Source organism: Schistocerca cancellata, unplaced genomic scaffold (assembly GCF_023864275.1).
Source record: "Schistocerca cancellata isolate TAMUIC-IGC-003103 unplaced genomic scaffold, iqSchCanc2.1 HiC_scaffold_1106, whole genome shotgun sequence".
NCBI lineage: Eukaryota > Metazoa > Arthropoda > Insecta > Orthoptera > Acrididae > Schistocerca > Schistocerca cancellata.
The window spans coordinates 8488278-8776635 of record NW_026047105.1 but is presented as its reverse complement, the minus strand read 5'-3'; positions in this window follow the sequence as shown (position 1 = coordinate 8776635).

Sequence of the window (288358 nt, the reverse complement as noted above, 5' to 3'; positions counted from 1 at the left end):
ATGGGGATAAGTCTTCAGGCGTAGAAGTAACACCGTACTTATCCCAAGAGTCCATTACTTTTTAGAGCATGTATAAATGGTACAGTTGGCTACACCGTAAGTTTCCAGAAGGCTTTCATGGATAATGCTGTTTTATACAGAGAAGTCGCAACGCTAGAAAACAGTTGTAAAATGCAAGAAGTCCTCCAGAGGATTTACTCTTGATGCTGTGATTCGCAGTTCAACCTCAGCTTGAACAAAAGCAACGTATTGGGCCTTAATAGGCAGAATGATCCATCACTAAATGATTACGCTATTGCAGAACAGTCACTGGAAGCATTTATATCCAGATATATATAGGAGTATGTATACGTATGACCACATAAAACTAATCACAGGTATGGCAGGTGCCAGGATGTGATAAATTGGAAAAATCTTCCCAAAATACAGTCCACCCACTAAAGGAGGTAGCTTAGAATACTCTCGTTCACCCGGTAACTGAGCATTGCTCTTCATTCTGAGATTCGTACCGGGTGAAGTTGACAGAGGAAATAGACAAGGTCGATAGAAGAGCAGCAAGTTACATCATAGGTTCAACTAGCGAGCGAGAAAGCCTCACGCAGGTAGTTTTTCAACTCTCGCGAAAAGACAGTGAATCGAGCTCACACTGTGATAACCAATATTCGATGTTCCCGATGTTCCCGTGAATCATTCACCACTCGAATAGGAAGTGGTTAAAGTGAAATTGGTAGACGACATGCACTTGCCGTCAGTACTGCAAGTAGATTACGCAATCGGTACATGACAGAAAGATGGGTGTTGAAATATGTTTTATTTTTAACTGAAGCCTGACGTTATCTGTTTTTCGGAGACACTTAAAGTTGTGGAACAATCAATGTGGAACTTACATCAAGAGCTCCGCGGCACTTAAAACAGGAGTTCTGGATGCTATTACTCCAACACTATTTCTTGTCCTCAAACGATAACTTCTTTCGGATATGTCAAAATCATATTGCAGTGGTTTTGTAAAGCATCAGCATCTAACCAAAGAAACCTACAACTTTTTCAGGCTAGTCGCCGTATGATCACACAGCGGCAATTCACCTATAATACTCGATGGATAATTCAAGGGGAGGGGACCAAACAGCAAGGTCATTCGTCCCATCGGGTTAGGGAAGGATGAGGAAGGAAGTCGGACGTGGCCATTTGCAGGAATCATCGAGGCATTTACCTGAAGCGATTTAGAAAATTCACGGATAATCTAAATCAGGATGGTTGAACTTCTTCCCGAATGAGTGTATAAGAGAGCCGTTGTGGGTTACGGATACGTTTACTGCTAAACTTCTCAGAGATTAAGTTTCAAAAAGAGTCTGGCAATATATTCTTTTCCTTCACATACGTATCGTAAAATGATCACAACAAGAAAAACCTAGACATTAGAGCTAATACGGATGTTCAGCTACCATCATTCTTCCAATGCACCATTCACGAATAGACCAGAGGAGGACGAAACAGGTAGAATCCTCATAAGTACGCTCTACCACACATTGATAGGTGGCTCGCGGAGTATGTATGAGGCGCCGAGAAACAGAAGGGCCTAAAGCACATTGTCGTCGACAGTGAGACTGTAACATTTATTCATGCTTCTGACATATGTTGATGTCATGGCGTGTCAGGTTCATCTGTGCTCTAGACCGACATTGTGTATACCAACATACACGAAATTTATCTCATTGGTTTTTCTGACATTCAGTTGAATATGGGTTAGACGACGGCGTGCTTTAGGCTTTTATGGTTTCGGGACTTCATATGAAGTTGTAGATGTAGATGTAAAGTTACTTTCATTGAAAATACTGGATGCTTCCAGGGACATGACGGCAACGCCAGACTTCTAGTCACCAGTAACGCCGATTTAGAAGAAGGGAGTCCGTAAAATCCACAAATAGCTAATAATAGTTTAAGGAAACGGCCAGTGTCGCAATGTAACAGAGGAAATAATAAGTGATACTGCAAAAAGGAATGAGTTTAGGTTTCTCTTATTTCCACAATATCCTTACCTATAAATTTACCTGAAAACAGTGTTGACACAATCCATCGCAGCTTATGTTTAGCGTGCACAGGGAACCCAACTTTGGCTATGACGGCGGCTCATTGTCTGGCGTCCAGTGGCGTAGGATTGTCTCAGATTCAGAGATGAAACGTTTTACAGAGACGAAACGTGATACAGTTCTGTGAAGAAAGGGTCCTCGGCCATCCAGGTTTCGTGAGAGGGGCTAACAGTTGTAAAAAACTCTCTGGCTAGCATTGCGAACAATGTGCGCTACTGCATTGTCCATGGAACACTGCTGGTCGCAGGGCAACTCCCTGTGACGTTGTCATGCTCCCTGGGCGAACTTCTCCCACGACGTGAAAGTGGGCACCAACCAACATGTGGTCTCTGGCATTCCACCTGCACCTAACCACACTCGCCTTCTCGGAATTCTGCTCATTAAGGTGGCATTCTGGTAACACTCCGAGTAGTGAGTCTCTTACCATATATAACGGCACCGCAGCCAAATCACAAATGTTAGTCAACGAAAGTAGAGAACTGTCGTCTCCAATTTATTACACAGTCGCAACTAGATGTAGAACCACGCAATATGCAGTCACTGTCAACCCATTTCATTAAACGTCATAACAGTAAAAAAAATGGAAGTGGGGCAAGCTGTCGGGACTTGCTGTCTTTTATCACCGTCCACTCACAGTAAATTTTTGTGTGCGGAATGTAGAATTCAAATTCAGATTACAGTAACATCATGAACCATATTTTTCGTACATATTTATTTTTCAGTTGTTATTAGTTTCAACCCCTATCTCTCTATTAACTGCCACAATGACATCCCGTACAGATATTAATAACAGGTAATTCCTACAGTGGCTTTCCCTTGTAATATTTTTACAGAAAGAGTGTTTAATTTTGGTTACCTTGGCCTTGTGGCAGAATGAATTTGTTGTTAGTAATTACCAGGATACACTACCGGATAGGTTTTGCGCATATCAACAGTTTTGATGTCGATTAGCTGTGTGTGAAAAAATGAGTAATTCTCCAAAGTTGATGGATTCGTTAGTGCCAAAACTGAAAAATTCTGTATCCTAATAGTACATCTTTCAGGTAAGTTTAACAATGGAGGTATGTTACAGATTCTGCATTTATTCAACAGTTCTTACATATTCGGAAAAGGTATCTCCAAATTGCCGAGTCTTCCTCATTCAGTTTGTCATATTCATTAATCGCGAATATGATCGAAGAGCTCCTTAACCCTTTTAGAACAATTTATTTTCACGAGGAAGAAAAATGTTTCATTGTGTGGTAAAGATCTAAACGTTTACGGAAAAGTTCATAGGTTACTCCTGAATTCCGTACTGAATAATTGATAGAGAATTCTTCTAACAGTGATTTCGAGCCACAAATGGCACTTGCATTTGAGCTTCCACTGGTTAAACTATGCATAACTTTCTGTATGCTGTAAAATGAATCAAATGTATCTGTTCTCCTCCATATCATGTTTTATGCTTTTGACATTTTCAGTCCATTGTAGATCTATTTCTGTGTGTCGTACGTCAGATTCAAAGGATCGTAGTTTAATCCCAAGATACAATGTTACTTCCCAGTAAACAATCGGTTCTTTCAACTTTTATATGTTTGCAACGTGCCATGTCCTATGGCGGCTTGGGATCCACATTGAACTGAAAGTCACCCATAAGAGGCAAGGTACGTCCATTTAAAAAAATAGCCAGTAACTGAAGTCATCAAACGATCATACGTAACTGGAGCAGGTTGACACCAGTTACCCACCCATTAATTTCTTTTCCTTAGGCAGTTTCACGGAATATACTTAACATAATTTGTTTGAAAGTGGGTAACATTTTATTAGAATAAATTCTTAAAGAAATAAACACGTACCTTCTACAATTTCTGAAAGTAGGTAACATTCCTACTGAACTTTTTCATATGTTTCCTTTCACACTGAAAAGCAGATTGGCTACTAGTGATAATAATAATGATAATAGTAATATGATACTATTATCTTCGAAGTTTTGTAATTTACATATGAAGCAGTCATTCCAGACAACCTTTTTCTCTTATTTTACACAATTATTGTAAATGGCTTGCTGACACTACAAACAGTGGTTTTACATTTCTTTCAACACTGTGAGTTGTTCCTGTGTTAGATAGAAAAATAAAGCAACACTTCCTTTAAAGTGTTAGCTGCAGAGTCAGAGTAACGAGGATCAGTCACAGACATTTTGTCAATGCTCTTCCGACTGGTCATTGTAACTTAAAATAATTGAAAAATAAGACATTGGAATTGGCAATTATGTTATTTAAAAATTTTAAAAATGTACATAAAGAGTTAAATAAGTCATAACAATATGAACATGTGTTGTTACCAATCTGTATTCATTGGAATACGAAGAAACAGTATTTACTTAATTGTAGTATCTAGGTTCTCAGATGCTTTTCCGTGAACTGACAATGATGCAACAACGAACGACTTACTGGTGTAGTAAAGTTATAACGCTACTGATAAGCACATGGCGGTAGTAGTAGAAGTAACGAATACATGATGCACAATCTAAGGGTCAGATCCTCGTGACCTGGATTGTGCCAGTTAAGGAGCTTAAAGACAAGCAAACGAATTCAAAATTGTTCAAATGGCTCTGAGCACTATGGGACTTAACAGCTGTGGTCATCAGTCCCCTACAACTTGGAACTACTTAAACGTAACTAACCTAAGGACATCACACACATCCATGCCCGAGACAGGATTCGAACCTGCGACCGTAGCAGTGGCGCGGTTCCGGACTGCGCGCCTAGAACCGCGAGACCATCGCGGCCGGCAAGCAAAGGAATATCACCTGAGACAGTACCATGTGTAATAGAGCACTTAAACTGAAACCGGCATTCTGTTTTCATCTGCTGCTGCTCTAGGTGGGACTCACGTAACCAGCCATTCTTTCTTCACTGTGTAGGTATGAGGGCGTTAATTCCCTCGATGAAGTGTATACCTTCATGTAATGTTTATCCGACGCGTGATAATTCCTGAAATAAAGGAGATTGCTGTTTGGTGCAGAAGCGAACGTGAATAAGTCAGTTGAGAGTACTGTTTCAAATACCTCCCGCTGCAGTCCGGATCCGCGGGACTGCTACGGTTGCAGGTTCGAATCCTGCCTCGGGCATGGGTGTGTGTGATGTCCTTAGGTTAGTTAGGTTTAAGTAGTTCTAAGTTCTAGGGGACTTATGACCTAAGATGTTGAGTCCCATAGTGCTCAGAGCCATTTGAACCATTAGAAACCAAATACCTCCCCAGTGAATCAGATTTCGTATTTATGTGGTTTCCGTAAAATAGAAGCAAAAAAGAGTTATAATTCCTGAACAACTCATTGTTTCCTCAACGTCACGCGCCTGCATCTAGGTCATCAACATGAACAATGAAGAATGAGATTTTCACTCTGCAGCGGAGTGTGCGCTGATTTGAAACTTCCTCGCAGATTAAAACTGTGTGCCCGACCGAGACTCGATTTCGGGACCTTTGCCTTTCGCAGGCAAGTGCTCTACCATCTGAGCTACCGAAACACGACTCACGCTCGGAACTCACAGCTTTACTTCTGCCAGTACCTCGTCTCCTACCTTCCAAATTTTACAGAAGCTTTCCTGCGAACCTTGCAGAACTAGCGTTCCTGAAAGAAAGGATACTGCGGAGACATGGCTTAGCCACAGCCTGGGGGATGTTTCCAGAATGAGATTTTCACTCTGCAGCGGAGTGTGCGCTGATATGAAACTTCCTGGCTGATTAAAACTGTGTGCCCGACCGAGACTCGAACTCGGGACCTTTGCCTTTCGCGGGCAAGTGCTCTACCATCTGAGCTCATTCTGGAAACATCCCCCAGGCTGTGGCTAAGCCATGTCTTCGCAATATCCTTTGTTACAGGAGTGCTATTTCTGCCGGCCGAAGTGGCCGCGCGGTTCTGGCGCTGCAGTCTGGAACCGCGAGACCGCTACGTTCGCGGGTTCGAATCCAGCCCTGGGCATGGATGTGTGTGATGTCCTTAGATTCGTTAGAGTTAAGTAGTTCTAAGTTCTAGGGGTCTGATGAGCTCAGATGTTAAGTCCCATAGTGCTCAGAGCCATTTGAACCATTTTTTTATTTTTTGCTATTTCTGTAAGGTTCGCAGGAGAGCTTCTGTCAAGTTTGGAAGGTAGGAGACGAGGTACTGGCAGAAGTAAAGCTGTGAGTACCGAGCGTGAGTCGTGCTTCGGTAGCTCAGATGGTAGAGCACTTGCCCGCGAAAGGTAAAGGTCCCGAGTTCGAGTCTCGGTCGGGCACACAGTTTTAAACTGCCAGGAAGTTTCATGAACAATGAAGTACTACGGAGAGAGAGAGGGGGGGGGGAGGAAAGGAAGGGGCAGAGCGAATACGGAAAACATTTCTTTTGTCGTTACTTCATTGTTTGTCGTATTGGAGGAAAATAAAGGAAATTTCGTTATTGGCTTCTGGTTTCCGTGTAGCAGGGTGGAATTGATGTGGGCACGATTGCCCTCGGTAAGTGAAACCCTGTCGGATAGCGGAGCACGTTTAGCGGGCGGGCAGACTAATTGCCTGTGCGGCTGGCGACCGTGAAATTGCGTTCGCTGACGGACGGCCGCGTATAAATTCCTGCCGCCGTTAAGCAGACCACCTGCCTACAAACTGCCGAGATCCGCGGGAGCCCGCTGTCCGCTCAATGGCTAGGAGCGCGATTCCCAGCCTCATAACTGCGAGTGGCTCCCGTCCGCACCAGATTTAGCAGAGATAATGAATTGCAGATCATGTTGCTACGCAGAATGCGTCAGGGAAATACCACCGGTGGCACTAATGCGTGTACGGCAACATGAATGAAAGGCGGAACTGAAGATGCTGTCTTAAGATCCTCATCGACACAAACAGGTTTGATGTGGATGTCCGTGCTATTCTGGTCTATTTGCGACGGGAGAAACCGACCGGTTAAAACCGATACCAGTATTTTAGTTCTGCTTTATCGGTATTTTTCGGTATTTGTTTGGTCTCAGTTATAGCAGCTATTTTTATGTTTTACATTAGTAAAGGAAACGAAATCACTATTAGCCATAGCAGAAGTGCTAAACTGTTACGCTTTTAAATAAACATTTTTTAAGGAACGAGAGATTGTTATTCACGTAATATGCATTGTTTCGAAATATTGCGTTACTATAGAGAATGCGAAAGCTGTCAGTGTTATTTTAATAAAAATGTCGGCCGAAACGGGCAAGACATGGTGTAAGAATTGGTACAGCATTGCTGAGACAATAAGGTGCCTCATACCATGTGGCATGGACTATTAGATGTTACACTTGTACGTTTACTGTGTGCAAGAATTGTACCATTTCGACTAAATGCTACTTTCTCGCTATGGTGTCAAACATTAGTTTATTTACGGAGTGGCACCATTCCTAGTCTGAATCTATTTTGGCCGGCTGGTGTGGCCGAGCGGTTCTAGGCGCTACAGTTTGGAACTGCTCGACCGCTACTGTCGCAGGTTCGAATCCTGCCTCGGGCATGGTTGTGTGTGATGTCCTTGGTTAGTTAGGTTTAAGTAGTTCTAAGTTCTAGGGGATTCATGACCTCAGAAGTTAAGTCCCATAGTGCTCAGAGCCATTTGAACCATTTTTTAAAAGTTTGGTATTATTTAAGTACAATGCTCGTTTTCCTTGAAAAGATTAAAAACGAGATGCGTCACAACAAACTAGAGACATTACACAAGAAGAAAGCTAAAATCTTAACAGTTCTTTCGTAGTGTACAATAAAAACCAGCAAGTATCTGATCTCCTGCCTGTGTCTACATAACTTGCCTTTATCTGCCTGTAGCCCTTGAAAACGGACAAATTAAAAGCAAAAATAAAGTTCTCAGTTTCAGCTTTTGGCACTACTCGAAATGTAAATACCCGATTACACATTATTTTTGAGCCGAGTTGCAAAAAATTTGAAGCCATAGGAGAATACCGATTTTTTTTTTTTTTTTGTAGTATTCAATCACTTACCACTTTTCGAGAAAAGCAGCGAGTGGCAGATGGAGTAAATTTCGTTTCTTTGGAGTATTTAACATAATATTTTGATTCTTTGTTTTTTGTAACTGAGGTGGTCAAACTTTTTCAGTCTGTGGTAGATTTTTACGTTTGTCATAGGTAGTAATAGGAAAAAGAACCGGAGAAATCAGTTATTTCACATACTAGTTATTTTGACCGATTTAAACAGTCGCGATAAACTCATGCTGAAATAACGATATAACTGGAGACCGGTTGTTTTAGTGATAATTACTATCCTTATGTTTTGCGCAACTACATCACTTCATAAGAACTGTAAATTACTTCCTTTTAGCCCGTTTACTGTAGCCGAGCCCGAGGCTCCGTTTATAACTTTTACCACCCCGTCTACGTCCATAAGCCGTGAGGAGTGGCCGCGCGGTTTGAGACGTCATGACACGGATTGGGCGGCCCCTCCCACCGGAAGTTCGAGTCCTCCCTCGGGCCTGGATGTTTGTGTTGTTCTTAGCGTATATTAGTTTAAGTTTGTTTGAGTAGTGTGTAAGTGTAGGAACCGACGACCTCAGCAGTTTGGTCCCTTAGGAATTCACACACATTTGAACATTTCAACGTCAAAACCAATTCAACTGCTTCCTCAGGACGTGTCTCATTTTCAGTCTAGTTAAGCCATAAATGTCACTTTCCCAGATATCCTAATGAGTTATTCGAACTATCCAAATGATCTTCACCGGCCGCTGTGGCAGAGCGGTTCTAGCCGCTTGAGTCCGGAACCAAGCGGCTGCTACTGTCGCAGGTTCGAATCCTGCCTCGGGCATGGATGTGTGTGATCTCCTTAGGTTAGTTAGGTTTCGGTAGTTCTAAATCTAGGGGACTGATGGCCTCAGATGTTAAGTCCGATAGTGCTCAGAGCCATTTGAACCATTTATACCAAATGATCTTCAGTATTTTCCTGTAATACCGCATTTAAAAAGCTTTCAGACGGTCCAGTCACATTAAAGTGACCTCCGCCTATTTTTGGCGTCAACTGGTAGTAACCAGTTACAGACAGCTGGTGGCAGCACTGGCAGTGGACGGTACATAAAGCGCACAGGGATCCGCGGAAAACGCGTTGTTTTAATGTGCAAATCGAGAGATTTATAAGAGGTCTAAAAGGGCACAGTCACTGGATTTCAGGTCAAGGATAGAAGCATTTCCGAAATGGCAATGTTTGTAAACGGTCAGCGTGCCGCTGCGGTTGAAGTATACCGTGCGTGGCAAAATGGCGCTAACCTGAAGTTGCACCGCGATCACTGCGGTGCACCACAGGCCATAGATCCCAGGAGAGAGCGACGGTAGCGGAGCTGTGCACAGGTGAACTGGTATGCAAATAAAGGGTGTTTCAAAAATGACCGGTATATTTGAAACGGCAATACAAACTAAACGAGCAGCGATAGAAATACACCGTTTGTTGCAATATGCTTGGGACAACAGTACATTTTCAGGCAGACAAGCTTTCGAAATTACAGTAGTTACAATTTTCAGCAACAGATGGCGCTACGGTCTGGGAAACTCTATAGTACGATATTTTCCACATATCCACCATGCGTAGCAATAACATGGCGTAGTCTCTGAATGAAATTACCCGAAACCTTTGACAACGTGTCTGGCGGAATGGCTTCACATGCAGATGAGATGTACTGCTTCAGCTGTTCAATTGTTTCTGGATTCTGGCGGTACACCTGGTCTTTCAAGTGTCCCCACAGAAAGAAGTCACAGGAGTTCATGTCTGGCGAATAGGGAGGCCAATCCACGCCGCCTCCTGTATGTTTCGGATAGCCCAAAGCAATCACACGATCATCGAAATATTCACTCAGGAAATTAAAGACGTCGGCCGTGCGATGTGGCCGGGCACCATCTTGCATAAACCACGAGGTGTTCGCAGTGTCGTCTAAGGCAGTTTGTACCGCCACAAATTCACGAAGAATGTCCAGATAGCGTGATGCAGTAATCGTTTCGGATCTGAAAAATGGGCCAATGATTCCTTTGGAAGAAATGGCGGCCCAGACCAGTACTTTTTGAGGATGCAGGGACGATGGGACTGCAACATGGGGCTTTTCGGTTCCCCATATGCGCCAGTTCTGTTTATTGACGAAGCCGTCCAGGTAAAAATAAGCTTCGTCAGTAAACCAAATGCTGCCCACATGCATATCGCCGTCATCAATCCTGTGCACTATATCGCTAGCGAATGTCTCTCGTGCAGCAATGGTAGCGGCGCTGAGGGGTTGCCGCGTTTGAATTTTGTATGGATAGAGGTGTAAACTCTGGCGCAAGAGACGATACGTGGACGTTGGCGTCATTTGGACCGCAGCTGCAACACGGCGAACGGAAACCCGAGGCTGCTGTTGGATCACCTGCTGCACTAGCTGTGCGTTGCCCTCTGTGGTTGCCGTACGCGGTCGCCCTACCTTTCCAGCACGTTCATCCGTCACGTTCCCTGTCAGTTGAAATTTTTCAAACAGATCCTTTATTGTATCGCTTTTCGGTCCTTTGGTTACTTTAAAGCTCCGTTGAAAACTTCGTCTTGTTGCAACAACACTGTGTTCTAGGCAGTGGAATTCCAACACCAGAAAAATCCTCTGTTCTAAGGAATAAACCATGTTGTCTACAGCACACTTGCACGTTGTGAACAGCACACGCTTACAGCAGAAAGACGACGTACAGAATGGCGCACCCACAGACTGCGTTGTCTTCTATATCTTTCACATCACTTGCAGCGCCATCTGTTGTTGAAGATTGTAACTACTGTAATTTCGAAAGTTTGTCCGCCTGAAAATGTACTGTTGTCCCAAGCATATTGCAACAAACGGTGTATTTCTATCGCTGCTCGTTTAGTTTTTATTGCCGTTTCAAATATACCGGTCATTTTTGAAACACCCTGTATTAAGCAACTTACCTGCCAGATGAACCAACTGGTACCAACAGTGTTTCCTCAACGGTGGTAAACGGACGTTGCTGCTTACTGGCCCCCACAGGAGGCGCTTGGCTCATGTAGCCACGGTGGCTGCATGCGCTTGGCTCATGTAGCCACTGTGGCTGCTGTACATCCGCGGCGGAGGCCGGAATTTGCACGCCATCACCGCAACTGAACATCCACTGATTGGTGACCGAAAGCCATTTAAGATGAATCACTTACAGAATCTATCGTACAGATGGCCGTTGGTGAGTACGGCGTGAAACGGCTGAAAGTTAGCACCCAACATTAGACGTCGTAAGGGTTCAGGCCGTATTGCATTCCCTGGGTGACCTCGTCATTCTGGAATTCACAATGGATCAACACAAGTTTCCATTTATCCTTGGGGACCATGTCCACCCCTACAAGCATTTTGGTGTTCCTCGGTACGATGGCATCTACCAACGGGACAATGCTGTGTGTCTCACAGCTGACAGCGTATGTTCGTTCTTCGAACAGCACCAAGACAAGTTGATCGTACTCACCCGGCCACTCATTCTGCTCGTTTTAAACCTAGTGGAGAAATTTTTGGACCATCTCTACCAGGTTTTTCGCTCAATGACCCTCAACCGAGAAACCTAGCGCAGCTAGCCACAGCTCTAGTGTCAGTAGCGCTCTGCATACCTGTCGCTACTTTTCAGAACCTCAAACATTCTCTTCCTGTACGTATCGCAAAAGTCTCCAGAGTTTCTCGGTTTCCAGAAGTCACGACTGTTAATATTTGATTTAGGTATAAAAGGAGACGACTGATTTCCATGATAAAATGTGTAATACATTTACTGTTGAACTGTATAACAAATTACAATAATTCGTCAGAGAAGAAAATAAATTAAACAATAAATTTCTTGACATGTCCCGAGGTAGTGGCTGAACAAATAATCTTGTCTTTAGAAATCCTCCATAACAAACGCACAAGGTACACTAGTGAGATTAAGCACGTAATTGAGGCAGCTGTGATGACACAAAGTAAAAATTTTTAACAGAGTAAGTGAATAAATAAAAGCAAATAGAATGGACATCTGGATAAGTGGGGTAATTTACAGCATAGCCTGAACGAGATTATGAGAAGTGTTTGCGGTTATAAATGGCGAGTAAGGGAACTGTGTCCTCTCATATCATTAACAAGTTTAGGAAAACGGAGATATTTATTGATTTCCGTTATTTCAATGTGATCCAGCTTTCTCCCTTCATGGGTGTGATGTAAGACTTCATATTGCACCTTGTAACTGTGTCCTTCTTAGGCAAGTTGTCTGCAAAAGTAGAGCCTGTTCTTCTAAACTTCCAGCGGATTCCTATTGCCATGCCACACTCCCCTATATACAGGGCAATAGGAAATTCCCGTAACAAACTACTAGGACTTTTAGAAGGGAGTGAGTACATTACGTTTTGAATAGGAACCTATGTCTGGAAACGTACTGTTTCCATTTGTGGGGCGGTAGGTAAAAATTTTTAATTAAAATGCCGTCCTATTCACGCGAGCCAGGCAACTAATTCTGTGATCAGCCCGAAATCGAAGGGAAATATACTGACGTTAGTTTCCAGTCTACACGGCCACAATCTGGGCCGGCCCCCTGAATAAAATGTTTATGTTCTGCTATTTCCTTGCGGGATCATGACTATGATTTTAAATAAAAGTATAAAGTTCCAATCAGAAATATATTACGTAAAGTTTCTCACATACAACACTTGGAAATTCACTATTTTCAATTGAAAGCAAGTCTTTCTATTCTAACAGCACATTTAGCCGTTCAGAGGCGACCTCTACGTTACGTTCCTACCAGATTGTCTTTCGCCCTGACTAAAAGTTCTCAACTGAAAGTTTGCAATAAATGTTCAAAGTAAATGCTCCCCATAAAAGTGGAAATGAAGCCACCACTTGCCACGCGTAATTATAATTCACACAGACGGCACGCTAACATTTCCTTATGGCGAATTTCAAGCGATCGAGGACGGTGTACAGTACTCGCAAGATCACTATACATTTTTACCGCAAAATACGAGATTTGTCACAGTCCGTCTCTGACGTCATCCGAGGCAGAGCGCGATCCGACGTTTAACAGATGTGGATCTTACAATCGCTAAATGCGAAGTGAACCTTTCTACTGCTTCTCGCGCTGCATTTATATAGGTGCTGGAACGGATTGCCGAGAGAGCATCTGTTATCTACGGCTATCTGCATAGTGCAGCAGCCTCTCAACTATCACTTTCTCGGGCACGTCAACTTTATTGATATAGTTACAAATTAATTCAGAAACCTCTTGTTTGAAATCACCGAAAAAGTTTCAGATTGCTAGAATGAAAAATTTGTTTTCTAGAATTTTTATAGTGGAACTATCGGCATATCGTTGCCTCTGAATCATATTTTTACTAGAACTTAAGTCAGCAGTTAATTATACTACAACTCTCAAATTTGATATTGCTCTATCACTTGGTATTTTTTATTAGGCACTTTAAATAAAATTCTCTATCAATAAAATCACAGGTACTTAATCTCCATTTGGAGCCTCTATCTTTCCACTGTGACAAAGCCCTGACGTGGCAGAATTTGAGACTTATTGAGCTCCATTTCACTATCTCATAAAGTTATTAACTTTGTCGGCTCGTTTTTGACATGTACACTCCTGGAAATGGAAAAAAGAACACATGGACACCGGTGTGTCACACCCACCATACTTGCTCCGGACACTGCGAGAGGGCTGTACAAGCAATGATCACACGCACGGCACAGCGGACACACCAGGAACGGCGGTGTTGGCCGTCGAATGGCGCTAGCTGCGCAGCATTTGTGCACCGCCGCCGTCAGTGTCAGCCAGTTTGCCGTGGCATACGGAGCTCCATCGCAGTATTTAACACTGGTAGCATGCCGCGACAGCGTGGACGTGAACCGTATGTGCAGTTGACGGACTTTGAGCGAGGGCGTATAGTGGGCATGCGGGAGGCCGGGTGGACGTACCGCCGAATAGCTCAACACGTGGGGCGTGAGGTCTCCACAGTACATCGATGTTGTCGCCAGTGGTCGGCGGAAGGTGTACGTGCCCGTCGACCTGGGACCGGACCGCAGTGACGCACGGATGCACGCCAAGACCGTAGGATCCTACGCAGTGCCGTAGGGGACCGCACCGCCACTTCCCAGCAAATTAGGGACACTGTTGCTCGGCGAGGACCATTCACAACCGTGTCCATGAAGCTGGGCTACGGTCCCGCACACCGTTAGGCCGTCTTCCGCTCACGCCCCAACATCGTGCAGCCCGCCTCCAGTGGTGTCGCGACAGGCGTGAATGGAGGGACGAATGGAGACGTGTCGTCTTCAGCGATGAGAGTCGCTTCTGCCTTGGTGTCAATGATGGTCGTATGCGTGTTTGGCGCCGTGCAGGTGAGCGCCACAATCAGGATTGCATACGACCGAGGCACACAGGGCCAACAACCGGCATCATGGTGTGGGGAGCGATCTCCTACACTGGCCGTACACCACTGGTGATCGTCGAGGGGACACTGAATAGTGCACGGTACATCCAAACCGTCATCGAACCCATCGTTCTACCATTCCTAGACCGGCAAGGGAACTTGCTGTTCCAACAGGACAATGCACGTCCGCATGTATCCCGTGCCACCCAACGTGCTCTAGAAGGTGTAAGTCAACTACCCTGGCCAGCAAGATCTCCGGATCTGTCCCCCATTGAGCATGTTTGTGACTGGATGAAGCGTCATCTCACGCGGTCTGCACGTCCAGCACGAACGCTGGTCCAACTGAGGCGCCAGGTGGAAATGGCATGGCAAGCCGTTCCACAGGACTACATCCAGCATCTCTACGATCGTCTCCATGGGAGAATAGCAGCCTGCATTGCTGCGAAAGGTGGATATACACTGTACTAGTGCCGACATTGTGCATGCTCTGTTGCCTGTGTCTATGTGCCTGTGGATCTGTCAGTGTGATAATGTGATGTATCTGACCCCAGGAATGTGTCAATAAAGTTTCCCCTTCCTGGGACAATGAATTTACGGTGTTCTTATTTCAATTTCCAGGAGTTTATTTCTTCTTCATCAGAAACTGGTTCTAGCTTGGCAGTATAAGTTAAGTTAAAATCAGATTCTACTTGGGACACCTCATCCTCTGAATCAATATTTATTGGCTCAACGCAACCATCCTCATTTAATGCAGTTTCTGATTCTGAGGTTTTATGGTCAGAGACCGACTCCTTTTTGAAACTTACATAAGTATCCATTTCTAGTAACCTGTTAGCAGCAGTTAATTAATACTTTAAATGTCCTTTACTTAACTTAATTGCTTGACTTCGACGAATGGTGCTGGCGCGTTGTACCAGCACCAGTGACGCGACGCGTCGGGACGAAATTCAGGCAGCAGTAGCAGTTGTGGCGGTGAAAATCACAGCGGGTATCGCCTACTGCAGAAGCTCCAGGGGTGGGGGCTAAGTACCGGTGGGCGCTCTCCGCAGCTTGCGGGTGTCTCGCAGACCCACATGATGACGCCCCGTCTTCTTCTGACGTCAGTGCCGGTGGCAGCCGCGATCCAGCCTCGTCTTCTTTCCTCTTTCCCCTCCACGATAGAAGATACTGTGGGTAACATCCACTGTTTGTTCACCACACTCGCGACTCAATTATGGTACTGATCTCGCACTGGTTTCTGCCTATGTCACATCGGTAACCTCTTAGTTCGCTGTTTCCTACCAATTACTTTCGCTGTACAATCGCATTGATTTGCTTTCCGTTTCCCAGGCAACAAGCTCCATACGTGACTTGGTTGGTAAAAACTTTTAATTAAAATGCCGTCCTATTAACGCGAGCCAGGCAACTAATTTTGTGGTCAGCGAGAAAGCGAAGGGAAATACACTGATCATATCCAGAATGAGATTTTCACTCTGCAGCGGAGTGTGAAGTTTCATACTGATCATAGCTTCCAGACTACACGGCCACATTCTGGTGCAGCCCACTGAAAGAAAAGTTTCTGTTCTCCTATTTCTTTGCGTGATCATGACTATGATTTAAAATAAAAGTATAAATTTCCAATCAAAATTATGTTACGTAAAGTTTCTCACTTACAACACTTGGAAATTCACTAATTTCAATTGAAAGCAAGTCTTTCTATTCTGACAGTACATTTAGCAGTTCACAGGCGACCTCTAGGTTACGTTCCTACCATATTTCCTTCCGCCATGACAAAAAATTCTCAACTGAAAGTTTGCAATAAAAGTTCAAAGTTAATACTCGCCATAAAATTGGAAATAAAGTCACCACTTGCCACGCAGAATTGTGATTCACACAGACTGCTCACTAACAGTTCCTTCGGCGAATTTCAAGCGATCCTGGACGGTGTACATTCCTCGCGAGATCGGTATTCGTTTTTGCCGCAAAATACGCGCTTTGTCACAATTCGGCTCTGACGTCATCCAAGGCAGGGCGCGATCCGACGTCTAACAAACGTGGATCTTACAGGCGCTGAATGTGAACCTTTCTACTGCCTCTCGCGCTGTATTTATATAGGCGCCGCAGCGGACGGCAGAGGGAACATCTGTGTTGTGTGTGAAATCTTATGGGACTTAACAGCTAAGGTCATCAGTCCCTAAGCTTACAGAAGACTTAACCTAAATTATCCTAATGACAAACACACACACCCATGTCCAAGGGCGGACTCGAACCTCCGCCGGAATATCTGTTGTCTACGGCTATCTGCACGCTGCAGCAACCTCCGAACGACCCCTTTCTCGGGCACATAAACGTTAAAATATAGTTACAAATTACTTCAGAAACCTCATAATTTTTGTTTGTATTCAGTTAAGTTGTTTGAAATCGCAGAAAAAGTTTTAGCTCGCTACAACGAAAACTTTGCCTTCTAGAATTTTTATAGTGGAACATCCGTAGATCGTTACCTCTGAAGCATATTTGTACTAGAATTTAAGTCAGCAGTTATTAATACTACAACTCAAAAATTTGATATTGATATATCACTTGTTATTTGTTATTATCCACTTTAACAAAAATTCTCTATCAATAATATCAGAAGTACCTAATCTCCTATAACTGGGTACATTTTAGTTACAAAACTGGTTTTTAATTAATTACTCAAAAACTGAAAGAGGTAGCTTAACGCGGTCTTTCATGTATTATTTTTGAGGTGAACTGAAGCATAAAAGAAGTTTTCATTCTTCTAAGTACACTATTTAGCACATCCTATTTCTCCCAAAAACGTGGATTCCGGTGTTAATTTTTGTTATATGATTTTGGAAACTTATCTATGACCTGACCAAATTCTGGCTTTCTAGTTTCATTATTTAGTGGAAGTTGTTTTTCTCTTAAAACGTAATTTTTACGTAGACTAGTAAGTCTAGAACATAAAGACTTGGCATTTGGAACATTACAACACTAAACTATGTATTAACAACGTTTTTAACGTAAATTTTGATTTTTAATTTCATACTTAATTGTGGTGCAATAGTTGTGCGCAACGCGCAGAGGCGTTAAGGTTACGTGCCGCTACTAGCAGTAAGTCCCGCCACACTCGCTCGCCTATGTATCACACGAGCGATACAGCGCTCGCTTTGCTTCACGTTCTACGACTGTTTAAATTCAGATGTTTAACTCATCCACTCCTGCTCGAGGAACTAAATTAAGAGTGACGCAGTACAATTATTAGTTAACAATTCGGAAGAAAACATAATGAAAAATCCATTTATCACTTAAGGAGATTGAGCTCCTGTTAATACATGAGTAATATTCTGTACGTCCAGTATGCTCGGTTTCTTTTTTATTTTGGAATAATGTAAACACGTAATGTTCAAATGTAAATACAGTGAAATATGCCTAAGTGATAAATGAATGTTTCGATATGTTTCCTATCGAGTCGTTACCATGTAATTGTACTGGGTCACGTCTAATTTAATTCCTCATGCAGAGGTGGATGAGTTTAACATCTGTACTGAAACGTATGTAGAACGGAAATGGTACGTTTCCGGACTTGGGTTCCTGCTCAAAATGTGATGTGCTCGCTCCCTTCAACAAGTTCTAGAAGCTTGTAACGGGAATTTGAGAACAACCTGTAGAATTGACCACATTTAAAATTCGTTTTACTTATTCCACACTTTTGCAGCGTCTTTGGAAACCAATATACTGTAGAGATGAACCAATTTAGGGTCAGAAAATAACATTTTATCTTTGTACCTGATGGAGGACTAACAGGCGAAAATACGGCATGTAAAATTAAAAACAAAATATTGTAGAAATGGTTCAAATGGCTCTCAGCACTATGGGACTCAACTGCTGTGGTCATAAGTCCCCTAGAACTTAGAACTACTTAAACATAACTAACCTAAGGACAGCACACAACACCCAGCCATCACGAGGCAGAGAAAATCCCTGACCCCGCCGGGAATCGAACTCGGGAACCCGGGCGTGGGAAGCGAGAACGCTACCGCACGACCACGAGATGCGGCCCAAAATATTTAGGATATTATGCCAGTGTCGTTTGTGTTTTCATTCATGGTGTACAAAAGTTTCTACAAAGAAGAAACGGAACAGTCAATCAATACACTCAGTGTTTTTCTCTCTTCTCCCGGATTCTCCATTCTCTTTCTAAATTCTCTTTGATTTTCCTTACTGCTTGCTCACTGTAAGGACTGAATATTCATGGGGACAGGCGATCACTGGGGATGAGCTACAAAAATGTCTCACTCATTTCTCAGTCACTGCTTCCCTTTCACGTCCTCTGACTCTAATTATTGCCGTCAGTTTTCTGTACAATTCGCAAATAAACTTTTGTTCCCTGTATTTTAGTCCTGCTACCTTAAAAGTTTTAAGGAATGTACTTCAGACCAAACTATCAAAAGCTTTCTCCACATCTACGAACACTCTAAACGTAGGTTTGAGTTTCTTTTACCTATCTCCTGAGATAAGTCGTAAGGTTAGTACTGTCTCGCATGTTCCAACGTTTTTCCGGAACCCAAGCTGATAATCCCCACGGACGAAATCTAGCGATTTTTCCAAAGTTATATAAATAATTCGTGTCAATACCAGACACCTATTACTTATTAAAGTGATAGTTCCGTAATTTTTACATCTCGCTGCATCTGCTTCCTTTGGAACTGGGTGTTATTACATTCTCCCTAAAGTCTGAGAATATCCCCCCGGGTCGTACATCTCGCCCACCAGGTGGAATAGTTTAGTCATATATAGCAATCCCAATTATATCAGCAGTTTCTACTCCAGGGACCTTTTTTTCGGACCAGGTCTTTCAGCGCTTTTTTAAATTATTCTCGCTGTATCATACTGCCTACCTCATCTTTATCTGCTTCCGTTTCCAACTCCATAAAACTGCGTTCAAGTTCATGTATATCCATACATCTCCATACTGTAATGTATGTTCTTTGCTGTTAATGGAATAGACCGTCAGAAGGAGGTGTAAATAATTAAATAAAAAAATATATATGTATGTAAATATAATTATTTATATTATTTTTTTTTTAAATTTGTGTTGAACAGAATTGAGATGGATGGAAATATTTAAAAATCAGTTAATATATTTAAACCATGATAAGGTGGCATCGGACATATACTTTGAGAATTTCGTCGCCGTAAGAAGGAGGTTCGTGGGCCACGTTATTTCTGAGCTAAAATGAGATAAATACTAAAAATACAGTTTACATATAATGTTGAAATTTTAGGATCATGGATTAAACAAATAATGAAATCACAATAGCGTTAATCATAACTACAATTACTGAAGTGCACTACGCTACTTACATTGGGAATACAATATTAATCACTAGTGATATGTTCATTATCCGCACGTCGGTATCTCGTCCGTGCGCAGTGGAAATTTCCTTATATAATTTCTAGTATGCGCAAGTATGTGCCCTGCAGTACGCAGTGACTTTTTACAAAATTAAAGAGTTTCAATTAGAGGGGCCAGTCTAACGCGCGAGGCTCTCCCTCGACTCAATTCCAGAACAGGTAACAAAAGAAATAATTAACAAAAGACTAGACATCCTTTCTGTGTCTCACCAGCGATCACATGCGACCGCGCAGAATAAGTTGCATTGGCTTTCATGCTTTATTGAACAGGATTCTCTGATTAAGAAAAAATAGATTTACATACTATTGCTAAAAATGTGCCTTTAAACCGCCCCCAAATTTGCGATGCAAAAAATCACATCCTTAGACAAGCAACTTTCATAAGTTGGAGGCCAAAACTAAAAAAAAAAAAAAATTAATAAATAAATAATAAATACCCATACAATTCCTTAAACATAACAACATATACAGATACGTTATGATTGCATTTATTTACATTTTGACAAATCAAGTTCTTAGTTCGTCTTTAAGTTGCCGGATTATGTCCCTTTGTTGACCATGGTCTGTTATTGTAGTCCGCGCGCATGCGCTTCACTGTAGGTTGCAACCGCGCCGCGATCGTTGCTCCGTCTCGCATAGTTGCCGGTTTTAGTGTGTGTTGCCACGGGTACATTCTCGGATGTATCTCGTCGTGATAACGTTCATAGGACTGCATACCAAAGTTCCTTGCAGGTAAGTACTTCATCACTTTGAAAAGAAAATATTTTCCATTGATTTTCAATGTTCATTGTACTGGTATAGTTTATAATTTATTCATTTCTTGCATCCGTTAGGTTCTCGTGCCGTCAATTGACGTCAGCGGTCAAAGTCCATATGTCGGTGTAATTGCAGATGTGATACAGGTTTGTATTGTCCATTAAAGTTCATTACAGTGCACCTTTTCCTCGCTTTTAACAAAGGAAAGGGTTCATTTTTGTCGTTTGATTGACTATTTTGTCGATGTTCAGAGATCCGGTCGTACGTAAGAATTGAAGTACGTAACTGCAGGTGTGCCACAAGTGTTTAGTCCCAGAGAAATCATTGAAATCACTTCCGACGTCACAGTTTACTGATTTGGTTATCCAATGTTCTAAGGTTAGTGTTCGTCATACGTTGAATTATTAGCATTTTGAAGTGTTCCATAAGTTGCTCCTCCGGTCGCTTGCATGGCACTACATAGTTAGTATCTCATGTTGTTAGTGCGAGCGGGCGCACTCCGACGATATTTGTTCGCGACAGCTTGCGCTCGTCGTCAAACATATTTGACATAATGCCTTTGTTCACAGTCGTTTGGACTGAAAATGTCACCAATATCACGTCGTTGTCATTGTTCGCATTCACACACAAGTCCTAACAACGCACTTGTTCATACACGCAATTAACTTCACACGTAAATACACTGCTCACATTGTGTTTGACAAAAGTTTCAATTTGTGGGCATTAATATATTCTGGTCCTTTTCTACACTCTTGTCCTTATTTACAGGTACAGATCAATTTATTGACATGGAAATAAAATTAAGAATACAATTAAAACTATATTTCTCACTCATTCATGTGAGGGTTTCATGTTAGACATGTACAATATCATTCACATTTCTCCTTCTGTTGTGATCTAGTTTTTACAACTAAATAACATAGTGAAATAAGTATCCTTTGTCAACAAAGCATGGAAAGAATTGTTTGCAAATCAAAAATTGAGAAAATATATACTAGTTTAAATTCACCAGAAAATAGAGAATATAAGACAAAATACATCATCACTAGAGCACTGGACCCTGAGGCACTTCTTAAACACAAAGGTTACCGCGTAACGAAAAGGAAATTTATTCAGTAAATCATAACCTAAGGTAACCATTCAATTAATTGGCCATTGTGTTCGCGTCACTCAGTGTCGTGTGTTTTTGTCTCAAATCGCTGTGCTTAAGAACTTCTATCTGTTCCGCAGGCGCGCGTGTGAATCAGTGTCACAATCTACACCATACTGCAAACTTCTTTAATAGATGTGCCTTGCACAATCATATATACCTAATAACAAATAATATCACTTACCTTCTATCTTAAGGACTATAATATTTAGCATCAGCGTTCCCTAATCATGTCTTCTTTCTTCAGTCAGGTACATAAATATTACTTAATTAATATTAGTATTCTTTCCCTTTCATCATGAGCAGTGACGCACTTTTCTACTTTTGTCGTCACGATATCACACGTGCTACTTAACTGTTTGACACTGGTTTCAAGAACATTGATTTTGGTTTCATGACGTGTGTGTACACAGTTCCACGTAGTCAGCGCGTACACAACTTTCCAACTAGAGCGTGCCCCGCTAAGCACAACAGCGCAGGCACAGCGCTCGTCTGTCTCTGCACAACGAGATGGCGCTATCTTAGAGACGGACCAAATTCTTTTTCCGCCGTTCCGCGAATTAATATGTCACGCAGCCAATGAGATTGCTGCTAACGTAGAACCTTTTTCCTCGCAGATCACACTCACGCAGTGCTACCTGAATGCGCGAGGTATTATAACGAGTGTACATACCTCCGATTAGTCAGTCTGCTTTAGTCTGCATTAGTCTGTACGTGTCTGCATTTATCTGCACCTGTCTGTACCAGTCTACATTTGTCTGTACCAGTCTATAGTCAAGTTTCAGTCTGCACCTTACAAGATAGTCATATTCCTGTACATAGCCATGAAGATAAATGTATAGACACTTTGTCAAGTATCAGACATATGTGAGAATAATATTAACGTACCAAGACCAAAGGAACTTCAGCTTGTCAGTTGTAAATAGCATCCAGAATCAAGTTATGTAATATCTATGATTTTCATTATTTTAATAAATGTGTGTGAAAATTAATCAAGTTCTGTTTAAAGTTGGTCACCGTCAATCTGCTACTCTAAGCGTGCAAGTGGCATTTCTATCGTTTGACCTAACGGCAGAAGATAAACAAGCCACGATAAGAAATTCTTTGAAATCTTTCTCTTGTCTTTCAGAATATTGCTGGAACAAGTGCTTCTGACCCAGTTGAGTGGGATTTTGGCAACACGTGTGGGTTAGATGGCCACATACTTTGAAAGTAAGTGCCCTCCCTTCGCTGCGTGCTACTTTTAGCATCGCACACATTGTGTGGTCGGCCGTTCAGATGTTGCACAATGGGTGTGAAAATGCACAGTTTGTGGTTGATCATTCCCTCCAGTGAAAAGTTTTTTTATCCTTGCACCATGGTCGTTGGGGTGTAATTCCCCCAAGCAACTCGCCAGAAGTCACTGTACTTGGCAGGGCATGTATGCACAGATTCAGCAATGACCTCTCGTGGCTACGTGTGAGAAGAGCTTCAATCTGTGCCGCATCAACACATTTTTTTTTTTTTGGCCGTGTCCATCCGGAACATGTTTTTTTTTTATTTTTTTTGTCATGAGTCTACTGACTGGTTTGATGCGGCCCGCCACGAATTCCTTTCCTGTGCTAACCTCTTCATCTCAGAGTAGCACTTGTAATCTACGTCCTCAATTATTTGCTTGACGTAATCCAATCTCTGTCTTCCTCTACAGTTTTTGCCCTCTACAGCTCCCTCTAGTAACATGGAAGTCATTCCCTCATGACTCAGCAGATGTCCTATCATCCTGTCCCTTCTCCTTATCAGTGTTTTCCACATATTCCTTTCCTCTCCGATTCAGCGTAGAACCTCCTCATTCCTTACCTTATCAGTCCTCCTAGTTTTCAACATTCGTCTACAGCACCACATCTCAAATGCTTCGATTCTCTTCTGTTCCGGTTTTCCCACAGTCCATGTTTCACTACCATACAATGCTGTACTCCAGACGTACATCCTCAGATATTTCTTCCTCAAATTAAGGCAGGTACTTGATATTAGTAGACTTCTCTTGGCCAGAAATGCCTTTCTTGCCATAGCGAGTCTGCTTTTGATGTCCTCCTTGCTCCGTCCGTCATTGGTTATTTTACTGCCTAGGTAGCAGAATTCCTTAACTTCATTGACTTCGTGATCATCAATCCTGATGTTAAGTTTCTCGCTGTTCCCATTTCAACTACTTCTCATTACCTTCGTCTTTCTCCGATTTACTCACAAACCATACTGTGTACTCATTAGACTGTTCATTTCGTTCAGCAGATCATTTAATTCTTCTTCACTTTCACTCAGGATAGCGATGTCATCAGCGAATCGTATCATTGATATCCTTTAACCCTGTATTTTAATTCCACTCCTGAACCTTTCTTTTATTTCCATCATTGCTTCCACGATGTACAGATTGAAGAGTAGGGGCGAAAGGCTACAGCCTTGTCTTACACCCTTCTTAATACGAGCACTTCGTTCTTGATCGTCCACTCTTATTATTCCCTCTTGGTTGTTGTACATATTGTATATGACCGTCTCTCCCTATAGCTTACCCCTACTTTTTTGAGAATCTCGAACAGCTTGCACCATTTTATATTGTGGAACGGTTTTTCCAAGTCGACAAATCCAATGAAAGTGTCTTGATTTTCCTTTAGCCTTGCTTCCATTATTAGCTGTAATTTCAGAATTGCCTCTCTCGTCCCTTTACTTTTCCTAAATCCAAACTGATCGTCATCTAGAGCATTCTCAATCATCTTTTCCATTTTTCTGTATATTATTCTTGAAAGCAGCTTCGATGCATGAGCTGTTAAGCTGATTGTGCGATAATTCTCGCACTTGTCAGCTCTTGCCGTCTTCGGAATTGTGTGGATGATGCTTTTCCGAAAGTCAGATGGTATATCGCCAGACTCATATACTCTACACATCAACGTGAATAGTCGTTTTGTTGCCACTTTCCCCAATCATTTTAGAAATTCTGATGGAATGTTATCTATCCCTTCTGCCTTATTTGACCATAAGTCCTCCAAAGCTCTTTTCAATTCCGATTCTAATACTGGTTCCCCTATCTCTTCTAAATCGACTCCTGTTTCTTCTTCTATCACATCAGACAAATTTTCACCCTCATAGAGGCTTTCAATGTATTCTTTCCACCTATCTGCTCTCTCCTCTGCATTTAACAGTGGAATTCCCGTTGCACTCTTAATATTACCACCGTTGCTTTTAATGTCACCAAAGGTTGTTTTGACTTTTCTGTATGCTGAGTCTGTCCTTCCGACAATCATATCTTTTTCGATGTCTTCACGTTTTTCCTTGCAGCCATTTCGTCTTAGCTTCCCTGCACTTCCTATTTATTTCATTCCTCAGCTACTTGTACTTCTGTATTCTCCTCTTTCATTCCTTGTCCCAAGCCCATATTCTCCTGTAACCTTTTCTTCTACTGCATTCCAGTCGCCCATGACTGTTAGATTTTTGTTCCCCCTTACATACTGCATTACCCTTTCAATATCCTCATACACTTTCTCTAACAGTTCATCTTCAGCTTGCGACGTCGGCATGTATACCTGAACTATCGTTTTCGGTGTTGGTCTGCTGTCGATTCTGATTAGAACAACCCAGTCACTGAACTGTTCACAGTAACACACCCTCTGCCCTACGTTCCTATTCATAACGAATCCTACGCCTGTTATACCATTTTCTGCTGCTGTTGATATTACCCGATACTCATCTGACCAGAAATCCTTGTCTTCCTTCCACTTCACTTCACTGACCCCTACTATATCTAAATTGAGCCTTTGCATTTCCCTTTTCAGATTTTCTAGTTTCCCTACCACGTTCAAGCTTCTGACATTCCACGCCCCGACTAGTATCCTTTCGTAGATTATTCAATCTTTTTCTCATGGTAACCTCCCCCTTGGCAGTCCCCTCCCGGAGATCCGAATGGGGGACTATTCCGGAATCTTTTGCTAATGGAGAGATCATCATGACACTTCTTCAATTACAGGCCACATGTCCTGTGAAACGGCTGCTGCCAGTCACGCTCAGTCTAACATTGAAGCTGTACAGTTCGGTCTAACATTCAGAAGTCACACGGAGAAACTCCATTCCTCCAACGCATGGAACCAACCCTTAAAGATTTTTCGTTCCTCCTACCTGAGGTATGAGGGGAAGTCACCAGCAGAATTATTAACTGCTCCTCACCACCCTGTACTGTTGCAGTTTCTACTATGCCACTATGGAAACAATTCGTTCTGCTCGGTCAGACACAGTTTCAGCTGCTGGATAATGTCTTCTTTAAAGACTTTGGCGAGAAACGGAGTTTGGAGCACGGTGTCATCCAACCAAAATTGCGTCGTTTTTTTTACGCCATTCATGGTCCCTCGGGGCTGCACTGGCGTCACCAGCACCAGCTGTGGCTTACTTTTGTAAATGATACAGCAGCAGAATTTTTGCTCACAAACGCAGGACACATCAGGGGTCCACAATAGCAGTCACCTGCCGATTCGCCAGTCGCAGTCAGTGCAGATCGACGTCGAACCGCCAGAGCTGCCACCGACGCTGCCGTCGACCGTCTTGAAGTGTGAAATGATGCCCGTGCAGGTGCTGGACAGCCTTCAGAATGGCCTTCGAGTTAAACTTGCAGTCAACCAGACCACAGAGTCTGCGTCACTGGATGCGGGCCTGCAAGCTGTGGCCGGTTTTTCGGGGTGCGTTCCCTATCACTCTGTAACGTTACTCCTATGTAGGTAAGCTAGTCGGCTGCCTAGAATTGGTACAAGGTAAGGTGGACTTGTTTGCGAAGCTGTGCGGCCCCAGGGCTGATAATACGAATCGGCCGGATGCACCGCCACCGCCGCTCCAGGGGAGCCACGTGCGTTAGCAAAAGAACCGGATGCGGGGAAATTCCCAAGACGGAAATTTGGACAGCTTTTATCTCGCATGTACTTTGTACAGGAAGTGAAGGGGTGTTAGAAAATCTTAAAGATGGCTACATTACAGCTATTTAAAAAATAGTTCAAATAGCTCTGAGCACTATGGGACTTAACATCTGTGGTCATCAGTCCCCTAGACCTTAGAACTACTTAAACCTAACTATCCTAAGGACATCACACACATCCATGCCAAAGGCAGGATTCGAACCTGCGACCGTAGCGGTCACGTGGTTCCTGACTGAAGCACCTACAACCGCACGGCCACACCGGCCCTGCACAGCTATTTAAGACTCGTTAATGACTCAGTCACAAGTTAGCACAAACTTCAATACATCTGCGATCTCCGCAAAAAGAGGCACGTTCAAAGACACGGAAAAATTTAAAAAACTTTCAAAATACAAAAATTAATATCTCACAATGAATACACATTTACACACTGAACCTCTGAATTAACAACTTTTAATCATGCTATTTCAACAAACGATAACTCAGATGATAGCATGGCATCATAAGTATCATTGCTGAAAGCTACGTGTCTGTATCTATTTCATTTCTTCATTTATTACGTCTTTTCTACCTTTTTTAGTACGCAAATGTCTGTCAGAATATCGTATTCTTCACATTCGCATAGCTAATGTATACAGCATTAATACCTCACATACTGTAATACTTGTGTATTTATTTAATGAACAGTTTGCTATTTTGCCACTAACTTTATCTAAATGTTATTACACATGCTATTAAAGAAACTGTGCTAATTTAAAAGTGGTGAGTCTCATGTGTTAGCGGACATAACAGCTGAAAAAAGGAGTAAAGGACGTCTCTGTGAAGAAGGCTTAAATAATTGTTTAAATAATATTTAGTGATAATCTGTAGTCATTTAACGTGAGCACACTTCCACAAGAATACATGTTTATCTATTTATAAACTAATTACAAGTTATATTTGTACATGATCTGAATGAAGACGAATGATTATAAAGTTCCTTAATTCAAATATTGTTAGAACATGTTGGTTTAGTCTGGTAAATGGTCATGTTGACTCAAAACCATGTCTGTATAGCAATTTTTGTGGGGACGGCCTTCAGCCAATGAGAGTTCGACAGTGGCCGAACACTGCTGGAGTCAAGTGGGGACTTCTTGAGTGGCAAGCTCATGGAGCGATTCGGGTTTTTGTGTCGAGTGCTGGAAGACGGTAGATCTGCCTATGGTAGCGTGTGTCACTCAGTCAATTCAAATATTGTTAGAACATGTTGGTTTAGTCTGGTAAATGGTCATGTTGACTCAAAATCATGTTTGTATAGCAATTTTTGTGGGGACGGCCTTCAGCCAACGAGAGTTCGACAGTGGCCGAACACTGCTGGAGTCAAGTGGGGACTTCTTGAGTGGCAAGCTCATGGAGCGAATCGGGTTTTTGTGTCGAGTGCTGGAAGACGGTAGATCTGCCTATGGTAGCGTGTGTCACTCAGTCGTATAGCTGACTGATTCTGGGCGGTGAACGGACGCTACAAAACTTCTGAGATAACTTAATATTTTGAGAGGTCTGAATGCGCTCCAGAGCCGAAATCTAACTTTTCCTCTTGAATTACGGAACTGAGGACAGAACAATTATTATTTGCTGTTCTTTGTACCGTGTATGATAATTCGTAAATGTGAAAGGTAACCAGAAAATGGTTCTGATCACTATGAAACTCAACATCTGAGGTGATCAGTCCCATAGAACTTAAAACTACTTAAACCTAAATAACCTAAGGACATAATGTGGTGTCACCGCAAGACACCACACTTGCTAGGTGGTAGCCTTTAAATCGGCCGCGGTCCGTTAGTATACGTCGGATCCGCGTGTCACCACTATCAGTGATTGCAGACCGAGCGTCGCCACATGGCAGGTCTATAGAGACTTCCTAACACTCGCCCCAGTTGTACAACCGACTTTGCTAGCGATGGTTCACTGACAAAATACGCTCTCATTTGCCGAGACGATAGCATAGCCTTCAGCTACGTCATTTGCTACGACCTAGCAAGGCGCCATTACCAGTTACTATTGATACTGTAATCATGCACCATCAAGAGCGACGCTCATCATTAATGGATTAAAGTTAAGTATTCCACCAGCTACGTCCGTTTTTCTAAAGTCTAAATTCCTTGTCCTGTTCCAGACCTCACGCCAGCCTGCGTGAGTTAAAACGCATGCCTTTCGGCATCCTCTAGTATACCGGGTTTGCTCTCCTGCCAAACCACAACATTGGCGACGTGGCAACACCGCGTTCGTAACTATACTGCCCTGATTTACTTGTGTAATGGCTTCGCCACAATCTCCAGATGTACGGTCCGAATTTTATCGCTTACAGAATCAGCAGACGCAGGCCTTACTGGATGCCCTTGGCCAGCTCGTCCAGTGTCAATGTGCAATGCAAAACGATGTGGCAGCCGCTGCTCCACCGCTAATGCAGCCACAATACGCAGTTCCACCAACTTTTCGTCCTTTTGATGCTGCACTGGAAAGCTGGACGGAGTGGTCACGCCAATTTTGATTCGATCTCGCTGCCTACAGAATTCAAGGTAACGAGTGGCTGCCTTTTTTATTATCCTCCATCGGGGTGCACACGTACTGTGTGATAGTCAAATTATATCCCTGACGTGACGTAGCAACTCTGTCCAACAAAGAAATTTTGTCTGCATTAGATGCATATTTCGAAGAATCAGTCAATGTAGTTGCCAAACGGTATACCTTCTTTCGTACAAAACGAACGGCAGGTCAGACTAATCGGGAGTGGGTTGCAACCTTGCAAGGCTGTACTAGGGATTGTGCTTTTGAGTGTCAATGTGGACACCCTTATTCAGATACTATGGTGCGTGATGCAATTGCACAGAACGTTTCTGATGTTCGTATACGGGAACAGATTTTCAAACTCGTCAATCCCTCCCTATAACAAGTGATGGACATATTGGATCGGAAGGACACCCTTGACTTTGCTCAGGAATCATTTGAAACTTCGCCACCCATGTGTCAGGTTAAGCGGCCCGCCGGGCGAGCTGCACGGAACAGTAAACTGTCCTCACGCCCGGCTGCGCCGCTGCCGACAGGCTCTCAGCCACGTGTACCGCGCCGGCAAGCAAATGCAGTGCTAAAATCATGTCCGCGGTGTGCTATTATACATTCGCGTGACAATTGCCCATCACGAAAAGCTATTTGCTTTTACTGTAATAAAAAAGGACATGTTCAAAGTTTTTGCCAGAAAAAGCTCAGATCGGAAGCTCAAAACCATTCCAAGCCCTTTGCTTCGCGCCGGAATCGGAATCCAACCAAGGATACTAAGGCTCGCGACACTCCGCCCATGGAAATTCATATAGTTCAAGCCACTCCGCCCAGTGCCACTCTCTGTAACAGTGACTGTGTTCATCCCACAAATAGTGTGCATCGACATCGCTGAAACTCCCGTCAAGTCGCAAGTGATTTTGTACCAGTGTCAGTTCACATTGCACGAGACAGTCACTCTTGTCGTCAGCAGGACAATAAACTTTTTGTGGACTTAAACATTAACAGCAAAGTGATACCATTCCAGCTCGATACCGGGGCTGCAGTTTCACTGATCGATCAAGACACGTACAAACTGCTGGGCACACCTATTTAGGTCAAGTGATCCCTGTGTTAGGACAGTGCAGCCTTCTTGCAACATACAAGGGACAAACAAAACTTGTGTCATTTTACGTCCTTCGTTCTTCTGCTGCAGTGAACTTGTTTGGTTTCGATATATTTCAGTTGTTTAACTTGTCTATAGTAATTCAGGACCTATCAGTGAACCAGACTATGCCTTCCAACAGTGTTTCTCGTCCATGTGAAGAATTTCCAGACATTTTTGCACCGGGCCTCAGTTGCGCTAAGAACTATAAAGCACATATGGAACTGAAAGTCAACACGCAACCGAAATTTTTCAGAGCTCGCAATGTTCCCCACGCATTGCGTGATGAGGTCGCAAAAACATTACACGATTTGGAAACATTAGGTGTAATTGTATGTGTGCTGGCTTCTCTCTGGGCATCATCCTTAGTAATTTTACCAAAACCTTCCGGAATATTGAGACTTTGTGTGTACTTCAAGGCCACAGTGAATCCACAACTAGTGACTGCAAGTTTGCCTTTACCCCGCCCGGCAGATCTTTTTGACAAACTCTGCCCGGGTAAATATTTTTCGAAGTGTGCCCTAGCACATGCTTACTTGCATATACCGGTGGACAAAGAATCTCAGCGCGTTTTGGTGGTTAACACGCATCTTGGTTTGTTTCGATTCAAACGACTGCCATTCGGGTGTGCATCCGCCCCTGCATTGTTTCAGCAATATCTACAAACTGTTTGTGCGTCGGTCCCTACTGCAGCAAACTATCTGGACGATATTTTGATCCCCGGAAAGACGGAAGAAGAACTTTTAGCCAATCTCAGAACATTATTTCAGGTCTTGCGACAAAATGGTCTTCGCTTGCGGAATTACAAATGTGTGTTTTTTGCTCATGACTTACCCTATCTGGGACATGTACTCGATGCCCAAGGCATACATCCCAGTCCAGAGCACCTCCGTGCCATAAAAGACTTGCCTTCGCCGCAGAATTTGAAACAGCTACATAGTGTGCTGGGAAAAATAAATTACTGTAACAAATATGTGCCACATGCCTCTTCCATTTCAGCTCCACTTCATCGCTTACGCCGGAAAGGTGTTCAGTTCGTCTGGACGACGGAATGCGAACGCGCCTTTCGCCAGTTGAAATCGGCGTTCCTTTCCAATACTTGCCTTACGCCATCCGATCCCCGGAAGCCCCTTTTGTTGATGGTGGATGCATCGGATTTCGGGGTCGGTGCTGTGCTTGCGCACAAACATGGTTCGCACGATCGCCCTATTGCCTTTGCGTTCAAATTACTCTTGTCTGCGCAACGAAATTATACACAGATCGAGAAAGAAGCATTGGCTGTCGTATTTGGTGTTACAAAGTTTCATGATTTTTTGTATGGTCCTCACTTTACCATCATCACCGACCACAAATCTTTGACGTCGCTTTTTCATCCGACCAAGCCTGAACCTCCACGTACAGTGCAAAAATTCATTCGCTGGTCTATTTTCCTCTCGCAGCACCGCTACGATATCTTGTATCGGTCCACTGCTAAGCACGGAAACGCCGATGCGTTGTCCCGTTTGCCTGTAGCTGAGGATAGAACATTCGATTCCTCCGAACTTTTTTGCAAGTTCATTGATTCGGAAACTGATGACGTGGTCGAATCATTTCCCTATAATTTTTGTCGTGTAGCTACAGCCGCAGCTGCCGACCCTGTCCTTATTACCGTTCTGCGTTTTGTTGCTACGCAATGGCCCTTGTCAAAGTCACAGATCGGGGATCCGTTGGTTCGCCGATTTTTTGCTCACAAGGAGACACTTTTTGTACGACGTGGTGTTTTGCTGTTGCGTTCTGATAATGATCAGTCCAGGGTCATGGTCCCACGTTCGTTACAGTCCTCTGTGTTACAGCTTCTCCACCAACGACATTGGGGTATAGTGAGAACGATACTACTTGCTCGTCAGCACTGTACTTGGTTCGGAATCGATGCCACGATTACGAATATGTGCTCTTCTTGCATGGTGTGTGCCAAACAACAATCAGCACCACCGCGGAAATTCTTTGCTTGGCCAAAAGCCACTTCCCCTTGGCAACGCTTACACATCGATTTTTCTGGTCCATTCTGGAATGCTCGATGGTTGGTTGTGGTAGATTCATTCAGTAATTTTCCTTTTGTTTTCCGGGTGTCTTCCACGATGTCATCTGCCACCATCCAAGCGTTATCCGCTACCATTTGCATTGAAGGTCCTCCACAGACTATTGTTTCCGACAATGGCCCACAATTCATGTCCGCAGAATCGCAGTCATTCTGCAAGACCAATGGTATTCAACTTCTGACGTCCGCTCCGTTTTCGCCACAGTCAAACGGTGCCGCTGAACGATTGGTCAGGACTTTAAAGTCATAGATGTTGAAGTTGAAGGAGTCGCATTCTTAGGAGGATGCGTTATTGGTCTCTTTCTCCTCGTATCGCTCTCAGCGCCGAGGTGGTCGCTCGCCGGCTGAGTTGCTCCACGGTCGCCCTCATCGAACCTTGATGTCTTTGCTACATCCGCCGCATCAGGTTCCTGTGCAGCGGCAGACACCTGCTTCTGCCCCAATCGACGTTGTCTACTACAGCCACTACCGATGTTCACGGCGTTGGCTCGAAGGGGACATTCTTCGCTGCTTCGGCCGCGCTATGTATCTGGATTTGGGGGCCTCTGGTGAGGTGCGTCGGCATCTCAATCAGCTGCGCCTCTGTCGTCGCATGGGATCTGCCACTCGCCGTCTGCTTTCATCGACGGTGCCGTCTGGTCAGCGCCCTGGGGTCCCATCTACTGGCTCTCCTGAGCCCCAGGTGTTACCGACGGTGCCTTCCATTTTGCGCCATGGCGACGCGCCGCCGCCACCGCCGCCGCCGCCGCCACCGCCGCAGTGGACGCGTCGCTGCAACCACCGGGCGCCTCCCTGGGTCACGCGTCGCCGATCGCTTCCCGTGACCAGTTGTCCTCCGACATGGAATTCTTGCCCGCTCCGGACCATATGTCGTCTTCGCCCTTCGGGTGCCCCGGCCTGATGGAAGTCGACCCTTCGCCCCTCCTGTCTCTGTAAGGGCGCATACACCGCATGTTGGCGTGCACCCAGGAGCAGGTTTTCAGGTGTTTCCTAGCTCCCCGCGGTTCGAATGGCACGGTGCGGGTGGCACAGCCTCGCCTGTTGTTAGGCTCCCCACCTCGTCGCATACGTCAACATGGGGTCCTACCCACGGCGGGCGGAAGCCTTATGCCACAACCTTGCGCCGATTTGCGGAGGAGGAATGTGGTGTCACCGCCAGACACCACACTTGCTAGGTGGTAGCCTTTAAATCGGCGGCGGACCGTTAGTATACGTCGGACCCGCGTGTCGCCACTATCATTGATTGCAGACCGAGCGCCGCCACGCGGCAGGTCTAGAGAGACTTCCTAGCAATCGCCCCAGTTGTACAACCAACTTTGCTAGCGATGGTTCACTGACAAAATACGCTCTCATTTGCCGAGACGATAGTTAGCAGAGCCTACAGCTATGTCATTTGCTACGACCTAGCAAGGCACCATTACCAGTTACTATTGATACTGTAATCATGTACCGTCAAGAGCGATGCTCATCATTAATGGATTAAGGTTAAGTATTCCACCAGCTACGTCCGTTTTTCTAAAGTCTAAATCCCTTGTCCTGTTCCAGACCTCACGGCAGCCTGCGTGAGCTAAAACGCGCGCTTTTCGGCTTCCTCTAGTACGCGGCGTTGGTTCTGCTGCCAACCCACAACACATCACACATCCATGCCCGAGGCAGGATTCGAAACTGCGACCGTAGCAGTCACGCGGTTCCGAACTGAAGTGCCTAGAACCGCACGGCCAAAGCAGCTGCCAAAAAGGTAACCAGGTTAGGACTGTTTAAATGCTTGATAATGATGGCATAATTTTAGTGTTCCAACAACATTTATTTTTTTACAAAAACAGATACAAATTATGCTATACACGTTATTGATAAAATACTATACACAACTTCAAATGGTTCAAATGACTCTGAGCGCTATAGGACTTAACGTCTGAGGTCAACAGTCCCGAAGAACGTAGGACTACTTAAACCTAACTAACTTAAGGACATCAGACACATCCGTGCCCGAGGCGGGATTCGAACCGTACCGGTCGCGAGGTTCCAGACTGAAGATCCTGTAACCGCTCGGTCACAACGGCCGGCTATAAACAACTAACAGGTGATTCAAGACTACAATCAGCAAGTACCCTGGGTGTTAAAGACCATTTAACTCTGGCCCTGAAAAGTGGATAACGCAATCTGAATTGATCTGACACTGAACAGACTTTGATTGATCAAATATCCTGAAGTTTTCTATATAGGTGCAGCTGAGTGCATGTGGCGATTGAAATCTGTATGCCCTGACAGTGCCGGAGTGGCAGCAAATGACTCGGTTTGCTTCATGCGGCCAAGTAAATTGAAGTTGGCGAGATTTGTGCGGCGGAGGAGAGACGTGGAGGTGGCACCTGTCGATGGTTCAAATGGCTCTGAGCACTATGGGACATAACATCTGAGGTCATCAGTCACCTAGAACTTAGAACTACACATCCATGCCCAAGGCAGGATTTGAACCTGCGACCGTAGTGTCGCACGGTTCCAGACTGAAGCACCTAGAACCGCTCGACCACACTGGCCAGCATCCGTGGATGGATCACGGCCATGAAAGAAATGCAAAAATCTCACAGTGTAGCAATGAGGCAGATGGATCGCTATTTGCTCTCTGCCAGAGCCTTGAAATAACGGTAGATTTCAGTGTGTGACACGCCTGTTCGCTGATCGTACCAAAGGCCAACCCACAAGGATACCAAAGGCCAATACTGGTTAACCAAAAACGGATAAGTGTGCCCTTAGCAAATGAGCAGTCCAAGACGTGTGAAAGTACTGTCGGTACAGTAAGAACGCCATCACAAGCTCCCCAGTCTAAGCTACTTCCAACTGAACTCAATCTCAGTACAAGTCCCAAGGACCAGCCACACATGTCTGCACAGGCCATTAACTTTCTAGAGTCTCGATAAAGGTGCGTTAGGTTGTAAAAAAAATTTAATAATTTTCTGTATACTTAAAAATAGGTGAGAGAGTAAGTTGTCCTCTCTCAAATATTTGTGTTGAACTCTGAACTATTTTGAGCTGACGAATGTTTACTGTACTGTGATCACGAAAAAGATGTAGTATTTGCCAGACTTTCATAATTATTTAGGTTGGGGATTTTGCTATCATTATTGTAATGCTCTCAATGTAACTTTACCGCATTTGATGAGGGCTCTCTCTGTCTGTGTTTTAACTGAATGTCGTAGTCCTGCTTCGCGTAGTTCTCTTTCCTCTTCATCTATTGCAGATGTTTGAATGGAACAATTTTTATCAGATTATTCGGTTATCTTTTGGCTATATATCTGTGTATTTTATTAACTCGTAATTCTACCGAATTAAATGACTATTTTACTACATAATCAGAGCTACAGGTTATTGTTTGCAACGATTAAGCTGTGGGACATGAAAGCAGACGTGCATGGCTCGTCCCTATTACTACATCGAGCTATTTTTTTTAAGCATGGCCGTGCATAGCCCATGTACCTAAAGCATGACTAAAAGATACAGGGTATTTACAAATGGAGGAAAAATCGAAATTTTGTATCACGTTATTAAATTCTATAGTCTTTCCTTATTACATTGATATATACATTATAGGGTTTAAAATGAAAAATTACCTACATGTACATATACACTCCTGGAAATTGAAATAAGAACACCGTGAATTCATTGTCCCAGGAAGGGGAAACTTTATTGACACATTCCTGGGGTCAGATACATCACATGATCACACTGACAGAACCACAGGCACATAGACACAGGCAACAGAGCATACACAATGTCGGCACTAGTACAGTATATATCCACCTTTCGCAGCAATGCAGGCTGCTATTCTCCCATGGAGACGATCGTAGAGGTGCTGGATGTAGTCCTGTGGAACGGCTTGCCATGCCATTTCCACCTGGCGCCTCAGTTGGACCAGCGTTCGTGCTGGACGTGCAGACCGCGTGAGACGACGCTTCATCCAGTCCCAAACATGCTCAATGGGGGACAGATCCGGAGATCTTGCTGGCCAGGGTAGTTGACTTACACCTTCTAGAGCACGTTGGGTGGCACGGGATACATGCGGACGTGCATATCCTGTTGGAACAGCAAGTTCCCTTGCCGGTCTAGGAATGGTAGAACGATGGGTTCGATGACGGTTTGGATGTACCGTGCACTATTCAGTGTCCCCTCGACGATCACCAGTGGTGTACGGCCAGTGTAGGAGATCGCCCCCCCACACCATGATGCCGGGTGTTGGCCCTGTGTGCCTCGGTCGTATGCAGTCCTGATTGTGGCGCTCACCTGCACGGCGCCAAACACGCATACGACCATCATTGGCACCAAGGCAGAAGCGACTCTCATCGCTGAAGACGACACGTCTCCATTCGTCCCTCCATTCACGCCTGTCGCGACACCACTGGAGGCGGGCTGCACGATGTTGGGGCGTGAGCGGAAGACGGCCTAACGGTGTGCGGGACCGTAGCCCAGCTTCATGGAGACGGTTGCGAATGGTCCTCGCCGATACCCCAGGAGCAACAGTGTCCCTAATTTGCTGGGAAGTGGCGGTGCGGTCCCCTACGGCACTGCGTAGGATCCCACGGTCTTGGCGTGCATCCGTGCGTCGCTGCGGTCCGGTCCCAGGTCGACGGCACGTGCACCTTCCGCCGACCACTGGCGACAACATCGATGTACTGTGGAGACCTCACGCCCCACGTGTTGAGCAATTCAGCGGTACGTCCACCCGGCCTCCCGCATGCCCACTATACGCCCTCGCTCAAAGTTCGTCAACTGCACATACGGTTCACGTCCACGCTGTCGCGGCATGCTACCAGTGTTAAAGACTGCGATGGAGCTCCGTATGCCACGGCAAACTGGCTGACACTGACGGCGGCGGTGCACAAATGCTGCGCAGCTAGCGCCATTCGACGGCCAACACCGCGGTTCCTGGTGTGTCCGCTGTGCCTTGCGTGTGATCATTGCTTGTACAGCCCTCTCGCAGTGTCCGGAGCAAGTATGGTGGGTCCAACACACCGGTGTCAATGTGTTCTTTTTTCCATTTCCAGGAGTGTATAAATTTAAAGTTACTGTCATGTAAGCCACCATGACCCCTTTATTTCTGTTACAGAAACCAGCATTATTTCAAAAAGAACTGTGAACCTTTAGTTTCCACCGATTATACGTATGAAACGTATGAAACTTTCTGGCAGTGGTTCTTCCCGCGAACCATGCGCGACGGGAACAGAAAAGGGAGGTAATGACAGTGGCACGTAAATTGCCCTCCGCCACACATCGTTGGGTGGCTTGCGGTGTATAAATGTAGATGTAGAACAATGCAGGTTTCTATTGTCTATAAATGATTGTCTTTGCTAGTATTTATTTTTGTTTCGCTGAAGCAGTTTGCTCACGTGTTACTGAATGTTTGTCGCCCAAGTGCTCATGTATTTGTGGAAGTACATATGCTTTAGTGTGCAATTAATACATTCTATGCCACGCTTCAAGAAAGTCAATAAAAGTAAATTCCGTCGTAACCAGTTCACAAACGAATCAAGCCACCCTGTTCAAAATAACCTATGTATCAGTTGTCAGGGAAAAATATCCCACATGAAACGCCTCCTACTGATTCATATTTTTGTGTTAACAATGACGCTGTTTGTAGTGGATTTGTTGTTGCTGATGTGGGCATCTTATCTTCTTTGATACAGGAAGTGGCGAAATGTAAGCAATGTGATGGTGTAAGCTGTCTGGAAATAACTGAAAAAGAACGTTGCAGAAGGGTTTAGCGTCAAAATTAGTTGTTCTGTGCATATCCTGCAATAAATCTTCCTCGGAAATGACTTTGAACATTGTGCATAAGTCATATGATGTGAATTGAAAGTTAGTGTATGCAATGCATGCAATAGGAAAAGGATAAAAGGATGCTCAAACGTTTTGTGGTTTGATGGGCCTTTCTCCTCCTCCCAATAGGTTCAGCAAGTACATAAAAATACGTTTAGGTGCCTCGACGGTTGTGCCTAAAGTATCTATAAAACGTGCAGTAGAAGAAACTGAAAATAATAGTGGAACCAGGGACAATGCTGTTGCACTTTATGAGACATGGCAACGTCGACGTCATCGTTACTTGAATGGTGTTGTAAGTGCTACTTCAGTGGAGAACGGAAACGTTGTTGACGTAGAGTGCTTATCTAAGTACTGCCACACCTGCTGTTTTAAGAATTATGATGGTTAGAGTGGAGGTATGTAGTATGATGGAGTTCTAAAAATATTTCAGTGCCCGTTTTTAACGTTAGGTATACGAAGTACCTAGGCGATGGTGACTCTAAAACTTTCAATAAAATTAATGAGTTCAATGTTTATGGTGATACCTTGGTAAAAAATACTGGACTGTTGCGGACATGTGCGAAGACGATGGGTGGTAGATTGAGGGCGCTACGAAGAGAAATGAAAAGAAAGTTGCTATCTGATGGAAAATCTCTGTCTGGCCGGGACACATGACAGAAACTGAAATAGATCTTCTTCAGAGTTATTATGGACTGGTCATTAGACGAACTGCACGTCTGAATGATGTTACAGCAATGAAAAAAGCTGTATAGGCCACCTACTTTCAGAAGTTGTCAACTAATGACCAATCTGTTCACAGACTTTGCCCTAAAGGATTAGATTCTTGGTGTGGTTTCTAAAAATCAACCGAAAGTGGTCACATATCATAAGCATTCACTTCCTGAGCGTATTATGAATGAAATAAAACCAATTTTTATAGACCTAAGTGGCCCTGTTTTCCTTAGTAAATGTCTTCATGGGGGCATTCAGAATACAAATGAAAGTTTCAACAATTGCGTATGGGAAAGATTACCCAAGAATGTTTATGTAGGAATAAACTCATTAAAAGTTGGTGTTCTGGATGCCGTGATATGTTTCAATTCCGGAGTGATAGGAAGGTTGGAATTCCTGAGAAATTGAGGCAAAAATTGTGGCTCTAATATGGAAGATCAACTGCTTGCGTGTGACAGACAACTGGTGCATGAAGCTGAAAGATTCGCTCTTCAAGTTAGCAAACAAGCAAGAAGTGCTAAAACGAATTCCAAGAAGCTAGAAAATGAAGAAATGCTGTAGCATGAAGACTATGATTCAGGAATGTTCTGAGGCACAGTTTAATTGGACTCATAGCTTCATTCACAATTTCCTGCAAGTTCTATTTTTCAGAATTCAGGTACAAATATTCCCTAAAGTTTATAAAGCATTGCTCTAATTTTTTTCTGTATCTTGCATTATTACATACTTATGTAGCAGACCTAAGGTTTGTTGTAGAATCAACTAAATTAAACAAAAATAACATTCTTATTAGGAAAAATTATAATAACTAAGTTGTAAGATGTGATATTCTTTTTCTTATAATATAAATAATAGGTACAATTAAATAGGTCTAGTACCTCAGCCATCATGTCATCCATATCTGGTAAAAATTTGGCTCCTTCAAATGTATAACAGTGGATTAAATGGTACCTAAATTTGAGGAAGAATTTTGGGAAATAATTGCATCATTTGTGTGGTGTCACCGCCAGACACCACACTTGCTAGGTGGTAGCTTTAAATCGGCCGCGGTCCATTAGTACATGTCGGACCCGCGTGTCGCCACTGTCAGTAATTGCAGACCGAGCGCCACCACACGGCAGGTCTAGAGAGACGTACTAGCACTCGCCCCAGTTGTACGACGACTTTGCTAGCGACTACACTGACGAAGCCTTTCTCTCATTTGCCGAGAGACAGTTAGAATAGCCTTCAGTTAAGTCCATGGCTACGACCTAGCAAGGCGCCATTAACCATTTCTAGAGAGAGTCCCACTTGTAGCATAAAGAATGCTGTATACAAATGATGGATTAAAGTTAAGTATTCCAGCAGTTACCAATTTTCTTTATAGCATTTATTACGTATCCTGTTCCAGACCTACCGCCCACCTGCGTGAGTTGACGCGTGCATTTCGGCCTCCTCTAACTACAAGGTGTTGGCACATCTGCCAACACATCAATTTTCTTTGTAATTTTTTATAACCCTAAGCTGGTTCAAAAATATTCGAAATACTTCTAATTTGTTTAGAATGTGTGCTGTATTATCTGATATCAACAAAAAATCTGTAAAACATATATATTGTAAACGGTGCCTGAAAGAAATAGGTGTTGATTTTTACGTAATGTTGAGTCGTTAAAGTACCCTGTATCCTAAAGGCGCAGCGGGTTTGCTCGTATGGGACGCTGTTCAGTAGAGCGACTACTGAGCAAGCACAACGTGTATACCAGGGTGCAGGCTGGGAGCTGACATCGGTCATCCTTACACGCCCTGTCTTCTCACCTACGTCCACATTCGGGACTTCTCCTCTCCTTCCCCTTTCACGCTGTCGTTACTTGACACAGCAGCACACGACGATGAAGCGGAAATTGAGCGGAGGCCGGGGGGGGGGGGGGGGCGGTGTCAGGAATATAATGTCGTCCCATAAACGAGGTTCCATTACAGAGCTAGTGCCTCATGATGGAACTACAAGTAAGGGCAGTCGCTGCAACACGCAACGATGAATGAGAAGCGTCGGCGAAGGCAAATGCTCAAGAGTTTCCATAAGCAACCACAAACGGAAGCGCTGTGCCATTCAGCCCGCAGTGGAATCGCCACTTGGGAAGACAGCATCGTCTTACTCAGAACCAGCAACGCGAATTGTGCTGCTAGCGAGAACTGTATATCAAAGCGTATACTCAACTGTACATTAAGAGTCGACTACGATTCTGTATTGTATCATGTGATATGTTGTATTGTTCAGCGACAGTAACAAATACGTATATCATCCGCCGGCCTAGGTGGCCGAGCGGTTCTAGGCGCTACAGTCTGGAACCGCGCGACCGCTACGGTCGCAGGTTCCAGCCCTGCCTCGGGCATGGATGTTTGTGGTGTCCTTAGGTTGGTTAGGTTTAAGTAGTTCTCAGTTCTAGAGGACTGATGACCTCAGAAGTTAAGTCCCATAGTGCTCAGAGCCATTTGAACCTTTTGAACATATATCATCCCAGTGGATACGGATTGTTGCCAAGGTAAATATTTGGGATTGTTCAAGTTTTAACAGAATGGTGTAAAATTTGTTAAGTGTTGTAGTATATGCTCTACATCTTCCAGAAATCAATCTTGCCAGGACGAATGCAGTGAAGAAGAGAGTGTGTCAAGTTTTGTTTCGTCTGGCACTACATTGTGTCTCGTCGTAATTGTTAGTATTGTTGCCAAGTTAAGTATTTGGGATTGTTCAAGTTTTATTAAAATGATGTCAAATTTGTTAAGAGTTGTAGTACATGCTCTACATCTTCCAGAAATCAATCTTGCCAGGGCCAGTGCAGTGCCGAAGTGAGCGTGTCAAGTTTAGTTTGTTTTGTTTGGTCTCCCACTAAATTGTGTCTCGTTGTAATTGTTAGTGAGATAAAAACATTTACAATAAAGTCGCAGTCTGACATTCTACAAGTTTATGGAATTCTTAGTGACGCGTATCCATCCTCTTAGGATGACGCAGTGGAAATTTAAGTAACTGTTTCCATGGATATACCAACAAAGAACGATCTGTGCGTAAAAGTGTGTGGAATAGTTTTCTCGATACATACTAAAATTCCCGAGAAATACCTGCAAATGAAAAAGAAACGTGTTTCTTGTAAGTACAGATAATGTCTAGAACAGAAAGAAATAGTCATACATACTGTAAATGCTCAAGTAGTACACATATACAGGGTTATTACAAATGATTGAAGCGATTTCACAGCTCTACAATAACTTAATATTTGAGATATTTTTACAATGCTTTGCACACACATACAAAAACTTAAAAAGTTTTTTTAGGCATTCACAAATGTTCGATATGTGCCCCTTTAATGATTCGGCAGACATCAAGCCGATAATCAAGTTCTTCCCACACTCGGCGCTCACTGCAGGCCGACCCGTTGATTTCCCCTTACAGACGCATCCAGAAGCTTTAAACTGCGCATACCATCGCCGAATGGAGTTAGCAGTTGGTGGATCTTTGTTGAACTTCGTCCTGTAGTGTCGTTGCACTGTTATGACTGACTGATGTGAGTGCATTTCAAGCACGACACACGCTTTCTCGGCTCCTGTCGCCATTTTGTCTCACTGCGCTCTCGAGCGCTCTGGTGGCAGAAACCTGAAATGCGGCTTCAGCCGAACAAAACTTTATGAGTTTTTCTACATATCTGTAGTGTGTCGTGACCATATGTCAATGAATGGAGCTACAGTGAATTTATGAAATCGCTTCAATCATTTGTAATAGTCCTGTACGTAAATTAATGCTGTCTGTAAAAACTGTAGCATTGTAAACACAGTATTCTGTCAACGATAAATTGGCATGAAGTATTCTATGTGCTTTGATATGCAAATGAGAAGCATTTCAGTGATACCTCCATCGAGTGCAGCTGCACCAAATTGGTATATAAGGTAAAATTACGAAATGAAATACCAGTTTAGCGTTGTATGCGAGATGATGGGGTTAGGCAACATGCAAGAAGGAGAGCATGTTCTGGAAGATGTGGCTGTTTGAAAGCGGCATATAGTCGCCTGGTGATACCGAAGTGTAGTCATCAACGACACTGCTGCCCTCTCTGACTGGGATCCCGCCGCTGTCAAGTGAATATAGAATAAAAGGGTTCTAGAAGACTAGACGCAGCAGCCTCAAGATTTCCACAATCACACGCGACTAGCGAACTGTAGAACAGACAAAATTTTCGCTACGCTATCGCGTTATCTTACGCCGAGACAATTACCTCGAGTAAGGACCATTATTCACGTGGATAGTGCTACAAACTGAAGACCACCACATACTCTCAGCACTGAGAACACTGTTGCGGATGTCACTGACGCAGCGCCAGGACAGGTGTTCTGACAGACATGCGCCTAACCCAAACTGTTGAGAAACCGCCACGTGGGATTAGCCGAGCGGTTTTAGGAGCCGCAGTCACGCACTGTGTCGCTTGTCCCGGCGGAGGTTCGAGTCCTCCCTCGGGCATGAGTGTGTGTGTGTTTGTCCTTAGGATAGTTTAGGTTAAGTAGAGTGTAAGCTTAGGCTATGATGACCTTAGCAGTTAACTCCCATAAGATTTCACACACATTTGAACTTTTTTATTTATTTATTTATTTATTTTTTGAGAAACCAGGATCTCCTTTGAGATGAATCCTAGTCCTGCATCGGCACAACGTAGTACCACGATGTATGCCGGTGTAGAAGTTCCGATGAGAACGACCGTTGACAAATTACATTCGCCATAGTGATGGGAGCCCGGCATGATGTTATAAAGTGCAAAATGGTGAACCATGAGATCATTTCTAATTCAAAGAACCGGTAATATGGACGGAAATCCTTAAATGACTGGTGTATTAAGGTATTAAGGTAAAGGATGAACATTATATTCAAAATCTCTGCGATGTCACCTTCCGACACGATTGCATGTAGCCTGAGCAATTCTGCCTTACCCTAGTAACGAACACATTCGATTGTTACCCTGGCCAGCACGTTCTATAATTCTCTCACTCATTGGAAACATGTGCTAATGGGTTGCCTAGAAATGGACATGCAGCCAGTTGGCCGTCTCTTCATGACCTTTAGCATAGATTTCGTGAAATACTGAATGAGATGTTCCCAAATCTCTCGCCCGAGCACAGTTCTACTAGATACCCAGCTGGATTAGAACCACTGTTAGTTCCAGTGGTGGCACATATGCATACAATACGTGTGTTTTTCACCCTGCAAATTTCAATTTCACATGTTAACAGTCGATCCCGGTGGTTTATGGGTGAAGCGTGTTCCTGGAGATCGAAAAGTAATGGTGTGTGGTTCTCTAAACGATTACGGATTATTTCAGATTTCCTTTGTGCCGACGTAAGCTGTCATCAGCACACAGGTTGTCAAGTGCGCATCTATCCTGAGAGAGGCAAGAGACACACCAATAAGGAACTGGCTTCTAACGCCCACTCACCAGCATGTATTTACGCCATCGCTGTTGAATGGAGGGGCTCACTGACTAAATCACATACCTTTTGGCGTTTATCAGCTCACCTCGTAGGTCACGACAGTACATAGCGACCAGATTAGTGTAATAGCAAGATCACTGATATCGTCTTCAAGATGACGATTACTTATGAGCTTGTATCACGATCATGGACTCTATTAAAGTTAAAGGCCCAACTTACCCCTGGTCTGACATAAGTAAGGCCGCGCCTACCGCGGGAATAGTCTTAAGGATGACATACTTAAGTAACCGCACCTAACGCGGCCTCTCAATATTTAAGAAGTGGGCTTAACCCACGAACTAGAATAAGCATCAGTTACTTAAATGCGGTTAGAACCGCTTACTATATATTTGAATTAAACTTTCTTTAAATTTGTAATACTTGGATTATATAGAGTCTTGAATATTTTTTCCTAAATTTATACTTCATAGTAATGTATATTAAGAATTATCTATTGAAAATAAAAATCCAGATCATATGAATAAAGAACAGTGTTAATATATGAGTGCATCTGTGTTGTAACAACATCCTGTTCCTCGCTTTGTTATGGTAAAAGACTCTACATCCTTTAACCTACTCTTTGGCTCCATATGATGTGGGACTCACCTCAAATGGCACATGTTTTGAAACATCAAGGAGCTACAGGCTGTCATGTTAAGGTTCACATATTCCATTAAGTTTATTAAAAAACGTTGCACAATTTGCTGCTACACTGAAGCGGCTGCGCTAGAAACGTGTTCCCATTGTGTGGTCTCACGAATGTCCGGACACATTTCGGCATTCAAGGACGTATTCTTAAGTCGTCATTGTCTGATCATATTTGATCCTACGAAGCCTGTTGTGTCAGCTGTGGATGCGTCTTCTTACAGTACTGGAGCTGTGCTTTCCGATGGAACGGATTCATCTGAGAGGTCCGTTGCTTTCACCTTGAAAACATTCAACAAAGCACAGTGCTTTTAAGTCAACTCTAAAAAGAGGTGCTCATTATTATCTATGGGGTTACCAAGTTCGACGAACATTTGTGTTATCGTACTCTTTGATTAAACCACTCCTCAGTGGGATTGCTGAACCACACAAGTCCCTACGTTTTGATATACTAGCACAATGCCTTTCAGCCATACGGATTTGTTATTATACACTGAAATGTAAGAGAAATTTTGCTACACGTGTCCCATCTGGAATTACAAATCTTTTTAATTCAATAAGTACTGTTGACGCTAGATTTTCGGAATATTAAGTTTGTCACAGACATGATATAAGAAACGTGGAAAGCTTGTAATTTTTCCTCCTATCTACGTGATTATGAAGCTCTCAATTCGTTCGAGCAATCAATCATTCACGATAGGAAACACAGTCATAGCTCAGTCACTCAAAAATGATTCTGAAATTTTACTTGTTAGAATGAAATCAGGCGATGATTCTTCTTCTCTGCAGGCTCATGCTTTGTGGCAGTCTGCTAATCTGTACAAATAAAATGCCTCGTAATTTTGGGAGCGTTGTATAATCAGTCGGGGAACCTCAGATCAAGCGGATATTTGGCTTTGATGAAGTTTAACCTTCCGAAGAAGTAATGGAGCTCTTGGATTAGTAAATGCAGGTTCGTATCCAGTCTTTCGGAAGTCCCTTCTGATTAACAACCACGCAATATATCGATAAACATCATTAATTCCCAAATGTCACATACACACCTTTTTTTGAAGGAGCAATATATATATATTTCCTTTTTAATCGTACAGTTCGTATCAGTTATCTTCTGTGATAAATCTCAATAATCAGATTACAGTTCTCCCAAACCAAGCTCAGGCTAATCGGCACGAAGACAATCTCGGAAGCTCCCTTACTTTCCTTTTTTTCTAACAACCACCAGAGAGAGTACTACAAAGAATACTTATGCGCTCATGGCATAGCTATTGTATGAACTACTTTTCGCATGGATTCTGCGAGTATGAAGATAGAAAATTAGTAAACGTCATTCAAGGGTAGAATTGTATCAGAGTAATTCATCGAATATAAAGAGATATTACAAGCTTGCCTGAGAGAAATATGAAACACAAAGCAATATAACTTTTTCATTACATCAAACACTCCCAAGCACTGATTGATTTGTTGTAAGGCAATCAATACTCGAATCTATGTCTAAGTACAAATGAAGTACAAAGCTGAAAATAAAGGTTGGGTGATGTCAGCGAGCACAGTGAGACGCCCTGCTAAGCCCGCAGGACAGGACAGGTAGTTTAAGTTGTGGAAAGGGTCCAAAATAAGCGGCTGTCAGTTACACTCGAACATACAAACTTTCATTTGATTAACACTACAAGAACCTAAAAAATTAAAAAAAAAACACAGCTTTAGTTTTGGAAATTAATTAGCGGCTGAATGCGCCTTACAATCTTATACCTTAAGGGCAAGACCACTTTAATTTAAAAAATGGCTGAAAGCCAATAACTTAAAGCTCAACCAAAATAAGAAATTTAAAAGGTAAGCCTAATCTTAAAACAGTATCTTAATTAGGCTGAAGGCCCAAAGAATCTGACACTTGAAGTGCAAGCTACTTCAATTCAAAATCTGCTGAAGGCCCAACACTTAATACTCAATAACATTAATTTTAAGGAATGCCAAAAAGCTTTACGTAAAACCGTTCTTAAATTAGGCTGAGGGCCCAAACCATCTGACGCCTTATGAGCAAAACAACCTTAATCTAAAAATCGGCTTGAAGCCATACAAGTACAAACAACAACAACAAACAAGAAAAGGCAGTACACCTACGGGCACTCTGAAGTTCCGAGGGTCGGCCTGGATTTCAAACGCTGACGCTCGCTTTTGTGAGACAGGCAGTCGGCCAACCATTGTCGATCCGACGACAACCCAACTGACAGACAGACAAGGGACCCAGCGACAAGATAACCACTGATTCACACGACCAGCACGCAACAGGGAGTTCAATGGAACAATGTAGAAGGTATTGGTGCCCACATCCAATTATACATTGAGCTATCAAACTACACACCGTGGTGGACAGCGACAACACGTTGAGGAAAATACACTGCCTGAATTTACATCAACAGTCATGGTGGCTAACCGGAACATTAACGGCCACAAGGCAGAAGATTCTGCTGGTGCATCTCAATTCAAATAACCAAGTACAGTAAAGCTCCACTGGAGGGTGGCTGGAATTTTCCAACTTGTAAACACACGTTGTTCCTCGAGGGGAATATCTCAATAGCCGACAACGAACTCCAAACGACACTATGTGAACAGTCGTGACTTGCTGGTAGATTAAGTCAAAACTCAACTTTCATGTCCAGGATCGGTCAGCCACGTAGCAGTGGGAACAGCACCGCCAGCGGGCCCAAACTACACGCTGTGGTGATCTCCTCACTGCTCCACGCCAACCGACCAACTGGCCAGGGGCAGAAACAGTGAAAGGACTAAGTATACGTCGAACGATGAGACGAACAATAGAACGACCAAACAACGGTCGTCCGGCTCCAACCACCCTCCGTCGGACAGTTCATGTGTGACGCCAGCGGTCGGCGAGCACTGGCTGTCGGTGCCTTGCCGGCGCTCCCTCCTTCGACTTCACTGCTGCTGTGTCCCTAGTACACTGCTGGTCCGTCCCAAACTGCCTGCCAGACACATGACGACCCGGAAGTACCGTCAGTCGCTCCAGAGATGGTACGACAGTGCACTTATCGATACGCGCTTTATGCACGGGCAAGTAAGGCAGGAAGTTAGTGATGTCAGTAAATGGAATAAGAAAACGAGACGGCACTACCGTAATAAAAGGTGACAAATAATAAATGGGATAAACGCCAGCCAAGCATGGCTCACAGAGTACATTGTTATCCTCCTATCTCAGACGTGTGACAGGCTTAGTAGAACGCCACAAGTTTAGTAACATGTAGACAAAGCATCACTGGTCTCAGTGGAATATAGTTCGAGATCTAATACGTACCTATAATCTAAAATACCTGAAAATACTCCGTTTTCAAGAAGTAGGCCGTAATATTTGCAGCTAAGAAGTTTTCTTTCGGGAAATGTTTCTTATACACTCCTGGAAATTGAAATAAGAACACCGTGAATTCATTGTCCCAGGAAGGGGAAACTTTATTGACACATTCCTGGGGTCAGATACATCACATGATCACACTGACAGAACCACAGGCACATAGACACAGGCAACAGAGCATGCTCAATGTCGGCACTAGTACAGTGTATATCCACCTTTCGCAGCAATGCAGGCTGCTATTCTCCCATGGAGACGATCGTAGAGATGCTGGATGTAGTCCTGTGGAACGGCTTGCCATGCCATTTCCACCTGGCGCCTCAGTTGGACCAGCGTTCGTGCTGGACGTGCAGACCGCGTGAGACGACGCTTCATCCAGTCCCAAACATGCTCAATGGGGGACAGATCCGGAGATCTTGCTGGCCAGGGTAGTTGACTTACACCTTCTAGAGCACGTTGGGTGGCACGGGATACATGCGGACGTGCATTGTCCTGTTGGAACAGCAAGTTCCCTTGCCGGTCTAGGAATGGTAGAACGATGGGTTCGATGACGGTTTGGATGTACCGTGCACTATTCAGTGTCCCCTCGACGATCACCAGTGGTGTACGGCCAGTGTAGGAGATCGCTCCCCACACCATGATGCCGGGTGTTGGCCCTGTGTGCCTCGGTCGTATGCATTCCTGATTGTGACGCTCACCTGCACGGCGCCAAACACGCATATGACCATCATTGGCACCAAGGCAGAAGCGACTCTCATCGCCGAAGACGACACGTCTCCATTCGTCCCTCCATTCACGCCTGTCGCGACACCACTGGAGGCGGGCTGCACGACGTTGGGGCGTGAGCGGAAGACGGCCTAACGGTGTGCGGGACCGTAGCCCAGCTTCATGGAGACGGTTGCGAATGGTCCTCGCCGATACCCCAGGAGCAACAGTGTCCCTAATTTGCTGGGAAGTGGCGGTGCGGTCCCCTACGGCACTGCGTAGGATCCTACGGTCTTGGCGTGCATCCGTGCGTCGCTGCGGTCCGGTCCCAGGTCGACGGGCACGTGCACCTTCCGCCGACCACTGGCGACAACATCGATGTACTGTGGAGACCTCACGCCCCACGTGTTGAGCAATTCGGCGGTACGTCCACCCGGCCTCCCGCATGCCCACTATACGCCCTCGCTCAAAGTCAGTCAACTGCACATACGGTTCACGTCCACGCTGTCGCGGCATGCTACCAGTGTTAAAGACTGCGATGGAGCTCCGTATGTCACAGCAAACTGGCTGACACTGACGGCGGCGGTGCACAAATGCTGCGCAGCTAGGGCCATTCGACGGCCAACACCGCGGTTCCTGGTGTGTCCGCTGTGCCGTGCGTGTGATCATTGCTTGTACAGCCCTCTCGCAGTGTCCGGAGCAAGTATGGTGGGTCTGACACACCGGTTTCTATTTCTAGCAGTGTATTTATTACGCTTCGTCAGGAGGGGATGACAATATTACAAGAGCGTGAACTACGAAACAGAAATTTAAGTATGCGACTGCCAGCACAGATGCCCCAAGATTCAGTTGTGGTGTGTAAGTGGTTAGCCTACCTGAGTAGAAAACAACTAAATTTAAATCCTATACATAGCTATCTCACCACTTCCAACACATTAACGTATGCAGAATTTCTGACCTCTTATCACATATTTTCCTTTCCCATTAGCTCACAGATGCGATACACAAAGACGCTGACTGCGTTGCTCATATACTTTCCTTTGCCCGCACGGAAAAGGCCGAGACCACTAGTACAGATGGGGAAAGAACTGGCTAGACCCATCTCGTGTTCCCTGTTAGCACTGCGTCTTTACGCTGTGTAACAGTTTGTCAATGGTGGCAGTTTGGCATATAACGAAAAGGCGAGGGGTCTCACTGATACTGTATGTTTAAATACACACATCAACACACACATACAGGCACACACACACACACACACACACACACACACACACACACAAATGCGCGCGAACAAAATTGAACATGTGCCCTTCCACCTTAGTAAAAAGCACTTGATAATGAGAGCACTTCCTGTCTATCTCATTTTTGAGACGTTTGTATTCCGTTTTGCCTCCTTCACTATTTCATTCCCCAAAGCTACCCATTCTTATTCTACTGTATTTCTATCCACGATTCGTGTCATTTGTTCCCTTATGCTCTCCCTGAAACTCTGTATAACCTCTGGTTCTCTCAGTTTATCCAGATCCCATCTCCTTAAATTCCCAACTTTTTGCAGTTTCTTCAGTATTAATCTACAGTTTATAACCAATAGATTGTGGTCAGAGTACACATCTCCCCTGGAAATGTCTTACAATTTAAAATCTCGTCCCTAAATCTCTGTCTTACCATTATATGATCTATCTGAAACCTTTTAGTATCTCCAGGGTTCTTCCATGTATACAACCTTCTTTCATGATTCTTGAACCAAGTGTTAGGTATGATTAAGTTATGCTCTGTGCAAAATTCTACAAGGCGGCTTCCTCTTTCATTTCTTTGCTCCAATCCATATTCAGCTACTATGTTTCCTTCTCTTTCTTATCCTACTGTCGACGTCCAGTCACTCATGACTATTAAATTTTCGCCTCCCTTCACTTCCTGCAGAGCTAGTTGGCTTATAAACTTGTACTACTGTAGTAGGTGTGGGCTTCGTGTCAATCTTGGCCACAATAATGCGTTCACTATGCTGTTTGTAGTAGCTTACCCGCACTCCTCTTTTTTTATTCATTATTAAACCTACTCCTGCATTACACCTATTTGATTTTGTATTTATAACCCTGTATTCTCCTGACCAGAAGTCTTGTTCCTCCTGCCACCGAACTTCACTAATTCCCACTATATATAACTTTAACCTATCCATTTCCCTTTTTAAATTGTCTAACCTGCCTGCCCGATTCAGGGATCTGACATTCCACGCTCCGATCTGCAGAACGCCAGTTTTCTTTCTCTTGATAACGACGTCTTCTTGAATAGTTCCAGCCCAGAGATCGGAATGGGGGACTATTTTACCTCTGGAATATTTTACCCAAGAGGACGCCACCATCATTTTACTATACAGTAAAGCTGCATGCCCTCGGGAAAAATTACGGCGGTAGTTTCCCCTTGCTTTCAGCCGTCCGCAGTACCACAACAGCAAGGCCGTTTTGGTTAGTGTTACAGGGCCAGTTCAGTCAATCATCCAGACTGTTGCCCCTGCAACTACTGAAAAGGCTGCTGCCCCTCTTCAGAAACCACACGTTTGTATGGCCTCTCAACAGATACCGCTCCGTTGTGGTTGCACCTACGATACGGCTATCTGTATCGTTGAGGCACGCAAGCCTCCCCACCAACGGCAAGGTCCATGGTTCAAGGAGATCGACAGGAAGTGCAAAATGACTAAGCAGGGATGGCTAGAGGACAAATGTAAGGATGTAGAGGCTTATCTCACGAGGGGTAAGATATATACAGCCTACAGGAAAATTAAAGAGACCTTTGGAGAAAAGAGAACCACTTGCATGAATATCAAAAGCTCAGATGGAAACCGAGTTCTAAGCAAATAAGGGAAAGCAGAAAGGTGGAAGGAGTATACAGAGGGTCTATACAAGGGCGATGGCCTTAAGGAGAAAATTATAAAAATGGAAGAGGAGGTAGATGAAGATGAAATGGGAGATAATATACTGCGTAAAGAGTTTGACAGTGCACTGAAAGACCTAAGTCGAAACAAGGCCCTGGGAGTAGACCACATTCCATTAGAACTATTGACAGCCTTGGGAGAGCCAGGCCTAACAAAACTCTACCAACTGGCGGGAAGATGTATGAGACAGGGGAAATTCCCTGAGACGAATATAGTAATTCCAATCCCAAAGGAAGCAGGTGTTGACAGATATGAAAACTACCGAAATATCAGTTTAATAAGTCACAGCTGCAAAATACTAACGCGAATTCTTTACAGACGAATGGAAAAACTGGTAGAAGTGACCTCGGGGAAGATCAGTATGGATTCCATAGAAATGTTGGAAGACGTGAGGCAATACTGACCCTACGACTTATCTTAGAAGAAAGATTAAGGAAAGGCAAACCTACGTAGACTTAGAGAAAGCTTTTGACAATGTTGACTGGAATACTCTCTTTCAAATTCTGAAGGTGGCAGGGGTAAAATACAGGGAGCGAAAGGCTATTTACAATTTGTACAGAAACCAGATGGCAGTTATAAGAGTCGTGGGGCATGAGAGGGAAGCAGTGATTGGGAAGGGACTGAGACAGGGTTGTAGCCTCTCCCCGATGTTATTCAATCTGTATACTGAACAAGCAGTAAAGGAAACAAAAGAAAAATTTTGATTAGGTATTAAAATCCATGGAGAAGGAATAAAAACTTTGAGGTTCGTCATTGACATTGTAATTCTGTCAGCGGCAGCAAAGGACTTGGATGAGCAGTTGAACGGAATGGACAGTGTCTTGAAAGGAGGATATAAGATGAACATCAACAAAAGTAAAACGAGAGTAATGGATTGCAGTCGAATTAATTCGGGTGATGCTGAGGGAATTAGATTAGGAGTTTTGCTATTTGGGGAGCAAAATAACTGATGATGGTCGAAGTAGAGAAGATATAAAATGTAGACTGGCAATGGCAAGGAAAGCGTTTCTGAAGAAGAGAAATTTGTTAACATCGAGTATATATTTACGTATCAGGAAGTCGTTTCTGAAAGTATGGAACTGAAACATGAAGGATAAATAGTTTGGATAAAAAGAGAATAGAAGGTTGCGAAATGTGGTGCTTATGAAGAATGCTGAAGATTAGATGGGTAGATCACATAACTAATGGGGAGGTATTGAATAGAATTGGCGAGAAGAGGAGTTCGTGGAACAACTTGAGTAGAAGAAGGGATCGGTTGGTAGGACATGTTCTGAGGCATCAAGGGATCACCAATTTGGTACTGGAGGGCAGCGTGGAGGGTAAAAATCGTAGAGGGAGACCAAGAGATGAATATACTAAGCAGATTCGGAAGGATGTAGGTTGCAGTAGGTACTGGGAGATGAAGATGCTTGCACAGGATAGGGTAGCATGGAGAGATGCATCAAATTAGTCTCAGGACTGAAGACCACAACAACAACAACATCAAATGAGAGACGAAGTGCTTATGTACACAAATTCTGACATACGTACTCGCTCATGTGATTAATCAATGTTAGAAACAGTGAAATATTTGGAAGTGAACGGGAACTGTAGATGTTACCAATGAGGGTATGAGAACTTAATCCTGAGGGAGGATTATGACGTCTACTAATCATCTTTGTCACGTAAACTGTTGGACCAAATCATTATGACTACTTGCTAAATAGCATATTGGTCCACCTTGGAGACACAAGCTGCAGCGGCCCTTCGTGGCATAGATTCAAAAATTCCTTGAGAAGTTTTCGGAGGTATGGGGCATCACATGTCTATGCACAGGTCACAGAAGTTATGTAAACTACGCGCTGGTGGTCTGTGGTTGTCCAGCTGACTCTGGATAGCGTTCCATCGTGCTGAGGTCAGGCGTATTCGATGGTAAACACCAGAAGTTTAAATCACTATTATGCACCTCAAACCACTGTAACTCTATTGTGAAGCACACGTTTATCTTGGTGGAAGAAGCCATCGCCACCTTAGAAGAACCTTAAGCACCAATAGATGTCGGTATAATAGAGCCTGGTTGAAGGATGCCTCAAGTAATTATGCGGAGGCATTGTGATGTTTTGTCAGCATTTGTGGTACTGCACAGTGAACCGGATTGCTGCCGAGCGTTTTACTCCATTTTTTTTTCTTTATTGTATTTCAATTCCCCATCGGGGCGGGATGGGAGCAGCATATGCGCTGCTCTTCAGCCTTAAGACATAGAACAAACAGTAGAAGACATTTAAAAATAACAAATATGGTGGAATATGGTGAACATAGATATAAAAAAGGGGGAACATCATGGAAGGCAATACACAAAAAACGGGGTGACCGTAAAATGGAGATAAAAAACTGTGAAAACTGTTTAAAAGTAGCACACACAAAAAGCCACACACTGCGACAATTAAAAGAACACAAGGCAAAGTATGACTACAGCATAAAAGGTATCGACGGGTGGCGTAGCACATAACAAACCCTGACGGCGAACCTCAAGGCAGTACACAATTAAAATCACACCTCTTGATGTGCAGTAGAAACAGCACTATACACAACACTGATGTGGCAACACTGCCAGGCACAAGGAGAGGAGCGAGACTGGAAGAAGGGAGGGAGGGGAAGAGATGGGGAAGGGGGGAGATGAGCGGTGGGTGCGCTGAAGAGGGCCAGGTAGGGAGGGATGTGGGATGGAAAGAGGCAAGTATTTGGTGCAGGGTCTCAGGGGTGGGGGGGGGGGAAGGAGGAAAATCCACCTTTGGAGAAGGAGGGAAGAGGAAAAAAGGGGGCCCTGGGGAGGGGTGGGGAACAAGGACAGGTTATAGTTGGAAGGAAGGGTAGATGTCACAGCTAAGTTCGTCATCCGGGAGGGGGAGGTGTTGGAAATTGCCCTGATGAAGGAGTGTGTGGAGGTGGAGAGAGGGAGGGATACAGCGATAGAGGCGTGGTAACAGCCTGGGGTTGGAAAGGAAGGAGGAAATCAGAGGGTGGGGGGGATCAAGCCTGCGGACAATGTAAAGGATGCGGAGATTTTGGAGGAACAGGAGGAGGTGGGGGAAGGGGATCAGTTCATACAGGAGCCGTGTAGGGGAAGGAAGACGGATATGGAAGGCAAGGCGGAGTGCATGGCATTCAAGGATTTGGAGGGCCGTGGTTTTACTCCATTTGTATCCGAAAAATTTATACACATAAAAAGTATTATATATATCAGAGCTCTGTCTTCATCTCATTTACGAGCACGTAAGCCAATGTGAGAGCATATTAAGAGATAACACACATATTATCCCCCATTATTTTATAAATAAATATTCCCATCCTCTATCACTGCCGGTTACAATCATAGCACTATTTAGTAAGCTGTATGATGTCGACAGATGAAAAGACTTTGCTATATAAAGCTTATAAGTTGTATCTTTGGTGTGCACTATCTTTGCTACATGCACAGGGACTATCTTTAGTAAATATATTTTCGCGCCAACTGACTTAGGTCCACATGTTGTCAGTGCACCTGAACTTTTATGTGTGATAGATTATTAGAACGATGGTAACATCGACAGTTCAGTATATGTTTAACAACATATTACAGTGTAATGAGTGTCGTACTCATCAGATCTTGTGGGACTATCACAGTCATAAGACTGCATTTTGACGACGACTTCTAGTCATGTCAGATAGTTTTATATTCTGTCAGAATGTAAGTAATGTACATTTATCTCCAATTTTTATAATTGAGCTACTTTCTAAATGAAATGTTTGCTTATTTATGTGTATAAACTCTGTGCTTCACTTTTGTATTTTTGTGTTTAGGTAACTTTGCAGTGTTACTTGAAAATGGCCATAAGGCCGAAATTGCAATGGTAACAATAAATATTTTATACAGTCAACGGCGACTATGATGTCTTTTAAGAGTTGTCGGTGGCTCACAATATTCACGTAACCCACTACTGTTAAGATGCCTTCGATTAATACCAAAGGCCCCATGGAAAATCAGGTTAATGTTCCCCAAAACGTTACACTGACACCACTGGCATGCTTCCATGATGCGTGTGTCATGCAGCCAGAGACGATGATGGATTTGGTGTAATAAGAAACGTCATTCATCCAATATGGCTTTACTTTCCCATTTATCCACAAGCTAATCTCGATGATGCCGTGCCCATTGCAACCGTCATTGTTGGGAGCTAGTTGAGGACATCTGTTTTGGATCTCCATTTTCAACAATGCACGCTGAACGCTACTCTGTGACCGATCTGCCACAGGTCCCTGGCTATTTTTCTGTATATGGCGGTGGTGGTGGTGGTATGTATAGAACACTAAAGAGCGAGGTTATCAGCATCTGTACTCGACTGATGGAAAACGAATGTGGTTTCGTTGTGTAAAAAAATATGCAACAGGTAGCAAGATATAAATGAAATCCTCAGCCAATCTGGAAAATTTGCTCTCATTCACATGGTTTGACTTAGGACAACAGCCCACATCTCGTGGCCGTGCGGTAGCGTTCTCGCTTCCCACGCCCGGGTTCCCGGGTTCGATTCCCGGCGGGGTCAGAGATTTTCTCTGCCTCGTGATGGCTGGGTGTTGTGTGCTGTCCTTAGGTTAGTTAGGTTTAAGTAGTTCTAAGTTCTAGGGGACTGATGGCCATAGATGTTAAGTCCCATAGTGCTAAGAGCTATTTGAACCATTTTTTCTTTTTTTTTTTTGTAGGACAACAACAAAATGTATCCCTCAAATCATTGTGTCTCCTCTTTTACTGGGCGGGCAAGCTTAGGAATTTAGGAATTCTGTGATGTGGACGTCCAATACGTTGTTCCTTACCACCCCTCCAAAAATTTCAATAGATGTTCATGAGCGAAATGGTGTCTTGTTAATATTTACACTTGTCAGCAACTGTCTTCTTCCAAATCGGTATTGTTACATTGTTCTAGGTTTGTGACAGTATTTCACCCTTCTATTACATCTTGTATACCATATGGAATTCTGTAACCCAGGCAGACTCTGCTAAGCATCTCAGTAAATGCAAAGGAAACCAGTCAACTCCTGGGCCCTTATTTCGACTTATATGTTTCAGGGCTCAGTTAGTTACTCCAACCTGATCTTCACCTGTTTCCTCCTGTGTTTGTATGCTATTTCAGTCAACCATAGTTAACGCTCCCTTTAACATCTTAACCGTCTCCTGTTCTGTCAAATTAACCAGTTCCCATTCCGTTAATGACATTGTATCAAGCACTTGCTTCAGTTTCAATCTGTAGTTCATAACCCATTAATTATGATCACAGTCCACATTGGTCTTCAGGAATGACTTGTAGTATTAATTCAGGATTCTAAATCTTTTCTCATGCCATTATTTAATCTATTTTAAATATTCCAATGTCACCAAGTCATTCCCACATGTAAAAAATTCGTTCATGAATTTCGGAAATTATTAAATTTTTCCCACTGCAAAATTCCACCTGGAAGCTTTTCCTTTAATTCCTTTCCCCCAGTTCATGTACTCCTACTACGTTTTTTCCCGTTCGTAACCTACTATCGAGTCTCAGCCTTAAAACAAATTCAATTTTCCTCTCCCTTACCCAAATGCCTTAATTTATCTCATTATACATTTTTTAATGTCTTCAAACTAGTCGGCGTCTGTACTGTGGGTGTTGGCTTTGCAACTGTCTTGTTTACGAATATTTGTCTACTATCCTCTTCATAAGTCATTCCCGCATTCTTGTTTTCTTATCATTAGACCTACTTGTGTATTACCCCTACTTGATTTTATTTTGACAACCATGATGTGACGAGAAGTATTCTTTCTCTTGCCACCGCTCTTCACTAATTTCCACAATTTCTAACCTCAGAGTATCTACTTCCTTTTCTAAATTTTGCAACAAACCCACTGTACTAAAGGGTCTAGCATTCAGTCCTCTGCATGATTTTACATTTCATATCCGGTTTAAGGTGCATAAATATTTTTCATGTGCTTCAGCGTTACAATGTGGGGTTCCCAGAACCTTTCAGGTGATAATGCAGACACTTTACAGCATATTTTTCCGTGCTGTGTCACTTTATAAACTATGTTTGCGTCTCACACTGGATTTTACGTTCCTGTTTTATTTATTTTATTTATTTATTTATGCATTTATTTTACCTGGCAAGATTAGGGACTTCAGGCCCTCCCTTACACCTAACCAGGCATACCCAGGTTAATTACAGTTTCTACGGAACATTAAGGACATATAAAGTGTTACACAGTATTAATGTTAAAGAAAAAAATTGAGATTATAACAGTAGTACAACGATAATTACAACAATCAAAAAATAATTATAACAATAAAGAATAATGATAATAATAATAATAATAATAGTAATGGCTATGTATATGAAAGAAAACATATTTTTCTTTTATGAATGTCAGTCCTATTGCTAGTTGGGAACTTTCTCGTTATATTCTAGCAGCTTGTGAGTTATTCTCATCGAGCAGAGACTTAAGACGATAGAATGAGGTGTAAGAGATATAGAAGAGGTAGATAGGTTAGAGGAAGAGAAATAGAATGGTAAAATTCGAAGCTATGATGGAGAGGAGAAAGAAATAGATGAGAGGGGCACAAAATGGTGGCTATACCGTCCATAATATGTAAGTCTTGAGTTCCCTCCTGAATGTTGAGTGGTTCTGGATAAGACGCAGATCACAGGGCAGCGCGTTCGATAGTCGTATGGCTGAGATGGAGAATGACACGGAGAAAGATTTTGTGTTATGTAAAGGTACAGCCAAAATGCTAGACGTATCCGATCTGGTATTGCGGTTGTGGAATGATGATAGGTGTTTAATGTGAGAAGATAAGTATTGGGGGCACCAGTGGCTAAGAAATCGATGAAGTAAGCACATCGTGTGGAGATCGCATGCCTTATGTGGGCGTATTCAAGCCATCTCGGAGTATGAAGGACTGATACGATCATACAACCGTCTATTGCACACGTATCTAACGCAAGCATTCATCACTAGCTCGAGGCATCTCGAATTTTCACTATTTGTGCCGTGTTGAACTACATCACAGTAGTAAAGATTAGGCAAGACTAGTGTTTGGACTAATTTTTGTTTAACAAGGGTTGGAAATATTTTTGTAAATTTTTGAATTGCATGTAGGGAGGAGAGCAATTTCCGGCAAGCTGTGACTGTTTGTTCTTCCCAGGTTAGATGTTCATCCAAGATTATTCCAATGTATTTTACTGTTTTTTGGTATGCTAGTTGGGTTCCATTGAGGAGAATTTGAGGGACTGCGTCAGCAATATTCTTGGGGCTTGCACTTATGTACAGTTGGATGTCGTCGGCATATAGATGGTAGTTGCAGGAGTGAATCACTGAAGAAATATCATTAATGTACAGTGAGAAGAGTAATAGAGCAAGGACCGAGCCGTGGTGAAATCCAGAGCGCACGTTTTTCCATGATGACTTTTCCGACCCACAAATGACTTGTTGACTTCTGTTTTTGAGGTAGCTGTCGAACCAGTGTATTGCGCTGTTTGAGTAATTCAGCTCCTTCATTTTAATTAGTAATATATCAAAGTCAACTGTGCCAAAAGCCTTACTAAAGGGAAGCAGTGTTAGTATGGTAGCTTCACATCTGTCCATAGCATGTTTAATGTCATCAGTTACTTTGATTAATGCAGTTTCTGTACTATGGTGCTTTCGAAAGCATGACTGATATTTGTCGTGGATGTTATGAGTTTTGAGGTAATCCGTCAGCTGTTCATGGACGATTTATTCTAGGGCTTTAGATATTGCAGGTAGTATGCTGATCGGCCTGTAATCACCTGGCGACTTAGGGTTGTCAGTCTTGGGTATAGGCTGAATTAAACATTGCTTCCAATCAGTAGGATATGTACTACTGACAAGAGACGAGTTGAAGATGTCTGTGATAACTGGAGTAATAATGTCTACGACGTTCTTAATCATGCCAATGCTCACTCCATAATTTCCTACTGCCTCGGAAGAGATTCTCATAATTGCCTTGTGTACTGTGCCGGTAGTGGCATGTTTTGAGCGTACAAGTAGGGTACATTTGCACCTCTGTGTCTTGAAACGGATGGAGATAAAAAAAATTTCAGTGTTTTTCGAGACATTGTACCATTTGATGTGTAATAACCGTATAGCCGTCTTGGAATCGGCGGCTCGGCTCGAAGACCAGGTTTTCGTGGTGTTTCTCGATCATCATTATCATGATATACAGTTTTGGTCCAGGCATCTGAGCCTGTTCCTATTTCAAGTGGAATGCACTGATCTTCCCATCCCTCGTTAGAACGGCCGACGTAGCTTTCCCAGACAAATCTATATTTTTATATTAATTTAAGTATTCGTTCTTCTGACGTCCTTTGTATGTGTTCGAGCCATTTCTCTGTTTTCTGAAACATGATTTTGACACCCAATTCTTTCCTGTTTCATTGTTAGGTGTCCGGTCTATGAGTCTGTAAACAGTTAGCGGCCTTATGAGACCCATCTCTGCTGCCTTAGTCCTCCTCCTCTGACTGGTGGTTAGAATCCAACACTCTGAACCTTACACTAGGGCTGGTATAAAAAAATTTTGGAGCTGCCTTTTTTTTTTCAGGCGGCTAAGGTTTATAATATTTACCAGCTATTGGAAATTTTGGAGTTTGTGTTCTTGATCATTACGTGTGATTTGTGAGACCTCACATCCCAGGTATTTAGAAGTATTTCTTAGTTATAGTGGTTTATCATCAATTATTATTTTTGCTGTTAAACACTCCTTATTAAGGAACGCTATTATCTTAATTTTACCTTTAGATACTGGCGTATTTTAGTCACTTGCTATCTTGTGCAAGGACCAAACTGCTCTCTGTAATTTGTTTTGTGTGTTCGCTAAGATTATTTGATCTTCTGAAAACAGGAGTTAATTTATAAGTTTATTACTAAGCTTGTAATTACTTTCTTCTTCCGTTTATTTATGACTTTGTCTATGTAGATATTAAATACTGTGCGAGATAAAGACACTGTTGTCTCGCTCACTGACAGATGTTTGTCGAAAACGGACTTCCTTCATTTTACATTAATATTTATGTGTGTAGACATGATTTGAATTGCACTTAGTAGATGCTGGAGTACACCATTCTTTTCTAAAATTTCCCATAATTTAACTCTGTTGCCTTTATCAAAGGCTTTCTCTTAGTCCATAAAGGCTGTGTGTCTGGGAAGATAGTATTCTCTGTGTTTTTCAATGATTTGGCAGACTGGAAAAACAATAAGAAATATCCTCCAGTCCGAAACATATTCTGTTCTTCAACAAGAAACGTTCGCGGAAGTACCTCTGATCTGTTTGTTATTAATTTCTCATGTATCTTGTATCAAGAGTTCACAAGCGTAATATTTCAATTATCACATTTTCTGAGATCCCCCTTTAAAATAATGGCTTATCAACTGTTGTTAGACAATCCTCTGGTTCGTCGCTGGGCTTCCAAAAAGAATTTATAAAATTGAGTAGTTTTATGCTTATGATTCTAATGTGTATGGAAATAACTACACGTTTAAATTATCTTTCCTTGGAGATTTCGGTTTCTGGATGTCTTTAACACAACCATTGATGTATTATTAACACGCTCATAATTAATTGTGTAGTTTCCACATTTTCCTCATCAAATGTCAATAGAATTGGGAAATAATCCAACCACTCATTTTTCTTTCATCTTTATTAAGTTGTTACATCATCCTGTAGGCCTTAGTTTATTTCCCATGTACAACTTGCTCCATTTCACTCACAAAATTTTCCGCGCTCTGTTGTCTCGGTTTTCTTGTCTCCGTTTTGATCGCTACTGTGTGCCATTCATACTTCGTATAATATTCTTGTTTCTTTGTCCTTTCATTGTAGATATTTCAGATAATCCTGTTCCTCACATTTTATGAGACCTACTAGTTGTTGGATCCAGACTGGGGGTCTTTTTTTGTTTTTATCTGTCATCATTTGCCCTGAAGCTACACCAGCAGCTAGATATATTACTCTTACTATTTTTTTCCACTCTCCATTGGTGTTCTATTTTTCTTGCACAAGTTGTCGTAGTTGATCTAAATGCTGTCTGTATAACCACCTAATACTAGGATCTTGTAGCAAATATGTTCTGTAGTTTTTTTCGTATTTGTTTTTGTTGTGCTTTTGTTGTTATATTGTGGTATTCTTAGCTTTGATATTACCATAAAGTAATCAGTACCAACATTTTACCCTCTGCAAACTCTGTAGTTTTCTTTTAATGGGCTGGATTGCTCATTTATAAGATCACAGTCTATAATGGATCTAGTACCTCTATTACTCAGTGCAAATTTATTAATATCACTAAGGGGGAACACTATTCGCTAGCTGAAAGTTTTTGAAGGCAGAAAAATCTATTAACATATTTCTGTTGTAAATATTAGTATGATATCCATGTGGTCCCACTCTTCCTTTGATGGTAGGTTTACCTGCCTTCGCATTGAATTCTCCAGAAATTATTAAATATTCTGCTTCAGATATTCCATTAATAGTCATCTGCATGGATTCGTAGGTTGCATGCATTTATCTTTCCCTTCTCTGGTGTTTATACACCGGTTATATCTATCAGCTTTCTCAATATCCTTAATCTTCAATGCACCAATCTATATTTTGTGAACGTATAAAATTGCAATTATTTTCTGGGGGTACTTTTAATCATCACTAAAACTGCAGCTCTTACCTGTTCAGTTATATCTATTTCACAGTAAATCATAATATAACCACATAATTTCTTCTTTCTTTTTGAACATTAGAGCTATATCATTTTTTGCAGTTGTTAACACCCCCGTGAGTTGTTCTTCTCTTGCACTCATTCGACTAACATTCCGTGCGGCTTTATTCAACACGTTTCCACTCCTTTTAATCTTAATATTTTCCCTCGCTTTGGTCGTCATAAAAATCTGTGAATTTTTCTGCTTGATTTTTGTGAGTAATGTTGTAATTCCCCTGTCACAAGATACTGAGCTGTAGCCGGGATAGCTAGGCGGTGGGACTGCCATCTTTTCCTTCTGTGGTAGTCTCCCATTAAATGGTTGCCTTCACTACGGTTACGGATCCAGCTCTCCAGGTTTGCTCAGGTGGCCTTCCCCATTCTTAGTCAAGATTGTCTCCTCCGTGAGGGTTGTCAGCCCTCTCCCTCAGTGACCCCGCAACCGTCCCCTGCCGTCCTGCGTTGTGGACAGCTCTTCGTCTGACTCCTGCCCGAAACACCTACCTGGTTATGGTCGCCCTGCCAGGAGCCGGCACTCCCACCATCATAGCTCTGTGGGTCAAAGCAGAGCGCACAAACCTTCCCACCATGGTAACGTGGCAGTGGTCCAAGAGCTTGTTTCTAAATAATGGATAGATGTTTTTCAAAGAGGAAAGATAGCACTTCCAATAAATGCCTTGTGAATGCATCGTTAAAATTTTAGCTATTTTCTGCTGTTAGTTAATTAAATATACGTTGGTGCCGGCGAAAAAATGACGGAAAACCGTTTTTCTCATGTACCGCCCATTAACCACGAGTTACTGATTCCTGAAGGCACACCGTTGACCATGTCTAATGCAAAAGGATCCAACCGATTAGCTCCGTTTGCCTAAGCTGTAGGAAGTGTGTAATGTCCAAAAACTGTCCCTGTCGTGTAGCATAGTTACGCTAAGACGCTTCTTTTGATGTGTATACATATGGTCCGTAGCCCAAGGACAATCGAAAACATTTGACCCTAACTTACTATCAGCAACAGAAGAGACACATTAGCCCACGAGATATCCCGTTTTAATGTGCGGAGTTTTGGAATGTATTGATAATGCATGATGTCGCACGCTAACTAGAAAAATGCCATATCAGTTATGCTTTACCGAATAGCTGAGTATCCTCGGATAGTATAATTTAAGACCACAGTACTGTCGTCTTGCCGGATTCGACTCTTTCATAATTTTGTAATTCATACCTGTATTCGAATTCGCTTCTGGGGACAAATTACATCTAGCGTTACTGAGCACAAGACGCGTATCTAGCAACTGAAGTTAAAAAAAAAATGGTTCAAATGTCTCTGAGTACTATGGTACTTAACTTCCGTGGTCATTAGTCCCCTAGAACGTAGAACTACTTAAACCTAACTAACCTAAGGACATCACACACATCCATGCCCGAGGCAGGATTCGAACCTGCGACTGTAGTGATCCCGCAGTTCCAGACTGAAACGCCTAGAACTGCTCGGTCACTCCGGCCGGCTAACTGAAGTTTATCAACTGATCGTACTTGTCTCCTTCTTCGTAAGTGACGCTTGTAGAACCTCTCTTTTACCCATCTTCTCTTGAGGCACTTCTCAAATCCATACCATTTCACTTTAGTTTTCCATTTTTATATATATTTTTGACATCTAAGAAACATGATACAGTACCTACACAATTACTGCAAATAATGTCGTAAGAATAAATGGTGAACAGTCAGTTTGTAAGTTCATCCTTCATCCATGGCAGAACAGTTAAGGTTTCTGCTTAATACCACCTTCAGTACCGATGCAATTACATTAAACACTGTGCAGAAGTAATTAAGCACAGAGTGAAAAGGAGAATTAATGTCACACCAGGAAACGGGAAAATACGAGGCAGTCATATGTATTTTCTTTGTGTGTTTAATGCAAATGTATTTACTTGCGTGAATTTCAAAATTAATAGCTCCTTGTGTGCGAGACGACTGGAGTTATGTAAGAGGCACACAGCTGTAAGGAATGATTATCTCATTCGTAGACAGTTTTGTCGCAATAAATTATTTGTTATTACTGCATTGCTGTCAGATTTTGGCCACCAGCGGTCGAATAAGGAGACTCGATTCGATCTGTGCATTTTCGTAGTTATCAGTCGAAACATAATGTTTTGTAATTCTTGTAGCTGTTCATTCCTCACAATTTCATACCAGTTCTTTCTTATTTGTAAATTGCTCTCAGTTTTTTTGTTACGTTCCTAATGTTTGAAAATATTTTGATATCCTTTCTGTGAGAATTATTTTTATTTCGAACTGGAAATATGCTTAGCGCAATGCGCTTACGCTCGACGTCAAATTTCCGTAGTTGGAAGAGTTTCGGAATGTAGTCTCCGTACGTTATTTACGTTGAGACTGCTGAAAACTGAGAGAGTAAATCAGGCCATTGCGTGGGGTAATACGAGTAACCTGGTAAAATATTCGACGATGTTACCACAATATGAAAAGAAAGTTTTGTCGAAAGCTTCCATCTGGGAGGCTGCCCCGTGAAGTGGACTTAACGCGAGATTTTTACACGAGAAATCGAGGCCACCGGTAAGCCGGGAACAGCTAGGAGTGCAGTGCGGAAATATCTCCCAAAAGCTTTTTTAAGCCGTGAGTGATGAGGAACGGGATGCGGGAGAGGCTGTACGGTGCAGCGTATTGGATTAATAATCAAAAAACACTGCAGAGATTTATAAGCCTATTAAAAGAGCGAACGAGAACAGACGCCAGTGCAACACACGTCAGCGACCCTTTGAGCTGCGTCGTGTTCGTGATAGCGCGTGCGGAATCCAGCCCGGTGAACAGACGACGACCCACTGGGGACGGAGCGTGTCGGGTAATGCATTTTGCAGTAGACAGGAGGACGCAGAGGGATACGGGGAGAAGAGAGAGAGGAGAGCAGGAGAGAGAGAGAGAGAGAGGGAGAGAGAGAGAGAGAGAGGTGGGGGTGGAGAGCGGTGCGGGAGAGCACCGCTGGTCTCATATTGAAAGCTGGCCTGAATAAAGGAGAAGATGACGGGGAGCTCGTGCGGTAGGCGCGCAACGTACGCCGAAGCCGTGGAAAATCATGGTGGGATCATAAAAAAGAGCTGCCCCGTGTCGCGTCGCCTTAGCGTCACCGGAGCGATCGTATTTCTTTCGCAGCGATGTACGCCGCTTTCCCGCTGCCGTTAAAAACTCGCCAGAGAGCCGGTACGGCTCTAACAAGGGGACAGTCAGACACGTGGGTCACCGAATGCGATCACGTTTTGCGACGACGTTCTGTATTGACTCTAAAGAGACACGTGTACGGGGGTTTGCTTAACCCTCTCTGGTTTTTGAAAAAAATCGAGGTCAAAGATAGTAACAGAAAATCGTTTTCTCGATGTACAGCATCTTCTAAATCTTCTAAAAACAATCATTTTTATAATATAATGTGGACTCCATAGTTAATAATGTTCACATTACTAACGTTTTGTGTTTTCATGTTGTAACTTGGATATCCGTCATTTTACACTCCTGGAAATTGAAATAAGAACACCGTGAATTCATTGTCCCAGGAAGGGGAATCTTTATTGACACATTCCTGGGGTCAGATACATCACATGATCACACTGACAGAACCACAGGCACATAGACACAGGCAACAGAGCATGCACAATGTCGGCACTAGTACAGTGTATATCCACCTTTCGCAGCAATGCAGGCTGCTATTCTCCCATGGAGACGATCGTAGCGGTGCTGGATGTAGTCCTGTGGAACGGCTTGCCATGCCATTTCCACCTGGCGCCTCAGTTGGACCAGCGTTCGTGCTGGACGTGCAGTCCGCGTGAGACGACGCTTCATCCAGTCCCAAACATGCTCAATGGGGGACAGATCCGGAGATCTTGCAAGCCTGGGTAGTTGACTTACACCTTCTAGAGCACGTTGGGTGGCACGGGATACATGCGGACGTGCATTGTCCTGTTGGAACAGCAAGTTCCCTTGCCGGTCTAGGAATGGTAGAACGATGGGTTCGATGACGGTTTGAATGTACCGTGCACTATTCAGTGTCCCCTCGACGATCACCAGTGGTGTACGGCCAGTGTAGGATATCACTCCCTACACCATGATGCAGGGTGTTGGCCCTGTGTGCCTCGGTGGTATGCAGTCCTGATTGTGGCGCTCACCTGCACGGTGCCAAACACGCATACGACCATCATTGGCACCAAGGCAGAAGCGACTCTCATCGCTGAAGACGACACGTCTCCATTCGTCCCTCCATTCACGCCTGTCGCGACACCACTGGAGGCGGGCTGCACGATGTTGGGGCGTGAGCGGAAGACGGCCTAACGGTGTGCGGGACCGTAGCCCAGCTTCATAGAGACGGTTGCGAATGGTCCTCGCCGATACCCCGGGAGCAACAGTGTCCCTAATTTGCTGGGAAGTGGCGGTGCGGTCCCCTACGGCACTGCGTAGGATCCTACGGTCTTGGCGTGCATCCGTGCGTCGCTGCGGTCCGGTCCCAGGTCGACGGGCACATGCACCTTCCGCCGACCACTGGCGACAACATCGATGTACTGTGGAGACCTCACGCCCCACGTGTTGAGCAATTCGGCGGTACGTCCACCCGGCCTCCCGCATGCCCACTATACGCCCTCGCTCAAAGTCCGTCAACTGCACATACGGTTCACGTCCACGCTGTCGCGACATGCTACCAGTGTTAAAGACTGCGATGGAGCTCCGTATGCCACGGCACACTGGCTGACACTGACGGCGGCGGTGCACAAATGCTGCGCAGCTAGCGCCATTCGACGGCCAACACCGCGGTTCCTGGTGTGTCCGCTGTGCCGTGCGTGTGATCATTGCTTGTACAGCCCTGTCGCAGTGTCCGGAGCAAGTATGGTGGGTCTGACACACCGGTGTCAATGTGTTCTTTTTTCCATTTCCAGGAGTGTATTTGCCATACACAGTGACGTCGGCGGTCGAGCAGTCGAAGAACTACACACCAAAATTCTGCTTCCTGTTTGATTCATGGACTTAGCCTTTCTTCATTCTATGTCTTCTTAGATGTATCTGCTGATAATGGGATCTTTATCTAAGACATTGTGACGTGTGATTGAAAATCGAGTAAATAAAAAAGATATTGGCAAGTTGTTCGCATCTTCGTAATTAGCATGCTTTGGTAGGACTTTCGTAGATGACGATGCTAAACCGACCTGCACCACGAAAGAGATACCGCCACAGTGTACGGCCCTTTTTTTTACCATGACCTATACTTCTTCCGACAGATAACGAATTTCATAGCACGGCTTGAAAATTATGCGACATCAAAGCGCAGCAGTGCAAGAATTACAAGATAGGGCGCAGCTATCAAAATTCAAATGTACGTACATAACCAGTTGTCCACGACTGCCTTTCAAGATATATTTTTATACGCTTGATACCCATCCAAACTGGTATCTGACAGATCTGCTTTTAGCAACGTGAATCAGATGTGTTTCCCATGAACAAACTCTCTTTGTAAGGGTAATGGAAGTAAATTCAGCGGTCATAATAGTAATCACTCCAGTGCTCAGGCACATATGAATGGCTGCATCTTTACACATACATGGCACAGTGATGGAGCCACGTGCACAAGTGCGCGCGCGCTTCCTCTGCGTGAAGTGACAGTAGCTATCGGCGATACATTTTGTTTCAAGGGGGAATTGTACACACACATGGTTAAATGAAAGAGTGACAGAGTGTGAAAAAGGGGCAATCCTGTTTGGCAGTGGCCATGGTTATACAGTGCGTGAACGTGCGGGATTTGTCGCTGTTTCACGGCGGACTATCCATGTGTGCATGAACAGTGGTGCTCTTGGACGCAATGCACGACGTCAGAGTTGTGGTCACGAAATGATCCTTACTGAGAGGCTCCAGAGACGCGATTCACGGATTGTGAACCAAAATCGTTTCAAAACCTGACAGTAATTACTGCAGGCAATGAATAAAAGTCCATCCGAGCCTGTTAGCGAGAGAACGTAGCGACTTGGACTGCATGCAATGGACTGTGGAGTGTGTCACGCCGCAAGAGGCCGTTTCCCACACGGTCGCCTAAAGACACCAGCAGAAAAGTTCACCAGTCTGGAAGAACGTGTGATTCGTTTTCTGAACACTCCCCCAGCCTCTCACATCTCAACTGGTCTGCAAAATTACCTTTAACAGAACCCTACACAAAATATTTAGGAAATGCCGGAACATCGGTTATAGCGCTGGCATCAGCATCCCCTCAGTTTGCTAAAAGTGCTCGTTCAAAATCCTTGAGACCTTGTGGACTCAATTCTTAACCAAATACAGGGGGTTATAGTAGTTAGATTTTGTATGTTCTGGTTCACTAGCTCAATTTAATGAAAATAAAAATATCATTCGTTAACACTCACGATATTTGTTATTCACTGGCTCAATTTAAAGAACATAAAAATATTGTTCCTTAACACTCAGGATATTTGTTATTTTCACAAAATTGACCTAGTTATCCAGAACATACAAAATCTAACTTCTATCACTTTTACCTAATAATATAATTTAATATAATATAATAATACAATAACAGCTAAAATAAAAATCATTTTTACATATATTTCCCATAGGTGAATGAAAAAATATATTATAAATTATATATATAAAATTATTTACTTTCCTCTTTAGCAGCCATAAGTTTATTATGAGCTGTTGTTTGTAAATGTTTTTTGAGATAACACTTATTTACAGTTTTACCAGATTTACAAGTAACAATTAATTAAAATGTAATAGTTAACAAAGGTAAATTTTATTAAAATATAAAGGGACAGAAAAAATGGACAACAAATTATAATAAACAAACAATTTATTTAAAATACAATAACATTTATCTACAAAATAATACGATATCTAGCACAATAACATGTATTAGTTAACAGAAATAAATTTAGGTTAATTATAAATGTACAACAAAAAATGGACTACGTACATTAACATTCGTTTTATATATATTTTTATATTAATGTTAACATATTTTTACATGTTTATTTCTATATTTTAATGTTTACATTTAACATTAAACGTTTGTTTATCAAATGTTGGTTCTTACAAATTATGTTTAGTGTTTACGTTTAGCTTAACACATGAAATTAGTTTAAAGTTTTTTAACATTTGGCTGTTTTACCATCATTTCGAATTTAATTGATCTTGATCCAAGTGTAATTAATTTATCTCCATTTTCCTCCAACATAATTAGAAAATTTACTAGAAAAAAGACTGCTATAGTATGGCATGAATTTAAATAGAGAAGTAATTATAACAAACTACCTATTGTGTTGTAATATATATAATTATTTTGGTAGCAGTAAAACCACACTAACTAAATATATTGTAAAATATATAAAAATTTAAAACATTCTTCTGTAAATTCGTCCACCATTGTGTTCTTGTACAACTTCTTTATGTGGAAAATCGTCTCTATAATATTTATCACTATCTTCTTCTTCGCTTTCTTCATTATTATTTGAATCATGTTCTTCCAAATAACATTTATTAATCGCCTTAAGAATCTTGTTTATATATTTGTTTCTTCTTCTTTTATTTAAATCTTTTAATTCTACAAGAGCATCTTTTTGTTTGTCATAAACTGTATCTTTTGCACAACCATTTTTAAGTGAAACTAAATCTAAAAATCCTATTTGGTATTCTTTGCCTAGCAAACTATTCAGTTTTTCTATTGAACTTGGTAATGCATTTTAACGTTTTTGGCTTCTTCCATTTACTATTATAGATTTTTAATAAGTTGGAGAAAGATTCATTTTAAAATTAAAGAATATAAGCCAGATTCATTAATAAATATAGTGGTTTATTTGGTTATAATTTTGACCCTTATGGCATAAGGGTCTCAAATTTTCTAATAAATTAGTTTCATCTTCGTATTTTACTTTATCTAAATAAATTTATTTAAATTAAATGGATAATTTAATTATTCTTAAAGATATTGCACCTTGATAAACAGATGTATTTGTTTACATAACTAAGGAAACTATAAAAAAAGAATGGTATCTGTTATTTATTTGTGTTTTAGGATTTAATTTTTACCATATTTATGCTGCAGAAGCTGGAAATTTAATTCGACCTTGTTATATTTTTGGAAATTATTACATTCGCAAATACATAGCAAGTATTCCAGATAAATTCGAAACAATTAAAATAGATGTATAAAATTATGTACAAAATTAACTGTCAGTACATCACGGACGATTTGTAATATGTACATAAAAATTAGACAGCAAACACTAATCTTTCTTTACGTTTACTTGGTGTTGCTTTAACTTTATCTAGTTTAACTTGAATGTTGTAATTTAGATATATATTTATATTTTTAATTTCCTCTTCCAACCAATAATTATCACATAACAATCAGGTATATGTTTTATATTTAATTTATTTAATGTTTGTAGTTATTGTATACAATTATCTTTGTGTTTACATAACTAAGGAAACAGATGCATTTGTTTATATAAATAATTAAACAGATTGATTTCTTTACATAATTAAGGAAACAGATGTATTTGTTTACAAATATAGTTCTTTTTTCATTGTAAGTTAAGCCCGGCAATTTACCGGGTTTAGAGAAATATAGATTAAATGACAAATATAAGTCTTTCTTTATTCTTAGTTGGTGTTGTTTTAATTTAATCTAGTTCAACTTTTATCTTGTAATTTAGATCTACATTATTATTTTTAATTTCTGCTTCCAGCCAATAACAATCTGGTATATTTTTTGTGTTTAATTTATTGTTGTTGTATACAATTATCTTTTTGTTTTACATAACTAAGGAAACAGATGTACTTGTTTGTATAACTAAGTAAATAAGTTATTCCTTAAGCTGTATTTGTTTACATAACTAAGGAAACAGATGTATTCATTTACATAATTAAGGAAACAGATGTATTTGTTTACATAGTTAAGGAAACAGATGAATTTATTTACAAATATAGTATTTTTTGCCATTTTAATGTTTGTAAATAGGACAGGTTTAAATTTTCTAATAATTTTTTATCATGTTCATCAATATGTTTAAAAGCTCTGTGTGTTTGATTATCTTCTAAAACCTCAAAATTAAATGTCTTAAAATTTTCAGTTTAGTATCTGTACATTGGATTGGTTCATTTTCTGTTAGACAACTGGGAATCATACCACACCAAAAAACCTAGATTAGGGTAATATATTTTAGTTTTTTTATTTTATGACCTTCTTAATGTTCTACATTCTCTACAAATTGATAGTATATTTCCATGATTTCTTGGAAAAGAATCTAAATTCTTTTTAGTATTACATAAATTGCATATTTTTAAACTGTTGTGGCCCATACAATTTTGTTCATTGTTGTCTATACAATTTTGTTCATTTTGTTCTTTGTTGTACATAAAATCTTGTTCATTTTGTTCTCTGTTGTCCATGGAATTTTGTTCATGTTCTTCTTTGTTGTCCTTAGTATTATGTACATTTTGTTGTGTTCAGTCCTGCATTTCTTCCATAGTATTCTGCATATTAGCCATTTTAATAGAATATCAGCTAATACAATCATGATTTAAACAGTTATTACACATTGATCTAGGTTTACCCATTTTTTTCCATATTCTGTTACAGTTCTTACTGTTTCACATTTAGAACACTTTTTTACATCATCTATACTGTTCAATGTTTTTCAATTTTGTTTGGTTAATATATATTAAGTTGATCATTATTTATGCACTTTTTACAAATTGATCTTGGTTTATCTTAGTTCCATGTTCTCTAATGTCTTTAACTATTCAGCATTTAGCACATTGCTTTGCTCTGTGTTCTCCATGTAATACATATAAAAATAATAATGTTGTCCATATTTTGTTGTCCATTTATAATTTACTAAAATTTACTTTTGTTAACTTACACAATTTACCTACATAAACAGTACAATTCACCTTAGTCTGTTAATTAATTTTTTTTCTTATTGTTGTCCAATATTTGTTGTACATTTATGATTTACTAAAATTTACTATTGTTAACTTACACAATTTACTTACATAAACAGTTCAATTTACCTTAGTTAATTAATTAATTTTCTATTTTCGTATTGTTGTCAATTTTTTGTTGTGCATTTATAATTTACTAAAATTTACTTCTGTTAACTTATAAATGTTATTGTGCCACAAATCCTATTATTTTTTAGATAAATTGTAGAGTACTTAAGATAAATCATTTGTTTATTATAATTTGTTGTCCATTTATATATAATAAAATTTGCTATTGTTAACTATTACATTTTAATTAATTAACTATAAATAAGTGTTATGTCAAAAAACATTTACAAACAGCAGCTCATAATAATCTTATGGCTGCTAAAGCAGAAAGTAAATAATTATATATATTTAATTTATAATATATTTATTTCATTCATCTAGCAGAGATGTATGTAAAAAATTGATTTTTTACTATAGATGTTATTGTGTTATTATATTATATTGTAATATATTATTAGGTAAAAGTGATAGTAGTTAGATTTTGAGTGTTCTGGATAACTAGGTCAATTTTGTGAAAATAATACATGTTGTGAGTGTTAACGAATGATATTTTTATTTTAATAAAATTGAGCTAGTGAGCCAAAACACACAAAATCTAACTAGAGGTTATCAAGTTCAGGGTCTGAATTACACGGTGCTAAATGATGCTTGTAATGATTTCTCTAGGGGGCGATTAATTCTTTGTCAGGTGTGGTTAGTGCATGAGGCACCTGAAGTAGATACATCTGCCCCTACTTCTGTTGATGTCAAAGTGCTTATCTGGTATGTGATTTTTCCGAAAGAATACCGCTTTAATCTGGCACATTGTGGCAAAGCAATCACTAATCACTCAAATAAACATGTCTGCAACATCCATCACTATAGATTACGCAACTACATGTTTTCGTAACCCACGGAGACGACCATCTCTTATTTTACCTGAAAATGGTGAAGGAATGCGTGTATGAATTTTGAATACATAGTTGTATGCCTTTCAACACACCGCTTCCTGTAGAGCTTATGTGTAGACAACTGACGCAAAATTCTGTCACCGAAAGAGCGCTGTTGCTAAATGTATATCTTATCGTCTGTGTGAATTTGTTAGTAGCAGAGGGAATTATAGAGAGCATGTAAGCGTTAATTTAATGCATCAAAACAACTTATGGTCCAACATTTGGGCATCCTGAATAAAAGCATAGGAAAATGTCATATTAGCAACTTCACATGTTCGCATCACAACTGTTTTGTTTAATATCATAGACCAAGGGTGTTGGTTCAAATTGCTCTGAGCACTATGGGACTTAACATCTGAGGTCATCAGTCCCCTAGAACTGAGAACTACTGAAACCTTACTAATCTAAGGAAATCACACAAATCCATGCCTGAGGCAGGATTCGAACCTGCAACCGCAGCAGTCGTGCGTTTCCAGGCTGAAGCGCCTAGAACCACTCAGCCACAACGGCCAGCAACCAAGGGTGTATATCATCACAATTTTGTGCGTTCCTCTGTTAATATTAGCAATCAGTACCACCGGTGTATGGCAAACGTATTTGAGACAATGGCTGTGAAAAATAATATTTAGCTGCATAAAATTTTTCAGTGACTTTAGCTTTACTCTTGTCGGCACTGACAATACTCGACACCTGATCTGTGTATTTGATGCTTCACCGTAAGAGCATTAGCTTTAAAAACGATGCATAAACAAACGTGTAAAAATTTTATGTGGATGCTCGCAATATTATCTCTTTATTACTGGGTCCTTTTCTCTTCATATGTCGATGAACACTTTTCAGCTGTGACTAGAAAAACCATATTACAACTATCGATCATTAATGAAAATGCATACTGTTTGGAAATGCAGACAAATAGAAATGCAAGTACCAATGGGGCTTTAAAGACTTTTAGAGTCCATACCACGTCGATTTGTTGCACTATACGGGGTACAGTGTGTCCGACGCCACATTAGGAGGTATTTAATGCCTTTTGTCATCCCAGTGTGTGAAGTACGGTGTACTGACAAAAGCAAGCTTGGTGTACAGTGTAGACCATATTCTGTTTTTACACGTAGAGCGGTGACCAAACTCTGTGTGAGAAGTCCACGCGGGACCCAATTTTGAACAGCTGTTGTAAATGAAGCAGCTTCTGAAACTTCAACAGGTAAACGGAAATCATGTCGTAGACTTAGGAGTTTCGGTCTCTCTGACTTTAAGTTACGTAAGCGCCGACACAAGTCCATCAACAGGAGAATTTACATGACGGTATTGGGTATTCAGCGGGAATTGTGTACGTCAATATTTGGATTGAGAACTTGTGGGAAATTACTTTGAGCGCTGCCAGAGGCTAAGACGGAACGCGTTTATATTTTCGCTTGTACTTCTATATTCCATAGTTTTCGGGCTAGCACCACTTAAGATATTGACTCATTGAAAGTTTCCCATTATCCCTGAATCGGCCTGTATTAATAAGACAGAGATTAAATTTAATGATGAGTTAGTAAGGTGTCTGATATAGACAGGGAGGGAAGAGATATGCTGCTGATGAGAATATACAGTTGTTTGATACAACAGTTACCTGAGTACGAAAACAGTCAAGAGGTAGGTATCTGACATATAGTTTAAGTATGAAAACGAGTAAAGCGTTAAAGCAATGAATTTTACTGAAGAGGCTTCGCTGATATAATCTTTTGTATTTATGTGCGTCTGTGCGCACTCAACATTTATTAAAGGACATCTTCTCAACTCCATGAATTACACTTTAAATGTTTATTTGACAAACTCAGCTTATCGTCAGTGGCAAATGATACAGAGGAACAAATGCATGTACATCTATTTCTACAACAGATCATCTACATCTTCAGGGGTACTCCACAAATCACACTAAAGTGCTTGGCAGAGCGGTCATCACACCACCTTCGCAATAATTCTCTGTTATTCCACTCTGCAAGAGCGCGCGGAAAATACGTTGACGTGCATCTTTCAATGCGAGTTCTGATTATTTCTTAATTTATTATGATAATCGTTTCTTCCTAAGAAGGATACTGACAACAAATTAATTTTGCATTTGGTGGAGAAAATTAGTGAATGAAATTTTGTGAGAACATCCGTCCGCAACGAGAAACGCCATTTTTTTATTGATATCCACCCCAAATCCTGTATTATGTTCGTGACAGTCTCTCCCCCATTTCTCGGTAATACAAAACGTGCTGCTCTTCTTTGAACTTTCTCGCTTTACTTTGTTAAGTCTATCTGGTAAGGATCCCACATCGCACACCAGTACTCCAAAAGAAGACGGGGAAGCTTGTTGTAGGCATTCTTTTTAGCAGATCTGTTACATTTTCTATCTTTTCTGCGTATATAATGCTGTTTTTGTTCGCCTGCCCCAAACCATTTTCTATGTGTTCTTTCTGATTTAAGTTGTTCGTAATAGTAATTCCTAGGTATTGAGGCAAATTTACTGCCTTAAGAATTGATTGATTTATCATGTAATCGAAGTTCCTTTTGGCACTCATGTGGATGACCTCACAGTTTTCATTATTTAGTGTCAATAGCCAATTTTCGAACAATACTGTCATCTTTTCTAAATTGTTTACCAGTTTGTTTTAATCATCACATGACTTTACTATACGATAGACGACACCATCGTCTGCAAACAACCTATGATGACTGCTCAGTTCGTCTCCTAGATCGTTTACATAGATAAGGACAACAGAGAGCCCATACCACTACAGTGGGGAACGCCAGAAACCACTTCTGCTTCACTCGAAGGCTTTCTATCGATTGATACAAAGTGTGACCTCTCTGACAGGAAATCACGAATCCAGTTGCATAACTGAGACGATATTCCATAAAAAAAGCCATTTCATTACAAGCCGCTTACGAAGTACAATGTTAAAAGCATTTTTTAAAACTAGAAATGCGGAGTCAGTTTGATATCCCTTGTCAGTAGCGCTCAACAGTATGATGTTTTCTAAACACAACACAACATCTATTCCAAAATCCTGGTGCGTATCAACGATAATCATATGGGCCTGTAATTTAGTGGATTACTCCGGTAGCCTTTCTGGATTACTTGTGTGACTTTTTCAACTCTCCGGTCTTTGGGTACAAATATTTCGTCGACCGATCGGCTGTTCAAATGGTTCAAATGGTTCTAAGCACTATGGGACTTAACAACTGAGGTCATCCCTCCCCTAGAATTAGAACTAATTAAACCTAACTATGCTAAGGACAGCACACACAACCATGCCTGAGGCAGGATTCGAACCTGCGATGGTAATAGCATCCCGGTTCCGGACTGAAGCGCCTAGAACCGGTCGGCCCTCACGGCCGGCCCGATCGGCTGTGTATGATTAATGAATCAGAATACTCTGAAAGGTACCTATTTGGTATACAGTCTGGTTTCACTATCCCCAGGATACCTACTTATAAGTCACTCAGGTTGGCAGCTGTTCTTGGTTCGAATTCCGGAATATTTACTTCGTCTTCTTTGGTGAAGGAAATTCGGAAGTCATCGACAATATTTCCATTGATATCGCGCAAATAAGGCATTGATTGTTTCTTACCGCTGGCATATATTACATTCAACGAGAATCTTTTTGGATTTGCTGCCAGTTTTCGAGACAAAGTTTCGTTGTTGAAACTATTATCAGCATCTCGCATTGACGTCGGCGCTGAATTTCAATCTTCTGCAAAAAGTTCCCAATCCTGGGGATTTTGCGTCAGTCTAAATTTGGCGTGCATTTTTCGTTGTTTCAGCAGCAATGTTCGGACTAGTTTGGGGTACCAAAGGGGATTCAGATCCACCGTTTATTACGTTATTTGCAATAAATATTTCAACTGCTGTCGATATTATTTCTTTCAATTCAAGCTCTGTAGGATCTACAGTTACATTGTTAATTTGAAGGCATGGAGATTTCCTCCCAGGAAGGCGTAAAGATAATTTTTGTGTGTTTTTTTAAATACATATGTTGTTGTTGTTGTGGTCTTCAGTCCTGAGACTAGTTTGATGCTGCTCTCTATGATACTCTATCCAGTGCAAACCTCTATATCTCCGAATAACTACTTCAACGCACATCCTTCTGAATCTGCCTAGTGTATTCATCTCTCGGTCTCCCTCTACGATTTTCACCTTCCAAACTTCCCTCCAGTAATAAACTTGTGATCCTATGATAGAAGGTGTCCTATCAATCGATCCCCCCTCCTAGTCCTGTTGTACCACAAATTCCTCTTCTCCCCAATTCTATTCAATACATCCTCATTAGTTACGTGATCCACCCATCTACTCTTCAGCATTCTTCCGTAGCACCACATTTCGAAATCTTCTATTCCCTTATTTTCTACACTGTTTATCGTCCATATTTCACTTCCATACATGGTTACACTCCATACAAATACTTTCAAAAGACTTCCTGGCTGTTAGGCCTACAATCGATGTTAACAAATTTCTCTTCTTCAGAAACGCTTTCTATCTACAGTCATTCTACCTTTTATATCCTGTCTAGTTCGACCATCATCAATTACTTTACTCCCTAATTAGCAAAACTCATTTACTACTTTCAGAGTCTCATTTCCTAATCTAATTCCTCAGCATCCTCTCATTTAATTAGCCTAGATTTCAATATCCTTGTTTTTCTCTTGTTGATGTTCATGTTATATTCCCCTCCAAGACACTGTCTATTCCCCTCAGTTGCTCTTCCAGGTGGTTTGCTGTCTCTGTCAGAAATATAATGTCGTCGGCAAATCTCAAAATTTTTATTTCTTCTCCATGAATTTTTATTCCTACTCCTAAGTTTTCTTTTGTTTCCTTTACAGCTTGCTCAGTATTCAGGTTTAATAACACTGGGGATAGGTTAGAACCCTGTCTGACTGCCTTCACTATCACTGCTTCGCTTCCATGCCCTTAGACTCTTATAACTTCCATGATGATACTTTAAGCGGCGAAACCGGTTCTGACCCAATAAACAACAATTTTACCAGCTTCAAGCTGAATTGTTTCTAACATCAGGCCTTTCAACAGCTGCGACTGTCGGGAATATGAAATACTTTCTGATTTTTGGTGTTTTTGTAATCAAAAGTGTGGTGATTATCGTTTTTGGAAATTTTTATTCGAATAAAAATGTATATTTATACCCGTTGTCTTCTTTGGTTTCGTTTTAGTACGGACGGGCAAGGGTCGCTCTGTTGCACGACTCCACAACAGTACCGATAAACGGGCCTTCGCTGGCGCCCGCGCCTGCTGCCGCCAGAGGACGGGCTAAACGGGGCTCGGCCGCCGGACGCAGATAAGGGGGGCCTAAGTGCGCGCTTTGGCCTGCATAATTCAGCGGTATCGCGATGGCGCCCACCCAGCAACGTCGCGAGTGTATTGGAGTCGCCTGCTGCCGAGCCACCGCTATTAGCGCCGCGATATTTATCCGGCGTGAATCACAATGAGGGGAGCCGGCGCCTTGCGACGCGCTCCCAGGGAATATTGCTGCAATAATGCGCGAGACATTTTATGGAGGTGTACCGATCTCTCAGCTTACTACAGTGCAAGCAAGGCCTGCAGTTGACTACAAATGTGGCACTCCTGTTCTCGTTGTCTAGGGAGAAATACGAGGTGTGGCTAGAAAAAAACCGGACTAGTACTGGTGAAACAATAAAACGAATGCAATAAGGGTGAAAGTCGCGTGGCCTGTCATGTGACTCTCGCTCCGCCTACTGCTCGAGTTTCATCTGCCTCCTGCACTCAGTCTGCCCATGGCGTCTGTTTTAAGTATTTGACGTTTTGTCAGTGCGTCGGAAAATGTTGAGTGTACAGAAAGAACAGCGTGTTAACATCAAATTTTTTTTCAAACTAGGAAAATCTGCAAGTGAAACGTTTGTAATGTTACAACAAGTGTACGGCGATGATAGTTTATCGCGAACACAAGTGTTTGAGTGGTTTAAACGATATGAGATGGCCGCGAAGACACCAGTGATGACACTCGCACTGGCAGACCATTGTCAGCAAAAACATGAAGAATCTGCCTAACACTTTCCTTGTCAACTCCTGTTAACTCAGACACTGCTCTGATTGTTAAACGGCGATCTTGTCGAACAAGTTTACCGATTTTTTCAATGTTTGCATCAGTTTTTGCTGACAATGGTCTGCCAGTGCGAGTGTCATCACTGGTGTCTTCGCGGCCATCTTTAAATCGTTTAAACCACTCAGACACTTGTGTTCGTGATAAACAATCATCGCCGTACACTTGTTGTAACATTACAAACGTTTCACTTGCAGATTTTCCTAGTTTGAAACAAAATTTGATGTTAACACGCTGTTCTTTCTGTACACTCAACATTTTCCGACGCACAGACAAAACGTCAACTACTTAAAACAGACGCCACGAGCAGACTGAGTGCAGGAGGCAGATGAAACTCGAGCAGTAGGCGGAGCGAGAGTCACGTGACAGGCCACGCGAAGTTCAGCCTTATTGCATTCGTTTTATTGTTTCACCAGTACTAGACCGGTTTTTTTCTAGCCACACCTCGTACTCTCTTCTGGTCTTATGATTTCGGTATATTAAAATGGTTATAAGACAGCGATGCACTCCTGTATTCTCACTGTTCCGTCGGTAAATCGAAAAAACAGTGACAAAGAAAATACTGTTGGAGTGAGACTGAAATTGACGGTGAAAGGTATAAATGAAAAGACCTGAATATGCGACTCGAGTCCCTAATGAATGTGACAAAATGGAAGAGCACCTGTTTTGTTGAATGAACAACAGCCTATTGAGCACAGTATACTAACTGTGGCGGGGGGGGGGGGGGGAGTGGGGGGTTGGGTAAACTCTACGAAGAGGAATGTGATAAGAAGTAGTACAAAAGTCATTTGCTGTAAAAGTAATATCACGTTTGTGAAAGCGATATAGATGAGATGCTACCTTGGAAGCTAAATAACACTTTACAGACCAAGCAAGCAGCATATGAAAACTAGACTGACACAGGAGAGAGGATATTCATAGCTACATGAACTCTTAAAATCTTGAAGATAGCTGTAAACGGCATGTGTAAAGCGTTAGTGTTCGAAAGGGTTAAAACATTAGCCAACCAGTTGCATGACAGAGATTTATTAGAATCCGTGACACAGATCTCGACAGTTATAAATCTAAATTCTTCATGAGGATATGCAACGCCTGGATGTAACATATTGCTTACGAAAGGGGAAAATGAAAAAAAGAAAGAAATGTGGATAAGATTACAGAAGCCAAAAGTGTTCACTTACATGTTTCATCTTGAGTTAAAATAAAACCGTTTAGCTATTTTCAAATAAAAATTCATGTCAACAAAAATAAAGGAACAAGTTATGGACGTCACATAATATCAAGGTGAACTTCACCGATAACAGCTGTCAACTGTCTAAAGTACTAGGCTCCTAAGTTAATTTCCATACAAAGGGTACGACGTGTGCAACGCGCAAGAAATGCGAAATGAAGCGTACTAAGCGACTTGTATGAAATACTTGAGAAATAAAGAATTGCTCGTCGGTGGGCACTAATAATCATGCTTAACAGCGTATGTCTAAGAGGTGACAAATAGTGCGTGATTATCGAAAATCGTAAACCTACCTTAAGCAGTGCAATATAGTACATAAAATATTTCACAAACTAAATGGTGTTAGCCGCGCGGGGTAGCCGTTCGGTCTCGGGCGTCTTGCCACGGTTCGCTCGGCTCCCCTGCCGGAAGATCGAGTACTCCCTCGGGCATGAGTGCTGACTTGTCCTTAGCGTAAGTTATCTTAAGTTAGATTAAGTAGTGCGTAAGCCTAAGGGCCAATGACCTCTGTAGTTTGGTCCCATAGTCCTTACCACAAGTTTCCAATTACTAAATGGCGTGAATTAAAAAATATTTACGTACCGTGTCTTAAACCATTGTAACAGAAAATATTCTGCAACTACGTAACGTCACTGAAAACGTTTCAGAGTCAATGGATACATCTTCCTTCTCTAGCAAAATAAAATGTTGAATTGTAGAGCTCATAAATTTTAGAATATAATTAAAACTCTGACAACGTAAAATAAAACATGATATCTTAATACAGTCGTGAATACAGCAGAATCCCGCAATTCCGAGCCCCGCTATTTCGAAAATCCACCTATTCCGAACAGAGATTACAAAAAATATCCTTTTTTAGCTTTAAAACAGGAGAAATTAAAAAAACGTTAGTGAAAAACTTACATTTACTATTATACAAAGAAGTTAAATACAGACACATGTAGATACTAAGCTTGACGTATTGGGATGAAAGCTACTTACTTACAGTACAGTACATACAGTACATGTCTGCTTCATTTATGCAGTTCTCTACACTCATACATAAAAAACCAGAATGAGATTTTCACTCTCCAGCGGAGTGTGCGCTGATATGAAACTTCCTGGAAGATCAAAACTGTGTGCCCGACCGAGACTCGAACTCGGGACCTTTGCCTTTCGCGGGCAAGTGCTCTACCATCTACTGACCTCACAGCTTTACTTCTGCCAGTCCCGAGTTCGAGTCTCGATCGGGCACACAGTTTTGATCTGCCAGGAAGTTTTAGAAAATAACCAATTTACACACACTTAAGAAGGAAAGTCAATTATTTTTATCTGACGAAGAGCACGGAATCGACTTGCGGGGGCCTTTGTTCCGCCGTCGTCGCATGAAAGTAACGCCATTTGGTGTTGATGAAGCGTGCCATTCGACGTTGCGTTTGTGTTTGATACGAGTTCAGTTTCAGCGTTGACCTCCTCTTCGCTTCCTTACGAGTCGATCAAAGCTGGTAATTGTGTTGTCTAGGAATCCTGCTTAGTCGGTTCGCTATACAAACATTCAAATAAATCGTATTGATGATTTTTATTACAAGGAAAAAGCTAAACTACTTATCTTTGGCAATTACACAGATGTGTCACAAGCGAAGGACGACATTCGAAATAATCAATCGTCTTCAGTATAAACAATTCCAAGTCTGTGCTGCATACATAGAGTACAACCGAAGTGAACAGACGCTGGTATACAGGTCACTAATCCTGACGCTGCTATTAAACCAGAGCGTCACGAGTAGGTCATGGCGCTTATGTCCTCTTCACATAGCGGCCGCTGCTGTAGCGTTGTCGTCCTGGACGGAGGTCGTTTAGTGTGCCATTGGCTGACATCTTCTCACAGTCTTCTCTTCCGTATCGTTCCCGACTGGCGTGCTGGCGCATGACTTTACGTCGTAACAGTAATCCCTGCACCACGGCTACGATGTCTTCGTCTCTGTACTTCCTGTGGCCACTGTCATCAGCAGTAGTCCACTCCTCAACACAACTTTCTTCTGTGACTTCACAGCCAGCGCTTTTGTTGACTAGTGGAGGAAGGTCACAGTCCTTCCCTGGTGTAAAAGTTGTTTCAACAGATGCAAATATAGGCCAGAGATTTTTTCATGGTATATGTAATGCGCCTTTAGTAGTGTTATCCCAAGCTTCAGCCAACCAGTAAATCACAGATTTCATTGTAATTCTCTTAAGGTTTTCCAGGATTGTGAATTGTTAATGGCCTGAAACACAGTCTGGTAGGTATTCCATGTTCTCTGCTGAACGCAGTCACGCCCGGGACAATTTGGGGCTCGGATCATTCCTTGAACAAGTCGCGCTCCACGCTATCACTTTGTTGATTCTTATGACACACACAAAGTGAGTTGACGTTATCGTTTTTTATCGCTCGTAGTTTCTCCGATTGGCCTATGGCCATCAGTGGAAGTTTGTTTATTGCCGAGGCGTTGGTGCAAGCTAAAGGAGTTAGACATTGTTTGTCCATTTTAAACCCTGGGGCGGATTTCTCTTCTTGTGAAGCAAGAATTTTGATAGGGAAAGTCTTAAAATTCAATCCCGTTTCTTTGTATTTTAAACTTGTAGCGGTGAGCATTTTTGAGAAGAAACAAGGTCTTTAAATTCTTTTAGGTAACTGACAGCTGTTTATTCTCCTCTGACAGATTCTCATCAGCAATCTGATGCTGTCCGATTCTGTGTCTTTTCTTGCAACGATCGAAAAACTCAGAACTTTCAGAAATTGATGGGTCACTATCTATAAGCTTGTTCAGTTCACTCACCTTTTCTTTTACCAGTGCACCAGAAATGGCGATTCCTTCTTGCGCGAACCTCGTCAAGATTTTCATATGAAAACACAGTGTATTTTGTCGCTTTTATTGACTTATTTCACTTAAAGCAGAAAAAAACTGCACAATTCTAACGAAAATTTTTGGGAGTTAGTAATCGTTGCTTTTCCGGCGCCATATTTTTCTTATAATTTCGTAGCACTTCCTCCCTTAAACTGACTTTTTAACTCATCAGGTTTTTGTTTTAAAGTTAAAGGAGAATGTCTTCGTTTACTTGCCACGTTTAATGTTTAAAAGTTGAGTTCAAGGACTAAGAACATATATCAAAAAGGCACAGTAAATCCGTAAAGTAAGTCGACACTCACGGAACAATAAATTTGCATTAATACGTTTGGAAAGCGGGAGGGCGTCTGCGCTATGTGTCGTCAGAGGTCACTAGTAGATGTCCCCGCATGTAATTTATGTCTTAGCAAGTCAATACATTGACATTATTCATGAAATCCGCCTATTTCGAGTTCCTGCTAAACCCAACAGTGTTCGGTCCCAATTAGTTCGGAATAGCGGGACTGATGCATAGGATTGATTTGTTGCTATATGACAACTAAACTCTAATCTAAACCATCAAATGCGGGTCATCAGGAAGAATAATTCACTAAACTGGATCTCTCGGCACTTTACACACAACTGACACAGCCGTTAAGCCCCACGAGTAGGGCTTAAAGCAGTCGAGGAAATTCTTATAATGAAACTGCTGCTCTTCGTTAAAAATAAAACTGTAACTATTAGTGAAATGTTTAATAATCTGACATTCCTGCAGTAAATGTAGTTCATAACATTTTCCTTTTCCTTCTTTCTGCAAAATTCACGTTTTTTCTGGTTGTATCGAAGAGTGTTCAGAATTTAACAAATGCTCAGCGTGTGTGGAACTGTACAAGCACTTGTAAAAAACTCATTTGCCCAGCAAGTATCTTTTATACCTAACTCTGAATGATCTTTTGGATCTCAGACAACTGTCGCACAATATTTTCGCAACAGTTAGGCTTGTAAAAGGATGTTCTTTCGCCCCATTATAGTGACTTTATACTGTTATTATAACACTCCTGTCTGCTACTGCTATACCATAACCTCAAAACTGGAGGCAATTTGCAAAACAGAATTATTTTGTTGGAGTAATAATGGTATAAAGCAACAGAGCAGTGTTACCCCCAGAGAGGAATTTTGTTATGTTGACCGTGTTGTGCCTAACGGAGTTGGCTTATCGGAAATGAAAGTCATAATTATGTAAATATTTGAACAGTAAGAAACAAAATTTTGCCTAGCTATACTGTTTATAGAATAAGGGAAACGGTCGCCAGCCTAATTAGGCAAGAGAAAGATTAACGTTCTCGTTTAAGAAAGTAGGTATAAGTAACTATAACGGACAAACACAACCTAGACTTAGCCACACGCGAGTGCAATGAACTCTGACACACACATATATTTTAAGATTGAAGCTAACAACTGGAGCAGCACAAACTATTTGAAAAAATATAAGAGATAGCGAAACACACTATTACTTTCATAGCTTAACGAAATTATGGTTTTACTAATTAGTGGTCTTTCCGTTACCTGTTACCGCGCATTTATATAACAGACAAACTGTGAATCCTTTTATACTATTAATATGCACTTCCTATACACAAGTGAGACATACACTTAACAAACATGAGTATATAACGTTTCACAACTGCAGTTTTCCACTTTTACTACAGCGAAACACAATGTTGACAAAATTTCAAAAAACTGACTCACCTTTTTGAATTTACTACAGATATCAAGGTGATCATTTGCTAAGCAAACTGTAGAAGCCTCAGTCTTAAGAACTTTTAATTTTGCAGTTGGCAACAGCACTTTAATAAGCAGTTTTAATAGGAAAATTATTTTCAGCAAACAACATTTACTTAACTCACTCTCCTGCCACATTAACTTTAACTTTCTTTTTAATAAGTTCAAGAGGCATTAATTAGCATAACATTGGACATAAATGTTCTTTCAGTAGTGACACTCGGCAATTACTTTAGTTCTAACGGAAAGGAACCTGAGAGGTGTTATGATAAGGAGAAAAATCAAGGTAGGTACATAAATTCAGATATAAATTACCTTATATTTGAGCACAATAGCACATCCATTAGGCTGATCCTTCACTGTACATCATTATAGTATTACGTTACAGTGATTGCGCAACGTGGTGGCAACTGCATGTTGGTAGGTGGATTAGCAGACAGAATTGCTGGACTCTGTCATTTCTTGGTGGCGACGACAGATACCAATTCCAGAATAGATCCAGCTATTTATCCATCCATCCGAGGCATTGGAAAGCGGGAGGAAAAGCCTCCCTCGGAACCAGCAAGATTTGCAACATTTACATGACAGTGCACAGTTTGGTAGTTCGTCTCCGACTCGTAGCTCGTCTCCAACTCGTAGCTCGTCTCCGACTGACTATCAGTTCCACCTTTTCTACGTAGGCTAACCACAATTTGCGCGCGCTACACAGTTCCGTTCCCGAGGGGAACCACTACACCATTTACATACAAACTAAATAAGAACCCTAAGTGAGGATCAGCAGTTTACATAACAGCAACCAAATACATTAAATAAGACAGAAGATTTTCACATATTGACACTTCTACAAAAAATTATTTACACCAAATTACAATCATATACAGTAAGTTTTGTTCCCTCCAAATGGGACAAAGCATTTACAGTACGGATACACTACTTTGCATTGAACCAAACCATGACATCAAAGTTTGTACAAAGAAAGGAGTATACAATTCAGTGTTACCTATTCAATCAAACACATCTACAGAAGCTCAATGATGTAACATTAAATGAAACAAAAGTAAAATAAATCCGTACAGCATAAGAGCTATGGTGTTACACATGCCCCATGTTTCGTTGAAGTTTCCTGTAAGGGATACTTCAAGGAAACATCTATAACACCTAAGTGATGTTGGCTGCACAAAAATAATTTATTCCATCCAACTTTAGTTGGGACAAAAAAAATACATATTACAAACATACAGTATATACACTAAGAAACTTCATACCATTCTTCCAAAATATTTTCAAAATAAGACATCTCAAGCAATTTTCAATTTCACACTGGTTTAAGGAAATTAATTTTCATCATTACACAAGATACTTTTAAACATGTTCATTTCATACACATACAGTTCAAATAACTGACAAACAGTACACAAACTCATCTACATATAAGTAGAATAGGTAAAGCCTTTAAATAATATAAAAAAAATTGAACACATATACAATAGCACAGAACATTTTAACTTAGCACAACAAAGTTTGTTTCTCAATAATTTTAAAGGAATGTAAATTTTCACAGACACACAAGCATGTTAATGATCATAGTACATTTTACAAGGTTCAGAAATTAATGGAATGTTAAGAAAATTCATTTTGCATCCACACATGTACCCATATCTACACAAAACAGCTATGAGAACTTTTTCCAACTGATTCCTTAAACACAAAATTAACTTTTCAAGGTTTTTGTTTTTATCAAAATAATTAACTTTAAAGCTGCTCTTCATTAATAGCAGTCCAAAATATTTGTTGCACATAAACACACTAACACATTCAGAGCCTATCTTTAATCATCACTGCTGTGTTTTAAAACATGGCAGTCCAAAACTTTAAGTTATTTCAAAAAACCTAGTATCAAAAACATCTACATCCATTTAAATAAGAATGCATATACATTTTATAATAACTTTTCACTGACTTCATTAAGAATAGTCAGTTCATAACGTATTGCTCAAAAAACCTAACTTAGTTCACTGCTTGCCTCAGCACTAGCAGTCCATGTTACACATTCTGCCCATTATTGGTTTGGCAGCCTTTGTATGTAAACATTTAGGCACAAAAACACAAATTAGATTAAGAACACTAAAAAAAACACCTTTTTAAGTTGACACACCGCCCCATCCTCTAGGTTTGGCAGTTCGTGACCACTTATCAACTTCTTGCCCCACAATGGCAACTCCTTTGGCTACTGCTCACATAGCATGTTTTGTAGTCCTTAGCTTCAGGACCACAGCATTCTTATTCTTTTGTCTTGTTTTGCTGCCCAACAACATATTTTTGAGCAGTTTATTGTCATCATCTTTAAGTTTTTTTATTATCATGTCACATCTTTGTTACCAATTGCATTAATGGTATAAAACATAAAACCTGCAACTTTGAAACTGTAATTAGACACTGATAATATTAAATCTTTCTTTACACCATGACAAAATCAGTTAATATACACATCATTAATAGAGACAATTTTAAATGACATTTTTGGTATAATGACAATGTTCAGGGGTTATTTGAGAATCCCAGATTTGTGGTTTTTCTCCCCACATTCTTACTCATCAATATTTCTTTTATAGTCAATATCAAGTTTAATTACACATTTAGGTTATCAAATATGTCAAGATCAGCACAATAATTTTACATCCTACTGCAAGTGATTTCTGCAAACTTTTTGTGGCACTAAACACATACATCTCACATCTACTTTCCAACATTAGTCAGGTTTAGCTCCTCAATTTCAAACAACATACAGTTTTTCACCACCATATTTACCCCTATTTTCAAAAACATTTACATTTAGTCATATTATGGTATTCATTTACCTCGTTTTCAGTATTCTTACCTTTTCTCATCCATAATTTACTTTCCAATTACTTTTCCATTACATTTTTCCTTTACAATACCCGCTATATTTTCATTATTCTTGGTCATTTTCTAGTGTACCCCATTTGACTATTCATTTACTTGTTCACAAATAATACACAGTATCTCACATCATTTCCACACTTTTTTGTGTACTCTTATAGAGAAGAAGGAAAGAAGATAGTAAAAGTTCTGAATGATGAAGAGGAAGGTTGGCAGCACGAAAAGAAATGGGAGTAGTGCTGACAACGACTCGGGTTCCTGGTGCTCGTCAGGCACCTGACAATGCAAAGAGTGCATGTCCCCTGAGGCTTTAACAACCCTCATCTGAAGACATGTATCTTTAAGTAAACCACACACTGCAAACATTAGCCCTTTCTGATGTTTAAGTATATTAGAAATAAATTATTATATGGAGGAGTTCTTTGCACTTTCATTAAGTTACCATAAGCATATTCATTCATAAAGTTTTCATGTTTCTCACACTACATGACCCTATCTTCATAATTAGACTGGCAACAATAAGTGTTCAATTGAAAATAAACATTTCCTAAGCAAAGTCAAACAGTACACAACAGTAAATAAGCAACCACTGGCCACAGGCCTCAATATCAACAAAACAATAATCCACTTTCAGGTAACACTCAGATACAATAATAAAGTCATGCATATACCCTGTCCAGGATGCACATCTGTAAAGTAATGGAGTATTCGATACACAGGGAAACTTTAAGAAATACTTTGTCCGTGTTGGACGCTTGGACCCCTCTGCTCCGTATTCTTCAGGACCTTCAGGGTCTCTCAGTTGGCTGAGTAATGTTGAAACGTGTAACGTCTTAGCTTATAAATAAGAGGATATTTTTCTCCCCGTTTCATCCGTAAAAGTGTAATTATTCGGTAAAATATTACATGTTAATGTGACTGGGCCATCAAAGAAAAGAGGGAGCAAAAGAGAGAGGGAATAACTAGCAGTATATTTTTGTCGTGCAACCGAGGCAGCTTTCTGGCTGTTCAATGTATTCCTTGCGCACTGTGATTTGGTAGAATGTTCATTGATGGTGGGAGGCCAGGACATTGGAAGCCCATAACGCTCATCTTTATTAACATTACATTTTTTCTTTTAGATCTCATTTCGTTTTCGTACTTCCTTTCTACAAATGTTAGCCCTCTTATATTATCTGAATATGCGTGTTCACCACAGTCCTTCTGGAGTTCCGGTACCGCCAATTTTCCGGCCTAAAACGGTCGTGCTTGGCCACGTCCAAACACCGGGAGTGATGTTTGGCAAAACTGGGAAGACAGACTGCGTGAACACCTTGCACATTCGATACATGGTTTGTTATCTTCCGTGGAGGAGCACCAAATGAACTTCAGCTCTTATATAGGTTTTAATAACGTACGAACTCTAGCCAGTGAAAGTAACTGTTATGAAAGGAAATACAGGTGACGGAAATAGGCAACCAGCGTCGTGAGTTCCTCCAATCAGTGAACAAATTTCACAGCTACAGTAAGCAAGTAATACGAAACACCACCAGCACGCAACCGCAGTGGAAGGACTAACTTGTATTGGTAAGTATTTAGTCTCTCTTTGCAATAATATTAGTGTGCTATACACAATTACGATGCTTCACGAATGGAAGACTGAATTGTTCCTATAAAGCTATGTTTAATATTTTAGTACTATTTATATTTCTGTTTTGTTATCGTTGGCGTCCCTATTAGTAGACGACTGAGGATTCCCGTCATTCCTAATATTAAAAATGGTAGTAATTTTTTCGCGCTCTTTCCACTTACGGTTTTCCATAAACTCTTTCAGCGTGCAAGTGATTTGTAACCTACCATGCCGAAGATAACGAAATCAGTCATCATATAATGGTTAAAAATGATGGCTTTTATGGTTCAAAACCTGAGATTAATAAATTGCATGTCCGAATGTCGGCAAACATGGTGCCCCATGGTATCTATCTCGTTTGACGTGCATGACATCTGATGTGAATGTGATGGCTGGAGCTGGAAGAAACTGCGAGGGTCTTACAATACACTTAAGGCGGGTAGGGAGTCAAAGGGGCCGACTAAGCGCAGAAGAGGAACCACAGGACATTTTAATTTTCACTGTCTATAATTTTACAAATAAATTCATTACACCTTGTCAGCATGACCAGGCAGTATTCAGGATTCACACTCATAACAGGAGAAGCTCAAATAAGCAACTAAATAAATTTCTTTTACGTGTGAAATTTAAATAATTTTTCACTTAGTATTGGCTGCATCTGTTGCTGCAGGCAGAGATTTCTTTATAAGTAAGGGATATTCTTCGATGATTTTTGCACTGCATACAAACCATACTTCATGTTTCGAAAAACTCAAATTTTATAGTTAATTATCTCAATTTTTACCACAGTTTATAATAGAGTTGTAAAATTCTAGAGCTTTGCATTAAAGAGTTTGTGTTTAATAAGCAGCGCAAAATTCATCAGAGAATCTCTCTTACATATAAAGAAAAGTGTAACTTCAGCAACAAATGCAGCCAACAGTAAGTGAAAAAACGGTGAAATTTGACATGTAAAAAAATTATTTTGGTATGTTTTAGAACCTCCACTGCTATCAGCGTAAATCCTGAATCCTACCTAGTCATGCTGACAGTTTAATTAATTTATTAGTAAAAGTATGGCAGTTACAAGAGTCGAGGGTCATGAAAGGGAAGCAGTGGTTGGGAAGGGAGTGAGACACGGTTGCAGCCTCTCCCCGATGTTATTCAATCTGTATACTGAGCAAGCAGTAAAGGAAACCAAAGAAAAGTTTGGAGTAGTTATTAAAATCCATTGAGAAGAAATAAAAACTTTGAGGTTCGCTGATGACATTGTAATTCTGTTAAGAGACAGCAAAGGACTTGGAAGAGCAGTTGAACGGAATGGACAGTGGCTTGAAAGGAGGATATAAGATGAACATCAACAAAAGAAAAACGAGGATAATGGAATGTAGTCGAATTAATTCGGGTGATGCTGAGGGATTAGATTAGGAAAAGAGACACTTTAAGTAGTAAAGGAGTTTTGCTATTTGGAGGGCAAAATAACTGATGTTTGTCGAAGTAGAGAGGATATAAAATGTAGACTGACAATGGCAGGGAAGCATTTCTGAAGAAGAGAAATTTGTTAACATCGAGTATAAATTTAAGTGTTAGGAACTCGTTTCTGAAAGTATTTGAATGGAGTGTAGCCATGTATGGAAGTGAAACGTGGACAATAAATAGTTTGGACAAGAAGAGAATAGAAGCTTTCGAAATGTGGTGCTACTGAAGAGTGATGAAAATTAGATGGGTAGATCACATAACTAATAAGGAGGTATTGAATAGAATTGGGGAGAAGAGGAGTTTGTGGCACAACTTGACTAGAAGAAGGGATCGGTTGGTAGGGCATGTTCTGAGGCATCAAGGGTTCACCTATTTAGCATTGGAGGGCAGCGTGGAGGGTAAAAATCGTAGAGGGAGACCAAGAGATGAATACACTAAGCAGATTCAGAAGGATGTAGGTTGCAATAGGTACTGGTAGATGAAGAAGCTTGCACACGATAGGGTAGATGGAGAGCTACATCACATCAGTCTCGGTACTGAAGACCACAACAACAACAACAACGAAAACAGTAAAAACATGGACATTGGAAATTAAGATCTTCTGCGGTGCCTCTCCTGCCCGTTTGACCGCCTACCTGGCTTAACGAACCAAGCAGTGCCAGTAGCGCTGCGTCTCGTCCAGGGAATCCGCAACTGGAGTCAGCGACCCATGGTGGCACAAGCACCCTCCATCAAGAGACGCTTTCGCGCTCCGCCCTACTTGCACGATTCAGTCACCGACCTCGGATGCTGACAATCCAACTATGAACTTCCTTTTGTTCGAGGAACGCTGCGATGTTACTCCTTGCACATGTTCGGTCTTCAGACAGCAGTAGTATTTATACACCCCTGCGGCAGTCAGTCATGACTGAACACTTGGGGTATATTATGATGTCTACCCTGTCTCGGACGCTTACGTGACGGCGACATAATCGCTGGGCCTGACCGCCCAAACTCTTGGTGAAACCGTACTCTGCCGCCTCTCGTCAGGATGTAGCCACCTTCACGTAATACAGAGCTTGAATAAAGGTCTCCACAGATCTGTGTCGCTGTGGCCCGACTCTGCCAGTTGTAGACGTCCGTGGTACGGCAGGGGCGATGTGGTGTCAGTTCATCGCTCCAGTAAGCGAAAGGATGAGCAAGATCTATGTGGAATCAGCGATAAGCTGTTTTATGATTGTCAGCATGAGAGGAAATCTCTGTGTAAGTTTTTGTTAGCTATGGGATCACAGTTCAGTGGCAAGTAGAATTATACTTGGTGAAGCAATATTGAATCCAAAACCCAAGGTTACGGGGCATAAGAACTGGGGTAATGTCCATTCATTCGGCAATGCTAGAGTTCCCTGTGGGTGGGAGTAGCGTCCGACATTGAATACAAGTACTCTCCACTTTTCCTGTTCGGACATCACGCCAGAGTTGACTTCAACGGTGTATAGTCGGAGTCAATTTGAACACCATCTCTTCTAGGTTTTGCAACCTGAAAAACCACGCTACTGCAGTGAATTCCCATAAACACTGCACAACGTCACTTAAATCATCTTGCGCGATATATATCGAAAGTTACAGGAAGGCTGATCTGAGTAGCTGTAGGAGTAGATTTGCTAGTTAATACAAGCAGATGGTTAAGCCTTTGCGAGAGAATGACAAGTGAGACGAATAACAATGTTTCATACGATGTTGTTTATTCTACATACAAAAGTTCTATGTAAGCCAGGTTGCGCCCATCATCTAAGAAGAAAAGCTATCACGTGGGGAGAAGCAAAGGGAAAAACAAAAGGTACTGACCCTAGATAGGGGTAGCAGTTCCAGCTCCAAGGATCGAGCGCAGAACAAAAGAGACACAAAAAACGTTCGTCGTAGGAATACACCTGCTTTCGTTGTTGCTTTGTGACAGAAGCCTATAAGTAGTGGCCTACTACTCAAGCAACAACCAAACTTAATGATGTCAGATCATCCGTGGAACCTGAGGTGGATTGCAATACATTGCGTTGGAAAATAAAAGAAAACAGTTACATGATCTCTTTAATACAGTGCAACTCGTGATAAGCGAAACAAGGGAACTACGCGACACTGCAGAAAGACTTCCGTAAGTCCCACGGTAGAGGGTCTGACTAGATGCATGTGGTAAAATCTTGAGAACAATTCCTGGTATAATTGACCAAAAGATCGGTAAGGCATTACACAAATTACAAGCGTATGTAGAAGATAGCCTGGGAACCGTAGACCTGTACACCATACAGATCGGCAGTCTGGAAAAGTGCGTACTAAATAACACTGAACAGCTACGCTGCCTGGCTGCAGCACTGATGATCCACAAGCTGGTATCGGAGGAAGATACCACCAATGAGGACCTGGGCATAACTATGAACCGTTTGGAATGCGTGGACTCCCAGCTAACATTGCGAAGTTCCAGCCTAATGATTGAATCAGACGAAATGAATTAAAATTCGTTCTGCGGCCGGGACTCGAAGTTGCGTATCCTTGCTAGCTAGGCAGAAATGTTAACCACTGCACTGCCACAGCACAATGATCAACATTGATTCACGAACTACTTAAGCTGATTGCCCTTCCCAACTCAAACTGCAATTCATTTTCCCTTACAAATTATCTACGATAATGACCGAAGCAGACGAAATGAATTAAAATTTCTTCTGCCGCCGGGACTCGAACCTGGGTCTCATTGCTTGCTTCGCAGTAATGCTGAAGTTCGTGTTGGGGAGGGCACTTAGGTAGTTCGTTCAGAGCTGTTCGTTATTGTACTGTGGTAGTGTAATGGTTCTCATTTATGCGTAGCAAACAAGAAGACGCACGTTCGAGTCCTCGTTGCAGCACAAATTTTAATTCATTTCGTTCGCTTCGGTTTTTATCATAGATAGTAAAAAGAGACTTAAATGTCTGAGTGAAACATTTCATTATAAGATCTATAAGATCACCAATGGTACAAGTACGACCCATTACGTCCAATGACGCGGTGCTAGCAAATATGGGGGAGCCCTGTGAGTGGTGACAATATATAACGGAAAATGAAGGTTGTGTTGGGGAGGGCACTCAGCTAATGTAGTTCGTGCAGATATATTGACCATCGTGCTCTGGTAGTGTAATGGTTAGCATTTCTGCCTAGCGAGCAAGGGGACCCAGGTTTGAGTCCAGCCGGCACGGTAACTCAGCGTGTTCGGTCAGAGGGTTAACTGCCCTCTGTAACAAAAAAAACTGAGTTAATGGATCAACGACGAACTGAAACGGATGTCTTGTGACGTCCACCCCGAGCATATACAAATAACGAAAACGAACAAAATGAGATTACAAAAATAAAAAAATGTCATGGCCGCCTCATGAATTTTGATACATTTCGTCTGCTTCGATCATCATCGTAGATAATAAAAAAGAGACCTAAATGTCTCTGAGAAACATATAATTATTACCAGCGAACTTATCGGAACCACCGAAATGTAGGTATCTCTTTTACACGCTCTCCGCGATCTTCTCACCCTTTTATTCCTACCTCTGGATCGGTTCATAGAAGGGTTACACAACGTTCGAGCTCAATTAACATTACACGGCGTTACAGCTGAGTTACCGGTACCACTGGAATTAGTATCAACAGTGGCGGATGATTTTTATTGCTATACTATCACGCAACCACCGTCACTGGTGTAAAAGTGGGTACCTGGTTGAAAATTTAAATACAAATAGCATTGACTTACAGGGACTGCACATTTGAATGTTACGCCAACCATTCTTACCCAGCAACCAGCAGAGTCCTGAGAATGTTTGTGCGTCTGACAGTACACGACATGCTTCTATTGACACCTGCCAATGACATCAGGCTCCCCGCCCATGAATTGTTGCACTGCCTAACCGGGGCAGTCACCATCTGCCCCACACAACAGATACATAGCATCCATAGGTCATGTGAGTTCACTCTGTTCCGACCTAGGAAACCCACGAAGACAGAATGCCCTGAAGAGGTGAATTTTTACAAATAAAGGGTTTTGTGTTGGTTGTTCTCTGTGGCAAACGCAGTGGTCATTATTTTCACTTGTTACCAGAAAGGACGCTATGGTGCAGCACAGTATACAGACACACAAGTACAAGGGTTATTGGTCAGCGACTCCTGACGTCACCCTTCTGTACCCACCACAAAACTTCCTATTACCTGTCACTGTATTTCGAACCAAAACCGTAAATACAAACCGTATATTGACTTACCTAACCGACATACGCTTTTAGACCCCACACACAGCAAATTTGAACCATCGAAAAACACTTTAGATCCAACCCTTATTGCCTCCCACCATCTCTGGAACCATAAATTTAAATATCGCCTATAATTTATCTAACGGACCTACTTGCTGAAAAATTGAGCTACCTTAATGGCTTCTTAGGCTCGACACTTCTCGCCTCCCTCGATCAGATGTTGGCTGCACAGAATGGCGGCAAGGCAGTGGAACACCTACTCTACCAGATGACAAGGTATCGTACAGAATTTCTCCATCTTGTATCAGCAGGAACCACAATATTGACACAATAAGTGAAGTTTATCCCCACAAGTGATCTAAGAACTGAACTTGTTGTTTGTTGTTGTTGTGATCAGTCTGCAGACTGTTTGTTACGGCTCTCTACGATATTTTGTCCTCTGTAAGCCTCTTCATCATCAAATAACTACTATAACCCACATATATCTGAATCTGCTTGCTGCAATCGCCTCTTGGTCTTGTTTTGCCCCCCTCCTCTCCCCGCAACGCTCCATCCAGTATTATACCGACAATACTTTGATTTCTCAGAATAAGCCTAATAAAATGATCACTTCCCTTAGCCAAGTTTTGTTACAAATCTCTTTTCGTCCCAGTCCTCATTAGTTACACTAACGACAAATATATTGTTCCGCATTCTGTTGCACCACATTTCAAAATCTTCTACTCTCCTTTCATCTGAACTGCTCATAGTCCACGATTCACTTTCACACAAGGCTACACACCAAAGAAATGTCTTCAGAAAAGACTTACTGACAACTAAATTTTGTATGCGATATTAACACATATCTCTTCTCCAGAAACGCTTTTCTTGCTGATGCCATTATATATCGTATATCCTCTCTATTTCATGCATCATTAGTCATTTACTGCCCAAATGGCAAAACTCATCTACTACTTTTCCTCACAATCGCCTGATTTAGTTCAACAACCTTTCATCACTCTTCTTTCTTATTTGTTAATCCACATTCGAAGACACTGTCTATCGCGTTTAAATTCAACTCCAAGTCCTTTTCTGTCTTTGGCTGAAATACATTGTCAGTGTTTGTTTTTTATTAATTTCAATTTCTAAATTTCTCCTTGCTATCCTTCACAGTTTGTAGAGACTGGAAAACTTCGAGGAAAGGCTACAACCCTCCTCAACCACTGCTCACCTTTCTTGGCTTCGACTCATATAATGGATCTGTGGTTCCTGTACAAGTTGTCACTCCCTGTAATCCCCTGTTACCTTTATAAATTTAAGAAGTGTTTTCCAGTGAACATTTCCAATCGTTTTATCCAAACCTACAAATGCTATAAATGTAGGTCTAAATTTTCTTAACCTGTGTTTTAAGGTAAGTCGGAGGATCAATGTACTTCACTTATTCCAACTTTCTGTGGAATGGTCCTTCCTGAGGAAGCTCCCTACCGGGTTTTCAAGTCTTCTGTAGTAAATCGCGTCAGTAATTTCATTCCACGACCAATTGAACTAAAAGTTCGGTAATATACGTATCTGCGAGTACCTGATGGGGAAAACGTATATAAGTAGAAATAAATATTACAGTGGTTTTGTTGCAGTCAGTTCTCAAACAGGTATTTGTGGTCGGATACAGGTAAAAAAAAAGAAGAAGAGTATAAGAAATCAGGTAGTGACGTTAGTGGCCACTGGCCACCACAGTGTACTTCTCACGCTGTCACAATCACCCTCCGCCGCCTGACGCTTCCACAGATCTGGACTCGAACCTCGACTGCCGCCTGATCACCCAGACTCTTGACAGTCCTTCCCTCTGCCGCCACCTCCCATCAACTCTTCGGGCTGTAGCAGCATTCTCGTGTTCCGTGGATTGAAAGGGGACCCCACAGCCCTGCGCCTCCTGGGTCTGACGCAGCGAACCATAGTCGTCCATCCGTTGGTGCGGGGTTTGGGGCACTGTGTCGCCCTGCTTTTCTCTTTGGGACAGCAGCAGACGCCGCGGCAGGGCATGTTGGGCGCCCGATTACCTGAGAGACGATTACATGATCACAGGTGTTAATCGGCAACGAAAGCTAAAGAACTGCAACTGACAAAGAATCAGTTGGTGCTCGGTAGGAACTGCCGCTTACAGCGCCAGCGCTCCGGAAAACACTATGCCGCTTCCGGCGAAAGGTTCCTGAAGTCAGCAGTCGAAGACTGAGTGTTTAATAAACAAAAAGAGCGCATAGGTCCACGGGCGGGCTTCCTCTACACTACACTCATCCATCTCCAGCAGACAACTTCTCACCCACACGAAGCCACCTCAACACCTGTTAACGTCGGAACGATCCGTGTTGGAGCAGGGAACGTTATGGTCTGGGGAATGTTTTCGTGGCATTCCCTCGATGGCCTCGTTATTCAGGAACGCAAAATGGTTCACCACAAGCATGCATTTAACCTTGGTGGTTATTCAGGCTGTTGAAACATGGTCATGTTAATGACTGGATTGTGTATACGTTAGGTGGATGAGGTTTCAAGCCCTTATTCATGTCCATGGCGATACGACGAAGGAGGTTGGGGGAAGCGAGGATCACATCTGAGGTGTATTCATTTCAGGATAGGTGTGTTGTGGGAGCAAGCAAGGTCACCATGGAGGGTAGTGATGAACTGATGCTAGGACTGAAGTATGTCTGGGCTGCAGCTGTGGATGTTGACATCTGTGGCAGTCGCATAGGTAGAGAGGGTCCAGTAACAAGGGAGATGAATTCAAGAAGAAGGGAGCTGCGGGACTGACATAGGTAGTGTCACAGGTGATGGTGATGAAAGAAGACACTTAGGATGAAGTGTTCAGTTGGTTCAATGAGCAGAAGTTGTGGCCAGACAGGGGTAGGCTTCAGGTGGCCAATTGGGACCCCACATAGTGACAGGTCAGTGTGATGAAGAAGGTAGGAAGAGGAGCAGACAACATGGTGAGATTGGAGGAAGATTTCTTTGAGGTCAGTGGGGTCGATCTTTTGCTGGGATAGGTATGCATGAAGGGGTATTGATGGCAGAGAGGGAGTGGATACTTATGTATAGGAGACATTACTATTGACACACCAGGAAGGGAGGGAGGAAGGGAGTGGACGGAGGAGGAGGCCTAAAAGAGGGTATCAATGTGGATGAAGGTGAAGTGGGGCTGGTTGTGGAAGTTTGGGTGTAGGTATTCGAATGGTAGGGAGGGGTGTGGGGGCATTGGAAGTTGTAGATATTTTGTAGTGTAATGTGCTGCAAGTGGGCTATGTCTTTGACCGTAGGGTGTGGGCGGAGGGAATTGTCAGGAGGATGTCCTGATTGATGCGGCAAACAGGAAGAGTTAGCTCGGGATTGGTGGGAGGGCGTTTGGTCTTGCATTTCAAGGAATAGGTACAGTTGGTTAGGTTTTGGTGCAGGTGTTGAAGGAAGGAGGATAGGTAACGTTATGACACTGTTTGAGGAAGTGGGAGGCTTTACAGTGGGGGAAATGAGGGATTTTATCTGTTTTGGGTGGGGTGGTCATTGTAAAGAAGAAACGTGGGCACCAGTAGGATTGAGGAGAGAATTGGAGGGATCAATGGCGTGGTGACAGTTGAAAATCAGGGCTTCTTAATTGAGGAGCTGATATATGGAGCAGAAAGGTAGGGCTGGAGTTCTTATAAATATGTAGGGCTGAGTGGTTTTTCTGAGGCTGCGTGGGCATCCTATTTAGCCAATATCTCCACCTCCATGACCACAGGGAGGGTTGCTGGACAACGAGGCGATTGGAGCAGCCAGGTAGAGGAGGAGGTAAGGTAAGGTGCAAGAGATGCATGTGGGCCAAAGGTGACATGGGGAAGTTTCCAGAGGAATCAAGCGTGGAAAGAGGGAGAAGGGGATGTCATAGGGACAGAGTTTCTGCAGGGGATAGGCTGTGCAATGGTGGCACGAGGGATATACTTGTGGCTTTCGAGGCTGAGGGTTTGGACATTGAGGAATTTAGGGTCTTGGCTGGAAGGGACGAATGTATACAAGACAGGGGCTGGGGATACAGGAGGAGGGGTTATGTCCATATGGTAATCAGAAGGGAGTGGTATGGGCAGTGGTTTTTGGGCGGAAATGGTGGAGGTATTGTCGACATTGGGGCATTTTTCTGACGGGGGTGACCTGAAAGGAGGGGTGAGACTAGTTGGAGGAGGTGGGAGGCAGACCCCTCGTCTGGGGCAGAGGCACTTTGAAGAGATGGTGAATTCTCTGTGGTGGCAACTGTGGCACGGCAGGTGGTGACCTAGGCGGGGGAAGCAGGGGCAGTCGAGGCAGAACGACTGAGCAGCGGTGGAAAGTCGACATGTGGTTGCAGCAGGTGTGCAGGCAGCAGAGGGAGGGGGGTGGGGGGTATGAGCAGGAGCAGGAACAGTATACAGGTGGGGATGCTGGGGTGGGGAGGAGACGGAAGAGGAGCAGACTATGAGGAAGGGAAGCCTGGAGGTGGCACTCCAGGAGGTAATGGTGGGAACAAGGGGATTGTATATACGATTTTGGTGGTGGTGGGGGTGTCCTTGGTGGACTGTGCGGTCTAATGGAGACAGATGTCCCCGAGGTAGGGAAACAGAATGAAGATGGGGCAACGAGGAGGATGGGACCGGGCGGCGACGTCGCAGACGGCGTCAACAACGGTGACGAGCACCAGTCGGTGGAGGTCTGGGAGAGCACTACGCCGTGGCGGCGGCAGCAGCAACGGCGACGACGACTACAGATGGACCGACAGGAGCAGACGATGACGGACGGCAGAAGACGGCAACGGCCGGCACCAGATGGTGACAGACGGCAGCAGACAGTGACATACGGCGACAGCGGGGAGCTTCTAAAGCGTCTATTTCGCCCTTCAGAGTAGCCCAGGATGCGAACGTCTTCCGGTTTGGGAGTTGTGGGACTCTAACCAACAGGATAACTGACTGGGGTTGTACTATTTCCGGCTTATATATCTACGATTACGGCCGCTGACACCTATGAGAAGGGTGCGCGAAGTGCGAGTTGGGACCGATTCACAATAGGTGGCGCGAGGAACGCGCCATGTTTGAAACTGCTGCTCCCGCCTCCATAAAAACGTTCAGCATCAGCCGTTGCTTCCTTTTGACATCCAAAGCCCATCCCTAGGCTCTACTCAGTGTATAGCCTTAGTCTCTGTTGAAATTGTTGTTATTCATTCTAAACTCAGCAGCCTCTTCTGTAACAGAGTCTCAGTATATTGACACATGAGCCAAGATTGTGTCAATTTTTCAGGCAATGCTTAGCTATGGCCAATTCGTCACGCTCTCTTTGCTTAATATGTCTCTTGTGCTCAGTACAACGCTCTGCGACTGCGCGAATTGTCAGGCCTACATAGATGCTGTGGCACTCGCAAGGGACATCTTACACACCATGCACATGAAGAGCTATGCCATGTTTAACAGGGCGCAACAGTTCTTGTATCTTGGGGGCAGGCTGGAACACTGGTCTCAGTCCACATCTCTACAGTACACGTCCTAACTTGGTGCTTGTTGGTCCACATTATGCCAAGAAAGCCACTGGCTTTGCTTCTTCTGCCGATTCACAGGCTGTCCTTCATCGGTGAAAACTGAATGCATTTGCAATTTCTCTTTTGGTGTGGGCATTCAGTCTGAAAACGTGCCTCAAGTGCTGCAGTTCAGACTGCAGGTAGTCGTCGCCAGAAACAACTTTGTGTATTATAGTGTTCAGAACCGCTCTCTTGTGTGTAGTGTGGATATCGAAAGGAAGCAATGGCGGATACTGAAAGCTTGTACGAAAGAAGGAGCAGCCTTTTCAAAGGTGGCGCTGGCCCCTCGTGTCACTTGACGTCACTCCATCCTGCAGCGTGCCAGAGCTGCTATGAGTTGCCCAGTTCCTCTTTCGCGCATGCGTCGTATCAGCCCTCTCTGACTGGTGACAGCGGCCGTAATCGTAGGTATAAGAAGAAAATAGTGTTAGCCCCAGTGCCCTAACGAACGTTCCTATGATAGTGAATATTATAAATTCCATTGTCTGTATTTACTGTGTTTTTATATCACTCTTTTCCGTCCTTTATCTGTATGAGTTCCCATTTTTATATTTTTTGTAAAGCGACTCAGCTGAAAGGCGGCGGATTGTGCCGCTGCCAGCTCTCCCAAGCCAAAAGGGGCAAGGGCATTAAATTACAATAAATGAAAATAAACAGCGTAGGCAGTCAGTAGATCTGATGACTACAGCGCAGATATCCATAGAAACCTCGAGAATTTTATTGGAATTGACGTGGCATTAAAGGCGATAAGGTTTTATTCAGTCATGCTGCCGCGAAAGCCTCCAAGAACACATCGTGTGAATTAATCCCATGATGCGGAAATATTCAATATATGATTAAGTCTCAATTAAGACATTAGTCTGGATGATTCTCTGGAGAAGATTATTTCGAAGAGAAGAGTAAAGCTCAGATTAGGGTTAGATTGACATGTCCGTTTTCAGTGGTCGATTCCTGCCACATATACGCCTTTCCCTTCTGCCCGCCCTTTTTTTTAGCGATGAAATAGGAACATACAACCAACTCCCGGTCTCACGTAATGTATAAGCACGACGAATAAGCACAAGGAGGAGTAGAGGGAGATATCATAAAGATAAACAGGGTGAATCATAAGGAAGGGTACATGTGTGAGTGGTGATAGTATTAGAAATCATGAACAAATAACTCTAAGTTAATGTTTTCCGAAGGAGCTAACGAAACAAGTGAGGGAACATAACTAATGCAGATGATAGTAAATAAAACATTGCTATCTTACGTTTTGTTTAATTGTGCACATTTCCTCAAAGAAGGTGTTCAAAAAGTCCACCGTTAACTGCAATGCATTTTCCAGCTCTTGTACACTGCTTTTGTTTTGCCGATCTGAGCTCATTCGTACAGACCTTTACCTGATTACATGCATGTGAATACGACTAAGAAGTTCCTCTTTTATGTCCACTATGCGGTTGTAGACTCGCTGTTAAGCGAAACCCACGAACAGTAATCTAATGTAGTAAGACAGGGTGACCGCAGTGGCCAAGAAATTACTCCACGGCGACCCAGCTAACGCCCAGGACTCGTACAGTGTGTTATCACTGAGTGTCTCATTGGCCGATCGGAATTTTCAGGAGCTCCATCCTCCTGAATGTACGTACGCCGTCGTATTGACAAACGAGTATCCTCCAAAACTCTTGCTAACACATTTTGAGGGATATCAAAATACTGCACTTCATTGAGACCGTCATCTGAAATAACTGGACAGATGAGTTGGTCATCAGTGGTACCACACGACACGTTCACAAAGGAACGTCGCTCAAATTTGTTTCCACACTAGCATGCAGGTTTTCTGATGGCCGGACACGAGAATTACGTATGTTATTAATGCCATTCCGGCTAGATGTTGACTCATCAGTGAACTGGTTACGTGGAATATAGCGTTCATTGCCAATGAACAATGACATAATTCCTTCGTTCGGCATTATGATCTCTTACATGCAGATGTTGCACACTCAGCCAATGAGACGGATGCAGACCCTGCTGATGTACAGCGGACTTCACTTGTGTTTGTGGTATATCAATCTGTGCAGCACATTTTCTAGAGCTGGTATCTACAAGAATGTTCACAACTTCACTAATATCTTTTTGGACAGAACATTCACATGCAAAATGTACGCTCGGAAGCGTACAAACGCTCACGCAATCTGTCAGATACCCTGCTATATTCCCTGTTATCTAAAACTCTTCTTTTAGAATATTGTCATTTGTACTCGCATAAATGGTTGAAATGGCTCGGAGCACTATGAGACTCAACTGCTGTGGTCATCAGTCCCCTAGAACTTAGAACTACTTAAACCTAACTAACCTAAGGACATAACATACACCCATGCCCGGGGCAGGATTCGAACCTGCGACCGTAGCAACAGCGTGGCTCCGGACTGGAGCGCCTAGAACCGCACGGCCACCGCGGCCGGCTTGTACTCGCATAGGGCAGCTTTTGAATTCCCATCGCAAAATCCTTAGACAAAGATTCTGTGACAGTATTCCCCAAGTGCCAACCCATGTGGCATTTTCACTGCACTGACCAGTTCTGTTTTGACTCTAACTGTAGTACACTGGTGCAACTACTGTTGTATTCAGAATTGTGGCAAACTGCTACATCTCCCACGAGAATATGTCGATAAGCAATAATAAGACACAGCTAAACTAAAACAAAGCTTTACTATGACCGCAGCAAAGACATTTAATAACAAATGGAAAACTCTCCGAATAAAAATGAAACAATATCTCAGACACTAAGAGGCACACGCCTGGAACACGCAGTGAATATACGTAGGGCGACGCGAAGACTATGCCACTGACTATCCCTAACGACGGTGGTTGAGCGATCGGCATAGTTGGACGACAGGTTCATCTCGGAATATCGTTGGAAAGTGGTAGCTTCCACTGCGGTCGCTGCCGACGGGGTTCTGACTGATAGATTCCTAAGGACTGAGGCATGATTGGCACAGAGCTTCGGTGAAGCGAACTGCCGACGTGTTAGCTTGCACCGCCTTATAAAGCCGGGGCGGAGAGGAATTCGTGCTGATCCAGTTCCGGACACGTGATACGACGGAGGAAATAGGTTCCTGGAACATAGGACCTCTGGCAGCGTTTATTCTGCCTTTGTCGTCCTCGTAATCGTAGCTTTCCGGCGATATAACGCCTAGTGTTTATGCAACTCCTTGAAGCTTTCCTGTCTGAGGTACTGCCGAGCGGGTAGGCGAACGTCGAGCCCATTGAGTACACAACGCCTTCACTTACAGGACCTGTCACGCGACCAGGCGAAAGTTAGTGCTCATTGAAATAGTAAATACAACACTACGTAGCGTAATGTCACTTTGGTTGTGTTTGCATGTGAGTGCTGGTGAAGAATGATGGATGTCGGATACAGGAAAGAAAAGAGCATATGTTCATTTGGAGTTTTAGCTTCAAAATCACCAATCTGTCACTCCTCAAATCATGTACCTTACTATCAGACTCATTCTGTATAGACATAACAATACAAAATATCACAACCACGTTACGCGCAAAGGGACGGATGCAAAGTATTACATAATGTGTCCATCAGACGATGTTAACCTGCCCTGCCCTTGCCACGCTCGCGTGACGCGCCTACTCGTGTTGAGAGATGCAAGTGTAAACAAGAGTCAGTCGACGGTGCGGCTTTATTGTTCCGTTTTCTCTCTCTGTACGTCTAACTGATCTCCTTTTCTTTCCTTGCGCATTTGTCTCGAATCCGCGCAAGATCAACATTGTTATTTACGGATTTGGCATGGTTAGTTTAACGGGTGGCCGGAATTCCTTCTTATTACCACCCCTCTACCTCGGGATGGAAAACGTGCTCCCCGGCTGTCTACGTGTAGTGATTTTCATGTGAAAGTGAGCCAAAGCTTTGAAAATGCTTGAAGCTCGTGCAACTGTGGTGGGACTTAGGTACCAGCCTAGTACTCACTTAGTGGGTTGCGGAAAGCTGCTTCAAAACCACATCCTGCCTGGTCAGCACATCGACCCCCGTCGTCAGCTTTCTGGGCTGACTGTTTCCGGTGCCAACGCACTTCTCTGTCCAGAAACTTAGCTTTAACACGCACTGTTATCCAGGCGGGTCTTTATAAGTCCAATTGAACTGATCAGTGTCACTGAAAGTGGCTCAGTTATCTGTGCCAGAAGGAGAGATAATTATTTTATTTAATGAAGAACTTTTTGTGCGTTTGACAAATATTACTTTAGGAGGAGAAATGAGCAACTAAAAAAAAAAACTGTGCTCTTAGTGCTGTAACGGGTTCTATTGGGAGTTAGCACCGACAAAAACAAGAAAGGAGAGAAGTTGCAAGGGCCGGTGGCACTAATCCAAAATGATTTGTACACAACACTTCCAAATTAATAAAACACTTTACTTCCAGACAAGGAATGAAACATAACTTTTCGTTATGAGGTGGATTGATGTTGCTTTGTGTGCCTCCTAAATGAAATTACCTTACACACTAATACTACTCGCAGAAGACAGAAGTAGCGTCTTCCTATTACTCATTACTGATGCTCTAGATGTCTGAGAGTAAACTGGTCCTGACCAGCGATGGGCGGATCATTAAATCAGCTTTGAAAGGGGACGCTCTACTCGGTCGTCCTGAAGGTTTGGTGCTGCCTGTCTTTCCATTGGCTTGCAGGTCAGCGCCTCCTTGATCCAGCTTCGTTGCGTTACAGTGGTCAGTGTTCAGTCGATGCTTGAGAACTGCACACTTAGTTGCTATCAAAACTAGTAAATTTTAAGGCTGATTGCTCGTTGTTTAGTATAACGACATTTACGACTAACGGTAATTAATTATACTGGGGACAAATAATTTTATTATTTTAGTGCTGCCTGAAATTGTTGAACACTTACTGAGTATTTTGGTGCTGCTGATTCCGAAAATGCCATCCACTTTGTTCTAGCAGATTTAGTTTATTTGATATTGATATTATCGTTACAAACTGCTCATACGACTACCAGAATTACTTCGTTTTTGTCACACCATTTTTAAATTGATTCTTTGCATAACGCTAATTGATTGTATCCAAGGTCTATTGGTGTTTTTGCATATGTACTTTAACTATTCTGAACTTAGTTATGTTTGTTATAGATACTAACATAGTTTCATAGAGAAGAAACTTCATGAAAAATCCTGATGTGATGTGTCTATGGTGAGAACACATTCATTCAGCAAATACTAGGCCGAAAATAGATCTTTGATAGTTTACGATTTGACAAACTCCTTTTACATAACCTACTTATTAAAATTAGATTATTTCGCCTATATCAAAATAAAACTGGCAGAGCAAGATAAATATGGGGCATCTCACTATGTATATAAAACGTGTACAGAGCATCTGCGACAGTTCAGAAATTGGAAACGGAAGTGGCTGAAATAAAACAAACAAGCCACAGTGATAACTGCTACTTTTGTTCAGTGAATGTAAAGGGCATCAATTACAATAAACAGAATAGGTGGATATATCCCGATCAACCCCCCGGCAAAACACCACGTTCCATATTCACAGACGATACCTGTTTCTATATTTCCCAGTCTTCCAGAGTCACCATAAGAAGAAGACGAATCAGCTAAAAGCTGTGCCGAACAGAACGACAGGACATTCGACAATTAGAACTGACTTTAATCAAGCGGAATGAAGAGCCTGATTAAAGATGTAAATCTTCCAAAAGAGCAGTCAGAATTGTTACCTTCCAGGGTGGTAGAGAAACACGGTTACCAGGAAGAAAGTCACATTTTGCCGCAAACGAAAGACAAATATCCTGCCATTCATCACTAGAGAAAGCCAATTTATTTCATGCACCACTGCTGAAGGACTGTTGATGAAACTGGTTATATAAAATACGCACAAATAAATAGCGGCTATTTATAGATAGCCCTAGACGCAATGGCTTAACTGGATGGTTTGGCACCCGTTGCGGAGTTTCAACTTGTAGGCCGCACCACACCACAACCGCACCAACCCCACAGAGACATCAAATAATTATTTGGAGGATGCAGTTATTGATACAAGTGCATATGTAAGCACAGTGTAATATTAAATATTTTCTAAACAGTTTTAGTGGGTCGGAAGTAATAAATAAAAAACACTTCTATAAATAATTTTAATAAATTAATGTAATATAAACGAAGCAATAGGTGTAACAACTTCTTCTTAGTCGTACGTGAATTTAACATGTAGCTTAGATTATCTTTCTTCCAATTTTTCATGCTAAAAAATTTGAAGTTGTTGCATCAAAGAAATGCCATTACCAACACGATTTTCGACCCATAAAATTCTAAAATCAGAGAAACGTGCCAGACCCATACTGGACCGAAGATAATTCTTTATTATTTTATGTTTTGACGAATTCTTTCACATAACGCTACCGCAACATACAAAGTTAGGAAAGACCTTAACTCCAGAAGATGTTTGGAACGTAGCTGAAAAAATAATATTCAGGCATAAAGAATCTTAACGATGCCCAACCAAGAGGTACTTCTTTTAGAACTTTGGTGGAAGTTTTCTTAAGCGTGCAAGGATACCATCATCAGAAATCCCATCGTAGATGTCAACCAAACTCTTTATAATCGTATGAAGTTCCTTACCTGTCGTTTTCATCCGACTGATGGGCTCTACATCAGCAGAACGATGTGATAGACAGTCTTGATTTCTTGCAAACACCTCTCGATCCACTATAACATTGACTTTCTCAAATCCTGATGCAAAGTCAGCGACTCATCTGCAGCCTTTCCTCTTGACATAATTTTCTTCTTGTTGTTAGTTCTACTTTTTCCACAGGAACGCATATCTCGTCATACGCATGCTTCGAAAATTGAAGTGCTTCTGGAACAATATAATTCCTCTTCGCTTTTAAAGTGAGCTTTAGACTTATCATCTTCGCAATCCACATTCTGAAGCTGAATCCTAGAATGTTAAATGCTTCTGTTCATGGTTTGACTTCTTGTAACGGGGTATTCTGTAAACACGAAAAAGAGAAATATTGCTAATCAGACAACAGAATGTGGAAACTCCACTGGTCTCATTTGTTCCCGAAGTATCTAATAGTTCCTCAGTGGCATCGATAATCTTTTTAATGTGCTGAAACACAGGCTTAAAGGCTTAATGAGTACTCCATTGTGTGTGTAGAAGCCTTTGAAATGTAACTCCAACGTTTTTTTTACAAGGGTCATCCATTTGTGGCTTCAAGCTAAGTGAAACGCATACAAACTCTCTGAAGTCCAAAAACATGTCATGCATAACAGAACTGTTCCAAATGCACGTAATCCGGACATTTGAGAGAGTGGTCAGCACATGGTATGAACAGTGTCTCAGATAAGTTCACAGACACTTGATTTAACTGCTGTTGTAACAGTTCCTGTTACTAAATGTAACTGAGTTTTCTTTTATGATGCTGTCAATTGGCAGGATGAGCATTCTAAAGCATTCTGTCAGGGTGAAAATATTAAATAAATTAACTATTCTCTCTTAACAACATGTGGGCAGGGTTGGTTCTTCCTTGGCTTGGGTATGAGGTAGAATGAAACAGCATTTTTACATAAGATAACTTTTATTGAAAGTTTCGTACAACTGTATCTTACTGGATGATCTGGTTCGGAGAGCGGCAGCTGTGTCGTTTGCGTAGCCTTCTGCTGCGGCAGCGGCGGCGGCGGCGTCTGATTACGCGTAGCGGTGTGTATGTGTCGCCGTCTCGCCTAGCTGACTGGAGACGCGCAGCGCGAGGTGGCCCGTTTAATTATTGCGAGCGAAGTCGGGCATCGGGTGGTGATACCTTGAATGTGGCGTCCCAGTGTTTCTCTTCTCTAAGCGGCCGCGTGTGTTGTGCGTCGGCCAGCGGAGCGGCGCGGCGGGGGAAGGCCAGTGTCGCGAACTCGAACCACGGACTCCCGCTTGCCAGTCTTCGGCTGTCAGGTCTTCATCCCAGCTCACAGGTGACTGCTAATGTGAGGCCGTCTCTTTCCCGTCCTCACGAGTCACCCGGGTACGTAAAAATCAGACTTCAAATACCTTTTAACTTCTGTCTTCTGGCGCTGAGGCTGCTGCTTGCTATTTCATTACAGCGGCGGACTTGGTGCGTCTGTGCCTGATGTAGTCTCTTCTTGCATGACGGTATTCAGCACCGAAACTGACTTAAAACAACTGCTACGCTTCATCGCTTCTTCGTCTTCTTCGTCGCTCGTCTCCGTCTTCGTCTTCGTCTGTCGGGCCCACCGCGTCTCGCGTATTTATTCACTTCAGTTCACTGGAGGTGAACGACTTCACGGCCATTACCTCTTCTGTCACGTTGAAAAGCTTCTCGAAGAATCTTCTTAACGTCGGTCATTGGCTCTTGGGATGTAGGCGAGGGCCTTTGCTCACACGTGAGCCGGTCATTGCCTCTTCTGTCACGTTGAAAAGCTTCTCGGAGAATCTTCTTAACGTCGGTCATTGGCTCTTGGGATGTAGGCGAGGGCCTTTGCTCACATGCGGCAACTGAGAAACACGTGAGCGGGTCGAGCGATGCCCTGATGGCTGAATCGACAGCGCCCGTTTATGTGGAACTTGCTGACTTCACAGTCATTGTCTCTTCTGTTCTGCTGTTCTGCCCGCTGAATGCCAGTATGTAACTCTCTAAACTAAACCAAGTTTTTCATTTATATTCTAATCTCTATTTCACTTTGATTTCACTAATTTAGTTACTTAAGTACCACTCAACACTGTATTCACTCCTGCTATAGTAGAATCAGTGTTGTATCCTTGTGATCAGCACATTGTTACATCGATACTATCCTGTTCTGTAGTCTGTGAACTATCTCCTGCAATGTTAACCGCTTTCTTCTAAGTTTGTGGGAAATAATCTAGAAATGATTCCTTTACTTCTACTTGTATGTTTTGCATGTGAACGTAACGAATTATTCCACTGCTTTCATATACGTGCGATATGTGGAAAGTTTCAAAATAGACTAGAGAAAATTGTCTCACGTTACTTTGATCCGCCGCAAGTGTTTATCTGTTTGCTGTATATAATTCAAAAACGTAAAACAATTCTGAAAAGAGCGCTGCGTCTAAGAACGCGTTATCACATCCAGTCATATACGATCGACTAGAGTACCTGATGTTGAAGGAATTGATAATTTAATATACATAGTAAGCTAGTAGTTGGGTGGAAAAACACGTTTTTGAATGCAGGTGACCCTAAATCGGACAGCTTTGTAGCCACAACCTGAATTTCTTTACGATTACATTACGTTCGTTAACAAGGTATTGGCTTGCTTCGCTTTAGAATCTGATATCAACACTTACCAAAAAATAATAGCAGCATGAAAATCTCCAAAGCACAACGAAATCACAAAAACGTTTCACTGACTTACATACTGTATTAACAACGTCCTCGTGTTAAAAGAGGAAGAAATCGAACTACGATAATTGGCACCACTCTGTTAAGTATAGCATGAGAAATTTTTTGTTTACACGCTGTTTTACTAGTAAAATGCGTGTATACATGTGAAATTATCAGTCTGAGTCCATAAGCTCTCTATTTCCCAGCCAGCACCCTTAAATATGAGGTACGACACGAAGAAAAAAATGTGTATTTCCATACTCGTTCCACAAAACTCGGCAATATCTGTCAGCTCTACGGAGCTGATGTCTTATGCGGACCGTAACCCGCGGACGCCCCCTCGTACGTCGCTGTCCAGACGCAACCTAAAATCTGCTCTTTCGCATAATGGGAGCAAATGCATGTCAGTCCCAATTGGTTTCTCAGTTCTTATGCTTGAAATTCAAACACAACAGCCACAGTCCGGGAGAACCTACAATCATCTGTGTCGATCTCAAGATGGAGAATTCTCTTCTTGGAAAACAAGGGGATTCACAAAATACCTAATCTTTATATGTCTATGTGACTCTACAGCTAAAATCAACACTGGGCAGGAAGACAGTATGATCGTTGGACACAGAAGCACCGTCACTGAATCTTTGGTTGACAGAAACAATATCATACTGTCACAACTGCATATCAAACTTTGTCTAACGAACCGATTAATCAGGGCTTTACACATAGATGGAGAATACTTTGGCTACATATGTACAAAATTTCCTGCCTTCAATATGGAGAAAATAGAAGAAGGTGTAGTTGACGAACGAACAACTTGCAAACTCGTAAATCAGAAATTTCAAGACCGTTGAAAGATACGGAGGCAGCTGGGTGATTGTTCTTCTATGCAGTAGTAAGAATTTCCTTGGAAACTACAAGGCTCGTAAGTATGAAGCAACAGACGATAATATGCTCGGTGCTCTTTATGGACTCGGTCGTAACAAGAGTATAAAATTACACTACCTGCATTGTGTTAGTGATGTGCGCGAGATAAACGAGTGTACGGTTTCACCATGAAATAAGTTCAGTGGAAGGGCAGTATAGAGGACGATGTGTTATGCATATGAAGGCGGACTATTGCTGGAGCATCCACCGTGAATCTTCAAGTACAATGAATGGGAGAAAACCACTACGACTATTGATGTAAGTGCTTAAGAAAAATGAAAACGTTAGATCAATCAAAATGTCTTCAGCATTCAATTGGGTTTGAGTGAGTGATGTAGTGGTATTTGCGGACCAGTATGGGTATACGGGTATATACTGTGCACCTCAGAGTTCCCACGCCAGATGGCGGTCACTGTGCTGTTATATTTGATGTCACGTTATTTGTATATTTTTCTTTTTTGCTAGTCCTGTAACCTGACACCCTATAATTTTTCTCTTGATTTTTTCTTGCAAGTTTTTTGAAGTTGTTTTGAAAATAACACGCCAGTGTATGTTGGCAAGATGTGCATTTCCTACTTCCTTTTTGCTATGCGTTTTTAATGTAAAGTTTTAAATTTGATATATTCAATTAATGATTTTTCAATGCGGCAAATAAAGTATTGTTAAGTCATTACGTGTCACATGTCACGTAGACATGTCACATAGAGGGCGTTCCAAGCCCCTGTCACACCGAGGTCTGCTGTATAGGTGAATGTAACCAGCCGCTTCAGTTATTGTGATCGTTTCTTAGCTTCTGTTACTTCTAATTACTAGACACCAGTTCCTACGTGCTTTAATCTGTTCGTTAAAGGTATGTTCTTACCAACAGTTGGTTGTTATTCAGGTGTATTTATGGTATTTTTGTTTCTTATTCAATGATCGCTATGTGAAATATTTAACTTCCAGCACTGAAGATAATAATTATGTGATCGAAAATCGCTTTTGCTGTTAATAAACCATCAAAATTACGGCCAATTCTGACCTTCCTTCTAATTCTATTTATCATATGGTCATTGTGCATACAGCACTCTATGGAGTCGCCAATCAGTAAAAACAGAATTGATTGGGCAAAACTGAGAGTGTTTTTGGAATCACTGACTGAAATATAGCCAGAAACAGCTCAAACTTGTATGGGAACAAGATCACTGGTCCCGAGTGTTACATATAAACAACTGAAAATACCTAACTGACTCTATTATTATTTGAAAAAGGTAGTCCGGCTTTCAGGGCAAAATTTCTGTCTAAATACAAGGCCCAATCCGGCTATTCTACACTCCTGGAAATGGAAAAAAGAACACATTGACACCGGTGTGTCAGACCCACCATACTTGCTCCGGACACTGCGAGAGGGCTGTACAAGCAATGATCACACGCACGGCACAGCAGACACACCAGGAACCGCGGTGTTGGCCGTCGAATGGCGCTAGCTGCGCAGCATTTGTGCACCGCCGCCGTCAGTGTTAGCCAGTTTGCCGTGGCATACGGAGCTCCATCGCAGTCTTTAACACTGGTAGCATGCCGCGACAGCGTGGACGTGAACCGTATGTGCAGTTGACGGACTTTGAGCGAGGGCGTATAGTGGGCATGCGGGAGGCCGGGTGGACGTACCGCCGAACTGCTCAACACGTGGGGCGTGAGGTCTCCACAGTACATCGATGCTGTCGCCAGTGGTCGGCGGAAGGTGCACGTGCCCGTCGACCTGGGACCGGATCGCAGCGACGCACGGATGCACGCCAAGACCGTAGGATCCTACGCATTGCCGTAGGGGACCGCACCGCCACTTCCCAGCAAATTAGGGACACTGTTGCTCCTGGGGTATCGGCGAGGACCATTCGCAACCGTCTCCATGCAGCTGGGCTACGGTCCCGCATACCGTTAGGCCGTCTTCCGCTCACGCCCCAACATCGTGCAGCCCGCCTCCAGTGGTGTCGCGACAGGCGTGAATGGAGGGACGAATGGAGACGTGTCGTCTTCAGCGATGAGAGTCGCTTCTGCCTTGGTGCCAATGATGGTCGTATGCGTGTTTGGCGCCGTGCAGGTGAGCGCCACAATCAGGACTGCATACGACCGAGGCACACAGGGCCAACACCCGGCATCATGGTGTGGGGAGCGATCTCCTACACTGGCCGTACACCACTGGTGATCGTCGAGGGGACACTGAATAGTGCACGGTACATCCAAACCGTCATCGAACCCATCGTTCTACCATTCCTAGACCGGCAAGGGAACTTGCTGTTCCAACAGGACAATGCACGTTCGCATGTATCCCATGCCACCCAACGTGCTCTAGAAGGTGTAAGTCAACTACCCTGGCCAGCAAGATCTCCGGATCTGTCCCCCATTGAGCATGTTTGGGACTGGATGAAGCGTCGTCTCACGCGGTCTGCACGTCCAGCACGAACGCTGGTCCGACTGAGGCGCCAGGTGGAAATGGCATGGCAAGCCGTTCCACAGGACTACATCCAGCATCTCTACGATCGTCTCCATGGGAGAATAGCAGCCTGCATTGCTGCGAAAGGTGGATATACACTGTACTAGTGCCGACATTGTGCATGCTCTGTTGCCTGTGTCTATGTGCCTGTGGTTCTGTCAGTGTGATCATGTGATGTATCTGACCCCAGGAATGTGTCAATAAAGTTTCCCCTTCCTGGGACAATGAATTCACGGTGTTCTTATTTGAATTTCCAGGAGTGTATTTTGTGGACCTGGCAAACTTACCGGCGATTCCACCACACTAACGTGGCATTGCCGCAAGTACAAATGTTGCAATGAAAACTAAAAACAGATTTCGACAGGTGATATATTTTCAGGCCATTATATCATAAGTCCAATGTATATAATGTAACAGGCGAAGGTGTTCAAGAAAACGTTGTTGTTATCAGCCTCACCAAGAAGCACTTGTCATTGACAGGTCTGAAGCGGCGACAAATATTCAGAGCTTTAAGCAATTTTATTTGAGCACATCACACTGTGATACCGAGGAACTGGGTGAAATGTAGTTGTAAAATAACGAATTCAATGGCAAATAGTAGTGAAGAGAAATGTAGAAGGAATTAATGGCACTATGGACTGAAGGAAAGAACCCGAGAAAGGGAAGGCTGTGGGTTGTGCAGGTACGCACAAACATTATTGTGGCAGAAAAGGTAGAGATTAATGTGACATGTGCTAACATTTTCCGCAATTACTGACTCTTGTTTAGAGTCATGAACAATACTAATTGACAAAAACAAAACAAAAATTCAATAACTTGTAGACGAAAGAGTTACGTATATGAGTAGAGTCTTAATAATACCTTAAAGACAGACTTGTAACACATATATTCGGTTGCGTCACACTGTCTGAATAACTGTCTTCTATTCCTCTGATTCCTCGTATTCACTATAGCGAGGCGTTAACTGTTAGCACTTACTTCTCAGTTTGGGCGCGCGGAACCGGCCGCCTAAATCGCAGATATTGTCTTGCAGCGGGACGAGCTATTAACGGCAAACAGGCCAAGCGGCTCCTCGCAGTCAACAATGGAGACCGACAATAATATTAGGAAACAACAGAGGGCTTATTAGCAAGGGATATTAGGTTATCCCGGCAGTGGAGCAGCCGGCTAACGCTAAACGCCCTGCTGTGTGCCGATGTACGAGGAGGCGCGCTCGCGTAACAGGATTCACGTTATTTCTGATTAAATTCTGGGGATTATTTAAGTAACATCTATTATCAAGAAACCCTCTTACGAAAAACGACAATTTCTATTTTCACTTGCACTAACATAGCTGTTTTGTTCACTTTTACTGTGAAAATTACACGTTTCTGTCAGATATAACCAGACATTAAAATACTACACTCTACTAACATAGATTTTGCATTGAGCTTTTGTTACTAATTTCCGGTATGTTGTCGAAAACGACAATACCAATAACAATAGTGATAGCCAGAACGTAATTTTTAAAAAGTCGTACAGTGGAAATAATAGCACTAATAATGATATAAGGTATTTTTCGTAGAAATCGTTTCATTGGGCTTCATCTCTTACTTTTTTTGTTACTTTAGTGATTGGAGTTTGCACATATGTAGTAACATAAATATCTACAAGATCATAAAAATTAACAGAAAATTTTCGATACTAGCAGTTTCTTTTGCAACCATTAACATTTATTTCCTAACATTAATTCTTACTCTCTTACTGATTGCATTTTGGACACAAGCAGGTAACACGTGTTGTGCAATTATGTTCATTATATTTTGCACACAATATATTTGTTTAATTGTCACTGTATGCTGGACAAAACATACAGCATGCACATACAATAGGTTTTCCTATTGTTACTAATTCTAACACACTTCCTATACTTTCAGGGAGTTAGATGTTCCTAACGATTCTCAGAAAATCTTCTGTTCTTAGGTAAAGCGTCCTGGAAGCGATGGGCTCAGACATCGGTGACTTCTTAAGTTCCTCCAAGAATATCGTCCTTCTAGGCCACTTTATTGCATCCCAATTAATGCAAGTCGAACTACACAAGATAGATGCGTTACAAGCAGAAACACCAAGAATATTCTGAAAAACTATCATATGCCACTTTTTCTTTTTGGTCTGCATGTATTTATTAGCTGATCAAGGGTATATACATCCCCTTTCGTCGAATTATATTCCAAAATAATTTTGGGCCTCTTATCTGCACTGCCACTCATTTTGTACATTATGATGGAGCCGACATGTTAATACAACATCTCCATTACTCTTAGGAATGTAGCGGACCACAGTAGTCTCATCTGGGAAGCAAACTTAAAAACTTTGAAGTTATTGGTCGTATTTTGTGGAATCACCGAATTATTTTTCCAAATAACTACACTCTATCCCTTATTCTTTATGGTGTCTCTCAGCTATCCTTTCCTGTATACATTACGTTATTCTGTAGGTATGAAGATTTGCTGTCACACTGTCCATACTTTGATCCCATAGTTTGTAAGTTTGCTTGGACTATGCTCTTTTATGAATAGTGACAATAACAATTGACAATAACAATTTCTCGTGTATTACAGAACAAGCAAATTTGTCACTACGTCGTCTTTCCGCTCTAGAGCATTTCTAATCAAATCCCATTCTTACAGAAATAGCCATTTGGCATGATTTCTCGCAATACATTCTGCCAGTACTCGTGTTCTACGAAACGTTTGTAGATTCTCCATGTGACTGACATGCACCAACAGGGACGTAATGGCTCTAGAAGAAAATGATGTGTTTGTCCACAGTTGGCCATAAGGTCGCTGCCATTCATTATGTCACATCTGTATTAATTCATATTGAAACTCTGTAGAAAATATGAGATGAGCGTCACTTATTCTGGTAGTTGCACGCGTGGCGACTCCTGTGTTAACCTTGATGACACTCAAAGCTCATAGGAATCCATGTTGTGCTGGTGGACGTAAGTGCCTTTCAATATTCCCACTTTTCGAAGAAAAAAGTATACATGATTTTGTATAGGCTGTGCACTCTCATCACTGTCGTCAGAAAACTTGGTTTCAGGCGCATTGCTGTCTTGGTCTTCAAACCAAGGATGTTTGAATAATGTCTGTTGAATAATGTATTAATTCTTCCAATTCAACATCAGTTATATAATTGATATGGTGTTACAGATCAGTATCTACAGAAACAATAACGATTTAGATTGATTGGCGACTCCATGTTGTCTTGTGCACTACGACCAGATAACAGGTATACTTGAAAAAAGAGACAGCATTGGTCGTATATTTTTTACTATCGCAAAATCGATTTTCTGTCACTGAGTGACCATCTTCAGTGCTATATTGTATAACTTAAATTAGGGTGCACTGTTGTCACTAAGCTTATGTAATTGCCGTAAGCTTAGTGACAACAGTGCACCCTAATTTAAGTTATACAATACAGCACTGAAGATGGTCACTCAGTGACAGAAAATCGATTTTGCGATAGTAAAAAATATACGACCAATGCTGTCTCTTTTTTCAAATATAACGTTTTAGATAGTTGGGAAGTGCTAAATAAGTACATTGAAACAACATGAACAAAGCAAATGTAGCGAAATCAAAGGCTTTGTTGACTGTTCAGAGTAATTTGGAACGAAAGCCCCATTATTAGAGTGGTACAGTGTATCGATATCACCCTACTGGTGTATCACAGTTGGCAAAGGAATTGCTCCTTACCGTCCAATGCCGATAGTGCTCGCGCAGTATCCGGCAGACCACTGAGCCACACCACCAGCTTCCTCTTCCTCCTCAATTTAGGACGGCCCGCAGCGGCCCCACAGCGCACTCGAGATGGACCCTTGTGTGTCTTCCTTGTGACATCGATATCCGGAATCTGTTATCTGCTGCATCACTTGTAATGAGTCTTCTCATATTTGGAGAAAGACAGTTTAAGTAAATCTTCTGATCGACGTGTTATATTGTTCACTAACCACTTCTGCTCCTGTGCAACTTTCCTACGATGACACTTGCCGCGCCACTCTGCCGCCCACCTTTCCTCACCGTTGGACATGAAATCATGCACAGCAATTACGATAACGTAAAACACAAAACTAAGAAGTACACTGCTGGACATTAAAATTGCTACACCACGAAGATGACGTGCTTCAGACGCGAAATTTAACCGACAGGAAGAAGATGCTGTGATATGCCAATGATTAGCTTTTCAGAGCATTCACACAAGGTTGGCGCCGGTGGCGACACCTAAAACGTGCTGACATGAGGAAAGTTTCCAACCGATTTCTGAGACACAAACAGCAGCTGACCGACGTTTCCTGCTGAAACGTTGTTGTGATGCTCCGTGTAAGGAGGAGAAATGCGTACCATCACGTTTCCGACTTTGATAAAGGTCGGATTTTAGCCTATCACGATTGCGGTTTACCGTATCGCGACATTGCTGCTCGCGTTGGTCGAGATCCAATGACTGTTAGCAGAATATGGAATCGGTGGGTGCTGGAGGGTAATACAGAACTCCGTGCTGGATCTCAACGGCCTCGTATCACTAGCAATCGAGATGACAGGCATCTTATCTGCATGGCTGTCACGTATCGTGCAGCCACGTCTCGATCACTGAGTCAACAGATGGGGACGTTTGCAAGACAACAACCATCTGCACGAACAGTTCGACGACGTTTGCGGCAGCATCGACTATCAGCTCGGAGACCACGGCTGCGGTTACCCTTGACGCTGCATCACAGACAGGAGCGTCTGTGATAGTGTACTCAACGCCAAACCTGGGTGCACGAATGGCAAAACGTCATGTTTTCGGATGAATCCAGGTCCTGTTTACATCATCGTGATGGTCGCATCCGTGTTTGGTGACATCCTGGTGAACGCACATTGGAAGCGTGTATTCGTCATCGCCATACTGGCGTATCACCCGGCGTGATGGTATGGGGTGCCATTGGTTACACGTCTCGGTCACCTCTTGTTCGCATTGATGGCACTTTGAACAGTGGACGTAACATTTCAGATGTGTTACGACCCGTGGCTCTACCCTTCATTCGATCCGTGCGAAACCCAACATTTGAGTAGGATAATGCACGACCGCATGTTGCAGGTCCTGTACGGGCCTTTCTGGATATAGAAAATGTTCGACTGCTGCTCTGGCCAGCATATTCTCCAGATCTCTCACCAATTGGAAACGTCTGGTCAGTGGTGGCCGAGCAACTGGTTCGTCACAATATGCCAGTCATTATTCTTGATGAACTGTGGTATCATGTTGAAGCTGCGTGCACAGCTGTACCTGTACACGCCAACCAAGCTCTGTTTGACTCAATGCAAAGGCGTATGAAGGCCATTATTAGGGCCAGAAGCAGTTGTTCTGGGTACTGATTTCTCAGGATCTATGCACCCAAATTGCGTGAAAATGTAATCACATGTCTGTTCTAGTACCATATATTTGTACAATGAATACTCGTTTATAATCTGTATTTCTTCTTGGTGTAAGAACTTTAATGGCCTGTAGTGTATTTGATTTTAGAGTAGTCTTTTTTATTTCACGTCATTATGACCCGAACACTGCACGTACATATATATTTTGCGTTTATGACCAAACTACTGAAAATATTGTAAAACGATTTTGTAGCCGTATTCCTCATGCATTTTCAGACCAATTCACCTAATTCCATTAAGCTACCTTGCCGTCTGAACAATGAGAAACGAAATTCATAATCGTATTTGTAATATAGATGCGAGGAGAACAGCAGCGTTAAGGAGTAAATACACACTGGGAAAGTAAGCATTCTCTCGTTTACCGCGACTGTAAAAGTTCTACCCTCAGCGATGTACAATTCTGTACCTATACTGCATCACGTTTTTTTTTTTATATTAGCAGACATGACATTGTAACTCTGTGAGAGACGGCGAAGGACCTGCGAAGGCAGTTAATGTAAATAGAAAGAGTTTTGAAATGAGACTATAATGTAAGCAGCAACAAAACAAGAGTAATGTACTGTAGCGGAATTACATCAGGTGATAATGTTAAAAATTGATGAGTACATGAGACATAAAAGTAGTAAATGCGTTTTTGCAGAAAAATAACTGAGTAAATCCGAATCAGGACGGATATGAAATGCCGACAAGTGGTAGCACGAAAAGGTTTTATGAAAAAAATTAATTTACCAACCCTGAATATAAATTCCGGTGTTACAGGTGCAGGAACTTCATTGGGCAGGTGGAGTAACTAATGAGAACGTATTGAATCGAAACGGATGAAGAAACATTTTGTGGCACTACTTGACTGAAAGACAATTGTCATTTTCAAGCATCAAGGAATCGTCAATTTAGCATTGGGAAACCAAGACCTGAACACAAGGAAGGAACATTTGGCTCTAATTTCCCATCCAAAACGCGGTGAATGAGAACTACCTCATATTACGAGAATATGGCAAAAGACATCTGTCCTGCACTTTTCAAAGGGTCCACTCTGGTGTTTACCTGGAGCAGTTTAGGGTGTTCACAAATGTCGTATATTTGGTTTGCCGGTCGGAGATTTGAGCTGTATTCCTTCCAGATACGAGTCGAGTCTGCTAACACTGCACCATTTCAACACAGTAAAAGGGTTCATATGCATAGAGGCACCACTGGCTACTCAATCAGGAGGAGACTAGCACAGAATAGACTAACGTGATGAGTTGCATCACACCACTCTTCGAACACAAGTCAAAAGCAACAACAACAGCTAAGCGCCTGCTGGCCAGTCTATATTATGATATTTTACAACCTCAGACGACAAAGCATCCTCGACAACATGCTTTTATTCTGTCCACAACGCTGGTAAGGAATTCACGTGGAAGGGCGTTCCATTTCTTCACCAGGGCCACTCGCAAGTGCTGCATCCGTATTGGTGCATTTTGTCGTGCTGCAATATACGTTACCTGCGCTTCCGGATCGTACTCGATGGGATTTAAGTCGGCGGAACGGGCAAGTCAGTCAGTTCACCGAATGTCCTGTCGTTCCAAGACCTGCTCCATCTGCTTCTTTTCATTCTGTCTCACATTGTCATCCATATAAATGAAGTCAGAGTCTAAAGCATCCCTGAAAAGACACTCATGGAAGAGCAGTGTACTGTCACGGGGAGGTTCGCCAGTCCCCCTAGCCAAAACACCAGGCTCACCAAACCCGCCACGATCGGCAATGCTGAGGATGCTCTCATGTAGTGAGTGATGGCTCAAATGGCTCTGAGCACTATGGGACTTAACATCGGAGGTCATCAGTCCCCTAGAACTTAGAACTACTTAAACATAACTAACCTCAGGACATCACATATAACCATGCCCGAGACAGGATTCGAACCTGCGACCGTAGCGGACGCGCGGTTTCAGACTGAAGCGCCTGGAACCGTTCGGCCACCAGTGGCTGGTGGAAAGAGAGGATATCCGGCGAATGGACTGAGGTGCCCAGCCCCCACCTTAAATCCCATTGAGCAATTGTGGCTGCGTTGCAGAGAAGATGAATTGCAGAACCTCCACATGCAGAAGCAGGCGTCCAGTAGATGTCAGCCGACCTCATGGGGGTGTGGAAAGCCCTGCCACAAGAATTCCTTAGCAAAGTGGCAGCCAGCATGGCAGCCTGTTGCAGTGCAGGCCGTCATGATCATGCACCTTACTAAAAATAGTGTCCTGCCTTATAATACCTGGGTAGTGATCATAAATCCTACTTAATCGCATATTCCGAACTCTAATCTTCAGCAAACGATCACACATCGCGGTGATTTCAATGTAGTTATTGTCTTTGAAAGAAGGTGTCCAGTCTCTTCGTGTCACTGCTTATTTCTTAAATTTTCGTTCTGCGGTACACTGCAAGACTTCTATCTACGTTTAGTCCAAGTATCATAGAGGTTATTTACTTGTCAGTGACACATCACGCGAAAGTTACTTTCCTCCTTGTGTTGCACAGCAGGCACTAATAATCAACTTGCAGGTTACTGCGCCTTGTACGGGTCTAGTGATATTGCCATGCTAAAAGCTGAGCTTTATTCAATATTTCATTGCTGGGTTTTAAAAGTTTATTTTGTTCTCACACCTAAAAAAGTAAGATGCGCATTAATAAATAGGAGCTCTCTTATTTTCAACGTTTATTTATTTATTTACTCTATCAGCATATACAAGGTGAAATATAAAACTGCGAAATTAAAGCATTAAAATGAGACATTCAGCTTTACTTAATTACATAATACAAAATTTTATACAATATGTTAATTTTTTAAGTCATTCAGTGGCATTGTCTGTGAGATTATGTATATCCTCCAGTTCACTGTTAAACACATGCACAGTACACTAGATCTAGTGGGCCATTGATTGGTTGAGTCCACATTCGAACTGAAGGTCGTTCGCTTGGCTCCATGTTGCCATCGTCCCCCTGTATCTTCGAACACCCGTGCTCGCACGGTTCAGCATAGTCCACACTCTTCTGGGAAGGTTAACGCCCTGAATTTGTATGCTTGGGTCAGGGAGCAGTATTCTGTTCTATACTGTGCTTCTACTCCATAAACTTTTCCATTCGTTTTCTGGCTCGAAGGGAAACATCTCTTCACCTAACTCTTCAGGTTTTCCCGGCGAGATCTTGACATGCGTAATAATCGGGTCTACTGCCGGATGTTTGTGTTGCTCTGGCACAATATTTCGGCCACGTAACTCGTTGCCTTCTTCAGGTGCTACCTGAGACTGCCGTGTTGGAGGATCTTGGCCAGTATTTATGCCCAGAGGTCTGGGTGCTCTCTTTGCCGTCCGCACCAGCCTGGCGCTGCTTGTAATGTGTTGTCTCTTCTCCGGTGTTTCCTCAGACGTCCGCGCCCGACTTCGGCGCCATCTGAGGCCTGTCCTGTGTCGGGCGTTCTGTTCGCTGTCCGCGCCCTCCAGGTACTGCTCCTGAGGTTTTTGCCCCTCCCTGGTTCTCCCACGGACATCCGCGACCGGCTCGTCCACCATCTGCAGTTTTGGCAGCTGTCTGAGGCCCGTCTCGCGGCGGGGGCTCTGTTCGCGGTACGCGCCCGCCAGGCGCTGCTTGTAAGGTGTTGTTTCTTCCCCAGTGCTCCATCGGACCTCCGCGCTCGACTTGGTCTATATCTGTGGCAGCTCTCTGAGGCCTGTCCTTTGCTGGGCGTTCCATTCGCGGTCCGCGCCCGTCTGGCGCTGATCCTGCGGTGTTGGCACTTCCCTGGAGCTCCGACGGTCGTCCGTGCTCGGCTCGTCCATCATCTGCGGTCGAGGCGGCTGTCAGAGGCCCGTCCTGCGTCGGGAGCTGCGTTCGCGGTCCGCACCCGCCTGGCGCTACTCCTGCAGTGTTACTACTTCTTGAGGAGTTTGTTGGTTCATTTCGTTGATCCCTGATAAGCTCCAGAGCCGGACTCCACGCCGAGCTGAGCTGGTAACCGCTGTCTCGGTTTATTAGGTTGTCTGTGACCTTGATCTCGATGGCCTCCTTTATGACACTGTCCCAAAATCTTGGCGTCTGTGTCACGATTTTGGAGTTGTTATAGTCCATTGAGTGGCCGAGATCCAGACAGTGCTCCGCTATGGCAGATTTTATTGTCTGTCCAAGTCTGGTGTGCCTCTGGTGTTCTTTGCACCTGACATCCAACGTCCTGGATGTCTAGCCAATGTATGACTTTCCACATTGGTACGGGATGTTGTAAATTCCTGGTTTATGTAGCCCCAGGTCGTCCTTCACACTCCCCAGCATGGTCCCAATTTTGGAGGGTGGACAGAAGATATGCTTTATATCATATTTATCATATTTTGAAAGAATTCTGCTGATCATTGCAGAAATAGGTCCAGCAAATGGCAGGTATGCCACCTTCTTCGCCTCCTCTGGCTCCTCTTGTGTACCCTGTGGTTGACTGGTAGTATGAAGTGCCCTTTGGATGTCTGTGGAGGAGTATCCATTTCTGCTGAAAACCAGCTGTAGATGTTCTATATCTGTGGCCAGACTTTCCGTATCTGACAGAGCTCGAGCGCTGTGAACTAAAGTTTTCAACAGTGCATTCTTCTGTGCAGGGTGGTGGCAGCTACTGTCTTGAAGGTATAAGTAAGTGTGGGTGGGCTTACGATACACACTGTGCTCCAAAGTGTCATCTGCGTTCCTCTTGACCAGGACATCCAAGAATGGGAGTTTTCCATCCTTCTCTAGCTCCATAGTAAATTTTATACTCGGGTGAATTTAGATGTTCCAAAAAGTCATCTAGCATCTCCCTACCATGGGGCCAAATGAGAAAAGCGTCATCAACATACATATGAAAGCACTTTGGTTTGTAAGTGGCTGATGCAAGTGCCTCCTCTTCGTATCTTTCCAGGAAAAGGTTGGCTATCACTGGTGATAAAGGGCTGCCCATTGCCACTCCTTCCGTTTGCTCATAAAATTGACCCCTATAAAGAAAATATGTTGAGGTCAGTACATGCTTGAACGGGTCGAGCAGGGCACCATCGAACTTCACCAATGATATTGAGTGAATCGGTGGGTGGCACTCGTGTGAAGAGCGACACCACATCGAAACTCACCATGCTGTCAGAGTCCACGATGTGTAGCTGCCTTAGCCATTGTAGGAGTAGCTACAGGCGGGTGCGGACCGCGAACGCAACTCCCGACGCAGGATGGGCCTCTGACAGCCGCCTCGACCGCAGATGATGGACGAGCCGAGCACGGACGACCGTCGGAGCACCAGGGAAGTGCCAACTCCGCAGGATCAGCGCCAGGCGGGCGCGGACCACGAACGGAACGCCACCTGCGGGTCTGGCCCCAGACAACTGCCACGACCACAGATGGTGGACGAGCCGGCCGCGGACGTCCGTGGGAGCACCAGGGAAGGGCCAAAACCTCAGGAGCAGCACCTGGCGGGCGCGGAACAGAACGCCCGTCACTGAATACTCCTCAGAGAGCTGCCACAGATGGCGCCCAAGTTGGGCGCGGACGTCCGAGGGAACACCGGGGAAGAGACAACACATTACAAGCAGCGCCATGTGGGCGCAGACGCCAAAGAGAGCACCCAGCGCCCTCTGGGCATAAATACTGGACAAGATCCTCCAACACGGCAGTCTCAGGTAGCACCTAAAAAAGGCAACGAGTTACGTGGCCGAAATATTGTGCCAGAGCGACACAAACATCTGGCAGTAGACCCGATTATCACACATGTCATCTCTTCACCTGTTTTAACGCTGCTACGTGATGGTTACTTACACCGCTTAAACCTTTCAGTGTTACTGCCACTTTTTCGGGCTCCATGTTATCGTCGATGTCTAGTAAGCAGTTGTTGTAGTTTCCAGTTTGCATGTTGTATATTATGCTATTAGTTCGCAGTATACAGAATAACCGGATAGATGAGTCCATGTCCTGAATACTGAATAGGGTAAAAAATGTGAGAAAATGACGGAGGCCTCATTTTGGGTATGCTCATTGAAGAGAACGATAATATTATGTACAAAGAAGAAAAAAAAAGGAAAGAAAGCAATGCCGCGAGAATTGGATGCGCGGTTTTTGGCGTCATGTCACGGATTGCATGGCCACTCCCGTCTGAGGTTCGAGTCCTCCCTCAGGCATGGGTGTGTATCACAGGCTTAGAGTAAATTGGTTTAGGTTGCTTTAACTAGTGTGTAAGTCCAGGGACCGCTGACGTCAGCAATTGGGTCCCTTAGGAATTCACACACATTTGAACATTCGAAGAAAATCATTTTCGAGCACGTCCATATACTTCCACTATACCGTTTGCTGCAAGGTCACGTTTTTCTTTGAGAAAATGTTATTGATCATAGTGACACTATTTATTTAAAAGCGCTTTGTAGATCCTATCCATCAATGCAATTGCTTCTGCACTGTTTAGAAGACAAGCAAAGAAAAACGACGCCCGGCTTTCACGGCATTGTCCCCAAGCACCGAGGCCGCCTCCATAATACATATTTAGCTTGAAACGACTCGTCCTTAATTAAAAGGCAAACGAGGATTTTATGTTTTCGCCAGCTAGAGATTACGCCTTTGTAAACATTGTTCCAGTCGCTGATGAAAAAAGAGGCCGCGAAGAGATGAGGGTGCTTCTCAAGCTTTTAATTAACTGTAATTAGCCAAAAAAAAGAGCTTAGAAATATAGAAGCGTCCTGTACACAGAACAAGTTTCTTGCGATTAATTTTCGTCAAGGTTTGTGGGTCGACAACCGTAAATTACAAAAGTAAATTTAACGGGTTTGTCACAACTAACAGAAGATAAAGGAATTAACTAACCCTATTTTAAACTCACCAGGCAATTGGAAGCTGTCAATTAGACTCATTTGACAAGTCACTAAATAATTCACCGGATGTGAATTAAATTTGGAAACAGTGGATCTCCTCCATAAGAAAAATGAATGGAAATGTGCTCAAAGCTTTTCCTCGTATACGGGAATTCGTTTAATCACCACTGTGCTCGTCAATAAATGAGTTGGTTTGATTACCACTGTGCTCTTAAATACTGTTGTAGTTGGCATCACAGACTTATTAGCAAAGTATCTATCACCTTAGCTGCGTCATCGGCGCAGTTGACGGCTATGAGGTGTGACGCAAGTGAACGAGAGGGATGGGGAGCTGGTATGAGTGGACCGAGCCTAATGAGGCTAACTGAGGAGCTGTTCCACCGATTAGGAGTAATTCCAAGGCCAGGAAACGCGGCAACGTCGTGGAGAACGGCCTGCTGACGACGAGATCCTCCACACCGCATCCGATGACGCCGTTAACAGAGGGCGACCACACCGCCGATCGGCCTCGATTGGCCCATCTAGGGCCAGAACGCGTAAGTTTACCTCTTTACTGACAAAGTAACAAAAACTCCAAACACATACTGAGGAAACCAGTGCTACACACGGTAACTGCATGAGCCTACAACAAATTTTCTACTAATCCGTGGAATATTTCATGACTCGAATGTTGATTTGATCGCAGGAACACATTTTACAAACTTCCGGAGATATAGTGGCGGACGTCTACATTCTCAACAAAGTGAAAGAGCTCCCAGATTTCATGAAATTGTCTACGCACATAACTGTAAATATCAGGACGAATGGTACTTTATTTTCTGCCAACAGATAGGTTTCTTCACCTTTCAGCTACACATAGACAGAATAATTTCTCTCGGTCTTCTATTTGAGCTAATATTAGCCTACTTTCATCTAGGCTACCAGCTATTGGTGTCTAACAAATAGCTGCAGAATGTGTCCTGGATAAAAGTTATTGGAACTTCTTACATACCTTTCCTGACTTACTTTTACTTTTTCGTATCCTGAGCTGTCACGTTTTTGGCCTAAATAAGTCAAAAGCTACAGGCATGCTTATCCAGAGGTTTTCTAGGGAGCAACGTAGAGGACAATTTCGAAGATGTTCCAAGTTTTGCGTTTCCCCACATTCAGAGTTATTGTCATTTGGCCATTGTCATAGGCCATAATTTTTCAGATCGAATGTTACAGAGGCTACACCAGTTGTGATATGGTTTATCATTTTCATGCCTTGTGGTTCAGCTCAACACCGATTGGTGGATATTCTGAAACAGTATATCCGACAGGAGGTTCATCCATAGTGCTATTGAGGAACCGATATCTTGATTTTAATACTTTTAATTCATAAAGGGTACCATTTAGTGCATAACGCTCGTTAAACGTCTTTTAGAACTGCTCGTTGTTTTCATCACCTGCCCTGAATGCCATGAGACTGCTGAAACCAGAAGCTTAGTGGAGCTTTTCCAGCGGAGTGGGCTTCATGCGTACTGTAGACAGCTTACAGCTTTCATTAAGCCTTACGTCGATCTTCTTTCTGTACACCGATCTAGAACAGACAGGGAACGCATACTCATCCACGGAAAAGCAAAGTGCTAAAGTGTGTAAGTAGGCTGTTTAGTTTTTTATATTGGTAACGCCACGTAGCGCTCTGTATGAAAATCACAGGATGTGCTGTGTGCAGTCTGTTGGTGACCAGCAATGTTGTAATATTCGCTATTGTTGTGTTGGGCAGTTGGATGTGAACAGCGCGTAGCGTTGCGCAGTTGGAGGTGAGCCGCCAGCAGTGGTGGATGTGGGGAGAGAGCTGGCAGAGTTTTGAGAGCGGATGATCTGGACGTGTGTCCATCAGAGACAGTAAATTTGTAAGAATGGATGTCATGAACTGATATATATATATATATAATGACTTTTGCTCACTATTAAGGTAAATACATTGTTTGTCCTCTATCAAATTCTTTCATTTGCTAACTATGCCTATCAGTAGTGACTTCAGTAATTAGAATCTTTTATTTAGCTGGCCATATTGGCGCTTGCTGTATTGCAGTAGTTTGAGTAACGAAGATTTTTGTGAGGTAAGTGATTCCTGAAACGTATGGGTTATTGTTAGTCAGGGTCGTTCTTTTGTTGGGATTATTAAAAGTCAGATTGCGTTGTTCTAAAAATATTGTGTGTCAGTTTAGTGTTGATCAGAATAAGTAAAGAGAGTAATGTCTGAATACGTTCAGTTTTGCTCAGCTGTTTGAAAAGCAAATGATGTGAGAGGTTTTTCAGCACAGTAATTAATTAATTTTTCTAAGGGGACGTTTCATAAGTGGTGTTTCTGAGCACAGTAGATTTGGCGCCAACTTACAACCAGTTAGGTCTCTAAAGATTTGTTCCTTGAAGCTACATTATTTTGGTTTTCTTCCCACTGATGTATGTATGTGAGGTACCTGTCAAGCGTCAGTCCGAAGTATGTCGTCTGGTCTGTGTGCAAAAGGATACACCAATTAGAGTTAACGCTCGGCTTTCTATTTTCTAGGCGTGTGTGCAGGTTAAAAGCTTTCAGTTTAGTGGAATTTGATTTGAGAGCGTGGCCTCCGTAATGTGTTGACATAGCTTCTAGGATATTCTCCAACTTTACCTCTACTTCCTCAAAGTTCCTTCCTTGCGCCGTGATACCGAAATCATCAGCATACAGATGACGTCTCCTATCTTTGAGTAATGGCCGACCTTTCGTATATTGAACATGATGGAAGCTTGAAGAAGGTCGTTTTTCGGTTTCCTGCAGCGACTATTTTTCCCTTCGAGAGTGACGTAGAATTGTTGGTTCTGCAGCAAGGATTGTGTAACATTTATTAGTTGACAATCCCTAGTAATTCATTAATTTTGAGTAACAGTTTCCGTTGGTTTGCTGTATCGTAGATGGCACTTAGATCGAGCAGAGCCAAGGCTGTGATTAAATTGTTTTCATATTCCTCCTCTACACGCTTAGTGAGCCAGTGCAAGATTTAGCTGGGCTGAAGCCATCTTCCTGCGGAGTTAACTTTGAATCAATGACGTTATTGATTCGATTAAGGATCAGCCTTCTACACGGTTTGAAAAGGTGGCACAAAAGAGATATGGACCAAACGTTGCTTGGTGAGTCAGCTTCTTTTCTTTTTTTTTTTTGGCACTATTACCTTGGGCTCCCTCCATAGTAGAGATTTTAGGGGTTTCTTCGCAGTTGTTCAATAGGCTTAAGACCAAGTTTTTGACATTCGCTCCATGATGCTTTTCCTGTTCCATACACACGTCATCAGCACCGTGTATGTGCAGAGGTTATTGTTGGCAACCGGAATAAAATAATAATAGTATCCATTTACCGACCTCCCAATTCAGATGACACAATTACTGAAAGGATCAAAGAAAACTTGAGTTTGATTTCACACACTAACCCGACTCATACGATTATAGTTAGTGGTGACTCTAATTTAAACTCGGTATGTTGGCGAGTGTAGAGAAAGTGTATGAGGATATTGAAAGGGTAACGCAGTATGTAAAGGAGGACGAAAATCTAATAGTCATGGGCGACTGGAATGCAGTTGTAGGGGAAGGAGTAGAAGAAAAGGTTAAAGGAGAATATGGGCTTGGGACAAGGAATGAAAGAGGTGAAAGACTAATTGAATTCTGTAACAAGTTTCAGCTAGTAGTAGCGAATACCCAGTTCAAGAATCACAAGAGGAGGATGTATACTTGGAAAAGGCCGGGAGATACGGGAAGATTTCAATTAGATTACATCATGGTCAGACAGAGATTCCGAAATCAGATACTGGATTGTAAGGCGTAACCAGGAGCAGATATAGACTCAGATCAGAAAATAGTAGTGATGAAGAGTAGGCTGAAGTTCAAGACATTAGTCAGGAAGAATCAATACGCAAAGAAGTGGGATACGGAAGTACTAAGGAACGACGAGATACGTTTGAAGTTCTCTAACGCTATAGATACAGCAATAAGGAATAGCGCAGTAGGCAGTACAGTTGAAGAGGATGGACATATCTAAAAAGGACCATCACAGAAGTTGGGAGGAAAACATAGGTACAAAGAAGGTAGCTGCGAGGAAACCATGGGTAACAGAAGAAATACTTCAGTTGACTGATGAAAGAAGGAAGTACAAACATGTTCCGGGAAAATCAGGAATACAGAAATACAAGTCGCTGAGGAATGAAATAAATAGGAAGTGCAGGGAAACTGAGACGAAATGGCTGCAGGAAAAATGTAAAGACATCGAAAAAGATATGATTGTCGGAAGGACAGACTCAGCATACAGGAAAGTCAAAACAACCTTTGGTGACGTTAAAAGCAACGGTGGTAACATTAAGAGTGCAACGGGAATTCCACTGTTAAATGAAGAGGAGAGAGCAGATAGGTGGAAAGAATACATTGAAAGCCTCTATGAGGGTCATGATTTGTCTGATGTGATAGAAGAAGAAACAGGAGTCGATTTAGAAGACATACGGTATCCAGTATTAGAATCGGAATTTAAAAGAGCTTTGGAGGACTTACGGTCAAATAAAGCAGAAGGGATAGATATCATTCCGTCAGAATTTCTAAAATCATTGGGGGAAGTGGCAACAAAACGACTATTCACGTTGGTGTGCAGAATATATGAGTCTGGCGATATACCATATGACTTTCGGAAAAGCATCATCCACATAATTTCAAAGATGGCAAGAGCTGACAAGTGCGAGAATTATTGCACAATCAGCTTAACAGCTCATGCATTGAAGCTGCTTACAAGAATAATATACAGAAGAATGGAAAAGAAAATTGAGAATGCGCTAGGTGACGATCAGTTTGGCTTTAGGAAAAGTAAAGGGACGAGAGAGGCAATTTTGACGTTACGGCTAATAATGGAAGCAAGGCTAAAGAAAAATCAAGACACTTTTATAGGATTTGTCGACCTGGAAAAATTGTTCGACAATATAAAATGGTGCAAGCTGTTCGAGTTTCTGAAAAAAGTAAGGGTAAGTTATAGGGAGAGACGGGTCATATACAATATGTACAACAACCGAGAGGGAATGATAACAGTGGACGATCAAGAACGATGTGCTCGTATTAAGAAGGGTGTAACACAAGGCTGTAGCCTTTCGCCCCTACTCTTCAATCTGTACATCGGGGAAGCAATGATGGAAATAAAAGAAAGGTTCAGGAGTGGAATTAAAATACAAGGTGAAAGGGTATCAATGATACGATTCGCTGATGACATTACTATGCTGAGTGAAAGTGAAGAAGAATTAAATGATATTCTGAGAGGAATGAACAGTCTAATGAGTACACAGTATGGTTTGAGAGTAAATCGGAGAAAGACGAAGGTAATGCGAAGTAGTAAAAATGAGAACAGCGAGAAACTTATCATCAGGATTGATGGTCACGAAGTCAATGAAGTTAAGGAATTCTACTGCCTAGGCAGTAAAATAACCAATGACGGACGGAGCAAGGAGGACATCAAAAGCAGACTCGCTATGGTAAAAAAGGCATTTCTGGCCAAGAGAAGTCTACTAATATCAAATACCGGCCTTAATTTGAGGAAGACATTTCTTCGGATGTACGTCTGGAGTACAGCATTGTATGGTAGTGAAACATGGACTGTGGGAAAACCGGAACAGAAGAGAATCGAAGCATTTAAGATGTGGTGCTATAGACGAATGATGAAAATTAGGTGGACTGATAAGGTAAGGAATGAGGAGGTTCTACGCAGAATCGGAGAGGAAAGGAATATGTGGAAAACACTGAGAAGGAGAAGGGACAGGATGATAGGACATCTGCTAAGACATGATGGAATGACTTCCATGGTACTACAGGGAGCTGTAGAGGGCAAAAACTGTAGAGGAAGACAGAGATTGCAATACGTCAAGAAAATAATTGAGGACGTAGGTTGCAAGTGCTACTCTGAGATGAAGAGGTTAGCACAGGAAAGGAATGCGTGGCGGGCCGCATCAAACCAGTCAGTATACTGATGACCAAAAAAAAAAGTTGCAGAAAAGATATCTAATATTCTGAGGTAAGCATAAAACATCATCCGAAATTGTACTAAACGCATTCTCTGAATATTATTTCGAGCAATTTGTTCATGAGAACATGCGAATAGTAAACGGTTGTGAAAACTCACTTGACATCTTAGCAACAATTAATCATGAGTTAAAAACGAGCATCAAAACGGATACAGGAGGTAATAAACACAGGGTTGTCGTGGCGAGACTGAATATTGTAACGCACAAATCCTCCAAAAACAAACGATATACTTACCTGTTCAAAAGCAGATGAAAATTCACTTGACGCCTTCCTGAGTGATAATCTACACTCCTACCAAATTAGCAATGTAAGCCTGGCTTGAATTCAGAGGAATAGTATCTGCAGAAATTGAGAGGTTTGTACTAAATAAATTATCAAACGACGGAGCTGATCCTCCTTGGTACATAAAACGGGTCAAAACACTTTTGCAGAAACAACGAAACAAACATGCCCAATTTAAACAGACGCAAAATCCCCCTGACAGGCGGTCATTAACAGATACTCAAAATTTAGCGCGGGCTTCAATGTGAGATGCTTATAATAGTTTCCACATCGAAACTTTGTCTCGAAACTTGGCAGAAAATCCAAAGATATTGTGGACATATCTAAAGTATACTAGCGGCAAGATACAATCAATGCCTTCTCCGCTCAATAGAAATGAAGATACAATCGAAGACAGCGCTGCTACAGCGGAGATACTAAACACAGCCTTCCGAAATTCCTTCTCAAGAGAAGCGAAGTAAATGTTCCAGAATTCGAAGCAAGAACAACTGACAACCTGAGTAACGTAGAAGTACATATTCTCGGAGTACTGAAGCCACTTAAATCACTTAATACAAGGAGGTCTTCTGGTCCAAACGTTATACCAATTGCGTTCCTTTTCAGAGTATGTTGATGCTCCATATCTAAAAATCATATACAACTGCTTGCTCGACGAAAGATCTGAACCCAAAAACTGGAAAGTTGCACAGCGCACACCAGTAAAGAGAGAATGGTAGTAGGACTATCCAATTAATTTACCGGTCCATATCATTAAGATTGATGCCCAGCGGGACTTTTGGAACATATGTTGTGCTCAAACATTATGAATTACCACGAAGAAAACGATCTACTGTCACACATTCAACATGGATTTAGAAAACATCGTTCCTGTGAAACACAAATAGCTCTTTACTCGCCTGAAGAGTTGTGTGCTATTGTCAAGGGATTTATTCCGTATTTCTGGCGTTCCTGAAGGTTTTTGACACTATACCACATAAGTGGCTTGTAGTGAAATAGCGTACCTATAGACTATCCTGTCAGTTATGAGACTGGATTCATGATTTCCTGTGAGAGAGGTCACAGTTCGTAGTAACTGATGGATAGTCTTCGAGTACACAGGAATGATATTTCTGGCGTTCCGCAAGGCAGCGTTATAGACCCTTTGCTGTTCCGTATCAATATAAACGATTCGGGACACAATCTGAGCAGCCCTCTTAGGTTGTTTGCAGATGACGCTGTCATTTAAGTCATCAGAAGATCAAAACAAATTTACAAAACTATTTAGAAAACATATATGTATGGTGCGCAGATTGTCAATTGACTCTAAATAAAGAAAAGTGTAAGGTCATCCAAATGATTGCTAAAAGGAATCCGTTAAACTTCGGTTACACGATAAAACAGTCAAATCTAGAGACCGTAAATTCAACTAAGTATCTATGAATTACAATTACAAACAACTTAAATTGGAATGAATACATAGAACACGTTGGAGGGAAGGCTAACCAAAGATTGAGTTTTGTTGGCTGGACACTTAGAAAAGTTAGCAAATCTACGAAGGAGACTGCCTACACTACGCTTGTCCGTCCTATTTTTGAATACTGCTGATCGGTGTGGGATCCTTACCAGATAGGATTGACGGAGAACATAGAAAAAGTTTAAAGAAGGTTAGCACGGTTTATATCATCGCGAAATAGCGGAGAGAGTGTCACTGAATTGATATAAGGATTTAGGATGGACATCACCAAAACAAAGACATTTATCGTTGCGGCGGAATCTCCTCACGAAATTCCAGTCACTAACTTTCTCCTCCGAATGCGAAAATATTTTGTTGACACGTACCTACACAGGAAGAAACGGTCACTATGATAAAATAAGGGAAATTAGAGCTCGTACGGTTCACTTTTTCATAGACTTTGTACTCTCATGTGAAAGAAGAGGGGAAGTGTTTTTGTGTGCGGATATTATATTGCAATTCCCATTTCTCACTTCTTTGGGTTATTTTATGTCGACATTGAGCTTTCTAATCACAATCCATGCAATTCTGCTGTTGTTTCATGTCCATTTTCTCCAAGGTTTCGATCCATTACTTTTCCATTATTTCACGTAGGGCAACCATAAGAATTTTGCCAGAAGTTGTTGTCTCGTCATTGAAAGGTTGCTTTGAGAAGAATTCTTCATACTTCACTAAGATATTTTTGGTACCATCATACAATCCTGATACGAAGTTCTGTCTATAGCCTCTTGGAATGTGTTTTTTTTTTTTGACACTTTATGGAGAATTTCTACAAAAAGTGCGTATTTTTCAGGTACGGTTTTTGTGCTGTTAACTCTCATGTCTAATTCCATGACGAAATCGGCCTGTCTCGCCTTCTGTAAAACTCTTCTTAGAAAGCATATGTTAACGGTTTTTACCATCGAAAAGACCTGAACTGCAATGGTCCTACAATGAGTTTCTGCATGAGTATGATATACATCTTTAACACAGCTATCTTGGATGTTGCTTCTGGCAAAACAATTGTCAGTTACGTAGTCTCGTTTTCAAGTTTTGCTCAAGCTGTAGTAGATCATATTCGAGTCATGAAGGAGAAGGAAATTACTCCATTCCATCCATTCTTCTAGCAACTGACCTCTACCCTTAGTTTGGTTGTATCCCAGTTTGTTCTATGACAGTTAAAGCCTTGTACGTAAACTGTGTCTTTTGGTTTCTGAAGTTGTCTAGCATGATAAGTTTAAGGTTTCGACGTGGAGGCTTATATACGCTAATCGTAGTAGCAGGTCTTCATTGAGAGTGACCCTGTCATTCTGCAGTTCAAACGCTGACCTTGGACACAGCAGCCAGCTAGCCTACCTTGGACAGATGCCTTCCAGAGCTACGTAGAGCTGCCAGTAGTTGTGGCTATACAGAGAGTTTTCCTATAGACGCCGTGGGTCTCCCGGACACTGATATCTCGGCCCATAACTGTGCATGTGTTTGGAGACTATCTTACTCTCAGGTCCTTCAGACTTAAACTTTCTTCCATTATTCCTTGAATTACATAATGAGCAAGATAAGCTGTTAGCAATATCTTCTATCCGATCAGAAGAGATTGTTATTTTCTACTGCTCAACTCCTTTCCATCATCAAGAAACCATTTCGTACTTTATTTATGTTTTTATTGGTCTCTGTCTACTGGAGAACTTATTCATTCTGGTATTTGTCGTTTCCAGTCACCAAGAGCTATGACGGAAAATTTGACAATTTACCCACTCGAAGAAATAATAATCATTATATCTCTGTGGTTCGCAAAGAGGGGCCTTATCATCAGTTGTAAGGGAAACACTCTGAATGAATGAGAAACTCGGTTTTGTAACTTGGCGCACGTGACCGTGCTCTGTCGGTAATACAAACTACATTCAAGAAAGGTCAAAGAATGAGTTGACGTTACAAATAATAAAAATTACTGAAGTGCAATGGCAGGAAGAACAAGTGGGTAGAGGATTTAAAATGTAAAATAAAATAGAGGAAATATGGCAGGAAGGACAACTGGGTAGAGGATTAAAAATATAAAATTAAAGAGGAAATGTGGGAGTAGATCCAATAAAAAACAAGAAAATATGATTTTGGGTAAGCTAGTATGAAAGAATCTTGAACGCATTACAATAAGCAGAATAGACATGAAGCCAACACCCACCACAGTAGTAGAAGATTAAGTGCAAACTAGCTCCGCACTGAAGAGTCAGCTGCCGCATGGAGTATAAATTCGTCATTGCTAATACTTGGATAAGGAATAGTGTAAAAAGGTTGTATGCGTGGAAGGGACCTGTAGTCACCGGAAGGGTTCGGGTAGGTTAGGTAGTAGTAAGATAGCGATTTATAAACCAGAATTAACACTTCAATTTATTCGCTATGAACAGTAGGTTAAGACAAAAATTACGACAAAGGTAGGACGTTAAATAGATGCGACCTGGATAAACTGAATGCATCAGCAACTTTTGAGTGTTTCAAAGGGAGTACTAGGGAGTGGGAAAGCAATAGACGATGGAAATACAACAGACGATTAAAAGGTAGAAGAGAAGAAATGGAGAAAGCTGCTGGTTAAAATAGAAAAGTAAAGTAGGTCTAGTAGGAACTTTGGATAACACAGGTTTTTTTTTCCTGTCAGAAAGACTGCAGTTCATGGTAATCGCTGGAAAGTCATCGAGTAAAACAGAAGGGAGGTCGGGGGCTATGCAAGGAAGTGTTTCAGGCCATCTGCTGTTCCTAAACTACATTAAGAAATTAGGAGACAATCGGAAGATACCAGTTAGATTGCTTGCGGATGAAGCTGTCGTTTACCGTCTAGTAAGATCTGATGATTAAAAGAACAACTGCAAAATGATTTAGACAATATACTTAGGTGGTGCGAAAAGTGACAGTTGACTGAACTTATAAATTACAAGGTCCTCCACATGAGTACTAAAATGTTCTGCTGAATTTCGGCTTCGCGATAAGTAACAGACCCTTAAGTACTATAAATTCATCCACTTACCTACGAATTTGCGTTATGAAGAACTTAAACTGGAGCCATTACGTAGAAAATGTTGCGTGGGAAAGGCAAATCAAGGACTGCATTTTGTTGAGAGAACAGTTAGACGATGAAACAAATTTACTAAAGAAACTGCCAAAACGACGCTTGTCCGCTCTCTTCTGGAGTACTGCTCTTCTATATGGGATCCTTACGAGATATGATCGAAGAATGTCATAGGAGAAGTTCGAAGAAGGGTGGCTTCTTTTGTAGTTTCCCCAAACTTGTGAAGAACTGCTACGGATACCATCCGTATATTGGCGCAGCAATAATTAGGACAAATACATTTTTCGCTGCGATGAGAACTTTTCAAGGCATTTCGAATACCAACTTTCTCCTACATAGGTAAAATGACTACCATAATAAAACAACAGAAATCCGAGATTGCACGGAATGATATGTACACTTTTCCCACGTAGTGTTCGAAGTTGAAACAGTTGAGAAAGAATCTGAAAGTGGTTGTGTGAAATTTCTGCGAAGCGCGTGAATGCGAATCACACATCAGTCACGTGCTAGTAGATGTGGAAGCAGATTACGAATTTAATTCACGAAAAGAGAAAATATAAAACGCTGCAAATGTAGCAGGCGTAAGAGTCTAGAGACGTCTTTAAATGACAGTGTCGGCAAGTCAAAATGTCTGAGCATCAATGGACACGGACAAATTTGAGGTTGTACAAGCATACGCCGTGGCCAGGGGAAATATAGATGTCACCCATAGGAAATTGAAATAGACCTTTGGAGAGAGAGCTGTATGATTATCAAAATCACAGATGACAATTCAGTATCAAGCATAGAAAGAAAGGCTGAAGACTGGAGGATGGAAGGAACACACAGAAGGACTATGCAGGCGTATGAACTCGAAAACAGAGCTATAGAAGAGGACAGGATGTAGGTAAAGACGAGGTGGAATATGTAATAATGTGAGAAGAATTTGACAGCGTAATGACAGATCTATGCCCAACAAAGACCCCTGAAGGGAACGACACACCTTAAAATAGTTATTGACATCCGCTGGAGTGACAGCCATGACAAGATTATTGTACCAGGTGCGCAAGATACCTGAGACTGCTTAAATACCCTCAGATTCTAAAAAAGATGTAATAATCCACTTACAGATGTGGCAGATGGAGAGGATAATGAATATTACCTAAGTAACTGCTTGTTGCCCATGGTTGCAAAATACTGACGAAAATTATTTACAGAAGAATGGAAAATCTTTTAGAATCTGCTCTCGAGAAGACCAACCTCAGACTTAACTAAAATGAATAAGGGAGAATCACCATTTATAAAACTGATAAATTTGGACAAAATGATTGTAAATATAGGCTGGAAAACGGTCTTCGGAATTATGAAGGTGCATGGATAAAATACATTTAAAATAGAAATAAATTTAGACAAAGCTTTTGACAATAAAGACTGGAAAACGGTCTTTGGAATTATGAAAGTAGAAGGGGTAAAGTGCAGAAAGCGTAAAGTATCTACAATTTGAACGGAATATAGACCACAGTTATTAGAGGTAAACGGCGGGTAAGGGGAGCAGTAGAGATGGAGGGATACAAAGTTGTTCCTCATCCCCAAATAGTAATCAATCTGCTCTTGTGCTAGCATTAACAGACGCGATGCCGATGTTTGGAAAGGGTTGTGCAGTTGGGGTAGAAGAAAAAAAGTTTTGAACTTTGCCTACGGCTTTGCAACTCTGCATGGGCACAACGGGGCTTAGAAGAGCAGTTAAAAAGACATTATGAGATATTTATGAAGAAATGTAAGGTTATATAAACGTGTGTGGTTCGATTCCCGGCGGGTTCAGGAATTTTCTCTGCCTCGTGATGACTGGGTGTTGTGTGATGTCCCTAGGTTAGTTAGGTTTAAGTAGTTCTAAGTTCTAGGGGACTGATGACCATTGTGCTCAGAGCCATTTGAACCATTTGACTGGGAGAAATTAAACCGACCTTTGGAGCAAAGAAAAACAACTGTATGAAAATCAAGAGCTCAAATACGTTGGGTTGATTGATGGAAGAGACCAAACAGCGGGAGCATCGGCCTCATCGGATTAGGGAAAGCCCGGGAAGAAATCCGGCCGTGCACTTTCAAAGGAATCATCGCGAAAGTTGCTTGAAGTGATTTTGGAAAATCACAGAAAACCTAAATGAAGATGGGACGGACGAGTGATTGAACCGTCGTCCTCCCAAATGTGATTCAAGTGTGCTAACCACTGCGCCACCATTTTTTTTTAAAGAAAGGTACAGATCAGAGGGCAGAGTGGGCAGGGGTCGTGCTTGGAGGCCTAACCACGGTTTCCCCTACTCCTGACCGAATAAGTGAGAAGGAGAAGGGAGGAGACATTACACATTTATGTAATTCTTTTTATTGTTTATTTATTTAATTTTCATGTTCCAGAAAAAAATCACATACGAAAAAGAAAGGAAAGAAATATATGGTCGAATTGATACCCTTGTTATTTCACTGGCGGTAATGTCCTATCTCGCGAAGCTACTTAAGCCTGGGACTCCCCACCGGTTCGGGGGCCCATGAAACATGCTGCCTAGAAGGTCGGAAACTGCGTTTTGTATTTAGAGTTACGTCGGACGATTTCGTGTTGTTCTAGTAGATAATGTCAATAGTCCATTCCCGATATCATGGTCCGCGAGAGCACGTAGTGCGATGCGTGTCCTACAATCCAGCGGACTGCTGACGCTTTCTGTGAGGCGTAAGAGGCAACGTCTGGGGAAAAATGAAGCGTCCGTCGTGATCGTGGAGTCGTCGGTGCGTCGGAGGAGTGAAATGATGCGTTGCGTCAACCGCCAAACATCCTTTGCCTCAGCACACTGCAGAGAATGTTCGTCGTTGTCCTGCATGCCACATATAAGGCAGAGTGAGGAATCTACCATGCGAATGTCGCACAATCGTTGATCTAGGTCGCTAGCTCAAATGACAAACCAGTACTAAGCAAAGGGAAGACAGCTAGCGCAGAGAGATGTAGTCGTTCTGAAGCTATTTTTCTGGAGTGTAGACTTTTACGGGAGTGAAACGCGGATTATATAAGACAATAAGAGAGAGAAACTTCTGAAACGTGTTTCTGCGGAAAACTGCTGTAAATAGGATAGATAGATCGTTTAATGTATGACAGACACTGAATTGAAGTGAAGAGAAAAGAATGGTACAGTTTGTGTAAAAGGAGGATCAGTTGATGACATCGTTAATCATCGCGGCATGGTCATTATTGACTTTGAGAGTGGCTACAAATTGTTTTGTGTTTTGATGTTTGTGTCGACGTCCTTCGAAAAACTACGTGCTTAGAATTTGTTGATTACTTTCATTAGGTGTCGCTGTGGATGTTTGAAATTCAATGATATTGTGTTTTTCTGCTGGTGTTAGCTATTGTTAAGCGAACACGAGCATGGACTAAGAATTTACTACTGTCGGTGATACGTTGCTGTGCTTTTGTATTCTTCCTTGAGAGGAAATCATTTACGTTTGTTTAGCGGTTGTTACCGTTGCTCTACTTGTTCTTTAAATATTTATGTATTTAGGTTTTGCACTGATTAACTTGGCACCTATTGAGTCTGGTACGCTTATGCTATGTCGTTGACAATATATAATGTACAAGGTTGTCGGTGTCAGTAATATTTATGAGGAGCTAGATCGATTCCAGCATAAGCATATCGGCTGGAGAGCCTTGCCTTTAGTTACAAGTACTTCTCAAAATTGTGTGTTATTAAATAGTAATAGGGTGATGTTTCACTTCGTTGTATTGTAGTGTATCCAGTATTAAGTAGACTTACTTCACCAAATTCTTATAAGACGTTGGTAGGTGCTGATGTTCATATTTATTCTTTTACCAGTAAGTTTCAGTAATTGTCTGACCTTCTGCGGTTTATCTGGGAGTCGATGGTTTTTTAATTTGTTAAGTAGAGCAGTTACTGGAGTTTTCAGCTGGAGATAAAGTGAGTTGTAGTACTCGTGTTACGATTATTTTCCTCCTCTTCACCTTTGAGTGGTTATCATTTACATCTCCGTTTAGGGACCTCTAGACGATCTTGAACTGCAGTGGAGCTAATGCCTGATATAAACATGGTGAACATTAATAAATCTGACAAACTGCAGGGACGTACTCCTGATTGACAATGAAGGAATAATATTCCTATGAACATGTGTCCGGAAATGCATCGTTGTCACCCTAAATGGCGCTGAGAAATGAACGTTCCTCTGACCACGTGTCATGCCACGTGTTTCTTGTCTATTGCAGGATGTGTGATTGACTCAGCGTACTATAAGCAGCAGAATGTTCCGGTAGTCATATCAGGAACAAGTCGAGATGGTGTTTGTTACGGCCAAGCATATACACTCCTGGAAATTGAAATAAGAACACCGTGAATTCATTGTCCCAGGAAGGGGAAACTTTATTGACACATTCCTGGGGTCAGATACATCACATGATCACACTGACAGAACCACAGGCACATAGACACAGGCAACAGAGCATGCACAATGTCGGCACTAGTACAGTGTATATCCACCTTTCGCAGCAATGCAGGCTGCTATTCTCCCATGGAGACGATCGTAGAGATGCTGGATGTAGTCCTGTGGAACGGCTTGCCATGCCATTTCCACCTGGCACCTCAGATGGACCAGCGTTCGTGCTGGACGTGCAGACCGCGTGAGACGACGCTTCATCCAGTCCCAAACATGCTCAATGGGGGACAGATCCGGAGATCTTGCTGGCCAGGGTAGATGACTTACACCTTCTAGAGCACGTTGGGTGGCACGGGATACATGCGGACGTGCATTGTCCTGTTGGAACAGCAAGTTACCTTGCCGGTCTAGGAATGGTAGAACGATGGGTTCGATGACGGTTTGGATGTACCGTGCATTATTCAGTGTCCCCTCGACGATCACCAGTGGTGTACGGCCAGTGTAGGAGATCGCTCCCCACACCATGATGCCGGGTGTTGGCCCTGTGTGCCTCGGTCGTATGCAGTCCTGATTGTAGCGCTCACCAGCACGGCGCCAAACACGCATACGACCATCATTGGCACCAAGGCAGAAGCGACTCTCATCGCTGAAGACGACACGTCTCCATTGGTCCCTCCATTCACGCCTGTCGCGACACCACTGGAGGCGGGCTGCACGATGTTGGGGCGTGAGCGGAAGACGGCCTAACGGTGTGCGGGACTGTAGCCCAGCTTCATGGAGACGGTTGCGAATGGTCCTCGCCGATACCCCAGGAGCAACAGTGTCCCTAATTTGCTGGGAAGTGGCGGTGCGGTCCCCTACGGCACTGCATAGAATCCTACGGTCTTGGCGTGCATCCGTGCGTCGCTACGGTCCGGTCCCAGGTCGACGGGCACGTGCACCTTCCGCCGACCACTGGCGACAACATCGATTTACTGTGGAGACCTCACGCCCCACGTGTTGAGCAATTCGGCGGTACGTCCACCCGGCCTCCCGCATGCCCACTATACGCCCTCGCTCAAAGTCCGTCAACTGCACATATGGTTCACGTCCACGCTGTCGCGGCATGCTACCAGTGTTAAAGACTGCGATGGAGCTCCGTATGCCACGGCAAACTGGCTGACACTGACGGCGGCGGTGCACAAATGCTGCGCAGCTAGCGCCATTCGACGGCCAACACCGCGGTTCCTGGTGTGTCCGCTGTGCCGTGCGTGTGATCATTGCTTGTACAACCCTCTCGCAGTGTCCGGAGCAAGTATGGTGGGTCTGACACACCGGTGTCAATGTGTTCTTTTTTCCATTTCCAGGAGTGTAGACCCGGTCGAGAGGCAGCACGCCTATAACAAAACAAGTATCCTCAAATACACCAACCACATCACCTAATATTTAAAGCCCTCTTTGAGCGTTTGTGTGGTCATGGGTCCATTCAGAAAGACGAACGTTCAGGAAGGCGGCGGACTGTTCATACACCAGTTTTGGATGACCGGGTGCTACAGGATATTGAGAAGAATCTTTATATAAGCTCCATGGAAGTGGCCCAGCAACACGATGTGAGCCAAAGTAAAATTATGAGCATCCTGCTTAACAATCGCTACTATCCATGTCACCTGCAAAGAGTGCAAAGGTACCAGAAGCGGATTTCTGTTACAAGAAGGCATTTGTCGATTGTTTTTTGTACCAGTTATGGAATTTCATGAGACCTCTTTACCAAAACTGGCTAAATCAATCTGAACGATAGTCATCTTTGGACTACAGGCAATCCTCGGGGAATGGTTGATGCGTCTCATTAGCATCGGACCAGAATCAATGTGTGGGCAGGAATTCTTGGCGACCACAACTAGCGCCGGTTAATATTCCATAACGTCTCTACGGGGGAACGTACCTGGTCTCCCTTCGAAATCTCTGCCTGAGCTGCTTGAGAAAGTTACTGTACGAATGCGCCAATAGGGAGTTGTGGTTTCTGGGAGACGCAGATCCACCCCAGTTTCACGTCACAGCTCACCGACACCTCAGTAACACTTCTCCGGACATTGGATAGGACGGGAAGGCCCTGTAGCGTAGCCTGTTAGATCACCTGACTTAACCCTTTGTTTCCTGACATAAGAAAAAATTTACTTTTTAACATTTTCTTTGCAGAATTTATGTTATTGTGGCCTCAAATGACGGTAGGATTTTTGTAAAATTTTATTTTATTTTTCACAACTTTTTTCTCTTTTGGTACTTAGAAGTACCGTCAGACTCCATGTACAGAATCACAAAATGCGCAGAAAAGTGCTCCAATTTTTATAACTTGTACCTTATTCCACATAAATATTAAATGTTTTTACATTAGAAAATTAATTAACCGAAATATGATATTTCTGAATTTTTTTTTTAAATTTCGCATAAATTTATTCTAGAGCAACTTCACAATACATAGTAACTTAGCTATACATTTTTGACAGTATATACATACACATATTTAGTGTTAGTGATACCTCATGAAACTGTAGGAAACAGTTCTTTTTCTCATTGCAGCACAAATACACTTTACATGTACTACATTGTGAATGTGGTCTTGACTGAATTTTATTTTTCGCACACATTTCGCATCGTCCTCTTTTACAACTGAACACTACAAAATGGTTTCCTCGGTTGCCACGACGTACATCCTTCGGAACAGAAAATTTATCCTTCCTCCTCTTTGAGAGAGTTATTTCATCTTTACCAGAGTTTCTCTTTTTGAGATTTGGCACTTGCTGTTCAATCATTAGCCCTAGTGCCACAGCACACCTGAATTCCAGCAGTGGCAGTGCCCCATGTAGATAACTGAAAATGATGTAAGGATTGACAAAAGCAATTTCTATTGCTCCCCAGAAGAGACGCTGCCACCATTTCTTTGATCGCTTGTCAAGACCATAAGTTGAATGTAATCTGTCTGCATGATCCACACCACCCATGTTTTCATTGTAATCACATACAATAACTGGACATGGTATAGTCATACTAGTTCCATCTTTCTGTTTTCTTGTCACTACGCTCTGTTCAATGCCATGGAAGTTTTACCCAAAATATACTACTTTATTTTCCTTCCATTGAAATACTGTTAGGTCTAAAGATGACTCTCTGTGATTTGATTTAGACATTTTTCTTTAGGTAAATTCCCTGGCAAACCTTTCCTGTTTGTTCTAATTGTTCCACAGGCAAATGTATTTACCGATTTCTGTGTGAGAAAAAGTGGACAGAACAACTAGTGAGAGGTAACGCATTGTTGCTACAATAAAGTGTTCACACAACCTGACGGTACTAATAAGTCCGCTTTATATTTTCCACTTTATCTCATTCACTTGTAACGTAATGCTTCAAACTATTATAAAAAAACAAAGAAGGTAAGTACGTACAATGGAAAACTCAACGGAAGTTCCAATAAATTGCGCACAAATTCAGGCAACACCATGGAAACAAGCACATACAATCTTCTGTTTTCACAGCAGTGCGCGAAAAACAATTTCAAGCTCTGACCGCCAGAGAGGTCTATGTATTGTACAATAACATCTATGACACAGTAGAGCAGAGTCACTGTTACGTACCGACAGGCTCTCAGATCACGAAACTGCACCACGAGAAAATAATTAGAGTTAAAACTTACTGGTACTCTTAAGTACCGTCAGGCAACAAAGAGTTAAATCCCCTGGATTTCTTACATCTGGGAGCATCAGAAAACCAATGTGTTTGCTGAGCCAGTTCCTGGTGCGCGGATCCTTCACTGCGTGTTCACGACGCGTGCGACGCTATTCGGAGAGAGAGCGGAAGGTGCAAAATAGTACGTATTGCATAACATGAAGGCCAATTTTGAACATGTGTTGTGACGTGGACGCGATGCAGCTCTGTTCTCTGTTCCGGGACTATTTGTTGTCTTTGCATGCACAGCGTTCTTTCAAAAATGGCTCTGAGCACTATGGGACTTAACATCTGTGGTCATCAGTCCCTTAGAACTTAGAACTACTTAAACCTAACTAACCTAAGGACATCACACACATCCATGCCCGAGGCAGGATTCGAACCTGCGACCGTAGTAGTCGCGCGGTTCCGGACTGAGCGCCTGAACCGCTAGACCACCGCGGCCGGCACAGCGTTCATTCCCTGACACATGTTCACAGGACCTTTGTCCTCCATTTCCTGTCAGAAATCCGTCCCTACAGTTTATCGGCTTTGTTAGTGTCGGCTAAAGCGGCTCACTTGCTGTATTTCATTGCTGGCCTCAATATGAGGCCGTAATTCATCTAACTGTGGTCACATTTGTTGCGACATTGTGAATCACATATGACCTTAAGCCTAGCAGAGCGGTAATTGATGTGTGGAAAAATTGTCCTAGTTGGTTGTTGGTTCTGGTCCCGCAGATAGGTGCCATAATTAGAGGTCGTTCAAATATCGTGAAAGGGCTATCCAGTGAAGTACTGCTCGTGAGACCGAGCAGATATTTCACATTTATGCAGATGATATTACGCCAATTAAGGTTTTGAACTACATATTGCGATCATTCAACTCTCATGCATGATCTACAGAACTCCGTACTGAAGTTTGCGTAAAAAGCCCAAAGGATACTATTTGTAAGAAGTAAAGGCAACGAATAGTATTTAATCAATTAAACTGATTTTGTTAACCGAAATTATAAAACGACATAAAGATGCATTATGATATATAAAAATTTTGTTCATAGGCCAGTGCATAGAATTAATAAAGAATCAGAGAACAAGTTAAGTGCAATGTTATGATTGCAAAGTCAGAGAACAATGTTAGGTAAATCAGTATTAAGTCCATGTTATAGTAATTATCATATCTGAATAGAAATTCGAATGAAATATGTTGTATTTAGACTATAGAAGAGTCCTTAAAAGCTTTTTATTTGTTTTTAACTGTCCTCCAACAAATATTTAAACTATTTATTAGTATACTAAATTGGTAACCTCTTCAGAATAAGTCGTAAAAAATTGGATATTACGTTTTGATGTCACATGCGATAGGGTCACATATTACTGGCGATAAGAAAAACACTACACGCTTTTGTCAATTCCAGCAACGTTCAGTGTGTGACCCTGTGCTTTGTTAATTGTCACACTGAAGACGAATTTAAACGTCAAAGATAAGTTAGTGGGTATCATTGTCATTATTGATATCAACACGGTATGTGCAATTTCAGCCGGCCGGAGTGGCCGAGCGGTTCTAGGCGCTACAGTCTGGAACCGCGTGACCGCTACGGTTGCAGGTTCGAATCCTGCTTCGGGCATGGATGTGTGTGATGTCCTTAGGATATTTAGGTTTAAGTAGTTCTAAGTTCTAGGGGACTGATGACCTCAGAAGTTAAGTCCCATAGTTCTCAGAGACATTTTAACCAGCCATTTTTGAACCATTTTTTTTTTTTTTGCAGTTTCACAGCCAGTTAGTGTTGTATACTCGTCCAAAACTAAATAAATTAGTTAATTAAATAAAATAAAAAATAAAACGACATAAAAATTGAAGGTGATTATTCGGCGTCTTGATCCGTTGCAATGTCGGAATGGATTTAAATTTCTCAATAAAATAATAGGTGCTGCTACTTTTAGTATTAATTTGTGTGGTGAAGTACCAGGCGGTATGAAAGAGTTTAAAAAATAAGTAGAGTAACGCAGTGCTTTATCTTTAAGACAGTGTTAACACAATGATAAATATATAATGTGGCCTCAAACATGGACATAAACAACTAAATTGTCTTGTTCAATTTCAGATGACGATAAAGCCCATTCCTGACCAATCAAGTTTCTTAGCTGACATGTTGTGAGTATCTGGGTATACTTTCTTAGTTAATTGCGAGTCATTTGCTACCTAAGCAAAGGCACTATTAGTCCTTATTTTACCGTATGTTGCTCTAAATTCGTCACTGCCTATTATTAGTAAGTTGTTACGAGAATGTTTATTATTTTGTACAGAAGCCAAAACCCTCACATTATTTAGAAATTCCACTTTTATTATATGCGGCTTGCGTTTTATTTTGCTAAGTATACCTTTACTTCGTCTGCTCTCGTGCCTCTTGCTATTACTGGTAAGAGTGGACGGAAAACTTCGGGGAACAAACGGTGCAGCCGCCTTTAGGGCTATTCTTTTCACACGAATCTCGAATTGCTCTAGCTCTTGAACGGACATCTTATGGGACATCAACACTCGACTAATCAAAGAGGAACTCTGAATCAGTTTACCAGTACTGCTTTGTTTAGAATCGTGTCATTATGACTGAAATACAGTTGAAATTTCAATGCGTAATGAATAGTTCGGCGGCCTCCTAGAAATATCGCTGTAATGCCAGTAGGTGCCACTGCGAGAGACGTTTTTCACGTGATCTGATTTACTAGCATCAAATTAGAACAGTTCTCGGGTATCCGACCGGGTAGCGTCGTAATTTCTCCATAATACTTAGGCAGACGTACACGCTGCCATATTCAGGTGGTTCCTGATACGCTAGAACTGTTCAAATTGGAAATAAGCCGGGAGAACTTCAGATAGCATTGAATTAAGTATAATTATCTAGTCAGTGCCTCAACGGATACCTAACAAGAAATTTCCTTTCATTTTGGTTGACTTATACCATTATAATACCGTAAAAATTTTTTGCTTGTGATTCAAACGAGAACGATCTGTAACAGTAGCAAAAGATCGTATTTCGATTCTCGCAATTACTCCCTCTTGATTGATGTATTTAAATTTAAAATTGCCGGTAAGGGAAGTTCAAAAACACAAAACCAAAAAATAATTAACGTAGGGTATTGAAATTTAGGGAATACATTGGCTCACGTAATATATTTAAGTGATTAACATTGCAAGACCACATCTTTATTCAAGCGTGTGGTAAAGTCATTGCAAGTCTGAAACGCTGATACATAGATAACCGATGTAACCGTTAGAATTCTGAATGTAAGCGTGGAAACGGGAATGCGTTGCTTTTTACCGGTGGTGGATGTCAGTTTGTTGGATGGAATTCCACGCCTGTTTCACTTAGTCGGCCAAGACAGAGACGGTTAATCCCGTCTCTCCCTGCCGCCGTTGGATAAGCAGCTGCAGCAGCAAGTCGTATACTCCTAGCTCACTCATTTGTTACATAGTTTAATTCTTAATTTCTTTGCGTGTTTTTGGTACTTGCATTGTTTAATTCATAAATTTCGGGCGTATTATAGTATTTGAGAGTTGTAGCATCGCGTTTTAGTACCTGAATAGTGTAAATTCGCGTAGTCGTCTGTCAACTGTTTTTGTTTTGAACGGCCAGTGTCGGTTGGTCACAGTCAGTGTGCTCCCTGCCGCCGTTGGATAAGCAGCTGCAGCAGCAAGTCGTATACTCCTAGCTCACTCATTTGTTACATAGTTTAATTCTTAATTTCTTTGCGTGTTTTTGGTACTTGCATTGTTTAATTCATAAATTTCGGGCGTATTATAGTATTTGAGAGTTGTAGCATCGCGTTTTAGTACCTGAATAGTGTAAATTCGCGTAGTCGTCTGTCAACTGTTTTTGTTTTGAACGGCCAGTGTCGGTTGGTCACAGTCAGTGTGCTCCCTGCCGCCGTTGGATAAGCAGCTGCAGCAGCAAGTCGTATACTCCTAGCTCACTCATTTGTTACATAGTTTAATTCTTAATTTCTTTGCGTGTTTTTGGTACTTGCATTGTTTAATTCATAAATTTCGGGCGTATTATAGTATTTGAGAGTTGTAGCATCGCGTTTTAGTACCTGAATAGTGTAAATTCGCGTAGTCGTCTGTCAACTGTTTTTGTTTTGAACGGCCAGTGTCGGTTGGTCACAGTCAGTGTGCTCCCTGCCGCCGTTGGATAAGCAGCTGCAGCAGCAAGTCGTATACTCCTAGCTCACTCATTTGTTACATAGTTTAATTCTTAATTTCTTTGCGTGTTTTTGGTACTTGCATTGTTTAATTCATAAATTTCGGGCGTATTATAGTATTTGAGAGTTGTAGCATCGCGTTTTAGTACCTGAATAGTGTAAATTCGCGTAGTCGTCTGTCAACTGTTTTTGTTTTGAACGGCCAGTGTCGGTTGGTCACAGTCAGTGTGCTCCCTGCCGCCGTTGGATAAGCAGCTGCAGCAGCAAGTCGTATACTCCTAGCTCACTCATTTGTTACATAGTTTAATTCTTAATTTCTTTGCGTGTTTTTGGTACTTGCATTGTTTAATTCATAAATTTCGGGCGTATTATAGTATTTGAGAGTTGTAGCATCACGTTTTAGTACTCGAATAGTGTTAAATCGCGTAGTCTCCTTCCGCAGCCGAGCAGTGTGTCAGCAGTGCACAAGTGGCAGCATTACTGCATTTACTAGGCAATCTTGTATTTTAATAACCGCTTCAATTTTGTGTCGTTTTGTTTGCGCTCTCTGTAGATTAGTTCAGACGTTCTTTGCACAAGTTTTTAGCATGGATAGGGACTGCAACTGCTGTGTTCGGATGCAGGCTGAGTTGGCATCCCTTCGCTCCCAGCTTCAGGCAGTGTTGGCTTCGGTCACACAGCTTGAGGCTGTTGCCAATGGGCATCACTGTGGGGGTCCGGATGGGGGTTTGTCGGGGACGGCCAGCTCGTCCCACGCATCCCCCGATCGGACTACGACTGTGGTTGCCCGGGATACTGCCCGCATTGAGGCTGATCCCTCACCTGTGGTAGAGTGGGAGGTCGTCTCAAGGTGTGGCAGGGGGCGAAAGACATTCCGGAGGGCTGAACGGAAGGCCTCTCCAGTTTGTCTGACGAACCGGTTTCAGGCTCTGTCTCAGGCTGATACTGATCTTCAGCCTGACATGGCTGCTTGTCCTGTTCCAGAGGTTGCCCCTCAGTCTGCAAGATCCGGGCAGTCGCAGAGGGTGGGCTTACTGGTAGTTGGGAGCTCCAACGTCAGGCGCGTAATGGGGCCCCTTAGGGATATGGCAGCAAGGGAGGGGAAGAAAACCAAAGTGCACTCCGTGTGCATACCGGGGGGAGTCATTCCAGATGTGGAAAGGGTCCTTCCGGATGCCATGAAGGGTACAGGGTGCACCCATCTGCAGGTGGTCGCTCATGTCGGCACCAATGATGTGTGTCGCTATGGATCGGAGGAAATCCTCTCTGGCTTCCGGCGGCTATCTGATTTGGTGAAGACTGCCAGTCTCGCTAGCGGGATGAAAGCAGAGCTCACCATCTGCAGCATCGTCGACAGGACTGACTGCGGACCTTTGGTACAGAGCCGAGTGGAGGGTCTGAATCAGAGGTTGAGACGGTTCTGCGACCGTGTGGGCTGCAGATTCCTCGACTTGCGCCATAGGGTGGTGGGGTTTCGGGTTCCGCTGGATAGGTCAGGAGTCCACTACACGCAACAAGCGGCTACACGGGTAGCAGGGGTTGTGTGGCGTGGGCTGGGCGGTTTTTTAGGTTAGATGGCCTCGGGCAAGTGCAGAAAGGGCAACAGCCTCAACGGGTGCGGGGCAAAGTCAGGACATGCGGGGACCAAGCAGCAATCGGTATTGTAATTGTAAACTGTCGAAGCTGCGTTGGTAAAGTACCGGAACTTCAAGCGCTGATAGAAAGCACCGAAGCTGAAATCGTTATAGGTACAGAAAGCTGGCTGAAGCCAGAGATAAATTCTGCCGAAATTTTTACAAAGGCACAGACGGTGTTTAGAAAGGATAGATTGCATGCAACCGGTGGCGGAGTGTTCGTCGCTGTTAGTAGTAGTTTATCCTGTAGTGAAGTAGAAGTGGATAGTTCCTGTGAATTATTATGGGTGGAGGTTACACTCAACAACCGAGCAAGGTTAATAATTGGCTCCTTTTACCGACCCCCCGACTCAGCAGCATTAGTGGCAGAACAACTGAGAGAAAATTTGGAATACATTTCACATAAATTTTCTCAGCATGTTATGGTCTTAGGTGGAGATTTCAATTTACCAGATATAGACTGGGATACTCAGATGTTTAGGACGGGTGGTAGGGACAGAGCATCAAGTGACATTATACTGAGTGCACTATCCGAAAATTACCTCGAGCAATTAAACAGAGAACCGACTCGTGGAGATAACATCTTGGACCTACTGATAACAAACAGACCCGAACTTTTCGACTCTGTAAGTGCAGAACAGGGAATCAGTGATCATAAGGCCGTTGCAGCATCCCTGAATATGGAAGTTAATAGGAATATAAAAAAAAGGGAGGAAGGTTTATCTGTTTAGCAAGAGTAATAGAAGGCAGATTTCAGACTACCTAACAGATCAAAACGAAAATTTCTGTTCAGATACTGACAATGTTGAGTGTTTATGGAAAAAGTTCAAGGCAATCGTAAAATGCGTTTTAGACAGGTACGTGCCGAGCAAAACTGTGAGGGACGGGAAAAACCCACCGTGGTACAACAACAAAGTTAGGAAACTACTGCGAAAGCAAAGAGAGCTTCACTCCAAGTTTAAACGCAGCCAAAACCTCTCAGACAAACAGAAGCTAAACGATGTCAAAGTTAGCGTAAGGAGGGCTATGCGTGAAGCGTTCAGTGAATTCGAAAGTAAAATACTAGGTACCGACTTGACAGAAAATCCTAGGAAGTTCTGGTCTTACGTTAAATCAGTAAGTGGCTCGAAACATCATGTCCAGACACTCCGGGATGATGATGGCATTGAAACAGAGGATGACAAGCGTAAAGCTGAAATACTAAACACCTTTTTCCAAAGCTGTTTCACAGAGGAAGACCGCACTGCAGTTCCTTCTCTAAATCCTCGCACCAACGAAAAAATGGCTGACATTGAAATAAGTGTCCAAGGAATAGAAAAGCAACTGGAATCACTCAACAGAGGAAAGTCCACTGGACCTGACGGGATACCAATTCGATTCTACACAGAGTACGCGAAAGAACTTGCCCCCCTTCTAACAGCTGTGTACCGCAAGTCTCTAGAGGAACAGAAGGTTCCAAATGATTGGAAAAGAGCGCAGGTAGTCCCAGTCTTCAAGAAGGGTCGTCGAGCAGATGCGCAAAACTATAGACCTATCTCTCTGACGTCGATCTGTTGTAGAATTTTAGAACATGTCTTTTGCTCGAGTATCATGTCGTTTTTGGAAACTCAGAATCTACTATGTAGGAATCAACATGGATTCCGGAAACAGCGATCGTGTGAAACCCAACTCGCATTATTTGTTCATGAAACCCAGAAAATATTAGATACAGGCTCCCAGGTAGATGCCATTTTCCTTGACTTCCGGAAGGCGTTCGATACAGTTCCGCACTGTCGCCTGATAAACAAAGTAAGAGCCTACGGAATATCAGACCAGCTGTGTGGCTGGATTGAAGAGTTTTTAGTAAATAGAACACAGCATGTTGTTATCAATGGAGAGACGTCTACAGACGTTAAAGTAACCTCTGGCGTGCCACAGGGGAGTGTTATGGGACCATTGCTTTTCACAATATATATAAATGACCTAGTAGATAGTGTCGGAAGTTCCATGCGGCTTTTCGCGGATGATGCTGTAGTATACAGAGAAGTTGCAGCATTAGAAAATTGTAGCGAAATGCAGGAAGATCTGCAGCGGATAGGCACTTGGTGCAGGGAGTGGCAACTGACCCTTAACATAGACAAATGTAATGTATTGCGAATACATAGAAAGAAGGATCCTTTATTGTATGATTATATGATAGCGGAACAAACACTGGTAGCAGTTACTTCTGTAAAATATCTGGGAGTATGCGTGCGGAACGATTTGAAGTGGAATGATCATATAAAATTAATTGTTGGTAAGGCGGGTACCAGGTTGAGATTCATTGGGAGAGTCCTTAGAAAATGTAGTCCATCAACAAAGGAGGTGGCTTACAAAACACTCGTTCGACCTATACTTGAGTATTGCTCATCAGTGTGGGATCCGTACCAGATCGGGTTGACGGAGGAGATAGAGAAGATCCAAAGAAGAGCGGCGCGTTTCGTCACAGGGTTATTTGGTAACCGTGATAGCGTTACGGAGATGTTTAACAAACTCAAGTGGCAGACTCTGCAAGAGAGGCGCTCTGCATCGCGGTGTAGCTTGCTCGCCAGGTTTCGAGAGGGTGCGTTTCTGGATGAGGTATCGAATATATTGCTTCCCCCTACTTATACCTCCCGAGGAGATCACGAATGTAAAATTAGAGAGATTAGAGCGCGCACAGAGGCTTTCAGACAGTCGTTCTTCCCGCGAACCATACGCGACTGGAACAGGAAAGGGAGATAATGACAGTGGCACGTAAAGTGCCCTCCGCCACACACCGTTGGGTGGCTTGCGGAGTATAAATGTAGATGTAGATGTAGATGTTTGTAGGTGAGGCGGAAGTTGTCGTCCGATGGTGTCCCATATGTGCTCGATTGGAGGCACATCTGGTAATCGAAAATACCGAGGCAACGTGTCAACAATCCTTAGGGCGTGTTGGGTTACAATAGTGGTATGTAGGCGAGCGTTATCTTGTTGGAAATCTTCCCCATAATGCTGTTCATGGAAGGCAGCACACAGGTCGAAACATCAGCCTGACGTACAAATTAGTAATCAGGGTTCGTTGGATAATCACGTGAGTGCTCCTGCTATTGTACGAAATCGCACCCCAGATCTTACCTCCAGCCGCAAGTCCGATGTGTCTAGCACGTGTACCGTTTCGGCCACGTTTACCATAATTTTTTTTACGTGAGTCATCGCATCTTGTACCTTGATACTCCATTAAAAGTTGATGAAGTATTACCAAATGTGCAGTATTGTTGCTATGTTCACCTGAATGCAAGGCATCCTGGAAGAGAAACATAATTTTCAGCGTGCAGATTTGTTGGATTGAATCGTACAAACTCGAAATATTCTGATTTGCTCTTAGCGTACTGATCTACTAAATTTTGATTAAGTAACCTGCTGTAAGTAAATGAAACACTAAAATTGCGCTTGCGTTCCATTTACGAGAGCAATAACAGTTCATGCTTGGAACTTTTTTCTGTAGTGGAGAACTAGTAACAGGATCAACTTTAAAGATATCGATTATCTACGATTTTCACCAGTAGTCAGCCTGTTGGCATGAATAACTACACTATAGACTGCGGCATTAAGACGAATACTATCCATAGCAGTTTTGAGAAGCTGTATGTGGGTACTGTCTGAATGCAACATTTATTGTAACGATCTGGCTGATATGCTGTGAAGTGGTTCTTTCGACTTTTCACTACTTCGTGTAGCTGCATAGGATCCTGAGCCTTAAATGAAGGCATAAAACCACGTTCAAACACTTTGCGACACTTGAATGACTTTATTCGAAATGCGTTTCTGTATCGAGAATATTCCATCAGAAATCTCTGTTTAGCGTCACTTCGAGTAAACAGAGAACTGAAAGGTTGTGGTGGTGTGATAATTTCACCTAACGTAACTTTACCACTGGAACCTTTCATGTCCTTGTTCCCATCTTACCATGTCAATGCTGAACAGTACTGACAAATCTAAAAGGGGATAAACTGCAATAAAATCTTATTGGCTTTTATAATCCGGTATGGAGTCGTAATTCGTTACGGAATATTCTTTATGCAACCATGTATTATGCTTTTCCGCTCCACCCAAGGTTTATCTAACACTCCTCTGTGGGACATAATCATTATTTGCTGACCCTTCTCTGGTTTTAGACGTTCCTCTTTTCATCTGAGCATTATCTCTTCCTTTCTTTCGCTTACGCCATAGTCCCGCAGCGATCGCAGGGTCGGCGTGGTTACAACGTATTTGGCAATGTTAGTGTTAGGAATGGCCGGAAGCCCTTCCTGCCGCCACCCCGAAATCCCCAGGATAGAATCTTCTTCTTCTTCTTCTTCTTCTTCAGTAGCTCTACAGCCCTTGGTGAGCCTTGGCTTCTTCAACAATCTTCCTCCACACTTCTCGGTTATTTGCTGCTCTTTTCCACCCCCGGACTCCCATATTGCTGATATCCATTATTACCTCATCGATCCATCTTCTTCTAGGTCTCCCTTTTCGCCTAACTGAATGGATCATACCTTTCATCATTTTCTTTGGAATTCTATCCTCTGCCATTCTCTCCAAGTGTCCTAGCCATCGTATTCTCTGTGATTTCACAAATTTTACCATGTCCCTGCCTTGTATTAACTCTTGTAATTCGGCATTGTAGCGTATTCTCCAGCCTTCTTCCTCCCTTATTGGCCCATAGATTTTGCGTAGTATTTTCCGCTCAATGCTTCTTAGAGCATTTTTATCGTGTTCTGTCAACGTCCATACCTCCGAGCCGTATGTGATAACTGGGCGGACTAGGGAATTATATATTAGCAGTTTAGTTTTTCTTGTAACAAGGCTATTTTTTAAGAGCTGCATATTTGCAAAGTAAGCTCTGTTTCCTGCTTGTATTCTTTCCCTTATAGCCTTTCCAATACTGTTATCATTTGTTATTATGGCTCCCAAGTAGTTAAGAGAGGACACTCCATTGAAGCATTTCCCATTGATGTTTAGGTTTTTAGGGGTTCTTCTGGCCTCAGATTGTGACATTACCATATATTTTGTTTTGTTTTCATTTACTATGAGGCCAATTTTTAAGGCTTCTGTTTCCACTGCCCGGTATGTTTCTAGGAGTGTAATGGTATTTCTTCCTACTATAGCAATGTCATCAGCGTATGCACATATCTGGCTAGTTTTCATAAATATGGTGCCTCTTTTGTTGATTTTATTTACTGCACTATGCAGGGCTATGTTGAATAGGACAGTGGAGAGACTGTCCCCTTGCTTCACACCTTAATTAAAGTCAAAGCTATCACTTGTTCTGCTAAGGACCTTTACTTTTGCTCTTGTCTCTGTCATTGTCATTCTGATTAGTCTTATTAATTTAGCACATATACCAACTTCTTTCAGTACTCTATATAGTTCTTGCCGATTTATGCTGTCAAAGGCTTGTTTGAAATCTATGAATAAGAAATGCAGATCTATATCGTATTCATAGAACTTTTCCATCATTTGCCTTATCACAAATATTTGATCAGTTGTTCCTCTGCCTGGTCGAAAGCCACACTGACATTCCCCTAGTATGCCTTCTGTACACTTCTGTATCCTTTCGTTTAATATACTTGTGAAGATCTTATAAGCTGTACTTAGGAGTGTTACACCTCTATAGTTTTCACATGCTGTTCTGTCCCCTTTCTTATAAATGGGGACTATTATTCCAATTTTCCAATTATCTGGCATAGTTTCGGTTTCCCATATATCTGATATTAATGTTTGCAGTTCCTTTATTACAGTCTCACCACCAGTTTTTATTAATTCAGCAATTATGCTGTCTTCCCCAGGGGCTCGATTGTTTTTTGACTTGTGCGCAGCCTGGGAGACCTCTTGTAGTGTTGGCTTTCTTGCCTCATTGGTTTCATTGTCTACTTCCAGCTCCACTCTTCCCTCCTGTGCAGCTGTCTCTTCATCTTCTAGGCTGGTGCTTAGTGTATCTTTGAAATACTCTGTCCATCTTCCCACTATCTGTTCTTCCTCCCTTATCATTTTCCCATCTTTACTGGAACAGGCCCTTATTTTTGGTTGGAATCTATTCTTCATTTTGCCTATGGCATGATAGAGCTTTCTTATTTCACTCTGTTCCTTTAGTTCTTCTAGTTCTTGAAATTTCTTCTTATTCCACTCTCTTTTCTTTCTCTTGCACAGTCTGTTAGCTCTTCTCCTTAATTCTCTATATTGTTCCACATTATTTCTGGTTTCTCTATGTAGCACTTTTGTTCTTGCCCTGTTCTTTTCCTCTATTGCTGACCTGCAATCTTCATCAAACCACTCCTAGGTTCTTCTGTTCCTTCTTATGCCTATTATTTCCTCTGCAGCATCGTTAATGGCTTTTCCAAACCTGTTCCACCTTTCATCTACTCCTACTGTGGTCTTTTCATTGCTCAGCTTTCTGCTTAGTGTTACTTGGTATTTTTTTACTTCATCAGGGATGTTCAGTTTGTCTGTATTCCATTTCATCATCTTTCCCATTCTGTTGCCCTTTGTTAGTGACAGTTTCTCTCTCAAGACTGATTTTATCAAAAAGTGGTCTGAATCACAGTTTGGTCCTCTGCAGCTCCGTACATCCGTAACTGACGTGGAGTGGCGTGCAATCACTAAAATATGGTCATTCTGATTGCCTACTCCATTGGCTGCAGACTTCCAAGTATCCAGATGGATCCTTTTATGTGGAAAGCAGGTACTTTTAATAATCATATTATTCCTTGCTGCGAATTGGCATAGTAAGTCTCCATTCTCATTGTTCTCTTCATGTAGTGAATATTTTCCTGGAAACTCCATACGGATGTTCATTCCTCCCTATTTTTGCATTAAAATCTCCTATTACTAGCATCAGGTCATGTTTAGGTACTGCACAGCATACTTTTTCCAAGTCTTCGTAGAACTGTTCTTTAATTATATCCTCTTTTTCCTCTGTTGGTGCATGTGCATTAACTATTGATATATTCCTAAATTTACCAGGATAGAATCAGCGTACTGCAAATGTCTGCGTCTAGTGTAAATCGTGAAATAGTGCGAACGTGTTTCAAGTGTCTGCGATGCATGTACGACGTGGGGACCAGCCCGGTATTCACCAAGTGGGATGTGGAAAACCGCCTAAAAACCACATCCAAGCTGGCCGGCACACCGGTCCTCGTCATTAATCTGCCGGGCGGATTCGACCTTCGGCCGGCGCGCCTAATCAAGTCCAGGAAGCAGCGCGTTAGCGCTCTGGGGTACCCTGGCAGGTTATATCTGAGCATTATCTCTATCACCCTACCCCCATGAAGAATGGGCCTTGCCGCTGGTGGGGAGGCTTGCGTGCCTCAGCGATACAGATGGCCGTACCGTAGGTGCAACCACAACGGAGTGGTATTTGTTGAGAAGCCAGACAAACCTGTGGTTCCTGAAGAGAGGCAGCAGGCTTTTCAGTAGTTGCAGGGGCAACAGTCTGGATGATTGACTGATCTGGCCTTGTAAGACTAACCAAAACGGCCTTGCTGTGCTGGTACTGCGAACGGATGAAAACAAGGGCAAACTCCAGCCATAATTTTTCCCGAGGGCATACAGCTTCACTGTATGATTAAAAGACGATGGCGTCCTCTTGGGCAAAATATTCCGGAGGTAAAGTAGTCCCCCATTCGGATTTCCGGGCAGGGACTACTCAAGAGGGCGTCGTTATCAGGAGAAAGAAATCTGGCGTTCTACGTATCAGAGCGTGGAATGTCAGATCCCTTAATTGGGCAGGTAGGTTAGAAAATTTAAAAATGGAAATGGATAGGTTAAAGTTAGATATAGTGGGAATTAGTGAAGTTCGGTGGCAGGAGACAACACTTTTGGTCAAGTGAATACCGGGATATAAATACAAAATCAAATAGGGGTAACGCAGGAGCAGGTTTAACATCATCATCATCATCATCAATTAAGACTGATTGTGCTTTTCAGCGTTCAGTCTGGAGCATAGCCCCCTTACAAAATTTCTCAATGATCCCCTATTCAGTGCTAACATTGGTGCCTCTTCTGATGTGAAACATATTACTTCAAAATCATTCTTAACCGAATCCAGGTACCTTCTCCTTGGTCTGCCCCGACTCCTCCTACCCTCTACTGCTGAACCCATGAGTCTCTTGGGTAACCTTGCTTCTCCCATGCGTGTAACATGACCCCACCATCTAAGCCTGTTCGCCCTGACTGCTACATCTATAGAATTCATTCCCAGTTTTTCTTCGATTTTCTCATTGTGGACACCCTCCTGCCATTGTTCCCATCTACTAGTACCTGCAATCATCCTAGCTACTTTCATATCCGTAACCTCAACCTTGTTGATAAGGTAACTTAAATTCACCCAGCTTTCGCTCCCATACAACAAAGTAGGTCGAAAGATTGAACGGTGGACAGATAACTTAGTCTTGGTACTGACTTCCTTCTTGCAGAAGAGAGTAGATCGTTGCGGAGCGCTCACTGCATTAGCTTTGCTACACCTCGCTTCCAGTTCTTTCACTGTGTTGCTATCCTATGAGAATATGCATCCTAAGTACTTGAAACCGTCCACCTGTTCTAACTTTGTACCTCCTATTTGGCACTCAATCCGTCTACATTTCTTTCCCACTGACATTACTTTCGTTTCGGAGATGCTAATCTTCATACCATAGTCCCTTACATTTCTGATCTAGCTCTGAAATATTACTTTGCAAACTTTCAATTGAATCTGCCACCGCAAATAAGTCATCCGCATATGCAAGACTGCTTATTTTGTGTTCACATATCTTAATCTCACCCAGCCAGGCTATGGTTTTCAACATATGATCCATAAATAATATGAACAACAGTGGAGACAGGTTGCAGCCTTGTCTTACCCCTGAAACTACTCTGAACCATGAACTCAATTTACCGTCAACTCTAACTGCTGCCTGACTATCCATGTAAAGACCTTTAATTGCTTGCAAAAGTTTGCCTCCTATTCCATAAGCTTGTAGAACAGACAATAACTTCCTCCTAGGAACCCGGTCATATGCCTTTTCTAGATCTATAAAGCATAGATAGAATTCCCTGTTCCGTTCATAACATTTGTCCATTATTTGCCGTATGCTAAAGATCTGGTCCTGACAACCTCTAAGATTTTCATCCAATTGGTCCTCAACTAATACTCGCACTTTCTTTCAATAATACCACAGAAGATTTTACCCACAACGCTGATAAAATAGATACCTCTGTAGTTGTTACAATCTTTTCTGTTTCCATGTTTAAAGATTGGTGTGATTACTGGTTTTGTCCAGTCTGATGGTGGTGGTGGTGGTTAGTGTTTAACGTCCCGTCGACAACGAGGTCATTAGAGACGGAGCGCAAGCTCGGGTTAGGCAAGGATTGGGAAGGAAATCGGCCGTGCCCTTTCAAAGGAACCATCCCGGCATTTGCCTGAAACGATTTAGGAAAATCACGGAAAACCTAAATCACGATGGCTGGAGACGGGATTGAACCGTCGTCCTCCCGGATGCGAGTCCAGTGTGCTAACCACTGCGCCACCTCGCTCGGTTTGTCCAGTCTGATGGAACCTGTCCCGACTCCCAGGCTATTTCAATTATTATGTGTAGCCATTTAATACCTGACATTCCACTGTATTTGATGAGTTCCGACTTAATTTCATCCACCTCAGCTGCTTTATTGCACTGCAATCTATTGACCATTTTCTCCACTTTCTCAAATGTGATCCTATTTCCATCATCATTCCTGTCCCATTTTACCTCGAAATCTGAAACATTACTGATCGTATTTTCACCTACATTGAGCAACTCTTCAAAAAATTCCCTCCATCTGCCCAAGGCATAAACAGGATTCACCAGCAGTTTTCCTGACCTGTACAAAATACTTGTCATTCCCTTCTTACCTCCTTTTCGAAGACTGCTAATTACACTCCAGGATCGTTTTCCAGCAGCTTGACCCATAGTCTCCAACCTGTTTCCAAAGTCTTCCCAAGATTTCTTCTTGAATGCTGCAATTATCTGCTTGGCTTTGTTTCTTTCTTCAACATAACTTTCTCTGTCTACCTGAGTTCTAGTATGTATCCATTTTTGATACGCCTTCTTTTTCATTTCACAGGCTGCCTTGACTGTGTCATTCCACCAAGCTGTTTGCTTCATCCTACTTTTACACACTACTGTTCCAAGACATTCTTTAGCCACTTCTAGTACTGTGTCCCTGTACCTTGTACATTCATTTTGCAATGACTGTAATTGACTACATTCAACTACCTGGCACCTTTCTGAGATCGCTGTTATTTACTTGTGCCTGATTTCCTTATCCTGAAGTTTCTATACTCTTATCCTCTTACATATGGACCTGACCTCCTGCACTTTTGGCCTCACAATCCCAATTTCACTGCAGATTAAATAATGATCAGTGTCATCAAAGAATCCACTGTATACACGAGTGTCCCTCTCAGCCTTCCTGAATTCCTAATCTGTTGTTATATAGTCAATGACAGACCTGGTTCTCCTGCCTTCCCAAGTATACCAGTGAATGTTCTTATGTTTAAAAAAGAAGTTTGTTATTACTAAGCCTATACTGGCACAGAAATCCCGTTCCTGTTGGCCTCCATATCATCTCCAAATTTACCTATAACCTTTTCCTACCCTTCTGTTCGATTTCAAATCCTGGCGTTAAAATCACCCATGAGCAGAACACTGTCCTTCTTCTTTACTCTAACAACTACATCACTGAGTGCCTCACAAAAACTATCCATCTTATCTTGATCTGTCCCTTCACAATGCGAATATACTGACACAATCCTAATTTTCTTGTTAGACACTGTCAAATCTATCCACATCAGTCGCTCGTTTACATACCTTATAGCAACTACGCTGGGTTCCATTTCTTTCCTGATGTAAAGCCCTACACCCTATTTTGCTATTCCTGCTTTGAGCCCTGACAGGTAGACCTTGTATTCTCCCACCTCCTCCTCTTTCTCACCCCTTACCCGAATGTCACTAACAGCTAAAACGTCCAGCCCCATCTTACTTGCAGCCTCTGTCAGCTCTACATTCTTCCCAGAGCAGCCCCCATTGATATTAATGGCTCCCTAACTCATTACCATTTGTTTGCCAAGTCGTATCTTAGGAGTCCCTGGTTTGTCAGTTAGAGGTGGGACTCCGTCACCTCCAAAGGTCCGAGGCATTTTGCTCTGATTGTTGCCAGCATCATATTAAAAGTACCAGGGAAGCAGGTTGCTAGCCTTACTTGCCCCGAGTCCCATTGGGTTTTACCCATAACGGTTGAGGGACTAACCGGTGGATTTGGTAGTCTTTGCCGTATGAGCACAAAGGTGAACACGACTCAGAATATGTCCGAGATGCCCAGCCTTATTCCAAAGTAACTGGTATCCCGACGGTTGGGACCACTTACTTGTCCACTCATACGTTGCCCGTGGTTCATGAACTAGGACATGACTAGAGGAACCCACACCATGAACAACGAATAAAAATATAGCAGTGTGGGTAAGCTACTACAAGCAGCATAGTGAACACATTATTGTGACCAAGATAGATGAAGCCCACGCCTACTACAGAAGTACAAGTTTATATGCCAACTAGCTCTGCAGATGGTGAAGAAATTATTCAGGTAGTGAAGGGAGACGAAAATTTAATAATCATAAGTGACTGGAATCCGAGAGTAGGATAAGGGAGAGAAGGAAACATAGTAGGTGAATATGGATTGGGGGTAAGAAATGAAAGAGGAAGCCGTCTGGTCGAATTTTGCACAGAGCATTACTTAATCATTGCTAACACTTGTTTCAACAATCATAAGAGAAGGCTGTATACATGGAAGAATCCTGGAGATAATAGAAGGTATCAAATAGGTTATATAATGGTAAGACAGATATTTAGGAACCAGGTTTTGAATTGTAAGATATTTCCAGGGGCAGATGTGGATTCTGACCACCGTCTAGTGGTTATGAACTGTAGTTGGAAACTGAAGAAACTGCAAAAGGTGGGAATTTAAGGAGATGGGACCTGGATAAACTGGCTAAACTAGAGGTAGTACAGAGTTTAAGGGAGAGCATAAGGGAACAATTGACAGGAATGGTGGAAAGAAGTACAGTAGAAGAAGAATGGGTAGTTCTGTGGGATGAAATAGTGAAGGCAGCAGAGGATCAAGTAGGTAAAAATACGAGAGCTAGTAGTCATCCTTGGGTAACAGAACAAATACTGAATTTATTTGATGAAAGGAGAAAATATAAAAATGCAGTAAATGAAGCAGGCAAAAAGGAATACAAAAGTCTCAAAAATGAGATCGACAGGAAGTGCAAAATGACTAAGCAGGGATGGCTAGAGGACAAATGTAAGGATGTAGACGCTTATCTCACTAGGGGTAAGATAGATACTGCCTACAGGAAAATTAAAGAGACCTTTGGAGATAAGAGACCCACTTGTATTAACATCAAGAGCTCAGATGGAAACCCAGTTCTAAGCAAAGAAGGGAAAGCAGAAAGGTGGAAGGAGTATATAGAGGGTCTACACAAGGGCGATGCACTTGAGGACAATATTATGGAAATGGAAGAGGATGTAGATGAAGATGAAATGAGAGATACGATACTGCGTGAAGAGTTTGACAGAGCACTGAAAGACCTGAGTCGAAACAAGGCTCCCGGAGTAGACAACATTCCTTTGCAGCTACTGACGGCCTTGGGAGAGCCAGTCCTGACAAAACTCAACCACCTGCAGAGCAAGAGGTATCAGACAGGTGAAATACCCTCAGACTTCCAGAAGAATATAATAATTCCAATCCCAAAGAAAGCAGGTGTTGACAGATGTGAAAATTGCCGAACTATCGGTTTAATAATTTACAGCTGCAAAGTACTAACACGAATTCTTTACAGACGAATAGATAAACTGGTAGAAGTGGACCTCGGGGAAGAACAGTTTGTATTCCGTAGAAAAATTTCTAGCATTTGTAAACAGAGAAAGCTTTTGACAATGGTGACTGTAATACTTTATTTCAAACTCTAATGGTGGCAATGTTAAAATACAGGGAGCGAAAGGCTATTTACAATTTGTACAGAAACTAGATGGCAATTATAAGAAACGACGGGCATGAAAGGGTGGCAGTTGTTGGGAAGGGAGTAAGACAGGGTTGTAGCCTCTCCCCGATGTTATTCCTGTATATTGAGCAAGCAGTAAAGAAAACAGAAGAAAAATTCGGAGTAGGTATTAAAATCCATGGAGAACAAATAAAAACCTTAAGGTTCGCCGATGACATTGTAATTCTGTCAGAGACAGCAAAGGACTTGGAATAGCAGTTGAACGGAATGGATAGTGACTTGAACGTGGGATATAAGATGAACATCAACTAAAGCAAAACAAGGGTAATGGAATGCAGTCGAATTTAGTTGGGTGATTCTGAGGGAATTACATTAGGAAATGAAACACTTAAAGGAATTTTGCAATTTGGGGAGCAAAATAACTGATGGTGGTCGAAGTAGAGAAGATACACTCCTGGAAATTGAAATAAGAACACCGTGAATTCATTGTCCCAGGAAGGGGAAACTTTATTGACACATTCCTGGGGTCAGATACATCACATGATCACACTGACAGAACCACAGGCACATAGACACAGGCAACAGAGCATGCACAATGTCGGCACTAGTACAGTGTATATCCACCTTTCGCAGCAATGCAGGCTGCTATTCTCCCATGGAGACGATCGTAGAGATGCTGGATGTAGTCCTGTGGAACGGCTTGCCATGCCATTTCCACCTGGCGCCTCAGTTGGACCAGCGTTCGTGCTGGACGTGCAGACCGCGTGAGACGACGCTTCATCCAGTCCCAAACATGCTCAATGGGGGACAGATCCGGAGATCTTGCTGGCCAGGGTAGTTGACTTACACCTTCTAGAGCACGTTGGGTGGCACGGGACACATGCGGACGTGCATTGTCCTGTTGGAACAGCAAGTTCCCTTTCCGGTCTAGGAATGGTAGAACGATGGGTTCGATGACGGTTTGGATGTACCGTGCACTATTCAGTGTCCCCTCGACGATCTCCAGTGGTGTACGGCCAGTGTAGGAGATCGCTCCCCACACCATAATGCCGGGTGTTGGCCCTGTGTGCCTCGGTCGTATGCAGTCCTGATTGTGGCGCTCACCTGCACGGCGCCAAACACGCATACGACCATCATTGGCACCAAGGCAGAAGCGACTCTCATCGCTGAAGACGACACGTCTCCATTCGTCCCTCCATTCACGCCTGTCGCGACACCACTGGAGGCGGGCTGCACGATGTTTGGGCGTGAGCGAAAGACTGCCTAACGGTGTGCGGGACCGTAGCCCAACTTCATGGAGACGGTTGCGAATGGTCCTCGCCGATACCCCAGGATCAACAGTGTCCCTAATTTGCTGGGAAGTGGCGGTGCGGTCCCCTACGGCACTGCGTAGGATCCTACGGTCTTGGTGTGCATCCGTGCGTCGCTGCGGTCCGGTCCCAGGTCGACGGGCACGTGCACCTTCCGCCGACCACTGGCGACAACATCGATGTACTGTGGAGACCTCACGCCCCATGTGTTGAGCAATTCGGCGGTACGTCCACCCGGCCTCCCGCATGCCCACTATACGCCCTCGCTCAAAGTCCGTCAACTGCACATACGGTTCACGTCCACGCTGTCGCGGCATGCTACCAGTGTTAAAGACTGCGATGGAGCTCCGTATGCCACGGCAAACTGGCTGACACTGACGGCGGCGGTGCACAAATGCTGCGCAGCTAGCGCCATTCGACGGCCAACACCGCTGTTCCTGGTGTGTCCGCTGTGCCGTGCGTGTGATCATTGCTTGTACAGCCCTCTCGCAGTGTCCGGAGCAAGTATGGTGGGTCTGACACACCGGTGTCAATGTGTTCTTTTTTCCATTTCCAGGATTGTAGTTTTCATTCAAAACACGTGAACCGTAACTGTGTCAGAATTTAGCAGTGAAACATCGTAAAAGTTAATAGATTAACACAGGAATTAACAAACCACCCAGCGAGAATTTTGAAATTAACTTTTGCTTGATCATTTCCACGGTAATTTCAGTGTTCAAAGTAGTTGAATTAGTGGTTATAACCGAATTTATGTGTGGGAGTAACAATGTTTCTCTGGTAGCTCTCGTCGACAATTGAACTTTAAGCAGTACGTTAAGGCGAGTAGTCCCCATATCCATTTTGCAGTGTACCATGCATATCATATTATACCAACTACTTGTCAGTAAGACAAAACTTGTCAGACCAAGCAAAATACTCAGTCATTGAGTTCAATCTTTCCAATAGCTCTCGGCGTCCTTCGCGATGCTTGAGAGTCATTGTAGAACAATCTAAATCTGGAAGCTTTAGTCATATCCCAGTTTACGAACCTCGGGCGACGTATGAGTGGCCAAGTAACTGGTCCCGACAGTCGGGATACCAGTTACTTTGGAATAAGGCTGGGAATCTCGGACATATTCTGAGTCGTGGTCACCTTTGTGCTCATACGTCGAAGACTACTAAATCCACCGGTTACTCCCTCAGCCGTTAGGGGTAAAACCCAAAGGGACTCGGGGCAAGTAAGGCTAGCAACCTGCTTCCCTGGTACTTTTAATATGATGCTGGCAACAATCAGAGCAAAATGCCTTGGACCTTTGGAGGTGACGGAGTCCCACCTCTAACTGACAAACCAGGGACTCCTAAGATATGACTTGGCAAACAAATGGTAATGAGATGGGGAGCTATTAATATCAATGGGGGCTACTCTGGGAAGAAGGTAGAGCTGGCAGAGGCTGCAAGTAAGATGGGGCTGGACGTTTTAGCTGTTAGTGACATTCGGGTAAGGGGTGAGAAAGAAGAGGAAGTGGGAGAATACAAGATCTACCTGTCACGAGTCAAAGCAGGAATAGCACAATGGGGTGTAGGGCTTTACATCAGGAAAGAAATGGAACCCAGCATAGTTGCAATAAGGTATGTAAACGAGCGACTGATGTGGATAGATTTGACAGTGTCTAGCAAGAAAATTAGGATTGTGTCAGTATATTCGCATTGTTAAGGGACAGAGCAAGATAAGATGGATAGTTTTTATGAGGCACTCAGTGATGTAGTTGTTAGAGTAAAGGACAAGGACACTGTTCTGCTCATGGGTGATTTTAACGCCAGGATTGGAAATCGAACAGAAGGGTATGAGAAGGTTATGGGTATAATTGGGAGAGGATATGGAGGCCAACAGGAACGGGAAACAACTCTTGAATTTCTGTGCCAGTATGGGCTTAGTAATCACAAACTCCTTTTTTAAACATAAGAACATTCACCGGTATACTTGGGAAGGCAGGGGAACCAGATCTGTCATTGACTATATAATAACAGATCAGGAATTCTGGAAGGCTGTGAGGGACACACGTGTATTCAGGGGCTTCTTTGATGACACAGATCATTATTTAATATGCAGTGAAATTGGGATTGTGTGGCCGAAAGTGCAGGAGGTCAGGTCCATATGTAGGAGGATAAGAGTGGAGAAACTTCAGGATAAGGAAATCAGGCACAAGTAAATAACAGCGATCTCAGAAAGGTACCAGTTAGTTGAATGCAGTCAATTACAGTCTTTGGAAAAGGAATGGACAAGATACAGGGACACAGTACTAGAAGTGGCTAAAGAATGTCTAGGAACAGTAGTGTGTAAAAGTAGAATGAAGCGAACATCTTGGTGGAATGATACAGTCAAGGCAGCCTGTAAAAGGAAAAAGAAGGCGTATCAAAAATGGCTACATACCAGAACCCAGGTGGACAGAGAAAGTTAGGTTGAAGAAAGAAACAAAGCCAAACAGATAATTGCAGCATCCAAGAAGAAATAGTGGGAAGACTTTGGAAACAGGTTGGAGACTATGGGTCAAGCTGCTGGAAATCATTCTGGAGTGTAATTAGCAGTCTTCGAAAGGGAGGTAAGAAGGAAATGTCAAGTAATTTGGACAGGTTAGGAAAACTGCTGGTGAATCCTGTGGATGCCTTGGGCAGATGGAGGGAATATTTTGAAGAGTTGCTCAATGTAGGTGAAAATACGATCAGTAATGTTTCAGATTTCGAGGTAGAATGGGATAGGAATGATGATGGAAATAGGATCACATTTGTGGAAGTGGAGAAAATGGTCAATAGATTGCAGAACAATAAAGCGGCTGGGGTGGATGAAATTAAGTCGGAACTCATCAAATACAGTGGAATGTCAGGTCGTAAATGGCTAAACAAGATAATTGAAGTGGCCTGGGAGTCGGGACAGGTTCCATGAGACTGGACAAAAGCAGTAATCACACCAATCTTTAAACATGGAAACAGAAAAGTTTGTAACAACTACAGAGGTATCTCTTTAATCAGCGTTGTGGGTAAAATCTTCTCAGGTATTGTTGAAAGGAAAGTGCCAGTATTAGTTGAGGACCAATTGGATGAAAATCAGTGTGGGTTCAGGCCTCTTAGAGGTTGTCAGGACCAGATCTTTAGCTTACGGCAAATAATGGTGTAGTGTTATGAGTGGAACAGGGTATCTATGCTTTATAGATCTGGAAAAGGCATATGACCGGGTTCCTAGGAGGAAGTTATTGTCTGTTCTACAAGCTTATGGAATAGGAGGCAAACTTTTGCAAGCAATTAAAGGTCTTTACATGGATAGTCAGGCAGCAGTTAGAGTTGACGGTAAATTGAGTTCATGGTTCAGAGTAGTTTCAGGGGTAAGACAAGGCTGCAACCTGTCTCCACTGTTGTTCATATTATTTATGGATCATATGTTGAAAATGAATAGACTGGCTGGGTGAGATTAAGATATGTGAACACAAAATAAGCAGTCTTGCATATGCGGATGACTTAGTTGTGATGGCAGATTCAATTGAAAGTTTGCAAAGTAATATTTCAGAGCTAGATCAGGAATGTAAGGAGTATGGTATGAAGATTAGCATCTCCAAAACGAAAGTAATGTCAGTGGGAAAGAAATGTAGACGGATTGAGTGCCAAATAGGAGGTACAAAGTTAGAACAGGTGGACGGTTTCAAGTACTTAGGATGCATATTCTCACAGGATGGCAACATAGTGAAAGAACTGGAAGCGAGGTGTAGCAAAGCTAATGCAGTGAGCGCTCAGCTACGATCTACTCTCTTCTGCAAGAAGGAAGTCAGTACCAAGACTAAGTTATCTGTGCACCGTTCAATCTTTCGACCAACTTTGTTGTATGGGAGCGAAAGCTGGATGGATTCAGGTTACCTTATCAACAAGGTTGAGGCTACGGATTGAAAGTAGCTAGGATGATTGCAGGTACTAGTAGATGGGAACAATGGCAGGAGGGTGTCCACAATGAGGAAATCAAAGAAAAACTGGGAATGAATTCTATAGATGTAGCAGTCAGGGCGAACAGGCTTAGATGGTGGGGTCATGTTACACGCATGGGAGAAGCAAGCTTACCCAAGAGACTCATGGATTCAGCAGTAGAGGGTAGGAGGAGTCGGGGCAGACCGAGGAGAAGGTACCTGGATTCGGTTAAGAATGATTTTGAAGTAATAGGTTTAACATCAGAAGAGGCGCCAATGTTAGCATTGAATAGGGGATCATGGAGGAACTGTATAAGGGGGGCTATGCTCCAGACTGAACGCTGAAAGGCATAATCAGTCTTAAATGATGATGATGATGATGATGATGATCATTAATTATAGGCGCTTTTGTGACTTACCTCACCAATGCTAATCAAATTTTGCATCTATTCATATGTCGCTTGATTAGTTTCTGGATAAATACTTTGAAATCAAAGGGTTTAGACACTTTTGATGACCTTCTAAAGTATTTTGAAACGCTTCAAATAACATCCTTTCCATCGTTATTGGATAAACGCTTTTGAATATGCCAGAGATTAACGCAGAAAATTTGGAAACCGTTGAGCACAACGAAGTTTGTGTACATTATGACTGTTACAATTTAATGATCTGTGATTTGTGGAGAGAGGTTAAAAATCACAACTATTCTAGTTAAAACGGTCTCAGATTTTATTAATATGTTCCCACAGCCAAATCTGCGTCAGTTTTACTATCTTGTAATATGGTTGGGTGGGGACCAAAGAAGAAAGGGACAGAGGTACTAGCCACGGTTCTGCTAGTTCTGCCTTCTTGGATTTTGTTTTAATTTTCCCACTAGCCCAACTGGGTTACGTCTGCCATCTTGCATTTTGATTGGTTGGCAGACTAGTGTGGGCATGGTGAGGGGAGGGCGATGGTGAGGGAGGTATTTTGATTTTCACGTGATGAATAAAGGGGCATGTAGCCAGCTGACATCTCGGACTGTGATCTCATTTGCCTAGCATATAGGCAAGTCTCTGCCCTGCCTATGCAAAGAAGGTCAAAATCGTACGAAGTCCACATATCCCTACTACTCGAATGACTCGAAACTTGTTTTGTATTAGATGACATAAGCAGATTAACGTCGGGGTTCCTAAGGTATTTTAAATAGTATTATTGAGCGCAATACTTCCGATTTGTAAGTTTATAGGGGACTGTACACTGTAAAAAGGCAAGACGCCAAGAGTCTCTTAAAATTATGGTCGGATTGTTGTTGTTGTTGTTGTTTGTCTGGGGGAAAGAGACCAAACAGCGAGGTCATCGGTCTCATCGGATTAGGGAAGGATGTCGGCCGTGCCCTTTCAAAGGTACCATCCCGGCATTTGCCTGGATCGATTTAGGGAAATCACGGAAAACCTAAATCAGGATGGCCGGACGCGGGATTGAACCGTCGTCCTCCCGAATGCGAGTCCAGTGTGCTAACCACTGCGCCACCTCGCTCGGTATATGGTCGGATTCTCATTCATCACTAGCAGTAAGCTTCGTAAATTGGAAGCCAGATATTTAGGACTGAGAATAAGAACATGGGCTATGCAAACTCAGTTACTTCATTTAATAGGAGAATGCAGGCACCCTTATGATAATACACTGACGGAAAAATATCGCAACGTATAAGATAATTAATGTAAGGTAATGAAATTTTCGGAACACGTTTGTCTAAGTATTATTTGTAAGATTACAGTTTAATGTAAGCACGAGATACGCCATTGCAAATGTGGAGTGCTGCTATATTAATAACCGGTGTAACCGCCAGAAGGGCCAGGAATGCGAACGTGCATGCATTTAGTTGGTTCAAATGGCTCTGAGCACTATGGGACTCAATTGCTGTGGTCATCAGTCAACTAGAACTTAGAACTACTTAAACCTAAGTAACCTAAGGACATCACACACACCCATGCCCGAGGCATGATTCAACCTGCGACCGTAGCAGCAGCGCGGCTCCGGACTGGAGCGCCTAGGACCGCACGGCCACCGCGGCCGGCTGCATTTTGTTGTACAGAGAAGGATTTCAGTTTGTGGGATGAAGTTACGATCCTGTTGCTTCTCGTCGGTCTATGCAGACAGTGGAAATTAAAATGTCCTGTGGTGCCTCTCCTGCTTCAAGTCGGCCACTTTGACGTCCTATCCCCTTTAACTTGAAAGAGCATGCGAAATCGACAATGTGTGCCTGACTGTGTCATTGCTAGATTCTGGAGTACGTGTTCACCTTTCTAGCCCAAACGGGCATACATGTGTGTGCCGTATTCATGGGGTGTCGGGATGGCCGTAGTAGTCGTCTGCTGTAGAAAATGCTGTAGTGTCTCCACGTGCTGTCTGGTCATATAGCTCAAAGTTTTGGCCAAGTAACTGTGAGTAGCTGATGTTACAGCAAAATATTCATTCGCTTCTTTTAAATGTGGCGTAGTACTCGTGTATACGAAAATTTCCGGAGATTATTTTAGAAGTGTTCCGCAACGCGGATTGAGTTCGAAGGTTTTTCTGTTTTAATGTATACATGCACTATGGCAAAAAGAAACATACTACTGCAAGTTTCAATGCTGCAGTAAGTGTTTCACTTAGTAACTACTATGTGTCCACATATTCTGCATGTCATAGTACTCAATGGTACTTTTTGGCTTACATAGATTGTCTCCAATGAATTTTCTTTGAATCCTTTGGCATATGTCACAAGTACTTTTTCATTTACTTTGAAGGAATGTACCCTACATTTTCAAATTGTTAACACCAGTTTTTTCCGTTTCTTTTGAATCTTATGTTTTATTGTGCTGTTAGTGTAGTCTATAACACTGTACAGCACCTAAAAGTAAACTGTTTTTTTTTCTTGTACACTTTAAAATGGTGCTCGCACAAGCCGGCGAATGATTCTAAGCCATACGCTAGTTCTTCGTATGTGAAAAGATTCACTACTGGCCATTAAAATTGTCACACCGAAGAAATGCAGATGATAAACGTGTATTCTCTGGACAAATATATTATACTAGAACTGACATGTGATTAGATTATCACGCAATTTGGCTGCATAGATCCTGAAAAATCAGTACTCAGAACAACCGCCGCTGGCCGTAATAACGGCCCTGATACGCCTGGGCATTGAATCAAACAGAGCTTGGATGGCGTGTACAGGTACAGCTGCCCATGCAGCTTCAACACGATACCACAGTTCATCAAGAGTAGTGACTGCCATCTTGTGACGAGCCAGTTGCTCGACCACCATTGACCACACGTTTTCAATTGGTGAGGGATGTGGAGAAGGTGATGGACAGGGCAGCAGTCGAACATTTTCTGTATCCAGAAAGACCCGTACAGGACAAGCAACATGCGGTCGTGCATTATCCTGCTGAAATGTAGGGTTTCGCACGGATCGAATCAAGGATACATCCACGGGTCGTAACACATCTGAAATGTAACGTCCACTGTTCAAAGTGTCGTCAATGCGAACAAGAGGTGACCAGACGGGTAACCAATGGCACCCCATACCATCACGCCGGGTGATACGCCACTATGGCGACGACGAATACACGCTTCCAATGTGTGTTCACCGCGATGTCACTAAACACGAATGCGACCATCATGATGCTGTAAACAGAACCAGCATTCCTCCGAGAAAATGAGGTTTTGCCATTCGTGCAACCAGGTTCGTCGTTGAGTACACCATCGCAGGACTCCTGTCTGTGATGCAGCGTCAAGGGTAACCGCAGCCATGGTCTCCGAGATGATAGTCGATGCTGCTGCAAACGTCGTCGAACTGCTCGTGCAAATGGTTTTTGTCTTTCAAACGTCCCCACCTGTTGACTCAGGGATCGAGACGTGGCTGCACGATCTGTTACATCCATGCGGATAAGATGCCTGTCATCTCGACTACTAGTGATACAGGACCGTTATGATCCACCAGGGCGTTCTGTATTACCCTCCTGAACCCACCGATTCTATATTCTGCTAACATTGGATCTCGACCAACGCGAGCAGAAATGTCGCGATACGATAAGCCGCAATCACGATAGGCTACAATCGGACCTTCATCAAAGTCGGGAACGTGATGGTACGCGCTTCTCCTCATTACACGAGGCATCACAACAACGTTTCACCAGGCAACGCCGGTCAACTACTGTTTGTGTATGAGAAATCGGTTGGAAACATTCCTCATGTCAGCACGTTGTAGGTGTCGCCACCGGCGCCAACCTTGTGTGAATGCTCTTGAAAGCTAATCATTTGCATATCACAGCATCTTCTTCCTGTTGGTTAAATTTCACGTTTATAGCACGTCATTTTCGTGGTGTAGCAGTTTTAATTGCCACTAGTGTATTATATTCAAACACTTCTCAATGATTACGAAAATTTGTTACCATTATAGTAAAGTGCAGCTGTGATGCTATCACACTACGACGTAATGAAAATACAAGGTAAGAGTCGTCGTGGCTGGCTCAGTAATACGAACAGGATAACTAGGTTAAGGGACGAATAACGTAATCAGTAGATGAAAGAGCCAAGAAGGTAGTTAAACTTAGAAATAGATCCTGCGCGCTAACGAGTTTAACGTCAGTTTTATTTCCTTGCTAAGGTGAGTGGCATATACGAGTACCATGCCTCATGGGGCTCGTAATGCAAGTGGCTGAGTCACTTATTAAATTCGTCGCTAATGGAGGAGCCGCTCTAGAGTAATAAATTTAATGCACCAATTTCCGGCAAGGCTAATCTCTCGTGGGAAACCTAAACTGCTCATGTGATGCTATTTCTAGTTTTAAGCGTCGAAATAAGAGCTTGTGAATCTTATTAGACCGGGCAAAAGCTGAGGTAGGGTGCGGCTACTACAGTCACACGCTTGAAGAAGAGACTGTTTATATATCATTGTATTTCAATACGCATGCATACACCAGTTTATTTGGCGCTTCCCTGAACATATTAGCACTGAATTTCAATTACATGTCTTCGCCTTCCTTCGCTACTTGACCTATGTGCAGTAGAATAACATGATAGATACGCTACAACAGTGTCAACCCGTTCTCAATCACTGCTTTATTTTCGTACCCCTATGGTTCCTATGACTATAAGCTTTTTTTAAGAGCAAGTAGGAGGTACCGTTTCGCTCCCAGTATTTTATCCCTTATAACCCTGTAATTGCGAACACTGCATTAAAATCAACATCACCGAAAGATTTTTCCAGATCCAATAATGCCATTATGTTACGTTTTCTTTCTGTGCAATCTGTTTTACGAGATAAGTAACAGAATCACCGTTTCCTCGCGTGTTGCTACGTTTCTCTAGAACACAAACCGATCTTTTCCGAGATGGTTGCTAGGGCGTGTCATGTTTCTTCTACACGATTGCAGTTTTGACCCCCTGCTAAAATCATCATCAACATTTTCTGGTGTCAATAGTTAGCCGAATATTCAGTTCAGTGTTGAGCTAACAGCGAGGAACGATTTGCTGCAGGCACACATATTTATTACTGTATTAAGGATAACGGTAATATTTGTGTAGCAGACGTCAGAAATAAGGAAATGTGACTGTTTGTTACTGTACAAGGACGCACTGGTTTGTAAGACATGCAAATGCAGCCTGCTGTATTGTGCCAAGAACGACGATGATATGATTACAAATTTCAGTGAGAGTACGAGTAAACGTTGGACAACCACATTATCCTGACCAATAGAACATACTCGGAACGACCTGGGATGCATTCAGGACCGAAGTCGCCTTCACGAGCTAACAGGCCTGAAATATTACTGCATAGCCACTTCAGCAGATAAACTATTATTTCATTGAAAAGTCACACAGACAACACCGTGACCTATGAATATTTACTTGAGCAAATAATTACTTCTCCTGTGAGGGTTGTGGCTGACAGAGTATATATGTTTCGTTTACGTGTAGCAAGTTTGCTTTTCATTTCACTAAGCAATTACTGTTTTAGGATAAACGTTCATATAATTTGGGATTGTGTTACTTCAGGTAAGTACATAAGATTTTATATTATTATTATTATTATTATTTCAAATTCAATCAACTATAGTTTTTTAATAAAAAGGATCTATGAACCAACTTATTCAGTTCCTTTCACTTTATTTGTATATTCATTCATTACTGTTCATACTTCACTACTGAGGTTTAAAAATGCCAGCACAACTAAGTGTTTATGACATCCATCTTATGCTATATCAATTATTCATATGAGAATGAAATTTAGAAAAATTTTACTTAGCTTTCTGGTCAAAAAATTATTATACCTCAATTGGAACCCTCTTGGACATTTCTCCAGGCTACCCAGTCATGTAATCAATGCTTAAATTCTTCAAATACAGCAGAGCAGGAATAACCTTTACTATTTATATTATAGTTAACTTACGCATCATTCTACAAGTTCAAAACTCATTCTTTAACACTATTCAGAAAATTATCCAATTTCAAGGATATTAACTCTCATTAACATCAAAGTGCTACAAATTCATTTTGTGCAGAATTATTGTTACCACTCCCTAGAAAACTATACAAACTCTAACCAGATTTTTCATTTAAAAAATTAAATCTATATCGTACGTTTTAAGAAATGTCCTGTTATATTCCATAAAATATTCATACAGAACTTAACCATAGATGCATAGAGTTATTAGTGTAGAATAATAAACCTCTCAGGCGATTGACATAATATTTTAACGCCAGTGTGACTCTCATAATGGAAGGCTCCAAAAGAATATTCTGTTTTCTCCATCTTTTCAGCTACTAGAATTGATTATTTTAGTGGACTTTCCTATCTGAACAAAATTCCAACTTGAAAAATGGTCCTTCCCTCTGAGAAACATTAAAATATTGATTCCGCTGTATAGATGACAAAGGGTAAAATGATTATGCTGATTACCAATTAATCTGTACTATTCCGTAGCAAGAAAACAGAGTTATTCCTTTGATGGAATACAAAAGGTACAAAGATCTTGGTAATAATAAGTATACTCTCAATGAGTCCCCAGCCCTTCACATTACTTAAATATACACTAAAGTTCCCCACCCCCCATAAAGAAGAAATTTGGTTCCTATACAAACATGCTGCATAATACTATGATGCCTCATGAGTGTGCAAATTTCAAAATCTATTATAATACATTTTTGTATGAGTCTCATACTGCTATAGTGGAAAAGGTCCTTAGACAATAACACATTTATATTCATACACTGTTATACATTGAAATACCATAATGTGCCACAACTCACCAATGTAGGTGATTTATTTACTTTCAGCTTGTTAGTCTTTCTAATCTTCACCCTATAATTACTCAACCACATTTTGTTGTTCTCTAGCCATCCACCCACAGCAAAAAATTAAAATATCTTTAGCTAGATAACTACCTCAAAATACCTTTTCACATCTTCACATTGCCAAATATATATTCCTGCAGACAGACCTACCACTGTTTGAAGGATTCTGGAGATAATTCAGTACCCTGAAACTAACAAATGAGCTTACAGGTCACTTTTTTATCATTTCATTATTGTCACTAACTGTAATCATTACCATCAGTTTCTCTTTCATATTCAGTACTATCTGATGTCACTACTTATGTCAACTATCAACTGCCAGTGGGAGTGTACCTGTTTCTCTCCAGCCACGAGGCAGAGTGAACTAACTTTGTACACAGCCACAAAATTCGAAAATGGTTTTGGCCTAATAAAATGTAGAATATTATCTATAACTGTACTGGCAACTCTCACTTTCTGACACATGCTGTACATCTCGCCGTTTTCATTACAATAGTATATATAACTGAAAAATTGTAATGTTAAATAATGTTTCTTCTTCTCCAGTAGACAGTTCTTTTGACAAAAATATTAAATATATAAGTGAATACTCAGCTCACGTGTAGCATAATCAAAGTTTAAGTAATAGCTAATATGAGAACCATGCTCAGAAGATCTGTTGTCCTTAAGACTACAGTGAGGACAAAATCTCAAATTGAGCAGCAGTAACAAATAAGTTATGATCAATAGGAGCGCATAGTAGTTGTTTTTTGTAGTACCTTCTCAGGCATAACCATATTGAGTATTTTCCCATCAAAAGCAAAAAAAAATTGACTTATAAGTGGCAACAGAAGATGTTAAATTATCAGTACTAAAAGACAACAGTGTTTCTGTGGTCATATAAGGTAGTAACTTCTCAGTACTAACCAGCGATAAAATCTTAATAGTCGTGGGAGCTGTAAAGTGGCAAAAGAAGGTATTAAGTCCTCAACAGTAATGAAGAAAGCAATCTGTCAGTAATAACAGGAGTTGTTAGTTTATCACTATTAAACTGCAGTTACGATCTGCCTCGACGCTACCTGAGGATATGACACTAGTATAAAGTTTTTGCATTTGAGGTATCTTTGTATCTGTAAATAATCTGACAGCTTCTTCTTTGAAATTAAGAATTCCTGTATTAAAATAGTTTAGCCTCCAAATATCCATCACTTAAAGACGAAGTAAAAAATTCCCATTTCAGTCAATGTTAGTATTCCAGTAGTGTAAATGTTATTAATATTTAATTGATACCGCTTAATCGCTGTTATTCTGTGTCATTTTCAAATAAGTAATAATTCGCTTTAAAGATGGAGCAACAAGCTGAATCTTTAGTACTATTTGCGCTTGTAGTAATCAGAAACTCCTTAGTTACTCTTCTACATTGTACAGTTGGGTACTCTTGCTCACTGTTTAACAGAACTTACATATTTAATAGAGTTGTCTGCATAACAAAATGAAAATAGTGTGTTATTTATCTTAGTAAGTATCAACTCCTTCGTTAGTTTTCATGTCGGTTTTCTTCAATACAGATTCCTATGTCACACATTGTCGCCATTGAGAGAGAATGTGACGACGCAACTGCAATAAATTCTCATAGCGTAATTCTTCTTAATTAATTTCCAGTTCGAATTTTTCCTTGCAAGTTCGTATATCACACCAGGAAAGCCACATGAGTGGACTCCAGGTGGCATGACCATGAACGTGTGGGTACAGCTATCTTTTTATATGTATCAGTTATCACTTATTATCTAGTCTCTACTCTTGAAATTAACTCACACTGTTAAAGACAGTGATTCATGTTTATCATAAGTTGGTCTACATCAGGTGTATATTTCATTCAGATTAAAACGATCTGTAGATATTTTACAAAGGTATTCACAAATCCATCATTGATTAACGCCCTCAATGACGACTCTTAACGTCGTCCACTCCGCGCCTCGCCTTAAACAGTCCGTGTTGTGTTGGAAGCTCCGTGCAGTCCTCGCTTTGACATAAAGATGACTGCTGGAGAACTTTAAGATTCACACACCGTTCACGGGATACCTCAGACAAATAATACAACGCTTTGAATTGTTTGCGCTAACACATGTTTTCGGAAAATCTTAATTTACTGAACACAATTTCATGAACCACAAAACGATCCTGTTTGATGAAATGTAAATATCATCCCATGCCACATCCTGCTGTCATAAAAGAAGCCGTTGAGACCAGAATATCTAACAACAACTTTTACGAAGAAAGCCTCTGCACTCTTAGTGGTATTTGAAAGCTAGATGCTAAAAGGGAACAGAGGATTAAGTTGAGTTATCCACCATTTGACGAAATGTTCTTCTGTTATGGACATCAACATAACGTCTGTTAGCTTACGTAAGTTCCGTGACTTTGTGACGTCTCTATGGCATAATTTGGTTGGCTGAATCAAGTACATAAAGGCCCAAACATCCACCGCCCCCGCCCCCTCTCACCTGTCGATGGAGACGGAGGAAGCTTGAGTCTGAATTTAAATTTGACTTTGTAATGGGTGATATGTCTGGCAGAAAATGATTCGAGAACCGAAGTGCATAGCCACTGTCAGTACTTGTATGACCGAAATAAAATAATGTTAGACGTTTATTTCATGTACTGTGTAAAAATAAAGTCGTATGTGTAAAAAAGCGACTACATATTGCTAAAGAAGAGCAAACTACTTCATCAGTGTTATGGGTGCTGTGCAACGTTAAACCGGTAGTGGTGTCATGTATCAATCCAGAGCACGTTCTACGACATTCGGAAAGTTGGGATTCAACAGAATGTTCACTGCAAGTCTTCCAGTTATATAGGAACCACAGAAGAAGGATACTTTGTCACCCTAGAATAAGATGGTATTAACTATTAGCAAAGATGGCACCTTGTCACTTGGTTGTTCATACAAATAATGATATACTTCTTCAGGGAGATGATAGCTAAGATAAATGAATATCATGAAACTCTCGTATCTTCAATAAAAGAAAATCTGTATTCTACACCTGAGAATAAATGCTTGAACAAACAAATTTTAATTAGGTTAATGTGACAGAACTAGATTTTCACTTAGAGGTAGGCGACACAGTTTTATAATAAAGTTTGTGAAACTTTGCGATGTTTATAATGATGCTGCATACTTATGATTACGATTCTGTGTGTCGAATATATTAATCATTGTTCAGGACGATCTCTAGTAATGTCATGTACTGCAGTAGAGAAATACATCAGGTAATTTCCTCTAAAATATCATGACTTTGTACAAACTCAAATTTCGCAAACAAAAGTTTCTGTTCCATCATGTTGATGGATTTAGCTAAGAGAGGATAAAAATCTGTTTATGCAATGCAGTTTTTGTATAAATACGTAGAATGTTTAACAGGCTCTGAAAGCAAGCACTGTGAAATGATGTTACCAAATATTCAAAATGTGAACATGTAAATAGATCAACTCAAATGTTTAATTTATATTACGTAAGTCGACGAATTTTAAAAACAACTGTTTAAGTGTGTGTGTGTGTGTGTGTTGGGGTTTTTGGGCGCTCAACATCGAGGTCATCAGCGCCCTGACACACATTAAAAGGAACGAATGTGGAGAGACCTAATAAAACTGAAAAACGTATTCAAAGAAAGCAGGAAAAGAGAGAAATTACTACATAAGAAAGTAAAAGCTAAGGGAAGGGAAAACATAGCAACAAGAATGACACAGGAAAGTGTCATTGGCTGGCCACTTACATAAAAGATGGGCGAGCTTGTCACACAGTGAGCAAATTAATATCCTCTCCCTAAAATCTTTGTAAAAACATTTGACAAGGCACAGAACTTTAAAACTTTAACCACATTCGTCCGAGTGTTGCCTAAAAGAGTTGGCAGGTCCGCTGGCAAATCAGCCGAGGCCCGCTGGTCAGAAAATAAAACACAATCCAGTAAAATGTGGCTCACAGTGACCTGGACGCCGCAAGCACCACACAATGGAGGGTCTTCTCGCCGGAGCAGGAAGCCATGCGTCAAAGGGCTGTGGCCTATTCGAAGCCGAGTAAGGAGAACCTCGTCCCGTCGACGGGGCTGAAAGGAAGTACACCACACACGCGTTGTGGGCTTGACTAGACGGAGCTTATTGTCAGTCACTTCCAGCCACTCATCCTCCCACCGACACATGACTCGGGAGCTCAACAGCGAGGTGAGTGCGTGCAACGGGATAGCACACTGAGATACGTGTGGATCAAGACATGCCTCCTTGGCTGCGAGATCTGCCCTTTCATTCCCAGCAATGCCGACATGCCCTGGAACCCAGCAGAAAGCTACAACCTTCCCCAGTCGCTGTAGCCGGAGGAGGGCATCCTGGATGGTCTGGACTACTTTATCCGCCGGATACAAATGGTGCAATGATTGAAGGGCACTGAGTGAATCGGAACAGACAAGAAATTTAAGCGAGGAAGAAAGTCTCATCGGCTCCAGTGCCCGCAAGATCACAGACAATTCTGCATCAAAGACAGTAAAAGTCTAAGGCAGGCGGACCTTGAGGACACGATCCGGAAAAACAACTGAGCAACCCACGGAATCCCCTTGTTTCGACCCATCCGTAAAAAGAGCTACATAGTCGTGGTGCTCAGATAAAATAGCAGAAAATGCTGCAGTAAAAACGGTGGCAGGAGTGCAATCTCTCTTGTACTGCAATAAATCTAAAATCACACGTGGCCTCATTAGTAACCAGGGTGGCAGGCGGTTAAAACCCAGGATTTGGGGTTGGACAGACTCCACACCGAGGGACTCAAGCACACGGTGCACTCTGATCCCAAACGGCAACGTAGCCCGGGGACGGCGGGGAAAAAGGCGATCCAGAAGTGGAAGGGCAACAAGATGGTGAGCAGGCGAGCTGGGAGCTGCAAGAAACTTACAAGCTTGGCGCACCAGCAGGAGCTGCCGCCGGATGGTAAGTGGCGGTTCGCCAGCCTCAGCACAGAGGCTGGGTACGGGACTGGTCCGATAAGCACCCGTAGCCAGTCGAATCCCAGCATGGTGAACAGCGTCAAGGATCCGCAAATAAGACGGCCTCGCTGACCCATATACTGTGCAGCCATAGTCCAGCCGTGAGCGCACGAAAGCTCGATAAAACTGAAGGAGACGCGCCCTGTCCGCTCCCCAAGACCTGTGGCTGAGGCACTTGAGGATGTTCAGTGCCTTCAGCGTTCTGACTTTCAAGTCACGTAGGTGTGGCAACCATGACAACCTGGAGTCAAAAATGAGGCCCAGAAACCGCACTGTGCCTCCAAACTGTAGGACAGTATCCCCCATATGCAAGGCAGGCAACGTAAAAAGACGACGAGAACGATTAAAATGAACACAAACACACTTATCGGCAGAAAACCTAAAACCTGTCTTTGCAGCCCACTCCTCTAACCGCCGCACCGTTAGTTGCAATTGACGGCTCGCGGATGCAACACCAGAGGAGGAACAGAAAACAGCAAAGTCGTCCACAAACAAGGAGCACTGTACTGGACTCCTCACTGTAGACGTTATACTGTTGATTGCTTTGGCAAAGAGGGTAACGCTTAAAACACTGCCCTGGGGGACACCGTTCTCTTGCTCAAAGCGATCAGACAGTGTGTTACCAACGCGGGTCCGAAAAAACCGCTGAGACAGGAAAGACCGAATGAAAATAGGGAGGCGGCCACGAAAGCCCCATTGATGCAGTTGTGCAAGAATACAGTGTCTCCAAGTAGTATCATATGCCTTACTGATATCAAGAAGATACCGATACAGTGATGCTGACGGAGGAAAGCCTGCTGAATAGCCGCCTCGAGGAGGGTCAGGTTGTCGACTGTGGATCGAAATTTTCGGAATCCACACTGAAAGCGGCTAAGGAGCTGTCTGGTCTCTAGCAGCCAGACCAGACGACGGTTAACCATCCGTTCCAGAGTCTTTCCGACACAGCTTGTCAAGGCGATACTACGATAACTACTGGGACATGCGCGGTCCTTTCCTGGTTTGAGGAGAGGGATGAGGATTGCCTCCCTCCACGAGGTTGGGAACACTCCTGTGTGCCATATGAGATTAAAACATTCAAGGAGGATTTCCTTTGACGCCGCTGGCAGATGTCTAAGCATGGAGTACCGGATGCGGTCGCAACCTGGTGCAGTGTCAGAAGTCTCAGTAAGAGCCGACTCAAGTTCCCACATGGAGAAAGGGGAGTTGTAGGCCTCAGAACCGTTCGACCGAAAGTTCAAATTCGCTCTTTCGACAGTCGCACGGTAGCGACGAAACGCTGGATCCTGGGTTGCAGTGGCAGTACTTTGTGCAAAATGCTCTGACAGCGACTGAGCTATGGCGCTGGGTGTCGTTTGGAGACATCCCTGGTTCAGGACTGCAGCTATTGGTAAACGGCTGCGTTTACCGGAAATCCTCCGGATGGCTTCCCATACCTTTGTGGAACAAGTGGAACGGTTGATGGAGTCCAGAAACTCCTGCCATGACCTTTTCTTGCTCTCTTTAATGACACGGCGTGCCCTGGCTCTCGCGATACGAAAGGCGGTAAGATTGACCGCTGTTGGGCGGCATTCAAATCGGCGAAGAGCCGCACGCCTGTCACGGATGGCTGAACGGCACTCTTCTGTCCACCAAGGCACAAGGCGCCGCTTACGAGTGCCAGAAGACTGTGGTATGGACAGGTCAGCAGCATGGTGGATCACAAGCCAGGGTTGTTGACTTACACCTTCTAGAGCACGTTGGGTGGCACGGGATACATGCGGACGTGCATTGTCCTGTTGGAACAGCAAGTTCCCTTGCCGGTCTAGGAATGGTAGAACGATGGGTTCGATGACGGTTTGGATGTACCGTGCACTATTCAGTGTCCCCTCGACGATCACCAGTGGTGTGCTTCCAGTGTAGGAGATCGCTCCCCACCCCATGATGCCGGGTGTTGGCCCTGTGTGCCTCGGTCGTATGCAGTCCTGATTGTGGCGCTCACCTGCACGGCGCCAAACACGCATACGACCATCATTGGCACCAAGGCAGAAGCGACTCTCATCGCTGAAGACGACACGTCTCCATTCGTCCCTCCATTCACGCCTTTCGCGTCACCACTGGAGGCGGACTGCACGATGTTGGGGCGTGAGCGGAAGACGGCCTGACGGTGTGCGGGACCGTAGCCCAGCTTCATGGAGACGGTTGCGAATGGTCCTCGCCGATACCCCAGGAGCAACAGTGTCCCTAATTTGCTGGGAAGTGGCGGTGCGGTCCCCTACGGCACTGCGTAGGATCCTACGGTCTTGGCGTGCATCCGTGCGTCGCTGCGGTCCGGTCCCAGGTCGACGGGCACGTGCACCTTCCGCCGACCACTGGCGACAACATCGATGTACTGTGGAGACCTCACGCCCCACGTGTTGAGCAATTCGGCGGTACGTCCACCCGGCCTCCCGCATGCCCACTATACGCCCTCGCTCAAAGCCCGTCAACTGCACATACGGTTCACGTCCACGCTGTCGCGGCATGCTACCAGTGTTAAAGACTGCGATGGAGCTCCGTATGCCATGGCAAACTGGCTGACACTGACGGCGGCGGTGCACAAATGCTGCGCAGCTAGCGTCATTCGACGGCCAACACCGCGGTTCCTGGTGTGTCCGCTGTGCCGTGCGTGTGATCATTGCTTGTACAGCCTTCTCACAGTGTCCGAAGCAAGTATGGTGGGTCTGACACACCGGTGTCAATGTGCTCTTTTTTCCATTTCCAGGAGTGTACATTACACGCGGTCTATTCTGCTGCGTTTTGCAGCACTGAGTTGGGCTTTTTAGAATTTTTAACTCAGAAGACACAGCCTGTACGCATACGTGTGTACTACCGCGAGAGTCATACGTATCATTAAGTCTTTCGAGAAACAGTTACTATGTCACATTAGACAGGAGGATGTAAAGAAACAGCCCGATAGGTGAGTAAAACTATTTTTGTTGCTAAGCAAATTTCTGTATTTATTACATCCCCCCCTCGCTATGTTTCTTTAATCTTTAATTCAGATTTATGCTGACGGCAGTAGTCTGAACAGCGTAAAAGATGAAGAAATTTGATTAGCAATCAAGACGGTTTTATTCACATAACATTCGTAATAATCCCGGATTAACTTTCTTATTTACTTGATTAAGAAGCAGTTAGAATGTACGTAGCACCTTGCATCTAAAATGACAGAAGTACAGCATCGATGTCTCTTCATTTCTGAGCGTACATGAAGTGTTAATCCTATAGGAAAACATGGAATGAGACTACACCTTACTGAGTTTATTTCTCATCTTCAAAAAGACGTGAAGCAGGATGTAAGTGCAGGCGGATGTAAGCACATCGAACCAATACCGTACTTGTATGTACCACTAGAGCGGTATAAAGTTTCCGTCACAGCCACTTCACGCTTCCAAAGGTGTTAGAAAAGGGGTCCTGGTGGCGCTGGAAATGTATCTAGGGTATGAAAATCAGAACTGTCGGAAGATGTTTTGTGGAATCCAATAGTAATTTTTAAGGACGTGGGGTGCAATCTACCACACCAGCAAACCATCTGTGTGTCGTAATTGTGAACGAGGAAGAAGCATACTACTGGAATCTATACCTAGAGATTGGGAACTGATAACGCGCTAGAAAATCGTTATGTACTTTATATGTTCTTTTATTTTTGACATTCCCATTCCCTCTAAGGGGTCGGCTTTGTTATTTATCGGTTTCTCAGTGTTTGTGACCTTTGGTGGCCGGCTACCCTTCCTGACGGGTGCAACTTGCACCATCCGCCGCTTGTAGCATAGATCTCACGGTCATACATGAGAACGAAGTGTTTGCGTAGGAGCGACGTAAGTACCACGCCCGTATTCAGCTACTTGAACGTGGAAAACTGACTATAAACTGCATTCACGACGTCTAGCATACCAGCGCACTCAATCCGTGGATTCGGAGCTGGATCGCTTCCCAGTGGTCCTGCAGCGAACGCTTTAGCACACTCGCGTATTTGGGCGGCTCACTAAGTACTTAACACCAACAGAAATACATTAAAGATTTAAATATTGAAATCCATTCCCAATTATACTCATGTATCAGCTAACAATGAGCAAAAGCGCAGTGTTAACCAAGAGATCTGCCCTTAAGAGCAACACAGTTCCAGACTTCTGGATTCCTAGGTAACGTAACTTAAAAATTTTACTTTCGATGTAAAAATCAGATAACGGATAGAAAGAAACAGTTGCGGTACTACAGATTTACTTCTACTGATGAAGTTGTCACTTATAGAATCTGACAATGGGTTGGGCATCCAAAGCGGGATGATGTGGATAGAAAGCTGCAGATTATTGAAATGTAATTCTCAAGGTAGAAAAAGAAAATGACGACCTGCTCACAGAACGTCGGAAGAAGATATCTGCAGTAGATTGATACAGACCTTATGTTTTTACGTTTATTCAACACGTAGATTGGTAGAAAAGTTCTTTCGAGATTCGATCCGACGTGCAGCTCAGGTCTTGTTGTCAATATACGGGACAAACTGGCGCGTGGTGCTGATGGGTCTCACTTTAGCAATATTATTGAGGGGGGTCGATTTCTAGCATTTGCCTTGCGATCAAAACGAAACTTTTCGAATTCATTGATCGGAACCAGGATACGGGAGCTATTACTAAATCATTTCCCGGGGAAAAATATCTTTGACAAGAAGACACAGTGTGAGGGCCAGGGAAAGGACTGAAGGTGAAAAATGAAAGCAAGAATTAATGACAGTTGAAAATGAAAGTTGTAGTATTGTGCAGAGTTCAGCACCTTAAATCTGAACTCATGACGGAGCCGCCGCAGAGTACCTACATAAATGGTGGAACGAAATTTTATGAGTGATACATAATTTAGAAGATGTATTTATTAACTTTATTGCTAAAAAGAGTGCTAGAAATGATCGCGCTACGCATAAAGTGCACTTCTGTGTTCGGATGATCCTACTGTGAGTTGTCTGGCGTAAAACATTCTTTTCAGTTGCGTTGATTTCTCGTTGAATGTTCACCTTCAGTATATCAATATTGTGAGGATTAGATGCATAAGCTTTCCCCTTTCAGTAGCCACTAAGGAAAAATTCGCTACCAGACAACTCTCGGGAACGCTGAGGCCACAGTCCACTGCTGACAACTCGTTCATTTGTGAAAGCTTTACTAAGGGGATTCACTGGAAAGTTTTGTGTATGACACTTTGTACCGTCTTATTGGAAGCAGCTGTATTCTTTTTCTTATCAGTTCACAGAGTATGAAATTTTCGAAAATTGTGACATAACCTTATCTGCTGACAGTATAGTCACAAAATATTGGCCTCACTATACCGAGCTACTATAAGCGAATCATTGTTTTCACAGTTGTTTATTTTCAAAGCACTAGATGTAAAAATATGATTTATACATGAATGAATTCGTAAACTGAGCGAGTTTGCATTACTCCCACCAGAATTATTTACGAGTGCATTGTTTTGACATAATGTCGACAATGCATGAAAAGAGTTTTGTGAGTTCGAACATCCAAGATGTGTACGTGTTACAACAGTGCATAGTCATTGAACGTTTGCAGAGTGGAACATAAAACGTGGTAAGTTTATGTAACTATTAAAGCATCTTTCACATTTGCACTTGTAATACTTTCAAAAATATAGAGATTGGGAACTGACTGAGTCATTTATAGTGGCCCTAAAGTGTTACCGTAAACAGCACACAGATCAAAAATTTTACTGTCGTGAAGTGGACGCTGAAATATCTCCTGACGATTTCTCGGCATTCAGTACGTGAAGCGTGATGTTCTGCGATTTAATATGGTCGGATATAAGGAGCAGTGCCTAACCTGACATGAAACACGACATCGCGTCTATTTGTCCACCAAAACTATTTTCGAGAAGCGAGTTGCAATTATCCATCCGTTTCAGATTATCTGTCTCCCTGCGTTGTTACCTAGTTGTAACACAGTATGGTTCAAATGTTATGCATGAGTGATTTTGCAACATATGCATTTAAAACTAGATTGCTGTGATAACGTGCTTACTCATTTCTTTTGAGTGGTAGAAATTTTCCTTTCACTATCAACAATGACTTATCGAGTCATAATGACAGGCTACCTGTTTCATTTTATATTTAAAACAGAACCTGTTGTACGCCGTATTTCGAACAAATCGTGTGTCTCGTACTTCTTTGGTATACTAGAAATCGATAATATGTGACGTGTGTCTTCAGACGAATATATGCATCAGCTATAGTTATCATCTCTTGGATTCAACAATACGTTTTACACATGCACAGCTGCACTGTTCATACCGAACTGAAATAGAAAATATTTAGCGCTTACACGTAACTATCTGACGAACAACAACAGAAACTAATACACTCCTGGAAATTGAAATAAGAACACCGTGAATTCATTGTCCCAGGAAGGGGAAACTTTATTGACACATTCCTGGGGACAGATATATCACATGATCACACTGACAGAACCACAGGCTCATAGACACAGGCAACAGAGCATGCACAACGTCGGCACTAGTACAGTGTATATCCACATTTCGCAGCAATGCAAGTTGCTATTCTCCCATGGAGACGATCGTAGAGATGCTGGATGTAGTCCTGTGGAACGGCTTGCCATGCCATTTCCACCTGGCGCCTCAGTTGGACCAGCGTTCGTGCTGGACGTGCAGACCGCGTGAGACGACGCTTCATCCAGTCCCAAACATGCTCAATGGGGGACAGATCCGGAGATCTTGCTGGCCAGGGTAGTTGACTCACACCTTCTAGAGCACGTTGGGTGGCACGGGATACATGCGGACGTGCATTGTCCTGTTGGAACAGCAAGTTCCCTTGCCGGTCTAGGAATGGTAGAACGATGGGTTCGATGACGGTTTCGATGTACCGTGCACTATTCAGTGTCCCCTCGACGATCACCAGTGGTGTACGGCCAGTGTAGGAGATCGCTCCCCACGCCATGATGCCGGGTGTTGGCCCTGTGTGCCTCGGTCGTACGCAGTCCTGATTGTGGCGCTCACCTGCACGGCGCCAAACACGCATACGACCATCATTGGCACCAAGGCAGAAGCGACTCTCATCGCTGAAGACGACACGTCTCCATTCGTCCCTCCATTCACGCCTGTCGCGACACCACTGGCGGCGGGCTGCACGATGTTGGGGCGTGAGCGGAAGACGGCCTAACGGTGTGCGGGACCGTAGCCCAGCTTCATGGAGACGGTTGCGACTGGTCCTCGCCGATACCCCAAGAGCAACAGTGTCCCTAATTTGCTGGGAAGTGGCGGTGCGGTCCCCTACGGCACTGCGTAGGATCCTACGGTCTTGGCGTGCATCCGTGCGTCGCTGCGGTCCGGTCCCAGGTCGACGGGCACGTGCACCTTCCGCCGACCACTGGCGACAACATCGATGTACTGTGGAGACCTCACACCCCACGTGTTGAGCAATTCGGCGGTACGTCCACCCGGCCTCCCGCATGCCCACTATACGCCCTCGCTCAAAGTCCGTCAGCTGCACATACGGTTCACGTACACGCTGTCGCGGCATGCTACCAGTGTTAAAGACTGCGATGGAGCTCCGTATGCCACGGCAAACTGGCTGACACTGACGGCGGCGGTGCACAAATGCTGCACAGCTAGCGCCATTCGACGGCCAACACCGCGGTTCCTGGTGTTTCCGCTGTGCCGTGCGTGTGATCATTGCTTGTACAGCCCTCTCGCAGTGTCCGGAGCAAGTATGGTGGGTCTGACACACCGGTGTCAATGTGTTCTTTTTACCATTTCCAGGAGTGTAGTTACATATATTTCCGTTAACCAAGCAAGCTGGATGAGAATCTCACATATGCAACTTCAGGCATCGATTTCAGTGTGGGCTTTGTTTTAAGTTGTTCAAACTATATAATGAGGAATAACAATAAAAGCACTGCCTTGTAATTTGTTTTACTCTCATTATAAACAACTGTATCACAATTTTGGCGCTTAACTGAACATAAAAGATAACATTTGCTTTTTATCACTTATTCCACGTAACCACTTCATTTGTAATTAGTATTTGCGCTCTCCTACGAAAGAGAACGATAACCGTCAGACTGAGTTAGCTGTTCGTGAGTTACAACTACCCCATTTCGGTCACGTGCTTGTGTGACATCTTTATGGGTCTTGCGGCTGTCTGTAGAAGTCCAATAGAACTTTTTTGTGAAGAGAGACGGTTCATTTGTCGGTAGACCGACTATGGTAATTGGAATGAAAACTTTACACAGTAAACTTCTTCCAGTATCTCCATTCGTCTTCGCTGGCAAGGAAAATGCGGCGTAAGCTAGAGGGAAACACCTTCGTATTCGCGAGTGCCTCTTACCGCGTAGGGAAGGAGCTAAGTGTTTTTCTCCGCATTAATTGTACAGATTCCTGTATTTAGGAAATTATTCTGTCCAATAACTTAATTGAGAATCACGAATTTCTTCAGAAATAGGGACACTGAGGTATGTAACATATGCCATAATTTCACACATATTACGTATTAGCATGTATTTGTTACGTATTCTGTAAACAGAAGACATACTACATGTATAATTTGATTAGCTCATGACCTTGTTGAACACGTCGCCAACATGATAGGCACTGCAGGCAATAACATATCTAGTTTTTGCGCTCTCCAGAGCATGCATTAAGTTAATGTCTACAGCATGAATTAACGGAACAGTAAACCCACCATGTCCCTGAGTCCCGTTGTCATTATTCTCTATACTAAAATGTAAAGCGGCACCAACAAACAGGTGAACCAGATAGAAAATTTTGGGCACCACATGGTTTAGCATTAATCTTACTCTTATCAACGGATTTCTATATGGTAAATGGGGCACGTCTTCTTCAGATTCTGTACCGCGACGTGTTCTTGGCTACGTTCAATGCGGTTGCCTATGAAGCAGCCCGACCAAGACTGACGTAGCATTCAATGTCGGAGGGTCTTGTATACTGTTGCCTCCCTGAGCCCTTGGTTGTCGATGTACTCTTAGCGACCGCGGATCACGCAGCCGATCTTACTTTATACTATCATAAAAAAGGCTGTTGTGTACAAATTAGAATGCTCCTTATTTCGCGCGGAGCGATTACGTAACCATATCAAGTCAGCTCCGCCCACAAAAAGCCGCCACTGATCGTTAGGTCGCACCGGCGGCAGCATGCGGCTGGAGTGACTACAGGACGCTGCGGATGTAAGGATTCTGAGTTACAATTGCATTTTGTTGGAGAACAGGACGAATAAAATTGCAATGAATTTTCTCTTCTTGAATTTAACTATACAGACATTCATAATTATATTCCTACATCCGCAAGCCCCTACAAAGAGCATGAGCAGAGTATCTTTCGTGTATTGCATTACAATCTTCTGCAGTTCCATTTCAGCAAGTGGTGGAGCAACAACTATTTAGTGGCGTAGGGAAGAGGACACCTCCCTGGTAACTGGGGAAGGAAGAGACGTCGGATAGTTTGAAAGTTGCGCTTTAAACGTCACTTCTAAAAGGCACTTTCACTTCCATAATTATTTTGCTCAGTAACTACAGAGTGGCTTCTGAGTATAAACACTTCCGCTGGCCACCAAACTCACCTGACATGAACATCTTTGAGCATATCTAGGAAGCCTTGCAACGTGCTGTTCACACGAGAGATCCACGCCCTCTTACTCCTACGGATGTATGGGCAGCCCTGAAGGTTTCGTGGAGTCAGTTGCCTCCTGCAGTACTTCAGGCATTAGTCGTCTCCATGACACGTCGTGTTGCGGCACTTGTGCGTGCTCGCGGAGGCATTAAAGGATGTTACGCAGTCGGCGGCTGTGGCCCAGTGGTTCTAGGCGCTTCAGTCCGGAACCGCGCTGCTGCTACGGTCGCAGGTTCGAATCCTGCCTGGGGCATTGATGTGTGTGATGTCCTTAGGTTAGTTAGGTTTAAGTTGTTCTAAGTCTAGGAGACTGATGACCTCAGATGTTAAGTCCCATAGTGCTTTGAGCCATTTATATAGTAGGCAGGTTTACCAGTTTCTTTGGCTCTTCAGTGTATTTGCAACAAGAGTTGCCGGCCGAAGTTGTCGTTTCGTCAGAGTGACAGCGAAGTGGCAGATGAAGTATTAGCGTTTCTGCAAGATCAGTCAGTGTATTGTGTAGTGTCGTATATGCTTGACAGTGCAGACAGTGTATATGAGGATTAAAATTATGACGTTACGTGCTTAACATGTCAAAGTGATACTGAAGCGAGTGTCGAGTTACCTAATTCATCATCCTTGTCGGTAAAAGAGTCTGAAAACTCGTCTCCAGTGAAGCGTGGTAAAGGACAGTCGTTATCCTACGTACGGATACTAAACATAATTATGCACATGGAAGATCATCCGCAGCTTAGCATAAAAACAATTATGATCAAACTCGAATAATTTCTCAGCAATATGATCGGGGTGCACAAAAAAACCTCCGGAGTGCAAGTCGTAATTTTTATAAAATCTGGTGTCTTTCGCTTTTCAAGAACGCCCTAAAAAATTAACAGGACGTGCTTGTTAGTGACCTACTATGTCAAGCATAGCTAATTCCGTACATCACAGAATACAGTGATTTTAAGAGAAGCCGTGAATAACTTCAAACTGTGCTACGTAACTGGATGACGTAAAGTAATGAAATATCAAACAAAGCTTCAACATGACGATGTACAGCATACTGTGCAATAGGCCACAAAAGTTGTTGATCAGATACATAAACTTGTTTCCAGCTCCGATCAGTGAGATTTGAAGAGGAAATGTACGTGAAAGGAACTCAGGAAACTAGAGGTAACAAGAACGTGATACTAAGATCAAGTAACACCAGTGCTTGAACCCATTCGTATACAATTATACCGAATGTTAATCTGGATGGTAAATTGGGTGGAAAGTTATTTATTATGTTGTGAGAAATCGGGGGTGCTCTGCGCCCAACCATTCATTCTCGTGTGCGTGATCTTGTAAGGCTAGTAGGCAATATTTACATCACAGCAAAGAAGAGCGGGAAAATAGGCGTAAGAAATCAATAACTATGGTACGGCCACAGCTTTGGACAATACCAGGTCAAATTTCCTTGTCTGCGTACAAAAATCACACTCTCGAATGATCCGTCATGTAATGTATGTGACATTGAAGTTCATGCCACATGGAACCACTGGACAAATTCAGGCACCTGGAAGTTTGTTTTTTCCCGTGTCTACAATACATATTATCGCACTAAGTACAGCTACGCGTAAAAAGACATTTTCACGATACGCTCCACGAAAGACTGTTCAAAAATGTTCAAATTTATGTGAAATCTTATGGGAATTAACTGCTAAGGTCATCAGTCCCAAAGCTTGCACACTACTTAACCTAAATTATACCAAGGACAAAAACACACACCCATGCCCGAGGGAGGATTCGAACCTCCATCGGGACCAGTCGACAGACTGTTTCGCATCGGTGGCATGCCATCACATTCTATCTGTTATCATCATCCCGTTACAGGAACATATACACTCTTCAAATGTGGAAATCTAACTGTACGTCCTGCGTGAGTTGTAACTGCCAAGGAGTTAACGTTAGATCTTGATCGAGCGTACCTTTGTCATCACTGTGGTGCGCCATTTTACATTCAGTGATTATGGTGCATGTTAATGGTTTGTTTTGAACAATTCTTGAATGTTGACCACGTCAATTGTGTGAAATTTAATACATGAAGGGGATACGCAAAATAATGTGAACACCTGTACTTACTTGTGAATGGTTTATTAATAAGCCGTTGGGCCCCCATTTACCCCTAATACAGCCGGGATTCTTCATGGAATACCGGAATATCATGATTATATAGTCTAGAGTGGAATGTTATGCCACTTTCCGATCAGAACCACTTCTAACTCCTGTACTGACGAGGGAGGCGGAAATCTACTCCAGAGTCTGCGCTCCAATACCGCCCACAAGTATTCGATAATTAAGTCCGGTGACTGTGCTGGCCAGGGAAGACGCTGCAGTTCCGTTGCATGCTCCAGCCTGTGTGGACCGGTGCATTATCGTCCTGAAATATGGCATCATTGTTGGGGAACAACATTTGAATCATGGTGTACATCTGATCACCTAAAACGTTCACATAATCGTCGGTTGTAACACTGCCTCCGACGGTAATGATGGGGCCAGCAGAATACCATGATATGGCTGTCCACACTTTCACACTTCCACATCCCTGCTTAACCGTTGGATTCAAGCCATCAGGATTGTACGCTTCTCTCGGCGTACTATAGGCGTAAACCCGGCCCGATGTTCGAAATAACGAAAACGAAAACGTTAACTTGTCGGGCCATATGATGTCTTTCCGTCCAGGTTTTATGCTCCTGACACCAAGTTCTACGCTTCTCTGCGTTGGTTGGCGTCGCTAATGGTTTCGGTATAGCAGCTAGTCCATGAATATTCGCTTTATGGAGTTTCTGTCGGCAGTGTCGATAGATACGGCGCCTCGAAGATCTCTACTGAGCGCTGCAGTCACTTTAAATGCAGTAGTTTTAGGTTGTTATCATACAGTTCGTGTTAGCTTCGATTTGCGCCTACTATGACGTATACATGGCAACGTCTTTCCATTGATATTTTGTAGGCTGTCATGATATAAAATAAATAAATAAATAAAATAAAATATTAATTATTAATTATGTATTATAGTGATTGGTTGTAATTAATATTTGCTTATCTGGAACGTGGACGTTTAATTATTTGGTATCAGACGCTTGACGATGGCTTTTTCGTAAGTGCAATGTTATTCGTAGTTGACCGTGAAATAAGACTCAAATAATCGGACTTCGTATTTAAATCATTTCCAAAGACTGCTGCGGTAGGTGCGGACTCAAAATCGAAATCTCAATATTAAAATAATTTGCCAGCCATGTCAATACGTCGTACAGAGGTGACTGTCTACTAAACATAATAAAGTTTACACAGTTAGTTAAATCAGATATATTCAACGAATAAGCCTACAGTTTAATAATTCAACTTACTTTCATAAATATAAAATATTTACAGAATCGAGTGCCTAGTAAGATTGCAACTCGCAGTGTTCTTATATAACATCAAAAATGGCGGTGTGCCAGTTAATAAGATATACGTGCTTCCATCCTCAGCTATTCTACAAGACCTCCTCCTTCATAAAGAAACATAAGAGTGTCATAATTGTATTGTGTTTTATCAGCGGCATAGCGCTGTAGTTCTGTGCCATAGGCTTTATTTATTTGTCAGAGATTAATTATTTAATTAAGATTTCGCGTTTCCGAGGAAACTCACGCACGGCATGCAAATGTGCCTTTATATTGCCCCCTGAATTGCGAGGCGAAAGGACACACTTGCAGGCGAGCAATTCACCTAAAGGCACAATAAAATCTAAGTTATCTACAACTATTTACGTGACATACATTATACAGTATATTATATACAAAATGTGAATGACGCGCGTGCGCCGTAAAAGTTTTTATGCAGGCAAAATAGAGTGCGCGCATGCGCAGAAGCGTCTATGTGACTCCGGCACTGCTGGCTGGAGTGGCCGTGCGGTTCTGGGCGCTGCAGTCTGAAACCGAGCGACCGCTACGGTCGCAGGTTCGAATCCTGCCTCGGGCATGGATGTGTGTGATGTCCTTAGGTTAGTTAGGTTTAATTAGTTCTAAGTTGTAGGCGACTGATGACCTCAGAAGTTAAGTCGCATAGTGCTCATAGCCATTTGAACCATTTGACTCCGGCACTGCCGTTATATCGTAAATTTACATCACGCGGCACAGTATTACAGTTCATACTGTTTGTGTGCGCGCGCGTTTCTTAGTCGTTGAACAAAGAAAACATTCCACCAAGATTACATATGAAGAGTACATTCCTTTGCAGGTAACTTAATTTTAAAAGTACAATATTTGTTATCATGCAATACAACTTTAGATTGTTGAATGTTCTTAGTTACATAGTATTGCATTGAAATGCTTCAAAGAAAAATGTCTTTTTGTTTCAGGTGCGTTGACCTATACACATCGTGTCGTTATTACAGTTTATATTCATCTGCTGCACAGTAATGTTTCACAGGTTAGTGTCGTCGTGGTAAAGTTTTTTTTTTTTTCACAGTAACATCGCTGTATAACAACGTAATTGATACATAAGCATGTCCATTTCCTATTTCAATTATAGTCGTTGTGATGCAGTTCGTCGTGACAAAAAGCATTGTTTATAACAGATCGGACGTGACCCGACGAGTAATTGGTCCATATGCAGTTTGTTTTCGATATTCCGTGGAAGCTTGGTTGCAGAACCTCGGACGGCACATAGCTGGCGTCGATCCTTGGACAGACCAGGTAAGTGTGTCCGTCACATTTCGAGAACATTCCATTCCCTGAAGTTCCAACCAAAATTCTTCCACTCGTCGTGTTGTTGTCTGGACAGGCACGTTGTGACCATTTAATCCAGTTAACATCTTGAAGTTAGGTACTGTAGTAATGTCACTAGACGATGCACCAATTATGCACTTCACATTTTCAGTTTTTCTTTTAAAATATAGCTCACCTAAATGTTCGTAGTTACTTATCAAAGAAATCGTTCATCTCGTTTACAAAGGTACGATGCATTATGAATGTCATTAACAGTTTCTTTCACATAGGTTTCTGCGTAGTTGCAGATTTAGTAACGTACGTTAATGACCATGAACAGTGGTTCACTATGCATTTCACATTTCACTGTGCATTTCACATTTTTGAACTCGTTATAGTTCAAATTTTCACATAGTAACAGTTACATTACACATCATTTTTTCAAAAAAACATAAGTAATCATACATATACACGTCACATATTTTTTTTATATTTATCGATGATTTTTGTGATGTCATCTGCAATTAAGATAGGTTAGACACAACATTCATTACATCAGTAGTCAAGACCAGGCGTTTTCACTACTCAATAAATATTCAAAATAATAAGAGACGGAAAACTGTTAAGATTCCTCGCGTTTAGTGCGTGTGTGTATAGTGCCTGTGTGGCCTTGGCTACTGGTAGATGCTTTTCTTGCTGAGAGATGTGCGTCTAATCTATTTCTCGAAGTAAAAGGTCCCTTCACAGATGACGTCTGCCGGTCCGTCAGGTGTCATACCAAGTCAGTGGTACCCACAGTCACAAATGTTCTGTGAAAAATTAATATATCATTCACTGCTACGTAATCATAAATTTTACCTTAATATTCAGTCTTCTTGGTAGTGCCGCGGCGTTGAAAGAAAAGTTCTTCTGTCTTCAACTGCGTCACTGGTACAGCTGAAATGAAAATTTCTGTACTACTTATTATCTATGTTGTAATTTGTTTTAGTTCTTGCCACACAGCAGGTCGTTGAGATAACGGTACGTTATATGTCTTTTGGTAGAAGTTCTTGTGAGGCTTCACTTCAATCTTGTACACATACGTGTTGATGACACCTAATCGTTTGGTAAAAGCTTGTAAATATTTGGATAACACTTCCTGTAGTTTCATACGTTCATGTACACTGAGTGCTTATGTTATGATCAAACAATGTTTTCAAGTCCACTAGCGCTGTGTCAGAGGAGTGTGTGTGCGTGTCTTGAATGTCTTTGTCAAGTACTAACTGAACCTTGTACCCTGTACAGTGTTTGTCGTTCTTTAGAGTTCTCCTGTCCAAATCAATAATAATTACACTGCCTTTATCATTTAAAATACATTTACCTTTGGAGAAGTCTATAATGCAGTCCTTCTCGCTCATAATATCTAATCCTAATATGCAATTTGTCACACGGTTGTGTACAACCAGGAATGGTCATTGTACGGTTCCATTACCTATTTTAATGTTTACAAAAGTTGCTTCTTAACCCTACATGACTTATTACCTAGAGCAGTAGTTATTTTACAGTTTTGGGCGGAAAACTCAGGCACAGGCTTCAAATCACACATCTTTTTATAGAAATTAAAAGACAAAACGCTCACAGCTGCACCTGTATCTAAGATAATAGTAGTTGGAATCCCACCTAATACACCAGTAGTAGATGCTAAAACAATGTCATTTGTGTTTGAACGACATTGTGTACTGTCTTGCAATAGTTCATCTGATATATCCTCATTGTGGTTGTATCTTATAAACAAAACAGGTAGTTTTTGTTTAGAATTATTAGACATATAAATATTTTGTTGTTCATTGGTGGTGTCAAATAACTGATTAACATTGAAGTCGCCCCCTAAGAATTCTTCAGCCACGACCCGGGGCATAGAAGTGACTGTTTCTAGATTGTTGGATTAGCATTTGTATTAGGTACGGACACAGATTGAGATTGTGTATGAGGTGTCACTTCTATTATATTCACATTCGGATATTGCCTGTTGTGATCTCCAAACTTTTGCGGTTGTTGTTGCTGTTGCGCATTATGACTTACCTGTCGGTGGTAACGTATGCTCCAATTTTGTCCTGGTGGCTGCTGTGGTATAGCAGTGTTTGAATGAAAGTATTGTGGTGTGTTCACAGAAGAGCCAACACCGTGTTGCTAAAGGAGGCCGAAATGCACGCGCTTAAGCTCACGCAGGCTGGCGTGAGGTCTGGAACAGGACAATGTAATTTAATGTAGCAAATAAAGTACGTTGCTGCTGGAATACTCAACTTTAATCCATAATTGGTGTACATCGCTCTTGATGATACATAAGTGCAATCTCAATATAAACTGGTAATGGCGCCTTGCTAGGTCGTAGCAAGTGACGTAGCTGAATGCTATGCTAACTATCGTCTCGGCAAATGAGAGCGTATATGTCAGTGTAGCTTCGCTAGCAAAGTCGGCTGTACAACTGGGGCGAGTGCTAGGGCGTCTCTCTAGATTGCCGTGTGGTGGCGCTCGGTCTGCAATCACTGACAGTGGCGACACGCGGGTCCGTCGTATACTAGCAGACCGCGGCCGATTTAAAGGCTACCACCTAGCAAGTGTGGTGTCTGGCGGTGACACCACATTCCTCCCCCGCAAATCGGCGGACGGTTGTGGTAAAAGGCTTCCGCCCGCCGTGGGAAGGACCCCATGTTGACGTATGCGATGAGGTGGGGAGCCTAACAACAGGCGAGGCTGTGCCACCCGCACCCTGCCATTTGGTCCGAGGGGAGCTAGGAAACGCCTGAAAACCTAGTCCAGGGTGCACGCCAACATGCGATGTATGCGGCCGTAGATAGGAGGGGCGGAAGGGTCGACCTCAATCGAGTCGGAGCACCCGACGGGCGAAGACAACAGATGGCCCGGAGCGGGCAAGAGTTCCATGGCGGAGGACAACTGGTCACGGGAAGCGATCGGTGGCGCGTGACCCTGGGAGGCGCCCGGCGGTTGCAGCGACGCGTCCACTGCGGGCGTCGCCGGCGGGAGAACAGGCGGCGGCGGCGGCGCGTCGCCATAGGGGCAAAATGGAAGGCAGCGTCTGTAACACCTGGGGATGAGGCGAGCCAGTAGATGGGTCCCCAGGGCGCTGACCGGACGGCACCGTCGCTGAAAGCAGACGGGGAGCGGCAGATCCCGTGCGACGACAGAGGCGCAGCTGATTGAGATGCCGACGCACCTCACCAGAGGCCTCCAATACCAAATACATAGCACGGCCGAGGCAGCGAAGAATGCGCACTGCAAGCCAACGCCGTGAACAGCGATAGTTGCGATAGTATACAACGTCGCCGGGAGCAAAAGCAAGTGTTTGCCGCTGCACAGGAACCTGATGCGGCGGATGCAGCAAAGACATCAAGGTTCGATGAGGACGACCGTGGAGCAACTCAGCCGGCGAGCGACCATCTCGGGGCTGAGAGCGATACGAAGACAAAAAGAGCAAGAATGCGTCCTCCCGCGAATGCGACTCACTCAACTTCAACATCTGTGACTTGAAAGTCCTGACCAAACGTTCAGCGGCACCGTTTGACTGTGGCAAAAACGGCGCGGACGTCAGATGTTGAATACTATTGGCCTTGCAGAATGACTGAAATTCCGCGGACATAAATTGTGGGCCATTGTCGGTAACAATAGTCTGTGGGAGACCTTCAATGCAAAAGATAGCGGACAACGCTTGGACGGTGGCAGAAGACGTCGTGGAAGACATCAGGACAACAAAAGGAAAATTACTGAATGAATCAACCAGAACCAACCATCGAGCATTCCAGAAGGAACCAGCAAAATCAATATGTAAGCGTTGCCAAGGGGCAGTGGCTTGTGGCCATGCAAAGAATTTCCGCGGTGGTGCGGATTGTTGTTCGGCACACGCCGTGCAAGAAGAGCACATATTCGTAATCGCAGCATCGGTTCCGAACCAAGTACAGTGCTGACGAGCAAACTGTTTCGTACGCACTATACCCCAATGTCCCTGGTGGAGAAGCCGTAAGACAGAGGACTGTAAGGAACGTGGACAACGACCCTGGACTGATCATTATCAGAACTCAACAGCAAAACACCACGTCGTACAAAAAGTCTCTCCTTATGAGCAAAAAATCGGCGAACCAACGGATCTCCTATCCGTGACTTGGACAAGGGCCATTGCGTAGCAACAAAACGCAGAACGGTAGCAAGGACAGGGTCGGCAGCTGTGGCTGTAGCTACACGACGAAAATCAATCGGAAACGATTCGACCACGTCATCGGTGTCCGAATCAATGAACATGCAAGCAAGTTCGGAGGAATCGAATGCTCTATCCTCAGCAACAGGCAAACGGGACAACGCATCGGCGTTTCCGTGCTTAGCAGTGGACCGATACAAGATATCGTAGCGGTACTGCTAGAGGAAAATGGACCAGCGAATGAATTTCTGCGCTGTACGCTGAGGTACAGGCTTGGTCGGATGAAAAAGCGATGTCAAAGGTTTTTGGTCTGTGATGATGGTAAAGGGACGACCATACAAGAAATCATGAAACTTTGTAACACCAAATACGAGAGCCAATGCTTCTTTCTCGATCTGTGAATAATTTCTTTGCGCAGACGAGAGAAATTTGGACTCAAAGGCAATAGGGCGATCGTGCGAACCATCATTGTGCGCAAGCACAGCACCGATCCCGAAATCCGATGCATCCACCAACAAGAAAAGGGGTTTCTGGGGATCGAATGGCGTAAGGCAGGTATTGGAAAGGAACGCCGATTTCAACTGGCGAAAGGCGCGGTCGCATTCCGTCGTCCAGACGAACGGAACACCTTTACGGCGTAAGCGATGAAGCGGAGCTGAAATGGAAGAGGCGTGCGGCACATATTTATTGTAATAATTAATTTTTCCCAGCACACTCTGTAGCTGCTTCAAATTCTGCGGCGAAGGCAAGTCTTGTATGGCACGGAGGTGCTCTGGACTGGGATGTATGCCTTGGGCATTGAGTACATGTCCCAGATATGGCAAATCACGAGCAAAAAACACACATTTGTCCTTTCGCAAGCGAAGACCATTTTGTCGCAAGACCAGAAATAATGTTCTGAGATTGGCTAAATGTTCTTCTTCCGTCTTTCCGGAGATCACAATATCGTCCAGATAGATTGCTGCAGTAGGGACCGACGCACAAACAGTTTGTAGATAATGCTGAAACAATGCAGGGGCGGATGCACACCCAAATGGCAGTCTTTTTAATCGGTACAATCCAAGATGCGTGTTAACCACCAATATGCGCTGGGATTCTTCGTCCACCGGTATTTGCAAGTACGCATCTGCTAGGTCCAACTTCGAAAAATATTTACCCGGGCACAGTTTGTCAAAAAGATCTTCCGGGCGGGGTAAAGGAAAAGTGGCAGTCACGAGTTGTGGATTCACTGTTGCCTTGAAGTCCACACAACGTCTCAATTAGCCGGAAGGTTTTTGCAAAATTTCTAAGGGTGATGCCCAGAGAGAAGCCTGCACACGTTCAAATGCACCGTGTGATTCCAAATCGTGTAACGTTCTTGCGACCTCATCACGCAATACGTGGGGAACATTGCGCGCTCTGAAAAACTTCGGTTGCGCGTTGACTTTCAGTTGCACATGTGCTTTATAGTTCTTAGCGCTACAAAGGCCCGGTGCAAAAATGTCTGCAAATTCTTCACATAGACGAGAAACACTGGCTGAAGGCAAAGTCTGTTGCACTGAGAGGACCTGATTTACATTAGACAAGTTAAACAACTGAAATAAATCTAAACCAAACAAGTTCACAGTAGAAGAAGAACGAAGTACGTAAATTGACACAAGTTTTATTTGTCCCTTGTATGTTGCAAGAAGGCTGCACTGTCCTAACACAGGGATAGCTTGTCCGGAATAACTATTAACTTAACATTTGCATCACGCAACGGAAGTGCGCCCAGTTGTTTGTACGTGTCTTTATTGATCAATGAAACTGCAGCTCCGGTATCGAGCTGGAATGGGATCACGTTGCCGTGAAAGTCCAAATCAACAAAAAGTTTATTGTCCTGCTGACGACAAGAGCGACTGTCTCGTGCAACGTGAACGGACACTGGTACAGAATCACTTGCGACTTGACGGGATTTCCGCAGATTTGTGGGACGAACACAGGCACTGTTAGAGAGAGGGGCACTGGGCGGAGTGGAATTAATTACATGAATGTCCATGGGCGAAGGTTCACGAGCCTGAGTATTCTTGGTTCGATTCCGGCGCGAAGCAAAGGGCCTGGAATGGTTGTGAGTGTCCGTTCGGAGCTTTTTCTGGCAAAAGCTCTGAACATGGCCTTTTTTATTACAGAAGAGGAAATAGCTTGGCGTGACGGGCAATACTCACGCGAATGTCTAGTAGCACACCGCGGGCATGATTTCACTGCATGTGCTGGCTGGCGCGGGACTCGTGGATGAGAGCTAGACAGCAGCTGCGCGAGGGCTGTTTACTGTTCCGTGCAGCTCGCCCGGCGGGCCGGTTAACGTGACACACGGCTGGCGAAGTTTCAAATGATTCCTGAGTAAAGTCAAGTGTGTCCTGCTGATCCAATATGTCTATCACTTGTTGAAGGGAGGGATTGACTAGTTTCAAAATGTGTTCCCTTATACGAACATCAGAAACGTTCGCTGCAGTTGCATCACGTACCATAGTATCTGAATAAGGGAGTCCACATTCACATTCAAAAGCACAATCCCTAGTAAGGCCTTGCAAAGTTGCAACCAACTCCTTATTACTCTGACCTGCCGTACGTTTTGTATGAAAGAACGTATACCTTTTTGCAACTACATTGACTGTTTCTTTGAAATATGCATCTAATGCAGACAAAATTTCTTCGTAGGACAGATTTTCTACGTCGCGTCGGAGAAATAATTTCACTAGCACACGGTACGTCTGCACCCCTACACAAGAAAGCAAAAAAGGCTGCCGCTCAATACCTTGAATTCTGTAAGCGGCGAGATGGAATCCAAATTGGCGTGACCACTCCGTCCAGCTTTCCAGTGCCGCATCAAAAGGACGAAAAGGTGGTGCAACGGCGTGTTGTGGCTGCTGTTGAGGTGGAGCGGCGGCTGCCGCATCGTTTTGCAGTGGAGGTTGACCCTAAACGAGCTGTCCAAGGGCATCCAGCAAGGCCTGAGTCCGCTGATTCTGCAAGCGATAAAATTCGGACAGTACATCTGGAGATTGTGGCGAAGCCATGACACAAGTAAATTTAAGCAAGTATAAAGAAGAAGACCGCTTTTACACTCGTCGCCATGTGGTGTGTTGGCAGAAGAGCCAACACCGTGTTGCTAAAGGAGGCCGAAATGCACGCGCTTAAGCTCACGCAGGCTGGCGTGAGATCTGGAACAGGACAATGCAATTTAATGTAGCAAATAAAGTACGTTGCTGCTGGAATACTTAACTTTAATCCATAATTGGTGTACATCGCTCTTGATGATACATAAGTGCAATCTCAATGTACACTGGTAATGGCGCCTTGCTAGGTCGTAGCAAATGACGTAGCTGAAGGCTATGCTAACTATCGTGTCGGCAAATGAGAGCGTATTTGTCAGTGTAGCTTCGCTAGCAAAGTCGGCTGTACAACTGGGGCGAGTGCTAGGACGTCTCTCTAGACCTGCCGTGTGGCGGCGCTCGGTCTGCAATCATTGACAGTGGCGACACGCGGGTCCGTCGTATACTAGCGAACCGCGGCCGATTTAAAGGCTACCACCTAGCAAGTGTGGTGTCTGGCGGTGACACCACATATTGATCGCTACGAGTCCAGCCTTGATGCTGTCTTGGCTCGTAGTTATTATTGTTTCTGTTTCTGATTGTGTTTTGTTGTTATATTTGTATTCGTTGTTACCGTTGTTGTTGTAGTTATTCCCACGGTACCTCTTGAATGGATTGCCGCATGAAGTGTTATTACTGTTGTAACTGTTGTTTGTTTGGAATACGCGTGTTGATTTTGATTTCAGTATTGAGACGGCATGTGAGTTTGCTGTTTTTGCTGTACCGCGTATCCAACTGTCGGCGCGCCAGAATTGTGTTGGCAAGCCTGCATGTTTTGCATATCACTAATATAAACATTGTGGTTGCTGTTTTGCCGCGCGAAGCGCTGATCTTCTAGTAACATGTCAACCGAATCTAAATCTGTTAAAAAATAATCTGGATCGTCATCCGGAATATGTAAGAGTTTTTCTTTAATGTTGAATGACAATTTGGCCTTCAACGCACGGAGTATATCACGTGTTGCGACTGGTTCGTCCAAAAAATGTCCCATGTTCAAGTATTTTTCAAAATATCTGCGTAAGTTACTGTTTTACTGTTAAAAGTTTCAGGTTCTAAAATTTGTCTTCTGAGTTGCTCCTGGACGTATTGCGACCAGAATTTGTTCAGAAAGGCACGCTCAAACTCACTGTACGTGGTACATACGTCAGCTTGACTGTATGCCCAGACAGCTGCATCGCCTTGGATGTAACCGACAATATATTAAATCTTTTTCCGGTCACTCCAAGTGCGTGGAAATGCGTTACTAAAAGATTTAAGAAAAATCACCGGATGAATGGTTCGTTTTTCTCGGATAAAAGTCTGAAATTGTCTGTGTTTTATTAAGCTTTCTTCTTCCTTTGCATTATGATATGGATTTGTTCCACTGTAATTACTGTAATGTTCAGATGGCGAGTAATTACGATAATGTTGCTGTGGTTTACCACGATAATAGCTTGTGTTTGTGTTTGCACGGCGTGGTATGTGTTGTTGTCGTGGTGTGTTTTGATCTTGTGTATTTGTCGCGTGCGGTATGTGTGCGTCATACTCGTATGTATATTGGTTTCTGAACTGTACATTTTGACTGATATTTTCGTCACATTCAGACTGTGGTTGATCGGTGAATTGTCTCATAGGTGCAGTGACAGATTGTACTGCGTCACTAATCAGCTGTTTGTTATTAGTGATGTATTCCGCTACGGAGTCGTGCAAAATTGTTGGTAAATTTTCACGTATGCATCTATCAAAATGATTGTCTTTGTTCTCTACCCAGTATTTTTATTAATATTTTGAAAATGAGCTGTGGCATCAGATTGTAAGATATCAGCCAGGTGTTGTTCAACATCGTCAAATTTATTCTGCACGTCAGTAATTCGTTTTTCAAGGTTGTCGTGTACTGAAGGATATGTCTGAATATGTTCAGTAAGAGCTTCACACGTGACATTAAGGTTTTTTACTTGTGCCTGTAAAAGTGCTACGTCATTTGTAGTCTTTTCTTGTATCGTATTAAGTTTGGAAAATTTCGTACTGAGTTCAGTCATCTGTTTGGTCAGTGTGGCGTCTATAAGTTCCACACGTTTACATAAAGTGTCATTACCTGTCTTGATTGCTATAAGATCAGATTTCATTTCGTCATTTTGTGTCTTTAACTGTTCATTTTGTGTCTTTAAGTGTTCATTCTGTGTCTTTAAGGTTGCCATATTTTCTGCGTTTTGTTTCATTAACATTTGTAACATGTTGGCAATGTTTCCTGTTTGCTAGGTATCTGCCCCCGCCGCGTCATTAGACGTGACGTCATGTATTAACATGGGCTCTGACTGAGACTTTGAAATTTTTGTGGTGGACGGCCTATTGTCAAAATAACCGTTAACACTTGCGTCAATATTTGATGAATCGTCACTACCGGTTGCTGTCGTAAAGTCATTTTCGAACATTTGTCTCTCGTCCGAGTCGGATTGCGTCTGAATAGTATGTCTTTGCTGTTCCATCTTTGCGTATTGTTTTCTAGTTATGACCATGCCACACGTAAGATATGCTTCGAGAAAATAAAGTTTGACAATGGTTTTAAAATAAAATGCAGTTGAACATGAATCGCTCGTAGCAACAATGGCTGTTTGTTAATTTAAAAATGTAAACTGAATATGGGATTATTGTTAATGGCTGCTGGCCATGTTACAACGTATCGTACAGAAGTCGGCCATATTGTACACTCGTGTATAGGTATTGTTGCAAAAGTTATTGTTTAAGGAAAAGCACTGAGAATGAAATTTATCACTGAAAACTGCTACGCGCAAAATAAATACTACACAATCTACAGAAGAGCTAATACACTGAATTATGCGTCTAGTCAAGCCTGCCAATGCACAGATGCTGCGTCTTACCTTATTTTGCTGGAAGCTTCATTGCGTCTTCCCGCAAAATTTTAGAGTTGGAAAATATCTTCAGAGTTTTGTTATTTCTCATATATTCAAGTCCAGGTCCAGAAAGTTGATATTTCACATGAAACAAAGAGAACAATGTAACAAATGACAAAATAAAAGTCCGACACGCAGTCGCCAATATAAAATAAATAAATAAAATAAAATAAAATATTAATTATTAATTATGTATTATAGTGATTGGTTGTAATTAATATTTGCTTATCTGGAACCTGGACGTTTAATTATTTGGTATCAGGCGCTTGACAATGGCTTTTGGGGCAATGTTATTCGTAGTTGACCGTGAAATAAGACTCAAATAATCGGACTTCGTATTTAATTCATTTCCAAAGACTGCTGCGGTAGGTGCGGACTCAAATTCGAAATCTCAATATTAGAATAATTTGCCAGCCATGTCAATACGTCGCACAGAGGTGACTGTCTACTAAACATAATAAAGTTTACACAGTTAGTTAAATCAGATATATTCAACTAATAAGCCTACAGTTAAATAATTCCACTTACTTTCATAAATATAAATTATTTACAGAATCGAGTGCCTAGTAAGATTGCAACTCGCAGTGTTCTTATGTAACATCAAAAATGGCGGTGTGACAGTTAATAAGATATACGTGCTTCCTTCCTCAGCTATTCTACAAGACCTCCTCCTTCTTAATGAAACATATGAGTGTCATAATTGTATTTTGTTTTATCAGCGGCATAGCGGTGTAGTTCTGTGCCATAGGCTTTATTTATTTGTCAGAGATTAATTGTTTAGTTAAGATTTCGCGTTTCCGAGGAAACTCACGCACGGCATGCAAATGTGCCTTTATAATGACTGTTGAAAAAGTTGCTCTTGAAACATTCAGTAAGTTGCCTGTTTACGTTACTGATTCTCCAGCCCCCACAATTTGCTCTCTTTGGAACTCTCTTAGGTCTTTAACTGAACGTCGACCATGGCCTCTGAATGGAAATACGAAGTGTACAGTACTCGTAAACGATCTACACTGATGGATGCCTAGTCCGTACTGAAGACGCATAGTCCAGCGCGACACGTGCCTTACCTGTTTTATTGCCCGTCAAGCACAACCATCCCATTACTACCAGTGTTCGCATTATATTACCTATACCCTGTACATAGTAGAGCAGGTTTTCTCTGCACCTCGTAGACTACCAATTTCCTGTCGCCCTCCTGATGGACATGGTGAGTCACTAGCAGCTAATATTTTTCCTGACATAAAGGTTAACGCAATACTTTCAAATGAGCCTTTCTGAAGACTAAACTAGCGACTTCGCACTCAAGTGGTTCCACGTCAGCCAATAGGATAGCTACCGGGGAGTTAGCCCATGCTTATTTTCTAGAGTCAAGTGTGGGGTAAACTTATTTCTGCGGCAGCAGTAGCATTCGGCAGTTTTTGGTGAGTAACTTCAGTTTATTCGAAGTGGTTTGCTAGTAGGCAATGTGTTGCAGTAATTTTACGCCATTGGTACTTATATAGCAGGATCAGTTTTCATTGATTCGGCGTGCTAAACTTGTCACGATTTGCGAAGGCGAGCTGTTCGATAAGCACAAGGTGTTACAGAAGCCTGAATTTTATTACGGGATGGTGCAGGCTGTCGTAAGCTCCAACTTGAAACTGCACAATTATTGAAATTCTCGACATACATTCCGCTTGTGTCTTGAAGAAAATGGCTCAAGTCATTTGTTTACTTACATAGAACTGAATGTATATCTTTTATTTTCATTTTCTGTACTCATCTCTATTTGCCTGAATCATATGTTAGGCACTAAAATATATTTCTAGTGCGAATTTTTTCTGGCGTCACCTTGTGCGCCTGTGTTGCAAGGCACTCCCTTTGGTCTACTAATTATTGCAAATAGTGCAGATAATGAAGCACAAAGAATTTTCCACAGCTTTTCAACATGAACAACTATCAGTAAATGCGCCGCTCTTTGCACGCAAATTATGAGATATGATGGCCAATTTCTGCTAGGTTTCTGTATGCCTGGTTGCAGTAGCGGATTTTCTTTGGTGTGCATCCCTGTTTCACTTGCGCAGAATTTTAAGTGCTGTATTCGGCATTCCATAATATTCCTTGTAGATTCCGCTCTTTCGCCCCACGTCATTTAAATAATTTCAAGAAGTATTAATAGAAGATAGTCATTTCTTTAACTAAGTCAATGATTAAAACCTGGGCCAATATCACAATTGCACTGTGTTTCGGCTACACGTTGGTCGCTGTTCCACTCTTGTAGTTTCCGTACGACATTACAAGTGATTTTTCACAGTGCTTAATGTTCAGCTGTAGTAATTGTTTCTGCGTTTATTAGTTGCGCGATTTATTTGCATGAGCTACGGAATTACTATGTTATTTGTATTAAAAGTAAGATTGGCTCACGAACATGTTTATTAGGTCACTAATCGGTTTATGTCAAGGCACCATGTCACTGAATCTAGGTCTAGAGATAATACCTGGACCGGCAGTCCCATACCCTAAACATTATCCCGCTTACTAGGTGTTGCTGCACTCTGAAGTTATTTCGCACGGAACCGCAATAAATGTCACCTGTCAATTGCGTAAGCAATTATGAATTCTTTGCCAGTATGCAGGAGAGGTTCATGATCTGTATATTCGATGATTATGGATTTACAATTTACAGCGATTTGCAAGAGGTAGGTTGTGACCTCCCTTCATCCGTTACTCAAGACGCATAATGTGATGCTCATGAGAGACAAATTAGAAAAGCAGTTTTTTTTACGTTTTCAGTAATGAGAGCATATTTGAATATTGTGTACAAAGACCATGTTTACTATGTGAAATCTGACAGCTAGCTACGGGCAAACGGTACCTTAAAACTTAAAGGACCAATACTGTTAGCCGGCCGCGGTGGCCGAGCGGTTCTAGCCGCTTCAGTCCGGAACCGCGCAACTGCTACGCTCGCAGATTCGAATCCTGGATGTGTGATGTCCTTAGGTTAGTTAGATTTAAGTAGCTCTAAGTTCTAGGGGAGTGATGACCTCAGTTGTTAAGTCCCATAGTGGTCAGAGCCATTTGAACCAATACTTTTAACACACGCACACCACACATTTTACAGAAAACATAGAACGCTCACATTAACCTTCTATAGCTACTCCACCAAGAGGTATTTTAGCAAGGACTTACACGGAAAGCAATGACGAAACAGGGTGGCTTAATTTGGAAAATCTACTAAGATGTTGACATGGCGGCACACAACTTCCGGCAGCGGTGACGATGGGGGTCAGAGACTCTGTACAACTGATCGTCTGACAACGAGACCTTGCTGACTTTTTTTTTTCTACAATCGTATTGACCAACTAGGATCACGTTAACAACTTCAGTTTCTATTCTTCCTTTGTTGTTGTTTCCTGTTTTTCCTGTACTCCCTCATTTTCTCCCCATGAAGTCTCTTCCTTTCTTCTGTCCATGTTGTAATCGATTTTTATTTCTTATGCTTTGAAAGCCTTCCAAATTTAGTATTTTATTTTGAAAACGGTTTCCTTCTGCTACTTCTGACTGGTGTTGTTTCTTCCTAGATCTTTGCTTACTTCTGTAATCCATGCTATTGTCGATTTCTTCTTCCAGAAATATAGGAGTATTTGTTTTGTTAGTCTATTTCCATCCATTCAGTAGAGTTGTCCGAAAAAGGTTAATCTTCGTTTGCCATTACTTCAGATATTTTTTCTATATTTTCGTATGTCTCCTCATTACTTCTTATTTTACAACCATCTACAGTTTTTATTGCACCCATTACTTTTCTAACAATCCATCTTTGCAGTACCTCTAGTTTGTCCACCTTATAGTTCATCGTTAGGCATTCAGATCCATATAAGCATCCTGGTCTGGTCGTACGACAGCGGTGTAGTGTTTTAGTTTTGTTTCTCTAGATATACATTTCTTGTTGTATGGAATTTTGGTCAAACCGTATGCTTTTCCCAGTTTGTTATTTCTTACATCTATTGCAGATTTTTCTAGTCCATTCTGTTGTATAGCTTCTCCAAGATATTTAAATTTATTTACTTTCTGTATTAACACTCTGACTTCTCGCTGTCAGTGTGTAAATTATTACAGTTTGTGTGGAAGTGTGTGTAGTGATATAAGAACTGGACATCAAAATGCAGGCAGACAGATGGACACTAACCGAAAAAAGCCACGTACACTGTCGCAAGCTGGCACCCAGCACTATGCTAGCAAAAATGATGTAACTTCCTGAAACCATCTTAAGATGAACCTGAAAAGGTTCGAAAACCGGTTCAGGAATAAAACATAATTATTCAAAAAAGTGACTGGTTGCAGTTTTGTATAACTTATTTACATTCTGTATACAGTCACGGATCTAAAATATCCGTAATGGATAAGCACATTCTGGACAATTCGAGTGAATGAATTGGCGACCCAAATCGCTCGACATGAATTCCATCGAACATTTATGGGACTTAGTCGAGAGGTCATCCCAAGCACAAAATCCTACACAATAGCATCATTCGCAACTATGGACGGCTATAGCCGCAGCATGGCTCACTATTTCTGCATGGGGCTTCGAACGACTTGTTGAGTCTATGACATGCCAAACTGCCGCGGTACGCCAGGCAAAAGGGTGCCCGACATAATACTAAGAGGTACTCCATGAATTTTCTCACCATAGTGTAAGCATCCCAATTTTTTACATCTTTCTTTAAATATACACCGGAAGTTCGTAGCTACATCTAGTTGTTAGTGAATATTTTCTCGTATGCTGAGGACGTTCAGTCCAAGACAAGCTAGAGTGCCATACACTTCCCGCATTTCCAACTTTCCGGCACTCACAATAGAGGATGCAAGTTTGCACCAGATCCAGAAGCACTGTCCACATCAACTACTTCCATTTTTCATCAAAACCTACTTTTAGCTTTTTATAGGTACGGGGAGCAGTTACAAATTTCGAACATGTGTGAACAGATCTCTATATAAAGTCAATGCTTGCGAATAGTTTTAATGTATCCTGCTGCGCAGATCATGTGCTCACAACACGCTTGTTATCTCACTGTATCAATGGACATGTAAGTTTTATGTCCATCATACTATTAGCTTTTCATCACTTGAAGATGCTTCACAACAGAACCATGTAAGACTTACTTGCAACAGTGAAATTAATGTGACCATCGTTTGTGTTCAGCGTCAACGTGCAATAAACACTAACAGATGGCAAGTGGCAGCACTAACCGTCAGGCTATATAAATCGTTTCTTAGTGTGTGGGGGGGGGGGGGCAGTTAAGTTTGTATAATCTTCGCGTGTCGATGCAGTTAAAGTACACCGTGAATGTGAAAATAGTAGTATCAGAAACCGGCGCCGAGGTAACTGTGGTGAGCCATTTACCACAGCTGGCAGGTGTGAACTACGGCTGCAGAGATTTCCACGGATGAAACTGGCTGCCAGGATGAACCAAGACTCTATCAACAGTGTCTCCTCAACGACCGTTCAGATAACGTCCGGCGTCTGCAGCAGGCGCCTGGTTCATGCACCGATTCTAGCTACCGTCCGTCGGAGACGAAGTCTGGAATATGAATGCTACTATCACACCTGGATGTCCACTGAGTGGCAACAGGAGGTCTTTTGAGATGAGTCATGTTTATGCTCCGTCACCCAAATGACCGCTGGAATGTTTAGCGTTGTTGGTGTTGTGGTCTTCAGTCTTGAGACTGGTTTGATGCAGCTCTCCATGCTTCTCTATCCTGTGCAAGCTTCTTCATCTCCCAGTACTTACTGCAGCCTACACCCTTCTGAAACTTCTTAGTGTATTCATCTCTTGGTGTCCCTCTACGATTTTTACCCTCCTCCCTGCCGTACAATGCTAAATTTGTGATCCCTTGATGCCTCAGGACATGACCTACCAACCGGTCCCTGCTTCTTGTCATGTTGTGCCACGAACTCCTTTTCTCCCCTATTCTATTCAATACCTCCTTATTAGTTACGTGATATACCCATCTAATCTTGAGCATTCTTCTGTAGCACCACATTTCGAAAACTTCTATTCTCTTCTTGTCCAAACTATTTATCGTCCATGTTTCACTTCGATACATGGCTACACTACATACACTTTCAGAAATGACTTCCTGACACTTAAATCTATACTTGATGTTTACAAATTCTTCTTCTTCAGAAACGCTTTCCTTGCCCATTGCCAGTCTACATTTTATATCCTCTCTACTTCGACCATCATCAGTTATTTTGCTCCCCAAATAGCAAAACTCATTTCCTAATATAATTCCCTCAGCGTAAAGCGTCTGAAACCAGACAACCTGAAACAGGCGTCGGAGGGTTATAATTTTCGGGATGTTTCCGTGGCATTCCCTGCGTAACTTCGCTATTACAACACACCATGGATGAACACAAGTATGCATCTATCCTTGGGGACCATGTGCACCCCTGCGTGCACTCCCGAATTTAAAATGGAATCCGAGAGACCGCATCGCTCCGGATGTTGGCGCTATGGTTCCTCAGTCGAGAAACCTAGCGCTGCTGGCTTCACTTCTATGTCGGTACCATCCAGAACCGTATTGACTTTCTACCTGCACGTCTCGAAGTGGTCCATGCCGAAAAAGTTGATTATTCACGCTTTTGCCTGTTGGTCACATTCACGTGACAGGGCTGTGTGTATTCTTTTTGTACTTACACTACATATGTGTAAGCTTCGTTTTTCATCTCCTGTTATATATAATATTTGTATACCCATCACATTTGGCATTAACAACGGCAATACCAGATCCACCAGAAAACGTCTTGTAAGCGAAAGCCTGGACTGGACGAGGTCTTAAATAAGTAACATATCAGCAAATAACGGTTGCAGGAAACAGCACCATCCCGACATGCAGAAAAATGAAGCACGAATGTTCTGTCGATGTCGCTCGTAATGCCACGAATGTAACAGTGGAAGGCAGTGTTGCGAAAGGACCAGCTTTTAAACCTGCTTGGATTTATTATATTTAAGTGGACGATCGAAGTTTGCTATACGCAAGAAAAGCTATTTTTAATGAATTCTTTCGTATACAGGGTGTATCTTCTAAGAGTGGTCAGACGAATTTTCTATGATGTTTCAGCAGATTATTGCATTTTTTTCTGCGACCGTGTCAGTCTGGTTAAACGAAAGAATTTAGGCTCATCACGTTCTTCATCCGAAGCCCAACCTCGAAGGAAAGCGTCAGTTTGTTTCCCGTTACAGACAATATGATTTTTAAAGAATAATTTTACTTGTCCATTCTATAGAGCGCTCTCAGATTACTCTAGGGCGTAAATCATTTTATCGATACGTATAAACAAGAACACTAAAAGACGAGGAGTAAACAGGACTCCAGCAACGACAGAACAACGCTGGCTCGCCCTGACTGCTAGCGCCGTGCACAGGCGCGCTGCCCAATAGCTGCTCGAGTACTGTTTATTCCTCGTCTTTTATTGTTCTTGTTAATACGTATCGATAAAATGAATTACGCCCTAGAGTAATATAGGAACCGTCTGTGGAATGGGCACGTAGAATTCTGATATATGAATCATTTTGTTTGTAACGCGAAACAAACTGATGATTGCAGGGTAAAGCTGCATTGTTCAATAAGCTGTGCATGATAAACACTGCTGTCAACGATATGATTGTGTAAAACTATATAGTGGGATAATCATTACAAGATTATGTCACACACACCACTGTTCAAATATAAATTGAAAAGGCCATTAACCAAAAGTGTGAAATTTTATTCTGACATGTAGATCACTGGTCACTAATGAAGGCGGTACCATCCACAGTTTGGCGTTAAATACGTTTAACTGGGTATTTCTGGTCGGTGGCAGATTTGGGGATCTTTGGTGATCAAATGAAGGAGATTAAAATCGTCTATCCACAAGGTGGTTGGCTGTCAAAGGGTAATTGCCTAAAATGATTTTGTGACCGCTTTGACTCAGTTTGAAAACAAAGATAATTTCTTCACAGAAATCAATTATTGAACTTTCTGAATGATACTCCTCATTTAAATGATTTATATAGTAATTTTTAAAAAAATGAATTCGCATCTGCAAAAAGGTGATTAGAATTTGGTCACAGAAAAAGCATCTGTTGTAGTATTCCTGCCAAAATCTGCACTGTAGAAAAACATTTAGGCTGGAAATACTTCTATCACTATCCGAATCTTTCCTCGGTGGAAAAAAAGTGATGATGATATTACGGTATACTGCCATCCTTTGGAAGAACTCGAAACAGTCTTGCAATTATATGATAATTTCCTGGTTCTTCTATATAAATGACTCAATGTTATTTTATTTATGAGTTCGCTCCTAGTCTCTCTACACGGTTTACCTCATGGTTGAGAACTCGCGTTCAATTGTTCTAGGCAAACACCTGAGAAACTATTACAAACAGAGGACAACAACGACCTTTTACCTAATTTGTTTAGCAAATTATCTACATTTGCAATGGATGACATTAATGGGCTGAGTTCAATAGTTCTAGGCAAACACCTGAGAAACTATTATACACAGAGGATAACAACGACCTGTTACCTAATTTGTTAAGCAAATTAATTACTTGCGGAAAAGATAAAGTTACTTGGGCGAGGTACCATGAAGCAATACACAAATGTAGTGGGAACTTGTAATCTCATCATTCGGATGCCATAGACCATTGACTAATTTATTCATTGAACTCTATTGCAACTACACTCCTGGAAATGGAAAAAAGAACACATTGACACCGGTGTGTCAGACCCACCATACTTGCTCCGGACACTGCGAGAGGGCTGTACAAGCAATGATGACACGCCCGGCACACCGGACACACCAGGAACCGCGGTGTTGGCCGTCGAATGGCGCTAGCTGCGCAGCATTTGTGCACCGCCGCCGTCAGTGTCAGCCAGTTTGCCGTGGCATACGGAACTCCATCGCAGTCCTTAACACTGGTAGCATGCCGCGACAGCGTGGACGTGAACCGTATGTGCAGTTGACGGACTTTGAGCGAGGGCGTATAGTGGGCATGCGGGAGGCCGGGTGGACGTACCGCCGAATTGCTCAACACGTGGGGCGTGAGGTCTCCACAGTACATCGATGTTGTCGCCAGTGGTCGGCGGAAGGTGCACGTGCCCGTCGACCTGGGACCGGACCGCAGCGACGCACGGATGCACGCCAAGACCGTAGGATCCTACGCAGTGCCGTAGGGGACCGCACCGCCACTTCCCAGCAAATTAGGGACACTTGCTCCTGTGGTATCGGCGAGGACCATTCGCAAACGTCTCCATGAAGCTGGGCTACGGTCCCGCACACCGTTAGGCCGTCTTCCGCTCACGCCCCAACATCGTGCAGCCAGTGGTGTCGCGACAGGCGTGAATAGAGGGACGAATGGAGACGTGTCGTCTTCAGCGATGAGAGTCGCTTCTGCCTTGGTGCCAATGATGGTCGTATGCGTGTTTGGCGCCGTGCAGGTGAGCGCCACAATCAGGACTGCATACGACCGAGGCACACAGGGCCAACACCCGGCATCATGGTGTGGGGAGCGATCTCCTACACTGGCCGTACACCACTGGTGATCGTCGAGGGGACACTGAATAGTGCACGGTACATCCAAACCGTCATCGAACCCATCGTTCTATCATTCCTAGACCGGCAAGGGAACTTGCTGTTCCAACAGGACAATGCACGTCCGCATGTATCCCGTGCCACCCAACGTGCTCTAGAAGGTGTAAGTCAACTACCCTGGCCAGCAAGATCTCCGGATCTGTCCCCCATTGAGCATGTTTGGGACTGGATGAAGCGTCGCTCACGCGGTCTGCACGCCCAGCACGAACGCTGGTCCAACTGAGGCGCCAGGTGGAAATGGCATGGCAAGCCGTTCCACAGGACTACATCCAGCATCTCTACGATCGTCTCCATGGGAGAATAGCAGCCTGCATTGCTGCGAAAGGTGGATATACACTGTACTAGTGCCGACATTGTGCGTGCTCTGTTGCCTGTGTCTATGTGCCTGTGGTTCTGTCAGTGCGATCATGTGATGTATCTGACCCCAGGAATGTGTCAATAAAGTTTCCCCTTCCTGGGACAATGAATTCACGGTGTTCTTATTTCAATTTCCAGGAGTGTATTAATTTAATAATTGTGCCCATCGTTTAAATTCTGTGGTGAAATTAGATTTATTAGTATTAGACAAAGGGAGCACGGGAGTTGAGCAAGTGACGAAATTTACTTTGCTGAGAATTAGCATTTATTTATCCTAAGACAGACAAAATAGTAGCTGCAAAGACAGTATGAGACATGAAATAAATTTACCATTATAACAAAAGAGAAAATACTGCTCCTTTGATGTGCGTAGCAGGACAATGCGGATGTATGACTGTAATGTGTTAGAGTTCACAGTACCAGAGAAAATTATACCTAACAAGCCCAAAGTTTACACGAGGGCCTTCTGTTAGTGGATGAACCACTATAGAAATATAAATAAAATACACTGAATCGCTAAAGAAACTAGTATATGCGGGGGTATTCAAATACAGAGATGTGTAAACGGACAGAATACGGCGCTGCGGTCGGCAACGCCTATATAAGACAGCATGTGTCTGGCGCAGTTGTTATATAGGTTACTTCTGCTACAATGGAGGTTAACAAGATTTAATAATCCAGTAAAACATCAAATCTCCAACATCGCTGTGGATGGGAAAAGATCATGCAACAGTGGCAGCAACGACGACTGAAGAGAATCGTTCAACGCGACAGAAGTGCAACCCTTCCTCAAACTGCTGCAAATTTCAGTGCTGGGCCATCAACAAGTGTCAGAGTGCGAACCATTTAACGAAACATAATCTATATAGGGTTTCGAAGGCACACTCTTGTACCCCTGATAACGCCACCAAACACAGCTTTTCTCCTCATCTGAGCCCGTCAACGCCGACTGTTGATGACTGGAAACGTGTTGCCTGCTTGGACGGGGCTCGTCTCAAATTGTATCGAGCGGATGGGTACGGAGACAACCTCATGAATCCACGGCCCCTGCACGTCAGCAGTGGACTGTTAGAAGCTCGTGGAGGCTCTCTAGTGGTGTGTAACGTGTGCAGTTGGAGTAATAAGGGACCCCTGATATGTCTACATACGACTCTGACAGGAGACATGTACGTAAGTATCCTGTCTTATCATCTGCATCCATTCAAGTCCATTTTGCAGTAGCACAATGCGATACCCGATACGTCCATAATTGCTACACAGTGACTCCAGGAACACACTTCTGATTTAAACACTTCCGCTGGCCACGAAACTTCCCAGATATGAACATTATTGCGTATATCTGGGATGCCTTGCAACGTGCTCTACAGAAGCACCACTTCATAATCTACTCATTTAAGGAAAATCGTGCAGGATTCATGGTGTCAGTTCCCTCCAGCACTACTTCCGACATTAGTCGAGTCCATGTCACGTCGTCATTCTTCACTTCTGCGTGAACACAACCTCATGAAACCCTATATAGATTATGTTTCGTTAAATGGTTCGCACTCTGACACTTGTTGATGGCCCAGCACTGAAATTTGCAGCAGTTTGAGGAAGGGTTGCACTTCTGTCGCGTTGAACGATTCTCTTCAGTCGTCGTTGCTGCCACTGTTGCATGATCTTTTTCCATCCACAGCGATGTTGGAGATTTGATGTTTTACTGGATTATTGATATTCACAGTACACTCGTGAAAAGGATGTGTCCCGTCTCTCGAAATCCGGTTATAACACCACTTTCAAACTCACTTAAATCTTGTTAACCTCCTTATTTCAATTTCCAGGAGTGTATAAGCATATCAAATCTCACGGTGAGGACTGCTCAAGAGAATACTGTCGTCGAGAAAAATACATTTAGCATTCTGTGGGTCTGAGAGTGGATGTTTTGATCCTTTCACAAGGAGGGGGGGCAGAGGGAGTGGCGTGGGTTACAAAACTAAAACACGAAAATCAATAGGATGAAGTGGCAGGAAGAACAAGACTGCTTCTCCAGTCTGTAAAACGTTATCAACACAAAATCAAATAGGATTAATGGATGAGTAGGTTTAATAACGCATAAGAAAACAGAAATGCGGGGAAGCGACTACGAACAGCGTAGTGAATACATTATACTAACCAAAATACACATGAAACACCACAGTAGTACATCTCTGAATGCCCATTATATCGGCAGGAAACGAGTAGATCAAAAAATTCATAAAAAAATTCTAAAAAAAACAAATTCTTCGAAAATTTATTTGTTATGAGGGACTTCGATTGACTTTAGAAAAAGGACGAGATGGAAAATTACTAGAAGATGATTGCAAGAGAAAATCACGTGGTAGTGTTTTGCGCCTGGCAGTATTTAATCATTAGTAGCGATTAAATGACACGAAGGGAGGTTGTATACCGGGAAGAGACCTGGAGATGTCCGCAGATACTAGATAAAAGACAGAGAATTCGAAACCAGATTTTAGAACAGAACATATTTCTATGGGGAGAGGAGGAGTCTGGCCATAATTCATTGGCTATGAACAGCAGATTAAAACCGATTAAATTAGAAGAGGGTAGGATATTAAGGATATGACAGCTGTATAAGATGAAACAGGCAGACATTTTTCAAAGAGAGCGTTAGACAAGGACTGACAGGTATAAGAGTAAGTAAACCAACGGTAGATGAATGAGATGAAGAAAATTTGAATAACGCAAGACTACTGAATCTAAATAATGACAGGAGAAGGTGCAGCAAACGAAGTAGGAAAAAGGGAATACAAACATCTAAAAATAAGATTGACAGGAAGTTCAAACTGGCAAAGTTTACATTATTTCGAGATTGGAAATTAATTACACTGAAGGATGCTAGACGCAAAATAATTAACGTGAATTTATATTTTCATACTCTGCAACGTGTTGCATCGTTCACGGAAGTACGAACACTATTTGTGATGGAAAGAAAAGTAATGTGAACCGTTGCTTCAGAGGGAACGCAGGGCCTTGAACACACATTTTGTATTCAGCAATTGATTATTGATGCAGTGTCTACCAGACGAATACAGGGTGTGCCTTCCGGCGCTCGATGTAACGTGTTGTTTTAAGCTGAGTGGTGAGAGTCAGCCATAAAGCGCCTGAGTCGTAAGCAGAGGCAAACTTAATACGCCTGAAGGATACGTCGTTCCCACCAAAATTAATTCTTTGCCTGCAGGAAGTTTTGCCACAGATAAGATCCTCCTACACGGCTTCCGCAGAAATTTTAGACGCCGTAAACAAGAGCTGCGCAGTTCACTGCAGAGCATTTGCATAAAATGAAGAATCCAGCCCCGGGGGAAGAGGGCAGGCGGGCTCCCCGCGAAGGCGCCCGCGTGGGGGTGGCGTGGGGTGGGAAGAACGATGGCGGACGCGCTCCAGATAAAACCCGAGCGGGGGCGAGGGACGGGGAGCACCCGCAAAGCCGAGCGAAATATTGGAGCTCATTTTTATCAACACAGATTTCTTTTCTCCTCGTCTTACTGTCTCCAGACACTTGCTCTCATTCTCTCTCTCTCTCTCTCTCTCTCTCTCTCTGTTTTACTTATTCACTTGCTCTCTGTATCTCCCTCCTTCCCTCCCTCTCTCTCTCTCTCTCTCTCTCTCTCTCTCTCACACACACACACACACACTGACACACACACACACACACACAAACACACACAGATAGGCCTACTTTACAATCCCGAAGGAAAATACAAGATGAAGATAAATGTATGTTTGTGTTTTACGACGACTATTCCACTGAAATGCGAATTCTCGTGATACACAAGACGTAGTTTGCCCCTCAATAGTAGTGACTTCTTGACTCTACAGTTAAGGCCTGAGCTTCAATACCCGTTCAGTCCTAGTATTTCTGCCACTTGTTGCTTCATTCATCTCTGGAAGTTTATGTTACTGTGAAAATTCCGAGTTACACCGTACACCGTACTTCTTAGTCTTTGTTAAGCGGTAAGCTCTGCACTAAATGACTGTATTCGTTAAAAAGTCGAAGAATGACAAATGCGGTCCATCTCGAACAGACCCATGCCTAGTAAATCAGAGGGATGTACCATCAAACTTTCGGGTTGATGACATCTTTACTTTTTAAAGTCTCTACACTGACGTTGAAGGTAATAAAACTGGTTAATGCTAGGGCCTAAGAAGTACACTGAAGCGCCAGAGAAACTAGTATAGGCATGCGTATCCAAATACAGATATATGTAAACAGGCAGAATACGGCGCTGCAGTCGGCCAATATAAAACAACAAGTGTCTAGCGCACTTGTTATATCGGTTACTGCGTTACAATGGCAGATTATCAAGATTTAGGTGAGTTTGCACGTGGTGTTACAGTCGGCGGACGAGCGATGAGACACAGCACGTCCGAGATAGCGATGACGTGGCGATTTTCCCGTGCGACCATTTCACAAGTGTAGCGTGAATATCAGGAATCCGTTGAAACATCAAGTCTCCGACATTGCTGCGGCCGGAAAAAGATCCTGCAACAACGGAACCAACGACGACTGAAGAGAGTCGTTGAGACAGTAGTGCAACCCTACTGCGAATTGCTGCAGATTTCAATGGGAAGGGGGAGTGGGGGTGGGGGCATCAACAAGCGCCAGCCGAAGGCCCTTTCGCGTTCTCTTGACGACTGGACGACACGAAGCAACGCCTCACCTTAGCCCGTCAACACCGACACTGGACTGATGATGACTGGAAACATGTTACCTGGTCGGACGAGTCTCGTTTCAGATTGTGTCGAGCGGGTGGACGTATAAGGTTATGGAGACAACCTCATGAACCCATGGACCCTGTCTGCCAGCAGGTGTGTATTCAGGCTACTCGAGGCTCTGTAATGGTGTGGGGTGTGTGCAGTTGGAGTGATATGGGAGTCTTGATACGTCTATATACGACACTGACAGGTGATTCAATCATAAGCATCCTGTCTGATTACCTGCATCTCTTCATGGGTATTGTCCATTCTGATGGACTTAGGTAATTGAAGCAGGCCCATGCGACTCCCCAAACTTCCAGAACTGTTACAGAGTGGATCCCGCAACACTCTTATGAGTTTAAACACTTCCGCTGGCTACGAAACTCCCCAGACCTGAACACTATTGAGCATGTCTGGGATGCATTGCGACGTGCTGTTCAGAAGACATCTCCACCCACTCGTACTTTTACGGATTTACAGACAGGCCAGCAGGTTTTTTGGTGTCAGTTCCCTCCAGCACTAGTTCAGATATTAATCGAGTCCATGCCACGTTGTGCTGCGGCAATTCTGCGTGATCGCGGGAGCCCTACATGGTATAGAGGGGGGGGGGGGGGGAGGGATGAGCGGGGGCTGTACCAGTTTCTTTGGCTCTTCAGTGTAAGTAATTTGGTCAGTAACATCGAAAAATTGCGTATTAGGAATGAAATTATCCTTAACCAACAAAAAACTAATAACATATGTTTGATCGAGTCCAGCTACAAAACGGTTTACGCCGGATTGGAAAGTCTCCCCGAGAAGATAAAACGGCAATTGATATACTGAAACTAGAAGGACTAGAGCTTCCAGGCAAGTTACTGTATCATTGAAAAATTGCTGACCTTATAATATTCTTCAACAAGAACTATAGAAAACAGAAGTGCCCTAAAAACTTTTTGAAGTGTCCTCATAAAACATTATGACTAAAATCTTTACGAAATAATTTTTTTGACAACTGGAATATACTCGTCTTTCAGACACGCTGTAAGTAGGCTGTTTATGTTTTCTTTATGTAAGTAGGCTGTTTAGGTTCTTATATTGGTAACGCCGCCGCCACGTAGCGCTCTCTGTATGAAAATCACTGGCTGTGCTGTGTGCAGTCTGTGGCTAGTTTGCATTGTTGTCTGCCATTGTAGTGTTAGGCAGCGGCAGCTGGATGTGAACAGCGCGTAGCGTTGCGCAGTTGGAGGTGAGCCGCCAGCAGTGGCGGAAGTTTTGAAATTACATATTTTATGACTTGTGATGATATTAAGGTAAATACATTGTTTGTTCTCTATTAATATCTTTCATTTCTAACTATCTCTATCAGTAGTTAGTGACTTCCGTAGTTTGAATCTTTTATTTAGCTGGCAGTAGTGGCGCTCGCTGTATTGCAGTAGTTCGAGTAATGAAGATTTTTGTGAGGTAAGTTATTTGTGAAAGGTATAGTTTAATGTTACTCAGGGCCATTCTTTTGCAGGGATCTTTGATAGTCAGATTGCGTTGCGCTAAAAATATTGTGTGTCACTTTAGTGAATGTTCGAGTACGTTCAGTTTTGCTCAGCTGTGTGAAAAGCAAATAGTGTAAGAGTTTTATCAGCACAGTCGTGTATAAATTGTTCTAAGGGGACGTTTCAACCCATTATATCGTAAAGATTTCTAGTGTCCATTACATATACACGAGTAGAAGCACGTAATGGAAAAAAATCCCGTGATGTTTCAGATCAGGCAATATCACGTACTGGTAACAAGATCCTGATGACTACTGCGTTCAGCAATGTAATTTTCTCCGAAAGCGTTCTCGTCAATAAGTATCTGAAATTCTTATTGCCTATCTTCTCGGTATTCGCTACTACATGTGAGTTGTAGCTCGTTAACGTAAATAGCTGCATGTTGAATACCTTCGTAAATGTGGTGTTAGAAAAGAAAAATATCTGTGAACAAGCGAGAAACGTCAGTTGAAATTTTTCCGCTACATATTGAGTGATATCAGACAGTTTGTCAGTCCTTCAGCGGAATGAACCCTGTCTTGAAACCGCTTGGAGTATTAAAGCATAGAGCAGAGCCATAGTTTTTGATTGAAGGAAAGAGAAGAACATTAACCAGTTCCTTCGCAGTGTTGTGTACACACAACACGAAGCTTTCAGTAATTTAAAATTTCCACGAATTGTTAGGCTAATGGTGAAATATTAAAAATAAAGACACTGAAGGTGTGACTGCCTTGTAACACGATGACGATGTGTTTTTTAAAATTAATTTATTCTGATTTAATTTTTTAAAGTTAAATATCGTATCTCAACGTGCGCAACACTTGGAAACAATGGGTTATAATAATATAATAAGTATAATTTAATATAATGTAATATTACAAAAATAATACGCGCTGTTTCGTTTCACGAAAGCATGCGAGTAGAAAATTTTTACATCACTGTAATCCGTGTTTGTGCGTAGTTTCTTCCACGATGATTACTTATTTCGTCTTAGATTTCCCGTAAACAAAAGAAAAATTAAGAGCCTGAATAATTTTCAAGGTACCATCAACAAATCAAAAGAGATACGAAGATCCAGCAAACGAAGATCAACTAGTCAAGACCTTCCCGAAGAACCCTTCTTTCGTTTGCGTTTCGTTGTCGTTATTACTGCTGCAGTCTTCACTCAGACAAATTTTACACCCCCTTCAGCCCCCCCTCCCCCCAATCCCTGTGGAACGCACCTCGCCCTTCCTCCGCCACACATAGATACAGTCCGCGACTCGTGGTAGTGCGGCAGCGTTCTCACTTCCCGCGCCCGGGTTGCCGGGTTCGAGTCCCGGCGGGGTCAGGGATTTTCTCTGCCTATTGATGACTGGGTGTTGTGTGCTGTCCTTAAGTAGTTCTAAGTTCTACGGGACTGATGACCATAGATGTTAAGTCCCATAGTGCTCAGTGCCATTTTGAACATAGATACTGACCTCTCGCAGCGCGTCTAAACCGATCCCTCCTTGTAGTGAAGTTCCCCCGTAAATTCATTTTTTCCTCGTTTTTATTCAGTATCTCCTCACTAGTTATTATATTTGCCTATCTAATTTTTAGTCACGCTTACCTCTCTCTCTTCTCTTTTCCCGAAACATTTTTCTAGCAGTTGGCATCTTCTTCTTAAATCCGCTCTATTTCGGACATTGTCAGTTATTTTGCTGCCCAAATTACAAATCTTAGCGACTACATCTACTGTCTCATCTCCTCACATAAGTCTATCAGCAAAATCTGGTTTAATTCGGCTATATTCCATTAAACTGTCTTTTCTCTTCTTGACATTCATCAACTGCCAAAGCAGGGAGTTGTAAAGCAGCAGAAATGATTAACGAACAAGTTAACACAGCAAACAAAAGATTTACTTAGCTTGGATTTATCCAAGCGAACGAAGACTCACTACAACTGAAACTCTAAGAAAAATAGTCCAGCTCTGAATGTCAACACGGATGACGCTACACGCCACGAAAGCACGGTGGAAGATGGCGCACTTTGTCCAGAGCCGCTGGAGGCATGGCCTAGCTGGCATATTTCATTCGTCCTCCAGATCCCCCCTGACTGCTGTCGGCCTCAGATGGAAAATTGCAGTTCCATTGCTATTAATCTACTTGACTTAGTATCGATACGTAATATCACAGCGGACACGTAAAGGCCGTGTCGAAGTCCATTCCTAATTACTGATTATCTTTCATTACCTATGTCCAGATTGAAAACAGATTTTTGATACAAACTGCATATAACTTTACGCCCTCTGTATTTCATTTTCAGATGTCATGCACTGAATACCAGTCAACAATTTCGAACGTTTTCTGTGAACCGTCAAATGCTATGAACATAGGTGTATCTTTGTTTAACCTTTCCTCTACGTTAAGGCGTAAGTTCAGTTTAGCCTCGCATGTTCCTACATTTATCCGGAACACAACCTGATCTTCCACGACAATGGATTCTAACCATCTTTCCATTCATCTATGTAATGACGTATTAAACTGATGGTTCAGTAATACGAACACCTGTCAGCCTGTGCTTTCTCCGCAATAGGAATGATGACAGTCTCCTAGGAGTCTGATGTTATTTTTCGTGTCTTATAGCTGTTGCATATCAGGTGGAATAATTTTCGATTTCTCACTTACCCAATGATCACAATAACACTCAGGAAATGTCTTGTCAAGAGGGCATCTGTTTCCTTAGATTTTTAAATTCTCTGTGAAATTATTCTCGTAATATCCTACCATTCAACTGATTTTCACCTACCTCCTTTTCCCTTTCTATATTTCCCTTACGCAGATTCTCACTGTGTTCCTTTCACCATCCAGCCTTCTGTCATTTAATTACTGTTCTAATTCTTTACATCCATATGGCTACTTCTCTTTTTTCCTCAAGTCTCTCTAATTTCCTCACAGATTACATCTAACTCTCCCCTATTAGTGCATGCCTCTATATTCATGCATTCCTCATCTAACCATTACTACTTTGATAGCTGCTCTTCCCTTTTGCCTGCTTCCTTCATTGCATCTTTACATTTTCCCTGTCATCAATTAGATTCAATATCTCTTTCGTTGAAATAAGTTTTCTAGTAGGCTTTATATTTTTGCCTGTTCCATCGTCTTCTCTCTTCACTACTTCATCTCTCAAAGCTAGTCGTTCTTCTTCTGTGGTTTTGCTTCCTTTCGTTTCTGTCAGTCTTTGCCTACCACTCTCTTTGAATTATCTCTGCCTCGTTAATCTTATCCAAGACGAGACTCTTTAAATTTCCGCCTCTCTCGAATTGCATCAGTTTTAATCTTGAGTTTCTGACCAACAGAAGTCCAAATCAGCCCTTGGAAATGTTTTTACCTTATAATCTTGTTTGAAATTCTCTGCCTCTCGCCTGAAACCTCGTAGCATCCCCATGTCTCTTTCACAGATACAACTTTCTTTCATGATTTACAAGCTATTACTAACAACATAGTGAAAGCGTTATTGTAGCGAAGATAGACAAGAAGTCCGTGTCTACCACAGTAGTACAAGTTTACATACCAACTAGCTCCGCAAATGATGGAGAGATTGAAGAAATGTTTGATGACATAAAAAAAGTTATTGAGATAATTAAGGGAGACGAAAATTTAATACACATGGGGGACTGGAATTCGATTGTACTAAAAGCAAGAGAAGAAAAAATAATAGGTTAATATGGACTGGGGGTAGGGAATGAAAGAGGAAGCCGCCTGGTAGAATTTTGCTCAAAGCATAACTTAATTATCACTAACACTTGTTTTAAGAACCATGACAGAAGGTTGTATATGTAGAAGAAACCTGGAGACACCGGAAGGATTCAAATTGATTATATACTGGTAATACAGAGATTTAGGAATCAGATTTTAAACTGTCAGACATTTCCAGTCGCTGATGTGGACTGTGACCACAATTTATTTGTTATGAACTATGGACTAAAACTGAAGGAACTGCAGAAGGGCAGATGGGACGCGGCTAAACTGAAAGAAGAAGACGTAGTGGGTTTCAGACATAACTTTAGGGAACGATTGACAAGATCAGAGGAAAGGAGTGCAGGAGAAGAAGAATGGGTGGCTTAAAGTGATGAAATAGTGAAGGCAACACAGGATCAAGTTGGTAAAGAGACCAGGGCTGGTAGGAATCCTTGGGTAACACAATAGATATTGAATGTAATTGATTAAAGGATAAAATATAAAAACGCAGTAAACGAAGCAGGCGAAACGGAATACAAACATCACAAAATTGAATTCGACAGGAATTGGTAATTTGCTAAGCATGAATGGCTAGAGGACAGATGTAAAGATGTAGAAGGCATATATCACTAGCGGTAAGAAAGATGCCGCATACAGTAAAATTAAAGACACCTTTGAAGAAAAGAGAACCATTTGTATGAATATCAAGAGCTCAGATGGAAAACCAGTCCTAACCAAAGAAGGGAAAGCAGAAGGTGGAAGGAGTATTTAGAGGGTCTATACAAGTGCGCTATACTTGAGGGCAATATATGGAAATGAGAGAGGACAAAGATGGAGATGGGAGGTATTGTAGTGCTTTAAGAAACCGTCACAGCACTGAAAGACGTAAATCGAAACAACGGCCAGTGAGTAGACTACATTCCTTTGAAACTACTAATAGCCTTGAGAGAGCCAGCCAGGACTAAACTTTTCCACTGGTGGGCAAGATGTATGAGACAGACCAAATACCCTGAGACTACAAGACTGTAATAATTCCAATTCCAAAGAAAGCAGCTGCTGTCAGGTGTGAAAATTACTGAAATATCAGTTTAGCGTGTCACGGTTGCAAGATATAACACGAATTCTTTACAGTCAATGGAAAAGATGGTAAAGCCAACCTCGGGGAAGATCAATCTGAATTGTGTAGAAATGTAATAACACGCGAGGCAGTACTGACCCTACGACTTATCTTAGAAGATGGGTTAAAGAAATCAAACCTACGTGTATACTATTTGTAGACTCAGAGAAGGCTTTTGACAATGTCGATGGGAATACTCTCTTTCTAATTCTGAAGGTGGCAGGGGTAAGATACAGTGAGCGAACGGCTACATAAAATTTGTACAGAAACCAGATGGCAGCTCTAAGAGTCGAGGGGCACGAAAGCGAATCAGTGACTGAGACGGGAGTAAGACATTATTGTAGCTTATTCCTGTTTCTGTTCAATCTGTGTATTGAGTAAGCAGTAAAGGAAACAAAAGAAAAATTTGGAGTAGGAATTAAAATCCAGGGAGAAGAAATAAAACTTTGAAGTTTGCCTCTAACATTGTAATTCAGTCAGAGACAACAAAATCCGCAGCTGGTGGTCGTGTGGTAGCGTTCTCGCTTCCCGCGCCCGGGTGCCCGGGTTCGATTCCCGGAGGGGTCAGGGATTTTCTCTGCCTCGTGATGACTGGGTGTTGTGTGATGTCCTTAGGTTAGTTAGGTTTAAGTAGATCTAAGTTCTAGGGGACTGATGACCGTAGATGTTAAGTCCCATAGTGCTCAGAGCCATTTTTTTAGAGACAACAAATGACTTGGAAGGACAGTAGAACGGAATGGCCGGTGTCGTGAATGGAGGATGTAAGTAGAACATCAACAGAAGCAAAACGACGATAATCTAATGTAGTCAAATTAAATCAGGTAGTGCTGAGGAAATTAAATCAACAAACGAGACGGTTAAAGCAGTAGATTAGTTTTGCTGTTTGGGTAGCGTAATAACTGACGATGGTCTAAGTACAGAGGATATAAAATGTAGACTGGCGATGGCAAGGAAAGCGTTTGTGAAGAAGAGAAATTTGTAAACATCGAGTATAGATTTAAGTGTCACGAAGTGTTTTCTGAAAGTATTAGTATCGAGTGTAGTCGTGTGTGGAAGTTGAACATTGACGATAAACAGTTGGCAGGAGAGCCAACACCGTATTATTAGAGGAAGGCGAAAGGCACGCGTTTTAGCTCACGCAGGCTGGCGTGAGGTCTGGAACAGGACAAGGAAATTAGACTTTAGAAAAACGGACGTAGCTGGTGGAATACTTAACTTTAATCCATTAATGGTGAGTGTCGCTCTTGACTGTACATAATTCAGTATCAATAGTAACTGGTAATGGCGCCTTGCTAGGTCGTAGCAAATGACGTAGCTGAAGGCTATGCTAATTGTCGTCTCGGCAGATGAGAGCGTATTTTGTCAGTGAACCATCGCTAGCAAAGTCGGTTGTACAACTGGGGCGAGTGCTAGGAAGTCTCTCTAGATCTGCCGTGTGGCGGCGCTCGGTCTGCAATCACTGATAGTGGCGACACGCGGGTCCGACGTATACTAACGGTCCGCGGCCGATTTAAAGGCTACCACCTAGCAAGTGTGGTGTCTGGCGGTGACACCACATAGAGAATAGAAGCTTTTGAAATGTGGTGCTACAGGAGAATGCTGAATATTAGATGGATTGATCACGAACTAACGAGGATGTACGGAACAGAAATGGGGGGAGAGGGATTTGTGGCACAACTCGACTAGATGAAGGGATCGTTTGATAGGTTACGTTTTGAGACATCAAGGGATCACCAGTTCAGTATTGGAGTTAAGTGCGGAGGGTATAAAACGTAGGGGGAGACCAAGAGATGAATACACTAAGCAGACTGAGAAGGATGGTTGCTATAGTTAATCGGAGATGAAGAGGCCTGAACAGGATAGCGAGCTGCATAAAATCAGTCTTTGGACTGAAGACCATACCAACAACAACAACAACAATAGGCCACATATTAGTAATGATAGAATTATGCTAGGTGCAAAATTCCACAAATCAACTTCCCCTTGCAGTCCTCTCACCTATTTCATGTTCCCCCAGTAATTTTCCTTCTCGTACTTTTTCTAACCGGATTCCCGTCCCTTCTTACATCTAAATCTTAAAATAATTTCTTATATCTCACCATACATTTTTTCAATCTGTTTATCATCTGCGGACCTACTAGGCGTGTAAAGTACAAGTACTGTGTTGTTTGTTGGTTTCATAGCTGTTCTGGCTACTCTAACGTGTTCATTACACTGTTCCGTAGCATCCCTATTTTCTTATTCATTGTCTGACGTACTCGTGCATAAATTCTGTCTGACTTACTATTGATAACTTTATACTCACCTGACAAGTAGCACTTTACTTCCTGCTACCGCACTTCGCTAATCCCACTATATCTAACTTCAGCCTCTCGATTTTCCTGTTTCAGTTCTCTTATCTCTCCCTCCAGTAACGTGACCGCACTTTCCACTCTCAGATCTTCAGAGTCCTAATTATGTTTATACTGACGACAATATCCTCCTGAGAATTTCCCAGCCACTCATCTGAGTAGGGACTACTTTACCTACAGAACAGTTTACCTGAGGGGGTACCACTTCTTCATTGAGATGTACTACAAAAAGAAATCCGCGCTGTAAGAAAAACTAACGGCTGTTGTTTCCTCTTACTTTTAGCCATTCACTGTACCAACCTAGCGAGGACATATTGGCTAATGCTAAACGGCTAGATCAAGTCCTTTGAGAAATTATTCTCTCCAAACATTCCATGGTCTTTTTAGGTCTTTAGATCTTTATATATATTTCTATTTACTCCCAAATGAAGTGGATTTAGCAATGGAGCAGGTACTCAACAGGCTTTGTGGCTTACTACTGTGAAATTGTTAACTGCCCAACCACTGTGTGCGATAATGGCAATCATGCTTACCCTCACCGTAGCTATCCTACAGATGTGGTTCTACTTACAATACGGCTATCCGTATCATGGAGGCATGAAACCAACCCACCGCAACAAGGTTCATCGTTCGTCGTTGGAATTTCTTCATGATGAGTACTAATGTACGCCATCCATCCTACGAAGTTGAAGAGTTTCAGCCTGAAACTTCGCTTCATTGACAAGCATTTCACTAATACTGGTATTAATGAACAATAATAATTAAATTGTCTCCCGAAGTCCTGCCCTTCACCTATGTGCAACATCATTGAAGTGGAGGTGAAAAACAGCGGGAACTTCGTGGGCCCTACGAGCGCAACGGTATATTTAAGGGCTCCATAAGTACCCTGAGTCGATGGTGACTAAAGTGGCTCTGATGGAGACTCAACGGGAGCATCAGTGATGGAAACAGACTCCGTGTGACGATGCCGGTGGAAAATTTTCCTTTTTGTTTGGAGATACTGGATAAACTGTCGTCTTGAGGGCAGAGAGACAATCAGTCTAGTGGATAGAAACCACAAACAAAATATGAAAAGACCAGTTCCTCCGAGGGGGGCGGGGGGAGGGGGGTTCGATATACTGCACTCCGACATCTCGTGAAATGGAAAGCGTGAAGCCAAGCGGTTCTAGGCGCTTAAGTCTGGAACCGCACGACCGCTACGGTCGCAGGTTCGAATCCTGCCTCGGGCATGAATGTGTGTGACGTCCTTAATTTAGTTAGGTTTATGTGGTTCTAAGTTCTAGGGGACTGATGACCCCAGATGTTAAGTCCCATAGTGCTCAGAGCCATTTCAAAAATTTTTTTGAAAGCGCGAAATTTCCCAAGCAAGCCTCAGGAAGACAAGTACTGGCATGGAAGAGGAAAATTCGTATAGTAACGTGGAATACACAGGTATCCCTACTAAATCATATGATCAAAGGGCTTAAGCAGTTAAATGTATACTTTTTTCGTCACAGGAACAAAAGAGAAAGGTAGAGGAACGGTGGGAGTGGATAGATACATCCACATATAAGTAAGCAAAAAAGGAAGATCTTGTTGTGGACTATCACCTGCTGTGAAAAAGAAGTATAAGCAAGTCAAGATAATGATCGAATATTTCAAGCCTTACTGGTCTTGAAAGGTAATCGTCAGTAAGATTTTAGTTGCTTATGGCATTGTGGCAGTAACATAATTTATATTGTGACGAGTTGGCAAGGGCTTTAGAAGGTATCTCTAATGGCAAGGAGTTGTAATAATTGTTGGCCTAAATGCTAGTACGGGCTCCATAATAAATTGTCAAAATCTTGGAAGATCTGCTGAAGATGATAATAGGGATACGTTAATTGAATTTTGCCAGCAGCACAGCCTCAAAACCTGAAAAAGGGTGATTCAAGCATAAAAGCAGCCATAAATACACATGGACGCAACCAGCACGTGGATTAAAATCTGCAACTAATTACTTCAGTCCTATAACAAAATTCTGATATAGAAGTAAACGATGCAAGAATTATGAGAGGTGTAGAGTGTGTATCGGAACACTACCTTCTGATCTCAAAAGTTATTCTCTCATTTAGGAGAAGTGTTGCATGCAAAGCAAGACAATACAGAACACTAATTAAGTCAGACAATGTAATTTGGACAGCGTAAACGGTGAATCTGTCAGGTTACTTTAGCAGCTCAAACTCGTAAGTAAATTATGTAATATACAGGACGATGAAAAACACAGTCAGTATGTACATGACATATTGTTGAAGCCTGGTGGGACGGAATAAAAAATGCGTATTTTGAAACATACATGATGATCTACGAAATTTTAGGATCAGTATAAGAGCGAATGAAATCTGGAAAATATTCGAAGCGATGAGGACGCAAATAGAGAGATGATATCAGCACAATATTTATGGGTCCTTAGGTGTAGTATAATCAGAAATTATTTATAAAGGACAGGGGGAATAAGAACAGTGTAGGATACTGTGGTGTCACCGCCAGACACCACACTTGCTACGTGGCAGCCTTTAAATCGGCCGCGGTCCGTTTGTATACGTCGGACCCGCGTGTCGCCACTATCAGTGATTGCAGACCGAGCGCCGCCACACGGCAGGTCTAGAGAGACTTCCTAGCACTCGCCCCAATTGTACAGCCGACTTTTCTAGCGATGGTTCACTGACAAAATACGCTCTCATTTGCCGAGACGATAGTTAGCATAGCCTTCAGCAACGTCATTTGCTACGACCTAGCAAAGCGCCATTACCAGTTACTATTGATGCTGTAAAACATGTACCGTCAAGAGCGATGTTCACCTATTATGGATTAAAGTTTAGTGTTCTACCAGCTACGTCCGTTTTTCTAAAGTCTAATTTCCTTGTCCTGTTCCAGGCCTCACGCCAGCCTGCGTGAGCTAAAACGCGTGCCTTTCGGCTTCCTCATACTGGATTGGCTGTCTTGCCAATCCACAACAGATACTGCGGCAGGAAAGTGAGGGTTTAGAGGACAGAGTTGAATGTGGAAAATGTAGAGCACTAAAGAAGAAAAATGAGGGGTATACCAAGGTGCAAGCAATAACTCGTGATAAAGCTACATACACGCTTCAAAAAATGAAGAAAATCAGTAAAGCTTCGGGAACAGGCAAAGTAAGTACTGAGTTAATGATAACTTCAAAGATAGTGCTTTTCCAGATTCTGGCAATGGTCTGGTATACGTTTAAAAGGCGATCGAGTCCCTGATGAGTGCAGTAAAGCATATATTACTTCCACATATAAACAGGTGACTCGAGATAACGTTAATATTTCAGACGGATTAGTGTGATGGTTCCAGTTGCTACACCGTATGTTAGAGTTCTACAGAAACGGATAGAGAAACAAGTACACCAGGACAGCTTTTTTCCTTAACAGAAAATTGCACTTTTCCAGTAATAATCCTGGATCTTATCGAAGTAGTCCCCTTTGGTCTCTATACACAGATGCCAACGTTTCTGGAGATCTTGGAAACAAGCAGGGAAAATTTCAACTGCAATGCTTGTAAGATCATTGTTCACAGCAGAAAAGTGAGGAATCAAGAGGACAGAGTTGAATATGTAAGCTGTAGAATAGTGATCACGAGCGAAAGGTGTGGGGCAGCTGGTTAGAATTTAATTGTTAATTATATTTAGAATGTAATGTAGAATAGATGCATTTCCTGCCGTTTAACCATATGTGGGGCAGCAGGTGGAATTAATTGTTATATAAATGTTCCTATCATTTATGCTGTCTTTTGCCGTTCTCAACACTGGCTCTCTAACTACAATATTGGCAACCAGAAAGTGATTGGCAAAACATGAAGCCTATAATTAGAATTCGTAGTGCCCACTTAATCTGAGAAATATACTTATAGCTACAACTTATAGCTCTGGGGAATTAGGAGATTGTCTAGGATTGATAATCAAAAACGATCGCGAAAAAAAGACTTCGTTATATTCTGAAAGTCACAGATGAAAAAAAAGAATCCACACAATCTGACTAACAGAGCAGTTCAGAGTCTAATGCGCTGATACAATTATAACTGTCCAAATTGAAGGTTTAAATGAATGATCGCCATAATATGATGATAATCTTCATCAAACGCCACGCTAAATAATGGTACAATGTCTGTCCCGCGACGGCACGTGAAAATACGACATACGCAAACTGAAGATATATCATTAAAGTCATCCCAGAATTCACACTTCACTCAAAAACGATTTCATGGTTACGCGTATCCCGAGTAACTGAATACGGCATCCGAGGCTGTTTATAGCAACGATACCGACGCGACGCGACGCGAGTCCCGGCACAAATGGTGTGCTAATCAGCGTCTGGAGAGAACTGGGGCCTTCTTCTCTCGCGCAGCCTGCTTATATATAAAGCCGCGGTGCGGACGGCTAAGGGAACTTCTGATCAAATCGGCTCTGCCAACTAGCCGCTGGGCTAGTAATGCACCACTTTAAGTCATTGAATAAATCATAGCTTCTTTTGCTGATGGCCGATGAAGCTCTCAATTTAAATGTGCATTCATCACACAGGTAAGTAATCATAATAAAAGTTTGACGTGGCTAACTGAAATATTTTGGGCGAGAGAATTAATTTAATTACACTACACACGCAGTAGACGAGCTCTGAACTTGCCCTTTGGAGATACGATATCGCTATAGTTATATAGCTACTCAATTGAAACTTCTCACATCTTTATGATTATAGCGGATCTCCATTGTACTGAAATATAAACATCCTAGCCTTATTTATTAGCCTACTTAATCTATCTTGCTTCCTTAAATGTTAAGACCAAAAACCAGAAAATATTGAATTTCAACTAAAATCTTAATTTGTGGGATCCAAAGTACTGTTTGTACTAAATTATTATGAAAAAGGAATGTAAATATAAAATCTGTTTCGACAATGATTTTTATAGAAAAACGTCCAAATTTCGAAAATGGTTAAAGTTATCGAACTGATATTCAACACATATTAATTTAGTATTACTCCTGACACGCTAGAACCGTTTCAGGTTATTTACTTGATTTTTAAAGTATTGCGCAACATTTATGACGTCAGAGCTAGTTACAGCGGACTAGGCTAGCACACAATGAAAACACTGATGTGAATTTATTACGGCGTGAGAAGGCTGCTTCCCTACAAGGGGTCTGGAAGATAAAGTTGAATAATAAAACTGTAGAATACGGGGGAAGAAAAATGAGCGATGAAGTATGCGATACCTTGAGGAAGCTTTCCTTTCAGTCTTTTATCACCCATGGAAACAAGAAAAAGTCAGCGGGAGAGAGGTCGGGAGAATATGGCGGGTGTGGGATGACAATAATACAATGTCTGGCCAGATACTCGGTAACAGATAGAGCACTATGGGGTCTTGCGTTGTCATGCAGTAAGAACCACTCCTGAGACTGCCACTAAACGGAGCGGCGACGTCGAGTCGCTTGTCGCAAACGATCGAAGGCGTCGATGTAACCGGTTTGGTTCACTGTTTAACCTGGAGGAACATAGTCATGGTGAACTAATCCTTTACTATTAACGAATGCGACCAACATTGTCACTGATTTAGAAGGTAGTCGTACAACTTTTTTCGAGTCTGGTGACTCCGCCATTCAGCTCAGTGACGCTTCGTGTGAGGGTCACACTGGCAGTACCGACGTTCATCCCCAGCAATAAACTCTGACAGAAAATCAGGATCACTTGTGGATCCATCTGGTAATTCAGCAGAAATTCTTCGCCCATCCTATCTCTGTTGGTCTTTCCTAGTGTAAGGGACGAATTTTGCATTAAGTTTCCGTTCCCCTAAATCTTCATGTAACATGACAGACATCACGTTTCAAATTAAGTTCCTCTGATATGGCACTGACAGTTACATGACGGTCTTCTTGCAATAACGGCCTTACATGCTCCACGTTCGCATCGGTATGTACCGTAGACTGGCGAACATCTCTGAGATCGTCTTGCACCGAATCTCTGCATTCAGAAAACCTTTTGTGCCACTCGAAAACACGACATCTTGAAAGTCCCTCGACTGCGTATGCTTCCTTATTCATCATCCACGTTTCACAAGAGATTTTCCCGAGCTTAATACAGAACTTAATGTTTACCCTTTACTCGCAATTAGCATTGTTCCGCCGTAGCTAATGCGCGAAGAACCAGAAGAGTGTGTTGCTAAGCACAGCCCTGTTACCTAATGAGTTTGCGCGGAAGCGTGGCCAAGGGTATTTCAAGTACGAGCGCATACTAGGTATGACAATACAACATTTGTTCCATTTTCGTACTGCAAACTCAGAAGTAAAAAAGAATATGTCCTCGAACTTTGCTGACAAAGGGAGTAGAAGAGACAGAAGCCCAAACTGGGTTTAGACCTGGAAGCACGTGTATTGATGGAATATTACCGTCACTGAAATGGTTCAAATGGCTCTGAGCACTATGAGACTTACCATCTATGGTCATCAGTCCCCTAGAATTTATACCTACTTAAACCTAACTAACCGAAGGATATCACACAACACCCAGTCATCACGAGGCAGAGAAACCTTTACGGAATTTCACAGAGAAGAGAATGGCTGGAAATCGGAATATCAATTTCATATTCGTGGATCTACATAGAGCTTACCACATGGTACAGCCAAGCAAGTCGTGGGAGAGCATGATGAAGTACCATGTCTGTAAGACTTAACGAACTGTGTTGCCTGTGAATGATTTTCATTCTGTTTGCACTAGTTATGTAAGGACGGGAAAACAGCTATCCCCTGAATGCAGAATCACAAAAAGACTCTGACACAAATGTAGTGTAACTCGTGCTCCTTTCAAAATCCGTTTAGCGTAACGTTCACTAAAGTAGAAAAATTTAACGCAGTGGCATGGGAATTCAACTGGGAATGTATTCGTTGTAGACATGGCTTTTTGCGAAAGGGTGAGTGACCGTTGCAATTCAATCTGAAGAAGTTAAATACCGTTGTAATTCAATCTGAAGAATTTAAATATACGTTCCGGAAAATGAGAGATTAATATTAGCAATAAGGTCTTTCAATAAATCTGGCGAAAAGTGAGATTCTTGCTATAGGACAAAAGGGGCAATGTACACTCCTGGAAATTGAAATAAGTACACTGTGAATTCATTGTCCCAGGAAGGGGAAACTTTATTGACACATTCCTGGGGTCAGATACATCACATGATCATGCTGACAGAACCACAGGCACATAGACACAGGCAACAGAGCATGCACAATGTCGGCACTAGTACAGTGTATATCCACCTTTCGCAGCAATGCAGGCTGCTATTCTCCCATGGAGACGATCGTAGAGATGCTGGATGTAGTCCTGTGGAACGGCTTGCCATGCCATTTCCACCTGGCGCCTCAGTTGGACCAGCGTTCGTGCTGGACGTGCAGACCGCGTGAGACGACGCTTCATCCAGTCCCAAACATGCTCAATGGTGGACAGATCCGGAGATCTTGCTGGCCAGGGTAGTTGACTTACACCTTCTAGAGCACGTTGGGTGGCACGGGATACATGCGGACGTGCATTGTCCTGTTGGAACAGCAAGTTCCCTTGCCGGTCTAGGAATGGTAGAATGATGGGTTCGATGACGGTTTGGATGTACCGTGCACTATTCAGTGTCCCCTCGACGATCACCAGTGGTGTACGGCCAATGTAGGAGATCGCTCCCCACACCATGATGCCGGGTGTTGGCCCTGTGTGCCACGGTCGTATGCAGTCCTGATTGTGGCGCTCACCTGCACGGCGCCAAACACGCATACGACCATCATTGGCAGCAAGGCAGAAGCGACTCTCATCGCTGAAGACGACACGTCTCCATTCGTCCCTCCATTCACGCCTGTCGCGACACCACTGGAGGCGGGCTGCACGATGTTGGGGCGTGAGCGGAAGACGGCCTAACGGTGTGCGGGACCGTAGCCCAGCTTCATAGAGACGATACCCCAGGAGCAACAGTGTCCCTAATTTGCTGGGAAGTGGCGGTGCGGTCCCCTACGGCACTGCGTAGGATCCTACGGTCTTGGCGTGCATCCGTGCGTCGCTGCCGTCCGGTCCCAGGTCGACGGGCACGTGCACCTTCCGCCGACCACTGTCGACAACATCGATGTACTGTGGAGACCTCACGCCCCACGTGTTGAGCAATTCGGCGGTACGTCCACCCGGCCTCCCGCATGCCCACTATACGCCCTCGCTCAAAGTCCGTCAACTGCACATACGGTTCACGTCCACGCTGTCGCGGCATGCTACCAGTGTTAAAGACTGCGATGGAGCTCCGTATGCCACGGCAAACTGGCCGACACTGACGGCGGCGGTGCACAAATGCTGCGCAGCTAGCGCCATTCGACGGCCAACACCGCGGTTCCTGGTGTGTCCGCTGTGCCGTGCGTGTGATCATTGCTTGTACAGCCCTCTCGCAGTGTCCGGAGCAAGTATGGTGGGTCTGACACACCGGTGTCAATGTGTTCTTTTTTCCATTTCCAGGAGTGTATTTGGAAACTAATGCAGGTAAGACAAAAAGAAGTAAACCTTTTAAATTTCTCAGGAGTGTGTTCCTCTTTGAGACTAAATGGAAGGCTGTTTGCTTTTTGTCATACACGTTTCACTTTTTTTTTAAATTTATGAAGCACATTCAGTATGCGTATTTGTTTTTATAGCTATCATAAAACTATTATGTAATAATAATAAGCAAGTTAACAGTTACGTTTTCACTTGTCACTCTCTTGTTTTTTGCAGCGCAAGTTTCGTGGGATTAAATTACCGTTTGGAGTAACATTTCCGTGAGTGGAAAGAGGACAAATGGAATAAAAAATAGAATTGGGTCGTAAGTTCTGTATTCCTCGCGCATCTCGACGCCAGCTTCGTAGCTAACAGCGATCAGTTAAGTAACTAACCAGCCACGGTGAGCGATAGTTACAAGCACAATGGCTACGCAACAATAAAATATTTTTTAATTTTCCTCCTTCTTGAAACGATCTTTTATGACAGCCTACCCAGTGACCATAGGTTAGTAATAATAACAAAAAAAATTTCACTCAATAACTCCACTTTTTCAAACAAAGTTCCGGAAAATATGCTTTTATAAGTGAACACGAGACTGGTTTTCCAAATCCTCTAAACATTATTACTCCAGAACAGCAGAAAAGCCACACTTATCCAACAATCTGATACACATCTCTCACAGATCCTATCTTGCTGATCCTATCAGCCTGATGTCAGTTTTCAACAAGATTCTGAGACGAATCTATATCGAGCAAATCAATCTGCACCTTGCAACGCACCTCATGATTATTAAGGGTTTTTACGGTGGTCAGCAGTTTGATGTGGTCAGCCGCGACTCCCTGTCATTTTCCAATCAGCGCTTCTACCACCTGATGTAGCATAGCTCGAGGAGAGTACACAGTACACGGTGTCATGCTCGGACGGACAAGTATTTGATTACCGTACTGACGTCTGCCGGGTCACTCAAGGTTAGCATATTGAATGTTTGTAAAAAAAGAACTTTCAGAGTTTCTCATCAAAATCCAATTTGAATGGCATCCGTACAATGCTTAGTTATGGTGCAGTAAATAATTGAAAGTGTTCCTCGACATTATGTACACCCTGTAATTTTTACTCTCTTCTACCACGGAAGTTATTCTCTGATGTCTTAACGCATGCCCTATAGTCCTGTACCTCCTCAAAGTCAGTGTTTTGTATACCTTCCCGATTTTGTCAGGAACCTCCTCAGTTCTTATTTTATCAAACGCTTCGATTGTCTCCTATTCCGTTTTTTTTTTCATAGTCCACGATTTTATTTGTGAGAAGTTAGACCTACAATCCCTTATGTGCCTGCTGTGATCATGCTGAAAGCCTCGAATTAATCTCCTACTAATTGCGTAATACGATATTGTTTTCACGACCACAGGAGTACAGGAGGCGTTATGACTCATTAAGAATGGAAAGGTGGGGCATAACTCCAATTAAATAACACGAGACTGCGAACTGAACATCTTAACGGTGAAGCTCACACGACATAGCAAGGAAAAAGGGGCACTGAAATAGTGACAAAAGTGGCTGGATACAGTGACTACAGTGACGTTATTACTGGGCCGGTAGAAAAACTCGGTCATTCGTAATTAAGGGTGAGTGAGAGACACAGCGTATAATTATGGCGCATGGAAGTAGAACGCGGCACATTACGTTAGCAGCGGCATGGAGGCGTGGTTGAGAGTGCTGACATAATTACCAGTTGCCGCTGTAATTCCGGATAATGTGAATGGGGCAACCTGCGAGCTACAAGGTCATTAACTGTATCTCCAAGTAACTTTCATCGACCCTTCTGGCGCCAGTAGCACTCAGTTAAACTATGTCCATCTGACCTGGAGACTGTATAAGCCACGGAAATGCGTCTTCAATAAAGGAGAAATCGGGTCCCACTGAGACAGAACTCCAGCTGTAGTAGTTAAATCATGTATAGGATTTGAAATATAACGGCCTCATGCGGAGAGAACTGCTCTTTTCACAGCCAACCTTGCGTGGTCGTTTGCATATTTTTGGACATTCTGCATTGTTGCATTAGGTTCGGCGACATTGTCTATTTGTTAAGAACAGTACCACTTCCCTGGCCCCTATCTGATGTATTCATGCATGAACTACCACTCAAAATTAGCACAACGGCTCTTTGACATTGCAAAAATCCACTTTGTCCAAAATTCATAGCTTCTGAATTCATTGCAGTTATGACCAGCAAAAAATATCGACATACCTGTATGCTAGGGGATACTTATATAATTACGATTAAAATTATAGCAGATATTAATAACATTGTTACCCTCAGAAGCTCGTTAATCTCTAATGAACCTAATTCTGATACAGCGACAGCGGTTTGCCGCCACTAGGACGTGTGGCATCACAACATCGATACAGTGGCGTGCCACAGTCATAGATTCTCCGTAATGTCTACCTGTAGTTAATGACGTTGTTTGATACTAGTAGAGTTCTTTCAGCGAGGAATCCATATTTGATTTTACTAGAATGTTTTTAAAGGCTTCCCTGCTTATTCCATCATACGTTATTTTGATTCTGAGGTAGTAGAATTCGTTCATTACCTCTACTCTAAAGTTCTCAGTTTTGATGTGGAGCTTATCGCTAATCTAACTTCTGGTAACCCACATTGAGAAGGAACAGTTTGTTCCATCTCTTTACAATTAGTTTTTTTGTTGGATTGCATTGAATATACTTTCAACATTTGTTTTAGTTTAACTCGAGTGAAGAAGTGGACTACCTGTTTATTTAATTCATAATTACATAAAAGAACTTCTTTTACTTGATCCCTCTAAGTTCCCTTGGGTTAATTATCTTTGGGGATTGTATTATGAGTTCGTCTGCTGGTAGTGCCAAGGCAGAAATGTGGCCACCTTGTAGGTCGCTTTAGTGCCAACCTAAGCCTTGAGTAAAGACAGCGATGATGCACCTGTTTGCCAGGGGGTAGTCTGGGGTTAGTAACAGGTCCCCCTCCCCTCCATGTAAGGGGGACGGCCGTTGAGAGCCGCCATGATAGAGTCACTCTTGGAGTAGCGGCTGAACTGAGCGGACGGAATCGGGGGCGATCTCCGTCTTTGCCGCCAATTTCACTGTGGGATGAGGTACTATGTGTTACAATGTTATTAATCCGTTCTTTTTCAGGACTGAATTAGTTAGCGTGTCATTACGGCCATTCATTCATTTTTTGAGATAGTTTGCCTGTACAAGTAAAGTTTTCAGTTAAGCTTTCTTTTCCAGAGGTGAGCATGGGGGCTCGCATTATCCACAATCCACTTGTAGTGCTGGAATTACTTGGTGCCTTCAGTACACGAGAGCTGCAATAGCTCTAAAACAACCGTGTAGTTTCATTTTTAGAACCAGCGTTCTGCAACATTAAAGTATCTGGGGCCTCACTCCGCCTCGTTAACTTAACATGTAGTCGTAACGGCTGATGAATTATTTAGATGAGCATTCCGTGTGAAACCTTGTAGGAGATGTGTGTGTTTCGTGTGAGTTACTTAAGGTTCTAAGAGTGTGACTTATATTTTTAGGCCATCTTAAAAATTTTGCTCACGGTTCATTTCAACCCCCATTTGCAAGCAGCACGTCCTAACTACTTTGATAAAGAATAGGTTGAGCGTGTGAATAATTGTATAGAATGGAAAGCAAGAACGGACAGAGGGGTGAGTACAAAGAAATTAGCTGTTGGTATTGGTCACCCACGTGGTGTCGAATTGCACTGCCAGCAAGCTACCAGTCCGTTCTTGGAAATTAGTTAAGGTGAGGATGCTTGCGTGTGCTGTTAATTGTTTACTTGAGTGTGCCATATTTCACAGGATGTTGTATTATTTTAAGAATGTGCTGTATTTTGTGTATATGGGAGACGTTTGTGTCTGCTTTGTCCCCCGTTTTCCCACCAAAAGAATTTTTGTTATTCGGTCCAAGTAGTAATCTAGGGTGCGAATTTCTATTACTGTTCCAGCAGACGGACCACCAGGGCAGCAACGTAGGCCCATCCTCTTTCCCAATGCTTAAGTAGCAACGGGATGACTGTTAGTTTAAGCACGTTCAGTGCGAGACAAAACTAGAAGTTATTTGACTTGGCTTTGTTTGCTGCAATTATTGAGTTTATAATGTTTCTGGGAATAGAGATAATAAATGCCTTATAAACTCGATGTCATGGATTTTGTGGTCATTACAAAAAAAAATGGTTCAAATGGCTCTGAGCACTATGGGACTTAACATCTGTGGTCATCAGTCCCCTAGAACTTAGAACTACTTGAACCTAACTAACCTAAGGACATCACACACATCCATGCCCGAGGCAGGATTCGAACCTGCGACCGTGGTTATTACGAACACCCGTACTGTGTAGAGAGCAATGTCATCAACAAAGTGGAGTCCTTATAGATCATGTTAGAGCGTGGGATTAACTTACTTGCCCACTTGGTTACTTGAGCCTTCCCCCGACTCATCCGTTGCGCACTTCTAACATAATAACTAGACGCCGGGCTCGCCCTCTTGAATTCAATCCTTCCGAGCATTGAACTAAGCAGCTAAGCACATGTAAATGAGGCGCCTTGGTCACACACACGTCCGGCACACTCCAGCATAGATAGAAGGAAAGAGAGAAGCCACGCGGGATTAGCCAAGCGGTCTCAGGCGGTGAAGTCATGGACTGTGCGGCTGGTCCCGGCGGAGGTTCGTGTCCTCCCTCGGTAATGGTTGTGTGTGTTTCTGCTTAGGATAATTTAGGTTAAGTAGTGTGTAAGCTTAGGGACTGATGACCTTAGCAGTTAAGTCCCATAAGATTTCACACACATTTTAACATTTGAAAGAGAGGAAGAGAGATACAAAGGTAATGACACATAACCAGGCGGAATACTTCCATCATTGTTTTCCTCTTTCATCGGTGTACACTTAAACCATATTCCGTACGCAGTAGACTATACATTCCATTCAACATGCACTACAATTTCTCCTCACTTTCAATGACTATAGCAACGCCGTCAGACAATCATATCACTTATATAGTTTCAACTTGAATTTTAATTCCACTCCTGAAACTTTCATTATTTCCGTCATTGCTTCTTCGCCGCATAGTCGCATAGACTAAAGGATAAAGACTTCATCCCTGTTTTGCAAACTGTTAATTCCAAGCACTTCGTTCTTAGACTTCCATTCTTATTGTTTTACACATTATCTTCCCGTATAGTTTCCGCCATATTTTTGAGAATTTCGAACATCTTGCACAATTTTATATCGTTCAACGTTTTTTTTCTACGTATCGATATCTCTTAAATCTTGATTTCTTTATCGAACACACCGTCAGATCTGGCTTTCTGGTTCCTCTCTTCTGTGTATCACACTTGTCATCAATTTTAATGAATGAGCTGATGAGCTTACTGTTCAATAGTTATTTACCTGTCCTTGATTTCCTCGACAAAGTGTGGATGTTATTTTTCCGAAAGTCTAACGGTACACCTCTAGACTCATTGGTACTACACACCAACTTCAATAGTCGTCTGGGTGTTACTTTCCCCAACGATTTTAGAAATTCCACATAAAGATTACCTGTGCCTTTCGCAGTGTTTGACAGCTGACTTTCCAAAGCTCTGCTAAACTCTGACAACTATTGCGTCTCCTGTGACTTCTTCTGTCACATCATTGGACTGTTCGTCTCCTCATAGGGGCGATCCTTATACTCCTTCCGCCTATCGGCTCTTTCCTCATTATTCAACAGAAGACTTCCTATTGTTCAAATAATACTGATTTCTTTGCATTTAAATGTAGCGAAGGGCGATTTGAATTTTCTGTGTACTGTATGAGTCCTTCCGACAACCATCGGATTCTCGATTTCTTTAAACTTTTCTTGCACCCATTTCGCGTTAACTTTCACTTACTTTATGTTTAGTTCATTCGGAAGCGAATCACATTGCTGCTTTCTGGTCTTCTCATGGGCATTTTTGTAATGCCTCCGTTTGTTAATCCGTTGCATGGAATACTTCTTGCCGGCCGGTGTGGCCGAGCGGTTCTAGGCGCTTCAGTCTGGAACCGTGCTTCCACAACGGTCGCAGGTTCGAATCCTGCCTCGGGAATGGATGTGTGTGATGTCCTTATGTTGGTTAGGACTGATGACCTCAGATGTTAAGTCCCATAGTGCTCAGAGCCATTTTAACCATTTGAATACTTCTTCTACTGCTAGAGGTTTCTACGCAGTTACCTTTCTTTCTCCTGCGTTTGCCTCCCATTTCTGTGACTGTTTTTTTTTTTTTTTCGACGTGTTCATTTCTCTTCAGCTCACCTCACAGTTGTGATACTCATTAAGGCAGCACCTACAATATTACAGTCACTATAGAGCCACAATAAGATATCCGTTGTTCGCTGAGCTTTAGTATAAACGACGCCATCACTTCGTGCATCTACTGACAACTGTTGGTTTTAAACCAATATTTATCGGTAGATGCACCAAGTGACGGCGTGGTGTAGATGTACGGACACCGGCTATGTTATTGTGTTTCCTACAATGACTAAACGCAGTTTTATTTTACCCGATCTACTTTTGTCAAGGGGCCTGATGACGATGTAATATAATATCGAAACCGGTAGCTTATTAAGGGCTTCAAACATTCCAGCCACATGTGTACTGATGGCTACTCAGATATTCCAGCCGAAGTCCCAACCACCATCTTCTACAAAGAAGGACGTACAATGATTCGATCTGAAACCGGTTACAAACTCGATTCTGAGCCAGATACTTACCAGTCAACACTTGGAAAGAAAGTAGTTGAGATTAGATAATGAAAATAACATTCTAATATACACAACGGATGTCTGCCAACTATCCGTTAACCGAGCTATCTACCTTAATTTAACTCTCTGGCCAGATACCGGATAATTGTTCATCATCCTATAGATACTGGGTTTTCAATAAAATGTGAAAATTTCACAAAATCGGCTTTATTTGTTTCACATGTAAGCTACTCTAAAAACAAATGAAACCACAATACCTTCAAAACAAAACATCTGTAATTATTCATTTCATCAAGAACATAATGCAATACTCGTTCTGAACTAGAAGCAAATTAACGTGAATGTAAACCATTTTTTGTGCATTAAGACGGAACTATGGATTTCGCTTGTCTTCGTAAATAAGGGCGGCAACCAGAGATGAGTGTTCTGTTACATTAACTGCGGCAATGAGCATAGTCAGTTACAGTGTCGTACTGGCTGATCACCAAATTTATGGATTTTGAAAGGTGGCTACACTGAGCCACAGCGCCAAAGATCGCGCCAGAGAGTATTGTTCCGCCTCCTCCACTGGCAGTGCTTATTGAGACGTAGCGGCAGGCTGTTCTTACCGAGAAGTTGTGGTGGACACTGCTTGTCGTGAAGTCAGAGTGAGATGTGGTAGTGGAGAGTGTTGTTCCATGTTTTATGCAGTGGTTTGATGGGAGAAATAGCAGATGTTGTTCTAATGGAGATATTGTAATGGTCAGAGTGCATTTCGTCAATATATATGGAGGTATTTTCTTTTATTCTTTTATTCTTTCAGTGACCTGAATTATGTGTCATTACAGGTTCAGTCAACAAAGCATCTGGCGTGTGTTCTTGTATTAGAGTGTAATTTTGGTTTTCTTGCACAATTATAGTATTTGTAATTTTCTTTTATCACGTCAGTATAATTGGTATTTAAAAATTCTTGTCTTGTTGAAGAAGAACCGTGCCAGATGTGCGTTGAGTCATACTACCACATACAGAACAGCTACACTTGTGCTTTGTTGGTTTCGTAGGTTTTATAGTTGCTGGGGACTTAATTAATTAACTGTGTTAACGAAAATTTCCTTACATTCATTGTTGTCATTCTAAGCAGTCAGATTGCGTACTAAAACTAGTCAGGGCCAGCCGTTTACGAGACTTGCGTAATCGGACTACAGCTACAGCTAAAAAAATATTTGCATAATAGTTATTTAAAAAAGCCCAAATGCACGTGGCGACCGCTGCTTCGGATCGTCCCTTGGAATCTTCTGATTGTAAAAATAGTAGACAGTAGTATTGTTGTAGTAATTTGTAGTTTAGTAATTGTAGTCTATATTGCATGTGTAGATTTGGTAATTGTCATTCTTCTAATGGTATTTCATAATTTAATTTTGTTGTCTTGTATACGCGTTTGACAATCTAGTGCAATTATTTCAATTGTTCGTTAATCGTGTTTGAGGGAAAGATCTCGTGTGAATGGTATTGTTAGCGATAAAGAGTCATTGTGTGTAATTTTCGTACAGTGACGAGTTTTGTATGCTTTGTAAATGATTACGCGATCGATGAAAAAGGCAAAAATGATGGATAGTCAGAATGACGAAATTGTTGACATGGCGAACTCGCCAACACAGGAGAACAGTGTGATGAATAATGAAGTGGAAAACAATGTAATAAGTCGGGAAAATAGTCCGGAACCATTTCAAAATTTTTCTCAATCAGAAAATTCACAGAATACGAGATCAACGATAGAAGATTCTGAAATAGTATCGAACACAGATAGCTTTATGGCTATGCAGAAGGAAGTTAGTTTTGCGGGAAATGTTAGGGGCGAAAAGAATTTCGAACCGTCTAATATGGAGCAGTTGATGGGTGCAATATTAAATCTGGGATCACAGTTGGAATCTAAGTTTAAAACAGAGATGGGAACTTTGCGATCTGAAATTAAAACTGATAGGGGAACAATGGAAAAACGGTTAGACTCACTGGGATCACAAATGGGAACAATGGAAACACGGTTTGGATCTGAATTAAAAACAGAGATTGGAACAATTAAAACAGAGATGGGAACTTTGGAAACACGGTTAGATTCACGAATAGGGACATGTTTCAAAAATATGAAAGATGAATTAAAGAAAGAAATCAGAGAAGAAGTACAACCGATTTTGAATGCTCACAATAATAGATTAATTGCAGTAGAGATTAGACAAAGGGAACAGGATAGAGAACAGGAGGAAAGAGATCGCGTGATAGTACAGAAATTTTCAGAATTAAATTTACAATGTGCACGCGATAAGGAAGAAATACTTGAAAGAATCGAGGAATCCGTACCAAATGACAGAATAAATAACCTAACACAACAGTGTGACCAGTTAACTACTAAATGTGACAATACCGAAACCCGAGTCGCGACACTTACGGAAGACGTAAATAAACAAAAAGAACAAATAGGTGACTTATCGGAAAGAGTGGAGGAGATTTCAGATAAATTGACAAATCTTAGTTTAAATGGGGACAGAGATTCAGATGATACAGCACCATTGCCATTTGCAGAAACCGAAGAGTACCAGAACATAAATAAGCATGTTGAAAATCAGGGAAAAATTAATGAACGCGTTAAAAGAGAAGTTGAGGCATTACGAAAGCAAGTCAAGCAAATTGAAGGCGAAATCGTAGGAAAAGACAGCAGAAGAAATCTAGAATCACAGATAGCAGCGGGTTTTGAAGAAAGTAATTTATTTCATTTACGAGATGCAACAAGAGAGCGCCAGGCGCGCGAACTTTACAATAATCGACATTCGGACTGGGACATCGGACTACAGCTACAGCTAAAAAAATATTTGCATAATAGTTATTTAAAAAAGCCCCCATCCACGTGCATGGGGGCTCAATTAAATATTAATGAAAATATTATTCTCGTAAACGGCTGGCCCTGACTAGTTTTAGTACGCAATCTGACTGCTTAGAATGACAACAATGAATGTAAGGAAATTTTCGTTAACACAGTTAATTAATTAAGTCCCCAGCAACTATAAAACCTACGAAACCAACAAACCACAAGTGTAGCTGTTCTGTATGTGGTAGTATGACTCAACGCACATCTGGCACGGTTCTTCTTCAACAAGACAAGAATTTTTAAATACCAATTATACTGACGTGATAAAAGAAAATTACAAATACTATAATTGTGCAAGAAAACCAAAATTACACTCTAATGCAAGAACACACGCCAGATGCTTTGTTGACTGAACCTGTAATGACACATAATTCAGGTCACTGAAAGAATAAAAGAATAAAAGAAAATACCTCCATATATATTGACGAAATGCACTCTGACCATTACAATATCTCCATTAGAACAACATCTGCTATTTCTCCCATCAAACCACTGCATAAAACGTGGAACAACACTCTCCACTACCACATCTCACTCTGACTTCACGACAAGCAGTGTCCACCACAACTTCTCGGTAAGAACTGCCTGCCGCTACGTCTCAATAAGCACTGCCAGTGGAGGAGGCGGAACAATACTCTCTGGCGCGATCTTTGGCGCTGTGGCTCAGTGTAGCCACCTTTCAATTTCCATTGTGATCGATCCGAAATGTCTTCAAATTAAGATCAGGCTCGCTTACAATTGCGTTTATTTCTTGACCAAAATACACTACTGGCCATTGAAACTGCTACACCAAGAGGAAATGCAGATGATAAACGGGCATTCATTGGACAAATATACTAGAACTGACATGAGATTACATTTTCACACAACTTGGGTACATGGACCCAGAGATATCAGTATCCAGAACAACCACCTCTGACCGTAATAACTGACTTGATGAGCCTGGGCATTGAGTCAAACAGAGCTTGGATGGCTTGTACAGGTACAGCTGCCCATGCAGCTTCAACACGATACCACAGTACTTCAAGAGTAGTGACTGGCGTATTGTGACGAGCCAGTTGCTCGGCCACCATTGACCAGACGTTTTCAATTAGGGAGAGATCTGGAGAATGTGCTGGCCAGGGCAGCAGTCGAACGTTTCCTGTGTCCAAATAGGCCCGTACAGGTCCTTCAGCATGCGATCGCGCATTATCCTGCTGAAATGTAGAGTTTCATAGGGATCGAATGAAGGATAGAGTCACGTGTCGTAACACATCTGAAATGTTACGTCCACTGTTGAGAGTGTCGTCAATGCGAACAAGAGGTGACCGAGACGTGTAACCAATGGCACCCCATACCATCACGCCGGGTGATACGACAGTATGGCCATGACGAATACACGCTTCCAATGTGCGTTCACCGCGATGTCGCCAAACACGGATGCGACCATCATGATGCTGTACACAGAACCTGGATTCATCCGAAAAAATGACGTTTTGACAATCGGGCACCCAGGTTCGTCGTTGAGTACACCATCGCAGACGTTCCTGTATGTGTTGCAGCTGAGGGGTAACCGTAGCTATGGTCTCCGAGCTGATAGTTAACGCTGCTGCCAAACGTCGTCGAACTGTTGGTGCAGATGATTATTGTCTTGAAAACGTTCCCATCTGTTGACTCAGGGATCGAGACGTGGCTGCACGATCTGTTACAGACATGTGGATAAGATGCCTGTCATCTCGACTGCTAGTGACACGAGGCCGTTGGGATCCAACAAGGTGTCCCGTATTACCCTCCATAACCAACCGATAACGTCGTGATAAGATAAGCCACAATCTCGATAGGCTACAATCCGACCTTTATCAAAGTCGGAAACGTGATGTTACGCATTTCTCCTCGTCACACGTGCCATACAAAAATGTTTCACCAGACAACGCCTGTCAACTGCTGTTTGTGTATGAGAAATCGGTTGGAAACTTTCCTTACGTCAACACGTTGTAAGTGTCGCCACCGGCGCCATCCCTGTGTGGATGCTCTGAAAAGCTAATCATTTGCATATGACAGCATCTTCTTCCTGTCGGTTAAATTTCGCGTCTGTAGTACGTCATCTTTGTGGTGTAGCAATTTTAATGGCCAGTAGTGTAGTAATTATTTTCATTTTCATTTACTATCCCGTTAAGGCAACATCAAAGCGTGTCATGAGCTGCGTGACAGTTTATTCAGTCTTGTCTTCTCTACGCTCCTTTACCAGGTGCAGGAGGTGAACTGGTACTAGTGCTCATTAATTTCCGACAGAATCTTCTATCAGGGTTTTTCTGCTCCAAATATCCCAAAATAATCTACCTTCAATCTTTGCACTAGAAGGGTTGCAAGCAAGTAATTTAGATCTTCATGTAAGGAAGTGTAACAACTTTTTGACTTACGGGGCTCTCGTGTAGTAAATGCGGGGTTGTTTTATGCTGTCTCAACCTTATGTAACTGTTTATTAGTGCCACAACATATAGTTGTTTCGGATATGCAGCAGAGACCTGGCCTTATTTTTTTATTTCTTCAAAGGGATCCAAAGCCTGACTCATTGTACCCTGAAACACCACTGACGAGACATCAAATTATCACCCCTATCGTGAATGGCCTTATACGGGCACGTATACCATTTTTGTTCAAAAGGCGGTCTGCCATATAAAATGTGGGATTCCCCACCGTATTGATATCCTGTACTGAATGATTCCTCCGTAAATGTAAGTCCCTTCTTATCGCTAACATTTTGATTGGGCTGAGGTCGAGTGACTGAAATCCGGAAAGGGACCTCTGCCAGTAGCGACCATGTCTCAATCATACAGACACTCGAACACTTTTCACCACGTTTGCTAAAATGTAACGAGTGATTCGGTCAGTATCCCAGGGATCTGCGATAGTATTAAGGTCCCTTGCTATATATTTTCCAGTGTGGGAACCTCAGAATGGTTTCCTTCGAGAACCCTGTCTTCTAACTGGATATCTGGCGACAGCAAATGAGCTATAAAACACAGAAAATATGAAAAGCAGGTCCACATACTAGAAGGAGCCGTTGGTGCGATTAAAAGGTTCCATTTTTCTTTTTTTCATGTAGATGTTAGGAACACATTTCCATAAATGTATGTACGGCTTGGCAGTATATAGTGGGGTACACACTTTTCTCGGAGTCTTGTAAATCTGGTTCGTTCTACGATACATATGATGGTTCGTTGTGTAGTGCAATCATATCTGGTATTAAGTAAGGACGTGTTCCGGGTTTTACGTTTACATACCGAACACGCCAGGTTAGCCGGGGGCGCTAATGCGCTGCTTCCTGGAGTAGGGTAGGCGCGCCGGCCCCAGATAGAATCCGTCCGGTGGATTACAGACGAGAGACGCTGTGCTGGTCAGCCTGGATGTGGTTTTTAGGCGATTTTCCACATTCCACTACGTCAATGACTGGTCCCCATGTCCCGCCTCAGTTACACCACTCGCAGACAGTTGAAAACGTTCGCACTATTTCATGGCTCACACTAGACGCAGACAGCTTTGGTACACTAATACCATCCTGGAGGGTACGGGATGGCGACAGGAAGGGTATCCGCCCATCCTCTGACACTAACATCGCCAAATCCATAGTAACTAGGACGATCCCACGTTGCAGTGGGACAAAAGCCCAAAGAAAATGATGACGTCGTTTACATCCCGAAAGAAATTCATTTTGAAGTACTGCGATATAGTCAGTTGAATTTTTGTCGATGTGGACGACGAACTGGCAACGGTGTTGACTGAAGACTGTGTAGGCACGGCTGTAACTGTGCCTTCAATAACTGGATGGAATTCATCAGAATTTTTTTCTTCCAGATGATTGTTCATAGCTTAAGTAAGAGTTAGACAAAATAAATATTTCAAAATGGCTCTGAGCAGTATGGGACTTAACTGCTGAGGTCATCAGGCCCCTAGAACTTAGAACTAGTTAAACCTAGCTAACCTAAGGACATCACACACATCCATGCCCGAGGGAGGATTCGAACCTGCGACCGTAGCGGTCGCGCGGTTCTAGACTGAAGCGTCTGGAACCGCTCGGCCACAACGGCCAGCAAATATTTCAACGAAATTAAGGTACGTTCCAGATTTTCTGTTAGTTTGAATGATTTTCCATGACTACTTTTCACACAACGATATGGATATAGCAAACATGTATTTGTCGCACTTGGCCCTTTTGTTATCGCTGAAATTCTTCGAGAAAATGTTCGAGCCTCTCCGGTATGTTTACACTCATTGCCCACCTGTCAGTAATCAGCGACGCATTAATCCAAGTTCGTTTCTTTTATAGGCTATAACCTGCCAGCACTGGAAGAAGAATGCGGGGTTTTTCTCTGCATCCACGAGCCGATCGTATGTTTCCGTTCCTAGCACCCTCCGCTCATGGGCCATGTGAAAATGGTGGATCAATGCAATGAAACCGATTATTTCCTAAAAAGGTACCTAGTTGACCACACGTTCCATCATATCCATTGAAAAACATCAGATTGACAACTCAAATAAACCAATTCAATAGAAAAGAATAAAAGGCAAACAAAAGTTTAGTCACACAGCTGCTTTTATTTCCTTCTCCGCTAGGAGAAATTTGAACTCGGCACAATGATGAAACGTAAAACTTATTATTGGCACTTTTTACAAGAAAATATTCTCAGAGGACAACTCCCCCATTTTATCTTGCAATTACCAAATTATCTGAAATTGCATCCTCCCATGAAAACGAGTGAAAGTATTTGTAATTCGCAATAAACTAACCAATCAAGTCAGTCGCCCAAAATGTCACTCGCTTCCTTCAGTGGTGATCAACGGTGCCGGAATTTATAGAATCCGCCCGACCGTCCGCTTCTGACCACCGCAGGCTCAGACAAATCTACACATTATGCCATACACCGGGGCAGTGTTCAGTTAAGTATCCTGTCATTTGATACCCCGGTATCCAGCTTATAGGATGGCTAGGTATCTGGTACCTGTATCCGGCCGAATAGCTACCTTTTACTGTTGTAATGAAGACGATGGTGTCCACATTCGTAACTCGAATACACTTGTTTTATTTTTTTCCATATTTTTATTTCAATTCTAAACAAAGGACAGCCTGCTAACAGATAAAAGCACTCTTCAGGCAAAGGCTACACAACTAGGAGAGATGTTTTAAAATTTATAAAAACAGAGGACAATAATGGTTATTTAAAAACACGCATTGTGGGACAATATTTATGATTGGTAGCCTATATAAATACAGATGTTAACAGATGCCGTTCCTTCCTCTTTTCAAAAAGCTATTAAAAGAAACGCTGTTGAGCCACTCTGATGAGTTTTTGAAATTTCGTGGCTGATTTTACGTTACAGTAAAAATATAATCACTGACGAAATTCTTTAGACTTTCCCAGTGACCAGTTGACATGTTGAGGTGTCGGATATTCTACCAAACATAAGCGTCGTTCAGGACTATATTTCGACAACGTGAGTCGTTATTTTCTTCAAGTGCCACCAGAGATTGTTGGTCGAGTGCAACGGGTCCCGTAATGGTCTCTATGGCTCTTCCCCTGTATGATCGATTCCAGATATTCGCTCTACGGTCCGCTCCCGCTAAATGTGTTGTTAAAAATTCCCTTTCCGGTGTTTCGCCACCTGCTTAGTGCACCCGTGCGCGCTGGAGCCCCGTTGCTAGTTCAGTACGATTCTAGGTGTTCACTCCGCGCCTAGTCTCTACCCAGTTGGTACCCAGAGTCACGATTCATTAGGGTTTCCATCACATTCATCTGTACGGACCCTGATGTAACACTGCCCCAGCACCTGTGGGTATGTCCTGCTTTCCCCAATGGCTGATTTAATCGCTTGTCTTACTTGGGTGTTCCTACTATATTCTTCGCTTCTGATGTTAACTGGCCGATGTACAACATGCCCCAATGGAAAAGCGTAAATTCCTAGTTTCCAAAGTCCCAGACCATCTTTTGCATTTGCTAAAAATATTCTTGCCTCGATAGGAGGACAGAACACACATTAGAGGTTACATTTCCTGAGAATTCATCTGATTTTGGTGTAAATCGCTCCCACAAGGGACAGGTACACAACTGTCTTGTCTTCATTTTGTTCCTCTACTTGATCGATGATGGAGTGGCAGCTTGTAGGACCGTCTGAATCTTCTAGGCAGTGTATCTACGTTTGCAGAACACTGAGGTAGATGCTCAATTTCTGCTGCCAGACAGTCTCGGTCTCACAAGGTGTACGCCCTGTGGACGAATGTCTTCTAAACTCCATTGTCCCGCCCTAGGTGGCGACAGCTGCTGGCTTGCAGGTATATGTATATATATAAAAGTATGGAGGTTTACGATTCACACTGTGGCCAACAAACCCATTTGCTCCCGTTTTCACAAGTACATCCAGAAACTGCAACTGGCTAACATTCTTAGGCATATTATTTGGATGGTGTGAGTCAATATGTTCCAGAAACTGATTGAGCGCCTCCCTTCCATTAAACCAGATCAGAAAAATATGATCGGCGAATCAGAGAAAGCACGTGGATTTGTATCAAGTCGTCTCTAGTGCTTCCTGTTCAGATCTCTCTATGAACTTAAGGGCAACCACTGTTGTGCTCATGATGTGCATACAGAAATAAGTTGAGGCCAGTATGTGCTTGTGCTAGTCCAACAGAACATTGTCAAGTTTGTCTGCAATCAGTTCCAGTCAGTCTTGCAGTGGCACCACCGTGAGAAGTCATGCTACCTCACAAATGACCATTACGTCAGATTCTGTGAAATGGAGTTGCTTGAGACGTTGCACGAAGTTCTTAAAGTAACTGAAGTGGTAATACACTTTCCCACGTATAGGAACAGCAGTTTCTTCAAGTAACTGAAGTGGTAATACACTTTCCCCCGTATAGGAACAGCAGTTTCTTCAAGTATTTGGCTGATCGTTGACTTGCCAGTGGGGCCAACAGAGGTGCGTAGTGGGAACGCTCTCATTGTGTACTTTCGGCGGCCCATATAGCCTAATTTTAACTGATGCTCTCGATCATAGTTATTTGACGACACGCACACAAGTTCTCTTCAAGAGAGCCCTGGTCTTCTTATCACCTTTGTCTGGAAGGACAAATTCTAAAAGAATTCATACAGTGTCCTCCGGTAACTGACGCACTATCTCATCAAAATCAGCCACTACAAAACGAATGTTCCGTTGGCCTACTGACCAGGATTTTGCTGTCTTCCTGGAGCCTTCTGAGCGCACGCCTGTCATCACACGAGCTGCTCCATTTCTGAGGCATTGTATAGGTGAGCGGCCTGTTAAACTACTAGCTAACTGAATGAGATTCTCACTCTGCAGCGGAGTGTGTGCTGATATGAAACTTCCTGGCAGATTATAACTGTCTGCTGGACCGAGACTCGAACTCGGGACCTTTGCCTTTCGCGGGCAACTCCTCTACCAACTGAGCTACTCAAGCTGGACTTACGTCCCGTCCTCACAGCTTTACTTCCACCAGTACCTCGTCTCCTACCTTCCGAACGTGGCAAAGGTGTCGAGTTGGAGTCTTGGTCCGGCACACAGTTTTAATCTACCAGGACGTTTCATATTAGCTAACTTCTTTTGCCACATTTGGTGAAATTGTGTTCGCTACTTACTCCAATGCACTGATGAAATCTGAAATGGTCACCTTTCTACGAGTCGTTGCCATGTTCAAACTCCTGCTGAGTACATTTAAAATTAATCACAGAGCGAGTGTCCTCCATCTGCCGTGCTTTCTTACTGACACGCTCAAACGTCCCAAACTGACACACTAGCCTAAAGAGCAAGAGGCACTGTCTACTCTGTTCTAATATTCACCGCCTAAGGTGGCTGCCATGTACAGGTGAACTACAGCAGGTAACTGGCTAGCATATCTAATCCGTGAGGTATTTCTCGAATTCTCTCTCTCTCACGTCTCTAGCTTTCTAAACGTTTTAACTTGTTCGTTGCGAAAATTAGTACTACGTCTCAATTCGGACATCTCAGCTGGAAACTGAGAGAATGTACCGATCTTCCTGGTCCATAAGCTGCTTGATGTACAGTGCTGGTATATATTGCTGGATGCAGTTGAGGTGCGTCATTGGTTGTAGGAATTTGATTTCATATCCTCTTGAAAGAAAGGAAGACAAAGGTTCTGGGTTCTGATTTCAATCTGCATGTCACCAGTTTCTGATAGACTCAAACGAGGCCTTTCGATCTGACCATGGTGCTCACTTCTGCTTGGCTTTTTGTTTGTTTTTTAACGGTTTAGACAGTTTTACGATGTGTGTGAATGGGAAGAAGTGGAATGAGTGGAGTTAGAAAATGTTTACCTGCCATTACTGGTGCATGCGCTTTAGCCGGTGCTGTTGGTGGCTTTGTGGCTGCTACTGGTGATGGTGTAACTGCTGCTGTTGCTGACGATGTTGGGAATGATGGAAATGCTGTCGACGTTGCTGCTGATGCTGCGATTGCTACTGGTGACGGTGCTGCTGAGTGGGCCGTCTGTGGCACTGTGGGTGGTGCTGTAGTATTGTAGTAAGATCCTACGATCGTTTGGATGGTGGCTGTAGCCCATGTCGTTGGGCAGGGAGCTGTCGGTGTGGTGTAGACTGCAGCTGTTCTGATCGCAGCAGCGGTTCTGGACCAAGTCCCCATTCTGATGGCCTGGTTGTCGGGGTGCAGTTCGGCTATTGAGGTAACATTCGGCCACGACGGCAGACGTTAATGTCTGGGGCACGATGCAGTGCAAAACGCCGGCTGTTAATTTAGTAGCGGTGATCACATACCGATGAAAGAGCGCTTTTGACTATCAGACCTCGTGTCTTGAAGAGTAGCTTCGAGCACTTCGATGATAAAGTTACAGGATATAAACACCATCCGTTTGATCTCCAATTTACAATGAAAAATAGCGCGGTGACGCTCCAATACCACCCAGTGTCGAGTCTAGCGCCCTCAGTTGAATATCATAGGCGCGCTGTAGCATGCGTAACGATGAGATAGCAAGCACACCATGTGTTGAGTAGCAGCCGCACAGAGCTTCAGATCATTGGTCAAAGTAGTAAAACTAACTGTCGCTGGATGTGTCAGTAGTTGCAAAGTTTTGTCTTTCAGAAGATGTTAAGGAAATCATGCACTGGACATATTTAGAAAGTTTTGATGTTGTTCCACACTTAACAAGGGTCCACTCATAAATTCAAAAGTGATATAGTAGCTAAGTTTCATAATGCCCTCCCTCTTTTTTTCTTTTCATTCTGTAGTGAACATTCTAAGGAAATTCACGATGTGGCCATGGGTGGCCCCTCTCCAATTTGGTAGCTGACATATTTGTGGAAGATTTTGTGTGAGTGGGCACTCGAGTCGGTGGAGCTAACATGAACTGTCTTCTTATGTCATGTAGATGATACTTTTGTAGAGTGGGAAAATACAGACAAAGATCTTCACAACTTTTGATTCGATCAGAAACTCCTTCAGCTACAATTATTTCACTGACATGGGCAGAAGTGCCGTCGGACGGTAACACGACCTTCGGTAAAATCACTGCAATCCTGGTTTTGAAGGCCATAGCGTCGAGCAGATTCAGTATCCACTGCAACTGTCCACCATCCTGCGCAAAATAGATAGATTTGGTCTACGAACCTTGGAACTGCCAGTGACAGTAGCTAAGCTTTCGCCATGGACCTCCTCTGTCTGACTGTTGGGACCGCAAACAAAATCCCGATTTTGTGAGCTTTCTCAGTTCATGCAGGCTGTAAACCACTTACACCACTAAGTTCACCAGTAGTTTAGCTGCAAGATATTTCGCTTGTTTCTCAGCCATGGCCATCCCCACTGTTAGCCTGTGACTTGCAATAATGACCGAATTTATCCATGACATGATGTGTAGTCGAGGCTGCTCTCATCTTGAAAGGTAATATATATGCTCAAGCATACACAACTTAGGAATACTTAATTTTAGCGCGATTCATCTACCTAGCTATCTACAAACAAGACTATATGCTGTTTGAAATACATTATGGGCAAAACAGAACTGCCCCAGAAAAATATTCAATACACTTTAAAATAGGCAACCCTCCTCCTATCATCCACATTAGGGGTGGAATATGTAAGTTCCCCTGCCTGTCTTGAGGTGCATGTAATGTTTTCCGGGCCAGTTTTATTTTGCTCAGCCTGTATATTTAGAATCATTCATGCGCGCCTGTGGGACTTTTCCTCGGTGAACTTTTCTGAATGTATTCCATGCAATATGTTTTGTTTCGATAGTTCTGATGATGAAGACATATACGTTGAAATGTGTTAATCTGGTGTTTTTGCGTTGTGTGTAGCTGAGCCTGCAATTTTGTTCTCAGTTACAACTTTTTTCGAAATTTCGTACATGGTCGTACATATTCTGCACACGGGACGTGTTCCGAGTGATGCAGTACGTTAGGACACGTAGAAAGTTGCACCTCTCTCTGAGGCTGCCAACAAAGGGAGTATTCCTGCTCACGTCCTGTGTGCAAACCTCCCCGACAGTCCCAGCGCATCCATTCCTTTGTTATCCATTCTAGTAACTCTACATTGATCTGTCGAGCCACACGTAAAACTCGTAACGTCATTCTCTTGAATGAGATCCATCTCTAACAGAATCTCCTGCGATAACCCGTTCTTACCTAGATGGGAAATATATGTATGAATGCAATTTATCACTGGCAGCATTTAAAAGATGTCATTCGTGTTCTGGATTCACAGCAAACTATTCGAGCCGCCAATTTTGCTGTGACTGTCTCACTGTACACCTCAATTGGTTACGATGTGTGGCTCTCAAGCAGTCCACACGATTTGGAATTAATGGATTTGGAATCTTTATTGGTCATTCTGAGGATGTTGATTGCGGAACTAGTTGTCACGTACCGAGTTGGGTGCTTCTAGGTAAAAGATGATTTTATTGATAAGCGGAACATAATTTACAAAATCACGGATTATTTTTAATTCTACATAGAAATGGTTTTCACCTGCCAGAGTGCTTACGAATTGCTGCAAGACTTTCCTCAGATTATGCAGTTGTAACATGAGCAAATGCAACGACATGAAACACAATACCCATGTATATTTTGACCTTCGTACTGTTTTAATATTTCTGAGGGGCAACCATAAATGATAAGATCAACTAAATTTCTCACAGGAAAATGGTTACGAAGCAGGTCATAAATGGAAGCAAATGACTGAGTTATCCAGTAAATCATGCGCTACTAGTAACGGTACCATATTATATGATACTACACCTTATTTTCGCTGTACCATCTTTAGCTATGTTTATTAATAATACTGTTATATTGTTCATTTTCCTAGTAGTATTATTTCACTAGCGGTAAATATAACTGTCGTTAAATTTTACTGTCTTCTCATTTTGCTATGTTATTTTTAATTACTATAGAAAGTACGAAACGGTATGTAATTAAACATGATACTTCATTTCATAAGTGAAAGAGTTCCGCATGGCAGGTGTATACTGAACTACGAACTATCGAAATATGGCAGAAGTAACAGTCCGCGTATGACACGTTGATGGAGAGCAACGAAATCATTGACCTATATTATGACAGTAGGGCACATAAAACAGCAGTACCATAAAATCATCAACTATGCAACTAGAGGTTTCCCAGACCTATATGCACAGTTAGGAGTCTATAGATAATTTGTCGTTATATCTATCGTAATAAGTTGATAAAAGTCATTAAGATCGCTATCGAAATACTCCAATAACCGTAAAACAAAATTACATAAAGGAACTTAATATGACAGTTACTGTACACAATAAGAAAGAACTCGAGATTTCAACGCGCGACTTTAAAAAAAATCTTCGTCCAAAGTCTATGAATGTAAACAAAATTGATACAGCTACTGATAATGAAATTCGGGCAGTGATTTGTTTTTTATACGTTCGAACCATAGCGGCAGGCAATCAGCCTCAACAGCTAATAAGCGATTTGGCATGATTACCGCTAGTTTCTGACTGACGACAATATCTGGCGCATCGTAATAACCACGACTTTTGGCTCAGAGCAATCTGTTCACGATTACCCAGTATAATTCACTATAGATTCTAGCATGAGGGACTCAATTTGCCTGGAGCCTGCATCGCGTAAAGCTGCTACATTTGGAAAACCGATAAGCCAACTACTGTGACCGAGTGATCGGTCAGTGGCCAGGAAGAAACAAAAAACAACCTTTTATATACTGAAAATTTCCAAACTGAGACATTTTAGACACAACAAAACTATTAACCAGAGACACTGACGTTTGAAATCTTGTATTCATCTTTCTTAAAAAGTCCATGAAATGCTACAAACCTGTTTGTTTTATGGTACAACATATGGTATAACATGTGGTATAACATATGTTGTATTTGATCTATAAAGCGTCTTTGAAAGTGAAAAATGAGTCACTTAATATTAATTCTATAGGATACAGTCCGAGTAATGTTACTACTGATGTCAGGGGAATTTTGGGGTTATAGTCATGATATTCTCTTACATTTGCAACTACATCTACATACATAATCAGAGAGCCACCGCATGGTGCGTGGCGGAGGGTACTCTGTACCACCACCTTTCATTTCCTTTCCTGTTCCAATCGGAAATAGAGCGAGAGAGAAACTGCTGTCTGTACGCTTCCATACGAACCATAATATCTCGAATCTTACCTGCTTCATCCCTATGAGAAATATACGTGTGACAGTAAAGTGTTTCTGGGGTCAGCTTCGAATGACGGTTCTCTAAATTTTCTCAATAGTGTTTTCCAACGATTCCAGTTTGAGTTCACGAAGGATCTCCGTAATACTCGTGTGCCTATCAAAACAACCGGTAACAAATCTAGCAGTCCACCTGTGGATTGCTTGGATGCCTTCCTTTAATCTGAACAAGTGGGGATCCCAAACTCTCAAGCAGTACTCAGAAATGGCTCGCACTAGAGTCCTATAAACAGTTTCCCTTATAGATGAGCTACACTTTCCTAAAATGATTCCCATGAACTGGAGTTGACTATTTGCTTTCGCTATTACCATCCATGTGCTCATTCCATTTCAAATTCAATATCCATGTTACGCCTAGACACGTAAACGACGAGACTGTATCATGCAAATTTTGCAACCCCCCTCTAAATATTAATTTCTAAATGAGTACCGAGAGGAGAATGATGTCGCGTTTTCAGGTTTCTTAGCGGAATGGAATGATGTGGACTTCTTGCATTATCATTTTCAGGCGACTTCTTGTGAAAACAGTTGCCAGTTGCCTTTCATCTCTGTGTAGAAATGTTCGGTGTCCTGAAATACAAACACCAAGTGCAGAACTGTGTTCGTTCCCTCAGGATTGAGACAGCCTTTTCCTGTTCGAAAATAACTAATGGCGGGGAGAGATTTACTTTGCTCACAACGAGAGAATAACGACTGAGAATGTGTTTTATGCATACCCAGTTAGAAGGCAAGGTGGCAGGGGTAAAATACAAGGAGCGAAAGGCTATTTACAATTTGTACAGAAACCAGATGGCAGTTTTAAAAGTCGAGGGACATGAAAGAGAAGCAGTGGTTGGGAAGGGAGTAAGACAGGGTTGTAGCCTCTCCCCGATGTTATTCAATCTGTATATTGAGTAAGCAGTAAAGGAAACAAAAGAAAAATTCGGAGTAGGTATTAAAATCCATGGAGAAGAAATAAAAACGTAGAGGTTCGCCGATGACATTGTAATTCTGTCAGAGACAGCAAAGGACTTGGAAGAGCAGTTGAACGGAATGGATGGTGTCTTGAAGGGAGGATATAAGATGAACATCAACAAAAGCAAAACGAGGATAATGGAATGTAGTCTAATTAAGTCGGGTGATGTTGAGGGTATTAGATTAGGAAATGAGACACTTAATGTAGTAAAGGAGTTTTGCTATTTGGGGAGCAAAATAACTGATGATTGTCGAAGTAGAGAGGATATAAAATGTAGACTGGCAATGGCAAGGAAAGCGTTTCTGAAGAAGAGAAATTTGTTAACATCGAGTATAGATTTGAGTGTCAGGAAGTCATTTCTGGAAGTATTTGTATGGAGTGTAGCCATGTATGGAAGTGAAACATAGACGGTAAATAGTTTGGACAAGAAGAGAATAGAAGCTTTCGAAATGTGGTGCTACAGAAGAATGCTGAAGATTAGATAGGTAGATCACATAACTAATGAGGAAGTATTGAATAGGATTGGGGAGAAGAGAAGTTTGTGGCACAACTTGACCAGAAGAAGGGATCGGTTGGTAGGACATGTTCTGAGGCATCAAGGGATCACCAGTTTGGTATTGGAGGGCAGCGTGGAGGGTAAAAATCGTAGGGCGAGACCAAGAGATGAATACACTAAGCAGATTCAGAAGGATGTAGGTTGCAGTAGGTATTGGGAGATGAAGAAGCTTGCACAGGATGGAGTAGCATGGAGATCTGCGTCAAACCAGTCTCAGGACTGAAGACCACAACAACAACAGTTAGAAGACAGAAGTAAAGCTGTCTTGAGCCCAAGGTGCTTCATTAGGTGGTTGACATCGAATCACGTTTGCCTTCTGCGTACTTTTGAATCCATTTAGCCAGACGTTCACAGACTTCTCAGAGGTAAGAGCAGTCGTAAGAGACCAAGGCTACATTCTCGGGTATTATGACCGGTGACGTGATACTTGGCCACTTAAGTAGCGATTCACACTACTCGCTAATATGCTTCAGAAATTCTCCCGTCATTTCACTAACGTGATGAAATTGAGTTACCTATAATATTAAACTTCGCTGGTATCTATTCTTTCAACGGAGAACTGTTGACTGAAATACTTGCAACCGACGGAAGCTGAAACACGTATCTGTGGTTGGAGCGCTAACAGAAATTACTCCTTTCTAATCGTCAATGTAAGAGTTTCGAAACAAAGTTGTAAATCCTATCTTCTTTGCTGCTTTATTTCTTAATACTTCGTAACTATCACTCCTCCAAATCAGCATACGTTCTTGTGAACAGCCGATGCAAATAGAAATGGCTGAGTAGTTACGCAAGGACAATTTTCGGTGTTCCGTACTAAAACTTTCGGTCTTTTTCTTTCTTTATTGAGCTTCGATTACCCCCAGAGGGGGGCGGGCTGCAACAGCTTAGACCGCCGATCTTCATTCTACAGAATAGTTAAAAAACATAATCAGAAGATAATAAACAATAAAAAGAGGCGATAAAAGCGCGGGCTTTTTAAAATTGCAAAATGGCGGGAAGTTGTGGAAGTTAAAATATAAAAACGAAAAGGTTGGTGATGCTAATTAAGAAACACAGTAAGTAGACAGGGATAAAAGTAGATAGACAATTAAAAAAGACGGCTAAAGGCTGCTTTCCGTTCGCAAGAGATAAAAAATCACACCTAGCGACAGTTTGGTTTCTGTTAGCAACACTAAAAGAAAAGCACTCATAACACTTAACACTCACTTAACCACTGCACTAAAGAGGAGACAAGGCACACCAAAGCCTAAGGCTGAATGGTAGGGGGGTGGGGGGAAGTTTCTGTCCTAATGCGGCTGCTCTTCTCTGAAACCATGGCATTTCATTTTGCTATATGCTTTCGGAAAAGACAGCCTCACATCCATAAAAACGTGAAATGCTACCAGTACTTAAATAGGGTTTCAAGACAATGACTTCCTTATTTATTCTCGAAAACTAAGTTCGATAGAGGAGTGCTACAAACGAATGTTTATTGCGAAAGCTGTAAGAAATTGATGAGGAAGTTACGAAATAGTTCGAAAAGCAAGTAACAGATGACGCTGTAATCGCAATACGTAGTGACTGTAAACTGTGCGCCGACGCTCGAAGTGGTCAGTCCCACCATAACCTTGGTTCCACCGTTGAAACGTGATAGAAGGTTCGCATGTCGAAGGAAGCGGTTGGAGTCATGTATTCCATTGAACAATTTGTTTCTCTGGTACTACAATACCACAGGTTACGACATATTCCTATGAAAAGAATGCAAATACGAAGACGTGATAACAAGACGTGATGTGTAAACAGTTCGCAAACTGTTGCCCAGTTTTCAACGGCCGGCTAACTGTAGTTTCCCCTGAAAATGTCGTCACACTTTCAGAAATCATTCAAGAGAAACCTAAGGCGTCCTTTCGAACAGTTAAAGCAGAGGCTGGTTTGAAGCATTCCAGTACGCAAGAAATATTGAGTTGGAGCCCATACATATTTCCATTCAAAGTAAAATCCAATACGAGCCGTTCAAGAGATGACTGACTTTACGAACCTGTCTCCCAAAATTACTGATGAAAAAAGATTTGGTGTTGACTGCATCTGGTTTACCGATGAAGCACACATCAACGTGAATCGAGAAGTGAACAAACTAAACTGGCGATTTAGGGGTTTAGAAAAATCCCGATTTGTGTGATTGAAGACCACTGTACTGTCCGATAGAGTTTGGGGTATGGTATGAGGCAGAGGCATTTTTGGCTTTTTTTTCATGAGAGAAACAATCGCTTGTGGACTTTAGGTGTCAATTAGTCGTCGCACGGCTAGCGTTGGGGTACTGACTAGGCGCAAAGTGGTACACGCATTATAGGACCACACCACATCGCACCGAATAGGTGTTTCTCATTCTTGATGAGTACTTCGGGTAACGAGTCATCGCGTTGGATTGATGCAAACTAACTGGCGCAGGGACGGACTGTCTTCCATGTTCGCCCGGTTTGACTCCTTGTGACTACTTTTTATGGCGCGCACCCTGGACGAACTTGAATAAGAGATCTGTGTGGCATCTGACACTTTCTACGAGATGCACAGCACAGAGCGCCATCTGTTGGGAGCTCAGAGAACTATTTCTAAATTTCTGTAAAACATCCTTACAAAATTCTTACAGCTCTCATAATGAACTCATCTTTGGTTGAACTTTTGTATCGATCTTAGTTTTCGCGATATTTAATTTTGGAATCAAGTATCCCACTAATTGACATCCTGTACAATAAAATGAGCCTAACGATAAGGATCTTGCTGTATATTACCCAATCACTTTCCTTTTAGATTTAACTTGTTTTCTCATTCGCACGCGACAGTACCATTTGGGGCAGTGTTCAACGTTTAAAGAGCGCAGTATTAGTTAATGAAGCCGACACTGTGTCGGTTAAAAGTAAATCTTCGCTTGGATAACTGCAGATCAACAGAAACCGGAACTAGATGTTTTACGTTTGCAGGTTAGTTAGCCCCTGTAACATCTTCAATGTACAGGTATGACCTGCAACGTGCTGTATGCAAGATGAGAACGAAGTCTTTCACGACGGCACTGATATGTAAAACAACCTCGATTTTCTTGCCGCGTCAAATCGGGATAAAACCTCGAGCTTTCGGCGGTAGCCTCCATCGTCAGCCTCAGGAGCAACTGACGAACTGACGCGGTAAGAAAACCGAGAATGTTTTACACATTACGTCAGACAAGTACAGCATGGAGGTAAACAATGAGAAAATAAAACGTGAGATTTGTGTGAAAAATAAAATTGCAGGAAGAGTGAACACAGAAATTTCGCTACAAGCTACTCTAGCTACTCTTCGTGAAGGAACCAGACGTAGCTGAAGAAGCGAGCAGGTATGAGAAACTATGGGAGCCATTAATAATGCACTGAAGCCTTCCCGCGTTGAGACCCGGGCAGGACCTGTGCAGAAGATGATTATGTGTAGGTACGATAAACAGAGGTACGTTAAAGACTGTCGTAGTTGCGACATCAATAAAGGTTGGCGTAACTGATCATTACACCATAATTATTCTGTGGATCTGGATCCTCAATACCTAAGAATTTGCTTAATACAACTTTCTGCTAGCATCTGACAGATTTTAGTTTATTCCCAGCAGAATATCAAAATTTAAGCCTGAGGTAACCTTTAAGTACCATACTGATAAGTCACGAGTTGTAAAATAGATTTAATTCTCTGGTATATCATAAAAACCTTCGACAGCGTATAATGACATACTGGTTCCTTCCACTTAATGTGTGCAAATCACATCTGCAGACTTGCACATCTGACCATCTTAGTATATATATAGTTAAGACTCACCGAGCACTTGACCATCTTTTTCTACTGTGCGAATGCACAAACAGAGCCCAAACTCTTACGGGAACCGTCAATGCACCGCGAGTAGTGAGTATGATGGACGGGGACACTACGAATGTAGTGCGGGACAACACGTTGAGAATGTGGGTTTCGCGGGAAGCGTGCCGGAGATAAATCCCTACAGTCGCGCTATCCTCTGTGTCCTCGATGGCTCAGATGCATAGAGCGCCTCCCATGTTAAGCAGGAGATCCCGGGTTAGAAAACCGGTCGAGCCACACTTTTTCATCTGTCCCCGTTGACGTATGTTAGCGCCTGTAAGCAGCTAAGTGTGTTCATTTCACTACTAATGTGATCATCGCATCATGATGTTAAAATCAAATGTAGCTGTAAATCAAATACGCACATTCGATGTACATGCTGTGGATGATGATCATCAGTGCTCAGGCGAGAAGGATGTTGCAAAGATGTCCTACAAGTGATACAGTACTTCATAATTATCTACCATAGGGTATAACATTTTAGGAGCATTGGGTAACTTTCAGGAAGTTGCAAGGACAGTATGGAATGTATATGTACAACATACGTACAGGAGGCATGGAGGCCAGCATTTGACATGAAAATTTCGAGGGTCTCCCTAAAAATAACGCACTACTTTTTTTTCTACCAAAAACAATGGTAAGAATGCGAAATTATAAGTATGCATGGGCTGAAACTTTTAGAGTACACACGTGAATGTTCCCTTTCCTTCGATAGTTAGCACAGTAGCAGCAATATTTCAAAATGGCATTTGCAAGTGATGTACGTTACAAGCTGCTTTTCGTCATTAAATTCTTTACTGCGGAGAAAAAAACTGTTGGGAACATTCGTAATGGAGTGTGTGCAATGGAACACGGTTTGCAGCTGGAAAAAGAGTCTGAGGTCATGACGAGAAGGCAGTTCAAGAATGCTCTAGGATTTGCAGCGTTCGGGGAGGCTTTCACCAACGACACGATGCAGATTGCTGATGTGCTCATTCGCGGCTCGTAACCACTCGTCAGTTGTCTCTGAAGGTGTCAACCAGCAAAGGAGGTGTGGAAGACTTGTTACTAGAACAGGGAGTGGTACTAAAGGCCACACACCCACATGTGTCTCGCGCTGCAGGAAAGCGATAGACGGAAGAGAGATTACGTGGAAAACTGGGGAGTGTAGAAGAAACATCATTCTTTCTTCTGTGTACGTATCACTGTGTTCATCAAATATTTGTTGAAGGAAAAAAAGTGTTTCACACTACTTCCTGGGTGATCTTCGTATGATGATCACACACTCTACTAATTTTCTATATAGGTAGTCTGTTTAAAATAGCTTTTAATTTTAACTAATAATTGACATGCTAAAGAATTGATACTATTTTATGTAAAACGTACTTTCACTGGTTACTTGGAAAAGGTATCACGTCGAGATACTACGATATTACGTAAAATATACCGAACACCAACAGTTTCAGCTACGATGGAATCATTAAATCAATTCACCCACAAATTAAATGACAATACAATATCATTACTGGGATACAACTATATGTGCTCTACAATTGCAAAAAGTTCGTATAACATGGAGCAATGTGAGTTCGTAAATGCCGTGGCGTGGTATCTGAGTGATTTAGTACATGCATTCCATATAAAATTTCGTAGTTAGCGTGCGTGTCTACACTGTAAAACATGGCTTGGTGGAGAAATGTAACAAAAGAGATTTCTGTCACTTACCGTTCAGGCATGGTGGGTGATCGCAAAGAACAGCAAGTGAAAATTCTTGCCAGAGCAACACTGATGTTTATACGTCCCAAGAGACTGGAGAAAAGCGCAGGTAACTTCTGTGTATAAGAAGTGGACAAGAACACATCCGCAGAATGACAGATCAATATACTTAACATATATTGGTTGCAGAATACTTGAATATATTCTCAGTTCATATATAATAAATGTCCTCGCAACCGAAAAGCTTCTGCCCATGAATCACCACGATTTTAGAAAGCACCGCACCTTCGAAATTCAGCTTTCCCGTTTTTCACATGATATATTGCGAACTATGGATGAACGCCAACAGGCAGATTCCATATATTCTGGTTTCCGAAAACCGTTTGTCGCGATACCAGCCTGGAGATTGTTAACGAAGGTAGGTTCCCTCATTCGTGAGTGGCTCGACGACATCTTAAAGTCATGGGAACCAGAACGATGTCCTCGACTGCGAGTGTTCGTCACCGACAATATAGTCAGGAGTGCTCCAGGGAACAGTGATAGGATCTATTATTTTCTATATACATTAGTGATCTGGAGGACAGAATGAGCAGCAATCTGCGATTGTTTTTGATGATACTATGATGTGCAGGAAGATGTCGGAGATGAGTGCCTGTAGAATGATACAAGATGGGTTAGACAAAATTTCTAGTTGGTGTGATAAATGTCAGCTGGCTCTAAATGTAGAGAAATTAAAGTTAATGTGGATGCACAGGATGAACAAGCCCGTAATGTCTGCATACAGCATTAGTAATGTTCTGCTAGACACAGCCACGTCGTTTAAATACCTGAGCATAACGTAGCACAGCGTTGTTAAATGGAACTGACATGTGCGGATTGTAGTAGGGAATGTGAGTGGTCGACTTCGGCTGTTTTGGGAAAAGTTTAGGAAAGTGTGGAGCATCTGTAAAGGAGAACGCATATAGCACGCTAGTGCGACCTGTTCCTAAGTACTGTTCTGGTGGTTTGGACCCGCAACAAGTAGGATCGAAGGAAGAGATCGAAGTAGTTTGAGGGCGGGCTGCTATATTTATTACTGGTAGGTTCAAAAGACACACACGTATTATGGAGATGTTCCGGTAACTCAAACAGGAATCCCTGGAGGGAAATCAATGTTCTTTCCAAGGAAAACTACTGAGAAAATTTAAAGAATTAGCATTTGGAGCTGACTGGAGAGCGATTCAGGTCAACGAAAGCGTCCGATTCCACCCGTCTGCTTTGACCCATGACGTTAGGGAGTTGTGGTGTGTGACGTCATTACGGCGTGGAGTTTGAGTTGGTTGTGTTTGTAGATGTCGTCTTGTTGTGTGTGGTGGCGCCTTGTGTGTGTGTGTGTGTGTGTGTGTGTATAAAAATTTGTAGGTGGTAAGTAATTGTTTTTCTGGGTCTAATTTTCTCGGGTTGTAACGTTTCGTGTATTTATTGTATATCCAATGTGTTTTAATTTATCTAGGGATCTTTGACTTATGAATTTTTGAGGTGGTGTGGTTTTGGTTCTGTTTTTCGTAGTTGTAAGTATTGGTTTCTTCGTATCAATAGTTATGGTTGACCTATTTAGGTCAAGGAAAATGTCAATGTTTTGCTATCGTCAGCTGCGGTTGACCTATATCTGTATTTGTAATTATTTTTTCTTTGTTCGTCATTTTGTGTTTTTTGGGATCGTGGTGTGTTTTTCTTTACTGGTATATTTAGCTTGTCCCCTCCCTAAAACCCCAATTTCCCGCGGTTACCCCGTTATTGTATTTTTGGAGGGAGATATTATTGTCTTATTTATACGTATTATCGTGTTTTTTTTTTTTTTGCCGTGTGTGTAGTGACATCATAGGCGCCATATTGGAGACGCTTAGAATAGCCACTTCCGCCATATTGATGACGTCATGGGTCAAAGCAGACGGATGGAATCGGACACTTCCGTTATCCCGAGCGATTCTACTGTCACCAACACAGACTTTACATAAGGACCACGAAGATAAGAAATGCGAAATTAGGGCCCATACAGAGGCGTATACTAGTATTGACACAGGGTACCCTCCGTCCTGCACCGCGAGGTGGCTTGGGGACTATGTATGTGATTGTAGTCGTACATGTAGATGTTACGAAGTTTTTACCTGTTTCTTTTTTTTGGGGGCTTGAAAGTGAATTGATGTTGATGACTTCGCACGAAATTCAGCTGGTCTTAACGCGATAGAATACATCTTGACGCTGAACGACGCCTTTTCCTCACCCACAAGTCACAGGCCCTTAATTTACAGGGATTGTGTAACCCACGTGTAGAAGTCTAGTGCCATATACCGCCAGAAACCTACCGAGATCTTATCGAATCCATGCTACGAGGAAAGGCTTATGTTTGGCGTTCTATAGGTGGACCATTTCGCTATTAAGGACGTGGTCATAATGCTTTACCTCATCAGTGGAAGTTCATATGCCATGGCCGTCGAGACACGGAGTGGTCAAGTCGTTCATATTGCTTCGGATTACTAGGCGTTTCTATGAAACGTAGTTTACCATTCCAACCCACCTCCGCTATATACTTGTTTGAGTGCATGGAGTCCATAGGGGCTCGAGCTGCTTCAGAGCTTCAATACCATGTGGCATAGTTAAAAAAGTATATTGTCACCATAACATAATGAACAGGACAGACGAAATGGAGCTACATGCAACAGTTGTTGCTCGAAATCCGACACTGATAAATTAGCAACGTCATGTTTGAGACAACAGCCTTACCAAAAATGTTGGTGGCGCTCTTTGCAGTGCATGGTAGCGGCCAGTCGACAATGAAACCATTTTTTTCCAGAGAGACTGGTATATGCCGTTGTTAAGCCAGCCACATTTGCATTTAGAACCATTGTTGAGCTTGCGGAGAGACAAATCAGTAAGCTGACAGGTTTCACATTTTCTTTCCGTAATGTCATGTAAAATAAAGTTCTGGGTATTCTTCTTTAAGGAAGAATCTCTACTTAGCTCAAAAGCTGTGCTATACGAGTAAGATGTGGTGCTCATCCACTATCACCCTTTAGACATCTGTTTTAAAGAGTTAGGAATTATGACTACTGCTTCACCTGTGTAATTAATTATTCATGAAGTTTGTTTTAAATAATCCATTCAAGTTAAAGAAGAAAATTTATGTACATAATTACAATAACGGAAGGAAAATGACATTTATGACTCCACAGAAAAAGGAATGTGCAATACTGCTACTACAATTTTTTATCATCTATCTAAAGATATTAAATGTATGACAGACAGCGAATTAAAATTTTGAAATAAAGTGAAATAATTTATTCCGGTGTCCTTGATAACTAGATCTATTCCACAGAACAGTTTGTTTAATAGTGACGTGTAAAATTTGGTGGGGAGGAAATACTAACTTACATGTGTACGTCTACTTTTATATTAGAAAAAGTAGAAGATCCTTGACAATGCTGAGCATATGGGGGTGTAAGCAAAATAATTCGTCATGTAAACTTCAAAAGACTCGTTCCAAACGATTACGATTTATCGTGCAAATGATTTAAGGAACATGAAATTCACTACTATGCAATTTCTTTCTCAACAGATTATTCCTCATGTTATTCTTTGGTGTGAGATTTCAGCGTCTCCTCATGAAAATGATTAACTTCGATGCCAGTTTCTGTCATTTGTTTTAGTAGTCAGAGTGACACTTGATGATGTGACAATAATAAATAGTAGATTCAGAGTGCCATCTTTCCTATTTCATAACGATAGCTATGCCCTCCGTTTCAGTTCCCCTAGGCCATCCTCACTGTGTCTGAACTCTACAGTTCCTCATACCTGGCACAGTGTGTTAACTGAATGAGCCTTCGTTTTGCATAGCGTGTTAGTAGGAGAAGTAGTATGTCTCTGTTGCACGCCAATGAGCAGTAAAGAAAAGCAAATCTTTTCTATGTGCATATTGTTTCCACTTATTAAAAAATTCTGAGTTACTGTTCCATGGTCGAACGAATTTATGGTTGAAATTCCACTTTCCAGCTTCAAGTGGAGATTTGGCGTTTTCTAAGGTGTACCCCAGCTAAAGTAAAATTCAGTTTTAGCACACTTCGACGCAGAAGACTAACGTCAAATGTTTTGAAAACTTGAGCGCAGTAGGTTGTTGTCAGCTGTTGTCTTCCGCGGTTGCCACCATCCCATGGTGGCACACTTGCATGATAAACACGGCAAAAATTTGCACTACCACTCAACAGCAAAATATCTCAACGAAACTGACTGGATCTGCACATGATTTCATCCAAAATCATTAAAGAAGACACATTTACAATAAAATGGTGGGAACTTCCTCACTACTACAGATAACGAAGTGGAATCGGATAAGAACTGCAACGAACTCGGTCCCAGAGATCGTCTCCCCACGCTCCTGTAAAGTTAGACCGAGGCAGCAATATGTGTCCTCCGACAGAGAAAGTTCCCTGTAAACAACTTCACTGGCAGTGGCAGACAAAATGGTTTCTCCAGCTCTCGGTCGGTGGGTCAGTTTGGCCTCTTGGCTCACAGGGTGCAGAAAATGTAGAGGCGTCATTTCTCTGAATGATGGCGGAATTGCTGTCCTTAATTGTTGAGAAAGTAATGGCCCAAAGGTTCTTCAGATTTTAAACATGTGAACTTCCTAAACTCTTGGAATGGTGAGCATAAGAACTACTATACTCCTACATCCGATGGTCCTCAGACGAGCTGTCGGTAGTTTAACTTTGCCAGTCAAAGTTGGTTTTAAGGCATAGATTAACTGATAAACTTCATATAATTTTATGTAGTTGATTAACAGGCCAGTGAGTGTTATCACTCATTTTGAGATAACTTAACCAGTCCTGAAAACACGTTCTTAATTTAGTCACACTACGTTTCTTTGTAAAGAGAATGGACAAGGTAGCTACCGAGGGTTCACCACATGTTTGAAACATCCCCGGAAAGTCTCTTGGTAACAGGATGAAGGATGTTTATGAAATAAGGTAACCGTACTTAGGACCTCCTTATTGTCAGCAGACAGATGGGTATTTCAGGTCAACTGGTTTTTGTTTATGGAGAAATGTTTAGCTGACCCTTCTCTGTACTTTGATTGTTACTACATCCACCATGACAATAGCACACTTCTCAACAGTACCCTCCAGTAGATATGAATATTCACAGATAAATGAGATACTCGTCCTGCATTTTAACGCACAGCTACCATTCTATAATAGGTGTCTCATTTACTACCAAAAAGTGTACTTCTAGTTCCCGCATGACGTATTCAAACGGTCTGCTTAGTGATGATAAATGGTTGCAGATTCCTTAACATGAATTACTTAAAAATGACTAAAAATTTAAAACTTTCTGTGACTCCAGAAGAGTTTTCGCCACTGAAACAGCTGCCATTGTGGTCTAAATAATTCATCCTTCTCATTAGTATTTCTATCAGATTTATGTTGTCTTCAGGATATCTCTTTTCTGTCCTAATATTTCAAACTGTTCACACATACGGCACCATTCAGCATTCAGTGTATGTTTAAAATAGCCTAATAATTTTCAGACCTCAAATGGCTGAATTCACTTTTTTTCTGATTTCCAATTAAATTTTTCTTATATGCCTTAAAATTCACCCAGCAGACAATCCAATTTACACGTAAAAGTTTTGTTTTCGTTATTTTCCCTACATGTCTTATCATGTACCTATCCTCCGCATTGTTTCCTCTTTCTGTTGAATATTTCATACGCCTCTGTTATTCCACGTTCAAAATGCCTCTATTATTTGATTTATCTCAGTCACATTTCACACTTTCTATTGTACACAAAGCATTACTCGAGAATTTCAATTTCAGAAACAAGTTTCGTAATTCCATGCACCAATTTAATAGCAGTGAAGCTTGTGGTGCATTGTAACATTCTTAATGTTTACTAAATTATCTGATTCCTTGCTATTAGTGGAGCTGCACAACTTCAAGAGCAGCCTGCATTGTTGATACACACGGAAGAGCCAAAGAAACTGCTAGACTGGACTAATTTCGTGTAGGACCCTCGTGAGCACGCAGAAGTGCCGCAACACAACGTCACATGGACTCTACTTATGTCTGAAGTAGTGTAGATGGAACTGACCCCATGAGTCCTGCAGGCCGGTCCTTAATCCGTAAGAGTACGATGACGTGGAGATTTCTTCTGAATAGCACGTTGCAAGGCATTCCAGATGTACTCAATAATGTTCATGTCTGAGGTGTTTGGGGGCCAGCCGAAGTGTTTAAACTCAGAAGTGAGTTCCTGAAGCACCTCTGTAGCAATTCTGCACGTGTAGGGTGTCCCATTTTCCTGCTGGTATTGCCCAAGTCTAACACAATGCACAATAGACATGAACGGATGAAGGCGATTAGACAGGTTCCTTTCGTAAATGGTGACTGTCAGTCATTTCTACACTCCTTGAAATTGAAATAAGAACACCGTGAATTCATTGTCCCAGGAAGGGGAAACTTTATTGACACATTCCTGGGGTCAGATACATCACATGATCACACTGACAGAACCACAGGCACATAGACACAGGCAACAGAGCATGCACTATGTCGGCACTAGTACAGTGTATATCCACCTTTCGCAGCAATGTACGCTGCTATTCTCCCATGGAGACGATCGTAGAGATGCTGGATGTAGTCCTGTGGAACGGCTTGCCATGCCATTTCCACCTGGCGCCTCAGTTGGACCAGCGTTCGTGCTGGACGTGCAGACCGCGTGAGACGACGCTTCATCCAGTCCCAAACATGCTCAATGGGGGACAGATCCGGAGATCTTGCTGGCCAGGGTAGTTGACTTACATCTTCTAGAGCACGTTGGGTGGCACGGGATACATGCGGACGTGCATTGTCCTGTTGGAACAGCAAGTTCCCTTGCCGGTCTAGGAATGGTAGAACGATGGGTTCGATGACGGTTTGGATGTACCGTGCACTATTCAGTGTCCCCTCGACGATCACCAGTGGTGTACGGCCAGTGTAAGAGATCGCTCCCCACACCATGATGCCGGGTGTTGGCCCTGTGTGCCTCGGTCGTATGCAGTCCTGATTGTGGCGCTCACCTGCACGGCGCCAAACACGCATACGACCATCATTGGCACCAAGGCAGAAGCGACTCTCATCGCTGAAGACGACACGTCTCCATTCGTCCCTCCATTCACGCCTGTCGCGACACCACTGGAGGCGGGCTGCACGATGTTGGGGCGTGAGCGGAAGTCGGCCTAACGGTGTGCGGGACCGTAGCCCAGCTTCATGGAGCCGGTTGCGAATGGTCCTCGCCGATACCCCAGGAGCAACAGTGTCCCTAATTTGCTGGGAAGTGGCGGTACGGTCCCCTACGGCACTGCGTAGGATCCTACGGTCTTGGCGTGCATCCGTGCGTCGCTGCGGTCCGGTCCCAGGTCGACGGGCACGTGCACCTTCCGCCGACCACTGGCGACAACATCGATGTACTGTGGAGACCTCACGCCCCACGTGTTGAGCAATTCGGCGGTACGTCCACCCGGCCTCCCGCATGCCCACTATACGCCCTCGCTCAAAGTCCGTCAACTGCACATACGGTTCACGTCCACGCTGTCGCGGCATGCTACCAGTGTTAAAGACTGCGATGGAGCTCCGTATGCCACGGCAAACTGAGTGACACTGACGGCGGCGGTGCACAAATGCTGCGCAGCTAGCGCCATTCGACGGCCAACACCGCGGTTCCTGGTGTGTCCGCTGTGCCGTACGTGTAATCATTGCTTGTACAGCCCTCTCGCAGTGTCCGGAGCAAGTATGGTGGGTCTGACACACCGGTGTCAATGTGTTCTTTTTTCCATTTCCAGGAGTGTATTATCGGTCCTGATGGGTCAAGGCGAGGCGTAAGGCTTTGTGTCGTGCAGTCATCAAGAGTAGATGAGTAGACCCTCAGCTCCGAAAGCCCATATCGTTCACGTTTCGTTGAATGATTCGTACGCTGATAATGTGACAGTAGAGAAATGTTCGTGTAGTATCCTTTATCTCCTTCATTACAGTTCGTGCAGTAGAGCCAAACTCTTGCGTTTTCCAGATATTGCAAAACGTTACCTGATCTGAAGGCTCACTTGTTATGAAGGTTAATGGAGCTTTCATACTTCATCATTTTTATGCTGCTTCCTTTACAATGCTTTTATTAACAAACTCAGTCTGTAATACAACAACACATTTTCCTCGAATTGTGATCGTAAATGTATTTATCATTTTTTGGTCAGTACGTATTATATGGAATATTGTAATGCAGAGTTGTTGCAAATCATTGAAAAATGTTGTTGTTTGTAAAATGAGGGTTTCTTCTGTCTGTAGCAACAATCTCTAACCAAACAAAATCTCAGCACTGCAGTAACACTCTTGATACGTGAGAGTGCACATACAACAGTTGCGAGTTGTCATTGAGACAGACTCGACGTAGTCAATTGCGAATGCGCGTGCAAAACTTAGTGTGTGAGCTTGCTAGAGCTAAAATGTTGGTCAACACATTTGGAAGATAACCATCAATAGTACAGACCACAGCGCAAGCAGTTTTACAAAAGACTTGAAGAGTATTAATGGGAGAACAGTACTGAGAGGCAACAAATTCTTAATTCTGTTCATAACCTATTAAGTAGTACAAGTTTATATGCCAACTAGCTCTGCAGATGATGATGAAATAGATGAAATGTATGACGAGATAAAAGAAATTATTCAGGTAGTGAAGGGAGACGAAAATTTAATAGTCATGGGTGACTGGAATTCGTCAGTAGGAAAAGGGAGAGAAGGAAACATAGTAGGTGAATATGGATTGGGGGGAAGGAATGAAAGAGGAAGGCGCCTTGTAGAATTTTGCACAGAGCATAAATTAATCATAGCTAACACTTGGTTCCAGAATCATGAAAGGAGGCTGTATACATGGAAGAAGCCTGGAGATAATGACAGGTTTCAGATAGATTGTATAATGGTAAGACAGAGATTTAGGAACCAGGTTTTAAATTGTAAGACATTTCCGGGAGCAGATGTAGATTCTGACCACAATCTATTGGTTATGAACTGCAGATTGAAACTGAAGAAACTGCAAAAAGGTGGGAATTTAAGGAGATGGGACCTGGATAAACTGAAAGAACCAGAGGTTGTAGAGAGTTTCAGGGAGAGCATTAGGGAACAATTGACAGGAATGGGGGAAAGAAATACAGTAGAAGAAGAATGGGTAGCTCTGAGGGATGAAGTGGTGAAGGCAGCAGACGATCAAGTAGGTAAAAAGACGCGGGCTAATAGAAATCCTTGGGTAACAGAGGAAATATTGAATTTAATTGATGAAAGGAGAAAATATAAAAATGCAGTAAATGAAGCAGGCAAAAAGGAATACAAACGTCTCAAAAATGAAATCGACAGGAAGTGCAAAATGGCTAACCAGGGATGGCTAGAGGACAAATGTAAGGATGTAGAGGCTTGTCTCACTAGGGGTAAGATAGATACTGCCTACAGGAAAATTAAAGAGACATTTGGAGAGAAGAGAACCACTTGTATGAATATCAAGAGCTCAGATGGCAACCCAGTTCTAAGCAAAGAAGGGAAACAGAAAGGTTGAAGGAGTATATAGAGGGTTTATACAAGGGCGATGTACTTGAGGACAATATTATGGAAATGGAAGAGGATGTAGATGAAGATGAAATGGGAGATAAGATACTGCGTGAAGAGTTTGACAGAGCACTGAAAGACCTGAGTCAAAACAAGGCCCCAGGAGTAGACAACATTCCATTAGAACTACTGATGGCCTCAGGAGAGCCAGTCATGACAAAACTCTACCATCTGGTGAGCACGATGTATGAGACAGGCGAAATACCCTCAGACTTTAAGAAGAATATAATAATTCCAATCCCAAAGAAAGCAGGTGTTGACAGATGTGAAAGTTACCGAACTATCAGTTTAATAAGTCACAGCTGCAAAATACTAACGCGAATTCTTTACAGACGAATGGAAAAACTGGTAGAAGCCGACCTCGGGGAAGATCAGTTTGGATTCCGTAGAAATGTTGGAACACGTGAGGCAATACTGACCTTACGACTTATCTTTGAAGAAAGATTAAGAAAAGGCAAACCTATGTTTCTAGCATTTGTAGACTTAGAGAAAGCTTTTGACAATGTTGACTGGGATAATCTCTTTCAAATTCTGAAGGTGGCAGGGGTAAAATACAGGGAGCGAAAGGCTATTTACAATTTGTACAGAAACCAGATGGCAGTTATAAGAGTCGAGGGGCATGAAAGGGAAGCAGTGGTTGGGGAAGGAGTGAGACAGGGTTGTAGCCTCTCCCCGATGTTATTCAATCTGTATATTGAGCAAGCAGTAAAGGAAACAAAAGAAAAATTCGGAGTAGGTATTAAAATTCATGGAGAAGAAGTAAAAACTTTGAGGTTCGCCGATGACATTTTAATTCTGTCAGAGACAGCAAAGGACTTGGAAGAGCAGTTGAACGGAATGGACAGTGTCTTGAAAAGAGGATATAAGATGAACATCAACAAAAGCAAAACGAGGATAATGGAATGTAGTCAAATTAAGTCGGGTGATGCTGAGGGAATTAGATTAGGAAATGAGACACTTAAAGTAGTAAAGGAGTTTTGCTATTTAGGGAGTAAAATAACCGATGATGGTCGAAGTAGAGAGGATATAAAATGTAGACTGGCAATGGCAAGGAAAGCGTTTCTCAAGAAGAGAAATTTGTTAACATCGAATATAGATTTAGGTGTCAGGAAGTCGTTTCTGAAAGTATTTGTATGGAGCGTAGCCATGTATGGAAGTGAGACATGGACGATAACTAGTTTGGACAAGAAGAGATTAGAAGCTTTCGAAATGTGGTGCTACAGAAGAATGCTGAAGATAAGGTGGGTAGATCACGTAACTAATGAGGAGGTATTGAATAGGATTAGGGAGAAGAGAAGTTTGTGGCACAACTTGACTAGAAGAAGAGATCGGTTGGTAGGACATGTTCTGAGGCATCGAGGGATCACAAATTTAGCATTGGAGCTCAGCGTGGAGGGTAAAAATCGTAGAGGGAGACCAAGAGATCAATACACTAAGCAGATTCAGAAGGATGTAGGTTGCAGTAGGTACTGGGAGATGAAGAAGCTTCCACAGGATAGAGTAGCATGGAGAGCTGCATCAAACCAGTCTCAGGACTGAAGACCACAACAACAACAACCTAATAACGGGCATCAGCACATGGCACCTGCAGAAACTCTACATCTGGGAAAGGGCGTCTTTTTCAGAAAGTTAGAAACGAAAAATACTTTCGAACTTATTAGAATCAGCAACCGAACTTAACGTATATTTTGTTAATTTCAAGTCATTCAGTGTTGATATTTATCCTGAATAATCATTATCAACAGTAGAATACTGTTCCAGTCATTAAGGTAAATTAAGCGACTTACGTAGACATGGATTTTATGAAAGAACCAGACAGTATATCTTTAATTTTGTTAGCTCAGTGAAAATGAAAGTATACTATTTACTTTATTGATTAATTTTTGTAATTTTAAGTACATTCGTTATCTTTTTCAGAACGAGATTTATTAATGAATTAACTGAGTTTCTTTGACAAAATTATGGTATGTATTTGATTTATTCAGTATTACAGCACTTATATGTTTATCTGTATCTTGTGCGATTCCTGGATTTCGTACATATAGCGATACCTGTTTCCATTGCTGCTGATTATGACATTCAATGGTTGTTTATTGGGTTTCTGCTAATGAGCTGTGTTTAGAAAAAGGGAGTGGTTAATGAATCACAAAGACAGCAATTATTACAGTTAAGAATCGTTTCTCTACCGTTACCGCTTTGAATGTCACAATTAGTAAATTTCTTTTGATTTTGAGTTATTATTAAAAGTTCAGTGCCATATTAATTAACTTTCAGTTATTTTATAGCGTTTTGCAATTCCATCCCAGCTCTCACGTTTGCATTGATTGTTATTGCCTGTATAAATATCAGTAATTATTATGTAAATTCATGTTTACACTCAACATAATCAGTTTCATAACATTTGCTCAAACACGAGCTGGTGACCTATCATTTCAGAAAAAAACATCTGTTTCGCTAAAATTCTGTTCATACGCAATAACATTTTCAATAAATACACAAAAGCGATTAACAGAATTACACTTTTTTCTATTTTCGCTTTTTATCAGTGAAATGTGTTTTCTATGCTTAATAATATTCAGTAATAACTTACCTATTCTGTCGGTACCATATTCTACAGAAAAGACTCATTTTCTCGTAATTTACAGAATGTTAGGTAGACGTGTCATTTAGTCACTGGACAGTGCACATACATTCCAAGTCAAACTTGCCCTTCAGCCCAGTTAAGTACACACATCCAGCCACGTGAAACCCCGTCTTCCAATCTTGTCAACTGGTACTAGTGCATCTTGCCCAATGAGTTGTTAGTCGTTGTATATGTTAACACGCCTTACAGCATGGTTGACCATGAGTCTGGCACAATGCAACGAAGTCCACATTTGTGCCATTAGTATGTAAAACCACATTCTGCAGACCGTCACCTAGATTATATGCCCAGTCCATATCTCGAATGTTTTCTGACTCACCCACTATTACTACAACAAGGTCACTTGTAAAATATCTACAGAAAGAACGAAGTCCTCTACTACTTGACTCAGCATTGAACTGGGTTTAAAATTGATAGTGGCCACAGTACTCTGATTCTAGAATTCGCGGCAACTCAGGGCCTACATATCGCCCAGGATATTTCTGAGCAGCAATACTTTCTTCTCTCAAGAATTTTTTACACTCACTGGCTTCCTGATCACTGATGAACCATTAATACAACTACCATAACGTTATTCTGAGTCATGTAACTACTATTAACTCCATAAATGAATAAAAAGACGAGTTAGCCTATGTGAAGGTACTGTCTCCCCAGATGCAAATTGATGGACTGCCAGTGACCATAATTTCTTTTATTTTATTCGCCTGTGTGCTGTTGTTCTCAGCAAATTACAAATTCAATGTTGAATTTCTTGGCATATTATCATACTTGCCTGCTATATTACTTTAGTAGAACGAAAAAATGGAAGTCTTGGGAATTTCGGTTTGCAAAGTCTTATTTGTAAATTCTAACCGATACATCAGAAAACTTTCGAGTGACTGGCATCGGCAAGAGCCTTCGTTGTGTCCAAATAATTATATGTAATTTGTAGAGAAGTACACGTTCTCTCCCAACTTATTCCAGATTAATTCTTTCATTTTTCCGTATTGTGTAGTATAACAACTACTCTGGTCATACTACATAAACAGTCCTGTACTCTGTCATCCATTTAATATGCACTGAGTTCGTTAACGTTATTACATATCTCTTTCTCTCAGTTTATTGCACATCCTGCTGTACCGCACCGTTAATAAGTGCCTTTAATATCCCTAAGATAATTTTCTTAGAACCTATTTTGCTTCTGGAGAGATATATATAGGATTCGTCGTTTCAATTCCTGAGCAGTTTTATGCTCGTTCCGTGCATGTTTCAAGTGTTCCGATAATCCCTTTTGCCATGGGAGGGCATGAATTTTGACATGTTTATTTAACTCCATATATTGCTGTTTCTATCTTAGTTTCTCCTATTTTTATTATTTTGTTTTTCAATTATCCTCCAAACCTTTTCTGCAGAACTTCCTACAAATACTTAATTTTGCCTGTTTATTGTTGCCTCAGATAATAACGAGGTAGCCTGATTTTGGTTTTTGCTGAAGTCGCTGTGCATGACTACTATTGTTATATAATTTATGTTTACTGTTCCACACTTCCACGTTCCAGCAAAGATTAAGCATTCCATTTTAGGTATCCTTTACAGTTTTGTATCTGTTTATTAATTCCTTCTGTGTTCATGATTTAATGGTGTGTTTTCAGTTATTTACTTCTTCATATTTTGAGAACTGGTTGTTTGGTGAAATCAGGTATTTCACACATATTCAGGAGCTGTTAGTTTATATTGGTCGTTTCTTACAGCTTATGTTATCCAATAATTATTGTTGCCTTTGATTCTAGGATAGAGTTCCATTGATCCAGTATTATCAAATTATACTATTTCACCCCTTAATGAATTATTGCGTTTAGACACATAATCCAATTTTTTTATCACTAGTGATCGAGATGCCCTTTTTATTTAGACCGATGATAGTAGCCACTTGCCGGCCGCAGTGGTCTAGCGGTTCTAGGTGCTCAGTCCGGAACCGCGCGACTGCTACGGTCACAGGTTTGAATCCTGCCTCGGGCATGGATGTGTGTGATGTCCTTAGGTTAGTTAGGTTTAAGTAGTTCTAAGTTCTAGGGGACTGATAACCACAGATGTTAAGTCCCATAGTGCTGAGAGCCATTTGAACCAAGTAGCCACTTGCTCCGTTACACTGCTGAGAAAACTAATTACGCCCTTAAATGCATTCCGTACTTGGGCGTTTATGACTATTCCAAGAAAACGTTCATCATAAGCAGTTGTTGATGTTGTTGTAAAGCAGCCCTCAGCGCTGAAATTTGTTTCCTAGTGGCATTTCATCAGATGAATGCCTGCTAAGTAGATCTTAACAGGTCATCCCCACTCAGGTACCCAGTATTACTAAACACTACGCCTCAATAAAATGCAAGTCCAAGGCTTCGTCACATTGCTTCTGATAACTCTATCCGGTTCAGCCGTCGCTCACATATCCGAACATTGACAAAGTGCACAAACATACACCGGCAGTCGTAAACTGTTGAGAAATAAAGTTTTTCCTTTAAAAATTTTGTTCTTGTAAGGGAATGCACTGTAAATTAACATCTTTAGCTAAGAAGAAAACGATGTACGCTAGTGAACAACTCGTTACTGGCCAATAATGAGACAGTCCAGCAAATACTTTTCTCAGCTCCGAGGAAATACGTAACAAGTTTTGGAGTCTATTCAGTAAATGTGAGCGCCGATTACAGGTAATATTCAGATCCAGAAACTGGGATGTGAAGATGTAACACTGAAATGTGTTGGTTTTACAGTCTGTATCAAGCAGATAAAGCATTTTTAATCCTAGTAGTACCAACGTATTTCCCATAAAGTGTATTACCAGGGATGGGTAATATATGTCCACCATAAATATTTTATAAAAAAATTTCGTTGACTGTTGTTAACTTTTACTAGTAACACACTTTTTAAATAGATAATTATGTGTAAGTAGGATTTAGAACCTGAAAATGTCTTTCAGAACATTCTTTGAAATGCTATATTATTTTCCATAAGCAAACGACGAGCGACTTTAAGACCACCACAAAAAACTTAAAAAACTGCAAATATCGTTAACTATTTTCGATTTATATTCACAACATAACTTTTAGAGGTATGTTGATGTGTAAGAATATTTCTGAATTTTAAAATATGGACACCATTTACCATTTCATACTTCCGTTTACTTCACTACTTTCATTATCTCACTGGAAGGTGAAAATCATTCGTGAGACTGGGGTGCCTAAAGTATCATAAAAGTAGATGACCACACAGTAATTTTTCTGCACCTGCCGAGATAAATGCGACACCAGTGCGGTTGAAAACATTCTTGTGCTTATTTTGCTTTCAATCCAATAAGCGAACCCGGCAATGTTTCGCATTTGCAAAATATAAGAATTGGATATATGTACTTAACGCCTTGTCCCCCACTCTCTTTTTTGCTCTTCCAATTGTCTTAGTACTCGTCTTCCGTTTCTCTACCCATTTCCTTCTCCCACCTATTTCTCTCCACCACCTCCGCCTTCCTCTCTCTCGCTATCTTCACATTTCCCCTCTCTATACCCATTTTCTCCTCCTTCTCTGTCCATCTCCTCTTTTCGTTTCTCTCAGATCCTGAGTCTGGTTTAATGCTACTGCCAACAAACTACGACAGAGAACTGAAGTTGCTAAAAATTAATGAGAAAATCGGCTGAGATAATTGGTATACAAGATATGGGAGACCTCTCCGTTTGCTGGATATGTGAGGATAGTGACTTTATTGACGCTATTTCGCACTCTTTCAATCTGCAAATAGTGGGGATTACAAAGATTCGGATGATTGAGATTTATTAGGGGTATTGTAATCGAAAGTCGATAAACCGTAAGTACAGCTTTACAATTTTAGTTACAACAGTCTGCAAAGAATAACACAAAACAGAATATAACTGTATATCAATTTATGTTTAAAATTATATGTAAGCCGAAAGAACATATATAGGAGAAACAGTCATATGTGTAATGGTTTTAATGACTTGCTACTGCACTTAAATCTGAATCCAAAAAAGAAAATGAAACCGTACATTTTCAGACCACAGCATAGCATACATTTTCCCTTTCGCATAAGTGTTAACAGGAAACCTCTACATTGTTATTAAAAAAAGTATTTAGACAATGTCTGAGTGAATATTTACTAGAGTACTGTGTAAAAATTTCAAGTAAATTGGTCAGGATTTTCTCCAGATACCTTCTTACAACCTTTAAGCTTTATATGTTACATATATTAAGAAAATGTATAGACAAAGTCCATCTCAATGTTTATTAGTGTATCGTGTACAAATTTGAAACAAATCGGTGATTAAGTTTTCGAGATTTTCTACAAAAAGGGTTCCTCTTCATAGAGCGTGTATATTTGTATACAATATGAATTAGTAATACGTAGCGTACGTCCAGCCAAAGGTTTAATAAGGTATTGGATAAAAAAAATAAAAATAAAAATGAAGTAAGATAAATTGGTTCAGAACTTTTAGAAATTTTTAATAAGAACTCAATCCTTCGATATGTATATACATATACCGAAATGTTTGTTGCATTATTGGGTAAAAGTGTGATGTAATTAAATCAAAAATATTTCGAGATTTTTGATATATATATATATATATATATATATATATATATATATATATATATATATGTGTGTGTGTGTGTGTGTGTGTGTGTGTGATGACATTAATAAACACGGCAAACTGGAGCAACGGACTGCTGACTGGAAATGGAGGAAAGAAGGTTCTGTGAACGTACAAGGTATGCCCGGAAGTACGTCGCTGTCACGGTGGACTGCGCTGACTACTGATGGTTCGTCTGACTACTTGCCTTGTCTTCCTAGTGTGTTGCAGGCTGTGCGATTAGCGTACTGTACGCACAGAAATTATCGAGTATTCATGTCGGGAACAAGCAGAGATTTGTACAGTGTACAGCTAAGCGGATGGAAACTGTTGACAGGCAGGATGGCTATACAAAAAAAAAAAAAAAAAACCATGGCATTATAATTATCCGGGCTGTTATGCCGTGATCTGTTGGTGACTTCTGTGTCGATTCCCAACGTTTAGTCTCCGACTGCGGGAGACATCTTCAAGGGGGGCCGTAGCTCAATGGAAGGTCCAACACACCCACTGGCTCGCTACTGGGTGTGTTGGACCCTCCATTGAGCTACGGACCCCCTTGAAGATGTCTCCCGCTGTCGGAGACGAAACGTTGGGAATCGACACAGAATTCATGAACCGACCACGGCATAACAGCCCGGATAATTATAATGGACATGATATTTTCGGCCGTGAAAGTCTACATTAAAAAAAAAAAAATACCGTCACAGACGCCAACCACGTCACACAACATTTGAAGCCATTTTTGGGTGTCGATGTGATCCTGGGTCCTTTCAGACAGACGAACGTGCAGGGAGGCGGTTAGGCGGTTGAACGCGCTTGCACCGGATTTTGAGGACTAAGTTGTGCATGATATTGAGGCGGACCCTTGTACAAGGTCCAGGTCAAAGTACGAATACGTGTATGCTGGATGACAACCACAACTCTTCCTGTTACCTGCAACGAGTGCATGGGTTATCAAGAGTGTATTTCCCTCTCCAGGATTTTGTCGATGCTTTTTGCCGGAACGTGCGGCAATCCATGCTGCAACGTGTTAATGTGTATATTGCATCCCATAAAGAATAACACTTTGCATATCTGTTGCGATATGGATGTGATGCAACTCTGTACTGTGTTTCGGGACCATTTGTTATCGTTTCAGTTAGGAATCAGCTCCTGCCATTGTCGGTTTTATTAAGATGTATGCTAACATCCTTTCCCATTTTCCCATTTATAAAGGGTGGAGAAAAATTGTGTCACGAAATTTTAACCCTGATAGCCGATTCCAGTAGGAGCGTAAATTACTAATGCTGTGTACGTCGACAACGCACCATTTTAAACTAGGGAAACTTGGCGGCACGCACTACTTTTGGCCGTGGGATTGCCCTGTTGCCGTTCGTCGGTTGACGGTCATCGCTCTGTTTGTCTGTTCAGACACACAAATGTCCCTGGCCCCGTCACTGCCCCACCGTGATACGCATACGTGTCGAATAGGTCTTGCTGTTTGTCTCCACCTCACGTCAGAGGCATTCACTCATAAGCTTCGCTTCGGAGCACACACACGTCACCTTCGATTTAGTCATACAGTAAGCATGGCGGCACAGTATTAGTTTGAAGGACAGCGAGATATGGATTTTGTTTAAAGACTAGCTGACAGTAAAGCGCATGAAGCTGTATGGTTGTATGAGGAGCGGTATCCAGCAAGACGCCACCCACACCCACAAACGTTTACTACAACTCACCGTCGACTTGGTGAAACATGTTCGTTAGCGGGATATCATGGTGATTCTGGAAGACCTCGAACATGAAGGGATTCTGAATTTGGAGAGACTCTTCTCGAGCGCTTCGAGGTAGCACCTACGACAATTACTCGAGCGGTTGGACACGATATGGGGTTCACTCACTGGTTAGTGTGGGAGGTTTGGAGGGATGATGACCAGCATCCATTTGGTATCCACCCTGTCCAAGACCTAAATGCTGTGGCGGACTTTTAGCACGAGATAGGGTTTTGCCCGTGGTTTCCGCGACGTGTTGAACAAGATCATTACTGGGCAAGGGGAAATTCTCACGTCACGTACGTTCACAGACAATGGGAACGATTTCCGCTCTACATTTGGACTGTCATTGTGGGTGACCATATGACTAGGCAAGTCCGTCTACTTCCTCGACATACCGGTGCAAATAACATTCACTTTTTGCAAGAAACCCTAACCGGCCTACTGGAAGATGTTCCCCTGGACATATGGCCACGCATGTGGTTGTAGCATGATGGGGCACAGGCGCATTACAGTCGTGCTGTGCGCGGATATTTAAATGAACTCATCTACGACTGGGAAATTGGCGGAGGTGCCCGTAGGACATGGCCGCGCGATAAGCAGACCTCACGATACCGGACTCTTTCCTGTGGAGATTCTTCTAGTTCAACCATCCGGACGCTAACCACGTAGAAACGAAGAGCAATTAATGGATCGCAATCAACATGCTGTCAGTCAAGCCAGGGCAATGCCACGAATCTTTGAAAGAGTTCAGCAAAACACCGCTACACGTTACAAAGCTTGTGTCTCATCAGAGGGTCGCAACTTCGAGCATTCGAGCACCTCCTTTAAGTAAACAATTTCGCAGTTACAAAATAGGCGATTTTCAGGGCCGACACAATTTGCAAAATACTTTCTATACGCGAACTAACAGTTGTTGACGGGTTTGTTCCCGGCACGTCATGAAACTACAATGGATGATGTGTCGGGACCCCAGTGGATTCGCTCCCAGAGTGGAAGACTAGCGCGCTATCACAGAACGTGCGGGCCGCCTTGGATACATCGCGATCTGCGGCAGGCAAGGCATTCGCGGTCATCCGTTGTCAAGAGCAGCCAGTAACAGGGCAATCCTGCGGCCAAACGGAGCGGGTGGCGCTAAGACTTCATAGTTTAAAAATTGTGCTTTGTCGACTTTTGGTTCCTACTGGCATCAGCTATTTTTCTTTCTTTCTTGGGGCCTTTGTCCCGCTCCAACGCGGGGTCGGCCTCGTTATTACGGATTTGGCAGTGTTAGTTGCAGAGGGTGGCCAGATGCCCAAATCGCCCCGGATGGAAGTAGTGTACCCCTGCATCTAGTGTAAGTAATAAAATAGTGGGAACGTTTGCAGATGTCTGAGAGTTGTGTAACTGAGGCGGATCGTTGGGACCATCCCAATATTCACCAAGAAGGATGTGAAAAACCACCTAAAAACCAAATCCAGGCTGGCTGGCATACCGGCCCTTCTCGTTAATCCACCGGGTGGAGTCCATCTGGGGCCAGCGCGCCTATCCGAGTCCAGGAAACAGCGTATCAGCGCTTTCCGCTACCCTGGGGGGTCACTGGCATCATCTATTCAGGGGTAAAATTTTGTGACAGAATTTGTCTCCACCCTGTGTAGTACATATAGACTTATAAATTAAACATACTGAAAACAGCGTGTCAGTGTATCAGCGCTTTCCGCTACCCTGGATGGTCACTGACATCATCTTTTCAGGGGTTAAATTTTGTGACAGAATTTGTCTCCACCCTGTGTAGTACATATAGACTTATAAATTATACATACTGAAAATTTGTACCGTTTCTCTATCCAAACGTTTGTTAGTGTATCATGTAAAATCTGAAGTACATCGGTCAACAATAACCGAGATTTTCGCTAACA